The 288,358-nt window shown below is 42.7% G+C and overlaps 2 protein-coding genes and 1 long non-coding RNA gene across 6 annotated transcripts; all 3 read right to left on the reverse strand.

The window, feature by feature from the left end:
• Nucleotides 1–22,761: 22,761 nt before the first annotated feature.
• Nucleotides 22,762–43,433, reverse strand: ints2 (integrator complex subunit 2). 2 transcript variants are annotated; one of them, XM_034099696.2, is made up of 25 exons: nucleotides 43,121–43,433; nucleotides 42,031–42,343; nucleotides 41,731–41,869; nucleotides 41,391–41,493; nucleotides 41,074–41,187; nucleotides 40,156–40,286; nucleotides 39,519–39,689; nucleotides 38,096–38,316; nucleotides 37,852–37,977; nucleotides 37,588–37,659; nucleotides 34,554–34,668; nucleotides 34,024–34,092; nucleotides 32,964–33,098; nucleotides 32,690–32,866; nucleotides 32,170–32,281; nucleotides 31,369–31,473; nucleotides 30,997–31,161; nucleotides 29,754–29,955; nucleotides 27,694–27,819; nucleotides 27,405–27,606; nucleotides 26,637–26,918; nucleotides 25,986–26,093; nucleotides 25,690–25,795; nucleotides 25,208–25,384; nucleotides 22,762–23,389 (listed from the first exon to the last, which is right to left on the reverse strand). In XM_034099696.2, exons 2-25 carry the CDS (start codon nucleotides 42,321–42,323, stop codon nucleotides 23,208–23,210), a joined length of 3,633 nt encoding a protein of 1,210 aa, XP_033955587.1. In that variant the 5' UTR covers nucleotides 42,324–42,343; nucleotides 43,121–43,433; the 3' UTR covers nucleotides 22,762–23,207. The 2 variants fall into 2 exon arrangements, with proteins under 2 accessions (XP_033955587.1, XP_033955586.1); XM_034099695.2 differs by having other exon boundaries at nucleotides 32,170–32,284.
• Nucleotides 43,434–44,637: 1,204 nt separating this feature from the next.
• Nucleotides 44,638–146,939, reverse strand: med13a (mediator complex subunit 13a). The gene is made up of 30 exons (XM_034098559.2): nucleotides 146,329–146,939; nucleotides 138,442–138,676; nucleotides 112,463–112,631; nucleotides 84,890–85,035; nucleotides 79,294–79,494; nucleotides 79,015–79,209; nucleotides 78,737–78,899; nucleotides 77,611–77,721; nucleotides 75,796–76,533; nucleotides 72,521–72,725; nucleotides 67,910–67,940; nucleotides 67,445–67,566; nucleotides 67,052–67,142; nucleotides 65,681–65,889; nucleotides 64,448–64,638; nucleotides 59,821–60,743; nucleotides 58,618–58,785; nucleotides 57,998–58,221; nucleotides 56,930–57,119; nucleotides 56,289–56,685; nucleotides 55,469–55,700; nucleotides 54,810–55,001; nucleotides 53,828–54,051; nucleotides 52,055–52,197; nucleotides 51,774–51,932; nucleotides 50,726–50,914; nucleotides 50,013–50,155; nucleotides 49,708–49,872; nucleotides 48,473–48,573; nucleotides 44,638–45,709 (listed from the first exon to the last, which is right to left on the reverse strand). Exons 1-30 carry the CDS (start codon nucleotides 146,392–146,394, stop codon nucleotides 45,577–45,579), a joined length of 6,456 nt encoding a protein of 2,151 aa, XP_033954450.1. The 5' UTR covers nucleotides 146,395–146,939; the 3' UTR covers nucleotides 44,638–45,576.
• Nucleotides 146,940–150,275: 3,336 nt separating this feature from the next.
• Nucleotides 150,276–153,898, reverse strand: LOC139435062 (uncharacterized). 3 transcript variants are annotated; one of them, XR_011644340.1, is made up of 5 exons: nucleotides 153,418–153,898; nucleotides 152,680–152,758; nucleotides 152,474–152,582; nucleotides 150,985–152,210; nucleotides 150,276–150,621 (listed from the first exon to the last, which is right to left on the reverse strand). It is a non-coding gene; the product is annotated as an uncharacterized lncRNA (long non-coding RNA). The 3 variants fall into 3 exon arrangements; XR_011644339.1 differs by having other exon boundaries at nucleotides 152,474–152,585; XR_011644338.1 differs by having other exon boundaries at nucleotides 152,474–152,758.
• Nucleotides 153,899–288,358: the final 134,460 nt, after the last annotated feature.

The following is a 288,358-nucleotide window of genomic DNA, read 5'->3' on the forward strand; positions in this document are numbered from 1 at the left end:
GAGATTACATTATTTGAAATGTTACCGTCTGTGTTAAGATACTAGGAAAACTAATAGGGGGCTGCCACTCATAGAGAAAACTGTTGCAGTCCCTTTTGTATATGAGATCATTAGTAATAAAGGCCTCAAATGCTTTGTCAAAAACTGTTTGGTATGTGAGGAGCAAATTGCAGAAAAAAACTAAAGTATTCAATATGAAAAAAATATATATATTAAACAGAGGAAAGTGTATCTGCATAGGTGGATTGTAAGATTTTTAGAAAGCCAACAGGTAGGAAAAAAACAACTGTAGACACCAAACAAATGTAATTATTGTGCCGGAGCCTGCAAAAATGAATCAAAATACAATTTTTCAGCAGAAAAACAACTTTGCACAGAATAAATCTGAATAACTAGGCTATTGGGGAGCAAATGGAAGACAGACCTTTCGCAAAGAAGTGTAAGATACCTGAAATTGAGGGTATGTCGGAAAACAGCCTTTTAATTAAAATTCAGGAAATGTACCGTCTACAGGTAGAAATAAAATAAAGGATATAAAACTTTGAGGAATTGGGAAAGTTGAACTGTTTGAATTGACTAAATTGATATTTTTAATGGCATCCTATGTGAGTTGAGTGACATTGCAGGAACTCTTTGACGTAAAGGACTTCACTAATCAGGGATTAGTGAAGGTCAAAGTCAGCCCCCAGTGATATATTGGACAGCAGGGAGCTATGGAAAATCCATCTTTGTCAATCCACTACTTTACATGGTAACAGTGTTGCTCATAACGGCCCATTTTTCACTCCATCTAATCTTCTCACATCTTCCATTTCCTCCCACCTTCTCCTGTCAGATGGACATTTAATGGCACTGACAAACCATCATTCATATTAATGTGTATTATCCGAAAAATCACATCACTTTTACAACCTGGCTGACTCTCGCTTGGTCATTCAAATTTTGATTAAAGGGAGGTTTTTGAAAATGTCATGTGAAGTTTGCCAACTTCTTTCATCCTACACTACAGGAAGGGCTATGTGGGTGTCTTGGCTTCAGTGTTCCACACTACAGTGAGGAATAACAGGTTAGAAGAGTCTCTGTGTTAAACTGAGACTGCACTCACAGCAAACACATCAGCATTTATTTGCCTGTTTGATTAAATAATTAACCTTGCCAACAGTATGTTTACATGTGTCAGACTTGTGTCTTCTTGTGACTGTTGGAATAATTACAGTGGCAGGAAACTAACTCAAGTTTATCATAGGGGTTGCAAATTATTGAAAGGTTTAGCACTGTTATCAATACACAAGATGCAATGTGCCGTTGGAGATCCAGTAAATGTAAACACGTTTGGCCCTGCAGTATGTATCATAGTTTAGTTAACCATTTGACGGCTAAAATCTGCCTCTGAATGCTACCCTAGACTAAGCAAACAGCTTGATGGGTTGACCCCACCTGATATCCACATCGTAGGTGCTATGGCTAGCCACTGACAGGTGGACAGTTTTATCCCAATGAAACGGACCGCTCAGTTGTCCAGGGACCATCAATGTTTTTTTAGTTCCACATGTCTAACAAACAGCTATCAGAAAGCCAAGTGCAAATTCGCAGAGAGGGTGTGAGATTTTCCTAAGAGGGCCCACAAACCATTAAACAGCCTAGCCAAAATCATTGCGTAAAGCAGCACTGCTCGCAAATACGCACACACACATAACCTACAACCAGGATTGTGTGCACGGCGGCACAAGCATCACAATAACAGCTTTGCTTGGGCCCTAGCCTACACAGCAGCAAACACATGCACACAACACAGACACGACACCCCATTAGCAGAACTAATATGGAAATAGGCTACTCACTGCGTGATGCTAATAACGCTGGAGACGTCGTTCGTTTCCCTGTCGCATGACATCTCAGCGATTTGTCGCAAGTCATCCCTGCATTTGAACCCCACGAAGTTGAATCAGGGGAACTTTACAATAGAGTCTGTCTGCAGACCGCAGCAAGGAGGCGTTTCCTATAGGGCGTTTCCTATAGGGGAGTTTCCTATAGTGAACGACGGGAGCCGGCTCTCGCCCGCGAACGAGACGTTTTTTGTTTTGTTTTTGCGGAGGGATCTAGATCGGCATGAAGGCACATTATGCAATGTGCAATGTGGACATTATCCCGCTTATTACACACGGCCACATTCTCAACAAAGTAACGACATGACTCCCAATAATAATTGAAATGCTTTTATGGATTTAGAAAAAGATTTTATTGATTTAAAAAATAGTTTTTTGTATTCATTTAAATTGACATGCATCCGCTAAGAAAAGTAGTCCGTTGTTACTGTTTGAACTAACGTAACAACGGCAGGAACTGCTTCTATAGTGTTTTTGAGGAGCTTTTTGATTACAGATTTGAAAACATCGTTGCTTGCTTTAAAAGTAGCACAATTCATTATGTCAAACCTTGAAAGATATCCCTGCCCTAATGCCAAAAGTAACTGGCAACTGAATATATGTCGCCGTAGCTATGATGTCTATGTCTGGACCGCTGCGTAAAAAGGAGGGTTTCTGACCCATTACTTCTCTTCCTACTTGTTGTCCCCCTCTTCTCCCCGCTGCAGCCTAGCAGTTGATCTCAAAGCACGCTCCCCTCTCCTGCAGGGAGAAAAACTATATTTATATACTTTATATAGGTTGATACAGTAGCCCCTTTTTTTAAATAGTTTTTATAGGTGTTGCCATCTGTTTTGTGTAGCGTGGTTCTACAAGCAAGTCAATGCATTAATTGGGTGGTATCAGAGAGTTACACGGGTCTGTAAATGCAATGAAAACAATTGGCCGCAGCAAATAATTTATATTAAACATGTAATTTTTACTTTTGAATACTTTAGTACAAAGGATGTCTTGAATAATTTAAGTGATATATGTGTACACATATAAATCATTAGTCAAAACAGCGCTACATTTGATTTAATTAAAAGGTATAATATGTGGTAAACTGAAAAGCCCTTTGGGAGCCGAAAGAGCCGGCTCTTCTTGGTGAGCCAAATGATCCGGCTCAGCAAGAAGAGCCGGAATTCCCATCACTAGAACAATGACTTCTTCTGCGAGGATTTATAAAAGTAGCTGGATAAAAAAAGTTAGGAAACGCCCCTATAGGAAACGCCTCCTTGCTGCGGTCTGCAGACAGACCCATCTCGAACTTTACGCTGATTCAGCTCTGTCGCCCCGTTGGTAATCGCTATAAAAAAATGTGTCACGGCTTTATAAACCACTTTTCACATCGGGCACTGGAGGCCCCAAAAGTTAGGGCAATCTTAAATTCCCCTTTGACACCTGCCATCTCTTCCAGGTGGCAGAGTAGTGAAACACACACAAACTTTCTTTTGCGTAATGTGTTCTGAATAGCGATTGGTCTTAATGTGGGCTAATCACAAATAGTTATTACAAACGCATTTGACTTATGTATTTTGGGGATTTTTACTTAGTATCTAACATCTTATAAATCCTGCAGCTATGCTCATTGAATCATGTTTTGAGTGACATCAACCTGCTGCACCACAAGGAATGCCGTCAACAGTTTATGATGGGTATATAACAAGAAGTTAAAAGGTTGTCCTGAGAACCGATACTTTGGTCAAAGTTGATGCCAACTTTTGAGACTGTGACAGAACCCGTTTTTACAGCACATTAGAGTATTGCACACATGCAAAGCAGAACATCTGGAAGCCAACATCAGCCAGGTAGGCTCACTGTAGCAGGTGTGTATGGAAATGCACATATAAAACACAAGGAGGGATTCAAGGCATGCTGAAGTCCTCAGGATCAAGCCCTGACTATGCCTCCCGTCCGTCCGCCCGCACGCACGCACGCACGCACACACACACACACACACACACACACACACACACACACACACACACACACACACACAGTGGATGCTACCTTTCCGGGCTGTTCTCCATCTGCTCGGCCCTCACCGTGGCTGTAGCCATGAGCTGCAGCAGCATATGTTAATGTTTTGAGAGCAGCTCTCTCTGGGTCAGCCTTTCATCTGATCCTTTGATGGGTCTGCTGGCCCTGCAGCTGTGAATGGGAAGGTGGATGGAAAACACACTTAAGGCACAACACTACAGGGATTGGTCAAATACATATCTTCTTACCGTCTAGTGGGAATAAAACATCCAAAATTACTGTTTAGTATATTTCTTTCCACACACCATCACTCTGATGAACAGTTAGCATCAACGTTTCAAAACAATCAATAACTCTCTTAGCAATAAGCACCCAGTGCACCTACAAATCATAAATGATTTATCACATGTATATTTGGCACTGTCAAATGGAAATCTATGCCCACTGTTAATGCTGTAATACTGTCACATATGCACCAACTCTATGTAAGTGACCTGTTACATTTATGATTTAATATTTATTTCACCACACTTTGCACGATTGCGCTATTGTCCTACTGCTTTTTTTGTATTACACATCATTGCAACACAGCATTATTATTATAAAATCTGTTCAAAGCTCAAAGAGGCATATGATGCACATATATGTTTGTAAGGTCACATTTGTCCTGTTACAATATGTTCCCCCACCCATATTATTATGGGTGAATTCAATTAGTGACACACACACACACACACACACACACACACACACACACACACACACACACACACACACACACACAGTAACTGCATTTCCAGATAAATCCTTGATAGCAAGGTTTTCACAGCTGATTGAGCTTCGTACTGTGTGTGTGTGCGTGCGTGCGTGCGTGCGTGCGTGCGTGCGTGCGTGCGTGCGTGCGTGTGTGTGTGTGTGTGTGTGTGTGTGTGTGTGTGTGTGTGTGTGTGTGTGTGTGTGTGTGTGTGTGTGTGTGTGTGTGTGTGTGTGTGTGTGTGTGTGTGTGTGTGGGTGGCACGCTGTCAGTATGTCTCCAAAGCTACTCCACAACACACTGAGCTGTCAATCAACCCTCATCTGGACTGACAGTGTGAGGCTGGGGAAGTTTCCAGCCTTAGATCCAGCTGAATTCCAGTCAAATTATTTGTAGCTTAAATCCAGACAGGCAGGCAAAAAATTGCCAAAAACATCTAAAAATAAAAGCTTTGACCAAACCACAGTAATCCCAGAATCTTCATTTAAAAATTCAAGTGGGTTCCCTAACTCTACGAGGTCTCCATCGCAGACATTCCAAGCCCATAATCATGAAGACAGTGTTTGAGAGAATATGTTTTAGTTGATCCATTTCTACTAGAATAGCAAGTATCTCATGATCCTCATTCATATTTTAAGACGCTACAAAAAAAGCCTGAAAGTTGGAAGTTAAAACTGGGTTTGAGGTGCATCTGTTTGGCTATTAAATGTGCTGAAGACCTTTAAAGGTCTCATGTCATGCTTTTCTGGTTATTACCCGTCCCCTTGTGTGTTATAGAATGGGAGGGATGAACCCCTTAATGGCCAGTGGCCACACATGCACACAGTGAAATGTGTTCTCTGCATTTAACCCATCCAAGTCAGTACTAGGAGCAGTGGGCAGCTATTGTACAGCACCCGGGGGAGTGGAGGGGTGTCCGGTGCCTTGCTCAAGGCACCACGGCAGCACGGCAGGGCAGGTGAACTGGGAACTCTCCAAGTAGCAGTTCACACTCCATATTTAGGTCTGGTCGGGGACTTGAACCGGCGACCCTACGGCTCACAGTCCAAGCCCTACTGACTGAGCCACTGCCGGTAGCTTTTTCTGCATGTAAACACCCTGTAGCGAGTAAAACTCTAACACAGAAAATATCTGTCTATATGCTGCCCCAGAACGCCTCGTTGGAGATTTCTCTTTTTCTTCCTGGGTACAGTGACATATTTGGGCAGTGGCGAGCCGTCAGGGCCCTCTAGGCCCTCTGTGAGGGCCTAAGATATTCAAAAAAATTATATTTGAAAACAATTTTTTTTTTAAAGAAGATGTATTTTTTGTTAAATGTTAAATTAGTTTTGCCAAAATAACTTCATTTAATTGTATTTAAAATAACATTTCTAACGAAATAAATCCTTCGAATCGAGCCTGTTCAGTTTCTGTTGGAATGTGAAGACGGGAGAGCTTGTTGGTCCCTCTGTAGATTCACAGAGGGCCAGCTATAGTAACTCAATGTAATAATGTAGTAATGTCAAATGACAGTACAATTGACCAATCATATCTTCCCTCTAAATGGGTGGGCTTTATTTTTGCGGACTTTATGACAAGTTCCGCCCGCTGACAAGTGGTGCAGTGACGCGTCCTAAAACCCGGAAGTAAGCTGCGCTCGGGTTCCCTCCACAGAAAGCAATGGGATTTCTCCATAGGGTTTTGGAAAATAGCTCGAAATAAGGTCTGTGGAAATGTTAGATAAATGCACGTTTTGTTCAGCCGGATAATATCCACATGTCTACCCTACTTTTATTATTTTCTAATCATAAATCTAATCGATAGATTTATGATCGATAGATTTATGATTAGCATAAGTTCGTTCATGATTGCTCACTTCAGTGATAGTGATGACATCGTTGCGAAATTATTCACCGAGTCATTTTCAAGATTGAGTTACAATGATAAACTGGAGTGACAAAGGATTAGCTGCCTGACCCGCCATCAAGTGCTTCATCCAAAAGGACAGGAGGATGGACTTTGTGTTTAAGTGATTTGATAATCAAAGGCAGGCCTAAGTCATGACTTAATTCATTTGTAATTGTTACCTGGCTGTGGGTGCCCTGTCATGATATGTTTATATAAATTGTGTTGTTTTGTGTGGTAGAGGGTCGCTGCCATTGCTGCGTTAAGCACCCCGGACCGCTGTTTTTATATTCCGCTGAAGTATACGCTGTGACATAATAACTCTTCTTTTTTTTCGAGGGAAGGGGGGGGGGGGGTCAGAGGGCCTAGTTATACAAGTCACGGCTCGCCACTGTATTTGGTATAGTGACGTAACAATCCCTGGAGCCGTTACGTTAAGGCCGCGGATTGGTCCAAATGCACCAATTTGCGGACTTTCTCAGACACACACACTCAGTAGCCGCATTCACACCGCAGGACTTTCCCTGGTACTTTGGTTCTTTAGTTCCGTTAGTACCAATAATGTCGCGTTCACACCGCCGGGACTACTCAGTGCCGGGAACTCTGTGGCCATGTTCAGTCCCTGCTAGAGAGGTGGTACGAAACTGGTGATAAAAGAGTGCCAATTTCTATTCTATTTCTATTGGCTGGGCGAATTGCAAACCACGCCCTGTTAGACTCTGATTTTTTTTTGTTAGGCAGCCATTTTTTTCCTCGCTACAAAACCACATCCACACCTGAGCGAGTAGTTTTTTTGTACTTTAAAGCACCGGAGCGGTGGAATGATGAGGAAGTGTCGGCGCTTCTGGCAATTTACTCTGAGGACGGGATGCAGCAGCTTCTACAGAAAGCAGTTCCCAACTCCAAATGTTTTGAGCGATGTTCGCAAAAGCTACTTGAGCTGGGAATCGTGCACAGTGCACACGGATGCCGGGTAAAAATAAAGAAACTCAGGCAGGACTATAAAAAAATTACAGACCACAATAATAAGAGTGGTAACGATCGAAAGACCAGTAAACAAACGCCTCATACAGCGGGTGGGCTTTATACCCCCTCCCCCGTGTAGTTCTTCTTCTCTCGTTTTTTTTGTACTCGCCGTGAAGTGGTTTTGCGGCCTGCCAGTAAACCCAGAGAAGAAGGAGACAAAGTGACGTCAGCGTAATCTTGCCTCAGGGAATGTACTGCGGTGTGAATGCGATTGGCACTAGCCCCCTGGCGGATTCAGTGCCGTGGTACTTTAGTGCCGGCACTAAAGTACGGCAAGTCCTGCGGTGTGAAAGCGGCTAATAGGCGCATTCACACCGCAGGACTTTTCCCACAAAGGTTCATGCGAACTTAGTTTATGAGAACTCTTTAGTTCTCATGAACTAAGTACAGATCGCGTTCACACCGGAATAAGTTCCTGGGGAAGGATTTGGCAAATGAAGCCGCTGACGTCACTTCTTCTTCTGCTTTGGGTTTACTGGCAGGCCGCAAACAACTTCACGGCGTATACTGCCACCCGAAGTCCCCGGCTGGAAGTCCCCGGAGTTGGCTTTTACTGAAGCCTTCCGAGTAAATCGCCAGAACACCGACACCTCCTCATCTCCACCGCTCCCATGTTTTCTTTTGTGTTTCCATAAATTAGTCTCTCTGCGTTTGTGCACTGGGCTAATGCTAATAATGCTAATGCAATGATAATAAAATGGCAGCTTCACAAAACTTTTTGGGAGTTTTACGGGGCGTGGTTTGCATTCCGCCCAGCCAATCAGAAATAGGAACCTTTTTCTCCCACGAAAGTCCCTGCTCTCTAGAAGGGACGGAAAAGGGGGTAAAAAAGGTTCTGATTAACTCATTTTAGTTCCGGCTCTTTTTGCTGTGAACGCAACATTTCGGAACTATATCGGAACTAAAGTGGGAAAAGTACTGCGGAGTGAACGCGGCTAATCTTTTCCCAGCTGCAGCTCCCCGGATTTCTCAGCCTGAGACGGAGGGACGCAGCGAGGCTGTGAGTTTGTGTGTGAGCACAGCACACACACAAACTCCCAGCCAGGCTGCGGGTGTGTGCTTGGGCTGGTTTCGGGCTGGGTTTCGCTGTGTCTCGCTGTCTCGCAGACGGCCACTGGGCTCACAGGTAGGGGGGGGCAGGAGCTCCAACAAGCCGTTTAGGACAGAGAGTGAATACACATACTATACAGAGATGCTGTGAGAAACCAATGTAAGTTTGGAAAATTACACAATATAAATATATTCTAGTAGACCTCAACAATGGAATTATGATCAGTAGAAATGGCCATGACATGGGAACTTTAAGACAATTTTGGATGTCTTGCTACTGCCTGACTCCACACTTTGTGAAAACATGCCACCACTGACCTGCATCAAAAGTGTGCTTTAAGAGGATCGGCAAAGTAAAATTACGATTTCTGTCAACAAAGTTTAGTGTATTTAAGGGAGTGCATTTAAATTGTAAATTGAATTAAATTGTATTTAAAATAAATCTCAATTGTTTTTATCGTAGCAGAAAAGAAGAATAATTAGTGTGTCCACCGTGGCTTCACTACTGACCGGAGATGGCCATAAATACTTGACTATAAAATGACCATAATGTCTTCTACAAAGTTATTTGTCCCGGGAATAAATTCTAACTTTTACCACTGAAGACAAAAGTCAGTTGTTTTTTATCAAGTGGCAAAGTGGCTCTAGAACGTTGTATTTGATGCCATTATTTTTGGAATAAGATAAGATTTGTTTTATAAGTAAACTTTAATCTGATAGTAATCTCCAAACAGGTGGAGAAATCTTGAGATGAGGTCAAACACGATAAGGTATCAGATGAGATTTTATTTTAAGATACTTCTGAGAGTGTCGGATGGGAAAGCATCAGAGATAATACAGATTAAAGATAAGAAGCGTACTAGTGTTATACTACCGGAGAAATGGAAAGCAGTGGCAGTCTTCATCGACTCCAAAGCGCGAACATGTTACTTTGTGAATATAATACAAGGTAGCACTGGACCAGAATATGGATATTACAAAACAGATCCTTTATACTTTATCCTTTACGGTTTCAAGCATCCAAGTCAGAGCTGCAAAACTAAGAAACTAAAGGTAATTCAGATCCCACTCTCTGTTTCTGATAGATTTGAGATAAGATAAGATGTACTTTATCGATCCCAAATTGGGAAATGTTGGCATTGCAGCAGCATAAACAGCAAGGCATTGCACATAAGTAGAAATGAAAAGAGTAGAAATGAACTATTGTAAAATGTAAACATCTCAAAACAGAAATAAAACAGCATTAAAAAGTAGAACAAATATATTTACTGACAAATACAACATTATTGAAGGCTCAATTTGAAGTTAACACAAATAAAGGATATTATTGACATTAAGTGTATAATGTAAAGTGTGGTTTTCTTATAATTCTCCTCTAAATGACTGTGTCCACTGTCTTCCCGGGGGGAGGGTCAGATCATCTCAGTGCTTTTTCAGATTTACTACTGTAGCTTATTAAAGCCCCACTGCTCTAATTAAATCAAGTAGCCAACCGGGCTGTGAAATGTGGTGTGTGTCCTATAGAAAACTTCCCACTCATTTGTATAAACATTCCAGAGGAGATTAAAGTGAATGTGTTTTATTATGACCTGCATGCACAAGCAGACTGGCCCTTGAGTCATTTAAAAGCAACGCTAACATGAGAGCCTCGGCTGCCTGTGTGTCCTGAGCTCTCTGCAATCAAGAACATTTGAAAATGTCAAGCTCCCTTGTTAGCAATTCAAACAGCCAACGAAGCACTTCCATGCAGAGGCGGACTGGCCATTGGGAATACCGGGAGTTTCCCCGGTGGGCCGGTGCTGTGTGTGGGCCGGAGGACCCAAAAAAAAAAAGTTTATAAAAAAAAAAAAAAAGAAATTACATTTTGTTTTTGGCCTGAATCCTACCGGCCCACATTTGTAAGTGTTCCGGCCACTCCCTTTTTTTTTTTTTGCTTACCTAAATCCTACCGGCCCACATTCGCCATAAGTGTTCCGGCCCAGCCCAGCCCAGTGGGGTGTGGCCAGGGTTGGGTTGTAACGGAATACATGTAACGGCGTTACGTAATCACAATACAAAAATCAAGTAACTGTATTCAGCTTGCGTTACATTTGAAAAACTAGTAATCTGATTACAGTTACTTTCGTAAACCTGAAGTGAATACATTTTGGATTACTTATTGGAATTATTGGTGGAAAGATTTCCTCACAACATTTAATATTCATTACTAAAGGTACAGCCGAATCATCACAGCGCACAAAACCGCGTAGATGGAGCAAAAAGGGGAGCGTTTGAAGAAAATGTGCGGGTCAGCTCAGTGAAACAATAACAACGTAACATGGAGGAACCAAAGTCTGCGTTTAAATGGTGTGTGTGTGTGTGTGTGTGTGTGTGTGTGTGTGTGTGTGTGTGTGTGTGTGTGTGTGTGTGTGTGTGTGTGTGTGTGTGTGTGTGTGTAGAGGTGTGTGTGGTTAAAACACATCAGCCACACCGCTCTTTAGCCTATCTAATGATTCTGAAGGTAAACACAGTGAAGGCGGTGCGTGAAAGGCGGTGCGTGAAAGGCACTGCTCGCTCCTCTTCTCAGAGGCTGAGTTAACCCTCCCGCTGCCTCCTGGTGCTGCAGAGATGTCATGAAGTGAAGGAGGTGTTCCTTCTATAAAACAGCTGTGGGCAGCAGATACTGTGAATGTCACAGACATGAATACATAGATCAAGGCAGACTGGTGCACACACTCTCCTGTTTTGCCAATCCGGTGCTTAAACAAATATAGCTCTACACCCCTGGCCGAAATGTCCTTAAAATGAAGTCCGAGTTCGACATTTTAATTCATGTCCTGCCAACACTGGCAGGACAGAAGGCGACACGCCCTTTCTAAGCCATGTCCTCACATCCCAAGCTGCATGTCCGGTGCCTTGCTCAAGGGCACCACGGCAGGGCAGGAGGTGAACTGGGACCTCTCCAAGTAGAAGTCCACACGCCAAATAGGTCTGGTCGGGGACTTGAACCGGCGACCCTACGGCTCACAGTCCAAGCCCCTACTGACTGCCATAGATTTAGTCCCTAATTTAGCTCTTTAAGTGCACCAGATTGATGCATTTAACTTAAACATTTAAAAAAAAATCTTCCCGGGGGAACGTGCCCCCGGACCCCCCTAGAGGAGGTGAGGTCCACCAGATGCCCACACCACCTGCTAAATTGTCTCATCCACATTGAGGATGCTTCCTACGTCCATGTTTTATTCCATGTGTCAAGTCAGGCAAATTGGGTCAAAATGTTATTGCATCAATGATCTGTTAACATTAAAATCACTAAATATATGCTGTAACTATTTTGCTCTAGGCAACTCAAGGGCTCAGGTAATGTGATTACTATATGAATAATGGTCCAAAATAACATTAAATGCATAGGTTTTTTTGTTAAGTAACATACTTTCGTCGCCGGCCGGCCGATAGCAGCGTATTAAGTGGGCCTGTCTGTCACTTAATCCCCGGGCCACTTTTTCCCCCCAGTCCGCCCCTGCTTCCATGTATCCACGAGGCTCCGCTGCATCTGACACAACTCTGACACCGTGCCCCGTGTTTTAATACGGCCGGCAGGAACCAGGGCCACCCGTCCCTACAGGCCAATCACGCAGGCTGCATGGGGCCCCGCCTTGTGCAGGGGGCCCCGCCCAGAGGGCCTCAGCTGCTGTGCGCAGTTCTCCGCGCACCCACCCCCCCCTTCCCGCTGACACGCAAGAGTGAGAGGTGACAAGGGGAGCACGTATGTAACCCGACACCTTTGCAATGAATCAACATCTGACCAATCACGGCTTTGATACGGCCACTAGTGCAGGTGAAGAGATGTCGGTGAAAAGACAGTTTCAGTCCGGCGCAAGCAAGAGGGAAAAAAAACAAAACATGAAGAAACTAGAGCATCACTCGAAGGTGGGTTATTGTATGAGTCAAATGTACAACTTGCGAATGTTGTATAAGTCAAATTAAAGTCATATTAAAACATCAGCTGCAATTGACATGAAGAAGGCAGTCTCTGCATACAGGCTAATGGAGATGCAGTTATTTCCAGCATTCTTTATTTAACATTCATTCAAGTATGTTATGCCTTTTATCTGCTGATGTCCAGGAGGAAGAGTGATACACTGTCTGTCTAGTTGGCTTACATAACAGTTAAAGTTTACAGCCAAAAAAACAAGGAGCATTTTTCCCCCTTTTATTCATTTTTATGTCAATTTGCACATTTCATGGTGACGCTCAGCCTCTCCCCTTAACTCCTAACAGTCATCATCATGTCAACCACAACACAGAGAAACACTGATAGAAATGTGTGTGTAATTGTTGATACATTGCTGACAGAGGAAACTACAATACAGATTTAAGAAATATCAGTTTTTGAGCATGTAATAAGCATGTTTTGTCTTGACTATATTACAACTATATTATAATAAAATAATATAGAATTTATATTATTGAATTGATTATGATTATTATTAGTAGAAGTAGTTTAAGCCTTAATTATATTTTAATCTTTTTGAGGCTAGTATTTGGCAGGAAATGCAGACGTATTCACCTGTAAACGCATACTGAACGACCTACATGCACATTTACCATTTACCTCACTGTATACAAAAGTAACTGTGTTTATAATAATAATAAACAGGAATTATATTTGCAAAGTAGCCTACTTTGTTTAAAAAAAAGAAGGTTTTCACTCCTGTCGGTTGAGGGGGGGGGGCTCATCTCACAATGTTGCTTGGGGCCCCAAGTTGGCCAGGGGCGGCCCTGGCAGGAACATTACATTTCTCAGCAGCTATGAAAAACCAACCCAGCTATATTAATACCCCACCAGCCTCCCTCCCTTATCTCTCTCAATCACCCTTATCTCTCTCTTTCTCCAGCCCTCACCTCCTCTTTCATTTCCGAGACAGTCTATCATTTTGGAAACACGGCGGCATGATTGTGGCTTCCGCTGGAGGGGGAGAGCCGAATGCTATCATCACTCCCAGGGCCATAATCAATAGTGTCAGTAATGGTGGTGGCGGGAGGAAAACAGTGGATTGCTGCGGGGTCCTCAGGGATCATATTGGAGGGCTTTGTCTTTTCTCTAGCTCTCCCCACAGTCCTGTTAAATTATTCTGCAGGCATTCCCACTGTCAGCCTCACTCCACTGAGGGGGCAGGAGGGAAAACACCGTGCTGTTATACAGAGTGTGGAGATCAGGCAGCCTGTTGAATAGATTCAAAATATGTTGACACAGGTGTGTTAGTATGAGTTTTTTCAGTGTCAGAGATGCAATCCAATTAGCTCGTTTATGTCATTATCTGCTCTCTTTCTATTAACATTCCCTAATTGATGTAACCCTTTTCTTTTTACTGGCAATCTGAGCAGTTGTGTGCAGCCTGCAGTACTCTCAACCTGTACTCAATGAGTTACTATGGCTCATATAAAATCACATAAAAATGCCCACGCTGGTGTTATTATCACATTTTTTAAAAGCCAGAATATGTTTCCTCAGAAGCATTTTCATGGGGAACGGATTTATTGCACCCAGTACGTCTCCCCAACATTTTGTGCTGCAGAGGAAGTAAATCACACATGAGAAGCACACACACTGGGATAAACTCACACTTAGAGAACCCTTCTAGGTGGTAAATCCAACAAGACGCTATCTTGATCCGAGCTTGAGACTCAGTTTTAGCGCCGGTCAACCATCAGCACAGTGTTTTAGATGATCTATGATGTCATCTTGGGAAGTAACAATCCTGGGAATTCATTCAACAGGGAGTTCACAATGTTTTTATAATCAATGCATTTACACTGTAAATTCCTCTATATAATAGATAATATATTTAATAGCGGGTCCCATGAATAATAGCAACATATTTTAATGAATATCTATGTATTTATAGGATAAAACGCAGCATGTAATCCAGCTACAGAGTCATTGATATCAGCCTGACAATAAGTGACAACAACATAATAACACTTGCTCTTATTGGCTAGTGCTCCAACACATTGGACGTGGTTAATGAGTGGGACATTTCTAGGCGTTTGACCAATCACAACCAAGCCGGCAAGCTACCGATTGGAGCAGACTGGGCTCTGGTTTCAGACAGAGGGTGAAAAGAGGTGCTGCAGCACAGGCAGTATGAGAAAAATAAAGAGCTTTTTGAACATTAAAGCATGGAAACATGTCACAGTAGCGGCTAAACAAAACAATATGAACCCTGTAAATGAGCACAATATATAGGGCCCCTTTAAGGATTATAACTTGTACATGACCTCTTGACATATTCTAATAAAGAAAAACTAATAAAACTAGCTCAAATTTGATTTAAATCTAAATGAGTAAAAGCAAATGAAGTCTCCAGTATGTGAGGGGGGGCCCTCTGGTCTGTGTGTTCCAGCTCTGGGACATCGTTCAGGGCAGCGCTGTATGAGCCATTAACCTCCAGGCAGAGCTGCTCCCCTGAGCCCTGGCCGTGTTGAAGTGTGGAAGAGCTATCTGCTCTCAGAGGGCAAGACACAGAGAAAGTAGGGCATCACTGACAACACATGGGAGAAGCAACCTGAGTAGCATAAGGCCTCAATCTCAGAACCGCAGCACCTCAAACTGGCAAACTGCTCTTAAAAATGAACTCAAACTACTTTATAATGTTAACAGATGGCACCTTTTTGCTAGGCTTTTAGTACATCTCAAATGAAATGTCCCCAGATGGAGCTTTTCAGCTGTGTGTGATTCATTTCCTCTGAGTGCTCTTACAAGCGACATTAGCACAGTCTCTGGTAATGTGGGAAGTCAGCCGCCTCGACTCGTGACAGCCGCCGTACTGCCGTGTCAAGGTGTTTCTGTAGCTTTGATCCATTCATTATTAGTTGCAGAATAGAAAGGATTATTCAGCTGCACCTCACAACACGGAGTGCCACTTGTTTTTAAAGGAAGGGGGAGGGAAGCATCGTGCCATCCTGGAGCTGGTGGGACGGGCGGAGGAGCAGAAAAGATACAATTTCACAGCTGAGCACGCCCGCTTGGTTCTCCGCCGTGAGCAAGGAAGGATTTCACAGATCTGAGTTAATAACTGAGCGAGATGATGGGATCACATTTTTACACTGCTCGCCGTCTGTTCCTCTTCATCATGGAAGATGATGTTAACCTTTTCAAGGTCTTACAATATCACATGCTGTAAAAGAGCAACACAGTGTCTTATATTCACTTAAATCCACTGATGCTCATTTTTCTTCCTTTTTTAGACATTATGTTTTGTTTCTGCTTAGATTAGCTGGTGCAAGAGCGGATTGCATCATCTGATCATGAAGAGTTGTGAGTATTAATTTGACTTTAAATGTGCTTTTTTTCTACAGGGACATCAACATATTCCAAAACATGTAAACAATCTTGACAGTACTCAAAGTTGGGGTTGTAATACACATATTTGTGTCTGCATGTAATACTGAGACTCTGCGTCTTCGACAATGGGTTTCTCCCTGTATAATGATTGAATATCACAGAGCAGAGTCTACAGCCAGGCATACTGTTTACTATGTTAACCATCTTAGTTTAATCCAACCACATTTGAAACAAATGTCCTCTTATTTTGATGGGAATGGCCTCATTTGGTAGAAAAATACTGCGCGAATGCAAATAGACTGACTTGATTTTGCTCAATAAAGGTCACTTATTTGATCACAATGGAGGACAAAAGGCAAAGATAAATACACAAAAACACACAACCCTGAATTTCCATTCTCACCAACAATAATGCACTTCATATTCTCCATTGTTTTCCTTGGATGCTGGCCCCCTTTCATCGTTATGCAGAAACCTTCAGCTCATCAGGTGTCAGTCAGGAGGCGAAACACTGTCTCAGCTGAGGAAACAATCTGCCATCTCTACGGGCCCGCCGGCGAAACACACACACACACACACACACACACACACACACACACACACACACACACACACACACACACACACACACACACACACACACACACACACACACACACACACACACACACACCACACACACACACACACACACACACACCACACACCACACACACACACACACACACACACACACACACACACACACACACACACACACACACACACACACACACACACCACACACACACCTTTAGCTGCAGCGGAGGATACTCAAAACCCATAATAGCTTTTTAAATCACAACGTTAATGACAAGATCTCTCGATTATAATGCATTGTAATCACGCCATTAATATGGATATGACTTCAGCGTTGGGAGCCATCTGTTTGGCTGAGGCAGCTCTGGAGTTCTCCCAGCAGGCGTGCTTATTTCAAGGACTGCATGCTTTTTGGCCAGCGATCACAGGCAACATAATCAATGTGAATGCCGCCACCAGCGCTAGGAAACCAGGGACCCAAATTGATCCATCAATCACTTATTCAGACAATGTTTATTCAGCTTTGCCTCACTTCGCAGTTATTCACTCAGATGAAAGCTCTCACAAAAAGATGGCAGAGACTGGAGAGCAATAACATGGCACAAAAACAGGCGTTCTTTGCACAGGGCTTTAGTTTTCTCTTTTGGTGGGGTAGGTGATTGCCTTGGGTTACTTCTGGGTGGAATCAATTATACAAGCTTTTTAAAAGGCCCTCTTTGGTGTTCACAGGAATGCGCAAAGCGAGCATGCTCCCGAGGTATCTAGCATTATTCTGTTTTATGTTCTTACATCAAACTTTCTCTTTCTACTAAAACTTTTCCGTACTAGAGTGGAAATATGGGGCATTTGAGATGTTATTGCAAAACATCAATTGCCCCCCCCCCCCCCCTCCTTCCCCTCCTTCCCCTTATGACTAATGTATTTCTAGTACAAAAGCATGTTGCTTTAAAGAAGCTCGGCAGCAACTCCTGGGTGCTGTCGCCATGTTTGTGGTCGCTGGGGGGGGAGGCAGGAACAGAAATACTCCTTATTTTGCCTCGGGATGTTTCTGACAGCTTCTCTTAGTGTTTAGGCATTAAAGGAATGAGAGCCGAACGCTGGCTTTGTTGTGACATGGGTCTCACTGAGAAAGTCTGGGGGGGTTAAGTGGAGCCACATATGTGACATGTCACAAGTGGAGATGCTGGAGAGAAAATCATTTGCAATTTAAATAAGGACTCTGCAGTTTAGACAAAACAAAACAAATTAGCATGCTTTCAAAGAACATAACAGCATTTAGCCAGACACACATTTCATTGCCTTAATTATTTTACTAACTGTGTTTTTTCATTCCCGTGATGTAAATAGTCTAGACGGGGAAGACTAAGGGATGTCGATGTAACTGCTCCCTTGATGGTGATGATGAATGCCAGACAGGCTTTATGTGAGGGTGACTTCAAACACATTTTCAGGCTTCACTCCTGTTAGGTGCACATTGAAGAAAAGCTCATTTGACGATAAAAGCAAAAGCAGTAGTGGCCTTCACTTATTGCATAGCTCTTACAGTTTACGAATTCCCTGCACCCAATTTGCAATAGTTTCCTGGAGTTACAAAACTCTTGAAAGAAAAACATATTTCTTACATCTTCCCAGGGTAGCTTGAAGCACACAAGTATGCAAACCACATGCTACTGTCTGTCTGTTACATCTGCCAGGCATTTTAAGTTTGGAGCCTTTTTTACCTGCTGGAACATGGGAGCGTTGAATCTTTTTTAGTCTGTGGTTAATTGGCAAGCCTGCCTCCACTTCCTCAGAGAAGAAGACAGTCTGCAGGGAGAAGGGGAGCCAACGCAGCGCATCTCATCTCTCTGCAGACTTCTTCATTTCTTGTAATTAATTGCATCTTTAAAAGAACAGAATGTAATACGCCGCTGACACGCTGCCAATTAATTTTAAATCGTCGTCTTCCTGCCATTTTCTGCTCCACCGAGAGGGAAATCAAAAGTTTTAGAGGGTGTTACGAGAGCTTTAATAGTTTCCCTTTGTTCATTGCAACACATTGTGCGAAATGCATTCAGGCCTGACAAAGTGCTCCTGCTCCGTGTAATCAATTCTGTAAGATTCTAGCAGCTGAGGAGGAAGACGAGGTGGAGGGAAGATCTGAGAGAAACCATCATCACACTTGTCTCCCCTTGTTCTTTGATCAGGCAAAACAAGGTGCTTTTCACATGAAATGTAGATAGAGAAAACCTCCTTATCTATAAAGGACACATATAAATTGACCTGGTTATATAGGCCTAATTAGCTATTAGTCATCATTGACCTCAAGTCTGTGTGGTCACTGTCAGATCATCAGCAAACTAAACACACAACCTTAAAGCACAGATTTGTAGTGACGATAATGATGGTTCTACCTTTATATTTTTGTATCCAGCGTACATATTCACATTGCCACACACTGACAGTCTTGTAAGCCCTTCAGAAAACCTTTCCTACAGCCTTATGACCCGTTTAATATCTATACTGTTTAGTCTCCAAAATAACAGCAACATTATTTATCGTCAATGAGAACAGAGAAGTCCCTGAAGGAAGCCAAAAGAAAGTAGCAGGGCTTAAATTAACACAAAATATTTCTGATGCACCAGTGCACATAATTCTCATGCATTGACATACAGTAACGCAAGTGTCACTTTTCACACGCTCCAATGTCCATTTCCTCAAGGAGGGAAAAACCGATGTATAAATGATAACGTTAGTGTGTAAAGAGCAGACTGACGAACACGCAAGACGGAGAGACACAGCAGCATTGTATAACAATTCTCACATTTTATTAAAAAGAAAAACAACACAGAAATGTAGATTCCCTGTACATTGAAGATATGCTCAGTGATATTCTAATACACTGCCATTAACCATACTTTAAACTACCATACATTAAATACATGTTATGCTTTAGACTCTAAAGCATAACAAACCTCTAAAGTTTAGAGGTTTGTTGACATTATCAGTGTAATTATTCTGACCCTGACCATGTCAAATTCCAAGAGAGTTGTAGTCAGATTATTTTTAATTCCTCAAAGGACATTGCAGAGCATATCAAAAATGTTTTAACTGTCATAAAATGTTTTTTTCCAAAGGTTTGCTGAAATGTTCAGTGTCATCCTGTTCCTCCCGTGTCCATCCTGTGTCCACGAAGCTCAATGACCATGCTGCATCTGAAGTAAATGTACTTTCTCACTTTGTGCTAAATGGAAAGGATGGCAGCCCTGTGTAACCTGGTAGAGAAAATATTTCCATCCTGCAGCTATGCATCTGTTTGGAAATCTGTTCACCGAACCAACATGGCCACGGATAGATGAAATAACTGATGTTACGTGCAATTAAATTGACTCAGAATGTTCAGTTTCAGTTTGGAAGAGACAGCGATGAGTCATCTGGTGCTCTGGTCTGCAAAGGAAAAATAAAGAGTACTGTATGTACCTTCCTTCCAAATCAAAGAGCAGGCTGGAGAAGTCCAATGCCAAAAGAGCACTAGAGACCCACATTGTCCTCCTGTATGGCTCCACAGTATCACAGCAGTGTGGGTGTTTAACTGCATTATACCTGAAGTGCCTTTCTCTCAAAGAGCCGCTGAGGCCAGCTGGGAGAGAATGCTCTGCTCACCTCGATGACTCTTGTAAGAAGCTGGAGTGGGACTTTCTGCGGCCTTTCAAGGGCCGTCTTTTATTACCAGCAAGTAAGCAGAAGCAAATAGACCTGTGATGTGCATTGAAAAAGCTGCAGGTAGTGTATACCCGCCAAGTGCATTAAGAACACGATTTAGGAGCCTCCCTTTAGGTGGAGGTGCCTTTGTGAAACTGTTTTCAATAAGGTTGTTGTTTACACATCTTTGGCTAAAGAACAAAGCTGGGCAGTAAAATACATTAAAATAAGAGATTAAGCTCAAAGTCACAGAACCTGTGCACCACAACGCACTGAATTCTTAACAAGCGATGAATAACTCTATGGCCATTCAACAACAACATTCTGAATCTGAAGGGAAATGTTAAGTCAACTTCAGATCATATTAAGCATGCTTTATGACACTGTAAAATATTTTAAGTTTGTAAATTGTCTTTTTATACTTTCCAAAATAGATAGAGGGTGAAAAGAGGTGCTGTAGAACGGGCAGTCAGAGACAAATAAAGACCCTTTTGAACATTAAAGCATGGAGGCATGTCACAGAAGGGGCACACAACACAAATATGAACCTGAGAATGACCATAAGATGAAAATGTTCCTAATTATTGTTTTAATAACTCATAAAGTCCCATCACAACAAAAGTTTGTTTTGTGTAAACCCTGCAGGATTCTCCAGGTCCATTTGTTCATGAATCGCTATAGATGGATGTTACATTGTGCGGCTGAAGGAGCAGTAATGTTCTGTCTCACACAAACAACTTGATCAGCTCTGAATGCCATCAACTTGTTAATAGACTTGCAGCATGGGAGCCGGTGTCTAATTACAAACCGAATGTCATCAGCAGGTGATCCCAGGGTAGCAGACAACTGCCATCACACAACGAGCCGAACATGTCCCGTTGAATGTGTCCCGTCTTCAGACTGAACAGAAGACACATCTCCTCTGTCTCCTCCTCATGCAGCACCATTGTTCTGCTGTTTGAAAGGAGTTGTGTTGTGCTTGGCGTTGGAAGCACAGCGGCAACGCCAGTGGAAACAAACTGACGTGTGATTTCCCCCTCACTCGCTTCAGGCATCTCTCACAGCGTTGGGAAACTGCAGCAACTCAACAAGCTGCTGCAGGGAGCCTTAGACTGCCTCCACGCACAGAGAAACTTGATGCAAGTCACAAACACACTTTACTGTGTACCATCTACCTATTTGTATTGCATGGAGGCGTGTGGCGCGGTGTTGGGATCAGGGGAGCACAGGTTCAAACCCCACTGCAGTCAGCATGTCGTTGTGTCCCTGGGCAAGACACTTCACCCCAAATTACTCCTGTGGGGATTGTCCACAGTACTGAGTATGTACGTCGCTTTGGATAAAAGCGTCTAACAAGTGACATGTACTGTAAAAATAATATTACATTTTTAGAATGGTAATGAAAAAGTGTCCTTTGTGAATAACTGCATATAGAGGCAGTAACTTAAACATGAAAGTAGCATTTCCTTTCACTACATCTCCTTCATAAACAGCTTATAGGCCACTTGTGCTGTATTTTTTATACCACTTCAAAATTTTATATTTCAGTATAATTTGCGCAAACCTTAAAATCTTTTCCCAGGTTCATCTCTGCTGACTGAGGCTTTATTTGGTTAATGGGTTCAGTCTGCAGGATGGATCTGAGGATCTGAGCGTGGCAAGACTGCCCTCTGGTGAATCACCAGGATAAGTCTGTCGGGATATGATGGCACAGCTGCAACAACATGGATCCATGTGGTCATACGTGCAGGACGTATGTGATATAACAGAAAAGAAGGAAGTGGCTTTAATCTCTTGATATCATTGACAATGGGTTTTGAATGTTTCAATCAAAAAGGCATTAAAAAAGATTGTAGCTCCTTTGACAATCTAACGTAATACATGATCAGCCTTGTAATAAAGACGCTTTACCTTGCAAGCGACAAAGATAAGAGGAATAGAGGCTTTGTGTTTAGCGACGTTAATCTGGGAGCATGATCTGCTGCAACAATAGTCCGTTTGTTTTTCTGTGGAATGATACAGACATTGAATACAATCTCCACCCAGGACAACTAAGACTTATCCATCTTGAATATAGCTGTGACCCAATCCAGTGAATGTCTGTTACCAGCAGGGCTGGAGGAAGTACCAGTTCATTCCTGTCGAAGTTCAATACTGCTGTTATTTAACAGTCCAGTGTTTTATTTAAGTGCTGCATGCTGACTGATTTGCTTTGCCACTCTTTGAACATTTATTGAACTGAGCCCGAGTCATTTAAAAAAGTTACATATCTTGTATGTAACAGTCAGCAAGCGTGTTCAACACCATGTGTGTAAGCATAGCTTCAACCGCTGGTTTGGATACATTTTGCGTGGCTTTTCATTCATGCCTGCAGTCCTTCAAAGTTAAGGCCTTGTATACACCTTACATAATAAAATATAATTAAAGCTGCCAGACAAACTCATACAGAACAAAAACTGTCGTTTGCACAACGAGGGGCCATGAGTTGGTGGAGGAACACACATATAAAACGTCCTGATACCACCCAAGATTTAGATTTCAGACTAAGGGTAAAACAAACCAAATTCAACTCATCAAAGTTGTTTTTGTTTTATTACAAACAAACACAGTACAAAAGCTCTACATATTATTTCATGGTAACATGTTCCTTTGTTCCCCATTGCTGACTCACTCAAAGCTTAGAAAAATATGCCTCAAAGGCAAATGAAATTGACTCATTTACCATTTTCAGTATTTTACTTTCTACAAATTGACAGAGCACATAAACATACATTTTCAAAATAAATTGCAAATCAGGATTTATTTACAGTGTGTGGAATAGTAGAAAATTGATTTTTCAGTTCAGACAACAAAGAAATTGAATGGACAAACAATACATGTCCCGCCATGTGCACAGAATGAGACCTACCGTCGGTCTGAGTCCGCGAGCCCTCTCAGGAGAACTCATGTCTTTCAGAGGCAGTTATGAGGGTTGTTAATTAAAGTCCAGCCCCCTGCTCGTCCTCTAGCGTACCTGTGTCTATAGTCCATGCAGGGTGGAGGTGATGATGTCCATGAAGGTGGCCTCCACACAGTAGCAGAGCTGGACATCAGGGTCAGCTCCCCCCAGCTCCTCTGCCATCCTCTGGGGTAAAGTCAGTTTGGAGGAGCCTCCTCCTGGGGCCACAGCCCCCCGAGGCTTCTCCTTCAGATACTGCAGGCCTGAGGCAGGGACAGGACAAACTCCTTATTAATGTCTTTATTAAAACCCTTGTATCTCTCTAATGGTCACTGGTCATCTGTCTGCTATTCATTATTAAGCATCCACCTGATTAGGCTACAGAGATGTAGAATCTGGTGAGTACATATATCTAGAAATATTCTTCATGTACCATTCCCACGTGAAAGAAAAGTGTAAACATTCACAATGTAACTTTACGCTTTTCTGCCAACGAGTGTGACGGTGAACAAACAAAACATGTCCACACCATCAAAGCCTTTATCCTGTAAACCGTTACTATAAATGCAATTGTGTAAAATGTGTTTAGAGGACTCCTTGATAACCATGCCAGTCAATATATACTAGGGAATAGGGATGTAACAATATAACGAATATCGCGGTATATAAACGTCTCAATACCGTTGTGAGACTGACAAAATCTACCACGATTTAAAAAAATAATTAATTTGTAAAAAAGTATACATTTTTTTTTAAAACACTTTTTTTTGTTTTAAACCTTTATTTAACCAGGTGGTCCCATTGAGATCATCGATCTCTTTTTTAAGAGAGACCTGTCCAACATGGCAGCAAGTAGGTTACAACATGAACATAAAACAAGAGAACACAAAAGGACATCGTATTTTTGAAGTGGTGGAGAGACAATGCACAGTTTGACCCACTGCTGTCACCCATGGCCAAAGCATATCTCTCCGTCCCACTGAGGTGGCGTTAGACTTTTTCGCTGTCCGTCATTTTTGACAGACAGGATCGTAAAATGTCCGTCATAATCCCTTATTACCCGTCGGGTCTGAACAGTTCACGAGAGAGCACGCTCGTGAACTGTCAACGGGGGGGGGGCAGTGTTATGCCGTGTGTGCATGCACCTCGCGGGAGCGCGCACAGCGTAAAGCAAAACCTCCCAGACATGCGTTGATCTGTACGGCAAAGTACGGTTTGGAAACTATATCATTTCCTTTTGGAGGGCATGCATAACACGGCATAACACCAGAGCCTTGCTGCGGGGAAACGTTGGCGCTGTTCCGAGTTTGTTCTAATCTGTCAAAATGACAGAATGCTTTCAGATTTTTGCGTCATTGTTAAATAAAATATTCGGTTAACGCGACCACTGCTGTCCCGGCAACATCAGTACCAAGCGAGAGAGTTTTTTCCAGAGCAGGGGATATTGTAAATGCCCAAACATCCCAGCTTATAAATACCTGGAAATGTGGACATTCTCATATTCCTAAAACCTGTCTGATGATGCTGAGTGAGTGGCTAGTGAGTTTGAGTTGAGTTACTTGAAAAACTAAAGTGAAACTTGATTTATTTTATTGCAGGGTCTGATTATAAAATGTCCTTGTTTATTTGTGAGATGCAGTGGCACAAAGAAAATGCCTACTTTGTTTGGTTGCCTAGTACTATAGGTACAAAAACACTGGTTTTCTTGTTCCAGTCTGTTACTGTCACTTTGTTTTTGACACTTTAAAATACTGCTATCCTACTACAATGCTGTACAAATCAGATTTATTATTTAATAAAGAAACATTTTCAGAGTAAAAAAGATTGTTATTGAAAAAAAAGTAATTTTTTCTTCTTCCCTTTATTATTCAATATCGCGATAAATACCGTACCGTGGACTTGTTATCGCGATATTATTGTACCGTGAGTTTTTGGTATCGTTACATCCCTAATATATACCGTCACTTTATTGTAGAAGATGTTCAAGATAATGACAAATTAATCACTTTGAAAGCCTCAATTGAAATGTAAAGAGAGGCATTTGACACAGCGACTTGTTTAGTTATAAAGACTGTACTTACGTGTGATGAGAGGGTCGATGTCCCTGGCTTTGGTGGCGACGTCGGAGGCACACACCTGCCCCACCTGCACCAGCAGACCTGCGACATCATCGTAGAGCGGAGGGAAGGCCTGGCAGAAGGACACCAGGCACGGCAGGATGGGCATGAAGAAGCAGAAACGCTTGGCCCGAGTCAGCACTAAAAGGAACAACACACGCTTACAGTACGCACAACAACTGTGTGAACAGTAAACACAGCGGCTAATAGTCTGGTACACATTGTGCTCTTGTGTAACAGAGGGAGGGAGAAAGCTGCACTGACACCCAGAGACCAGATGGTGGCAGCCAAATATAGGGATACAAACACCAAGACATGCCGTTTCATGAGAAGCTGATATAATATGTACAGGCTGCATTGTGAGTCACAGGAAAGTGGATCAAAAGAGGGAGCTACAACCAAAAGCATGAATTCATTAGATGCAGAGAGAAGTTTCTCTGACTGACCTGTAAGCAGGGTGCCCATGACACTGATGGCCAGCCGGGCCACGCTGAGAGACTTGGGCAGCGCGTACTGCGTACACAAGTACGACAGCAACTGGATCGCAAAGATCTGTGAGGACAAACCCATTCAGAACATCTGCACATTTTCATGAAGCGAATATACACTCAGCAGAAAGTACCTAATAGATAGTTCAACAACATGTGAGTTTAAGAGAGGCTCTGGCACGAGCCCAGGGCAAGTCTGGGATTTACAGCCAGGAAAGAGAGTAGAAATTGGAGGGGGGGTTGGGGGGCCTCACCTGCTTCTCCAGCTGGGGCTGGGCCAGCAGCTCGGGGATAAAGTCCAGACAGATATGGATGGAGGGGATGCCTGCCACAGTCAGAGGCAGCAGAGCTTGAGGGTAACCCTGACAGAGAGAGGCACACAGACAGCAGACATAAATCTCCGCATAACAAAACAAGAATGATAAAGAAGGTTTACAAAGTCAGTTCAAGTACTTGAATATTAAACATGTTTAAACAGCAGCTTCTGCTTGGCAGTGTGGAGGGGGGGAGGATTAGCATAGCAGGGGGAGAGGATTGGTTTGATGAAGTCCACCATATGGCCGTCTGATACTGCATGGAGTGCTGAGGTCACTTACTGCTAATGCCGTGGCACAATGTGATGATAACTAATGGGGTCAACATGACTGTGAATAACTAACTGACTCAAAGGTATTTTCAGGACTAAGGCAGGTCAACTATTTAAACAACAGGTATTTGCATGAGAACATTCCTTTCTTATGGCGAAAGCAAGAGAACGTAATCATGCAGTGATGTCATTATTAAGGACTGTCATAAAGAGCCTGAGCAACACACTCTTTTATGGGACTATATTTCTATCTGCCAGCCTTCCAACTGCCACAGTAACACAACAAATAATAACACTTCATCTTCCTCCCATTTATTACCTGAAAGTGGACCAACTTGGCAATGTTGGGGTCAGCAATGAACATCTGATGCAGCAGACAGCAGATGAGACACTGCACCTCCCTCAAGTCACTGAGCAGGCCTGCCTCTGGCTCAGCGTCCTCCACGCCCCCCCTGGCTCGGGGCCCCAGGCTTCCCTGTTTCGATTTCCCTGGCACGGAGCCCCTAATGCTACTCAGCAGGCTCTCTGTGTTGGCCCCCAGCTGCTGCTCTTTGGAGGTTGGCAGGCACACCTCCAGGAGGAGCTGGACTGCTGCGCTGTCCTGGGGTTTTAGAGAAACAGGTGGTTATCATGAAAGTGTGAATGGTCATCTTTCATACTCATGCTTTACCAAACACTCAAACCAAAATACATTGTTCTTATGTGAATCTTATATGAACTCAACAATATCCAGAGAATAAATTCAAGACATTATCCAGAGTTTCTCTTTCACACATGTAGCGCACAACTGGAGATAGTCCATGTTCTTTGTAACTGGAAAAGGTCTGATTGGGTTTAGAAGATTGTCAGTTGGTGAGAGCTACAGGATCTTTTTATTCTTCACTTAAATGATCCTTTTTTCCCCTCGCTGGAACGATTCCTTTCTTCCAATTTACCCCAGCGACAAAAGTGATGCTATAAACTTGCCCACTTGATAGTCATGAATACTTGAGGAGTAAGCAGGGTACATTCTGTTTGATTGGTGGGATTACACATCCTCCCGGTGATGTGTAGATAATCTCAGACCTGCCGTTAGTGGTTGAATTACCTGCGCAGAGAGAAGGGCGTTCTTCAGCTCCTCCCTGGTGACCTCGGGTGTTTCTGGCTGTCCGGGCACCCCCAGGTTAGAGACCGTCTGGGTCTGCCGATCAAAGTCAGCCGTCTCCTTCAGGTGGCAGTGCAGGTAGGCTTTAGAGGCCAGCAGGTAGCCATTCAGCATGTGAAGGACAATGTCCATCAGAGGAGGACACCTGGCATGGACAAATAGACATGTAATGTTCCATGAACAGAAGTGCGTATGGGTGCTTTATAGATATCCAAATATGTTCTTCAGTCACCTGTACACCCTTTGATCGCAGCGCAGCACGATGAGAGGGTCCACCATCAGGTCGTTCTGAGTGTACTTCTGCTGATGTAGCAGCTTTGCTGACGGTTGGAGGGCGTTCACTGTCATCACCCACAACCTGCAACACATCAGTTTTAGCTTTCTGGCTGAGTAATATAGTAAACCAAAAAAAAGAATCACTCAATTTCAAATTAAGATACAGTATCTAACATGAATTAAGTCTAACATATACAAAGAATATATCACATAGACATTATCGCACTTCAGAATCTGAATACTTTATCCCTAGGGGAGGTTGGGTTTGGTGAGAGTTGCTCCATTTTAGAAGAAAATAAACATACACAACTCATTTATAAAAACACATAAGAAGTTAAAATATCCAATAAAAGATAAATAAAATAGAATAATAATATTTATATAAATATAAGAAGTTAAGGTACAAATGTGCACATTGTAAAAACTAAAATGAATATGTACAAATGTGTGTATGCAATGTTGTATTAGCAGTAACACAGATTTTCAGGGTAATAATATTAATAATACTGATGCAGGTGGAAAGAAATTAACATACTTATCTAAAACTAAGCTAACCATAATCTATTGATCACATGTTTTTTCTGAAATGGATGTTTTATTTTGGAGGAAAAACACTTCAGTGAGGCTTTAATTCGGTCACCCACACATCAGCCTGTGGCGGCATTTCCCCCTCATCTCTTATCAGACTGATGCTAAACTATAAACAGCAGGCGACTCTTGAAACTCAAAGCCGTCCTGCAGCTTGTACCCTGGCATCCATCAGTGGATCTGTGTGAAATGTGACACTGCTGCCCTCCTGCAGGGTTCACCAGAGCCCAGACCTCTGCAACATTCAACGCTGTGACAGGGAGTGAGGAAGAGGAGAGGGAGGGGGCACCAACACCATACATCTCCCTCCTGCCCTGAGCCCTTCTTGTTAGAGAACCTTGTTGGATCGATAGGATGTCTGCTCAGAGCTTTGGTATCTGTGCTCCTGTGGGCCCGGGGCAGAGTGAGGGTCACCCCTTCTTCTGTCCGGAGGGTTGGCGCAGGCTGACAGAGTTGTTAGGCTCGATACCTCTGATCTATTCACACAATAATCATTGAGCAGGCAGCCTGGGGTTAAGGCCAACAACTCTTGTTCCACTGGTGTCCCTTTAATCCATGTACAGAGTCTCACAGCAGCTTTACACAGCCTTGGGAGAGATAACCCGAAGCCAAGAACCATTGACTGAAAATACCTACAGTTATAAATCTCACCAGGAGGAAATAATATCACTTCTTCAATGGGTTCAAATGTACTGATGCTACGACACTAGTATTGTTATTATCTTGTGAGTCTGTGTGTCTCATCATGGCAACATGTTGCCTTCAAGTTCAAGGCTTTGTTCATACGAACATAGCAACACTGGTTATGACGATGAAAATCTTAGGTCACAGGCTCCTCCAACAGCCTTTGAAGCAGGATGAGGTCACAACATTTAACGGGTGTGCAGTTGAGATTTGAATACTATTTCTCTCATCAAGTTCAGCAAAGATCCCAAATACTGATTCAAAGATTAGAAATGCAAGATACTTATTTGGACTGAAAACCCAAATGATGGCATTAATTAAAAGGCATACCAATAAAGCCCTAAGGCAAAAAGAATGCACTATCAACTTGGCAAACTAAATTATCTGGGTCTTAAACAACCTTTAAACTTGCTCAACCTAATTGTCTCCACTTTCCAAATAACTGTGACGGATATTTCCCATGAGACATTCAGTGGTGTTTTCAATCAAATCAAGTTTTATTTATATAGCACATTTATAAACGATTTTTGGTCGAGCCAAAGTGCTGTACATATAATAAAAATAGCCTACAGTAGAGACACTGTACAGCAAATACAACAGCACCGATTGTTCAGAATATCAGTATGAGAAAAACGACACCCTCTATCCTTAGAAAACAAGACAGCCTCTTGTTTTCACAAGAGGCTGTCACAGTAAGGTTTTCTATCCTTCGTCACAACATCTCCTCCTGTCCAGAGCACGTACCTGCGAGGCATCACAGTGTTGAGGCCCATCCAGAGCTTGTTGAGGGTCTGCAGTATTCTGCGAGGCACCGCGGGCTCCAGCAGCAGAGCCATGCTGGCTGTGAGGGCCTCTGCATAAGGGATGAGGTCTCCTGGGGACAGCAGCGTTAGATGCTCCAGGATCCGCATCAGCCTCGGGCTGCTGGATGGTAACTTCTGGAAGGCTATGGGGGGAGGGACAGACCGCTAAATGAATCTTCAAATATGAACCCAATGTGCACTCCATGAAACCATAGGGATGGAAACCAAAGACCTCAGGAGCATCAATTAGACAGTAGCAACATCTGGCTAACACTTTTGTTTAAATGGGATTAGGGTTTATACTTAATGGTGGCGTAAGTAAATATATAATCACAGAGTTATCATCCTTTAACATTCATTTACAAAAACTGTGAATCTGTGATGACGCATGTCAAATCTACAGAAGGACAAAAGGTAGGTCATTAACTAGAGAGCTTCAGTTCCACACAAATGCAATCACACCTTTTCCCCAAACTCTAATTTGAAACCTCTGTTCATTTCCTTTCACAAAGCCCCAGGAGCGATTCTTCCATTCTTACCAGACGTTCCTTTTCCTAATTAATCCATGAACTGTCTGTGTTGTCACCATTACTCTCAAGGTTCGTTAAGGTTGTAAAGCAGATATCATTATAATTATATAAATACACAGTTGTATAAAAGAAAAATGAAATATCAATTTGTGAAGGTGGGCAAGGTGTACACATTAACCTGCATAATGTGTGCAACTGATCATCTGTTACACTTTTGCATTTTTGGTCTAATCATTTCTTTTAAAGAAAGAAGAACAATAAACAGTTACAGCCCAATCCTCTTAATCTTTAAAGTAATAGCCTTTGAGATAAGATGTTATGCAGATAATACCTGGAACTGTATGATACTGGCTCCTTGGTTTCTGCTGTTAAATACTTTTCAAACGTTTCCAATTCACTCTTGTAATGTTATTTTGTTTCCATTTACCTCGTGCAAATATGTAGGACAGATTTCATCACATTGCTAGGTCGTGGAAGTAGAAACCTATGGGGACTGCGTATCTACAGCCGTGTATTGCTTAGCTTCCGGGCTGGTTTCTGTCTGTTTCTCCAAACTGGGAGGATGACACCTGACATCTACTGTAGGGTTGTACACTTTCTACCTCATACAACACCTTTAAGCTTCTAACCCCCCCCCATTTCCCTCATCCTCACCTTGGTGGAGCTGGCTCTGAGTGTATCTGCAGGTATTGCTGGGGAGCATCATCTTCCTCAGCAGGGGCAGAGTGCCAGTCACCTCCTCTTCACACACCCAGTCCTCCACCAGACACAGGTGGGGGTAGTTTGTGGCCAGCAGCCTCAGCAGGGCCGAGTGCAGACCTGGGAACAGAGAGGAGGAAGAAAGTTGTTAGTGAGTTTATAACTAACAATCATTTGGTGTTTTTCTAATTTGTTTACAAGAAGAGATAATGTGCCCAGATTGGATGTTCTTTTAGGTGGAGTACTGATATTTACTATGAGAATACCGTATTAGTAAAGCGAAACAAAGACATAGAAATGTAACAAAACACAAAGTCCTGGTCTCACCTCCCAGCTCCTGCTGCAGTCCCTGTGCCTGGGTAACCAAGTACTTAATGGGGATCTGGTCCATTAAGGCTGCCGAGTAGGACTTTGGCTTCCTCTGCATCATGGCTGAAAACAAGAGTGAAAAGGGGTGAGTCCAACACATCATTATAAGAGAGGAAATAACATGCAGCAAGAAAAGGACAAGACCGAGCATAAGTGTTATTATGCGGTGAGGACCCCAGAGCTGCTGCGTTAGAGGAGTGGAGGTGATTTTTCATTGACGTGGGTTCATTACCGCTGCTGATGGGCTTCATTACTCCTTTTTGAGGGCAGCCGGAACACTTAGGTAAACAATAGCAATTAAAGAGATGGGTAAAAACTCTCATAAATCTGCCCTAATGAAAGGCAAGAGGAGAGCTCATCATGGGAGAGAATACACTCTGACTAGGCTAACTGCTAATGCTCCATCTAACCTACAGCTGTCCTAGTTAGCTCCATTCCCACAGCCATTGTACTTGGCTCTTTGTCAGCCCTCCATTTATTCTCTATGAAGCAGCCAACATTCGGTGCCAAGAGAGAAAAGGATGAATGACTGCACATCCAGAGAGAGAGCATCCCCGACAACTTAACAGAGGACAAAAGCTGCCTTTCTCCTCTCACCGCCTGACAAATTCCCTCCATCTCACACACAATGCCTCCTTCAGCAGAGGAGATGACAAAGAATGCACTTTGGACAGACAGAAGAAGAGATAATACGAAATAGAAAGGGAGTGAGCCAACAGCACAGTGTTACATGGACCATGGGTATTGTGTGGTACATACCCAGTTGTTTGGTGCTCGCCAACAGGTTCTCCTCATAGGACAGGATGTAGTAGAGGATGAGGAGTTGGGTGGTGATGGAGTAGCGCTGCCGTCCTCCTCGACTGCCCTCCCCCTGCTAACCAATGGAAAAAGAGAAGCAAAACAAGGTCTCAATCATTAGCGAATGTGGGGATGGATACTTTCAAAAGATTCACAATATAAGAGTTTCCAGATTGACAATGGACATATGAGATATAGTAGTACCAATTATTGGTTTGGACTAATGGGTCTTTGTGTTGTTCTATAATACACATTTAAAATATAGTTTATGTTTATAATACGTCCATTTAGCACAACAAGATTGGTTATTTTAAAGGCCTTTAAATTTACGGAGGTGAAACGACCAATGACCAACTCTTTTGCAAATGGCTTTGCAAAAGAGTTAACAATCTAATACTAGTAACTACTAAGAGAAACATTTTGCATTTCAACCCATAAAACACAAATACTACTCTCCCGAGGAGCCCAGGGGTTAACTCACCCCAGCAGCGCTCCGGAAGACATTGAGGATCTCCTGCTCAGTGATTGGCTGGTTGGTGGCCTCTGGGTTGGCCTTGGATGCTGGAGTGAGGATGGAGTTAATGTAGGCGTCTATTAGTGGAATCAGTTGGGTGTGCATCGGGGTGGTTGTCTCAGAGAGTTGACGATAGATCCAATCCTAGGAGATGCACACAAGGACAGTAAAGATGAGCAAAATGAAAAACAGACCTAACAAACACTTATCAGCTAGTAGTCAATGAGTGCACATTGCCTACCTTGATGGACACTTTGTGCTTGGTGAAGGCTCGGCTCCGCAGCAGCTGGTAGATGCAGTGGATGGGGAGGAATCCTGTGATGGTGGCACTCAGGTTGTTGGTCACTGCGACCCTCACCGCGTGGGCTGTAACCACCTACACAACAGAAAAAAGTTATCTAAACTGCAAAAATGGTAAACAGACAATGCACACAAAAAAAGTATGGTTAGTACAACACCGTGATATAATTAGTGTTTTATAGGGACATTTCATATCATTTTGTCAAGTTGTTTAATTAAAGCTTCTACATTTCAGAGCTTACAGTAGCCCTCCATGACCCTCCATTGTTATGTTTTGATGAGATAATAAGCCTCCACAATTAAACAAATTAAAATGTGAACATTAGAACCAACTTAGAAAATGTGCATAAGGATAATAATGTATGTAGTTGGCTGTACCGAACAGTTTCAAGCTTCATTCACAATGTTGACATTCAAATTGTAGCATTCTAACAATTAAATATTCCACTGCTTTTTCTGTGTGTCTTTTCTTTCTATTAAGACCCTATACTTCTGCACAGTTGCAGGTAAAGATAAGGCAGAATAAATATTCTTAGTATTATACTATTTGTACGATAATACTCAGTAGTGGAGGATCGTTTTCAGACTTCTGTGATCAAATATTTCCATAGGAGAGGGATGAGATTTCTTGAAGAACATAAACCACCTTTTTTACTCCACTACCAAGTCTAGGACATGTCTAACTCCTGAGCTTTGAAAAGATTAAGAGCCATTTGTCAAATTCAACATTTTCTTATCCAACCAAACATGTTGTTCAAAAACAACCTTTTGGTCATGGCTCTTTGAGTGTTGGATATACTTAAATACGTTTTTTTCAAAAGTGTTTATTAAACAAAAAAAGGCTAACTAATTTAATAACTTTGTTAGGATTAAGGATTTCATTGACAATTATAAATATTATTTCCCCCCCCCCTTTTTTTGGACATTGAGGTATTTCAATATACAAGCGGACTAACAAAACTTTATTCAATAAAAGCATCAAAACCAGCCATTGTATGTACCTGTTCCGTGAAGATCTCCTGTGTGAAGATCGTCTTCATCTTGCTTAGAGAGCTCGGCTTGATGGCAATCTGTAAAAAGACATGGAATGACATGGAAAATCAACAATGATGGCAACATGGGGGAAAACAACCTGCAGGCTACAGTGCTGCTATTTTCTAATTCCCTCCTTTCATATTTCATAAGAAAATTCTACATGGCAGGCACGACATTGAATCGAGAGGCTTGCCCTAGGGGTGGAAGCAAACAGGCTCTAAATCCAATGACATTACACATCTTAGCGGAAAATACACAGAGACTGGGAAACTACTTAGCACACAGGCAGGAAACAATAGTGCACTTAATAAGTAATAAAACAGCAAATTGGCCAGAGGGTATAGTGTCTTGGTAGATATTTATATACTGTTTCATCAGTTTTAGTCTATCTACTGTAAGCACCCCTGCTGCAGAGGAGCCGGTCGCTGGTCAGCCAGACAGATGTATTGATCACCGCTTCCCTGCCTCCCTCCCTCCCTCCCAGCCATCACCTTACCTTCATCCCCAAAGTAGAGCACACCAACTCAATAATGGAGCTGAGCTGGTTGCTATGGAAATACATGGCAACCAGTAATAGCATCTCTCCAAAAGAAGCAGATACGCCCGCAGCGCTGTAAGGAGGACAGAGATATGCATGCAAGGCAAGTGAGAGAAGATACTTAAGACTTGTCGTTAATCCTGCCTTTTCGAAGGCTGCATTTTAATAAACTGATTATGCTAGTGGCACACGCACACACCTTCTATCAGCCCGCATCCCCTGAAGTCACTTTAGTCCGTGATGATTTATGCATTATGGAGTAGAGTCGAACACTCATCTACACTGCTGCAGTTTTCATTTGCTGTTTCGACGGGCTATATAAACTTAATTTTAACATTCCAACAAAGAAAAGCTTTGCAGGTTTTATCTCTACCATTAAGTACAGAGGGAACATTGACGTGTTCCAAATATTGGAAATAAACAACAATCTTATTTAAGTATGAATTCAGACATAAATGCCCCACATTTAACTAGTCAATTGAACTTCTATTGCTCCTTCTTTATTTTATGAATATTGGTTTGGAGGTTCTCAATTAATTGTGTCCATAAACTCTAAAGCAGACCATACCAGTTTTAACTGTGTGCAAGAAAAGTTTCCAAATACTTTTATAATCAGATATTTACCAAAGACAACAACACAGTGCTTTCGCAAGGCTAAAAAGACTATATTATTTGGAATATCAGACAAAGTAAAACCCTGGAAATCTGACAATAAATTCTGACATTTCAGCACAAATGTTGTTTGCGTTATATTATTAAAAATGAACAGTATAATCTAGGGTTGTGTTATGATTTCACAACTCCTTAAATTAGCAGAATATAAAGACACTTATTATTACTTAAAACACTTTTTGCTGTTCTTCAAACTGCATGCACAACCTATATGTGACCTGCTCTATCGAAATCAGTCGCATTGACCCGAAGACACATTTTGAGTTGTATACACGGTTGGAAAGAGGAGATTCCTAGCTTTCTAATGATATCAGGATTGTTGTTGTACTCCAAATATTAAGCGAAATATGTCACATTATATAATGACTGTCACCGAGTCATCATTTTGAGAAAAAGGCCTTCAAAGTTTCCTCTTCTCTGGAATCCATCGATCTGATTGATTTTTAGTGGAGCAAATGATCAAAATACTACGGAGCAGAGGTGGGACCAAGTCATTGTTTTGCAAGTCCGAGTCAAGTCTCAAGTCTTTGCGCTCAAGTCCGAGTCAAGTCTTTGCGCTCAATTCCAAGTCAAGTCTCAAGTCAGGATTGGCAAGTTCAAGTCAAGTCCAAGTCCTAAACTTTGACAAAACGAGTCATAAACAAGTCATTATGTGTTTTTCAGAAGGAGTTTAATGTATAAGATCCTTGATGTCGAGGTGACCAGAATGTTTATCACTGTGTACAACATGTTGTAAGGGACCCAAAATCTATCTTTGCAAGGGATAATGTGCATGCAGGACTTTTATTGTAACCTACACTCTGGTACTTTTGTACTCATGTACAAGATCTGAACTTCTCCCACCTTTGAGAGTGGTTACCAAAATAAAGGTAACCAAAAAAGGTTATTTTCATTTTACAAATCCTGCACTCAGCTTTGCTTTCTCCAATATCATTTAAATGCAGCCAGATGCTGCTTCTTTTTTCAGTTTTCGCTAATTTCATGACTTTTTCCAACGCACTTGCATTTAAATCCGTCTCCCCGTAGCTCTGTGCAGCTGGCCTGTACCACTACACCTGCTGTGCCCCCCACCCTTCTTTCACATAATGGTCTGATCCTAGTGTGTCCTCACATATGATTGGCCGCATGGTGGCCCAGCTAAATAAAGTCCCGCCACTGCCTGCAAGGATTCTCAGCAAGAGTAGGAGCAGCTGGAGATTCTGCTCTCCCCGACGGGAGTCTTCTCTTCTAGCGGCAGCTCGCGATCGGCGTGTTGGAGACCTCTGAATTAAATGATCAAGTCACCTCAAGTCAGAAGGCTCAAGTCCAAGTCAAGTCCCGAGTCATTGGTGTTCAAGTCCAAGTCGAGTCACAAGTGTTTTGTGATTTTGTCAAGTCGAGTCTCAAGTCATCAAATTGGTGACTCGAGTCTGACTCGAGTCCAAGTCATGTGACTCGAGTCCACACCTCTGCTACGGAGGGACGATATTTTCGTTTGGAGGGGAAGCTCGCGAGTGTGTGTGTATACGTGGTGTGTGTGTGTGTTTGTGTATTTTTGCGTTTGTGTGTATTGTGTTTGTTTCCCGGGGAAAACACTCACGAGAAACACCGGCTGTTGTTATGCCTGCAGTGACGTAAAGTTACTCCGTTCTCCGCTTGTAATTATGACGTCACAAGCTTCAACGTTGTATTTATCATCTGAATTTTCCGAAACAAGTTTAATATTCTGAAAGCCAAGACTTTGTTTAATTGAAATCAGATGAAAACAAACTGTAACGGACCCTGCCGTGTTATCTATGATTACTATACTCTTACATTCATAATTTCAGCCGGAGGGAGGGGGGGCGGCGCTGCGGAAGAGCCGATTGCGAGTGAGAGGTGCCTGTCTTCGTCCCTTTACAAGCTTCAAAAATGTATTTATCGTGTGATTTTGAAAATAAAAGTTTCATATTCTGAAAGCCAAGACTTTGTTTGTTTAAAATCAAACAAAACACCTGAACCCCGAAAAAATTGTTTTTTACGTAAATCCACGTTTATTTTTAAATGAGCCGTTGCGACTTCCGACTGATTTCAATAGAGCGGGTCACATATACACCTTCCAGAAATGTTAAGATGTTAAATATTCATTCTAACAATACTGAGCGCTACATTAAAGTGAAGTTAAGATATATGTACAACATGTATCTATTATTCATATTTTCTAATATAAGTTAAGCATTTAAAAACACACACAGTAAAAAGCCAATCTTGCATAATTCAAGTAAATGTAAAATGGGTCGAAACCAAATGCCGTTCTGATAATACCTCTTTATTACAGAAAGTGTACAGAGATCCTCCTTACCTCTCAAAGTACTCCTCCTCTTTGATCATCCAGCTGAGCCACATGACCATCAGCTGCTCCTGCTCCGGAGTGCTGGACACAAACAAAGAGATGATAATGCTCACACTGCATACAACAAAGTGACAATATTCAAACCTCAAAGATGCAGAGTGGACTCAAGACTGCTGTTAGCTGAATAGGGTGTGTGATCCCAACCAACTGTACATGTGGTTGACGAATAAAACAACTACTTCTAAAAGTGTGAGTCAATGAGGCTTTATGTACCTGACCAGAGTAGGGAAGGCCAGAAGCTTGCAGAAGGACAGAGAGACAAAGCGGACTCCGGCAGGAGTGGCTGGGGGCCGGCTGGTCATCAACTGCAAGAGCTGCTCTGCCTCTTCATCTGTGGGTCTGTAGAGGGAGAGCAGTGAGTTTATTATCTTGAAGATGTTAACTTTTCAGAACAAAACCAATACTTTAAAAAGATTGTGGAACAAATGGTGAGGGGAACTACATCTTTATGACCTACCTGAGGCCCGCGATGCCCATGAGGGCGCAGTACAGTCGCAGCAGAGCGCTGGCCTTCACCACATGCTCCTCTCTGAGGCCGGAGTACCCTGAGCCGGGCTCCTCCTCCATGCCACTGTTGTTGGGCACGTGGGTGCTCCGTGAGCGCGGCAGGATGGCGACCAGCTCCAGCAGCAGCTGTCTGCGCATCTGCCACAGCACCGAGCTGCTCTCTCTCTTCCTCTGGCAGAACAGGGAGGAGGACATGGACATGGACATGGTCAGGATTTATACCAAATGCCTACACTAAGGCTCCTACAGTTATTTATTATATTTTTACGATAATTGACAAACAATAGATTAACAATATTGTGGACAGGCAATGTTCTGTAAATCAAAGATTTGTCTTTTACATGTTCTAGTGAACAAATCATGAAAAGCTTAATATGCACACACATACAGAGATAATGTGGTTAAATAATAATAATACAAAAAACATTAAAGTGAAAAATTATCCATCTGTTTAAATAAGCAGGATTGTCAGCGGATTGAAAGATATATAAAACCATTTAAATATTCTGTAACATTTTTTAAAGTTGGCCTAAATATAGGAACATCGAACTTAAAACATGAGAATTAGGAGAGGATGAAACAGTATGGGGTATGACTTAATACAATTGTCCCTTGCTGGAATGGGCAATGCACTGAGTCAATGAGGGTCATTACAAGAATAGAAAGATCCACGTGTGTGAAAGAATGTGTCCATCCATAGAATTTACAATCAGAGTAATTAGGATGATGACACGCACATATGAAAGCGGGGCATATTCTGGACTGACGTGATGCTACTCCTAATACATTAATGCCTTGTTCTGAATATCCAATTAAAGTTGATAAATCATGTAAACATGAACTAGTTTTAACCCCATTTCATCCAGTAGACTCAGATAAGCTGCTGGCTCCGACATGGTGAGATTGTTGTAACATGCTCCATAAGTACAGCACAACATCTTGTCTTCAAATCAAATCAAAGTTTATTTATAAAGCACATTTAGTCTTGTCAGCTTACACACAGTTCCTCTGCTCAACATGATGAGACACAATGATGAGACATTTAAGCACAACAGATTGGATCTTGCTGCATTACAATCTCCTATATGTTAAACTACTGACCTATATCTGAACCCAGTGTTGTGTCTACTAGTGTTTTTGTGCGCCCAATTAAAACATATGATTTATTATTATTATTATTATTAATATGAAGACTTTTTTTGTTGAATATACAAATATTACCATGAATGTGGATAAATACTGTATTATAACAATACGGTATTCTGTTTTTCACATTTGTTATTTTTTATTTTTTAATCTGTTCGAAATAAAGACTGAAAATGAAAATGAAAAATGAAAAACTGCATTAGATGGAATTAAGAATAAAGCCTCACCTGTTGCCCATTTCGAATGAACATGCTGAACCAGGTACGGACTTTGCTGTTGGTACCCAGCAGGAGACCGCTGACGTAAGAGACGAGGGGACTGACCGCCTCATCTGGAGTATCTGGTCGGTAGTCCAGAGTCAGAGCCACTCCCAGGCCAGGCAGGTGGCACTCCTCCACCTGGAAATACACACAGTCAACTACATTATTATACTAGTAAATGATTCTCAAGGCTTACGTTTTGTTTAAAAAAGGAGAAAAAAAAAAGATACTTTACTCTGAAAATGAGTGATGTTAATATATTTTGCAGTACAACTCAATGATAATTGTTTATGTCTTCTATTATAATCAGCAATTAAATATATTTTTTTGTTTTTGTTATTCGATTAACAAATTGGATCTTATGTGTATATGTCTTATTTTGAATGCCTGCTGTTTTTTGTATGTATCCAGGTTTCTGCAATTAATTGAAAAATTATAAAACAAACATCTGGTAAGAATTATGTTTTGACATGAAAGCACACAAACACAACAAAAATAATTGTTCTAAGAAGCATTACTTTTTGAAAAAGATAAACTGTAGGAGGCAATGGATTAGGATTCAGGAGGTAGGAAGCCCAGTGATTATAGGAATAGCGTTACTGACCACCATGGCTCTGATGTTGAGGGCCTGCGAAGGGTTCATTTGACAGAGCTGCCTGAGGGCTTCAGTCCTGCGTCGACCACCCACACTCTCCTCATCCTGACGCTCTCCATTCTTGATCAAACCTCGACAAACTGCAAAGGCAGACATGCACATTTCAATTAACAAGCAGCTCAGAACATCCTTGAAATAGAAAATGTTTTAATGTCATTGCCAAGTTCCTCCATAATTACCCTAAACTTTAAAATCATGACTTGTTTTTTTGCCTGTAAATAAGATTTAACAGCCATCATAAGACCGCTCACTAGTTCTTTGCACTTGTCCACAGATGACAGTTTAAGACAAACGGCTTATGGTTGGCAGAGACTATGGAATGAAATAAAAGTATATTAAGTTTCCATTTCTTCCACTTGTGGATTATTTAATATGCTATAAAAGGAGCCAGTGTAGTAAGGTGTGGTTACCAGCTGTCTACCTGACAGGCCTTGATGAAACAAAGCCAAAAAGATTCATGTGACCGCTTTGTAACACACACAAAAAGTAAGACTTAAGCCTGACTCTCTGAGTGATAAGGCACTGGAGTTGGCGGCTGTGTTATTATAATGCATCTCTCTAAGCACACTGTGAGCCAAAGCAGACAATAATGTTTATCATCATTTAAACACAAACACACACACAGCCTGGGGCCTGGCTAGAAATACAGGATAAAAGGCTAAACCCAATGTGATGTCAACTAAATAGCAATCTGCATATATTTATAATGAAGCTATCACAGAAAGCTTCAAATGTAATTGTAAGTAAAGCCATAACTCTGCCACAGCAGGCACACTACCCAACCATATGAAAATTGTGCTGGCAATTAAACAGCCACTCTATTTCACACTTTCCAACTGACACAATCATGTGAGACAGATGCATTACCTTCATTGAAGCTGTCGGGGACATTGGCAACCAACAGACACAGAAACCAGTCTCCATTGCGGACGTGAAGCAAAGCCTCTGCCACATCCACAATGGGGAGCAAGGAAGGCAGTTCTAGGGAAAAAAATATTAAAACAGACAAAGATATGTCACATACACACACAATCAATCAGGCGAGGTATTTTCAGGCTGATTTTTACAAAATATTAAGTTGTTTTTCCAAATATGTTTGTACAGTATATATTTACAAACGTCATTGTATTTAGCAACATAAAAGTTCCACAAAAAATGTAAGAAGATACAAATAAGTGTGTTACCTGCTTGTAAAATGCAGAGGACATCAGCTACCTCGTCCAAGTAAACAGGGCTTTCAAAGAGTTCAGACGACTTTAAGAAAAACTCTCCATTCGAGTCTACCACCTGCAAAACAACAAGGGGACAGAAAACAGTCAGTGTGGATGAATAATTTGTGTAATCTTATTCGATGAAGATGCAAGTATTAATTATCTAATCTTTTGATTTGATTGCAATTCATACTTTTTTATTATTTATGTAATGATTTTATCAGCAAATAAATTGTTTTTATCATCTTATTTATCATTCAAGCTAACTTTATATTGTTCATGTTGTCACTGAGTCATGTGCGGACCTTATTACCTTATTCATGATAGCCAACAGCTCACTGAGGGTTAGACGGAGTCTCCTGAGGGGATCACTGTGTTCAAACTCCAGGGTCAGGCCATGCTGTAGCTGTGACACCAGGATGCTCTCTCCATTAGAGCCACCTGCTTTATGCCTGGAAGAAAAGACAGCACATTATGTATACTGCTAAAAAAAAATTATATGGATAACAGTGATAACAGTTGTATTTAGTTGTATGAAGACACAGATGCAGTTAATCTAAAAAATAACCAGACTTTAGCAATAATCATATCACCACATGTAAGTTAGATATACCGAAGCTGCTGCTCCTTTCGTGCATCCTGCTCCAAGGCATGAAAGTCAACAGACAGAAGTGCTACTATGGAGTTGACAGCTTCCACTCCAGAGAGCAGGCGGAGGATAAGCTTCTTGTCCTGTGCCCAGGACTGGCTCTGATCAGCTGGAGCACACAGAGCCATCCTCACCAGGCAGGGCAGCAGCAGCCTCAGCTCAGGGTCACTGAGGGCGGCCAGCCGAGACACATCCACCTTCTGCATGGCTTCAAAAGCATAGGAGCTGACAAACTGCAGCCCTGCACTGTCTGCCATCTCAACGTATGCAACGTAGCCTTGAAGGAAATGACAAACAGACAATTTAGAGCAAATTAAGATGTCATCTGAAAGCAAATACAGTGGGCAGTCTTCTAGTCTGGGCATTTTAACTTTTAACAACTACAATTATATAAAACCAGACATTCAGGGTAGCTTACAGCTGGCAGAAGAGGCTGGACAAAGTTACATTGTCAAAAGTATCAATGCATTAATTTCTCGTTTAGCTAACGTTAGTAAATATTACAATTATAATTCATGTGCAGTCGATCAAAAATGATTAAAAAGTCGTTCCAGTAATTGATAACAGAGTAAGAATATATTGATACGCACACCAAAGAAGCTCCCTACTGAATGTTGTTGTCTAACGTTTCGTGCCAATTGTAATATCAGTATAACTTTGCTAACAAAGTATAAGCTGGCTATTACAGATGACTTACCGCAATGTTGATGGTGCTCATGCTAGCTTATACTTGGAAGGTTACATATCGTTACATTTAACTGAAGTGGAATTTGCTTGCGCCAATACAAGACATTATTCTGATTCATGTGTAGCACTTCTACATGTTTAATATAAATATTTACGGCACAAGTAATATAGTAAAATACAGCCAACTTAAATTATTATGCTAACTAGCAGTAGCTAAGACGCATTCACTATCCCATTGAGCGACTCTTGGCATGCTACTAGCCTGCTAACAGCTAGGCTAACTTGTCAGGCTCGCGTATGCCGACTGGTCCCTCTCTACATTTTAAACATTCAATTAAAATACAACAGTCAGACACAACCATCTTACCTCTTATATTAAGATGAAAATGAGTCTTTAAACAAGAAATGTCACCATCTAGGCCTTCAGACCTCGGACTCTGTTGTGTACCGTCAGCCTTAAACGCCAAGGGGGGAGTCCACAGCCAGTGACAGAGAAGCTCGTCTTAGCTGTTCCGGTAGGTTTGTTGAAACGTCTTAGTATTTGTATCTGTCTGTTATTGTTTCCACATATCCACTTGGAAATTATGTCTATCTACAGCGGTCTCTATGTCAGTGCGGTAGCCGGTGTTTTCAGCCCCGTGGAGCAGAGCTAACTGCCCGTATCACTGACAGAGAGCGGAGGCAGGACCACACTCCGGTCCTTACTGCAGATCAACATGTGCTGGGCAATATTGACACCATTAATGATTATGATATCTTATTTCCAATATTTCATTTGCAGAACAAAGCAGTTGTTGAGTTGTTCGGCTTCTTGGATAAGGCAACAATCTCCTTATAGTCATACTTTGTGTATAGACCTCTCACAATAGTATCAATATAACAACATTTATCAATCTATTCCCCAAGTTCTGGTGGCAGAGTTGCAGACATTGATATGTTAAAATATACAATAAACACACCTCATTATGAATGTGTTGCTTTATAAAAAAAGTGATAAATTACACCATATTAAGATTGATTATAACATGGAATACTTGGTTTTAGAGGCAAACCAAACTCAAGTAACGATTATGTAACATTTTAGAATTCTGTAGACTATTACCTACCCAGTCACTGACATTCAGTGTGAATTCCACTACATTTCCAAAGGCACATTGACAGCAGTTGCTGAGAGATAGGCTACAGGAAAACAGAGCAGGACCTCTGTGTATTCAAAGGCTGCTGACAGGCAGGAAAAATGCAGAAAATTCTCAAAAAAAATGAATTGCCAGCTGCTACTGCAACACCTCAGGGCAATTCAGCAATGTACAAGTATGCTGGGTAATCCCAGTGCATTTTCCACTAGTGCTGTAACGTGTAAGATCTACTTTATAGTAGCCTACAGTTTAGTAGAAGCATATGGCCAGGCTACTCTGCATCTAACCACGATTTCCAAAAATCAAAACATGGCACTGTACTAAAAATATTTTTCTTAGGGTTTTATGAAATAATTAATGTATTTATACACTCAACGAAAGACCACATACATATTGAAGTTCATATAATTAAGCAAGCAAACATTGGTAAATTTGCATGGTTAACAGCGATACCAAAGTATAGTTTTCCTCTGAACAGACGTTCCTCTGTGCACAAACAGTGCATATCTACTGGGCAGCCATCCATATCCGGTTACAGTTCATTTACACCACACATTTACTTTCACAATGAAGTAAAATGGGACTGGTCTTCTGCCATGTGCTCTCATTTTCCTTTCTATAAAAAGTCAAACCTGAGGTCAGCTACGTCCAAGAGGTACCAATACTTTTCCTTCCGCTCCACAATTGGTGTCCTTGTCCAAGTGCACATCACAGTCCCCCTCCCCAAAGCAATAATCACAAGCACAGGTAAATAAGTTGACGCACTTTATTCCTAAAACAGAAGCCACACCACCAACTGCTGGCAGGGCATTCATATATAATTATTTATATATATTGCCGTTTGGTTTTGTGTCTAAATGTGTGGTATAAAATACTATATACAACAATGTACCTCTTTATTTGAACACAGTGAAGTTCATTGCTGTACAAGTGCTCTGTAGCTACAGCTTTGCTGTAAGTCCTTCATGCTTAAAGGCATGAAACATAATTCTCCACTCTTAATTCATCTGTACATTGTGGCAATACAAATATTCTGTCTTCATTACAAAAAATAATACTCTAAAAGCGACCTACTGGGACTTTATTTCATTTTCATGAGATTTTTGTCCTGGTTGTTTTTTTTAATTAAGACGATTACATATATCTTAGACCAATTGCTTTAAAGCAGGAAGGTGATATAAACCTTCTCCATTTTTTATATATAAAAGAGGTTAGGAAATAAGACAAATTATACATTTAAAAACGTACAATAAATAAGATAGATGCAAGCATTTCATTTGGATACTATTTCACCCAAAAGGAATACAAAGGAATTTCAGATCTTAAAAAAAAAGATTCATTCATGAGTTTTTTCCTTGATCAAATATGTCCCTTTTCTTCCAATAACTTTACAGATAGACTTGTCTCTTCAAATACAGACTGGCCAGTGACTGTGCTGCCATGCTACATACCATGACAACCATCTGTCATTCTTTCACGTTCAATAATTGCGACTCTTGCTTCTTTATTCCCTTGTCTGTGTGTGCATGTCTTTGATTCACAGGGACAGGACTTTTTCAGCAGGAACAGCTGACATCTTGGTGCGGGATCCAGCTCCGTACGCTGCTCTGGTTCTTTCTTTAGTCTTGAAGTCTTCTTCTTTGAAATGTTTCTATTATCTATTTCCCCCCCTGTAACAGGCTGTTGGCTACAACATGTTCATGATGAAGTTGTACATCTGGTTGAGCACCACAAAGTTAATGGGTAGACATGATCGTCGGTCCTGCGTGGCCGGGTCACACGTCAGCCAGGAGAGGGCGTTGTACTGCTCCAGCACAAATCTGTTCAGACACACAGATGGAAGTTAGTATTTCATTTGGAGATGTAATGGGATGACACACAGGGTTTAAAAAAAGTCATATATATATAGAACAAAAGTGTTAATTGTTCTAAATCATCCATCCTAGGTACCCAAATCCTTCCACAGCGCCAGATGGAAACGAGGATACAACCCAGACTTCGCCTGTGTAAGCAGTGACATCGCATCCAGAACTGAGAAGGAAGTCCTGGACCCTATCCCCATACCCACCGTTAGATCCGCTCTCCAAGCAACAACTGTCCCATTCCGCAGGAGGTTCAACCTACGGAAAGCCGACTGGTTGTCATTCCAACAGGAGATAGAGCATTCCATATCTAACATACCACCACTTCCCAATAACTACTCCAACTTCACAGACTTGGTAAAAAGGTCAGCCAGACGTCACATACTCAGGGGATGCCAGACACAGTATATTCCTGGGCTATCAGAAACATCCAGCGACCTGCTGAAAGCCTACTATGAGGAATATAATAAGGACCCTTTCTCCTCTACCACCATGGAACTTGGAGAGACCCTGATCAGTGAAGTTGGGGAAGAACGAATGAAAGTCTGGAAGGAAATGATAGAGAACACCAATATGACAAATAACAGCAGGAAGGCCTGGGCTACAATCCGCCGTCTTGGCGAAGACCACACCACACCACCCATAATCACAACGGTCACAGCAAACTCGGTTGCATCACAGCTGGTGGCCAATGGCCGCAACCAACACCGCCGCCAACCCACAGGAGAACACCATCGCACAGTGGTATCAGACCAACCACAATCAGCCAGCCCTCTCACCAAACCCTTTGACATAGAAGAACTCGAAACTGCAATCGGTAACCTGAAACCCGGAAAAGCACCAGGGATTGATGACATACTGGCAGAAATGATACAGCACCAGGGACCAAACGCAAAGACCTGGCAGGTGGAGATGCTGAACACATGTATGGCACAAAAAACATCCCTCCTGTCTGGAGAATGGCCAAAGTGGTTGCAATCCCCAAACCTGCCAAAGACCCATCATCCCCAAAGAGCTACCGACCCATTTCCCTCCTCTGCATCACTTACAAGCTCTACGAGAGGCTGCTACCCCAACGCCTGATGCCACTCATAGACACCAAGCTGACTAAAGACCAAGCTGGTTTCCGTCCTGGCCGCTCCTGTGCTGGACAGCTACTCAACCTCACCCAACACATTGAGGATGGGTATGAAGGAAAACAAATAACTGGAGCAGCATTCATAGATCTTTCTGCTGCCTATGACACTGTCCAACACCGTACAATGGTCAGGAAACTACTGGACATGACTGGTGACCTGAATCTGTGTCAAGTCATCAAAAGCCTCCTCAACAACAGGCGCTTCTAGGTCCAGTTAAATGACCAGAGGAGCAAGTGGAAAGCCGGCCTCCCACAAGGTAGCGTACTGGCCCCCCTCCTGTTCAACATATACATAAACGACCAGCCATTACCCCCAGAATGCCAGCATTTCATCTACGCAGATGACCTTTGCATCACCACCCAACAAGTAGACCTCCAGAAGATTGAGCCTGTCCTTGAAAGTGCCCTCCAAGAAATGTCAAGCTACTACAATAACAACCACCTGAAACCCAACCCATCAAAAACCCAACTATGCAGCTTCCACCTGAGGAACCGAGACGCTAAAAAAGAACTGAGCGTCACCTGGGATGGCCACAAACTGTCCAACCATACGCATCCCATGTATCTTGGTGTTACACTGGATAGGACACTCTCCTTCAAGAAACACCTGGAGAACACCAAAGCAAAGGTCAACACCTGCAACAACATCCTGCGCAAACTAGTGAACTCCAAGTGGGGCGCAGATCCACCAACAATCCGTGCAACTGCCATGGCCCTGTGTTTCTCTATAGCAGAGTATGCCTGCTCAAGCTGGAGCCGATCACGTCACACCAAACTGGTCGACACAGCCTTGAATGACACCTGCCGCATCATCATGGGATGCGTTAAGACGACACCTGTCCCGTGCCTCTATGCGCTAGCCGGCATCTCTCCCCCGCACATCAGACGACTAGGTATCGCTCAAGATGAACGGAGAACACAGGAGACAGACATCAGACACCCCTTGCATGGCCACGTAGCACCCCCACGCAGGCTCCGATCCAGAGCCAGTTTTGTGCAGACAGTCCTGCCCCTCCAGACAACCAAACAAGTAGCAAGGACCAACATCTGGGAAGATGAATGGCAAAGAAATGACACACGAGCTCTTGAATGGCTGGACAGAGGAATCACACCAACGGAAAGCCTCGCTAGTGGCCACGACCTTGGCTGGACAACCTGGAAGTCACTTAATAGACTGCGTGTGGAACAGGGGAGGTGCAAAGCACTGATGAAAGTGTGGAACTACACCACAGAAGACACGTGCAGCTGTGGATCAGTGCAGACAATGTCCCACCTACTGGAATGTGCCGATGCCCCCCGGTGCAGTCCAGAAGACCTGGCAGAACCTACCCCATCAGCTGTGGCCTGTGCCCGATACTGGCAGAACGACATCTGAGATTGCTACGGACTCGAAGAAGAAGAAGATCCATCCTAGGCTATAATAAAGAAAGTGCACATCCGGCATTTAAAGCTGTTTCAAACATGTTTAGCTCTAGTACATCGTCATGATTTGTATCAAAACATACTATTTTAGTCTGTATAGAATCCCCTTGAAAGCACAGTCAGCAGGTGTTAACTTGACATTAGCGGAGTGTGTTGTTTACCTGAGTACATCTGAGGTCTGATTGGAGTCGAGGGGGTGGGAGTGTTTGCTGTGCAGTAGTTCATCTGATTGCACTGAAGACACATGGAGGTGCAAAGAGGCCTGAGAGAGGGAGCACAGAGAGAGGTGGTGTCAATGGCGTTATAATGAAGTTATTAACCTTTTTTATTACATCTCATCTAAATAATTAGAGCCCTTTTCACAGAGCAGTGAGGCTGGAGCTCATTTCAGAGCCAAGGGTGATCAGTGCAAATCAAAATGAGAGTTTATGCAGAGGTGTTGGGTTACCACTGGGATTATAAAGGACCTCATAGCATTCTTTTTCTGTATTCACACTGATTAAACAAACACGATGTAACTTATTGATAAGTTTGCTTTTAGAAGTGCTGATAGGCGGATTGTATTTAATTTGGATATAGCCAGGCTAACTGTTTTCCACAGTCTTTATGCTAAGCTAATCATATGACAGCGATGGCTTTATATTCAATGGACAGATATGAGAGGTATCAATCTTCTGATCTTATTTTAATCAGAAAAGCACATTTTGAGCTATACCTAGGAAAATTAAGTATTATCTCTGCAGTATGTATTGGTCCACTAAGGACCCGTAAGCTTCTTTAAATGTTCCGCTAAGGACACTTTAACCAGTCATAGTACATTAGTTAGTCTCAATCACAGAAACATGTATCATTTTAGTATGTATTCTATTTAGACTGGTTCGTTTTCCCACAGCACATATGTGAGCAGACCAAATACATCTTTGATTAAATAACTGACTCAATTATTTTGCTGAATGGTGCGTACAAAAAGGTCAGGGCTAGAGTTGAACTTGCTAATGACTTTTTAAGTGTCACATTTGTTGTGGACATATTCTGTGGTCTTCAGCCCCAAGATAAAGCAAACACACCAGAACTCAGTCCTCTTCAAAAGCTCCTAATCTTTGCATTTTGGTTCAAGTCTGATAATTGACTCACTGCAATAAAACCACACTATGGATCGAGACCACCTCTTGCAAGTTATCTTATTCCGCCCAGAGTACAATTACTATGTTTTCCACTGCCCTAACAAAATGCACCAGGGCTTTAACTACATTGGAGCTTTATAAAAAACATACTAAACACTTGTCAAAGTTCCCTAAACAGTGATTAGTTTCATTTCATTCAACTCACTGTTAAAAGGCAGAGCTAAGAACAACCTATTATAAAAAACATCAGTGAGAGGAGAAGAAGCGGGTACCTTGAGGAAGAGTGGACACTGGTTCTGGGCTTGCGGACAGGCTGACCAGAACCAGTCAGGTAGGGGGCCGGCTTTAGCCGTGGAGACAAAGTAGCCAAGTGCCAGGGGCTGCTGCAGAAGGTTAGGAACTTCTTCATGAGACTCCATACGGTCTGTACTCTGGCCCTGCAGCAAGATAGAAACTCAAGGTTAGCTTTGTTTCAATGCGTCATGACATGGGACATAAAACCGAAGCTTCTTTCAATAGTGCAAGGTATAGTATATGGTACACACTATGGTCTGTGTGCATGTACAAATTGATTTACCTTACTGCCATCACCCCCGTGATGGTAATGAGAGCCGGGGGAGTGAACTGGTGATGTGTTGGGCGAGATGTTGATGATGTCCGGGTCCACGAACTCATTCTCCTGATCCAGCAGGTCAAAGATCCCGATAGCATCAGGCCCATCTGCGGAAATCAGGATAATTATTCAACAGGTCTGCGGGTGATAACCTTTTATTATTTGTTTTACTTATAATATACACCCTTTTAGTCTTTGAAAAGCATCTAAATAGTCCTTAGTCCTTATCATTATGTTTTTAGCTCAAATAACATGTATTTCTTTCTGTGGCAATAAACAATAAACAATATAATTATATAATCATTATGCAATACACAGCCAACATCCATATTATTTGGATGTTGGCTTTTGCTGTTTGTATAATTGATCTATTTACTGATTAAGGAATGTAGGAGACCGCTCTTCAGACTTCTTTCAATACATATATTTGCATAACAAGCTGAAGGTGCTTGAGGGTATTGCATATGCATTAATTATGAAGCCACACACTACTATATATAGACTCTTAAGAGACTGGAAAAGTAAACAGTAAGTATTAGTAAGCAAACGGTGCATTTAAAAAAAAAAACACAGGAATTAAAAAATGTCCCGATAAAATCAGTTTAATTTCCAGCAAATAGATGAGCCACACTGTGTCCTAGGGAAGTAGCACAGGATAGATGAAGGAGCTGACTGACCAGGGTTGGCGTTTAGGATGTCAATGTTGGGGTCGATGTTGGTGTAATTGGAGCTGGCCACTTGGACGAAGGCGGATGTGGGGAAGACGAGGATGTGGGTGCAAGAGGTGTCCTGGGGGGTGCTCAGCTGGGACGTCTGCATGTTTAAGGTGGTGCTGCGGCCAAACACTGAGCCTGTCGACACCGAGTCTGATGGGAGGCACAGATGAAGGAGAGAGAAATTGATCAGTTAACAGTGCAGCTCAGAAGGATCTTTAGTCTTCTAAATTAAGTTATTTTTTAATTAATAGGAAGGCTTTAAAAATATATATATACAGTATAATATATGACCAGAATTTCTCCCATTTGTCAAGGATATTGACAGCCTGTTTCTAACAGAAACCATGGTCCTTTCACTGATTTTAATTGAGTTGATTTGATAGAAACATACTTATATTAAAAACAGTGTTTGGGAGAGAAACTCTCTTCTGGATTTAGTGTTTGCAGGCCATTTATATGCACAAAAACCAAATAACATACAGGAAAGGCAAAACCCCAAAAAGCACAATAGGGACCCTTTAAGTCTTGTTCCAAAAACTCTCTTAAATGTATGTTAAGCTATTTAACTGTCATAAAAAATTGCAATTTGAGGATAACACTGTTTTAGTAATCTCTTGCAGCTTTTTACAAATAAAAGAAGATGTCCTCGGCTCAGCATCGCTCAACACAGTCTTGGTATGATGCACTCACAACCCTCCACTCCTTTCCCAAAATAAACCCATCGATCTGTCTCTCCATCCCACCGCATTGAGATCAATGGGCATCTGAGAGACAGTGCTTTATGAGCAAAAGGTACATGATCTCCCCTGCCATCAATCTGCTCCGGACAAGTAGGGGATACGCATTGTGATATGCTGCGGCCATCCATCACGCCCCGCACTCACACAGTGAGACATGAACACACCTCTCACTGCCTCTCTTGGAGGAGTAATGCGACTCAGATGAGAAGTGTGCGTTAAAACACACAGTAAGAGTATTTATGATCTTTGTCAATGTGCACACAATTTACCTGGCATGATGATAAATGATCCCTGGGGCTCCATGGCAACTAAGCAAACGCTGAGGATGCTGGGAGTATCTGAGGCTGAGATGCCACACATTCGACACATTTCCTTCAGACGGCGACTCAGGGACTGGAGGTTCCTTCTGCTCAGCAGAATACTCCAGTCTGGAGAATGAAGAGAGGAGAGGAATGAACATGTTGTACGAAAAACACTTGAATGCTAAAAGTATTTCAGCAGGATTATATTTAGCTTCTGAAGCATTTTATATTAACCTAGTCCTCCTTACCTTTTAACTCTCCGTGTCCTATCCTGCCCAGTCGACCAATCACCACCCTCCAGGGGACTGATGTCATCTGCACCAGTCCCAAGCACCAATCCCACAGCTTCTGCAGGCCCAGCCTCCGAACAGACCCTTTTTTCCTCCTCGCCCTGCCAAACACACATTGATTCACATGTCACAACCACTTTTCAGTAATCACAAAAAACATTATGCTTGGTTTGTTGATAGGAAATCATTCAATCTAAATCATTGTCCATCATTGTCCTTTTCGGAAGTTCGATTGATCAAGATAATCGAGCAAATAGGTAGAACCTTACGATGTATCGGATTCAAACATCGCACTGAGGTGCACTGCCTTTGCATAATCAGATTTTTCATATAGGGCCCTCAAGCATTGGAATATGCTTCCAGCTAAGCTTAAAACATGCACAGACTTTTTGTCTTTTTCCCATGGTGCAAAGAAATGGTTATTGAGCAACCAGTCTTTTCAACATTAACTAGTGTAATAGTCATTTTGTAAAGTTAAGCTGTTATTTGAATGCTATGAGTGTACCTGCTAATGGCTGCAGATGGAATAGCTTCAATTGGAATCATCTCTTCTCTTTTTGAGAGGAATACATTTATATGTAGAGTTTGGCTGTGAATCTATAGAGCTGCTTTAACATAGTGCTGACAGCTGTGTGCCGTTTCTCTCAAGGCTGATGTACACTCAATTGAAAAGTGTCATTTGACAGCTAGCATGCTACTCTATAAATTGATGCAAAAATCACAGTTTTGATTTCAAGCAGACACATTTCAAATGTGGGTAACAGCTGCCGTGCACCTTTTGTAAGGTCACAGACATCTGTTATGCAGCTGTGTGTGCACCAGTGCACCAGTCAGGTGTACATGTGCAACACTGGTGTGAGTGCTACAGTGTTCAGACAAGTGTGATGGACTACATTTTTAAAATAAATTACTGCACTACAAATAAAAACACCGCTTTATGTCAGCTGACATGTTTGTTACACGAAAGTAATTAATGCAATAAGTCGAGGGGCCGTGGTTTACAGAGATTTATAAAAAGCTTAAGGACATTGTTAGACAGGAGTGGGTTCTAAATATACGGTAGCTGGTAGTGTTTCATAAATTAAACACAACAACAAACTATTTAATAATTGACTGACAAGAAGCAATAATTATTCTGCTACGCAATGTAGTTTGGCAGCGATATTTAACTGTTTGGTTGAGTATCACCATTCATTTTTACAACTGCTGGAGTTGTGTTCAATAATGTTTGCACTCTTCTTTATTTTTCTTGAATATTAGCAGATTTAACACATATTCTCGTGCTTGTTAAGCACTGCACAGAGCCAAACCTAACCGCTGAAACTATAGGGTCCAGTTTTTCATTTGGCATTAAACTGGAAAAGACAGTGGTTTAGTTTCATTTTGGTCAATCATTCGCTGGATCCTTCGCAGCACACTGAGTAAAAAAACAAAAAACAGCAAAAGAACAGATATTCAGTTAAACCTGAAGAGCTATGGGATCACAATTTGTAAATACCTTTAAACAACATTTAGACACCTATCCTTTTACCATAGCATTCTCCTAATGGTATTCCACAACAAATTTATCCACCCTTTTTGACCATGCTAAGCATGTCTATTGTTGTGTTTGTGTATTGTATTGAGTACTCAGAGTTAAGTAAGTTCATTGAGTGAGTTTAGTGGCTTTAATTGATTTCTGTTGATGTTAATCCAATTATTTTAGTACCCTGCAGATGCTGGTTGTCCTACCTGTTGGGAACATCGATGTTGATGATGCAGGTTTCTAGGAGTTCCCCATACAGGTCAGTGCATGTAGCCAGGAGCCAGCGTTGGTCGTGGGACAGACAGTATCCCACAAAAAGCACGTTGTATTTCTGCGATGCCTCCCCAAATGTCTCCCCGAGCTCCGTCTGCTTGTCCTTTGTTGGTGCTAGAATGAACGGAGGTGTATAGAGTCGCAGAAACTCCGGCCTCTGCAGATTGGGAAGTGAAGATGTTAGGATAAAGGAGTTAGGATACATTCAGCCCATACAGGACAAACTGGATGTACATTTTGTGCGTGCATGCTTGGCTTTCACAGCAGCATATACTGTCTTTTAATTACAATTTCTACTGAATTCATATGCTAGTCGGCTTTTTTACTGTAAGCAAAAATGTCCCACATGTCACTCAAGTTGTCCAATCCATAACCCAGTTCTCCCAGAGAGCCGGCTCAAGGTCTGATAGTGCGTAACAGGTAAGAGGTGGTGCTGGCTATAAGAGTGGATGTCCATCGAAGTAGTTCCTGATCTAAGGTGCCCCTTTGTCTAAACCGGGAGTCGAGATCCAATTACGGAGTTCTCCGGAGCTAGCAAAGCAGAAAATGGAAAGAAAACTCAGAAGTAGCAGAGGGTTACAAGTTGCCTTGGTCCTGTTCCAGAAGAAAAGACTAGCAGGATGGTTAGCACTAAAAACTCGAAATCTCGTAGACTTTTTTTTTTCTGTGGCAAACTGAAACAGTGGGGTCAAAAGGCTGGGTCACATGAGGTGAAGTTTATTTTTTGAGGGGGAGCTGGAAGCAACTGAATTACTGCTGTTGGGGCAAAGTGTCACCCTCTGTTTGCCTCCGTATCGATCAGAGGAGAATGCTAGCATATCAACACACAGCGGATTCTGATTAGCAAAAGAGCTAAAGTCTTTCTCTGTTCAACATATTTGAGTGCCACTGTTAAAACTTGACTGCAGCATTTACCTCTGGGCTCTTCAGTGCAGTGTCGATAGCCAGGCCTGGGCCAAAGCCCGTCAGTGACTTGACGTTGGTGGAGATGGGCAGTGGCCGTCTGCACTGAGCGAAGACGGAGAAGGCGAGAGACTTGAGGTGCTGGGCGTAGATGTGACGATCCTCTCCACGAACTGGCTGAAGCAGGTACTGGCAGGGGACAATCTGAGGGGAGAAAAGAGGATGTTAGAAACAACACTTACTCTATATAATCTCTCTAACAGTGCTAATACAAATGCAAACTATAATTCTTAAAGAAGCAGAAAACAGTCAGAGATTTCAGGTTAGGTGTAATGATGAAAAAAACATAAAAGTATTCATTTAAAGAAAAAAGCAGGAACCAATATGTCCTCCCCTCGAAAAGTGGATTCAAATCAAAGTAGACTTCAAATTGTAAGCCTTTTTAGCAAGTTGTTATTTACTACTATTGTATTGCATGTTAAGGCGTTTGTATTTTCTGGTCTCTCAACTTACACCACTTCATATGATAATGTCAGTAATTGTGCCATTGAAAATCAGCTATTAATAATTAAGGAGTACTTGACACACTGACAATTAATGTACTTCCCTCTTCATGATAATCAAATACAATGTGGTCAGCAATAACACTGTGGCTCTCCAGGGAGCTTTACCTGTACTGAAATAGAATTGCGGATGTGTGGGGGCAGGAACTGAAGCATCTCAAGGTAGCAGCGTAGTAAACCCAGCGTCCACACACTGGAGTGGGACGGCACCGGCCCCGGGCCCCCGTCCGTCTCCTCGTAGCTGAAGGGGTCCACAATGTAAACAACGATGGCAGGTGGATACGTGATGGCGTGGGACTCCCCGTCCGTGGGAACGCCTATTTTCTCTCGTTCCAAAGTGCTGTGGAGAGCACAGGAGGATCACACACACGCAGTATTAATAAACCAATCCTTCTCTCGAATTCACTTATTATTGCCTTCAGCTTCTGAATGGCTGAGTCATAGTCATGACTACTAAAAAATATATCACACATTTATAAATATAACTCATTAATCAGTCATTCAAAATGTATTCAAATGGCAATGATCAAAAATGTGCTCTTAAACTGGCACTTAAATAGAATGTTGGAAAGGGCTGTGAAAGTATTATTAATGCAACACACACTTAAATGATATTGATTTATTTAAGGTGGCTATAATGCACACTTCATACAACCACACTTCAGAAAATCCCTTTGAGTGTTGCTAAGCAAACTCTTTGCCTAACCCAACTCTTCTGCAACTTTGCAGTAAACATATTTATTTTGGATTATAATTGTATGCTATCATTTCATAAATCATTATCAGCTAAGTGCTTTACAATGATTTCACAAAATTGAAATACTTAGATATAGTAATAAGTGATCAATACTTGTTGTGACCTACGACAATTTTATTTAATTTTATTTAAATGTTTCAGTGGTGTGAAGGTTTGTGTGTGCTGCGGTACCTTTCAAGAGGCTCTGTTGGCCCCGGGGCCTGGCTGCTGGAGTTGTCCCCTGAGGTGCCAGTATTCTGGGTACCAGCCTGCTGTCCCAGCTGTTCCCCCCCCTGGCCCTGGGGGCCCATGTTCCCAAAGGGGGGGAAAGAGCTGGGCTTGGCAGGCGGCTGGCCTGAGGATGTGACCAGACTGTTGGAGGACGCGGGGCCGTTTCCAGACCCACTGTTGTTAGTGCTGTTGTTGTTATTGGGAACTGAGGAGCCTGCAGAGTTCACGGGGCACTGCTGGCCCAATGAGCCTGATGTGGAGCTGGACTGTTGTGTGGATGACGACTGGTTGGACGAGGGCGGGGGGCTGGACTGTGTGAGGAGGGAACTGTCCAATGGCTGTGAGGCGAGGTATGGAGCTAAAGGGAGAAAGCACGGCATTAATAACATCAATCACACTCTGAAAAATGAAAAGACTCCATTTGAACTCCTCCTACACAGATATCAAGCTCTCTTTTAAACAGTCAAGGCTCTGTAGCTAGACTGTTTATAACTAAACTAAGTGGTGTCGGAGGTGGAAATTCAGCACAAAGTACTGTGTGAAATGAGCACTCCGCAACAGAAGATGCAGCAGGAACCCGGCAGGTTGGAAAAGACACGTACCGAGGTTGTGTCGGCACACTTGTGCATAGAGTTTGAGCTTAGTGAAGGCGTCGCTGTTGCTGCTGGCAGCCTTGAGGAACCAATCGCTGACCGGCTGATCCACAAGGTTCTTGGCTCCGCTGCCGCCAACAAGGACGATGCCATCGGGGTAGCCTTTGGAAATGGGCCGGTGCTGGCCCAGCCGACATGACTGTAGAAAATAGACAGGATGGAAAAGACCATGAGTGTTTGAACTGGTACATAAACATACATTTATTTGACAATGAAAAGAGGCTGTAATTAGATAACAGTGCTTTTTCATTTGCTTAAGTGCATGATTGCAATTCCAAAAGACAACAGATATTGGATGAAACAGGTCCAGGGAGAGTAAAAAGTGCAAATAAACTCCTGCATGCTCTTCAACCTGCAAAAATATGCTATGTGTAATTTTTTTACTGCTAAACCTTCAACAGTGTGTGGTAATAAAAAGCCGTCTTAAATAGGGACTGGCTGCAACACTGCCAATTTACATTCACCACGTGCAACAGAGAAGCAGGAAATACCTAACATCAATTTATTCATTGACAATTACACTTTTCATATAAAGATATAGAAAATAAAACCACTTCAAAGAATACAAAATTACCCCAAAACGCTAACATTAGGTTCTATAATCTTATAAAAATGTAATCCCCAAATGCTAAACTGCATATTCTGTAAGATACATACAAAAATACTGGTTGCACTTGTAGATAAACCTATAGGGATACATTTACAAGGCAAATGGAAAAGCAGCACAAATAAATAAAAACAAACCGTTGTAATAAATACTAAACACAGAGAGGCGAACACTTGTATGTATATAAACAAGATATGTTCTTCTTTTTATCACAAACCATTAGCTTGATTTAAGGTCTAGCAGTGAAATGTTGCATATGTTTTCAATAGAAAGTGATCACGGATTACATTAGATAATAATTCTATGTGTACAATTAACTGCCAAACCGGCAGTTCGTAAAAATTGAAGCAACATAACACTTGGAAAGCCTTAACAGTAAAACATTTCCACCCTTCCTCAAGAGACCGTACCTCGTAGACAGCGGTGAGGTCCCTGAAGAAGCTCTTGGCGCCGCTGAGCAAGGCCTCGTTGTCAGGACAGACCACCAGGTACCCAACGTCCCGCTGCGAGCCAAAGGGATCCAACAACAGCTTCTCCCAGTAGGGCAGACCGAAGGGAGACAGCACCACAAAGTCGTACTCATACCCCACCAGGAAGGTGGGGATGGGCAGGGGCTCCGGGGACTCGTCTGTGCCTGTGAGGTGGAGGAAGAAAGGGAAACCAAGTGTGGAAAGGGACAGAGAGAAAGATCAGAGAGAAAGATCAGTGAGGAAGTGCTGTTTACAGACGAGGTGTCAGCCCTCCTCTGTGCACCAGAATGTGATGTTGCAAAAAACCATCTGACAGCTCGTCCCAGCAGAGCAGACATCTGGACCACAGCAGAGGGACCACCCTGCCTACTGACCTGACAACATCCACAGCTTCTCTTCCCCAAGACACACACTCAAATGTCACACACTCAAACACAGTCTCTCTACGAGTCTTATGCCTGCCAGAACACCTGAAACCTCAATTGAACATGAGGTGGACAATATTGATTCACTGACAGCTGGACTTACGACAAACATCCCCAGTTTGGCTACAGCCTTACCGTAAGAGCCCCGTCCAGCCATCTTGTGGAACTGCTGCCAGGTGAGGGGACCCTGAACGCCCCACGACCTTATCGTCCTCTTCTTCTGGATTGCGTCCTGGAGCACGGGCTGCAGGGACATGAGCACCCGCAGCACATCCTGAGAGCACAGCGCACTGACGTCCACTGCTGGAGAACGAAGTAAAGGGGAAGCTTAAGATTAATCACAACATAAGCAACACCACACTTAAACAAAACATTCAACAAATGTATAAGTGTGCTTCTAACACATCTTTTCTTCCTTAACTTGGTTATAGTTAAGGTTATAGTTAACTCCGGCTCTAATACGGACCATTTCACATTTTTAAGTCACCCAAAGGCCACCATAGTTCTCCGACACACTTGTAAAACTTTGTGTCTCCTGTGAGCAAAGTTATAAGAAATTATAAGTATAGTGTTTTGTACTTGGCGGCTTATTACCAAAATCTTGTAAAGGGGGGGGTGAGCAGAGGGGCATTCAGTCTGTATGCACGATGCTAGATGCCGCCAATTCCTTCACGCTGGCAAATAAAATGTCTCTAAATTCTGTCTATGTAATTAACATGTACTCGAGTATAACTTGATTGAACAATGGGTATTTATGTTTCTCAACCAATCATTAGTGAAATAACACTTAACTATTCATATAATCCAATCCAAGCATTACATACTTGAAAATGACATCATAAAAAGCACAACAACTTCAGTTTAGTAAATGTATGTGTTAGATTACAAATGTGCATTTAGTGTAGTTTAGTAATTGAATGCAGTTTGAATTAGTTTGAAGAATATTTAAATAAAGTGAAAATATCTCCTAATATCTAAGGTGTGACCCGGAAGTGGGTCTTAAGTTTTAAATATCAACACTAATGTATGTCTGAATTCATTAACTCCTGTTTAATATTCTCCTTTTCAACACGTGTAGTCATTTAGACTCTGGATGATTTAAACTCAATCTTTCCAATAATTGTTGGGAATATATTGAACCCTGATCGGTATATCGTTTTTATAGTTGTGCTGTCATCATTTGTATTAATGCTTATTTGCAGACTACATTTTTAAACTTTGTATTAAACTATGATAAAAGAGCTACAGTGGCTGAAGAAAACATAACTTGGTGTAAAAAAGAAAAAAGGGAAAATGTTGCTGTGCATGAGTTTCTAGATCCCGCTTGGCGCTTCTCACCGTTTTGTTTGGCCCAGTGGTGCAGGCAGGTGCTCTTCACCAGCGCCTCGTCCACCTTGCCTCCCGACATGTTGTCCATGAACTGCCTGCCGTGCTCCAGGGCCATGTAGCAGTCGCTGTGGTAGTCCCTCTCCTCCACCCTCACACAGGGCGGCACAGGGGCCCCGCTTGGCCCCCGCGTCACTATGTCATCGTCCAGGACTGATATGGGTGAAAAGGGGTTGGTGCATTGATCCTGCAGGAGGAGGATGAGCTCGTCTGGGACACGGTCGCCCCTCCCTACTCCAGTTCTTTCCAGCGAGGAGAGCCGCAGCTGCTCGAAGCGCTTCTCTGCCTCCCTGCTGACGTCTGAGCCTCGGCCGATGATGTCCAGCTCGTCCTCCAGGAAGAGGCCCGAGCCGTTGCCGTAGCGCCTGTTGACCACGGCGCTGAAGCCACAGCTGCACGCTTCCTGAGCCTCGCCGATGGGGTCGCTGAGGTACACGCCCACGTCGGCTCCTTTTATGTTCATGTTACACACACAGATGCAGCAGCTGTCGAAGTTGCAATCCTTGAAGAGGCTCATGACTGACTCGGAGAGGATGAGGGTGACGTAGAGGCTGTGGGCCTCGGGGATGGAGGGCACCGTGGCTGGCTCTACTGAGTTCAGCGGTCGACAGGTGGAGGGGGTGGACGCTGGGGAGTAAAGGTCTGAGTTCTCGTACTTGAGTGAGCCCTGGACGCTGGCAGGGCCTCGAGGTGTTCGTGGGGTGCGTGGCGTTCGTGGGGTGGGGGCAGAGAAACGAGGGGTGGTGGGTGAAGGCAGGATGCCAGTGCCACTGTTACTTGGTGGTGCACTGTTAGACATGAAAGGCGTGTGAGTCTGAGGGGTGTAGGTCTGGCTGTAGTCCTGGTCCATGGTGCTGCCCACACTGGGGATGTTACTGAGGGGGGGAGGCAGAAGGACAAGAATTAGAAAGTAGTAGTAGGGGAAACACAGCGGCACAATTTAGGTTTTGTTAAATGAGGCCACAGCTTTTTAAAGGAAGGTTCACTCCAAATGTCACGATGGGCAATGACTTTCCTCACATGGCTCCCAAGGTAAACATAAAAAAAAAAAAAAAAAAAAAAGTATTGAAGTTAATGGGGGTTTCATTCAACAACAGCACAACTATATAATAACATCCATTTACAAACTCTTGCATAAGGAAAAGCGCTATAAAAATCCCATGTATTATTATCATTTTTATAACATTAATCCAGTTGTATGCCTAACACGTGCAAAACACATCCATTCTCACTTAAATCATACTATTTAAAACACTTAACACAAACAGTGTATTGTGATTGTTAAGTGATGTTTAGAGTTCATTTAGCTGTTGTTAAATGCAGCCATCATTTACCTAAATGCAGACTTTGGTGCTATTTATTCACCATAAAGGTATCAAGATTATTAATTGTTTTGGAGGAATTCAAGGAGTAATTCGTATACAAAAAAACTATTTTTTTAAATTATCCTCTGTTGACAATTAAAAAGGATCCCTATTTGACCACAAATAATACAACTCTTCTATTCACAGTTTGCAACTGTGGTCCTTGCCTTCTAATTTTGGCATGAAGGGGAAGCACCTGTACTCAGAAAATACTTCTTTCCCCAATGCTCAGCACACAAAATGCTGTTATCCGACTGTCTCTCTGTATTTGTGAATTTAGTTTGAGCAATAAGGCAGTACGGCACGACAACATGCACTACAAGAGCAATGCAGAGTGAGCTTACACTAACAAATGTTTACACATGAGAGAACAAGAATGCGGGGGAAAGAGGGAGAATGAGAAACGGGTAGCAAAAGGAAGCAGAGGGAGAGAGAAAGACATTCAATAAACATTTCAACGAGTCCCCTCTGAGGTAAGGGTTATTTTTGGGCTGGCAAGCAACAGTGAGGAAGTAGAGAGGGGGGGGGGGAGATAGTGTATAAGTAAAGCAGAGAGAGAGAGGTAGAGCACATCATGTCCCTAGCTCTATGTGGGGGGGAAACTCCTGGCACAGACCCATTAGGAGGAAGTCCCAGCACAACTCTCTCTGCTGCAGCCAGGGCACAGACGCCCGGGCACAGACGCCAGGGCACAGACGCCAGGGCACAGGCGCCAGGGCACAGACGCCAGGGCACAGACGCCAGGGCACAGACGCCAGGGCACAGGCGCCAGGGCACAGGCGCCAGGGCACAGGCGCCAGGGCACAGGCGCCAGGGCACAGGCGCCAGGGCACAGACGCCAGGGCACAGACGCCAGGGCACAGACGCCAGGGCACAGACGCCAGCACCAGCACATTAAAATATATTTACCAAGCACTCTTGGAACATTTGCCAAGTTTAGTGAAGCATAGACACACCTTCCTGCCTGCGCAATCCAGCGTAAAACAGTCTTAACACTTGTTTTCAATAATTAAGAGCACTTTTTAAAATGGGACTCTTTGTTTCATGTTCTGTCATGATCTACTATAAGACAAACATTTCTCAATAATCACCATCACAATCATCAAATGTATAATACCAAAACTAAAGTAATCACCATCATTATCTTAAGCCTATAGCCTTTTTTATTGCATAAAATAGCCCAGCAGCTAGCAGAATCTTTCCTTGCTCGCTGCTTCATTATTGGTGCTCTTTGCACCTGCACCTGCACATGACATGTTTATATATTAAGGCCTGTTATGCTTTTGGGGGGTTCCGCTTTCCTGTAATTCGTAACATGTAAATGGTCTGCAAAAGCTAAAATCCCAAAGTTCCTTCCAGAGGGCGTTTGTCTCAAACGCACATAGTGACATCACTATGTAACACTCGCGCTTCTATTATCTAGTTATCCAACCCATCATACGTGATAGACTAAAGGGTAGGAAATCCCAATAACGATCGACAATCTCAACAGAGCTGGCCAGCTAACCAATCAGAGCAGTGGACTTGTGGTTTCAGACAGAGGGCGAAAAGACATTGTGTTATTGTTCTTATTGATACTGTCACTTACATGTTTACTCTTATTTGTATTCTTATAAACCTTGTGTGAACTCTTGTCTGTGCTGTCCTGTGTTTGACTCCTATTCTGTTGCCGCTCTGACATCTGAATTTCCCTACGGGGATCAATAACGGTTTCTCTTATCTCATCATATCATCAGCCACTGGGTCTCCTGACAGAACACAGCTAAGTTTCAGCCTGCATGCATAACTTGAACCAGAGAAACATATTAAGCCTGGAAGATGTTACGTTCTCCGGTCAATGAAACGCAGATATAATGCTCTTTAATCCTTACTGATGTAATGAAGGGTCTACTGCCCTGATTATGGAGAGAAAAGAAAAATAACAAATCAATAGAACAAAACAAGGTTGGTTTTTTGATTTTTCTGTTTAGCATGCTGATAAGAAGCTCCCGTGTGTGTGTGTTAATGATCAGAGTGTAGTTGTGTGCAGTCAAGAGCAACAGTGACATATCATGGAGACTGTGAGCAGTGAGGTGGCATGGAGCCGCTGAAGAGGCCCATCTCACCACTCCAGTGATAATCTTCAACCAAGTTGGCATTATACACTCATTTCCCTGCTTTGCCTGAGGCAGTCATGCATAAGAAATTGAGCAGCTGGCTAAGGGGGGGGGGGGGGGTCCGGGGAGAGAGCAGAGGGTGTGTGTGGACGGAAAAGAGAGCGGAGTGTGAGTGTATGCTTCTGTGCACACAAACCAGCCGGCACAGCCTCGCCATTTATTCTGTCCAGATAATCATGATTACATGATAAAGATAAGCTACATGGAATTATACAGAAGAAAGGCATGTAGAAGCCTGTCAGCAAGACCCGGCACAACGTCACTGACCAAATGTAATCCCCACTAGGGTCTCAATCAAAACAATAGCAAAAGACGAAGTTTGGCAAAGTTTAACTTCAGGGTTGATTATTCAGGATTCTTTTATTGAAAGCAGAAATATCCAAAGAGGTCTCCTCCTCTTTAAAACAGACTAACCCAGTGTTTAGAACCCATACAAACACAAAATTAGGCAGTTTCATGCATCCAATGCCTTGCTCAAGGGCACCACGGCAGGGCCCAGGAGGTGAACTGGAACCTCTCCAAGTGCCAGTCATCACTCCATATTTAGGTCTGTTCAGGGACTTGAACCGGTGACCCTACGGTTCCCAGGCCAAGTCCCTACAGACTGAGCCCCTGCCTGACGTCTGGATCTGAAGTTAACTCTGATAATTTCTGATCCAATTATTACAATTCTTCAATCAATTAAAATATTTGGAAAACCCACCAAGATCTAAGAAATGTAAACATAAAATGTGGCATAAAACTGAATATGGAATTCTATTTATGACAGAATCTTGCAGACAAACACTGACGCATGGTCAATGTTAGTTCACAACTAATTCTTCACAATAGGTCTATTTGTTCTTAGTCATTTTGATGTGGCAAAATCACATATACCTTAAAGCAAGTGGATGATTACACTAGTAACAGGGTTCTGCCTACCCACAGTTGTGCTGTAATCATTTAAATGTGCTAATATTCAATATCTCAGCTGTGTGACAACAGAAACACCTGCAGACTTCACTAAAGATGACTAACACCCACTCTGCAAACCTCACTGAAAGCACTACAGCAACTCACCTGTCCTTGTTGAGGAAGCTCATGACAGGCATGACGGGGTTGAGCATCTCCCTCCAGCTCAGTCTGTAGATGCAGTCCTCTGGGATTTTGATAGGTGGGAGACACTGGCTGGGTAACATCTTCAGAGGAGCGAACATGGAGCAGCCTACGAACGACTGGCACAGCTCGGGCTTGTAAACGAATGAATAGTCCTGCAATATAGAAGAAGACAAGACATAGTAAGTCAGAAAAAGATGATGGTTTCACAGATTCCTAATGTGAAAAGGCAACATATGATAGTGTAGTCACCCAGCTGCCTCAAAATGAGCAAGGGAAAGAAAACTCATCCATCAATAATCATTCACTTATGGCATCGACTGGTTCAGGCAGTACATTTGGCCTATGTGTTCAGTCAGTTGTAATTGACGCTGCGATAATACCTGACAGATTTACAGGGACTCACTGGGACTGGGTGATATGGCTTATGAATAATATCTACTTTAGTTACGATCTACATAGCTAGCAATGTAACATAGTACAACTGTTTGATTTAACCCTTTGATGCTTATGAGCACACCACACCCTCTGATCATTCTTGTTTACTACTGTACATTTAGAGGGAACACCGCTCGTAAAATGACACTTTAGAGAGTTTAATTCTCAAAAGGCCACATATTGTCTGAGTGATCTCTGAGGGGGTCTGATATATATTACTAAAGTAAAATTGCTCTGTGAAAACAGGAAGTTTCTCAAACCTAACTTGTTCTTTTATTTTGAAGTGAGACTGTTATTAGGCAATTCCATTATTTAATTATTAAGTTTAAATAATTTACACAATTTAAAATATTTACATTTTTCTGTAAATCATCATTCATTCGATATAATGTTTTATACGTTTATTTTATTATCAACAGACTGATTGACTAAAAGGGAATAAAGGGGAAAATGCAGTAACATTCACCTGAAGGTAACTTTGATTTTGAATTCTTCTTACATGCTTAAACCATAAAGCCTATTATATATATATATTTGCACGTTCTGCAAAACAACGCCAAGTTCGTTTTAACAACTTTTTAAAATTGGACAACATCCATTAACTTTTCCTAACTCAGAAACAAATCACAAGGCTTGTATGTTGCGGGAAGTAGCGTGAGTAGCTAAACATCAAAGTAATTCTCATGTCAGAGCCTTTAAATAATTACAAGTTGCAATACACTAAGATTGTTGGATATATTGCCCGAGCCTAAGACCCACCGTGATCTCAGATGGCTTGGGACTGCAGTAGCTCTCTTCCACCTCGATCTTGAAGTGTCCCAGAGACGAGGTGCCGTCAAGCGAGGTCATGCCCATGTTGGCCTCCATGCTGCCGTACTCCTTGCTGCACATGTTCATGGGTGAGTAGCCCATGATGTGCTGCTCGAGGGAGGGGGGTGTGGGAAACATCTGATGCATGTCTGCTGAACCTGGAGGGAGAGAAGAACAAGGAACCATCTAAATATCTTTATCGCAACACTGTTGCCTGAATTACACAGCTAACACTGCTAACAATAGCAAAATAACATCAATTATACTCTGTTAGCAATATCTTAATTGCCCTACAAACAGCAAACACAAACCGTTTCTTAAGATAATTATGTGACTCATGTAGATGATGTGTAATCTTAAGCTGTTAGGACTCTGCTGTTTGCTACTACGGCTTCTGTCAAGATGATTGCTGATGGAGGTTTTCTTGTTCTGCAACCAAACATGACAAGCAGCTGTTGTTATAGGCAGCTACAATGTATATACAAAAACAGATGAATACTTATTAGACATGCTTTAGGTCTGACAGGCAGCTCGCCTACGAACTGTTTACATAGTTTGTCATCGTTACCTTGGCATGTTTGTTCACATTTTAAAAATATAGTAGCGGGCATATTCACAGGATCCAGCAGAGCGGAGCGCCTTCTTTTTACGCTTTTTTCATTTTCATAACATAAATCTGTTCTACACAAGAAGAATACGTAATGATTGATTAATATCTATATGTATAGGTGGCCATAGACAATAAATGGTTTAAGGCTTTGGATAGGGAATATCTAAGGCCTTAAACCATTTACGTTACTGTGAGATGTTCTGTGAGAGAGAACAAACCAAATGCATAGTAAATGGGCAGAGAATTTAACTGTACAGTATCTGAAGTATCTTAATGGCAGAACTGAGTTCAATATGCTTCACAGTCAAATATAATGTCCTTAAATTGTCTGTTAGCTGACACAGGAGACAGCAGGTGGATAGAAACACTGATGCACGTTGTCAAGTTAATCACAGCCATATTCTCCACCACTAGGTGGCAAAGCCATTTGTGAGCAGCATTGAGGCTTCAGAGGTAAAAGCTTTAATTTTATTTAGTGGATTAAAGGATATGATGCTGTTTCACTCCACTGAAATGATGACATGGGGGAATACTGCGTTATAAACTGAAGTGGCTTCAGGCACAATCTCAGTGAACCATTCCTAATTTTCCAGGGGCTCAGGGGTATCACAAATCTGATTCTGGATTAACATTTGGGGTAAATCTCCAGCACATCGGTGTTCAGGGAAAAGAAAAAGAGAGAAGGTAGAGGCAGATGAAGATATACATACTAATGCAGGACACGGGATCCAGAGTGGAGGACTTAGATTCCTTGCTGCCAAATTTATCATCCGTTCCATTCACCGTTCGCCTGGAGCCAGGCTGAGGACAAAGACAAAATACGTATTTTAGCACTTGATCATTTTGGTAACTCAAAGTGTCAGTTACCACTACTCTTGTTTCATCACTGTATTAATGTGGTCACCTGGGGCTACTGTAAGTCACTATCATCACACATGAATAGAGTAACAGGTGAGGGAGAACTGTCAGCTGGTGATGGGCAGAGTGTGCTGTGGTGCATGCATGCAAGTGGAAACACCGGACACTCACACACATACACAAAAGCTGTGCCAAACCACACTCTGTGTAATGTGATATTTATTACTGTGTGAGTTTCTACTAACCGCCAGTTCATCCTCGTCTGAATTGAAGAGGTGTTCCAGGTCGTTGATGGACACCGCCAGGTCGGTCTCGTGGATCAGGCTGGTGGAAGCCATGCGGTTGTGAGCAGCCGCCCGCTGAGCTTCTGCATAAACAAACAGACTCTCTGTTAAAATATTAATGTCAGCAAGTAGATATTAGAGGGCTTGAGAACTAAATGAAAGGCAGACATTGTGCTATGATCGTGTATGCTGACTGACTACTGGGGTCAGTCTCAATTTAATCTCAGTTTAATCAATTCAGAAAGTCTTTTAATTCAATTATTTTAATACTTGTCGCATGATGGATCTGTGTTAAAATGACTTAAAAAGAAAGAAATGTTCCTTATTTAGTGGTTGAGTGCAGTCTCTATTGACAAATGGGAAGACTGTACTGTATTTTTGAAGAACATGCCAAGGTAAATGTTGGTAAATAAAGTGGCTCCTTACCATCTGACGAACTAGATCCTCCATCTTCACCCTGTGAGAAAAAAAAGATGAGAAGTTTAGATGGAAGAACAACACAAACGTAGTCATGCAGCCAGAGAGATCCATCATACTTGAATAATTTGATTAAACAATGCTCAGTCCAGGCATTGTTTATATTAATATGACACCGACGCCAGTACGATGAAGCTTCTTCTTGTACTTAATGAGGGCCCGTGGCTGAGTCTGCTTCATTACCCTGTGGGTGTGAGAATCCTTTGAGCTCATAACTGTGATTAAAACTAAAGAAATACATCTGACTGGAGATGAGCCGGAATAAATCACAAAACAGAACAACAACAAATAACGTGTCATCAAGCAGCCACATTAAACTTCCACAGGGGCTTCCTGAGCTATGCAAAGCAACATCATGTGCCAAGATTTCAATACACTCGATCAAAAGGTATTGATTTTATGAGCAGGTGCGCATAAAGACATTTAGGAAATGTCATTACAGTACATCACTTGGAAAATATTTTTAGAATTCACATTTTTAAGACATAAATGGATGAAAATGATTGCTTATTTACTTTAGATTATGTATCCCAAACAAAATTAAAGAAATACATCTCAAAATATTACAAAAAATATATTCAGATGTGAAAAAGATATATACTTTCTGCAAGAAAAATATAATTTGTTTTATAATTTGTTTTATATTGCGAAAGCTTTAACTTTGAAAACGATATATTGTGAAAAACAATACATGCATTTACTGTAGGATTGAGGAAAAATATTTTCACTTAAGACAAAAGTTAACTGATGCATACAATGTTAAAAGCTACATATCTTAATTAAACAACATCTTTTAAAATGTCAGTTTATTTGAGTTTATTTTAAACTAATAAAAATAGGTGTAGTTTACTATAGGTGTAATATCCTTTAATCAGATTTTTTTTAACGTTATTATTATTTTGTATTTGCTGTAAATATATTGATTCATCATATATTTCACGTATTTTCGTGTGATAAAAATAACATTTTCATTCTTCTTCATTATTCATCAAAATGGTTTGGCCAATACTTTGTACATTTTATCTAAAAATAACTAAACAAGGGGGGCTCCTTTATCCAATCAAGGACAACAAATAATAAAAGAAAAGCAACACGAGCCAGAGAGAAAATTGGACAGTAACAGAGGCAAAGAGAAAATAGACTGTTGGCCTCTGCTGTGGCAAATGACATTTCCAGTGTGGATCGGAGTGAAATCATGATCCAAGGAATGGCCTCTTAGGCTCCCATCCAGACATGGATATCTGGGGGGGGGGGGGGGGGGGGGGGGGCTGGACTTCTGTGTGTGTGTGTGTGTGTGTGTGTGTGTGTGTGTTCTCTTATGACGGGTTGTGTGTACAATGTGCACTGAGCATTTCTCGCTGTGGAACAGGAATGGTATGTCCTAGCCATCGATTTCATTACGCTCCAGGGCTTTTCTCTGAGTAACGCAGGCTTTAATCTGTCTTCCCTTAAAGCAGTGCTTCTCAAACTTTTTTCAGTAATGTACCCCCTTTGAAACATTTTCTCAGCCAAGTACCCCCTGACCGACCCCGAACATTTTTTATCGAAAAAGCCTATACAAATAATTACAATATAGTGATGTTCCCTCAGTGTGTGATTTATTAACTCCTTCATGCATGCATTACAACAAACTAAGGATATTTTCATTTTATGCATGAAAAAAAATAACATACAATTTTTTTAAACTGATTTTTCCAAGGAGTTTTTCAACTGAAGTAATATCTGTTTAACAAACCAATGAACAAAATGATATATTATGCAAAACTATAAAATACAATACACAAATTTGACATGTTTATATGAGGATCCCCTTGGTGGTTCTAGGAATATTTTATATAAAATTGTGTTTTCTATTCAACTTATTGTACTAAGATTATTTTTGTAATCATGCTTGGTATTTTTTTAATTAACTTTTATTTTTTTTCAAATCTCACGTACCCCCTGCAGTACCCCAACGTACCCTTAGGGGTCCGCGTACCCCCATTTGAGAACCACTGCCTTAAAGGACCAATCCATAGCAGAGCACAACATCCACACCAAGGCCACAATCTATAGGTTCTAATGATGCTTTAACCCCTTGTTATCAATAATCTGGCCTTGGATGGGAAATGGTATATGTGTGGAGTCTGTACATATTACAGAAGCCTGTTCCCCCTCCAAGGCTGCATGCATGCAAGCCTTCCATCACCATGTTCCTTCCTCTCAGCTCTCATTTATCTGCATGTATCTTATACTACATTATTCAGCAGGATCTGACATCCACTTCTGTGTAGTGGTATGATGATCAGATCATGGTCCATTACAGCACGTGTGTCACATGGCCTGCAGCAGAGTCAAAAACTCTCCGGTTAAAGGATTTCATAGTCTGATCCCTGGAGATGCTCGATTATGGTTTACACAAGACAGCAATAAGTAAGTGGTTTGAGGTTCTGCTGAGAAACTGGATACAACTAGTAAAGCTCAAATTCACCCACCAAAAAGCGGTGAATTGGATAAGAATGGTACAAAATCCAGGAGGGCAAAGATGTATTCATTTAATGTTCGATCCAATATCATTGATGCAAAGTGGAAACACGGATACATATCATCAGGCAGTCCAAGTGGCCTTTTTTCAGTGAATCACAGGAGATTTAGTTTCATTCAATAATTAAGATAAGATAAAAAATAAGACCTTTTTTTCTTTTAAGTGTTTGGAAAGGGTTGGTAATAAAGTGTATATTTACATCATATTTAGCTCCTTTTTGTGAGTGGATATAAATGCACATTGAGATGATTAATCAAACACATGGGTGTTAGTTAATCATCTCATATCGATCCAGAAGCACGATATGATTTTCAATCATATCGTGGCAGAATTTGTGATATAAGCAAATATGTTATTGTTACCGAAATAATCAATAATATATTCTATCGGAAATTAAACCTCTGATGGAATCTCAAACTTTTACCTTGACAGACTAAATTGAGGAAGGTAGGAGGTTATGTATATTTCAGCAAGAAAGAAAGAAAGTTAAAGGGCCCTAAAAATATAGTTTTATCAACCTAAAGTAAAGAAATTGGAGAGGAGCACGCACACACACATTTGGCGTATACACGCACACCACTTAAAAGTTGACAGTGTGAGGGCTCCGCTGCACAGACTGCTCTTCAGGGACTCCCCGCTCCACTGAGAGCTGTCTTCACCCTGACATTCCTGCACAGAAGAGAAGCTACATATTTGAGAGCGCTTTTTAAACTTAATGGTTCAGTGAGCCAGGTTTGTTGCCGTGGTTAGACTCCAGGCTTTGTGAGGCTTGCTGCAGCCAAAGAAGGAACACACACCCTGAATCTCCCTTTCAAAGCTGGGGGCGATCACAGCCAACAGGTGGCCCCCGTCTGGAGCCCGAGCCAACAGCCCCAGAGGCAGAGCACAGGAATACAGGAGGAAGCAGGCAGATCAAATAGGAAAAGCACAACAACTTAAAGGAAATTGGACAGGCTAACTATGTGGTGTTCCTCTGGGCTCGACTAACAATAGACATCCAGGGATAGCTTCCTGTTCAGTTGACTTGTGCAGTGAAAGCGGATGTATGCAGAAAGCGCTTGTATTGTTATTTTTAGCGGAGTATCACATAGGATGCTGATGGCCTATTTTCTACCTTGAATGCTCCCTGATCTTAGAAATCAGCCCTCTTGTCCTTTTCTTTACCCCAGGAAAGAGATGCAGGTATGAATGAAGTGGCTCCATGCTGCCTTTTAGGAACGCTTCCCACCACAGCCTTTTTTTGCATAACATCCAATAGGAAGTTACTGCAAACTGAATTGAAAGAAGTGAACGTGGAAATGTGCATGGCTTATTTCTAGGCAGAGTGGAGTTGTCAGTTCTTTAAGTCAATTCTTCAGGTCAACTCGTCACAATAAAGAAATGGCAGGATGTTAAATTGAAAAGTCGACGTGTATGACAGAAATACCCGAGCATTCCAAGTGTTAGCTGTGCTGTAGACATACAACCATAACACAAGCTACAGTACACTACTAGGTAATACATCTAAATCGAGGTAATAAATAAAGCATGATGCATAAGTCTCTTGTGAGTATGACATGTTTATCCTAAATTGTAATAAAGTTGCAGAGCTCAGTGAAAGTTGGTCACCAAAAAAACACTTTCAGAGAATAGCATGAAAAATAAATAAATAATTCTTATCAACTATGTGGGTGCATCCAAAACTGAGTGAAATAAAGGCTCTGTTAAACAAATGTGTAAATATTGCTGTAAAGCATATGCTGTTGGAGATTCAGCTCAATATTTGAGAAGTAAATCTTTGCCAACATAGAAAGGAACAGCAGATTGTTGTGAAGGAAATAATGCAAAAACTATGTTTAATGTACATTGTTAGGTGATAATACACACGCAGGGGGAAATTATAGTAGTTGTAGCATGGCATTACATTTGACCCTGCCCCTATCTGATGCCCTTGCCCAGAGCAACAATAAGCAAAAGGGACCATTTTAACAGCCAGGAACAATTCATTCATTAAATACTGCCAGCTCAGAAACTCTGCTCCTCTTGGTTTGACGTACCTTATGTTTCTTTCCTGGCTCCCCGCCTGCCTTATCCTTCTTGTGAGAGAACGTGAACTTGACATCTTCTTCCTCGAAGGCGTAGGGGTCAACATCTGGCTCGTGGTCTGTGATGACAGCCGATAGGTACTGGTTCCTCCTGGCTCGGTACATCTGAAGGCGTTCTTCAGACACCTTCAGCGGCCATTTGGTCGTAGACATCACCCTGGGAAGATGGAAACACAGATTTTAAGGATGACTATCAGAGAGTTTAACAACTCACAGGAAACAAATACCACATAATGTAAACATTAGAGCTATATTTTATTTGCAGACCATTTCATTAAGAGATTCTCGATTAATAAGCCCCATTTGAAACTATCCAGTTGTCAGCAGATCAGCCATGGTGGTCAGATCAGTCTCATGTCTCCAATGTTTTGCCAGTCAAATTTTCAAATGTATCCATGGTCAGGTTTATTGTCCCGCCATCACACAGTTCCGCCAACTTGATCGCTAGATTCAGCAACCTTAGTGACCCTCTTATGGCGCGTTTCCACTGCAGCGGGTAGCTCGCTTTAAGCGTGCCGAGCCGTGCGGGGCCCGTTTTTGGTTGCGTTTCCACTTGGCCTAGTTTTGGCCCGGGGCTACTTTTTCACCTTTTTTCTGGCCCGACTAAATCGTGGTTCTAGGGCCAGGAACAACCAGGCTGAGTCGGGCTGAGTATGCTAAACTAGAGAGAGGATCGCTGGCAAGGGGGCTACAACTACAACAAGATGAACATATTTGACCGTGATTTAATTATAATACACGTTTCAAAATGATGCCGAAGTAACAACATACTGATACCGGTTAGTAAAAACCATGAATTAATGCTTTGACAAGTCTGCAGACAGACGGCAGGCGAACAACCCTTTTAAAATGCGTGTTTTCTAAATGTAGCTTGGCTAAGCTAACGTTGTATATGCTCCGACCGTCCACACTCACAGCAACGGCCTATACAGACATAAATAAAGCAGCGACTGTATTCACCATGACACAGGCAGTCTGTGGTTTGTACTTGTTTAACTTTTGTCTAGTTTCTGAACAGATATGAAGAGCTGTGAGCTCTGAGTGCTAAGAGCTAACGGCTGTGTTGTTTTTTGGGGCGCTCATTGAAGATGACGTCACGGCTCCGCCTACACTGTGTTACTATAGTTACTGCCCCAGTTCCTAAACTGTAATGGAAACGCAGCATTAAAGTGAGCCGGGCATAATAAGGCCTAACCAAACCGAGCGAGGCCGAGCGAGGGCTGCAGTGGAAACGCGCCATTAGTTACTTATTCAGCATACTAAGGGAAAAAGGGAGAAATATCTTCAACCATATTAGATTGAGAGGTAATCCCCATGCTGTTATCGCATGAAAACGTAGCAGAAATGGGAGTTAAGATAAAACAATACACACATGTTCATCCTCCTAAATACATACTGATTCATAACTAGTTTTGTATAAATAAATACAAAGTGTAACAGGCCAACATGCACAATTTTAAATAATGCCTCCACTTCTTCTGTGATATGTACAAATATTTATTGGAAAGAAGGAAAGAATGTAGGTCAAACAAACTACTTCAAAATTAATCTATATTTTGAATTTGGACAGCAGGAACATTTCCTCAACTGCTCTGTGTTGGCCTCATGCTGCCGGATATCATAATGTGGAAGCTGCCACCGTGTTGATCTACAGAAACAGAAATGGCAGCGATTGCAAACAGCTCTGACAGCTGTCAGGCAAAAATAACTGAATGCATCGTGATTGTTGTCAGACAATTACATTTCTAGCAGATTTATGGAGACGTGGTGACACTGACAGTTCACACACTTACAGACAGACACATGTATCACTTGTTACTGTGACTCTATCAAAATGTGGCTCTGATGGTGGCCTACTTGTTCCTTGCATGTAACAGGAGGGAGCAGAAGAAAACTACTGGCTGCTGGGCAGGAGAGGAGGGACTGACCCAAGTGTTATCCCTCCCCTTCACTGCCGGCTATGTTTCTCTGCACCTCCGTCCTCTCGTCATGCCTGTCCGGCTCTCATGTGAGGTGATGGTGTGCAGTGGCCAGGGCCAGAGATTAGCCGCCATTCAGAGCTGTGGCCGGGGGGATTACGGCTCACTGGAATAGCCATTCTGAGCGCTGGCCCCTTGGGATTGCATAACCCCGCCAATAATTCCCACAATGTCCACCCTACGGCCTGCTTCACACTGTAGAAGCCCCCTCGCTCTGTCCATCTGTGATCCCCCGCCTGGCTAGCAGCTTCTTCTTGGTGCAAGTCTCTCTCTAGGCTGCCAAACCGATAGCCAGCAGGCAGTATTTCTTATATTTTCAACTTTATTACAAAAGTAGAGGAATATCTTAATCCAACCCTACTATAACTCTTCCTCTCTCCAAGCTCCAGTGTGTGTGCGTGCGTGCGTGCATAGGAATGGATGAGTAGTGCTGGCCCTGCACATTGGTGATGTATGATGTCAAAAGGGCACATAGCAGGAGATTAACATGCTGTACGCGGCTAAGCGCTATACTGCGCGTTCTGAAGCGGAGGGATGAGGGAGGGCCACTGAGGAGGGTTTTGCTCTTTCAAAACAAATGTTCTGGACTGTTTAAACTGCTTTAAAGCAGCACTATGAAACAGTGGAAAAGGTTAGAAATGTAGGGTTCGGATGCCCAAGAGAAGCACACATTTTGTTTACTATAACGATGAGGAAATATGCTCATCCTCAACCTTTATAATTACTGACTTTGACGAGACAACAACAACACATAAGTTGATAAGAGCCAACTGTGATGATGTTAGCATGAAATACTGTTTCTGATTTGTCTTACATATTGTTCAAACCTTTAACTTAACCACATTCAACTTTTTCTTTGTCTGCCAGCGCCATTGACACTGGTTCAGGTGGGTTTGGTTGGTTGACTATTTGTCCATGTTGGCTGCAGTGGATTGACTCTTATAACAGGCCTATTGTTTACAACGGGCACTCGGTGCTCATCACTAATGAGAAGTTGTGAGGACTAGTAAAAAACAGCATTTTTAATTATTCATCCTGTGTGGTTAATCTAAAAAAATACAAATCTTGACAAGAATAAAGTTTTCCATTTCTTAAACTATAAAATCCTTAGGGCTTCTTTTTACTAAGATAATACCAAAAGGCAGGATAAAGTGCAGGATAATTGCTGCTAACATGAACACTACCTAACTGCCCTGTGTGTGACAGAGGGCGATGAACATCATTTAATGATTGGCAGGTGTCACTCACTCTGTGACTGACACCAGGTTTTCCTGTGCCGCGGCCTCCTCCCTCAGCTTGTCCCAGGGCAGTAGTGGCTTGGGCAGCTCGGCTTCTTTCGTGCGGGGGAGGTTGAATAGCCTCCATGGTGCGAGGGAGCTGTCCTCCTCCGGGTCGACCCCTGCGCCCAAATACATGGTGGGCTCAAGGGGGTCGGAGTAGTTCGAGGCTCCGTGGTGGGGGTGATGGGAGTGGAAGTGCTGATTTAGACCCTCGGGCCCTCCGGGATCCTCGCCGCCGCCCTTCCCCCCGCCGAGGCAGGGTTCCGACGGAGGCTGGTAAAAGTGTTGGCTGTTGGGGGTTGAAGGGTTCTTCATGCCCTCCCCTGATTCCTCGCAGGGGTGGGGGCTAAGAGGTGGCGGTTGCGGGGAGTTGGACTGTTCTGACTGCCCTACGTTGACCCCCCCACAATGGAGCTGGGTGTTTTTTTGGATGCCAGACACATCCGTAGAGCGCATACTATTGAATCTCCCTCCGTCCTGGCCTCTCATGGCTATCCTCTGACCGGCGGTGGCCTCAGCCTCCATGGAAGCGTCGTCCATGGTCATGCTGCGATGATGGAAGGGCGTCTGGGGTCTTTTCTGCTGCTTGTCACCTTTCTCTGGCTTCTCCCCCCCAGCTTTGTGCTTGGTGGGAGTCTGGGAGGGCTGGACCGTTGTAGGTGTTTGGCCTGGGGTACTGCCTGTTCGCTGCTTCATTGATTTGTATCTGCAGGGGAGAAGACATTTTTATTTTAGAAAACATAAAGAAGGAAGGAAAAAAAAATCATGCTGACAGTAGAAAAAGGAATAATAACTAAATCTTAGCTCTATTGCCTATTCTGCTATCAAATAAAGCTCATCAGATAATGCATGACAAAGGAATATAGTATAAAGTGCGTTAAAAGCCAAATATAATGAGAAATTGAATAAAAGTAGTTTTTGTGTCTTTGCCTCAGACTGAATTCTGATGGATGTGACTTAAACACGCAGTAGTGCTGCAGCGCCACTTCAGCAGGAGATTATAGTTTGGGAAATAATATAAGTTATCAAATGTTTACGAGACTCTCTAATCACAGATTTGTTTATTGATCGTATCAGATGTTGATAAATAGTCCATTAAAAAAAAAAATTACATCAGCTACTGCCTTTGGATGATGAGAGGAAATAGGGCTGGTATCTGACTGTAGGCCCATGGATGTGGACAACCTGCTCCAAGACACACTAACCTGCCAACTGATAACATTCTAATACCGCTGTCTCTGCCGCTGGGTCACCACTCAGCCTACTGCTGCGGTCAAACATCTGAGTGTTAAAGGAGAAGCTGGGTCTCGCTGATGGCCAGTGCACTGGTGTGTGCTGACAATTAAGATGTGGAGATAAGCAGACACACGGAAGGCTTCCATCTACAGATCAAGGCTAATGGCCATTAAACCTGGCAACGCACAGAGCTTCCCATATCTGTGTTTCCAACGTGCTGGGTCGTTTCCAACAAATGAACATGCCCCGGCTGGCCAATCCTCTCTGCCCTTGTCTGCCGCCCAAGCCGACTCTCCTCTCTCTAGGCGGGAGAAAAGCCGAGTGTAACGGATTCCCCGATGGAAGTGTGCCCACGCTGGCAAGCAAGGTATCAACCAATCAAAACACACAAAGGTCAGCTTAGATAGTACTTGCTCATTAGCCATCGTCTACTGATGGGACCTGTAGTCTTCAGAGGATGGCACGCGCATGTACACATGTGCATAAAGCAGCTGCTTTCAACTGTGGTCGGTTGAGAGAGATGTTAAGCTGAAGACTGAGCACTAACCTGGAACAGCTGCAGTAGGACCTCTGTGAATGCTCCACAAAATCCCAGGCTGCCGCTTTCTCACTCAGCTCTTCGTCACAGGTACCGTTGGTTGCGGCTGAGAACTTCCGTCTTGGGAGGAAGAAAATATACATAAAATATCTATAACACAATTCTGCTAATGGTACATTTTTTGTGGGAAACTCAGCTCTTTCTCATGTAGTGATTTTATTGTGAACAGACCCATCCTTTTCTTTTTAAACACAAATCTTTAAATTGTGACTTAAAATCCTAAAAAAGTGCACAGCCTGCAGTACACAGTGTGGAATGGTGAGAGCTTTGTGCCGAGGCTGATGTCATCGCTCTGCTTGGAGCGAAAATATTTTGGCTGACAAGCTAACAGCTAACTCTGGCTGACACTCTGTGCTTGGTCAAGGGGCAACAGAGCCCGGGCTGCTCCCAATGTGTCAGATTCACTGATGGTGAATAATGCAGCAGGCTATGTGACTAAACTGCAAACTAGCCCTGACATTAAGTGTTTATTGTTTTTACTCTATTGTTCTGGTATTTTTGTATAGTGTAAGTATGATTAATAAAAAATTATGGAAAACTGTGTCAGTGTAGTGTGTAAACTACAGATGTGCAGTCAGCAGGTCATGGAGATGCATATCAACCTTTTCATCAGGCACAAAGGTCAGTGAAAGAAGTTTGACCTGCTCCACGCCAAGGCAGAAAACCTCTAATTTAAAGTGCATTTAGAAAAATTAACCAGGCATTGCTTTAATTGTATTGTTTCAAACTTTCCAAGTGTGCTTAAACAGTGTGCATGACCTCACTCTTCTTTGCTCAGCTTGTTACACTAAGCACTTGTGAGAAAAAAAAAGTACTGTCACGGACTATTTCTTGCTAAATGAGCAGTTAAATATTAAACTTTTTGGCAAAAATGATTGGACCATTGGACAATGCCTTCATCTCTGCACAAAAATGGATTGTTAACAATAGCTAAATGTGTTTATGGTCTGTAAACAAACATGAGGTACAAAAACAACTGTTCTCTGTTAAAGCAGTCTGAGTTTTTAGGTTAGATTTCTCTTTATAGAATTGCTTATCAATCCTTGCTACTTCCAAGAGACAAAATGAGACGTACTTGTTCTGGGCTCGGTTGATATTGCACTCTTGCCAGACGCGCTCCACCACCTGGGTGGATAACCGGCGTGGAATCTTTCCTCCGTGGTGACTTGTTTTGTCCACGCTGAACGCATCAGATGTTGAAGGCATCTTAACCCACTTCTGGGCCGAGTGAGAGTCCACTGGGGAGGGAAGGAGCAAGGTTAAACAGATGTAACGAAAAAATAATGTAAAAGCAATCGTCATCCTAAAACCTAACTGAGGTTTTAAAAATGTACACTGCGTTTATCGCCCAACCTGTCTGAGCCTCCTCAGGCGATGTGGGAGGGGTGAGGGTCACCAAAGACATGGCGGGCTCTCGCTGGGAAGCAGGCACCTGGTGGCCACCCGGGTAGACGGCAGTGCAGTGGGAGGACCCCACAGGGGCCACAACAGGGATGTCTGACTGGGGAACCAGCACTAAGCATGCTGGGTAAACCATTCGCACACCACCTGCACACAGAAAGGCAGGGTATTCAGCAACAAGGGCAGTGACACCGACATTTAAAAACACGTCACAGTATCCTCACAACTGACCTACGAGGACCTCTACGGAGGCCAGAGAGTCATCCTCCCAGTCCATGTCCTCCGCCTTATCCGACGACGACCCCCCCTTGGCGCTGGGGCTGATGGGATAGAACTGGTTCCACTCCTCGATCAGCTTCTGGGTGGGCGGGTCTGACATCTTGAACGACTGGCCCGTCAGGGTCCCGTTCAGGCCGAAAGGACTCAGGATAACTAGTCAGAAAGAAAGGGGTGGGAAGGAGAAGAAAGACAATGTTAGTCAGCGTGAGGACATCTTCCACACTGCCTCACAAGACGAGACATGTTCCTTACCCGATTGAGGGTCACAGAGTGCTGAATGCTGTACAGATATAAAGCCTCTTGAGGCAAATTAGCTATATGGATATAAGGGTTTGCTAATAGATTGGCTCTCAGGCTATAGAAATAAAATGTACCCGACACATCTACCATCCATCTGCTTTCCTTCACCTTGTATCCTTTAACTCCTGTAAGTCTATTTTCCCATTGCCCCAGCAAAGGAGGTTATGTTTAGCTTTTGTCTCCTCTTATACAACTAACATTTCCTTTTTCATCTCCCTCTGTTCCTTTTTATCTTCTATCCTCCTTTTATCTTGTCCCTAATTCCTTTCTATCATTAATCATTCTTCTTGCCCTTTCCATACGTTCTGGTCTTGAAATCACACCATCCCTCATTGCCTTTCTAATTTATAAAATTGTTCATCCAATTTTTACACTTGCAACTATCTAATTATTTTCTTGATCATCCTTCCCTTCTTCTTGTCCTCCAGTGTGCGTTTCTTTCTCCGTCACTCTGCCATCTCGGGCAGATTCAGCCATGACCTTTCCAGAGCAGCACTGGACCCAGCCAGTCCCGGCTGACTCGCCAAATACTTCCAGAGCAATCCAGACGCCAGTTATTGGCAAGCGGTGGCATCTCAGAGCCCATAAACAGGGGCTTATAAAAAGGGCCCCTCCTCGGCAAACACACTTGACTGCACAGACATACGAGAGCCACACAGCGAGCTCATCAGTCTGCTTATAGAACAGACCTACATCCATCACAGAATGCAGATACAAACATGCATAATGCATACATATGAGCACAGAAACCATATCATATCAACTTGAGAGATCATATGAAGACACACACAAAGCAGCTCTGCTTGTTATGCAGACATTCTCTTTCTCTGCATCATACAGTTGAATGAGTAAAGGTGTATGAATGGTTCTACCAACAGACAGGCTGTGTGGCTGGGTGAGTGAGAGAGCATTAGTTAACGTCCCTCTCTGCGCTGCCTTTCCATTGGTCATTACTACACTGGATGGTGTCTGTCCCCAGGTATTGATCCTGCAGCTGGACCAAGGAACAGCTTCCAGGATGGGCCAATGGCGGAGACAACGGCAAGAAAAGAGTCGCAAGAGGCAGATCTATATTCCTTAAGACTTTCAGGAAATCAAACCACATTTGAGATGCTATTTACAGCCAGCATTATAACTGATACATTCAAGATATGTAAATGTTGTAAACACCCCTCTATCAGTGTCCAACACAATAAGCAGAAGCTAACAATATAGCCTCAATGTTTTCCGTTTACCATGTGAGAGTTCTATTTTGTGCATCTGCAATAAATAATCATTTCCAAGCATCTCTGTTTTAATTTTTGCAAGAGGGTAATGGAAACAGAAGGAGCTCTTGGAGGCAGCAAACCTCCAACTACTCTTAACTATGTCCTGCTGTTGTGATGAAATGACTCGCACTATGTGCAGCATGAAATAAAATTATAATACAAATATTATTGAATGACTTCTAACTGTAAACAGACACACCAGCTGCTCTCCTGGTGGACTTGTACGCTCTTAGACTGTTTGCTTTTGTATAAAACCCAACTTGATAGAAAGATCTAAACATCGAACACTTCTTGGTATTTTACGAGAGTGACTGTCTGGTGAAATGAAGTAGTGGAGAAAGAGCACTGTGAAACATTATTTGGCAAAGTTTAGTACTACAGAGACAACCCAGGAACATTTAAAGATTAGAATAAGCTAAAGCATTAAACATGTTGTCTAATCACAATGTCTCCTGGATGCCCCTCAGAAAAACTTCACCTATAGAACACACTACGTCAGCTAAAGCTACCCCGCAGAGGGAAGAACCACACACACACACACACACACACACACACACACACACACACACACACACACACACACACACACACACACACACACACACACACACACACACACACACACACACACACACACACACACACACACACACACACACACACACACACACACACACACACACACACACACACACACACACACACACACACACACACGACCTGAGGCCAGTTGTAGAAGAGAGATCAAATTCAGCACAATTATGGAAATGGTTTACCGTGTTCCCCATCACCACCCCTCCACGCCCTCCTCTCCATCCCCTCCGCCGCCCTCTCGCTCTCTCTGACTGCGGGCCTATCTCCTGCTCCCTGAAGACATGTCAAATGTGCTCAGATCAGTGTAATGGGCTGAGAGTTCATTACATTCACTCTGCGCCCTTTTATGAGGTCACATCCTGGAGAGGTCTGCCTGCCAGAGCGCTCTGCCGCGCAGTAAACCAAGCTTGGCAGAGGTGAGGGGGAGGAGGAGATGGATGGATGAAGAGAGGTGGGGGGTGGGATCAGCCCTCCCTAGACGCTATGCTTGGTTAGCCAGGAGGAGATTCACTGCGGCGGTGAAAACAGACACCTGCGCATAGACACAGGCCATACTCAGAGAGAGCGAACACACACACACACACACACACACACACACACACACACACACACACACACACACACACACACACACACACACACACACACACACACACACACACACACACACACACACACACACACACACACACACACACACACACACACACACACACACACACACACACACACACACACACACACACACACACACACACACACACACACACACACACACACACACACACACACACACACACACACACAAACACAAATCAGTGATTCTCAACATGGGGTGAAGTTATCGTATGGAGTGTTTCAAGTGTGTCTCTTATTAAAATGAGAATTAATATATGAATATATATTTGTTTGGTTATTCTTTGGCCCGTTGAAAAGGGAGATGGAGGGGATGACATGCATATATTTGACCTAACCCCAGTACAAGTAAGCTTAAAGGTGGGGTAGGTAAGTTTGAGAAACTGGCTCGAGATACACTTTGTTATAATCCATGGAATGCTCTTAACATCCCGATAGCAATGAATATCTGAAGTGCTTTGACAAAAAATCCATAAAAAATGTCATCTGTGGAAGCCGTGGCGCTGTAAAAAGCACGACCAATCATTTTAGCCGGCCCGGCTGAAATAACTGGATGGCCTACCTGCCTGTCAGCCTTCCACCTGTGCACAAATTTATCTCGTGCCCTCATTGGTCATGTGCGCGTTCGTGTGTGTTGGAGGAGGGGCTCTGTAAGGAAGTGGCAGATTTTTTCCGGCTGTGGATTTTCAAATTCTAGCGCACTCGAGCTGGTTTCTCCAAAATTACCTACCAGAGCAGAATAATGCTTGATGCAAATATTCATAACTGATCTGTTTCAATTGCAAGCAGGATGAGTGTGTAATACTCTCATTTTATTCTTATAGTGTTATTCAGAAAACTCTTTCACAAAGTAAAAGTATATCATAGTCATTACATTAAAATGTCTCTGTGTGTTTGGAAATGCAAGCAAACAATGGTTTTGGGATTACAAAGCGTTTGGCTTAGGGTGGGGTAATGAATTTAGAGCCAATGATGGAATATCATTAGAGCCACACGGTTTATAGCTACTCTACACTATAATTTAACGCGACTACAGGGGCTTTTCTTTTTTTGAACTGGCTGCGAGCCAATCTGTAATGAAAGACAGCCTGACAGAAGATATGCATTATGTTGGCAGCAGCACACACAGTTTGCTAATATATTTCATAAAATAAAAAAACACTACACTTGCACTAAGCATTTAACGTTTGCCAGATAATATTCTCAAAGAAAAGCTTCTGAAAGCATAATTCCCTTATCTGCTCGAGTGTACTCAACATTATCTCTTTGGAAAATACACTGGGTGCAGTGCTCAACAGCCTGTTGTTATTTTTGAGTTTAATTCTTGAAGATTAACATGTTTAAGCAGGTGCTATTTCTTAGATTCTTTGCAAGCAGTTTTTTTTTGTTGTTGGTTCATTTGGTTTCCAAAAAATTAAGTAGTTGCAGAACCGCCACTACAGTAAGAACATTACCTTCCAATATTTGATTAGCGATAGATATTCTGTTTCATTGTCTTGTCATTGCACATTTCGTGTATACTCTTTAAAGCAGGGATGTATCCACCTCAACTCTTCATTTTAAAATATTAAAATGACAACTTCATGACCTGAAAAAAAACCCTGAGACATACTGCATTATTCTTTAGTCATTATTCTATTAAAAGTTTAACATTATAAACTCAGACCGCTGTGAAAATTCTTCCTAATTTATCATTTCAGGTGAGCCATTCTACACTGATCGATGAATTGATGAGAATGCTAGTTTTTATTGTTCAAAATAAATAAATAAAACATAAATAAACATGAGGTCATTCATCACCAAATGTAATTCTACTAAGCTGCAGTATGTGAAAGATCATCCTCAGCTGACCTTACATTTTAAATGAAATTGCAAAGCAGAAAAATCATGCCAACGTCAGACGGCTTCTTCTGGATTCTGTCAGCTGATCGCAGCTATTTGTTTTGGAATGAGGAACCAAGGCAGTCTTAGAAAGGATTAAAAAGAGCAAGCTTTATGGTGCACTCGTAAGATAGTCTGAGCGCCAGAAGGCACTCCCCCACAAAGTAGAAGCTCAGTGGACATATGAAATATACTCTTTCGCCATACTATATAGTAAAACTACACATTTAGTCTAAATCCTAACATTAGCTATAGCCTACACTTTATAGGCTTATTGTTGAAGTCAACAGGCCATCATGTCTCATTATAATCACCCATCACATTATTTTCCTCACTGATAGGCAAGAGGCCCTCCAATAATTGTTATATACGTATTGATTTGAACGTTTTATTAACCTGTCCGTTATCTAAATGTATAATAGAACAACAACAACAACAACAACAACAACAACAACCTTCTAATTTAGTGTAGAGCATCAGATTGGATAAACAAACGCACCACTAGCCGCAGTGTTTAAAAAAATCCTCCTGTTTATTCCTGTCACTTGAGGGTAATGATTTGTCTCACCATAACTGTGTAACATTCAACATGAGGGTCAAATCAAAGAGATATATTAGAGCACAACAGTTTGTTTGTTTGTTTGTTTGTTTGTTTGTTTGTTTAGTTTCCTATGAGGTTTTTATGAAAGAGACAAAGGCAAACCTGCCACATAATGACCTCTTATCAGGAGGAGACATTCTGTATTCGTTGCTAACTGGCCCAAATAAAGTAGCTGTCGCCATGTCACACGTTTGATGTTATTGTTTTAGCTCTAACCTTCCTCTTGCTGCTCACACACTAACAGCAGAGTATTGGACTGGAGACCCACCTTGGAAGGGGCTGGATGCCTGCTGAGCCAGGGTGAGGTGCTCCTCCGTCAGGTGGTAGACGGGCTGGTGCTGGTTGATCTCCACACTGGTGCACACGTTGCTCTCCCCGTGCAAAAAGAAGGTGAAGGCGCAGGATAGGTGCTCACTGTGAGGAGGAAGAAGAGGAGAGAGATGAGTCATTTGAGATCAGGCTGCTTTAATATGTGCTGCTATGCTCAATGATTAACTCCAATCCAGAGTGAGGATGAGAAGTGACTGCTGCAGCGAAAAGAGTACAGATCAGAGAGTGTCGTGGTGGGGGTGTGAAAGAAAATATGATATAAAAAGGTTTTTTTACAGTAGGATCTCTTCTATCACTCATTGTCAATGTGAAAGACTCTTGATAGGAAAGATTAAGCCAGAGTATAAAGCCGGGGTGCAAAAGGAGACACCACCTATAAGCTTTTAATGGTCTGGCCTCTTTTAAATCATCAATTCTCTACTGTTTTATGTCCCTGTGTGAGCCCTAAGGTCCTCAACAGCAGGCCTTTTAAATATTACTAAAGTCCCCACCTTCCAAGAAATATTAAAAAATTAAAAAATTCACCTTAGCCTTTTTCCCGCGTCCGTTCATCCTTATTTGTAATTGTTTATATATATATATATATTTCCTTTTTTCGCATTTAAGTATTTTCTCTTATGTCTGTCTTATGTTTACTGAGCTGCTTATCTTTTGTTAACTTTAATTATTTTATTGTATTTGTTCCGTTTCCTCTTTTAACTTCTTGCAATCATATATGTGAACATAAAAAAAGAACCATATTAATATTATTATTAATATGTGTATACTTAGATGACGTAAAGATGCATTTTAAGCCTGTATCAAATTGTTCTGATGGCGGGATAGGTGTGTATTTTAATATTGCTACAGACAATAATGTAATCTCTATATTTTCCGTGTAATGAGAAAGAGCAAATACTTTAATAAACAGCATTTATGGGTGTGGAAATTGAGTTCAGAGACTTAAACAGCCTGCGTAAAGGTCAGGATGAAAGTCATTCCACACAGCGGGGCTCACAGGTGTTTTGTGTGCGAGTGTGCCTCTGTCCCTCTGGCGCTGGGTGTCAAACAAAGAGGCAAGCCCGGACTAACCCTGGATTTCCAGCCAATACTCGCAGCTACAACAGTACTTTTCTCTATCGCTCACAACAACGCCTGCTTGTGCCAGTCTGACCTCAACAGCACACAACAAAAGTGACAAGTGGAAGAATAAACGGAAAAATGCACACCATTGTCCATCAAACACACACACACACACACACACACACACACACACACACACACACACACACACACACACACACACACACACACACACACACACACACACACACACACACACACACACACACACACACACACACACACACACACACACACACACACACACACACACACACACACACACACACACACACACACACACACACACACACACACACACACACACACACACACACACACACACACACACACAAATGCAGAGAGCGCTCGAGAGCAGTGCAAGTGACGGATGACCAAATGAAAGTGGACGCTGTGAATTTGGAAGTGGATTAAAGAGGGTTGCGTCCTCCGAGGATTTGGTTAAGCAAATATCAGTCTTCTCTCGCTGACTCTCTCTGGCACACCTACTCTGCAGAGGATTAAAGAGAAGGAGAGCGAGGCAGGGAGAGATGGAGAGAGTGCACTTCAATAACATAATTCCACCTACGTAGTGACGAGATGCCCTAAGCCCTCCAGAGCTTGACATTCATCTTACACTTGACTTTTTCCAGTCAAATATGAGGTGTTGCTAGTTAATATGAATGTTCAATCTTCACATTCCACAGCTGGAAGCAAGTAGGCTAATGAGGGTGATGCAGAGAGAGAGGGAGGCTTAGGTACTCGGTGAAAAGTAAGGAGAGGTTAAACATGTGTCAAGTCTAGCATGATACAATGTACGCATTGAAAGCACTATTGATCGCTGTAATCCTTTCTCCTGGGTGCGTCTATCATTTTTCTAACCCGACTTAGATTAGACTATGCCAACTTCGGCATGATGAAAGCATCAACGCAGCGTAAGAGCATCCCTCTTGGCTTTATATCCCAAAAAATGAGAATTTGATAACAGTCAGAGCATTATTTTTCAGAACAGATTGATGAAAATAGCACTTTTTAAAATGTGACTGAAGATCACAGTTATGCAGAGCTGAGTAAATGTCAATGAATCTTTTAATATGAATTCATCAATGGTTTAAGAAGGTTAACTAGCAAACAATCTATAGCCTAATAGCTTTGTTATGTTTGTAATAGTCACGTTTTACACTGGTACTCTGTGTTTCTAATGCAGTCGTGTATGAGGTGACTACAAGTTGGACCCGACTCGACTTTAGCCAGACAACATCATGCAAGGCTCTGCAAGATCCCATTCCAGGTAGATTTTTAAATGGCCCTGATAACTTTCCAGAGTTGCAAAACCCTTAAAACTGATCTGCAGTATTTTTGGCATCCGATAGGCTTTCCAACTCAGCTACAAACCCCGACCAAGCGGTCTCTTTTATTGGTTTGAACGCCAGCGTTTCCGCCAGGGGGGCGTCTTGCCGTCATTTGACGCCCTTATTCAGCTCGGGACGCCCTGAACTCGGGCCGAGGGCATTCGAAAATATTAATAATTCGAGAGAAGATCGAGAGTTTTTATCGCTTGAAATAACGAAAAGGAAAAAGAACAAGGACATCCCTCTGTTGGAGGGGCAAAGGAGTCTGGTGGGATTCTTTTCGGAGTATTGAAGATCGTTTCCCCGACATCGGTGGTGCCTGCCAGGACAACACGGCACGTGCGCGATTTGAGCCGTGCTAGTTGAGCACACGCGTGAGCTGCGAGCACCAGAGCCTCGCAGCGGCGAAACTGAGGCTCCGTGGTAACTGTGGTAACATGAAGAGCCGTTTGGGAGCCGAAAGAGCTGGCGCTTTAAGAGAGCCGAGCCAAATGATCCGGCTCACTAACGTAATAAAGACAGTATCTATAAGGGACGGCTCTCGAGGTGGACGCCCTCTCAGTCCTGGTCTGGCGGAAACACTGCTGAACGCCACAGAAAAGGAACTCTGGTTCACCCCATCCCTACCAAGTCAACATTAGATATGAATTAGGAAAGGATTGCAACCAATAACTTAACGTAATCCTGCAAAAACAAATTTGCCCCATATTTAACACCGGAAGGTTACGGGTTGGATTAAGTTGTGGAGCAAACTACCGTTTATCAGATGTCTGCCTTCTCTAGACCTGTAGTTGAGTTCTCAGATGAGCCAATTCACAGAATAATCCAATCCTCTTACATTGCTTATTACATTTGTGCCGCAAATATTATATCAAGCTTTCATAGTTTGAAGGACATTTAGACCGGAATGAAAAACATTATGGGCACCTGACAAATATCAGCTGTGAACCAATGTAGTACTGATTGAGGATTTCGTTAAAATCTTACCATATTAAGTTTACTTTCCAGTCAACAAATAGTCATTTAAGTTTCAGAACACAGGCATTTTAAGAGAAATACATAGTCGAGCAGAGTGAGAATATATTCAGTCTTTAGGCTTCCCTAATGCAATAAAAAAAAGCCATAGAAATGTGATGAAAACAAGGTTAAGTACAATTCTGTCACACGTTTAAAAGAAAATGTTGCTCAACCTTAAGGAAGTCAGTGTGAATTTGGTATTTTCTGTTAGAAAGACGTGTTGGTGTTATTTAAGGCTCAATTTAAAAAGGATGAACCCTTTTTTGGGGGTGAGAATGATGAGATGTCAAGCTATGTCTTACCATTCAAAGAACGTATAAGATGATTAATCAAGCTGTAAAGACGTTGTTGTATTAAGAGAGGGAAAAGAGGCGGAATGGTTGAAAGAACGTCAAGGGAAGGAAAAAGCAAGTGAGGCACAGAGGACAACAGAGGGAGACAAACTGTGTTGTTGCGTTGTGCACACATCAACAGAACTGCAGTCTACCGTTCTCCTCTCACACGCAAAGAAAACCTGACACCACACCATTCACACAGGGCACTTGGAAGCGTGAGGTGGAGGGCTGCCATCTGTGGCTCAGCATGCACGCACACACACACACACACACACACACACACACACACACACACACACACACACACACACACACACACACACACACACACACACACACCACACACACACACACACACACACACACACACACACACACACACACACACACACACACACACACACACACACACACACACACACACACACACACACACACACACACACACACACACACACACACACACACACACACACACACACACACACACACACACACACACACACACACACACACACACACACACACACACACACACACACACACACACACACACACACACACACACACACATTAAGAATTGATTCAAATCTGGTATGATACTGTGTGTGTGTCAGCTGATTGCTTAACAGATTAGCAGACATGCCAGCTGTTGACATTAAAACGGTCACATGCTAAATGATAGAGGACAACATGTTCTATTTGATAAATTAGCAGTGTAGGGAGATATCACTACACTTGAGTAGGGCTGCACCATTATTCAAAACGGTTTGGAAATCACAATATAGTTTATAGACTAGTGCATGTTCAGTTTACAGTAAACAACATTTGTGGAGACAAATGATGTGAAAATATCATTATGAATTAAGTATTGTGGTGCTGCTTACAACAGTATTCTACAGGGTTATTACACTTTGTTTGGCACAGATCCTCATTTCAATATATTCTTTCAAAGATAATGTGAATATTGTCTCAAGAATGATCATTCCTTCTGATATCCGGAAGCATATCTCAATTGTGATGTGAGTTAAAATGATTGCAATTAGACATTTGTTCTAAAGTGTGCAGTCCTGACCTTGATTATCACAATATCAGGTTGTGTGACACTTTATCAATTCAAATCTGTTTACAATTTGTATTTACTTTACTTGTATATGCTTTTTATCTTAAAACTTCTGTAAGCCCTTTTTAATGTATTTATTGTTTCATTCTTTGCTGTTATAGGCAAATGTGTATTTGGTTGCTACAATGTTGGATGTAACATAGCCCAGTGCTCTGATTGCATACAAAATGACAGTTTCCCTAAAGTTAGATCTAATAACGCCTTGCTTACAGAATCGCAATACATTGCAATGAATTGAAAGCAATCCTGAAGCATGATATGACTCAGACAGCCCTAATGAAAATCTCTCTTAAAGTATCTCAATGCACTACAATGGTTTCAAAATCACAGATTACTTGTATTAACGTCAAAATGTTCAGTTGAGGCATAGAAAGAAAGTTGTAAATGTAGTATTTCATATTTCCACATAGAGATTATCCTTTATGCCAGTCATTAAATGCTGTGCTTTTTATAAACTATTTACCAACTGAGCATTTAGATACTCTATGTTGCAGTGGTTGCCAACAGAGTGGTGGTTCAAATGTCAACAGTAAGCGATGAAACATCAACCAAACAACAACAGCACATGGCGCGTTTCCTCACCACTGCACCTCTCACTGACACACAAAGGGAGGAGGATTAAGAGAAGCCTGCGCTGTGACTAACTGCAGCAGGAGCCTGTTGATCGGTCTGCACACCACCCTGTTCTCTGGCCCGTCCACATGGGACAAACACGCAGCATTGTGCCAAACTCAATTCTTCTGCAAACATCCACAGCCTGCTGGTGAGGCAAACACAAGGACACACACACACCCACCACAGCCAGTGGCACACACACAAGCAGGCAAACAACAGCTGCTAAGTGAGGTGGGAAAGTGTGTGTGAGGTAGCAGATTAGGTGAGCACGCAATGTGTAGGCACGGGGAAACAAAACACTGATTAAGCATTTTTTTCTCAGCCTCTTGCAGTATGCGATATAAGGACACATTTCCTCTTATTTTTAAAAAGGCTTCCACAGCTTTTTAGCACTTATAGATGTCAAGGATTCACTAATGTTCTTATATTTTCTCTTATCTCTCTGGTAGGAACAAATCACAAGTACTAAAGAGCACTCGTATAATCAAGCCTTTTGGAGCTTATGACATAAGGATGAGAGAACATCTTGTTTCGACCAACAAATGATGATGCATTAATGGGTTTTTGCTGCTTCAATGTTTATGCTGGTAAACAAGTAACTTTTTTAAATAATTGTATATATTACTTTAAACAGTGGGTAGCATGAGAATTTCCCCCTCGGTAGCCACACGCCCTTATTTATAGAATAATATCTGGAATTATTTATTACATGTATTGTTGACTGAATCTGCAAAATAACTAGTAATTAAAGCCGTTAGATAAATGTAGCAGCAAACACCAAACATTAAAGCAAAGTTAGAATATAAATGATCAATAGTAGAGTCCCAGTATCTTTCTGTCCACTAAACTGTCAATATTTAAATGAAGCTTCAGTGTTGGCCAAATGCAGTGACATTATTTATTTAAAATGGTCAGGAGCATCCCTTTAACTTTCCCTGTCTGCCTTAACCTGAAATTAACATTTCATTTGAAAACTATCTTCTACTTTGCCCAAGGGTCTCCAGGAACCCTGTGAGGGAGCCCACGGGGGCCCTTCTCCAGGACACATTGTGTCTGGTAAAGTATGTCAAACCTGCCTCGAGACTCAGTTTTTCTGGGAATTTAGAATGTCATCTCCCCTGCAGCGAGAAAGTGCTTGCTCTTAGGCGAAAAACCCAAGGCCAGTGTGGAGCGCCACAGAAAACTGTGCCAATAAAACACCAACTGTCAGCAGCTCAATGCATGGGATGCAGACATTCCTCTTTAAATAGAATACATATTCCTCATCTCGTCTAAGTTGCATCCAATAGCCTTCAAAATAACCAGTTATCATAAGGAGGTGTGTGGGATCACATGTTGTTCTTCCTCTCAGTCAAGAGAACATGAAGGAGGGAGGGTTACGGTTGTAGCCTGACAAAAAGCCACAAGATCTTTTAATCATCTTCTCTCTCGCCGTCTCCACCTTTCCTCCCACTCCCCTCTCGTCTGCTCTTCATCTATTAACTGGCAAACTGCTCTGTGATCTGCTCTCCTTTTTTCCTCTCCTCGGCGGCACACACTCAGCGTACGCTCGCCTGCACGCCACCGTGATCGTCCACAGAGGGCACTCCCTGCTCCGCCTCTCCCATGCAAATGGCCGGTGGCCTTTGGCTCGGCGTGGAGACAATAAGATAACCCGGTGGAGGATTTGGAGCGGGGCCCACATACAAAGGAGAGTAGGTTGGCATATTTGCCGTCAGCTGGCATGCCATGGAAATGAGGTGCCAAAGGCCAGCAGGGGCCTGTGTGGCGGCGGGGACTGACGGAGCGAGCGGCGTGGGACTTACAGCCTCCATCAGTGTCACATGGAGGCTCTGCTGTGTAGCACACAAACAGATCCTCAGCCTTTAAAATCATCCCAACGTTTGGAGATAACACTTGTTTACAGAAAATGATGTGCATTACAGCTTGTTTATTGCTTTCATACAAAATACGACTTTTAATATTCAACTTTATCCGAGAGCTTATACTAAACGTAGTGCACCATCTGAACAGCACCCCCAAAATGTAGACAGCTTTTTAGTTTCCTCACATTTTTCAAACTAACACTATTTTTAATTATGATGTGCTGATAATAGAGAGTATAGCAAAGTCCCATCCCAATTTCTAAATTTTCTAAACGTTTGCAGTGATGTAAAACGGAGAAAAGACGTAAATAATCCCAATAGAAGAGCAGGAACTAAAGAATGTTTTACTTTTGATAAATGAGGAACAATTTATCAATTATTTGTAGATTGATTTATGCATTTCTGTAATATTTGTATGAATGCTGCGATTTAAGATTTTGACTTTAGAATTAGAGGGTGTTTCTCAATGTCAAGGAAGGCTGCTCCAGAGCCACTATTTCAAGCATACTACGTCATCGAGTGCCACCGAAGGACTGTTCCAATGTCCAGTATACTTGGAATTCTACCGAGGACGGCGTACATCGAGCCATTTTGAGAATTTGAAAATATCCCAGTTAGGAGTTTTTTTTAGGAATTTCAACTAGGGACTTGGATTTTATACATTTGGCCACTTTAAAATCTAAATAGTGGTTGAATATGAAAGGCTAAGTGCAGAGTGAGAGAGACGGAGAGATATCAGTTGGTAATTAAATATCGTATACAAGATATACTTATATATTTCAGAAGTAAACGTTGTGAACTTGTGGCTGAGTTTAATGTGTAGCTATCCAAAATAGGGGTGTCGTGTCCCAATATCATATTATCAGTATCATAATTCCAGCATGTCTTTTCTGATATACAACAAATATTTGCCAAACAGTGGACAGCTGTAATGATATACATAAACAGGAGTGTCCTTTCTGAATAGAACAATGAGTCAGGGAACATCTCATTATCTGATGTGAGTAAAGGCCGCTACACACCAACCTGAGACCAAAGAACGCGTACAGAAGGCGTCCCGACTTTTACATCGGCTACGCTTGAGCGACTGTGGCTGCGAGGGAGTGCGGTCGTCTTTCAACCAGAAGGTTGTGGGTTCTATCCCAGCCCGTGCAGCCAACATGTCGATGTATCCTTGGGCAAGATACTTAACCCTGAGTTGCTCCCGATGGCATGGCCAACGGTGTGTGAATGTGTGTCAATGTTAGGTCCTAGAGCAAGTGGTACTGCTCTGTATGAATGGGTGAATGACATGTAGTATGTAAAGCGCTTTGAGGGGTCGTAAAGACTGGATAAAGCACTATATAAGTACAGTCCATTTACCATTTACGCCGCCCGCCTAGGAACACACCGCAAAGACTTCAGTGGACGAGTGGCAATAACTGTCCTTACCAGCTGGCAGCGGTAGTGTGTATTCGTCATTCAAAAGAGGCAACAGCCAATCAGAGTGATTTATTTGGCCAACTTTCTTTGGCCGATGCAACATGTTGAATGATTGAGTGTTGAATCGGCCGCGGGAGGTGTGAAAATGTGCCGTAAAGCAACGACGGTGCGGGACACACCAACCTGAGTAGGACGCCGCGAATGCCCGACTGCCTCTGACGGCATCTGGCTCCCAAAATCGGGTAGGTGTGTCAGGGCCTTTATCTGCACTGAGGCCTGCCAGCAGATACATTTGGAGCTTGTTGTTACAGAAAATGGCAGCTAAAGCAGTTGAACAACAACATCCCAACTCATTCAGCTACTGTCCGACCTGCGATATATCAGTGTGATATTCCTGCCAAATTTGTATGCATTAGTGGCATTTTACTGAGTTTGTATTTCTCCTGTCAACTTTGTTTCCTTGCTTTACAATATGTTCTTTGTTTTATTCACATGACTTTGTCAAGGGTTTGCTGCCTTGTTTGTGTGCTTCAAGGTGAATCATGTTTACAAGCCTCTAGAGCAGGGCTTCCCAACCTTTATTGTGCTAAGATCCATTAAAAAAAAATGTTGTCAATTTTAACTGATTTTAATATTTACTCACCACCAGCAGGTAGCAACAGAGGCTAATTGTATGCAACAGCCTGAACAAATACTAGAACAATATGCATCTAAAACATTAACAACGTTTAAAAAAGAACCGGTGTCGTTTTTTGGAAAAACGGAAAACCAAAAAACCGACGTTATTCAGTTTTTAAACCAAAACGGGAAAACAGATAAATCAACGTTTTGGTTTTGTTTGATTTACGGATAATCCAGTTAATGCTGGGAAAACGAGTAGAAGGCGTATTATGAAGGAGATGTCCGGTTGCCAGGGTGTGTGTGTGTGTGTGTGTGTGTGTGTGTGTGTGTGTGTGTGTGTGTGTGTGTGTGTGTGTGTGTGTGTGTGTGTGTGTGTGTGTGTGTGTGTGTGTGTGTGTGTGTGTGTGTGTGTGTGTGTGTGTGTGTGTGTGTGTGTGTGCGTGTGCGAGACACTGGCATTTGTTTTCAGAAGATATTATGATAGTGACGTGCGTTCCGGTGCACGTCCGACAGCATTTAGCACTACATCGAGATTAAGATTAAACACATTTATTTTGGGAACACCCGCATATAGGTTACCAATTGAGTTAGCCAGATATGTGTGTAAATTACTGTTCATGGTCATTTGAAAACAGAGCAGAGGCGCACACACACACACACACACACACACACACACACACACACACACACACACACACACACACACACACACACACACACACACACACACACACACACACACACACACACACACACACACACACACACACACACACACACACACACACACACACACACACACACACACACACACACACACACACACACACACACACACACACACACACACACACACACCTTGGTGACTGGACATCTCCTTCATAAAACTAATAAAAGGGGGAGTAATCGGGCAGTTCGATGTGTGTAGAGGTGTGTGTGGTTAACACGTAGCAGCCTGCAGTCACTCTGAAGCTGTTCTGATGAAGGTAAACACAGCGAAGGTGGTGCGTAAAAAGGCACATCTTTACCCGCTGGTGCTTTACTTCTCAGAGGCGGAGTTACACGTCCCGCTGCCTCCTGATGCTGCAGCCATTTCATGAAGTGAGGGAGGCTTTCCTTCTGTCAAACAGCTGCGGGCAGCAGATACCGCGAGAGTCCCGGACATGAATTCATAGATCAAGGCAGACTGGTTTACTCTCCTGTTTTGCCAATCCGGTGCTTAAACAAACAGCTCTACACCCCAGGCTGACATGTCCTTAAAAGGAGGTCCGAGTTTGAAATATATCTCAAATAATGTATGCACTGCCATTTCCCCACATAAACATAACAGTCTGCAATCAAACGGTTGTCTCCTGTGCGCTCCTCTTCCTACTTGGCGCACCGGTAACTTTCTCGTGCGCACAAGAGGCTGAGACCCTGAGCCGCCGAATCCCTCGGAACATCATAAAAGCCATTTTCAACGGTTTTCTGGTGAAAGATTAACTAGGCTACTGGAGGAAATAATATGACTGGGGGTTGGGAACCCCTGCTCTAGGGGATTGTCAACCAGTCATTCCTGACAATCACAGTATTTCTTTACTGCCGTTTTTAAATTCATCTTGTGGCAAAAGAAAAATCGGATTGTGTCTCGACTGTGAAAGATGACATAACTGACCATGAGCTGCAGGAGACAAGTCATGATTTTCTTTAAATGCATCGGATAAATGCATACTCACATACTCACAAACACGCAAAGGACATTTGAAACTTGATTTAAGGTGAATCAAAAGTGAAACGGAAACCACAGCGCCTGAGGTGAAAAGGGCGGTGCGTGGAATAAGATATGGAGATAGACAGGATAGAAAAGGGAAGGAGGCTGAAACATTCCTCGGATGTTTGTTGGGCTCGGCTGGCAGCGCTCTAAGAACCGAGCTTCCTTTTAGCTGCAGTACACTTCCTCAGCGCAACAACAACAGCAAGTGTCCCTACAGCTGGGGAGTCAGCCCTCTATCTCTGACCAGTCTGCATCAGTGCACACAGTCACCTCTGCTCTGTGGAGCCGTGGATATCTGCTATCTGCAGCAGCTTGTTCTTACCATCCGGAGCATGTCAACATGTGTTCACAGCTCGTGCTGCTGCACTGACAGGACATGCTGACATGGTCACAGCTTATGGCACCATATTACCAAACAATGTTACTGGAATTAAAGCTTTAAACGACAGACACCATGAAACAGGGATGAATGTGTTGACTAAAGAGAAGAAACCAGGGCTAGTTATCAAAACCTTTTCTGTAGCAGTGGTACTAGAGAGTTTGCATAATTGTTTAAATTATACATACAAAAAATGTGAGAGGCTGAAAAGCGTATTATTTGGCATTTTTTAAATAAATGAGATGATTGAATCTTTTTTTATTATAATTATTTTTCTGTTTTGGACAAATCTTTGGCGTTCTGGTAAAAATCCTCTCCAGACATTTAAGTATTCATCTTTATTTATTTAGACAGTTTCGCCTAATTCTATTGTTGTTATTTTATTATAAACTGTTCCTCACATTCTTTCCTTTTGTTTATTTATCCTTGTTTGAACTCTAGTCTGATTGATCCTCTGTTTCATTCTCATTGCTGTTGCTGCTGAATCTTCCTACGAGAATCAATAAAGGTTTATCTCATTGTATCTTATTATAGCTGAAAAGAAAAAAGAGGCAATTTATAAGTAATACAAATAACGAGTTACTTAAGTAATGAACTGAAATTGTGAGTGTTGCAGAGTGAGAGGAAGGACAAATAAGCGTGGAGATGAAAAAAGAATAAGGTGGTAAACAGCAGCGAATTGGAGGACGCATTTCTAGGGTGATATAATCCCTACTGTCTCGCCACCTTACCACTGGGAAACAACAGCACTGTCTGCTGCCAGAGAACACAAGCACACACACAAACAAACACTAACGCATAAACACACAAAGCCCTGCGAGACACACCGGCTGCGGCTTTATCACACAGCTCACACAGGAGACTAGGTGCTAGAGAAAACACTGAAGTGAAACTCTTAAGGCCAGCACACACACACACACACACACACACACACACACACACACACACACACACACACACACACACACACACACACACACACACACACACACACACACACACACACACACACACACACACACACACACACACACACACACACACACACACACACACACACACACACACACACACACACACACACACACACACACACACACACACACACACACACACACACACACACACACACACACACACACACACACACACACACACACACACACACACACACACACACACACACACACACGAAGAGGGAAATGGAAAGAGATAGAACGACAGGAGCATAAAAAGAGGAGAAATCCGATCCACTGTAGGTCTATCACACACACAGATACAGCTGGAGCCAGCTACAGATAATACTGACATAACCCTGATGTAACCCTGACAACAACTCAGGTCCCAGCTCCCTTGCCGTGTGTGATATAGTACCGGAGAAACCCACACACACCAAAGGGTACCTCTAATGTGGCTTTCACACCAGCGCTTTTCCCTTTCTAGCTCCGAGCGGGAGCTTTTCTGGTTCAGCTCCGGTTTCCCTTTTCAGCTCCCGCTCTGTTCACACCGCCCACTGGCGCCCCAGAGCTGCCCCTGCTGCGTCATGACGTCACCGTTTACATCGCTGATTTGCTCCCCAACGGCAGCCATTACGGCGCTCACAACAACAACAACAACAACAACAACAACAACGGGGAACTGCGTCGGGTCGATGATCGTGTTGCTTTTAATCACACGAAGCCAGAATAAATTGAATAACGACTTCTCCAACCTTATACTTTGCTCCAGAGTGCCGTGGTTCATTGTTTATTAATGTGTTTCTGCAGCATTTACCGACCGCTGCAGTGCTGCTCTTCCACGGGAGTTTATTCTCCCGTTAGCTCCCGGTTAGCTCACACTGCAGCGGCCGCTCTAAAGTATTCACTGTCCGACTCACACAAGCAGCTGATGCATATCCCCAGTTCCCCTTAGCCTAAGTGAATGTGTGTCAGTCTGAATTGACACTGTTTGGTATCACAACGCTGTTATGAAAGTTTCTCTGGTATAAAACGGGTGATGTTGGCATAGCAACCGAAGCTAAACTGACTACTTGCATCCGATAGCTGCAATAATACAAAACAACACGTCTGCCTCTCTCCACAATGATCGATAACAGTGAACGGATGGTCAAAGTAAGGTACAAATAAACAGAACCACACGAAGCCTGGTTAGTGTTGCCTGACTTTATAAAGTGTGTTTATAGGCACTACTGCTTGTAGGCAGGCATAACAGTCGACCCATGTTCAGGGGAGGTGGGTTTAGTTTCCTGCACGCCTCGACGTAAGCGACGCCACCTCTTAGCTCCGAAGCTCTTGCCTCTAGACCGACAATTTTTTGGAGCTGGAAGTGAACCCGATTCCGGAGCTAAGAGCCGGCGCCGCTGCTGTGTGAACAGGAAAAACCGGCGCTTTTCAGGCTCTAGCTCCGAGACGGAGCTTAAAAAGCGCTGGTGTGAAAGGGGCATAATACACCTTGCTTTAAGGCAACTGTTTGAATAAGCCAGATACCTTTGTGTTCTGAGAAAAAGTAATTGTGCTCATTACCGTAATTACTTTGTGATTGTAATGCCACATCTATTGGTTCACTTTATATATTACTGCAGTGTCATATGTATTTAACGACAAGGTGCACTGTATTCAAATCACACAACATCTGAGCAGTCTGTAATCCACAAATAATTTAACAAATACAAAAATGCCATTATTCAGCCTTTCAAACACAAATAGTTCTGCTTTTCTCTGTTTTACCTGACATTAATTTAAGTATTATTAAGTGACTGTTTTTTTGGACTGACTTTACTAAACTTGGATGAATATTTTAAATATGTTATGACATTATGATTAACTATGAAAATATTCAGCAGATTAATCAAAAACAATAATTATAGTCTGTTGCAGCACTATATGACATCATTGCGAACAAACTATGTGGAATAAAGCTTTCCGTACCCCTGTCTGAGAAAAACTACACAATGGGAATATGTAAAAGAGATTGAATTTGAAGCAATGCTCACATTGAGTCATTAGGTCACCATGCCCTTAGGAATGAGTTGTGCAGTTGTGATAATAAAAGGTTAATTACCCGGAGCCATGGCCGACGAGGCAGCCTCATCCTGGATTAAAGTGCGGCTTCTGCAGTAAAACCACAAAGGACAGACGTGCTTCTGCCCGGTTTCATTCAATTGAGCTGAAACGCTTTCTGAGAATCATGTTAAACTGTAGTTGCTGTGGTTTGACCACCAGCTGCGACACAGAAATGGAACTGAAGGCCCAAACCAAACGTGTGAACGAATCCCAGAGACACAAAGAAAGGTTAAACGGTTCTTTTGAACAAATGAATTAACTTGAAGAGCATCAGAATAAATGCTGGTGACTCTCTTACACTTCAATCAAGCTCAAGGTGCATGTGAACATTTACTTTATAATTAGAATGACCAATAATGAATTTGCTTTACTGTGACACTCAAAAGCAGTGGTACTCAACCTTGTCCTAATCAGGAGCCACATTGATGAAAAAATATTTTTGCAAGAGCCACAATCCAAAAACGCTCCTTTCCTCCCTGAAACCATTTGAGAATATGGATAATAGTAATACGTTACTAAGGAATGAAAAGCATAATGTACAGTGCAATACCTGTGATTTATTATTTTCACTGCAACCACAAAACACACATTGCTGATCATCACTGCCCATAACAACAGATAACAGACAGCATGCCATCCTAGCTACAGTAGAATCCGACAGTTGAATTTTTTTTGCCTCTCGTTCCAGGTCTTTTTTCTCAGGAAACAACGTTGAACAAGCCAGCAGTATGCAATCCTTCACCATTTCTCCATCAGTATATGGCTTCATCTTTTTCATCAGTTCATGTGTGATTTTGTAGGATGCCTCTGTCGCTCTTTCACTCGTATTAGTGTGGAATACGTTTTTTTGAGCAGTTCGGTTCTGTTTGAGTCTCACCAGCTTTTCCGCCCTCAGCTCTCCACCTTTCGGAAAGTCGGTACTGAACTTCGGGTGTTTTGTGTCGTGATGGCGCTGCAAATTGGACCTTTTAAATTGTGAAATGTCGTCGTCACAAAGCAGGCAGATGCATTTTCCCGAACCGGTGGAGACGAAGAAAAACTCGAGTTCCCAGTCCTCTTTAAATGTTCGATATTCCTCTTCATATTTTCGTTTCCTATATTCCTTTACCATTTTTGCATAGTGCTGTAAGCTAGTTTTCCCAGTGTGACGGAGCAATTATCTCGCGCACCTGCAATCAGAGCGCGAAACCTGAAATAATTTGTGATTGGTTGTTCAGAGGGATGGGGGGGGGGCGGCTTAATAGACTGATGTGTGTGATGACTGATGTGTGACTTGTGAGTGATAATGAAATGTTGATGAATTCTGCTGACAATGGTTTTTTTTTTTTTTATATAAGTGGGACTTAAAAGAGCCGCAACTAGTCTTAAAGGAGCCGCGGGTTGAGTATCGCTGCTCAAAAGTAAAGAGTACAGCACATTAAGAGATAATATGTTCCCTTTCCAACAGCATTAGCATTAGCTCCAGTGGATAAAACCAAAGATAAACAGTAATGTGTGTTGACTTCAGCATAATCTGAGAAAAGGCAACTAATCAAAGTGTGTTCTGCTCTTGGTGGAGAAATAAGTTGTTCTTATGCTCTAAGCGTAGCAGTAGAAGTTTGCTTATTGATACAAAATCAGTTGAATTTTTTCAATTTCAAATAATACTGGGTTATACAAGTGATGTGACAACAGATTTATAGGCAAGTGGTGTTTACATCATACCACAAACTAGTTTTAATAATAAAACTGACCTCAACTCAGCTGATAAGTTTAAAAAAACTAAATATATATGACCCAGGCTAGATGTTGAAATGCTTTCTACCCCACTCCACTTAAAACAAATGTCTTATGTTCCTTCAAATGACACAAACATTTTGGCGATGGCATTAATCTCAATCCACTTTTATAAACACTGAAAATTAATCTCATCAATTTCAGGATTATGTATTCTGTGCATTTCTGTTAAATTGCATTACAGTGAGTTTCAACTGAATCATAACTTTGGCCAGCGTGGCGCACACATCTGCTTAGCGTTATTTATACTTTATTTCAAGGTTTCTCTGGAGTGTGCTATAGCCTGTGGTGAGCTTCCTGTAAACACAATGCAGCCTCCGTGTAGTCTACAGCGCTGAGGTGAAAGGTCCAACACCATATTAGGGATTAGCTGTAAACGTGGCCATCTGCCTGAACCTCTGGATTAAAGACAGAAGCATAGCAATCACAGTTACTTAGAAAAGGACTGAGAGGGAGGGCTGACAGATTAACTATGACGACTTCTTCAGACCTTCCCTTGGCCCCAACGCTGCCGTAGCCTCCGGTCACACAGGGAGAGGGGAGGAATGGGAGGAATGCAGGCTACAGTGGGTGTGGGGAGAAGGGGGGAGCAGGGGAAACGTAAGGACACAGGATTCTCTCTGTGAACACTGAGATGTGTCCCTGCTGCCACCCTTAAATTGCTGCTGACACAGTTTGGGTTTCCTCAATGCCACAACACACAAAAAGACAGCTCACTTTAGAACTGAGAGATAAACGCTTTGTTCTTTAAGGGCTTCTGGTCGGCATTAAAAGAAGAGAAAAGGCTGGAATTAAGGAGCGGAAAATTGGTGGGAAAACATTCTAATAAATTGCTATGATAATTTGGTTTTTACACAGTATTTTGAAGAGTGTAATGTCACATTGGCTACAGTAGATCATAGGTCTCATCCACTTTGAAAAGCAATACTTTGTTAGCCATGATAAAAATGGGTGTCACCCTTGTCAACAGTGTGACACAATGTAAATCTAAAACACGAGAGAAAAAAACCCCCAATTTAAAAGCACAGACTGACAAGTCTTATACGTGGTCTGCAAAAGCACGGGAGAATAAGTGGGTCTTTAAACTAGATTTAAATACAGGCAAAGTGGGAGCAAGTCTGATCGGGGGGGCAAATCGTTCCACAGCCTGGGAGCTGCTACAGCAGAGGCCCCGTCTCCCCGCTGTTTCAACCTGTCCTCGGGACCACAAGGAGGAATCTGTCAGCAGACCTCAGTGTCCATGAGGATCTATAAAGGTTGTAGGAGTTCTGCCAGGTCAGGTGACATTTTGAATTATTTTAATACATAATAAACTTGAATTATCACTGATAAAAAGGTATAGAGAGAAACGAAGAACACTCAGCAACCGGCCCTGTCCCTCCACACACCAGGCAGGTTATTATTTTTGACCGTAGAGACAGCGGAGACCACTAAAGCCAACGTTTTTAAAGTCTGCAACATTTCTCCCGGGAAAGTGTTGAGAAGAACGTGTGATTTTCTTATCCTGCAAGCACTCCCTTCACCGGGAGGAAATCCCACAGCATGCACTCCTTCTGCAGCAGTGTGTGCCACTGCACCTCAGAGAGGAGGAGAGGGGAGGGGAGGAGCTTCCAGTAGCTCTACAACACTGTTAAGTTATTAATTCTAGAGTAGATCGCCTACAGTGGTCTGATCTAAATGACACATTTTTTCTAATAATTCAGTCAATGACGGGAAATATTTGATTGGATGAAGTATATTGGCTGAACTCTCTGAAACTGAAGCGAAAAGGCTTTGCTTTAAATTGTGAAGTGATGTAATGGGAAATGGACCATTAATAATGTATAATTGCGCAGTAATTAAGGAAATGACCCATACCAATGAAAAACACTGGTATTTTCCTTTAAGAGCCATATTTATCTTTGGGACAGGATCTCTCCAGCAACATGATATATCCGGAGCGCCGGGTCACATGGTTCCTCACCCCGCTCTCCCTGGGGTTTCTGCAGCTAGAGACACTGATGAAGTATGGGGAAGACCAAGGGGTGGGGGGGTACTTAAGACGGGTGCTGAGTCTTTCTGCACATCCATCAGCAGTATTAGTCTGCGTGCACACTACATGTTATCATCCATGCACATTTCTCTGGCTGCATTTCTTGAGCTGATATGTCCATTGTGTGCCAAGTCACCGCCTGCCCTCTGTGTGCACCGGCTCACATGTACATTGTTGACAAGCATGTTTGTGTGGCCGTGTCCCTGTGTGCTTCGTGTTGTGCTGGGAGCAGGGAGGGATACATTTAGCGCTTTAGCCCCAGACTGGAGGCAGTGGCCCTTTATCCTGCACTGTCCTACTTAACAGAGTGCTGCTCTGTGCTGCTGCCTGCAACAGAGCAGCAGGACTCACACATTCACATCCCAATGTTGGGCTAGAACAATGGAAGAACGCAGTCACGCAGAAAGATGCAGACAGTTGCATGTGTTTATGCAGGCATATTTCTTATTGTGTAACTGTGGTTTGCATTTATTCATCATCTTTTGCTCTTTTATATGAGATGCTGCACACTGGCCTCATTTCACAACAGCTTGATTAGTTAATGATGCTTTCAGTCAGACAACTAAAATGCACAACCGGCGGCACATATTTAAGTGGAGTAGTAATCCAACACTCTTGATTACAGCGCAGTGGGACTACATTGTAGGGTCTTTTATACGCAAGCACAAATCAAGGGGATACAAATAAATTACACCTTGATCAAATTGAAAAAACATCAAAAGCAGGCGTGATTTAATATTGCTCTGAATGTAGTAATGCAGCCAATGAGGAGCAAGTCAACATGTTGGTCTGCCTTATACTGACCAATAGAGCACGAGCATCCCGCTTCACCTTGGAAACACACGATCCCATGGTGCATTTCCCTGCTGCCATGACAACCAAGAGGAGCTCTCCCTTGCTTGTTCCCTCTTCCCCTCCCTCTCTCCCTCCTTCCCTTGTGTGCTCTCCCTTTTCTCTCTGAAGTCAGTCTACCTAGCAGCACAAGGTTACATTACATTGCATTTAGCTGACGCTTTTATCCAAAGCGACTTACAATAAGTGCGTTCGACCAACAAAATACAAACTTGAAGAAAACAGAATCACATAAGTACATCAGGCTTCATAGAGCAAAAACATTTCAAGTGCTACTCAACTGGCTTTAGGTAAGCCAGCCCTTTATTAGTATATAAGTGCTTTGTTAATAGTTCTATCGCTCGAAGTGGAGTCGAAAGAGATGAGTGTTTAGTCTGCGCCGGAAGGTGTGTAAGCTTTCTGCTGTCCTGATGTCAATGGGGAGCTCATTCCACCATTTTGGAGCCAGGATAGCAAACCCACGTGTTTTTGCTGATGGGAACTTGGGTCCCCCTCGCAGCGATGGTGCAGCGAGCCGTTTGGCTGATGCAGAGCGGAGTGCACGTGCTGGGGTGTACGGTTTAACCGTGTCCTGGATGTAGGAAGGGCCAGATCCATTTGCAGCATGGTACGCAAGTACCAGTGTCTTGAAGTGAATTCTAGCAGTTACCGGAAGCCAGTGAAGGGAGCGGAGGAGCGGCGTGGTGTGGGAGAATTTAGGAAGGTTGAAGACCAGACGAGCCGCTGCATTCTGGATGAGCTGCAGAGGTCGGATGGCACATGCAGGTAGACCAGCCAGGAGGGAGTTGCAGTAGTCTAGGCGTGAGCTGACGAGAGCCTGGACCAGAACCTGCGTCGCTTTCTGGGTCAGCTGGGGACGTATCTTCCTGATGTTGTAAAGCGTGTATCTGCAGCAGCGGGTTGGAGCAGCGATGTTTGCAGTGAAGGACAGGTTGTTATCTAGGATCACGCCCAGATTCCTTGCAGTCTGGGTCGGGGAAACAACAGAGGTGCCGATGTTGATTGTTAGGTCAAGAGTGGGACAATCTTTTCCCGGAAGGAAAAGCAGTTCAGTTTTGTCAAGGTTGAGCTTGAGGTGGTGAGCAGACATCCACTGAGAGATGTCTGTTGGACAAGCAGAGACAACAACTTGGAGCTGCCTGTACTCCAAACAAAGAGAACTGCTGTCAGCTGTATCAACACACACTGCTGCCTTCGCATTGAAAACAAAGGCTTACACCAATCAATGCACACTGATTTAATAATTAACATATATTAAAGAGTTCAAATGCTCTGAATTATTCTTACTCCAATACCTGAATTAACTCATTGATGTCTAAATAGGAGCAACTTGAGGCTGCACTATTATAGGTTATTATTATCAAGGATCTGGAGGATTCAGTTTGTTTCATTCTGCTAACCACACACATCAGGGCGAATTGAGGAAGGAGGAGGGAGAGAGAGATGATGTAAGCATTTTAACACAGGTTGAGGTTATGAACACTGTCAGCTGGCCACATCCTCCACCCGCTGGAGACTGGATGCTGCACAGCAGTCATCTGATCGTCCGATCGTCAGCAAGGGTTTCCCATAGAGATGTCCCGATCCGATCACGTGATCGGGGATCGGAGCCGATCACGTGATTTTCAAAAGATCGGGGATCGGGAGAAAAAAATCGGGGATCGGGATTTTTTTTTTTTTTCTAAAATATTTTTTTTTTCATTTAATGTTACAAAACAAAAATGACCATGTTCACGTCTTAAAGTCATCCTGAGGACTTAGTTTTGGTTTAAAATTACACAACATCATGTATGTGTTGCTTTCTTTGGGCTTGTTTTCATAGACCTGGTTGCTTATTTCTCTGAAATCTGGCAACAGAGTGTGCGCAGTGTCTAATAGTAGCAGTAAGCTAACGAGAGGCTACGTTCAGCTGGGGACTCGGGAGTCAGGACAGAGAAAATGTCAGGAGTTTGGAAGTATTATAAAATTGAAAGTGAAGGCAGTGTAACAGCCAGATGCAATGTTTGCAAGGCAGAGGTTCCGCGTGGTGGAAAGAACAGAGCTATGTTCAACGCGACCAATCTAATACGCCACCTGAGAAACAAACACCAACAACAACACGACGAGTACACAGCGGCCACTCGGGTAACGGCACTGAAACAACCGACACTTTCAGAGACTTTCAAAAGGAAAGAGAAACTGCCCCAGAACAGTGAAAAGGCCAACACAATAACAGCCAAGATAGCTGAATGCATCGCGTTGGATGACCAGCCGTTATCGGTTACCTTTTTTTTCTCTTAATGCATTGCATAAAGATCGGATCGGGAAAAATCGGTATCGGCAGATTGTCAAAATCAAATGATCGGAATCGGATCGGGAGCAAAAAAAGGTGATCGGGACATCCCTAGTTTCCCACAAGCACATTTGATCTTAGCGGCCCACACAAAAAGATATTTTGGAATGTATTATTTCTAGCTGTCGAAAAGTCTGACCGACAATGACGAGCAGGGCTTGATTGTGAATTATTGTTGAACTGCTAACCAAAAATGTTTCAGCAACTATTTATGTAACCCATTAGGACTGCAGATTATGTTTATTTATTTTTTAATGAATCGTCCAGTTGTTGTGGGCTCATTATTAGGACTAATTGATAGTCATTCATATATATTACAATGTCTTGTTTTGTCCGAAATATTAATTCACTATAATGTAATTGCTAATGAGTTCATGATTCAAGAAAACAGTAATTGAATGGATAAAGACTGTCCTTAAGTAACCTTTCTGAAGTTTAAGTCTTCCTCCAGCATGTAAACAACGCCCCCGGCCAAATTAGTGAACTTTGGGAAATACAATATCTTTGACTTAATGAGACATATTTATGAACGTCACTCGTCCAGGTGACAGGATTAACATTTACTCTGAGTAAACTCTTCCTCAATTCAAATGGTTGTCCTCATATGACCCTACAGATTGTGGTCTATAATAACAATGTCATTATAGAAAACTATTTTCTGAGAAATGTGTGTCACATTTAAAGTGTATTTGCTGCAAATCCATGTGTGATTGCAGAAGAAGAGGCAATACTAACTAGGGCCTGACCTACTTCTCCTTGAGGGTAAACAAGGTGCTTAGAGGAGAAAGATAAGGTGATAGCAAACACTGTTTACTAATGTGTGTTGCTGTGCTAAGGGAGGAAGTAAACTACCAAGAAGGGCAGACCAGAATGTACAGCAGGGTTTTCACAAGACAATAACAGTGGGAACTCCCTGGAGGTCGTCTGTATTTATTTAAGTGTTGTCTAGTGTTAATTTCGTTGACTAAAACTATGACGAAATATGTTCGTTAACGACCTTTTTTTCCATGACGAAAACGAGACGATGACGAGACGGCACCGACGGCAGTAAACAATAAATGTAACGAAATCATCATGCAATATCTTGACGAAAAGTGACGAGACGAAAATGTAGTTTACTAAATAAAAACTATGCCAAAATCTCTCTTTACTTTCGTTGACGAAAAATGGGGAGACGAAATATTATCAAAGATAACGTTACATCTCTGATAGTCAGTTTTTCTACCAGCAGTTCCATTTCCGGTGCTGCGGCAGAGCAGCAGCTGTTTGTCTGTGGTGCGTGCGGCGGTAGATTTGAATTACACCGGGCAGCGGCACACTGTGAACTGTCAGGAAGACTCGGGTCTAACTCATGGTCTAACTAACCTTATTTAACAGAAAATAAAATGGCAACAACAGGGCTTGGGAGCAGTGGTCGCTAACCGAATACCCCCTTATCAGCGCGAGTGATTGATAAATTGTGCACTCGACGGATAATAATGGATTATGACGGAAATGCTACAATCCTGTCCGTCAAAATGACTGACAACGAAAAAGTCTAAAGCCACCACTGCTTGGGAGAAAGAAACAATGTGATATTTGGGCCCATTTTCGCTACAATGAGGCGGAGAAAAAAAGCGAATGCATTGTTTTATCAGAAGGGAAGCAATGTGGCCATAACACAGCTGGTAAAAACACCACAAACCTGAGCATAATACTCTCTGCAAAGCTGCTTAATCATTCAACCTGTGTTTTTCATCAAATAAGGACAAGATATAATCTTATTGTGAAATAAGTTTGACTAAAATGACAAATTATTGGTTTTGGCTAGACTAGTTTGACTGAAATGTTCTATATAATCTGATGACTAAAAAAGACTTGACAGTTTTCATTGACAAAAAGTAGACGAAAATAATTAGTTTTCTTTGACTAAAATAAGGCTAAAATGCTCAGACTTTTAGTCGACTAAAACTTGACTAAATAAAAACAGGATGAAGGTGACTAAATATGACTAAAACTAAAAAAGGAAATTTAACACAGGACTAAGACTAAATAAAAAAATAGCTGACGAAATTAACACTAGTGTTGTCTAATTAGCAGTTGTTTGTTTGTATGGGAGTTCCAAATAAAGAGAAGAAAATGTGAAAAAATACAGTATGTGTTTAAACATTTCTTAATCTGAGAAATTATACCTTATAATATTATTGTGGATGATGTCTCTCGATTGAACGCGCTGTTTTTATAGCAGTACTGGTAGGATAACATGAGCATTTTAAGGTTTAAATCAAATATGCATGAAACGGTATATGAGCTCTGGATTACATGTAAGAACAAGAACACTGTGCCGTAAGAAACGGAAGTCAACATTACTCTCGCAATCTAATAATTACCAATACCACAACCCTACATCAATAACAGTTCAGCAAATGTTTCAGTGTCAGACCAGCGCGGTAGCGACATATAACTAAATAAAACACAAAAGGGTTCTTGTAAATTTCCGCCACAGTTTTGTCGTGCTTTGTTTGCTGAAATCCCAGCGTGGCCGGAGCACACCAAAGGGAGAGGGAAAACATCCTTGACGACAACTAAGATTCAGGGTGGCTGCACCACTATTTATAACCTGCCCAGTCTGCTCCGTGACAGCAGAGGGGGATGAAGGGAAGGGGAGGGTGAGGAGAGAGAGTAGAAAGAGAACCAGACACACAGACAGAGGGTGGCCTGTGAATTCCGGAGCAGAGGAAAAGACCATTGTGTTGTTTTTCTCCCCTTTGACTGGGGCCCTGTGTGATCTGGGTAAAGAGCTCAAAACAAGTGGCCTGTTCTTCAGTATTACTTTGTCTAACCTTTTTGTCTATTATTCTGCAAGTTAAGTGGAAATCTATCACACTCGTCCTGACAGATGAGAGTCTGTCTGCAGACACAAGGCCGTGAAAAAGGCTGCAATAAAGCTGACAACTCAGATTGTATTAGCTTGTCCTTTTTCTTTATAATACATAAACTCTCTGCAATTCAAGATTTATTAGTAGTACACATCGTAAGTCTTCCGTTTTAAGTCCGTTATGTGTATACAAATAATTGAATCGATCTGAGCCCCCACATGGGTCGATGACAAAAACAAGCTGACAGCAGGTAGCCAAGTTCTGAGCAACTGGCCTGCAAACAAACACAGACAAGTGGCTGGGCTCACACCAGATTATGTCACCGCATGGACCCCATGGCAGAGTCCTGCATCGGGTCGGGTACCCGCGGGTAAACAGCTGCTGCCCTGCCGCAGCACCGGAAATGGAACTGCTGGTAGAAAAACTGACTATCAGAGATGTAACGTTATCTTTGATAATATTTCGTCTCCTCATTTTTCGTCAACGAAAGTAAAGAGAGATTTTGGCATAGTTTTTATTTAGTAAACTACATTTTCGTCTCGTCACTTTTCGTCAAGATATTGCATGATGATTTCGTTACATTTATTGTTTACTGCCGTCGGTGCCGTCTCGTCATCGTCTCGTTTTCGTCATGGAAAAAAAGGTCGTTAACGAACATATTTCGTCATAGTTTTAGTCAACGAAATTAACACTATACAACACTTAAATACATACAGAAGACCTCCAGGGAGTTCCCACTGTTATTGTCTTGTGAAAACCCTGCTGTACATTCTGGTCTGCCCTTCTTGGTAGTTTACTTCCTCCCTTAGCACAGCAACACACATTAGTAAACAGTGTTTGCTATCACCTTATCTTTCTCCTCTAAGCACCTTGTTTACCCTCAAGGAGAAGTAGGTCAGGCCCTAGTTAGTATTGCCTCTTCTTCTGCAATCACACATGGATTTGCAGCAAATACACTTTAAATGTGACACACATTTCTCAGAAAATAGTTTTCTATAATGACATTGTTATTATAGACCACAATCTGTAGGGTCATATGAGGACAACCATTTGAGTAAATGTTAATCCTGTCACCTGGACGAGTGACGTTCATAAATATGTCTCATTAAGTCAAAGATATTGTATTTCCCAAAGTTCACTAATTTGGCCGGGGGCGTTGTTTACATGCTGGAGGAAGACGGGTGACCTGCAACAAAGGTGATTCGCGGGTGGTATTTTTTCAAACGCTTTTTTCCGGGTTCGGTTCTGGGTAAAACAAAGATGATGCGGGTCGGGTCGCGGGTATTGCATAATAAATATATTAAAATAATAATAATTTAGTTTAAAGGTGGGGTAGGTAAGTTTGAGAAACCAGCTCGAGATCGCCAGAATTTGAAAATACACAACCGGAGAAAATCTGCCACTTCCTTACAGAGCCCCTCCTCCAACACACACGAACGTGCACATGACCAATGAGGGCACGAGATAAGTTTGTGCCCCGATGGAAGGCTGACAGGCAGGTAGGCCATCCAGTTACTTTAGCCGGCTAAAATAATTGGTCGTGCTTTTTACAGTATTACGGCTTCCACAGATGAATTTTTTTCATGGATTTTTTGTCAAAGCACTTAAAGATATTCATTGCTATTGGGATGTTAAGAGCATTCCATGGAATATAACAAAAAGTGTATCTCGAGCCAGTTTCTCAAAATTACCTACCCCACCTTTAATGTTTAAATCCTCAGACCTCTCCCCCGCGGGACCGTGCATAAATCATAACCTCTGCAACGTCGCGGTTGCAGGGCGGGAGCGGGTCTTGAAAATCAGACCCGTGCAGGACTCTGCCCCATGGTCACCTGATCGGGAAATATGGCAACACCAAAACAACTCCAAAACAATAACACTGACACATGTACACACGTAATACAGCCCAGCTTATGAAAGCTATCGAATGCATTTAAAACCGCCTTTAGTTGTTGCTTCCCAAGGTATGTGCTGCTGTCTGCCTCCTCAGGGGGTTACACATGTGTTAAATGTGGAGACACGGTGAGGTAGGAAGAGTTGGGACTCAAGGTAAATAATGCCTCACCAACGGCCTTTCCGTCACTTATCAATAAACCCAGACAACCATGGCAAGAAAATCCAGCTCAGGAGATACACAGAGGAGGGGAGGATGTCTCAGTTGTACACAAACACTCTTTGAGTAAACAGAGGGATAGGGGACAGACAGAGCCAGAACAATAGCACCTTTTTATTACTTTAAAACTAAAATCACAACTGTAGTGTGGAGTACAATGCAGGAAAGTTGTGAGCTGATCCGCAAAGTCAAGACTGCGGCCAATCCAGACAGTTTTTTGATACATCAATATTATCCATTGAGGCTTAAAAGTGCCCAATCGGATGCAAAGCAACCTGCAAGCAAGTGACCCGCAGGTTACCTGTGGAGCTCACAAAATCAATAAACAGCAGCCAGCGGTTTCAACTGAACTGATAAAATGGTGATGTACAAGCAAGCTGTAGGGCTGAACGTGTACAAAAATATATTTTTAGCAACATTGAGCTACATCTCATGTTGAACTTCAAACATTTAGTTCTGGTTTATATAAAGAATCTCTGTAGAGATCCAACCTAGCAGCTGACAACCATGCGGGCTATTTAGCTGTCATTAATAATTGTGCACCCTGCAGTCTAGGCTGAATGTGCTGTAAAAAAAAAGAAGACAAATGTGATAGAATAAAGATTTCTCAGTACCATCAGATACTTCAGTTGAGATCAGAGCGAAATAAAACATGAGCAGGAAATCCCTGGTACAATATAAGTGCTATTTATATCTGACTCCATCCACAGCATCCATATTAACACATATTTGTATTAAGTGGGAACAGAACTCCTGACCCTGGATGAGTGGGTTCAATAACCAAACACTGACCTCCAGGCAAAAAGAAGAAATACCCATTTCCACAGAGCAGGTACAGGTGCAGAGCCATAGAGAAGAGACAGCGTGGACAACAACTCAGCAGAACAAGTGGTGCTAACGTACCTTTTGTTGATGGGCTTCTCGTCCTTCTCGTAGGGTTTGACAAACCACTTCCCGATCCGAACGAAGCTGCGATTCATGAGGCAGCGCTCCAGCAGGTTGTGGATGGCTTTGAACAGCAGCGTGCGACACTCGTAGGAAAGCCCGTTCTCCCACAACCCAACATCCTCGCCTGGGGACAAAAAGTAGATGGAAAAAAGTTAGAGGAGCAGAAAGCTTTAAGAGTTTTGAGGTCATTTAAAAGAAATGGTAAGATCTCTCCAGGGCAAACAATGTCACTCCAGAGAGAAAAACTCAAGTGTACAATCACAGTGAGAATGTTGATGCTGGCAAAGTAGCCTTACAAAATCACTAATGGGGATATGCATAGGGATGGGTACCGAGCCCCGGTATTAAACGGGCCCCGGGGCTGAATTATTAAAGACCGTGGCACCGTTAAGCTCCGACGTTATCGGTCTTTTTATCGGTATTGGAGACATGTAAAAAAAGTTGTCATATGTATTATTACTACACAAACATTATATTGCAGTTTTAGTGTCGCCAACTCCGTTTCTAATACGCAAAATGCGTCTATGATTATTTTTAGTATTTTCGATCTCTCTCCTGCCTGCTTGCGAGGGGGCGGGGCAGTTTACACACACGCGGCTGCTACATGCAGCAACACACACGCGGAGTGAACGCGCTCCGAAGTGTGGTTAAACTTTACCCGTCTTGTTCGCAAAAGAACCGATAAAACTACCGTTAAAAGACCGGATCGATAAGCGGTATCGATAAAAGTAGTAGTACCGTTAAAACCTTAACGATACCCATCCCTAGATATTCATCAATGTTACTAGATTAAGCATGAACTGTTTTATTATTCCATTACACTGCATTACCAATATCAAGCCTTGAAGTAATAAAACAAACATTTAAACCCCCAGTTTTACATTGAGCTAAAAAATAAGTCATACATTTTCCTCCACATATGTAGTTCAAGAGTATTTGATACACTGTTTATGTGGATGACATCAACTCTAAGTAAAGTTTCACAGCGACAATCTCACAGAAATACACACTCAATGAATTCATTCATGTGTATCACATTATGTAACACTTTGCAATTCTGCTCTGAAAAAACGTTCTACTAAGTGTGGCTGTGAGCACTTCTGTTTCCGATCCGACAAACGGGTGTGAATAACATCTTGTGCAGTAAGAATATTCTTATTTCTTACAAGGTCATTCTAAGCATGACAAGCCACATTCAAGGGCCTGCTAGGTGAACACCTTGATACAGAAATTGCACATTTCCTGCAATGCAAAGCAGTACGTCATATCTAAAGTGACATCTGGGAATCGTATCATAAAAAGGCTGTAAAAGGCAATGCAAATGCAAACAGGAGTGTTTCCACTGAGAGAGAGGTTAAGTAGAAACCTGCTGCTGCCTGCTTTCAGTAGTTTCACTTTCAGGTGCGTTCTGCTGCTCCGCTCATTGAGTTTTGACACCAGAGTTAAGGAGTGTTAGGGTACGCAGTGTCACAGTTCAATAGCGACCTGGTTTTGATTTTGGTACAGTGGGGAAAACCAAGATTTAATTTATTTCCATTTGCTGTAAAAATGATGGCCAGAAAGCAATAGTTGTTTGTGTGTGTGTCTATGTATCTGTTCACTTTTAGTTACATTACACAGATACATTTAATGTATATTATAAACTGACTTAATAACAAATTGAATGTGAGTCTTCCACTACCATTGCTGATGTTGTAGCGATTTGCTGCTTAAACACAATGGAGAAATAACCTGTATCTGAGGCTAATTAACCTCCTTCAGATAATACTTACACTCTGTGTTGCTGTTAATAATAATAATTCCTTACATTTATTATAGCGCTTTTTCAATTACTCAAAGCACTTTACATATACACACATTACACATATATCATACATGCAATGGTCAGATACTGTGGACAATACCCACAGGAGCAAGTTCAGGTGAAGTGTCTTGCCCAAGGACACACCGGCTTTACAGACGCAGCAGCGGCGGGTTTCACCCCTTGATCTGATGATCATTGCACAGCGCACTGCGCCACACCGTTCATCTTCACGCCTCGAGGCGCTTTTACAAGTACACATTGATATTATACATGTACTGTGGACAATACCCACAGGAGCAAATCCGGGTGAAGTGTCTTGCCCAAGGACACAAAGGCCTGACGCAGTGGGGGCGGGAGCGGGTTTCGAACTGGATTTCCCCAGTACTCCCCCTTGATCTGATGATCGGATGCACAGACCACTGCGCCACCCGTCCCTATGTTAGACAACATGCTCGTTGTAGCTACTTCAAGAAAACCAAAAGGTTACTGGAATCCTTTTTCTTTTTTGTCCAGTAATGCTTTAATTTACTGGAACACCATGATGCTTTCAACCAGGGTGTGACTTGGGATGCTTTTCAGGTTATCCCAGCCTGTATATCAATGCTTAAGAAATGCCCAGAACGTGACACACACTGCAAACACTGGTAGAACTTGCACTACCACACCTGCAAAGAGAAGGCCTGTAATTAAACTGTCATTATTTGGTTCATATGGCGCATCGAAGCGAAACGAGTCACGCGCCGCACTGAGTGTCCTGTACCAAGCTGTTCAGGGTGAATAAATGTACTGTTACACCCATATCAGAGCTGCTTTCTGAATCCCATTCTGCGCTGGCCTGAATGCTGCTCTAATCTTATTAACAGCCACTGCTCACATCATACAGCACTTAAGCTCCTTTCAGTCAAGTCTCCGAATGCGCCTGAGCACAGACGGAATAAATACCGGGTGTGGCCCACCCTTCATGTCAGCTGGCACCAGGGAGGCCCAGAAGCAAGTTAATCAAGATGTATTTAATTATTAAGTGAATCCTTCGCCTGCTGTTGTAATAAGTAAGATAACAGATAGATGATTCAGAGGCTATCAAAATAGGAAATGACATTGATTTCCCTCCTTAAACAAGAAACACCATGAATGCAGATAGCTTTTTTATGATTGTACCAAGTTGAGACAGCTATGTATTGAATTGTAAACATCTGCTAGAAAAATGTAGTGCCAATTAGGGCGAATCAATAAATGGATATTATATAAATATTGTAGGAGCCAATTGACTGTGGGTATAAAGGTAGGAACCTATGTGTGTTGGTGAGAGGTTCCGCCGGAAGTCCCATACAGTTTTTGACCACACACGAAGAACACACACGGAGCACACACACGGAGAGCACACACGGAGCACACACACGGAGAACACACACACGGAGAACACACACACAAACACGGGATTACAAGCAAAGGAACGGTATGGTGTAAACGGTAATATCGTGTGGTGAATATGAAAAGAAGCAAATAAATGGACTGTTTCAAACTGGAAACTTTGTTTCTGACCTTTATTCGGCAGCAAACTTGTGTGCGTCAATTACACCCAGCAACCGGATCCTCAGAGGCTTAAAGCGTTGGCTTAGCCTCTACAAATAGTCAAAAACTTGCCTTTTTTGGAGTAACACAAGAGGACATTTTTTCGTTGTGTTTATGGAACGCTGAGAGCGGCTGCTCACCTTCTACCGGACGCCGAGAGGAGGAAAACAACACGCCGGCTGCTCAGCTGGTAGCAGCCACCTGACGCCGAGAGGAGGACGGCTACAACTCGTTTGCTCATCTGCTGCACAGGAAGGCGACAGAAGCAACGCGCTGAATGGTGCCGGGAAGCTTTTCGCCGCTTGGCACGGAACTACGTTCATCTAAGGAGGTATGTGTAGCGCGCTACAACCGGTTTAAATGGCCATAGGAATTAAGTTGTGTGCACACATAAGGGGCATAATTCCAATGCATTGGTTGTGAAAGGGATGAACAATAAGCGCTTGTATTGTACTGATTGATTTGTGACAATCCGTTTGACTTTAAGACATTCAAATATGGAGGAGCGCTCTGCGGACATACCAGCAGCTGACAGCGCGTCAGATTACGCGCTGCCAGCAGCTGGCAAGCTGGATAGCGTGGCCGGCTGTAGTGATGCGCAAAGCACTAAGCGGGTAGTTAAACTCTCTGCCAAAGCACTTGCGGAAAAACTTGAGAGGTTGCAAAATGGCAGAAAGGCTAAGCTAAATAAAGCTAGCAAATTAAGAACAAATATAAAAGATTTGATGTTAAGTGCTGAACATGCTAAGGTTCAAAATGCTCTTGATGGTTATATTGAATTGTGTGTTGAAGCCAGGTCTATGCATGACACTTTAATGGGTTTATTGCCACATGATGAAAGGGAAAGACATGAAACATGGTTTAAAGCCAAAATGATGTTCAATGATGAATTTATTGTCCAAATCAAGGTGTGGGTTTGTGAAACCAAAGGTACTGGTGATAATAATGATGAAATCAATCCTGATGACAGTGTTTCTAATGTTGGTAAATGTTCAAACAAAAGTGACAGCAGTACAAAGTCAAGTACAACTTCATCTGCACAAATTATAGCAGCAGCAGAAAAGGCTGCAATTGTTGCTCGCATGGCAGGCTTAACTGAGAGGCATGCACTAGAGCAGGGGTTCCCAACCTTTTTCACCCAGGGCCCCCCCAAATGACTCCTGTTGGAATTTGCGACCCCCCAAAACTTTGAAACTTTAATTATCGCTGTTGCCGATCTGCCCCCCTGCCCGATCTGTACTGCGCATGTGCGAGATGGTCTGCCATACTGGACAACTCCGTACAGCAACCCAACACAGTGGCGTTTGGCAAAGCACAAAAAGAAAACGAAAAAAACCGAGAGAGCCGAGTTATTCGTTATTACAACGTGACTTCCCTATTATTTAACAACTCTTTTTATTGGGTTCTTTGTACATTGTCAGAATAAGTGAGAAATGGATTTAACTTTTGTTTGGCAGCTATCATACTGAATAAATATTTACAGTGAATGTATGCAAAAATGTATGGCATATAGCTGTCTAACAGAAGTTAAATCCATGTCTCACTTATTCTGACAATGTACTTAACCCCAAATAAAAGAACCCAATAAAAAGAGTTGTTAAATAATAGTGAAGTCACGTTGTAATAACAATAACTCATCTCTCCCAGTTTTTTGTGTTCTTTTTCTGCTTTGCCACTGTGTGAAGTGTCCTATTAGAGTTGCCGTATGTAGTTGTCCAGTATGGCGGACCATCTCGCACATGCGCAGTACAGATCGGACAGGGGGGCAGATCGGGTAGTGACAGACGTGCCTGGTAACAGCGGACACACACACACACACACACACACACACACACACACACACACACACACACACACACACACACACACACACACACACACACACACACACACACACACACACACACACACACACACACACACACACACACACACACACACACACACACACACACACACACACACACACACACACACACACACACACACACACACACACACACACACACACACACACACACACACACACACACACACACACACACACACACACACACACACACACACACACACACACACACACACACACACACACACACACACACACACACACACACACACACACACACACACACACACACAGCGGTAATTAAAGTTTAAAAGTCTAAAAAATGCTACAACTACTGTCACAAACTGGATGAATGAAGTATTTCGTTAAAGGAGGATGAAAGCGTAATTAAGGAGCACTATTGGAGTGACTTTGATGGTTATTGGACTCAGGATTAATTCATTTGGATTCCTGCTGTATGAAGAAATTAAAGGACGGCACAAGTGGAAACAATTCACAAAGGGATTCAACTGTTTAAAACACATGCTCAAAGTAACCCGGATTTTGGCGATGTGTTTATGTGGATTCAAAAGTCGTAAATAATCTACAAAATGGAGGAGACCGATTTGATCGGAGCAACTGTGACAAATAATCCAACTGAAACCGACACTTTACGCGCAGAAGAAACATTTCTATTCAGTGTGCGAAAAAGTACACGTCCCACCGTCCGGGACGTGTTATTTACAATATCGGACAAGTAGATCTTTCAATTGACTTGTCCGGCGGACAAGTGGCGTTTTTCACCCTCATGTATTGACAAATTATTGATACATTCAGTTTACAAAAGGCAGAACTCATTCGCAAATTATACGTATCCGCCATTGTTCGTTTAGAAGTGTTAGTTTCGGTTCTGCTTGTCGATTCCTAAATGCATCTCGCCGCTTTCTGTACAGTTAGACGGGGGCGGGGTGGGAAGTGTAGCACAGTGGCCGGGTTGGGAAGCAAATCTCTCTCTCTCTCTCTCTCTACAGCGGATCCGCTGCCCGTTTAACAGCCTCATCTTTGTCAAACTTTCTTATGTTCTTTCTCTAACACGTAATGAAGGTTATTAAGCGTTTTAACTCCTATGTTGTTAATATTGACCGCCATTTCCTTTATGACGTGAAGCAGCCTCCCTGTCTGTGTCCTCACGCTGTCCTCACATCCCCGGACCCCCAGACTCGGAGCAGCGCAGGTATGTCAGTATTGTTTATGAAGCAGGGTATAGAAAGTACATTATTGAAATGAAAATACTATTTATTTACTTTTACAAACAGTGAGCAGCTGGGCAGCTGCAGCTGTGTATTGCAGGACATGTGTAAGCGTGCAAGCGTCTTGTTGTAGGAAAGCGCTAGGCCTATAGGCTATAAATATAATGTGTCATTATTATTATTATTAGGCCTATGTGTTGGACATGTGTGGTTGGACTCTGTCTCACAGGCAGGTTGCAGTGTAACATCAGAGGACACTGGGCCAATTGTACATTCTCAAACTGCACCACTTGGAACTAACTAAACAATGCAGAGATTGTATTCAATAACCGTAAGAAATTCAACAGTATGCAGTGATTTGTAAATAGGAATACAGATTTGACTTAATGTTTTGATAAATATATTTTTCTCCCAGTTTGTCATGGGACTTATTTTTACCCTCTCAAAGAACCGGAATCGAGAACCAAAAATAACCGGAATCGAAAAGCAGAACCGGAATCGTTAAAATCCAAACGATACCCAACCCTATGTGTGATGCAGTAAAATCTTACCGCTCACTTACGTTGAGCGGTGTCGTATAAACCGTGGGAAAATGTAAAATACGATGACGAAGAAGAAGATTCCAGTGGCCCCAATTTTTGGCCATTCTGGACAAGTGAAAAATGTATTCGGACAAGTAAATTGCCAAACTCACTTGTCCATGGACAAGTACTCTCTAAAAACTTTTTCTCACACTGCTATTAAAGAAAAAATGATACACTTCTGTCTTTGTATGCTTTTATTAGCTACTTACTTGCAAATGTATGCATCATATCTATTTCAAATGTCGAAGAACAGGACACTTCAAAAGAATAGACTATGTCTAATAAAAAAATGGTAATATGGTGGCATAGGCCTGTATAAAACAAAAATGAAAAACTGGCATATTAAGCAGGTAAATCAAATGCTTGTCTGCCATGGAACAGGTAGCAGAGAGAAGACGAGGTTCAAGTAGGTTCATTAATGTGAACCTTGGGCTTGCACGCCCGCAGCCAGGGATGGAATGTCCGGTGTAATGTGAGTGACAGCCAGTCTAAAGTCGTTGTGAACGTCCAGTGTGTTGCGTGCTTTTGTTTTGATGGCAACAAGTGCGCTGAAGGCTGTTTCTGAGAGATATGTCGTACTGAATGGGAGTATAATCCTGGTCGTGGCATGCAGTGTGAGCTTTGGAGCGAGGCTTGGTCCTTTGACAATCCAAAACTTTTTAAATCCTTTTTCCTGGAAGTATTTCTTTGACAGCGAGTCAGCTTGGATGTCGGTGAGCTCATCTTCGCAATCCAGGTATTCCACATCCTCAATTTTGGCAATAAAGGGATCTAAAACCCACAATTCCTTGGAGACATACTCGTCTATGTCAGCGAACCGTGATTGCATTTCCGTTTGCAGTGCGTTCATATGGCGGATGAATTCGCGACGTACAGACACAGGCACCGTTTCAGGATTGTTTTTGGGATTGTTTCAGCAGTAGTGGAAACTGTTGCAGCTCCCCCCTCTCCATTTTCCCGACCCTGTACTCCAGTTTGCGCACAAATGCATCGAGCGTCTCTTTACATTGGAGAATGTTGGACTCCACGCCTTGCAGACGCTTGTTCGTTTCATTGTAGAGACTGAAGATGTCGGCCAGGTATGCTGTTTTAATCCAGAATGACTCAGTCACTTGCTCTGACAGTGCGCGGTTACGAGTTTGTAGAAACTCTTCAATTTTTTCTTTCAGTTCTACAAAGCGTGCCAGCACTCGGCCGCGTGAGAGCCAGCGCACCTCGGTGTGCAGGAGGAGGGTTTGGTGCGCTTCATCCTCGCACAAGTCTGCGAATAGATGCTTGTTGGTGGGGCGACCTTTGATGAAATTGACTATTTTAACAACAGTTGAGAGTGTTTCGCTGAGGTCTTCTGACAGTTTCTTGCTGGCCAGGGCCTGGCGATGTATCACACAGTGAAATATTGTGCAGTGTGGGGCCTTTTCTTTCAAGCGACTGTTAAATCCCTTGTTTTTCCCCATCATTGAGGCAGCTCCGTCTGTGCAACATGCAACTAAATTCTCATAGGAAAGATTGTGGGATGAGAGGTAAGAATCCACTGCAGTAAAAATGTCCTCACCCCGGGTGGTAGTGGTAAGGTTGACTGACATAAGAATGTCCTGCTTCAAATCTTCCCCATCGATATATTGCACATAAACAATCAGCACAGCCTCGTCTGCTACAGTTGTGGTTTCATCAAGTTGTATGGCAAATGGCCCTTTCCAAGCTTTTCGAGCAGCTGCAGCTCACAGTTACTTGCCATCTTGTCAATTCTGTCTTTCACCGTATTGTTTGACAGTGGTACAGTTTTTAGCTTCTCCGCCACCTGCGGGCCGCACAGTTTCTCAACCATCTTAATGCAAGCTGGCTTAATGAGCTGCTCGCCAATGTTGTGCGGTTTCTTTGCCTTTGCTATTAAAAGTGCACATTCAAAAGAGGCCTCGGTGGCCTTCTGTGCATCGCTGCCAGCCCTAACAAACGCTGTTCTAATATCCATTGGCTTGTTTGCCTTTGCAAGGTGTTGTTTCTTTATGAAAAAGTCCCGATCACGCCCGACTGTTTCTGGGTGCATGGTCTGTTGGTGTCTCTTCATATTGCTGAGTTTCATGCTTTCGTTGGCTAGCTTCTCTCTGCATATCACACACTCTGGGCGGGTTTTGTCCATTCCCTCCATGAAACCGAAGTTAAGATAGCTCTCTAGGTAGGTCCTCATTTTCTTTTTGATTGCAGATGAGCTGTCATCTCCTTTACGTTTTTCAGACATTTTTAGACAAAAATATTCACCTTATGAAGTCGGTTGCTAGCAAGCGCAGCAAACTGTTATTATTATGAAAGCTGACACAGTAACGTCAATGTTGGCGCGAATCGGAGGAGTATCAGATGAATTTTTTTTATTTTAATTTTAATTAATCAATTAATTTCTATATTTTATTGTAATGTGGAGACAAGGCTTTTAGCGACAATTATGTATTGCATTACAATATGTAAAAAAAATGATATGTAAAAAAAAATGATATGTAAATTTGTTTTATTCTAAATATGATATTAGACCTCAAATCATCTGAGGCCTGGCGCCCCCCCTGCGATCTTTGGCGACCCCCCAAGGGGGTCGCGCCCCCCAGGTTGGGAACCACTGCACTAGAGGAACAGGAGCTACAATTAAAGCGGAAAAAGGAAAAGCTTGATTTGGAAACTGAGCTAGCTGTATCTACTGCTAGGCTAGCAGTTTTACAGGGTTCACATTCACGACGTTCCTCGCTTGCACCAACAAATGGAATGAACTCATACCTGGAAAAGGAAAATGGCATCGTTAAACATACTTAACCCCCTGGCAAAGGAGTATGATTCCACATCATGGAAAATATCCTCCAGCAAACCAACAAAGATGGACATGGGACCAAAGCAAGCTGAAAGGCAGTTTGCATTTAAGGAAGATGCGTATGTACAAAAGCAACATTATCTGGGAACATCACATGGGTTGATAACTGGTGAATCAACTGCATGGGAAAGTCAACAGGAAAATCACCATCAGCAAATCAATCTAATTCCACCTGAAGGTTTATTCACGATAATGCAAAAGCAAAATGAAATAACAGCTGCACTGGTTCACCAGCAACGTTTACTGTCTCTACCAGCAAGAGACATTCCTATCTTTGATGGAGACCTGTTTCAGTACAAGGCTTTCATTAAAGCATTTGAACAAGGAGTGGAAAACAAAGCCAGCAAAGCCGACTGCTTGTACTATTTAGAACAGTTCACAAAAGGACAGCCACAGGAACTGGTTCGTAGCTGCCAGCACATGGCTCCAGAACGTGGCTACATTGTGGCAAAGGGTCTTTTGCAAGAACATTTTGGGAACGAGTACAAGATCGCTGCTGCTTACATAGGAAAGGCTCTAGCTTGGCCAACAATAACAAAGGCAGAAGACATTAAAGCACTACAAGCCTATGCTTTATTTCTGCGTGGATGTGGTAATGTGATGGAAGAACTTCAGTACATGCAGGAGTTGGATATGCCCTCCAATATGAAAGTGGTTGTCTTCAAGTTGCCATACAAACTAAGGGAACAATGGAGAAACAAAGCTCATAACATCATGGAAGCCTCAAACAGAAGAGCTCATTTCATTGACTTGGTCAAATTCATTGAGAGGCATGTACGAGTCCTTTCTGATCCGATCTTTGGAGACATCGAGGATTCAGGACATACATCAGTTGCTATAAAATCTTCCAACATGTTTCAGCCACAATCAAAGAACAGAATGAAAGGAAGTAGTTTTGCCGCTACAGTATTCCCAATGAGTGAGGTCGGAATTAAAACGACAAACAACTCAAAACCACAGGAGAGCTTGGTGTGTCATTGTTGTGATCACAACACTCACGTTTTGGACAGATGTAAGCAGTTCAGCAAAAGGAAGCACAGAGACAAAATTCAATTTCTAAAGGAGAAAGGAATTTGCTTTGGATGCTTGTGTATTGGACACATAAGCCGGGACTGTAAACAACGCTTGATCTGTGAGGTTTGTGAAAAGCAACATCCTACTGCGCTCCACATAAATACATCTAATGTGGAATTGGGACAAACCGCTCAATCACAAGCCCCCCCTCAGACATGTGGACGTACAGGGGCCGGAAATGATGGCTGCATTCTTTCAATTATTCCAGTGCAGGTCAAGTCCACAAAGGGAAGTGAGATTATACAGACCTATGCATTTTTAGATCCTGGAAGCACAGCCACATTCTGCTCAGAAGATCTCATGCACAGATTAAACATCACAGGAAAAAGAACTAATTTTCTTTTGAAGACTATGGGACAGAAAAAGGTCGTTCCAGCTTACTCCTTATTTGGGATGGAGGTATCTGGTCTTGAGGGAAATAACTTTTATTCTCTTCCAGAAGTCCTCACACAGAAGCAAATGCCAGTAACCAAAGAACACATTGCTACAGCCGCAGATGTGAAGAGGTGGAATCATTTGTCAAAAGTTCATATTCCCAGCATAAATGCCAATGTTGACATGTTGATTGGAACCAACGCTCCCAAGATATTGGAACCTTGGGAAATTGTCAACAGTTGTGGAAATGGCCCATACGCTATAAGAACAGTGTTGGGATGGGCCATCAATGGTCCTTTACATGGAAGCAGCAATGGCAGCGTTGTTGACATGAAGCAAGCTTCTGTTGTGGTGAATAGGATTTCTATTTCCAAATTGGAGCTCATGCTTAACAGTCAGTATAATCATGACTTTAATGAAAAGCCCTCGGAGGAAAAAGAGATGTCAAGGGAAGACCAAACATTTATGGAAATCATGAATACATCTGCAACACTACAGGACAACAGGTACAGCCTGAAGTTGCCCCTTAAGACACCTGACGTCCTTCTTCCAAACAACTTTGCAGTGGCAAAGCAAAGGCTACTTGGATTGAGGAAAAGATTTGTGAGTAACCCAATATTGCATAAGGAATATGCCAGCTTTCTGAATGGAGTGATTGAAAAGGGTTATGCTGAACAGGTACCAACACAGCAGCACTGTGGCAGTGGAAAATTATGGTACATCCCACACCACAGTGTTTACCATCCACGAAAAGGTTCTCTCCGAGTGGTGTTTGATTGTGGTGCCACATTTAAAAAGGAACATCATTAAGGAATGTACTTTATCAAGGTGCCAATCTCACCAGTTCACTGCTTGGAGTTCTCACTCTTTTCAGGCAGGAACCTGTGGCATTCATGGGCGACATACAGGCTATGTTTCACCAGGTCAAAGTCACAGAAGAAGACCGAGACTTTCTTCGTTTTCTCTGGTGGCCAGAGGGAGACTTCACCAGAGAGATCCAGGAATACAGAATGACGGTGCATCTGTTTGGGGCTGTCTCTTCTCCCAGTTGCGCTAGCTATACGCTAAGGAAAACTGCTGACGACAACAAGTCTGACTTTTCTGCTGAGACTGTTGAAGCAGTTAAGCGAAATTTCTATGTGGACGACTGTTTGATGGGTTTGGGCTCAGAGAAGGCAGCAATACAAATGGTTGAAGATCTTAATGCTCTCTGTAAAAGAGGAGGTTTGGTGCTGGAAAAATGGATCAGCAATAGTCGGGCAGTTTTGGAGACAATCTCGGAAGAGCAGAAGGCTAAAGAGCTAAAGGACCTGGATCTGGATAGAGACAATCTTCCTCTTGAGAGAGCTTTGGGACTACTCTGGTGCGTCGAGTCAGATTCCTTTAAATTCAAGATGGAAGTGAAACAGCAGGCTCTAACCAGACGTGGCATGCTATCCACAACAAGCTCGGTGTATGATCCTTTGGGTATTTTGGCACCAGTCACTTTGCCAGCCAAGATAATGCAACAAGAGCTTTGCAGGAGAAGCTATGGATGGGATGATGCCATGCCACCTGATATCGTACACCAGTGGAGACGGTGGTTGGAGGACATTAAGCTGTTGGCATCACTTAAAGTGGACAGGTGTATGAAGCCAAAGGACTTTGGTGAACCCATACACTCTCAACTACATCACTTTGCTGATGCCAGTGAAAATGGCTACGGGACTGTAACTTACATCAGGCTAATGAACTGCAAAGGTGAGTTCATGTTGCTTTCCTATTAGGAAAGGCTAGAGTTACACCCATAAAAATGGTGACCATTCCACGACTGGAACTAACAGCTGCTGTTCTGGCTGCCAGAGTGGATATGATGTTAAAATCAGAGCTTCAACTTCATTTGGATGAGTCTGTGTTTTGGACAGACAGTACTTCAGTTCTGAAGTACATTGACAACGAGGACAAGCGTTTCAACATATTTGTGGCAAATAGGATCACAACCATAAGAGAGGTTTCAAGACCATGTCAATGGAAGCATGTAGGAACCAAAGACAACCCAGCTGATGCTGCATCCAGAGGAATGAAGATCCCTGACTTTCTGAAAAGCCGCAGTTGGCTTGAGGGTCCCACGTTTCTTGTCAAATCTGAAGAGGAATGGCCTACATATTATGGCGGTGATGTCATATTGGATTTGGTTGAGCCAGAAGTCAGAAAAGATACCTCGGTTAATATCATAGTCAATGGATCACTTGATGCAACAGACCAGCTCATGACTTACTTCTCAGACTGGAAAAAGCTCAAAGTGTCGGTGGCCTGGTTTATCAGGCTGAAGACAATTCTGTTGGAGTTGTGTCGTAAAATAAAGGATTTGAATCCCTCTGCACAAGCTGGTCAAGTGAAAAGACCTAAACTATGTTTAGTACAGGAAGTGTAGGATGTGCATTTCTATGTATTGAAATATGATTTTTACATTTGGCTCCTTAATTGTTTTCAATTGATACCTGTACTATAAATTAGGGGCTGGTGTGTAGGAGCCAATTGACTGTGGGTATAAAGGTAGGAACCTATGTGTGTTGGTGAGAGGTTCCGCCGGAAGGCCCATACAGTTTTTGACCACACACGAAGAGCACACACGGAGCACACACACGGAGAACACACACACGGAGAACACACACACAAACACGGGATTACAAGCAAAGGAACGGTATGGTGTAAACGGTAATATCGTGTGGTGAATATGAAAAGCAGCAAATAAATGGACTGTTTCAAACTGGAAACTTTGTTTCTGACCTTTATTCGGCAGCAAACTTGTGTGCGTCAATTACACCCAGCAAGCGGATCCTCAGAGGCTTAAAGCGTTGGCTTAGCCTCTACAAATATTGTGATATGAGAATGGACATTAGATTATCATATCATGAATTTACCAGACTGTTCTAGCTGTTCCATTATTTGCCTTTAAGCATTTAGCATAATAGATCATAACTTATTAAAGATTTCATTGTCTTAATATGCAGTGGCGTTTTCTCCTGGAGGCCAAGGGAAGCCAGGCTTCCCCTGTTTTTTCGGATTGTAGTTATAATTTTAATAAATAAATAAAAACACTTTGTTTAGTTTCGGAAATTCTTTGTTGTGTGTTGCTGCAGGTCCATCTCTCCCCCATTCTCATTGAGTATTTTACAAAGAGTGAAACAGCGCCCCTGTAGATGTTATGGTGAAACAGTAGATTGCACTCTCTGCTGCGAGAGGAGGCTAGCTGAAATTGGCTTCCCTTGGTGAAAAAAAATGGAGGGATTGACCAATCAGACAAGGCTCACGTCATGCCCCTGCCGACCTGTAATTGGTCAAGGCCATGCCAAGGGAAGCCAGAGGCGGCTGACTTCCCTTGCCTCACAATCCAATCAAATCGCATCAACTTAGTGTTTCAGTGACACGTCCTAAAACCCGGAAGTAAGTTGCGCTCGGTTTCCCTCGACAAAAAAACAATGGGATTTCTCCATAGGATTTTGGAAAATAGCTCGAAATAAGGTCAGTGGAAAACTAACCTGTTAGATAAATGCACGTTGTGTTCAGTCAATATCCACATGTCTACCCTACTTTTATAATTTTCGAATCATAAATCTAATCGATAGAAGATAGATAGCGTCACTGCACCACTCTCACCGCCGTTAGAAAGCAGCAAGCAACTGAAGCAAGTGCAATTATGGAGGGTGGAGATTTGGAGTATTTAATCAAAAATAATTGTACTAAACTTCCGCTACAGCACAGCAGCAACAACAACAAATACAATCTGATGACAGGCCAATGCCCAAACTGGAGCTGTGTACAGCGAGGGAAAAAGGAGCAAATCGGACGTAAAACGTTAAAGGTCTCCTGATGTAGTTTGTGAATGAATGCTTATTAGAGTTTGGGCTGGAGAGTGCGTGCGGACCTGTCGGTTAGAGAACAGGCGTGTGTAAGTCCTGCATCTGTATGATACAAATGTGTATAAAATGATACCGGGTGCTGTAATCACTCATCTGGTTACGTTATTACATTGACCACCACACCACCGACCCAAAAGAGAGGACGTATTATTGGCTTCCCCTAATTTTTTCCCCACGCGACGCTACTGCTAATATGTTGTTAAAGCACCAATTGTCAACTCTATAACATCTTAGCAATATCGATGTTGAGGTATTTCATCATTGTCATTTTTCTCAATTTTGCCAAGCCCTAGTGTCAATTTGAATTTCCAAAGGAGGCTAACATCTACTTTCAAATGCCACAGCTTTACTAGACAATCATTAAAGCCAACCAAGGGAAAACAACCTCAGGCTAGCTGCCAAATCAAGAGGGCTACGTGCCCTATGATTTTGAAAGCAACAAACTATTTCATCAGGTGCACACACATTGAGAGATATGATCAGGAACACAGTAAAGAGCAGGGTAAAGGCAGGCAAGAGGAAGGAAAACAGTCATTTCCCCATTGAAAATGAACAGCAACAGCAAAATAGAAATCAATCAACAACATTCTAAAAGCATTTTACTTTCTAGTAAATGTGGATGCAGGAGACTTTGCATGCCTGGGATCAAGAACACTTTTCCCCAAGTCTGCTTTGAGTGATTTGGCAGCTATTGTGGCCATCCTGAGAGGCAAGAGGGCGAAACGTCAACAAGAAAAGAAAGCGGGACAACTGAGGCATTGACAGCAGATTAAGAGAAAGGACGTGAAAAAAAGAAAGAAAAATAGGATTTAGGCCAAACTGCTGGCTGGAGAGACCGATCAGTTTGAGTGATAACGTTTACAAGACAGGGGAAATTAGGAGAGCAGCAGCACTCAAATCTACCGCAAGAGACACATTAACCCAGCTGGCTTTTAAACCCTCAGACCTACTTCAGTGCTCTGTGGATCATGGCTCTTCTGTAGAAATCTCCCTACACTACTTTTACATAAACTGCCATGGTGATCCCATCTGCTTTGTTCTTCCAAGACCACATCTGCCCCAGCCTCCTCCTCCTCTCTGTCACTTGTTCCTCCTCAGTCTCTCTCTTGAGTGCCGAGCGGCTCTGAAACAGGCGTCTGGTTTACATCAAGTGTTGCTAACGACCTCACGTATATCATGAAACGCCTGATGCATCACTCCCCTCTTCTGACGGACACAGAGACAAAACAAATGTCTTCTACGCATTTCCAAGCAGTCCGTTTTACTTCTTTAAATTCAGGTAATAAATGTAAGAAAGTCAATTAGATGCTATGAGAAATTAAGAGAAATAAGAATCATCTGCATCAATTTGACCCTGACAGACGTGATCGCTTTAAGTGTTTTCAGCTGTATAGTAATGATCAACTATAGAAGCAGTTCATTCATTTTCATTCAATCGGCTAATAGTTTCAGCTAGGGATGTCCCGATCACCTTTTTTTGCTCCCGATCATTTGATTTTCACAATCTGCCGATACCGATTTTTCCCGATCCGATCTTTATGCAATGCATTAAGAGAAAAAAAGATAACGGCTGGTCATCCAACGCGATGAATTCAGCTATCTTGGCCTTTTCACTGTTCTGGGGCAGTTTCTCTTTCCTTTTAAAAGTCTCTGAAAGTGTCGGTTGTTTCAGTGCCGTTACCTGAGTGGCCGCTGTGTACTCGCCGTGTTGTTGTTGGTGTTTGATTCTCAGGTAACGTATTAGATTGGTCGTGTTGAATGTAGCTCTGTTCTTTCCACCATGCGGAACCTCCGCCTTGCAAACATTGCATCTGGCTGTTACACTGCCTTCGCTTTCAATTTTATAATACTTCCAAACTCCTGACATTTTCTCTGTCCCGACTCCCGAGTCACCAGCTGAACGTAGCCTCTCGTTAGCTTACTGCTACTATTAGACACTGCGGCCACTCTGTTGCCAGATTTCAGAGAAATAAGCAACCAGGTCTGAAAACAAGCCAAAATGAAGCAACACATACATGATGTTGTGTCATTTTAAACCAAAACCAAGTCCTCAGGATGACTTTAAGACGTGAACATGGTCATTTTTGTTTTGTAACATTAAATAAAATAAAAATATTTTATTAAAAAAAAAAAAAATCCCAATCCCCAATTTTTTTCTCCCGATTCCGATCTTTTGAAAATCACGTGATCGGCTCCGATCCCGGATCACGTGATCGGATCGGGACATCTCTAGTTTCAGCTTTAGTGAAAGAGTGCATTAACATTGACATTAAACTGTCTTTAGTCAATGTGCTTTTGTAGGGCTTTTAAAGTTGAGCTTGTGCACTTAACTCATTCTGTGTTGAATATGGTTAATGCTTGTTATAATGAACAGTTAAAACAAATTACTTTTTAAGTCTGTGACCCAAAATATAAGCTTGTGGACAGATCTGTGGTTGCACATGTGATGGGTCTGGGGACATGGTGAGCGGTGGTCAGTGCACAGGGCGAAAGATGAGTAGCCTCATTTAGATGGAGATTTATGAGCTGGGCTGATGGCTGGGACACGTCTCTGCCTCCTGTGTAGCAGACCCACATGAGCTGACCTTTAGAGGGGCTTTTAAGCAGGTGCACAGGGGCTCCATTAAGATCCTCACATTTACCTTTAGCAGGGAAACACCTTGTGACACAAAAGCGCACATCGTAGAACATTGGGTTACGATCAAGCGGCAAACTCTGGAGCAGAGCCGGGAAGCCATAAAGAAGTGCAACAAACTGCAGTTCATCTATTGGCCGGTAGAAGCAGACGCCCATGTTAAAATGCCCAAATTTACAGCAGAAATAAACATGTTTCTACCCCTTGATGCAAGAAAAATCATTCGGGATATAGTTGGATTCCACCTTCATGACAATGGATTGGGGAGTGAATTTTTTTATAACGCACCCCTTTTAGTTATATTAGGTCTTAAAGTTTTTGCATAAATTAGGGCGTGGTCACTTTGATGGACAGGTCTCTGCGGTGACTGCTGCTTCTAGCTTTCTGTCCCTCTGCTAGCTCCGTTAGCTCTGTTAGCTCCAGGATGCTACAGGGGCTCAGCTGCGAGGCTGATCCGGGGAACACAACTTGAACTCGGACGTGTTTGTTGTGTTGGTGCCTGGTGGAATATTCTTCATTTAAATATCGGACTTATCTTATGCCGCCTCGGCTCCGCCTCTTTGCCCTTATTTGGATCAGGCTGGAGCAGGCAGGAGTTACGGAGCGTCCACACTACAGCTTCAAAAAAAGCTTGGAGCTGGGCGTGTCTGGAGCTTGGGGATTTTATTCAAGCAACGCGACCAACAACCAATCACATGAATCTCCCGCCCCCGACATACAAAGCAAAAACCCCCGGGGATTTTATGGGAGCAATATATAAACTCCCCAAACAGGCGAAAACCTACCAGTTTCACCCACTGTCTATGCCACCTCCCTCCATGCCTGGTTCCTCCGGTTTGTATCCCGGTAGGTGAAGAGGGTCTGGTCATACAAAACCGGGTGATTTGCTACAGCGATAATTAGTTTCTCCTCCAACTTTTTTGGAAATATAGAAATGAACGGCGGGATATCTCTCCCAGCTTAGACGTGGTTTGATTGGCTACGGCTTGAGTTGTCAGATTTTCCGAAACGGGATTTGATTGGCTGGCGCTGGCGTCAGAAGTTGAACATTGTTCAACTTCTGACGCTAGCGCCACAATTCAGTTCGGCGAAAAAGCGAGGCAACGTGACGTCACCCCATTCAAAGTGAATGGGCAGATTGAAGCTGTCGACGCTGTAGTGTGGACGGGCCGTTAGACTCTGACTTCACTGTCAGGCGGCAGCGGCCGACTCCGCCTACTAAGGGCTTCTCAGTCTATGGTTACGATGCAGCATCTGCTTATCCCAAAACAAAACTTAATATCAGAAAATAGCACATGGGTGTTTCTGGGGTCCATAAAGTTAAGGAGTTTAATTTAGGGTACATTTTAAAGCCCCAATCCCAGTTGCTCATCTGTGTATAAGCAATTAGAGCAGCAGCCGGTCATTAAACAGCAAGATTAATGCCTTGTGATCGACTGTGCTCAGGGGAATTCTACCAAGCCTGGCCAGAAGGTTTTCTCCTCCTTATCTGGAAAGAAAGAGAGAAGGAACCAGCGGTGCACTGGAAAAGCTCCATTACTCATTAATGAATATGTATTGAGCAGAGAGGGGAAAACAGAGATGGATAGAGAGCAGGGAGAGGGAGACTGCTGCTGCATCCATGGGCCAGAGCTGCACGCATGATCGAGTCCCTGCGCTATGCCAGTCAATGGAGATCTATCAGAGGGAGATGGAGCAGGAGGAAGAGAGGAAAGCGGAGGGTGGTTTACAAGCAGGAGATTAGCCCTGGAAAATGTATCCCCAAGCAGAAAAGCCATCAGCCTCCCTTACTTTTTCTTTTAATCGCTGGTCTGGGTTTATCTATTCATCATTCTGTGTGTTGTACACTGAAGTTTAGAACCATCTTTGAGGGATACAAAAAAGAGAAAAAAACACAAATCCCGAGCCAAGGTTAACCACAGACTAATTATCTTTGATAACCATCCATGGCCTCTCTGTGACCACATCCACACTCAAATAACAAAGTACTTCCAGCGTTGTTTACAAGTGATCAAATTGTATGGGAATTAAGAATCTGCCAATTTTCATATGGAGGTTAAAAATGGTATGTTTCCAGTAATAAGAGGATGTTTTAATAGAATTCCAGAAAGCAATGCTTCCTTTCCAAATTAAGTACTCTAAGTTAGTTTTATAATTAGTTTAGCCCCAGCCAGGAGTTCATGGTCCAGACACTTCACTGTTCACTTTAAAGCTTTGGAACTCGCTTTGTCCATGTTTATAGCTCAAGTGTGGAGATTTCAAAATTCAGTTCGACTCTCCACTGCTGTCCAAGTCAATAACAGTTGGAAATGCTCAAAAGTGAGTGGCATTTCTCCTTTTTGAATCCTTGCCACGGGCATTCACTGGACTGCTGTGTATACAATAGGCCTGACTTCACTGTGGGACTGAATCTGTATCACATTCATTTTGTGTGTGTCATCGCTCCAGTCACTTTCCATGAGAGCAAATATGCTAGTACAATCTTTAAAATAGGATTGCAAGTGCAGAGTCACGCAAACACACAACTGATGGCTTGACATTGTGCTGTAAGTATGAGGCTCTTTAATAGACAAATATTACCCAACATCTTCATATTGTCAATATTTATACATTCCAAAAGATGAACAGATGCTTCAGTTACTAACAGACAGAATACTAACAGATACTTATAGGCCGATGGAAACAAGCACCAGGAAACTAAAGAAAGAGACGCTTCATGACAAATTAAATAAACCTAATTTATTGAAACAACACAACTGTCGTTTTTGAAATCCGAACTATTTAACAAAGAAAATGTGCCCCATTACCCATCAAATATTCAAAGGGTAATCGATATAATGTCCCATCACGTACCATTGGATAGACAACAACACTACAGCATACTTAAACAAAAATCAGAAATCATTTAAACTGATGATTAGGCATTTGAATGCAGTGGAAATGGGTTGTCAACAAACATCTATAATGTGCCGCTAGTGCTTCAAACTGAGTTTCTCCCACAGATGTGAGGGCAGCTCAATCATTTTGAAGTTGTGAGCTTTTCATAGAAAGCAAAAGGAGTCAACACGGCCCTCGCAGGCTACTGAAATATGCCCTTTGGAACTGGATATACTGCCCCAAGGTGCAAAGCAGTGTTGTTTTTGTTGCACCTTTGATTCAAACAGGCACAAAGGAGGGGGCTAAGACAAGGACAAGAACTTGACCAAGCTAGAACAATTCCAAGAGTTACTGCATACCAGTAAAACAGTTCTCACATTGTGATCATTGTGGAAAACAAGCTCACAGAGAGCTGCTAAATTCAGCTTTTCTTCCCTCTATCCATGGATGGATCCCAAGAACTATGTTCATTAACTGGTAGAGGCGATGAGATCTTAAATTCAGTCCTTTCCTTCTCTCTCACACCATTTTACTTCCTCTTTTTCTGACTGAGATCTGACCCAACACCCAGAACTAAGATCAAAGTGGAGATGGCTTGCTGATAACCTGTGCTGGACAGCAGGTAAATAATTCAAGCCTTGCTACTCAAGGAGAGAAATGGCCATGACGAGTAGATGTTTCTCGTTTTCACAAGCAACCGCAAAACTCGAATTTAAAGCATTGGTCAATGCAGACAACTTTCCTACATCTGTTTTTCTCCTTTTCAACTTAAATCAGAAAGGTAAGGAATGACTGCAACATGAAGGCCAACACTCTAGAGTCACATGCAGCTGAGGGAACAGTTGCGTAGGAAAGACCCAAGAGGGAGACCCAAGTGGTGCCAGACTGCCAGCAGAGAAACCCCAGTGGGACTCGTACAAGAGGGGGATGAAGGGTGGGAAAGGGAGCGGGACAGACTAGTAAGAAATGTACCACGGAGCAATTACCCTCCCAGACAGACATCCATTCCTCATTTCTATGCAAAAAAGATCAGTGGGTCTCTAAGGAGAGGAAAAGTCAGCCATTTATCTGTTGCTTTTGATGCCCCTGGTCAGTAGATTCCACCAGCTTTTGAGTGGAGATGGCGATGAATAGAGCATTTGCATAAGAATACATGCCTTTACTCAACCAGTGGGAGGGGTTGTCAAGCCGTTTGATTCAGCAATGGCGCTCACTTGTTGGGAATAAATTCAGTGCATAGCTAGGGGAAGATTAGAATGAGTTGTTCTCGTTGTGTTCGTATGACGAGGCGGGTTGTCCAACAGTGAAGAGAAGGGGCTTGGTGGATACCCTTACCCTTCCTTCAATGGTGATTAAGTGTCAGACATTAAAAGAGCCCTCAAGTTTCACGCCCTTCACCACTCTCATCTCTGTAGCTCGCTCCTTCTCCCCTCATCTCCCTGGAGAGAAGGGATTACTGGCACACTGGTATACAGAAATGGCACTTGCTCAAAATTAAAAGACTTTCACAGGCCGCTAATCTAATGAGGGTGGAAGGAGGGGGATGAGTAAGCGCCAGTTCAGCTGGCCAAAATGAAAGGAAAAGACCGGATTTTCATGTTTACCGCCAACATTGACTTGCTAAAAAGTCAAAAAAAGGAATAGCAATGCAAATTCCCAAGTTAGGCTGGGACTAAAGGCACACAATCCAATGAAGTAGTGGAAACACTTTGAAAGAGCAAAGGCAACAGTATTTGAGTTGGGCTGGTCCAGCTGTGCAAGCGCTAGCTGGTATTTGTGGATTTGCACCTCCTCAAGCAACAGGCAGCCAGGAGAGTCCACAAACACAAAAGACTGTCAATCCTACTTCTGTGAAAAAAAAAGAGGGGGGTAGAAAGAGATGTTCCAACCGTGGCTCCTGTTCACCTCTGCATAATCGGATGTGATTGTTGGATTGACGAATTGATAAGGTTTTAGAAATTGCCAGACACAAGGTTGATTGAGCAGTTTGACAGAGTTGATGTGCTTCTTAAAAGTCTCTCGAAGAGGCAAATGGCATCCAGTGGTACAGTTGCAAATACAGGAGTAAAGCCATCAAGACAAAAAGGTCCTGATCTTCCTCCATCTCCGTCTGAGCTGTGTTATCAGGCAAAAGACATGGCACTTGCAGATCGGAGGTTGAAGGAGGAAGAGAAACCCTCCGGCTGACTTTAGATCCATCTTGAGTGGCTGCTCTGCTTTATTTCACCCACAGAGCCCCACAGCAGCTTAAGACTAAAGAACAGGAGGAAAACGTCTTCCTCAAAAGATATGGAGCAGCAGCTTCCATAACAGGAAACATGGATTACACCGCCCATCTGGGAACCATTCACACCGAGACGCTGTTAAGTCAGGGTGCCAAACACTAGATGGGAATGTGAAAAATCTCATCGGCTCTTTATGCCTGGGAGATTGTCAACATCATACTCTAATGTAGATGTGCTCTAGATAGTAAAGAACATCACATCCAAAAACAAAACTTGCCAAGACTACTGCCATAACATGATTCATTAATTCATTTTTAAAATACCTGGAAGGAAAACAGTGCACATTTTCTGGTCAGTATTCAATTATATAATTTCTATCTCCTGAAACACAATCCTGAGCATCACATGCTTACCAGAACCTGCTAGGTCGAAATGAGCTGCTTATCGTAGTCTTTAGCTCCCATTCTGGGTCCACTTCAGGCACAATAGGCGCTTTCACACCGGAGTACTTTTCCCAGGAATAGTTCCGATAGTTCCTGGGATTTTGCGTTCACACCAAAAAGATCTGGAACTAGAACTTTTTTTTGCGAACCTTTTCACCCCTTTTTAGGGGGAGAAAAAGGTTCCAATTTCTATTGGCTGGGCGGATTGCAAACCACGCCCTGTAAAACTCTGAAAAGTTTTTGTGAAGCCGCCATTTTATTTCCTTTCATTAGCATTATTAGCATTAGCATTAGCCCAGCGCACCAACGCAGAGACTAACTTATGGCAACACAAAAGAAAACATGGGAGCGGTGGAGTGATGAGGAGGTGTCGGCGCTTCTGGCGATTTCCTCGGAAGGCTTCGTCCCAGCAGCTTCTATTGAAGCCAGTCCCCAACTCCGGGGACTTCCGACCGGGGACTTCTGGTGGCAGTATACACCGTGAAGTTGTTTGCGGCCTGTCAGTAAACCCAAAGCAGAAGAAGAAGTGACGTCAGCAGCTCCCTCAGGGACTTATTCCGGTGTGAACGCGATTTACTAGATAGTTCCAGGGAATAAGAGTTCCGGGGAAAAGTTCCGGGAACTATTCCTGGGGAAAGTACTTGAAAGCTCCTAATGTTCCATAATGAAGGAGGGTCCCACACCCCGGCTCTGTTTGGCTCAGACTCCAGAGTTCAATCTACATGGCAGAGAAGATGAATAAAGATGGCCTTCTCCCAACTTCCTCATTAATGAAGATGGAAATTAAGAAAGTAGGGGGTGAATGCATATTCCTTGTTTCTGCGTGCCTGCTCCTGCATGCTGTGTTTGGGATTGAGCTCAGCTTCCTATAACTTTTTCTTCATCCTTTGTGTAATGGCGCAATGTGATTAGGGCAATGGTCACAAGGCCTGTGTCCACATAGCACCTTTTTCCGAGAGACTGTATCATTTTCAAATTGATTTCAATGAGAAAAGAGAGCATGTGGCCGCCTCAAGAAAAGGTGCTGCACCCAGCGTCTCTTTTCTGAGCACACTGCCGTTTTGGGCAGATGTCCCAAACTAAAAAACAAATAAGCAGCAGTGACGTCACCGTAGAAATTGGAGAACCTCTTTTTTGACCGTGTATATCATAAAAAAACTACCACAACAACAGCTCATTGGTGTGAGCAAATTGACCAGGCAGACACTGGTGAGTGTTGTAATTTGTATTTCTGTATTCAAATCATCTTCCACGCTCTACGGCTGTCAACCTGAGTGGTGAAGTTCATTCAGTATGAGAGCAAGCATCTTCCGGTTGGTGCTTATGGTGAAAAAACTAATATATAGTAGCACAAACACATAATAATATCCAAGGAGGCAATGCTAGTTTTTCATGAAAAGCGGTAATAGGTTGTTGAGATATCTTTGTCATTCTGCCAAAAGTAGGCGCCATGTGGACACAGGCCCTTAGTGATGATAACCCTCTCTCAAACACACATGATATAATTAGACAGCGTGACGCCCAGCGTCTACATTGAGAAGGAGTTGCCCTACAAGTGTTGGCACTACCAGCCTTGCTGGCTTGTCCTAGAATTGTGTTAAGGGGGGCATTAGGGAGGCATCAGATTACACATATTCGAACACTTCCCTTTCGCTCACAACGTACCTCCCCTTTACATATCTGACAATCAAGCAGTGGGATCTGTATCATTTTACAACCCATAACATATCTTGACAGGGTGATCGATGTTCAAGTGCTTCTTTTACAAAAGCGGCAAGCCTTCTACATTTCCCGTAATTTTTTACAGCTCTTTTAGCTTTATTACCTTGAATGAATCCAACAAAAGATATATTGGTAGGGGAAGGGAATTTCATATTCATAGATTAATCTACTTCCCAGAGCAGAGACTTGGATAATAGAATGTCAGCCCTTCCTCGCTCTCTTTAAAATCATACAATTTGCCAAAACTACAAAAACAAATTAACTGACTATTTGTCAAACTGTCATGCAACAGCAGGGCAAATGACTTTCTCCTTAACAACAACAACCACCACCTCTGTGCCAAGGAGCATTCTCCCTGTTCTCTTGAACTCAATCAATGAATCCCTACAAGCACCCTGGGTGTTGTTCAGCATCTGACCCTGACCTCTGACCTCCATGTAGTGAAGGAGCAGCATAATGAGCATGTACCTGCACAGCTTAATAAAACATACATTGTTATTTCTTAATGGTATGCCCTCATGTGTATTCCAAGTAGGGATGCCAGCGATTATTCGATTATTCACTTCAAAGCCACGTCGTTGTGATGACATGCTTGTTTGTTGTTTGTACTGTTAAACATGTTCCAGTAAAGAAAGCAACGGAATTCCTTTTTTTTTTTTTTTCTCTCTCCCGCGTTGGGGGGGGGGGGGGGGGGGGTCGGTCGAATAATCGATTATTATTCGCCAGGGCTGCCGAATAATCGATTTTGATCATGGTCAGTTTCTGGCAACCCTAATTCCAAGAGGCCCTTACCTGCAAGCTCATGGTGGATGAGATCGGCGAAGTTTGGGTCGTCCCCCCACCAGAAGAGCCAGAGCTCCCTCCGCCCCGGCCGCTGACTGCGCCGCCATACGCTCAGTATGTCTGCCTTCAGGCAGCGGCTGAAGCTGCACAGGATGGGGTCCTCCTCCGTGACTGGAGAGAGGATGGGAGCAGAGGTGGGACCCTGCCACACAAACCTCTTCCATTTGATCCCTGTCAAGTCAGCCTGCAACAAAAAGGTAGAGAAAGAGATTGTCAGTGTGCGGAGTCGATGCTTCAGGATCCACTCAGCACCTCGGAGTAAACGTGTGCTGAGTGCAGTGTAAAGAGTGGGTATAAATCCCACCAACTACTTCTGATAATAGACACCCGGGCTGTCAAAACCAGGGGGGAAACTGATATAGGTGAGGAATGAAAGATGGAGAGATCTACAGTACATTTCCAGAAAACAGAGCAGCATTTTCTTTGGAAAAGTATAAGAGAAATTTTGAATGTATTTGTCCTCCACTTGCTTTCAATATATGGGGATGTAAACTTAAACATGAAAATATCCAGAGTGAATGACAAGAAAATGGAGCAGAAAGCAGGGCACCATTCTGTTTTAATAAAAGTAAAAGTGAAATTGCCATTAACAAATCGGGACCTTTGATTCTTTCCGCAAAGAACTGTGAACTTGTGTTTCAGGTGCTTTCAATATCCCCTCGGACAACATGTCCGAAACACAGGAAAAAACTAATGCTGGTAATTGTGGTCTCACCACCTTAATCCTCATTATTGGCGAGTGTTTTGCCTTTCTATAAACGCTGTCTGGCTTTTATAGAGGGAACAAAACGCACAGGAAAAAGCCTCATAGGCAGTAAATCACTGGCGGGGTTATTAAGTGTTAAAGCAGGAACATTACGCTCCACTGTGCTAGCTAGCGCTGCTGCTAATCATCCAAGCGCCGACAGACTACCAGTGTCTACCTTATAACACATGCACATTGCACACATACACACACTAGCTAACACAAAACACACATGCAGCCCTTAAGCATACATTCCTATTTCCCCCTGCAATCTTGGTCCTCGATCTATCCTTGTAGACATTTTAAGTAATCAGTGCGAACATGGGACTGCTCATTTTCATGCCTTTTAGTCCTATTCCGTTCAGGCTGAGTTGGCAAGCTGTCCCTCTGTATATGCAACCAATTAATCCATTACAATTCAGAGGATATCTTAACTCGAGTGCAGAGGCGCTGAGCCTGAACAAGTGATTACCCGTGGTTATGGCAAAGCGAAGCGGTGGTCTTGCTCCTGGCTAGGGATAAGCTGGGAGATTCGTGGTGTTAGTTGTGATGCTGGGGGTGGGCTGTTGGGGGTCTGTCAAAACAGAACATTGTATGGCGCCAGCTGGAGCAGAGCTGGATCAAAACAACAGGTTATTAAGCATTAGGAATATTGAACTTTATTGATCCCAAATTGGAAAGATATTTTGTTAAAAGAAGCAGGTTAAAGTCATTGCACATGAGTTTTAAATGTATTTGTGACTCAAGTGCAATGCCTTGTTAACCGGCTGCTGGCTTAACTAAATCATTTCCTTCTCTGGATCAAAGAAAATATAATCTAATTGTTGTGATGTAGCTCTGCTCCAACATACAATAAAAAGTAAGAAGCACACAGGACGACAATAATACGCTACAGCAGCATACTGGCAGGTGATTCCACAATTATATATTAAGTATACACTTTGTGCCTCATAAATAAAACAGAAAGCATGTGTTTGATTTGTTCTCCACCGCTAACTCAAGGGGAAAATGGCTGGCACGCATACAACAGCCCAAGGTGTCATCATAATTTAACACGGCAGTTGTCGGGATGCATGATCAAAACATGATGACCTCCAATAAAAACAATTCTATCAGTAGCTGCTGAGTATAAGCCCTGACAGTGGAGTGTGTGTGTGTGTGTGTGTGTGTGTGTGTGTGTGTGTGTGTGTGTGTGTGTGTGTGTGTGTGTGTGTGTGTGTGTGTGTGTGTGTGTGTGTGTGTGTGTGTGTGTGTGTGTGTGTGTGTGTGTGTGTGTGTGTGTGTGTGTGTGTGTGTGTGTGTGTGTGTGTGTGTGTGTGTGTGTGTGTGTGTGTGTGTGTGTGTGTGTGTGTGTGTGTGTGTAGCGACAGAGCTACAGCAGTTAGGCTGCTTCTTCCTGCTGGAGTGTGAGAAGCACTATGTTACACCTGCAGCTTGCTCGGAAACATCTGTGCACACAATGCAGCCGGAGGGTGGGGACCACGCTTAACTGGGAAACCAGATCCTAAGCAGAACAGTAAAGGGAATTAACAAGTAAACCCCACCCCCCACCCAGTCATGTTACTGACCATGGGTAGGCCCCAATGTTATGGTGTGTGTCGCTGTGTAAAAAGTTCCTTACGTGTCCTACCTATATTATTAAGATGAAGGCATTAATCCCTGAGGGGAAACTCCATTCTCACTCTGATGTTATTTACATTACATCATAGGCCCGAAATACACACATGCACAAACAGGATCTATAAACATCTATCAGTGGGAGAGGTGTCAAGAAAGAAGGGGCTGCCTTAGTTCAGCAGCATTTGGGGGTTTAGTGCGTTGCTCAAGACACCTCGACAGTGACCAGGAGGTGAACTGGCACCTCTTCAGCTCCCAGTCCACACCCTATACTTGGTCTAATTGGGACTTGAACCGGCGACCCTTTAGTTCCAAAGCCAAGATCCTACAGATTGGCTCTCTCCTCCACATAGATATTGGCACAGCATGTTTTGACTATGTTCTGCACACAGACAGACACACAGGCATCAAACTGGTGACAAGGCACTTTTATGTTGCTTTGAATTACATGACTCTTATTGAAATTGGTGTTACGGTAACTCTTGCTACTCCTTTCTACCCATTTCATTACTTCATTGCTGTGCCTCAAATCATTTTATTTATCTTTTTGTTGTGTATGTTTAAGCTGTAAGCAAGGACCATGTAATACAAAAGAGATGAGCATTGTGATGGCTCTTAGAGGGAAGATTTAATGCAGTCGTAAAGTGGACACAGTTGCAACATAATTGCTTGACATTTCTTTTACTGTGGAGCTAGAGTGCATTGAGTTGTATCTGCACCATTCAGTCATATTATATACCCTCTCAGATATAAAGGGTTAAAGGCCTCAAGCTTAACATTTCCTACAGTATCATCTTCCATGTGAGCGTTACATTTACAAGAGCAAAGATTTATAGGGTAACGTAAACTGCTCTCTATCCAATCTCCTGGCAAATAAAATGTGAGTACAGCAATCAAGCAGTTACAATCTGTTCTGAAACAATTAGTCCGTTAATTGATTAGTCGATCTAATGAAAATGTGAGGTTATTGTCTCTCAGCTGACAAATAGGTGTAATTGGCGCACAGATCATTTACAAAACGGAACACAGAGTCATAAGGAAACCTTGCAATCGTGTGTGCATGTGGTCAAAAGAAGGCTAAACAGTTTCATTAACAGTCAGACTGGTGGTTTTTGAAACACTGACATGCTTCTTGTTATTGACTACAGCTACTGTGCTACAACTGTACACATGGGGCAACTTGAACCAGCTGACCACATCCTGTGGGCACACAGACGTTGATCTGGTTTATGAGATGCAGCCACTGTAGCAGCAGTCACCGCTATCACACTGATTAATACGGCTACTGTGCTGTTAATGAGCGATACATTATTAATCCTCCTTTAGAATAAATGGCACCAAAAAAACCTTCACTCCAGCAACTCTGTTATAAAAAAGGACTTTCAACAAGCATTATACTCTGTGATAAATGCCTTATTGAATGTATTGACTTTATTATCTTGAGTCTATAAATGAAATCCCTGCTTTCAATATCTTATCAGTAACAGGCGCTTCCTTTATTACCGTCTGTAATCATTACACTGCAAACAAAACAAAAAGATCACTGCAGTGGCATCTCTCACACCACAGAAATGTTAACAGTTTTATTTTCAAGGGCTTCAGTGTAGAAATTGATATCATGTGTTAAACACTCAATGAGAGCAATACTTGGCAATTTCCAAGCTTTTTCTTATGCAATTTTAGAAAGAAGGTGCTTCAAATGACAATGTGTGCAACGTGGATATTTTAGAGTTCTCTTTTCCTTTCTGCACTGCTTTGTTGCTAGAGAGCAAAAAGGCTAACCAGTTTTACCTCCAGTCTTTTCAACAGTGAGACGCTGAGCCTAATGCAGTGTGGATGTGGTGAGAAACTGAAACTCTATAAAGTGACTACACAAGCTTTTGTGGGGTGTAGGTCCGTTGGTAGTCTTACTAAGTATAGAGTATAACCACATGCTTGAGAAAAGCGAGAAAGTGAAGATCTGAAGCCGCTTTAAAGCTGAATGACTTCATTTTAATAACAAGTTGATTAATAATTGAGACAAAGTTTAGAAATGTTTGTAGAAGCGCGTCTCTTCATTCGAGACTTCTAGCTAAATCTGTTATGTTTACACAGGAAACAAGCCAAATATATGCACTTCTGATTCATATTGGAAGTAACTGGTGATAAAAACTCTAAATGTGTGTATGTAATGCATGATTCTGCAAACGGAACAAAACCAAATGTCATTGTGGAAACACTCTACGTTTATTTTTGTAACTATTTGCACATTATCACCTGGACAGTCTGTGTTTTACTGCCGAGTAGCAACCCTGAGTTTGAAACAGGAAACTGAGACTGACTGATTGCAAGCATTGTAAGAAACATCGATCTTGCATTAACAACACAATACCTATTTTACCACTTCATCCCAACAACAAATAACATGAATTGATTTTTACTTGAATGCTGTAAACCCTTTTAGGACTTCATAAAGCCTACTTCAAGTAACCACTCTAGTTGAAAAGATGTACTGCTAATCTATAACATTCAGAAATAAAACTGACGGCTGCATTTAAATAGCATAAAGAAAATGTTGTACATTGTTACACTGTATAAACATTAATTTGCCCCGCGTCAAAGACTGGACATGTAAGTCCTCATCAACAATATCCAAGAGACTGCTTCTCTATCAAGGATAAATGTGCCTTCTGCAATTGCTCTGTCATTTTAAAATACGTTGGTGCAAGGTACACGCAGTGATTCCCGCAGAAATGAAATATACTTTGGGGGAACGACTCGGGGCGGGGGGTGAAAAATGTTGAGATTTTTTGCTGAGGAAGGATGTGGGGGTGGAAAGCTCTACAGAGCTGGCCGGGTGTATGGAGGACAGTGAGGTTAATACTTTGGGGGCCCCCCAAAGTATTAACATGCTGTGGGAATCACTGACAAGGTGGTGCCTCAAACACTTGAAACGTTACCGTGAATCTACACATTTCCCCGTCTTAATGTTCAAGAAGCTTTTGATTCCTTGCAAAAACCACACAGCTGCATCAGCAGAGAATCTAAAGGCCAAATGCACGGGATAAAGGAAGAAAGTTTTCCTGAGGTGACATGCACTTCGATGGTTACGACCCCTGATATAGCCAGCTGCTCACCTTCCCTGCAGCCACTCAGGGACTCAGTGGGAAACACTGTGTTCAAACAGCTGCCTTACTGCCTTTCAAGACATGAGACAAGCAACAGGTGAAGCTGCTCAAATCATGTCACAGATGCTCCTCCATCAAGTCTCTTTTCCTGTCTGTCACCTCTCTCCCTCAGTTAACCCTGTCGGGGAGCAAAAGTGAAACCAACACATGTGCGTTTGCATTTCTGGTTGAAATGAATGCAAATTAGATCAGTTTCATTTCAGTAACTTTATACAAGGCATTCGGCGATTAACTGTATTTGATGCTTCCACAAAACTAAATGTTTCCAAGAGTTATTTTAAAAGGCAGAATGGTGCTGAAATGCATGGAAGCTCACAATACAAGTGTCATGAAGAGCCTACATATGAGCATGCATAGAAATGCAGAAAAGTTCATTTCAAACAGCCTCTTTAAAATAAAAGAGGAGACTATCCAATGAAATATGAAGAGGGAAAAAAGTACCACAATGTATTGGCATTCTTTCACCATAAAACCACAAAGTGGAGTCTGTTCAGCGAGTGAGTCATAGCAGCAGTGGTGTTATGCTTAGTCTCAGTGTGCAGGAAAATGTCAGCCAGACAGGCACAGCACCAGCCTCTGCCTCGCCTGTCCACTGTATCCAACGCTGCCTTCAAGTGCTGTGATAAACATTGTAATTACGAGTTCAGCACACACAATCGACCCAACTAAGTAGTATTGAGAGAGTGGGGATTATCTGCAATGAAATGTTACCTTTAGTGGGCGGACAGCTTTCAAACGGTGTCAATTTGTGTCAAAAGCAGTGTAGTATTTCACTATGTTGTTATTATTCTACTTTTGAAGGCTGCATTGATATAGATGCATTTCTACCCGCAATCCTCTTTTAATAACTTATTTTTGCATAAATGAACAAATCAATCTAGGATCGATGCACTTTGCGGTTGCTAATTTCTGGCCCTGTACTACAAAGTGGTTAGGAGTCATTAAATCTTGAACAAAACACTACTTTTTCTAAGGGTTACATTCATGCATATGACAAAACACATCATCAACTGTTTAAGCAGATTGTTCAGAGGAGCTCATTGAGGTAGTATTACACTCTTGAGCTCACCTACAAGTCAAAGAGTAGTTAAGCCTGTTGACAAGCCTATTAACTGCAACAACACAATTAGACCATTATTTTCCAGCCAAGAAGAGGAAATACACACACACGAGCAACACCTTTTCATAAGCAAGTAAAGATAGTGAACTACACAGTAGATTTTCACTGCACTAAATAACCCTCCCACATGGGATTTAAAGAATATGTGTAAACTCCAGGAGCAAAACCACAACTATTTAGGGAAACTTGATCTGGCCACAAATGACAACATGGTATGATGAATAAGATAGAAAAAGGGTAGTTGCTTTTATACGTTTTCTTAATTCAAACTGTAGTTATAGTAGAGGAAAGTGTAGACATGTAGTTACCTGCATGTTTGTAATGCCCTGGAATGCATGTCAAAGATTATATAATCACCCTGGGGCCCGTGCCCTAGTTGGTGTGAATACTAGAAAATGAAGTCCAAGGAGATTAAGCCTCTGACAAACACGATGATGACATATTACATAAGTAATTAACGTTTAAACACAATAACTGTTACCACAATAAATCTGGTTGCATGCTTGTTGCAAAAAGGCTTTCTGTGCATAAAATAAGGGGCGTGCTTTTATCAACAAGGTGTGCGAGTTGTGCACTGACACTCCAGGAGTTGTCAGTGTTATGCATAAACATATAGTATTTCACAGTAAATGCTCAGCGGTTCCCCAGCCTCAGCGATACAACTTAACGCTGCAAAGCCAGAGGTGTTTACTTTACGGGTCACTACTTGATAAAAACAAAGTGGGGATGTAATGACAACGAGATAGCAAGTTAATAATGAACAAGGGGTTGTAGAAAGTGCAACAACAAATGACTAAGTTGAGGCACACACCCGTGCTTTTGACAGTGAAATGCACAACATGTATTTCCGTGCTCACATGCGATATGTTGTTGTGTCTGTCCTGAGAAATGTAGTAAATGAAGCTTAACAAGCCAGTGGCGTTAACCTTGAATGTTTGCTTTGCAAGTGGAGAAATGGAAATGTGGCAGGAGGAGACACCAATAGACAGGCGGGTTAAGTGACAAAGTGTTCAAACAAGGGCACATTAGCGAACCGGGATACCTTGTTGCCCTGAAATGATGTCAGCTCGACAGGGCCGTAAGCCTAGCTAAGCTCCTATCAACTGATGTATGTGTGGCTAATGTTAGCTTAGCCCCTGTTCAGCTAGTTAAAAATGGCTGCTTTCCTTTAGTTTTAAATCTCTTACCAGACAGAATAGATTGGAATGGCAATCCTCCAAGCTGGCCCCGTTTGGTACATAACAAGAACTCATCCTTCTTCTTCACTGCGAGGTCCAACTCTCCATCATTTCACTTCCCGGGAAATAGAAAACAATTTGCTATTTTTTGTTTTCAGAAGATGTGCAGGTCTAATCAACGAGTAATATTTGTTGTAACATTTGGCTGGAGGATAGTTAATTCAACAACCTTCCTATTGCAGTTCCACTGCCGGAGCTAAAAGCGAATAAAAGAGACCGTGAGGGCTTTATGTCGACATCCCAAAAGCACACTGTAAAAACTCATTAGGGGAAGCGAAAAATGTTCATAAAACAAAAAGAAAAGGAGAGCAAAGAAGCAACTCTCCCCCTCCCCCTTAGTCCTAAAACGATCTGTGCTTTAAAAAAAAAGACGTCCCGTCTTATTCCTCCATCGCAAAAATGAGTCTAAAAACGAAATACATCCTGTGGAAGCCTCTCGAAATCTGCCATCGGCCTATATTTTAGCGATTATTTTGGTCATTATTTCAGCCTCGGTTCCTGTTGGTTTCCATTTGAATTCATGGATTCCTTTCTTTAATGGCGGCCACAGGGACAACTCTGCCTTCCACAGCCTATTGGCTCATTCGTGGTCAAAGCTTTGTCAAGTTAACCAGAGACAGAACAACACACATCACAAAGTAGATAACGTTTCCGGTAAAGTAAGAGTATACTACCTTTGTTCTCCATATTATGCCTATTGCTATAAAATAATATTTAGGAAAGTTGAATTTGCAAAGTGTATTTCAATGTTTAATACTATATTTGACGTATTGATACATCTTATGTGATGAAAGGATGCTTCAACATGTAACCAACGGGGAGCGTTTTATTTTGATAGTCCAGATCAAGGGTTCCTTGTTTCAGTATGTTAACTTGACACTGTCGTGGTCATGAGGGCTGTAATAACACAAGACTGATAGGTATTGCCGCCAGGCCAGCGCAAGTGGCGCTACTGAGCAACAGATTTTGTTTCAAATGATCAAACCATAAACTTGCTCACTTACACAGTGCACCACCTAGCGCATGTGATGTTGCACTTGATTTTGAAATGTGCAACCGAGATGCAATGATTCCCTCTTTGTTTTGTTTTCTTCCAACAAATGCATACATTTGACCTCAATGTTGCATATTGTAGCTTGAGTGATATAATTATGACAGTTGAGGGAAACATTTATCTGGTGCAGAAACAACATAAATGTATATTAAAGAAGACAATTTAAGAAGCAATTGAAACGAGAGGACAATCAAGTTCAACATTAAATATTTCTTAATGCTATAAATGTGTGCACTAGAACGCATTCATAGGTAAATAAAATAAAAGGGCAAGTGTATGAATTATACAAATACCCAAGATACAGTTTAATATTTGCAAACCGAAGAGCCAGCAGTATCAGTTAGTTTGTCTTTTTTCAATAAATACAAATGCTCATCCCCCTTTTTATATATATATTTTGTTTTAGATTACAGACTTATAACCAAGTCTTTTCAGAGTAACGCTACTGAGTATTTCTCAGTAGTATATTCTTCATGGTTTAAACAGAAATCAATTTGAATTGTTTTTATATATTTATTGTCTTGCTATTGCCTTGGGAGGCAACACATTTAAAGAAAAACATCTTATGACTGCACCCAGCATTAACTTCTAAATAAATTATACCTGAAATTAGACAGTTGTATCTCATTAAACACATTCTCTGAAATGAGCTTAGTTAACAGATAACCAATCAGAATTGTACTTATAGCACAATATCAGAAACTAAACATTTGCTTTAGGGGGCTTTAAAATCTGTACAGCATACTACACATCCTTAGACTTGCAGCGGACAAGGACAAATCCCCCAAAAGACCAAACATTGCAAAACGTGAGACAATTGAGAGCTGTCCATCTGATATAATACAACCAAAAATGCTGTAATGACAGCTGCAAATTCTAAGAGAAATAAAACATTTAAATCAGTGTTTGTTCAAGCATTAAGCTTAAGGCTAACTCTCTGGAGGGACTCTCCAGTTGAATTTGCGTTACCACCAAGGACAGTAGTTTTCCTCAGTATTCTGTGCATGCTATGATTATTAGATCTTTTGGAGCTGATATTTGACTAAACTCAACAAAGAATAAAATCCTTAAACTGAGGATAAACTATTATTCCAATTTATAGTGTACATGCAAAATAGTTTGACATTTTTTCCATCTTTATCTTTTTAATTTATTTCATTTTGTGGTTCAGATATTCTGCTTTGCACAATCAATTATTCAGGCAACCCAGGAATTTTAACTAAAATCAGCCACCATAACTTTCCTTCCATTTTTACCCCAGGGCACACTCTTAGCCAGAATATTACTTCCTCTAATTAAAGAGTGTGAGCGCTGTAGGTTTAATGAGTTTTTAGCAGGTCCTTGTCCAATCATTGTGCATTGCCTCCTAATGAAAATACAATGTAAGCTCTCTTTAGTCATGGTAGTTTCTTTTTAGAAATGAATGGCAACTGGTTGACCAGCTAGCCCATAATTAATTATGTTATCCTGGGATTCACTAATGCATTATTATTCTCCCTTTAAATGCCACTTGTATGTAGTAGTTTCTTCTAGTAAGACCACTGATTTAGCCATGTAATCCCAGGATTACAAAATGTCCCTTTTTCTTTTTTGATATTTTATTAAGGTTAATATACAGTGAGATTGTGAGTCAATACATCTAATCTGTACCTACATGTGTGACAGCTATTTAAGTTACATATCATGCTTGAAATAATTAAATTGAGAGCTGATAAATAAAAGTTATAAAAGTGGCAATGACAGCGTGTCCTGGGGCAGAAAGCAGCTGACTACTTCAGAAACAATGTAGGATTCATGAAGATGTGGCAGAATGAAAAGTGATAATACAGCGAGGAGATCGGTTTGTCCCAAGTATTTATTAGAAGAATTCTTCACCAAATTGACTTGCAGAGGATAAAAATGATGTGAACACTTGAAGGAAACTTCAATATTTCAACAAAATGTCAACGTACAGTGCCGGTTCAGTGAATAGCAGTGGTGGAGAAAGTACTCAGATCGTAGTCATACCACGGTCGAAAAATACTACATTAAAGAGCTTACGAAATGAAGGACAATACTGTTCTTATTACGATAATATATATACTATTATTAATGGAAAATCATGTCATTCATGACAATATGCCCGCAGTATTTATAAATCGTGGTTTATTACAACTTTCCATGCTCACTTCCGATGTTACACGACCGCTCCGAACAAAACAGCTTTCGCCGGTTAGTGACGTCACGCACGTCACGAGTAGAACACCTGTTGAATAATACACTACCTCTGTGGCTGATGTCGGACTCTGGAGACAGAATCGAGTGACAGACAAGACTCATTTGGCGGAGATCCGATGCGGCAACAGAACACAGACTGGTATACATTTGACTTTAATTCATAGAGATTCTCAATAAATAGTAAATAAATAATAATACATCGTAATGTAGCAGGCAAACTTGGCTCAGGCAACAGAACAGAGACTGGTATATACATTTGACTAAAATTCAGAGATTCTCAAAAAATAGTAAATAAATAATAATGACTCTAAAATAACCAGTTTAGATACATATAGCTGGTCAGGCTGTTGTAAATTGACCAGCCAGTATATATTAGGCTGGAATGGTTGGCTGGAGAGGGGTTTTGGACACTTCAGCTGGCCAGGATGGCTGGTTTATCCATCTATCACCAGCTTATGTTTAATAATAGTATTAAATATACCCTGCTGGGAGCTTACCAGGATTCCAGGTGACCAGCATACATTAAATACTGGTATGATTATTTAAACAAGAGAACATAAATATATTACAAAGATTCATTGTGTCATGTATTCTGGTATCTACAAAATAAAGACATTGTATAGTGTTCACAATAGTATTTTAATTTAATAAATAGCTAGTTAATATAATAAAATACACAGTAACAATACAATAATTATACAAATAACAACCAACCTGCAAATCAACCTACACATCAAAATAAATATATTATCTAAAACCGGTGCATTTGATTTAAAATAAAAGTAATACATAGAATTCAATATTTAAATGGTAACAAAAACCGTAACACTATGTATGATAAGAACAAGGCAACAAAGAAAGTGTTTGTTGTTTTTCCTTGTTCATGTCTATAATGTTTCCCGTTGTGTAGCGTCCAGCCTTTCCCAATCTGACCTGCACTTCTGTCTGTTGAAGCCACTTCTTGAAGCAAACTGAAAAGAAATGTACAGATATAAGTACACTGTAAAAAGAAAACTTAATATTTACGTTAACATTTGGGCTGCTGTGGTTGCCAGAACAGTTAAAGTATAATACATTACAAATTACAGTTGGTTGGCATAGAGTCTAGACGTTACAGTCAACAATTGCTTATGGTGAATTACAATGGCAAAAACAAATAGAGCTAGTGTACACGGTGCAGCTGTATTATCTGGGAAATAGAAGAATCGGATCATGATTCGGTATTGGCAGACAATCAATATCAAATGAATCGGATCATTATTAGCATCTGATCACCTTTGTCGACTTGCAGCCTAAATACAAAGATAACTCCACTCCTCTCCTACCACTCTTACCTCTAATAAGCCTTGGTAGAACTAGTGTCCGAGTCATAGGGTCCAGAGGCCTGTACTACGAAGCCGGTTCAACCTAACCTGGATGTTTGAGTTAGCCGGTTGGCCTAATCCAAAACATACGTGCTCTTGCTAAACGGTCCTACGACGCGGGTTATCAAGTGGATCGCTCAAGCCAGCCGTGTCCCATCTAGTTAGGTGCGCGTTCACATGAAAGGGGTGGTATCTGGAGCATTCGACCAATCACAAACATGGAGAAGCGTACCGACAGCGCAGCGTCATACTTCCTGAATGAAAAGTGCACTTTAATACTAGTCAAATATGAAGAAGTTAAACTTTAAACATCCATGACTTAAACACTTGATCAGGATCAAAGCCACAGAGCTGCACCTGCAAGGTGAACACAGCTGGGAACAGAACAAGTGTTTGAATGCGTACATTAACAGGTTTATGATCACTGCCCCGTCTAAAACACGATCTGACTTTCATTACATTTGACTCGAGTGTTTCCTCAACTTAATGTGTTGCTTAAAATAATACTTCTGCATACAGTATGTGACACTGAGTGTTGCACGGCCAGATACGGCTCAGCTGACTCAGATCAGGAGATATATGATATATTATGAAGTGATATGCCGCGGACTGTACTTAATGTACTCTGATCCGGTTACTTATGTTGTGGCCGATATTTAAGTAAGCTTTCTTAACGCTAATGTTATAATAGTCAGATTGCTCTGAAGATGGAGGTGATATTCTATTAATGTTCACGTTCACACAGTCGGTGATTTCTGCCGGCCGTCTTTCCTGCGACGGCAGCTTTTCTGTATTTCCTTTCTCCTGTAATATGACTTGATCGCTTTAAACTCCGCACACTGAGCTCTGATTGGTCAGCAGGCAGTGCTTTCACTGAGTTGAGCTCTTAGCCTGCAACCTAACCTGCTCCGGGGCAGTTTAGCCGTTCAGCATAAGTTACCATGGAGATCTAGCCCGCTAAAAAGAGAACCAGCTTCGTAGGACCGGAAAGCCGGAGTTTTCCCTGAAGTTAGCCGCGAAGAGAACATCCTGCTTCGTAGTACAGGCCTCAGGACTGACTGAAGACATGTGGAACAGAGGACAGGCATGGTTCCATATACAGGAAACTGGAACTTTGAACAGGTGTTTTCATCTTTTCTGCCTGAAGATTCACAAGTTCTTGATCAGGTGTTTGATGTGGGCTGGCATGATCCTTTCTGCAGCGATAAATAAATAATGGTAATAATAATGGTAATGATGGTAACAACAATAATATTAGTATAATTATGTATATAGCTAGCACTTACACAATTGCAAAGTGATTCTCACAACAAAAATAAAGAACAAAACAATATCAACAATAAAAAAACAAATTATTACAGGAATGTTGAGACAAATAAATGTTTTTTTCAGGAAATGACCTTCCAAAGGCTAAATTCAAACTCAATACCATAAATAACTGGGTACCAAAGTGCTTTACCTGATAGAACACGCTCCACACGGATCAGCAACCATCCGGCTCGGCCTTTTGCTGCATATCATCTCCTCCCTCTATCGCTCTCTCTCTGGTGTTAGGTTCCAGTAGATCTCTACTATCCAATAAAACAGAAATTCCCCAAAAAAATCATATTAAAAAAGTTAAAAACAATGACTTGCTGTTGGCATTGAAATGGATTAGAATCTCACCTTTTTCCTGGATGTCAGGAAGGCCATGGAGTCGTTCCCTTCAAGTCTGCAACCAGTCATAGGAGTTCAAATGCAAAGCCTGAATGATGACAAGAGCGAGAGACATACATTTTACAATTATATTTTTAATTCATACCAGAGCAGTGTGTACAGGCCCTGTACGACATGCAAAGAACAGATCAAATCCCCTGACAGACTCACACACTTTGGTGATGTCCTCATCTGATAATGTTTCATTTTTTAGCAGCAAAGTAACATGTATGTCAGACCCAACTCATTTACAGTATGTTTTGCATCTCCTCAACAATGGTCTGTATAGTTGAGTAGAAAAAAACTGTCCCTACAATTTCAGGTAGATTAACACACATTTGTAAGAAAAGTTTACAATGAAGCACAAAATCCCTCTTTGTATTAAGCGAGCTGCCACAGAAAGTGCAGCTTAACATGCTAACCTTTGGTGAGCTACAGTAAAGCTAACTTCATGCTCAACACAAAACCTTTAACGTGCATTACATTGACGATTTTAAACACAACTTAACTTTCTCTACTTGTAAGATAACGTTTAGTTAACTTACCCTTAAATAACTACATCACGTTTTTCAGTGGAAACACAAACTGCAGAAAACGTTAGCTGCTAACTGTTGTTAGCTAAGACAGCTAGCTCTTAAGGGAAGTAACATAGCCTCATGGCAAACGTAAGGTTGAGTTAACGTAACGTTGTAAGAAAGCAAAACGAACCTTCGAGAAAGCGTTTACTCTCTCTCCTTAGCGGGCATTGTTGATTGTTCGAAACACGATCTCTTGATGTGCTGCCCCACACATCGTCGGTTTCATCGACCCCGGGTTACCTGGTCTAGCAAAGGTCCGCCTCGTACGACGCACTTGTTTTGTCCATATACGCAACATTTGATCATTTTTTGGCCACAAAAACATCCCATAACCAGATGTTGAGACGGCCCCACATCCCCATACAACATATCGCTTGCCAATTATTCTTGGCGTCTTATTGCTGTGCATCCTTTGTCGTAATATTTGGCCCTTCAATGCATTCAAACGGGACTGAGCTCAGCTGTGTTCCACTCATGACGTCACCGCCGGAAATGGCCGAAGTTGATGTTTCCGGCGCAACGAACGATTGTTACTAACTGACAACTTTTGTATGCTGTTATAATCGTGATTTATTAAAAATAGATCAATAATAAAAAAATCATATGGCACATTCCACAATACAAATGCAACCTCTATCATATACTAAGCCCACTAACAGGTGCTAAAAGCATTTCGTAAGCTCTTTAAAGTAAAAGTTTGAAGTTAAAATGTTACCTACAAGTAAAAATACAGAAGCATTATCTACAAATGTACTTCTCCTTTCTGAATGTGCAGAGTGGCACTTATGATAGCATTCTGTTTTTATAACCAGCAAATATATTTATACATACTGTTCATATTAACACAACATATTTATGTAAAAATAACGAGCTACAAGTGTCAAAATGAATATAGTGAAGTCAAAAGTACAATATTTCCCTCTGAGACGTAGAGGAGATGTAGAAAATGGTAGAAAATGAAAATAGTCAAGTATAGTTTGAATACCTCAAAAGGATACTTAATATTAATATTCTTAATTACATTCCACCAATGGTGAAAAGATAGAGAGCTAGCAATGATATGATCAGGCAGAGATATGCAAATAATAAAGCACTTTGAACTAATTACCAACACAATGTATTACAGGAGTTTTGTGCGTGTATTGTGTCGTCTCCATGCACTGCGACATAAGCTTTGTGTCTTCCATCTCTTCCCCAAGGATCAAGCAGCTTTCTCAACCTTAAATCTCCCCATAGGAATGAATAATAATCTCACATTCAGTACCTCCCACGCTCTATCACTACAATCCTTGATAAAAAAAAAAACAACAGTTGTGGCATGATACCATCTGCGTAATATTGTTTAACAGAGAAAACATCTAATAGCTCAGCCGATGAGCACAGTTGTCACAGCAGGGTAACTAACGTGGATCCCAGATTGCTATCATATCTGATGATGGTTCGCTCACTTATCTCGAGCTCCCTCTAATCTAAGTCCCACAGAGACATTGTGTCATATATATTCTCTCCCAACAGCACTCAAGAATATTGGGAGAATGAAAGTGTGAGATAGTTTGGAGTAAGCCAACTGCTTTTTTGACATTTTGATTTGCCATGCTCTCTATGGTCCATGCCATTCTGCTGGAGGAGCGTTTTCCAGAAAGCCCCGTCCCACTGTTGTCTGACTAAATCCAGCATGGGGAAGGGAATAATAAATCTGAGATTCAGAAACAGAACATGGGCTCATTTAGGAGTGCCTGTAGTCAGATAAGACTAAAGAACATAAGGTAACATTTTCTATGACCCCAATATTGCATCATAATCTGCTTATTACAGTGTATTATGACTATAAACACCCTTACACTGTAGTAATAATAATCACGTAATTAAAAGTATTTTGTAAGGACATAATGTCAAGTGTCATGATATTCATAATTGTTGGTCACTCACTGACTTTATTTTGCAATGATTTTAGTGTTTTATGATTCCCTTTTGTAAACAAATAATATTTTTTATAATACATAATAGCGTCAAAAGGTTAGGATGCCACCTGGGCGCCTCCCTAGGGAGGTGTTCCAGGCACGTCCAGCTTGGAGGAGACCGAGGGGTAGACCCAGGACCAGGTGGAGGGATTATATCTCTTCGCTGGCCTGGGAGCGCCTTGGGATCCCCCAGTCAGAGCTGGTTGATGTGGCCAGGGATAGGAAAGTTTGGGGCTCTCTGCTGGAACTGCTACCCCCGCGACCCGACCATGGATAAGCGGGAGAAGATGGATGGATGGATGGATGGAAGGATGGATGGATGGATAATACAATCACTGTAGAATGCCTCATAATCATCTTTAAAATGCATTATAATCACTGTAATGCATCTTAATGTGATTATGGGTTACCCTAAGTGATCATTAGGTATTTAAGGGAAGTGATTAAACTTATAGAAAGGTATATTACATTACAGGCCTGTTATATAATGTCACTATAATGTGTTGTTGTTTTCTTTAAATAAGGTGAAAAAAATGTAATAGTTTGAGTCAATCTAAATATGTTTAGAGTGAGTTTAGCGTTACTGAACTGATGCAAATGCAAAGGCAATGGTGTGGCAATGGTGTGCAATGGTGTGACTCACAATAAATGAACATTGAGTATTTGCATGTTTATAATGTCTATAATAAATAAATGATAATCATAGAAGGTGCTTCCATGATTAACTTAGCATTCAATTAACATACTCAAATAGCAGACCATGAAATACATCTCATCCAGTTAGAATACACTTTCAATTAATGTGAAGGTTTTGTGTGTGCGTGTGCGTGTGCGTGTCCTATGACCTTAAAACACAGGAAGTACAGCGCTGCTATTGAAAGATCACAAGAATCACGTGGCTTTTTGAAAGCTTTTCTGCAAAAGAATCAATAAAATTGACCACCCAGACAGGAAAGGCTTTTCTCCTCTCCGGCAGACACAGCTGAGGCATCCAGCAGCTACGAGCGTGACTCCGAGGTCCACAGTTCAACAGCGTAACTTGTGTTTACTGAGGCTAAGTGGTAATATCCCATTCCTGACCTCTGCAAAGAAGGAATAGTTATGAAGAGGGTCAACAAGCGTGCCATGTTTAAATAAAGTATCCCTCCTCCCAGCCCCTGTGTTAACAAACACACACATTACAGCTCTTTGCTTTCACCTCTCCTGCCCTCACACACACACACACACACACACACACACACACACACACACACACACACACACACACACACACACACACACACACACACACACACACACACACACACACACACACACACACACACACACACACACACACACACACACACACACACACACACACACACACACACACACACACACACACACACACACACACACACACACACACACACACACACACACACACACACACATTTATTCACTCTGCTTATTGAGCACACACAGACCTAGTTTGCCAAGATGGATTGAGGAGAGCTTTAGAAAATAATGAGAACAAGCCCTTGTTGCATTCATTTACTCACATAATGACACTTGGACCTGACTGAAGTTATTAAAATATGAAATAAAAACATCTTGAGAGCCAAGGTTGTGCTTGATATAATGTTTTAAGAGCAACGAGGCTGATATTAACTATAACAACGCATCAGATTCAAGTACTTACTCTTTGTAGTTCATATTCACTTGCAATTAGCCCTTTTATAAAGGATAACATTTAATGAATAAATAAACAGTTTTAATGTGCAATAGGCATTGTCGTATTTAAAGAAGGAAACTGAAAAATAAAACTTGAAAATAAAAGCACAATCTTTTAGTCTGCTGAAGAAGTTGCATCTGGGAATGGGTAGAGTACTTTAACTTGTACTGCAACATAAGAAATAATGAGGCATTTGGCTAATAAGCATGCAGGTAGTAAACATAAAACTTGACCTGTGAACCAAGGACTACAGAGAATATCATGCGCAGCATTTCATTTACTCTCAGTTGGCTCAAGTTCGACATATTAAATATTGTTTTATTGAAGTTTTAGTGAAAACATTTCCTTTCACAAGGAATAAAGCGAGGAATAGATATTAGGGAAATTATCACTGCTGCGCTATTGCTTCAATATCTTTTGGCTTTATGTCACAGCAAACAATTATTTTAGTGCAGATATATCATTTTCCATAAAAGCCACAATAGCTAAATGTTGCTGTTTTTTCTTTAAAGATTTACAACATAATTAAACATGTTGATGATACCTTCAGAATACAATGGCCTTTTTATTGCTAGAACCCCTTGAGGCAAAAAAGAAAAAGAAAAAGAAGACTACAGAAGAATATGAAGATGTTCTTTTTCCTTCATAAAGTCAAATTGCTGAGAACAAAGTAAACATTTTCAGAATCAAAAAACATGGCATTTCAAGATCAATTTTAGCTACAAACATTAATAAAAAAGTTCCTCTTTATTCTCAACATTTCAACCTTATTATTTAAATTCTAGACATGCAAAACAATACGTTATTTCTCCCCTTACTCCTGACCCTAACATGTGTGCAGGTGTGAGCTGGAGGCCTATAGTTCCATCCAGGCCCGGTTCCAGAACAAAATGACTCGGGGTGCATCTGAGATTAGAGAGGGTGCAGGGGAAAAGTGCTATTTCTACAAGTGGGGAGTGGACCTAACACCCTCTAGGGGGGGTCCTCACCTCCTCTAGGGGGGTCCGGGGGCATGCTCCCCCGGGAAGATTTTTTTTTTTTTTTTTTTTTAATATTGAAGTTAAAAGCATCAAGCGGGTGCACTTTGAGAGCAAAATGAAGAGAACTATGGATCTATGTGCTCTTTGCTTGATTCATGCCTTCCCAGTCCCTTATCACCTAGCCTATAAGAGCATGGCGCCAGTTGTTGTAGCCAGTTGTGGTGAAGGCATCTGACTTACTTGAACCGAAATGTCTACATGCATAGTAGAAGATGGCATCTTTTTTACATGAATATTCCAGCCACTCTCTGTTTTGAAATCATGAGCTGCAAAATGAGCGTGGTTCCATCTGATCCCTATCACATCAGGTAAGTGAGTGATGTCTGACTGACAGGTGCTATGTGTGCAGAAAGAAAAGGTCTTATGAAAGTCATTAAAAAGTTTCTAAACGAACACCCATATCAGCAGGTTCTGATCTTAACCTGCCAAACCACTTCAACTTGAATGGGAACCTGCCACATTAAGGCCAGGCGCTGCGATGGCAGGTTGCGAGTTGTCCGTATGACAGAGTGGGAGCAGCGCTGGTCATTAGCCTGAGAGGGCTGCAGAGTGCTGAGGATGCAGGGGGGGCGGGGGGGCTGGCTCCGTGCCCTCAGCCTCCATCTGAGCAGCCGGGTGGAGTGTGTAAAGGCTTGCTGAGTGAAGGGTCAGCCAAAGCAGATTGTGAACCAAAAGCACTCCAACCCAAAAAAAAGTCTGTTCTCCTGGTCGCCAACAAGGCATTATATCACTAAACTAATGCTTGTAAACTGTCTTCACAAGGAACGTCAGTGCCTGTTTTGTAACAGGACCACTGTGGTACAACATGAGTCTCTTCAGAACGGCGTCAAACAGTGTTATTCAGAGGCAGTTAGGCAGGGAGCTGCTCTTTGTTGAGACACTTCTGTAGTTAAATGGTGTGACGTGCTTGTCAGCTCAGTTCTTGCTACAGTTCTTTGCTTCTCTATCTGGGGAGAGGTCTGGCTGAGGTTAGCGCCATGTTCCCTCCCTTGATGGAGCTGAGGTTGAGTTGTTCAGGTGCTGCCCCCCTGCACACAGGAACATTCCAGGCGCGTAAATAAAGCCGTTGCTGTGCCTTTGTTGCAGTGCTGACTAGACAAGAGCCTTTCTGCATGGGCTGCTGCCTTTAAAGAGGCGAAGTCGTGCATCCCCGCTGGTAAATGATCTGACATACCTTTTCCCGCTGCAGTCTTTTCACAAGCCCTTGTTGTTAGACTGTTGTTATTCCCCCTCTGCCTTCCCGCTTTCTTAGTTCCTTTCCTCCTTTCTTTCATACACTTTTGCACACACATTGCAAGCAGATGGAGGGAAAGGTGTCTATATCGGAGATATTTTCCCCCTTCTTAAGCAGCCTCCCACCCTGCAGAACCAGCGTGGGATTAATAAATTCAATATGAATTTAAGGCTAATTAAATGTGCACCCCCACCTCTCCCTCCTGACTGCCAGCCGCTGAGAAGAAGGCTGAGCACAGAGCTCCTTGAGAGCAGGCAGAGAATGAGATCATTGTCACCATTACACCATCAAAAGCAGCAGTCAGCTAAACCATAAAAATGGGCCTGCTGTCAGGAGGCTGACCTGGGTGACTGGCTACAACATGCCCGGCATTCCTCCAAGACATGGTGCTTTGTCATTTTCTTCCCAGTGACACAGAGAAAGGGCCGCATTTAAGGGGAGCAGCTTTCAAACTGAGCTTCAAGGTGGGGTAACTATCCAGATTTACAGCAACTGCTTACGGGGAGTTATTTTCCTTATGTCTTGTTTCTTCAAGTTTCTTTGGGTTATTTTCAACGTAATACAATACATTCTGTAAGAACTGTCTCCCTTTTTACTTTATACATTAATTGTGCCATTTCGATTTGACCTCATGGTGGCATTTGTCATGATAGATTGTAAATAGTAACATTTAGGCAAGAAATGACACCCAGTTGTATGCAGAATACACACATACAATCCTGAATCCGTACTCTTGCGTTACAGCAGCTCGTGCCATAATAAAGGACACCGCCGCAACAGGAAATACAGCCAGGTTTGCAGACACTGCAGTTTTCCCAGCATCCATATGGACTGCTGCAATTAGATCAGAAACAGAAGCAGAGGCGCAGACAGAGAGACAAGCAGACTCACAAAGAGAGAGAAGGAGGGGGGGGGGGGGGGTGGGCAGTGAGACAGAGTGCAATGGAGAGTTCAACTCAAGGGCGTGCTGAGTGCCATGGAGTAGTGTGGCCAAGGGGCTGTTGATGGAGTGGAGGCCCTTGTCCAACAGGACCAGCCATGTTTCCAATTACTGCAGCCTTGGCCTCTAATTGTTTAATTGGAGGCTGTGTGTGGGTTGGAGGGGGCTCCAGAGTCCTCCTCAGCTGATTGATATAGAGGCCTGTTTACTACACAGTGGGTCCCCAGCCATCATCATGTACTACATTGCCCCATCAGCAACACATCAGCCCCCCGCCCCCTTCCTGCATTGAGCTCATTACATTAGTTGATCATGCTGAAAAGAAATGCAACACTAGCAAAATTGTGTAAATGAAAGTAGCTCGATGATTGATGGATGTCCCCAAAGCCCTATATCACACAAGCAACAGATGTGAGACCCAACGAGCCTTGATTGAGTCACTTACCTCGTGAGGTCCAAGTCTCAATTCAATTTCCTGCTCATAAATGTCAAAGTGTGAGCTCCAGTGTGACACCTCAGGTCAACTCACAAGTAGGATGTGATACAAGTTGATTCAAATCCATTACAGTCTGATGAGAAGTGCTTTGACATGTTTCTTTAAGAGTTCAAAGCCCTCATATTTCTAAGATAAAACTAACTCATGTGCTCATTTAACAAAGTGTATTTACTGAATAAATGCATATACATAATGCAAACTATTCATCAATATGAATACTAAACTGTATTTTCTTTAATAATTATCCCTTTATTAGTCATCATCGCAAGAGGTGGAATCATGCAATAGTCTGATATATCTATCTTTACTTATCAATCAATCAATGTTTATTTATATAGCCCAATATCACAAATGTTACATTTGTCTCAGTGGTCTTCACAGTGTGTACAGAATATCAGTATGACAATACGACACCCTCTGTCCTTAGACCCTCACATCGTACAAGGAAAAACTTCCAAAGAAAACCCAGTTTAAAGGGAAAAATGGGAGAAACCTCAGGGAGAGCAACAGAGGAGGGATCCCTCTCCCAGGACGGACAGACGTGCAATAGATGCCGTGTGTAAATTGAAAAGATAATACATTTGCAACATAGGTAGTCCAAATGTTTGGAAATGCATGTGTGTATAATAGGAAGATGAATCCACGAGGATATCCATCCAGGACCGATGATCCAGGACCACGGCCACGACTCGCGATCCAGGACACAGGACCGCAGGATCATCCATGACTCCGGATCCCGGCGTATATAGACACCAAAAAGAAAGACATTTGGGGAAGCTGGGTTAATCGGAACATGAGAGTACACAGGTATAGACAGAGAGAAGGAAGAAGTAAGATGTCCCCCGACAAACTAAGCCTATATCAGCAAAACTAGGGGCTGAATCTAATCAGCCCTAACTATAAGCTTTATCAAAAAGGAAGGTCTTAAGCGCACTCTTAAAAACGGATAGGGTGTCTGCCGCCCGAACACAAACTGGAAGCTGATTCCACAAATGTGGAGCTTGATAACTTATTTGTATTGCTTATTTATCCCTTTGTTTCTCTTATTATTTTGTGTGAGAAGAGCAGTGTCTAGTTTTAAAGTGTATTTAATGTAAGAGATTATATATTATATTTATGAGCTTTAATAGTTTAACACAATTGCTTTGGAATCAGCTTCAAGGTCCTCAAAATATGTAAAAAATATGATTAACCATAATGATAATTATTTGCTATAGTTTTCTTAATTTAGTAACAGACTGAAACATTAATGAAAATACACAAAAACAATTTGATCCATCCGTGCACCCACCCAAGGATCCCGGCAGCCCACTCAACATTTTATGGAATGTCGATCAATATTCATGAGCATGGTTTATTGGAACATATACTAGTTACTGGTCAATACGTTTACCAAGTACAGGAGCCAAGGTCTCTGTAAAGAAGCTCTGCCCAACAGAGAATACCGACGGATACAGTATCCTCCTCCGTGCACTGATCAATACATGCAGTACACTAAATCACTTCTAGATGTAAAGAACAGCATAGTAATAACTTCTCATTATTAACACTGAATAAAACTGACAGCCAAGAGAGAACTGCAGCATTTATATTAATGCATGCAATAATCCAGTGTATATGTAATTACTTGCTCAGTGCAAGCCAAGCAGGCAGTTTGATATGGGTTATAAGCTGCCAAGAAGACATCCGTTTGTACTGCCAGCAGACTCCAGTTTGTTCAGCGTGTGCCTGCAGCCGTGAAAGCATCAGCGAACATGCAAATGAATGTGTGTGTATATATATGTGTTTTTTAGTCATTATTCACGGTACAATATGCCATAATTACTATCAGCATAGCACACTTGCATCGCAATGTGAACAGTTGCTCAACACTCATGCATTATGCATGTCTGCATCTGTGTCTTACATTTACTGTGAGCAGTGTCTGTACTGAGGGGCAATATGGTCGGCATACTGTGATTTGTGTGTGTGATCAGCTTGCACCATTTCCAGAACTAAATTGGATTAAATGAACATAATCTCGTAGCTTGGTTTGTATGGAGTGGTGCAGTAATGATGTATTTTTGTAGACTGACCCGGAAGTTAGCGTCCCTCGATAAAAAGCAACAGGATGTTTCCATTGGATTTTGAAATATAAGAACTCTGGTAATTGATACGAAACCATTTATGATATTTACAAGCTTTGTTCAACAGGATAATCCCCACATATTGACACCCCTTATGATTTTCTTAACATAAATGTAATTTGCCAAAGTAAAAAGCTAAACAGACCACCATTAATTGACATAACCGTGGCTAAGCTAAAGGCTGCTAATGTTTGACATGACATTTTGTAGCCTAATTTTGTCCCTTTTTAGCAACTGCCGTCACATAGAAACTTCAGATAATTACATTCACTGACCTATGTTTAAGAATATGCTAATTTACGTTGATTATGCTAATCCCTGCACGACTATTTTACCAATATTAGTGACTGACCAGTATCTGAAAATAAGTGAATTTTAAGAATTCAAGTTGTGAAATTGTCAGTTTGACATGAATGTTAAATGTATGTACAAAAAATCAGAGCATTGAAAAGGCAGCGTGTTTACAGCAGCAATATTCTATTTTCTAAAGCTTTCATCACCCTGGTCTAAAGACACCTGCAGATGGACTAGATATGTTTAACTCAGTCTTTAAAAACTACAAGTCCCTGTCTATCAGCCGTGCACCGTTATGGGGTAAATATAACCTATATCTACCAATTGGATCAAATATAAAAGTCAGCCAAATTAATATTGATACTGCAAGGAGACGTATTGTGTGAAGAGAAAGTGAAGCTGTTGTTTAACTGCTGATATATTTATGATCCACGTCACATATTCAGTTTCGGTGGCAGTTCTTACAGTTTGACCATGCAGAAGTCTTCTAATCAGGGCTCTATAAATAATTATAAAACGGACAAGTCAAATCAAGCAATCCGATTGGTTCTTAGCCACTTTGTTGTGCACAACAATGGAGGCCAATTTTGGAGAGAGAGTTAGAGGAAGAGGTAAATGCAATATACTGCATTTTGTCTTCAGTACCATACAGTCACTATGTTCATGTCATCTTCACTCTCAGTAAAGTCATTGTGTCTGATACTGTTATGAGTATTGAGAATAAACCTATTTGTGTGTTTCCACATTGCATGTGTTCATTCATAGTCCATATTTACAGCGTGCTACAAATGAAACTAAAACTTTTACTTGAATGTCTTCTTTATTAATCAACTAATGGACAGTGTTTCAATTCAGTTCATGTAAGACTTAGACACATTCCTCTTTTGAGCGTCTAGTGATTATGGCCTGCATGTCTTTCTGTTCTAACTCAGCTGTCAGCTTCTTAGCAGTTTAGACAAACATCAAATTAATAATGTAGAGACTAGTTGGACAAAATAATGCTTAACAACTGTTCCATTACTGTGTGAACTGTTTTAGGGGTTGACTGTATGATATATCGTTCTCCCGCTTGCAGCTAGGTGCAGGTGAAAGTAGGGCGACAGTTCTGTTCACATCGCTGACATTTGTCACAGGTAAATCTTGCAGGTATGCAACAAACATGACGTTGTCACCAGTCTATGGTTGTGTTAGGAGATATAAATGATAACTAGGCCGCATTTCCAAATCTCCCCGCGTCCCTAAACAAGCTGTTATCTTACATGAAGGAAATCCAGAGCATACACTTAACCGTTAAACAATAATCCACTTTAATGGTAATATACAATGCAATACATTACCATACACAACCATATCGTATCATATGTGTAATGTCAGGAGTTGGCCTACTCCTGGCTCCTGCCCACAGGCCGCCATGACCTTCCAGTCCGAGCGACGCGAGGAGAGAGAGAGAGAGAGGCACACAGCGGGGTTCCTGTCTAAATACTTCGCTGACCAAAGGAGGAGTTATCTGCGCCTCCCTTCCAGACCAGTGATTGGCTGCCCAAATTATTATCAACAGCTCACATCTTAAATTCCCCAATCCCAGTGGCTTAGCTTCATTATCACAGGGATGACTGTATGTTAACTCCACACCTTCCCCCTCTTCCTTTGTCCTCACAAAACCAAATGTTCACAGGCCCCAAAAACAGTTCACAGTTTTCTTACTCAAATCATTTTCCCTTTTTAAGCATCTTGATAGTTTACTAACATGAATACATACAAATATTTCCTCACAATTCCCCCTTTTGCACTCTTAAAAAAAGAGTGCAATTTACACAAGGCACTTGCAAAAAACTGCATCCTTGTCTGCTGAGTCTCCATACTTTTTATTCTCAGTGTCCACAGTGAAGGGCACTCCGTCCAGGCTCTCGTTGCAGATGACGCAGCGGAAGCAACCGGGGAGGTAAGACTTCCCCAGGGCCTGCCGGCCTGCATGTCCATGATTAGATGTCCACCTGCGTTGCACTTGTCTGCAGACTGCTGGAACCCAGAGTACAGAAAGTCCTCTTCACAGAAAACCCTTCCTGCGTCATAGTAGAACGCCTTCCCTCTCAGCCTTCGACTACAGGCGCTGCAGGTGAAGCAGCTGTCATGGTAGAGGCTGCCCATAGCTTGGCAGGCCTGGCTGGCTCCATACACCGTCTTGTTGCACTTAACACACACTCCTGTTTCAGCGGAGAGTGGAGTCCCCCTGTGCCGTCCTGGCTTGCCGTGTCTTTGTCCCCTCTGATCCGCTGACGGCGGCTTCTGGGCTGCCTGCTAGAGAGATGTCTTCCTTCTCCTCCGGCTTGCTGATGGCGGCTTCCGAGTCGATGCTGAATAGATGTCCTCCCGATCTTCCTTCTCCGGTCCGATGATGATGCCTCCCGGGACGACTGCTGGATGGATGTCCTCGAGGTCCTTCTCCTCCAATCCGCTGATGACAGCATCCGAGTCGACCTCCATGACGAGAGCCAGATCTGTCCTGATGTCGTCTAGGGTCCTCGCAGGTGTTTTCCCCCGCCGCACACTGGCTCCGCACAGTGGTACCAGTTGTCCCCCTTTCCTTGTAGGCGGACGGCATGGGATGTCCTCTGGGTCACTCGGTCGGGGCCGGAGAGCCTGGGGTTGACAGTCAGCCTCCTGCGTCTCGGGTCCCCCTTTTGGCATCCACAACCTGTGTGGAGAAATCTGATACAAATCCCTCAAGCCTACGCTCCGGGCTCTGGGGCCCTCGGCTGTTTGACCCACCAGTGCGTGGCAACTTGGAGCCTGTTGGTGGGGTGTCTTAAAACAACAGACGTCTGAGCACAGGTTTTCTAAATTAATTGTGCAGCTTCAGAATCTTAATACTTGGACTGTGCCCACTAAATAAGAACCACAACATCTTTAGGTAAACTAAATAACATATTTCAATAGCTCTGAATTTCTGACAAGCATCTGTATTTATTTAAATGAAATCCCTGAGATCCCATTAAAAATCTAAAAATATGATTTGAACTGCTAATGTTTCTGGTAAAGAAACACACTAATCTTATGGATTCAAAAACAACCAAAATCACAATACTAACAAAGTGAATGGCTTCCTGGTGATACTGCTTCTACCCGTCAGTAGATATTATCCTACTAAAAAATGAATACAAAATTCCAACAAACTGTCATCAAATGTCTTTCTATTACAAATGTAGATGAAATGTATATCCCCATAATGACCTAAACAATAAAGTCTATGGCTCTTACTTCTTTACCAGGCTAGTTACATGATGTTGTCTGTTGAAACATTACTCACCGGTCAGCCTCTCCAGTATTTCATTCTGGACTTACATCTCTCTGGTAGCCCCTTGGCCACTGATTCTTTATCTGTGTTACCTGCTATAACTCAATCAATACTAGAGACATGTCAACATTCATCAAACAGCCTCTTATCCCCAAATATGGAGCAGGTCAATTCTAAAACTGTCAATCAATGGTCAGATTGAACAATGGAGTTGTGCCAGCCGGTTCCTTTCAGTCCCTAAATGAAAAATGTACATTGTAAAGTTTACACTCCCCCTTTTTTACACATTATCTCATGTGTAAACAAAAACCTGTATGGGAAGAAAACCTTCAGGTCATAATGGATTATAAGACAATACCAAACATTTTTCCCAAATGTACATCCATCATTTCCCCAGTAAACACTTGAGAGTGTTTCTCTCCATCATTCAGTCCTAAAAGAAACAGAATTCCAAATGTCATAGTTTGAGTTTCACATTCTTCAAACCGCCACCTCCTGTGGGAGTGAAACATCATCAAGCAGATTAGATACGGTTTCCCCTTTTGTGCAATGTTAGGAAACCTCTCATTTCACACATTATTATCACCCATAAATAATGTGTTAGTCCAAAACATGCTTGATTAGTCATCGTTTTAAATCATGCAGTTGCACTGATCAGGTGCAGACATACACACACTCACACTGTCAGGTTGTAAAGTCAGGTTTGGTCAGGTTCACCGCAGAGTCAGTCATTGACAGTGCCTTCCCAAGTTACCCTGTCGGTCAGTTGGTCTCAGTCTTTTTGGCCATGTGTCTTGCTCTGCAGAGACTTTGATGTTCCAGCACAGGCCAACATCCTCCGTCTATAAAAATCTGTATATATGGAGCGCCATCATTTATTAATTCACAATTACAACTATAATGTTCAAGATATCTCCAACCCCTCCTTGCTGTTTCCCACATTCCCTGAAAAGTGTCTAGCCAAAAAAATGTCACTTCCTTATTGTACCATTACTATTACTGCAATTCATTTACACCTAATTAGTATTAAAATGACTAATAGATCTATTTCAGAAACATGTGTACATCACTATCTTGTGTCAAAACATTACTAGGATCTGTAAAGATCTGCTATTTATTCCATAACTCATTCTATCAATTTATCTTCAATTCTGGTGCACTTAAAGAACAATGTTACCCTCTTTAACAGTGCGTGGAACTCTGGGTGTCTGAACATGAAACCAGTACCTCAAATTGAAATACTATATTTTGTTTAGAACCAGCTTTCCCTTCAACATGACCTATATAAATAAATATTTATCTGATCTTATAGAGCTGTTACTAAAACTCTCCCTTTGAACTGATCAATACTGTAACAAATTAAAACACTACCAAATTCACACACGAATAAAAAGTCCAGTGCATACTTCCTTCATGCCCCCCCCCCTTTTTTTATCAGTGTGTATTAGACTGATTTTCCACTTCACTTTAATAGTTCTCCTCTTTTCCGCTATTTTTATTTACCAATTGACTAATTTATGGTCCATACATCTTCTTATCTTCACTTATTTATCAAGTCAATTCAAGTTCTTTACAATACATTAGTAGATACCTTGTGGAGTCTTCACAATAACTAATCCCCTCTAGGATATGAAATCCATTCATCTTCAAGCAGATACTATGTCCTTATTTATGTTTTGTTCACGATAACAATGGTATAACAACCACATGTCATCAATTCTGGTCCACCTAAAAATCAATGTTAAACTCTTTAGCAGTGTGTGGAACCCTGGATGTCCGAACATGCAACCATTACTCCCTCCTTTATCAAGGATTTAAAAACAGAAGTCATTTCATATGTCCTATGGTAATAACTATGCTACAATGGTGAAATCAATTATTTAGATTGGAATACGATATCTGGCTTGGCACCAGCTCTCCCTTTAACATTATCCATACAGATAAAGATTTGTCTTATAGAGTGGTTCCTAAAACTATCCCACTACTTTATTCACACGTGAATAAAAATGTCAAAGAATATTTTGTTAACCTGATGAAAAGATTGAAGAATATGGTTGTACTCTGTCATGTGGCCCCCTTTAACCCTCAGTGTGTTCTCATTTTACTCTAATAGTTTACTGCTATTTTTAATTTAATAAATCTTTCTGTCTTTACGTATTTATGCTTTAAATGTGCGTTTTGTGAATAAGTGTGTTTATGTGTAAACTCACTCATTCCCGTTTTCCTTTTCTCCTCCTCTGGTTTTCTCAAGCCGTGACCCCGGCCTCCTCACTTCAAATCGACCATGCCAACTCCTCTGATTCTGTGTTCTCTTCAGTCCATCAGCTGTAACTCTATTAGGCAGCCATTGGCCCAGTTACATCTGCATGCCCCATCATGCTCAAGTTCTTGCACTGCTTTGCATTTCATCTCCTCCTTTACAGTCTCCCTGCTGTTTTTATGGAGGGCGGATTCTGCTCTCATGTCCCACACTTTGCTCTTGTGCTCAGCTTGGAACTTCATGGTCCCGTCTGAGGGACTGATGAGCGTAGATTTCTGCCCGTCAGCATGCTGTTTGGTTCTGGATGCCACAGGTGGAGATAGTTCTGGCTGCAGTCTTGTTGTTGTTGTTGTTGTTTCAGCTCTGGTTCTCTGTCTGTTCGATGGAGAAGGAGGAGTCTCCTGTTGGGTTAGGTCTTTTGTCTGCTTGGAGGGTCGGGATCGTAGCCTTTTCTAACTCAGAGGGGGAGTCCAGGTCTCGGGACGCATTACCTATAAAAAATCTACCACACTGAGGTTAAATAAATCCAACCCTTTCCACTCTGACTCTTTGTAATCATACTATCTGTCTTAATTGTTAAATGCCATCTAAACAACCTAATTGATGTCTACAAATTATATTACAAAAACTCACTCTAAAAATTGTTTCATCCATTGCTACATATTTACCCAACATAACTCTTTCAGGAAACCATTTTCTCCTATACATTGAAAAACGTACATGTTTCCAGCATCACATATTCCACACACTACGAAAGAACATCTACATATTTTCTCCAATATTTTAAGCTAGTTTCTATAACAAGATTATCATGTGTGACATAATAATCAGATGTCTTGTTTGCTAACCAAGAATATTAAACTTTAAAATCTCTTTTGGCCAGTTGAAGTCCTGCTTACTTCATCCTTAAACTCTTCTTTAATTTGAAACCAAAAAAGGTCTTCCTTCTCCACCATGATCCTATCTTTATATCAAAGTCCAGACAAACTGATGATTTATCTTCAGAAACCATGAGGAATGACTCATAAAACACTTTTCTCCCTTACTTCAGTTCTAAATCAAATGAGCCAGACAGGAAACCCCCTTTAACCACTTGCTTATCCTATTATTTTGAAATTGTTTATCAAAGTTGTGTTACAAGCAGGTTAGATCTGTAATGAATTAAAATCAATATTTAAAGACGCAATATAAGTTAAATATATTGTTAAGGTAATTACTGTTTTATTGTGAAGGCATCTCTGGCGAACAGCGGCCTTTGGCTTTTATTTTGAAAGGCCGTTCCGGAACAGCGAGTCCGATTTCTAGAAACACGGCAAGTTGACAATCGGTCTAATGCATTAACTATAGTCGTGAAAGAGACAAGGAGGGGGAAGGCGTGTGGAAGCAAGCAATGAACTGAAAATGCCACCAATCCTGTTTCAACGTGATGGCGCACATCGAAAACCTAAGCGGGCATAAGCACCCCTGTCATAACTGACAAGCGTTCAAAAACCTTTCTGCTTATCCCTTAGGCTACTACTTTTCGTTTTATTCATAACCTAAAAATCCAATTGTGATGAATAGCTTGCTTTTGTACCATTACATTTACCAACATAAAACAAGGTCTGTACTAATCAACAATGACAACCTACAGACAGCTCATTTATTCAAATATACGCAATATATTGACTTCGCTTTTATTTATCTGACTTAATTAACGTGCTTCCCCCCCTTTCAGCCACTAGATGGCAGCAGCAGAGCACAAATGAGCTTCACTCTTCTGAGCGAATGTCTGATTACCACAGACAATGCTCACACAGGTTATTCAGGTAAAAATCACACAGATTTATTCTCCGTACAGTTTGTCTAGCTTGATAACGTGCCTCATATGTCGTCACGCAGGACTCTCTGCCTACCTTGCGATCAACGTTATGTTTACGTCAGCCTTTCAAATTAATGTTTACAGACAAGGGAAACGAGAGCCGGTCTCGTCACAATGTAGGTGACGTTAGCGCTCTCTCCCAAGGATTTAACAGATAACAGTCCACTGACACTTTCGCTTATTCGGCCTCAGACTGTTATTTACCCCCAGTTTTAAACGGCGGCTCGATCTGAAATATCGAACATCCAGGTTTTGTCGTGTAGGAATCACACCCACAGCCCACGAACTGCACCGCTTCCACGCCACTTCAGGAATAAACTACCTGAGATCCACGCTAACTGCTTTATTTCTCGTCACGCAGGACTCTCTGTACCTTGCGATCAACGTTCACGTGTTTTATATAACTTTCCTAACATGGCAAAAATATGCATTGTATACTCCATTCAAACTTCAAAAACACTCTGAAACGCCTACAGACAATCCTACAGTTTCGTTACCTTATTTGTAGTGGCGCAGGGCCCTGCTATTGTCCGAGGCGTCTAAAAGTGTTTGTTCCCGACCTAGTCTGGTCGCCTGAATCCTTCCACAGCTCATGTTTATTCGGCGTCGAGATCACCATTTGTTAGGAGATATAAATGATAACTAGGCCGCATTTCCAAATCTCCCCGCGTCCCTAAACAAGCTGTTATCTTACATGAAGGAAATCCAGAGCATACACTTAACCGTTAAACAATAATCCACTTTAATGGTAATATACAATGCAATACCATACACAACCATATCGTATCATATGTGTAATGTCAGGAGTTGGCCTACTCCTGGCTCCTGCCCACAGGCCGCCACGACCTTCCAGTCCGAGCGACGCGAGGAGAGAGAGAGAGAGAGAGAGGCACACAGCGGGGTTCCTGTCTAAATACTTCGCTGACCAAAGGAGGAGTTATCTGCGCCTCCCTTCCAGACCAGTGATTGGCTGCCCAAATTATTAACAGCTCACATCTTAAATTCCCCAATCCCAGTGGCTTAGCTTCATTATCACAGGGATGACTGTATGTTAACTCCACACCTTCCCCCTCTTCCTTTGTCCTCACAAAACCAAATGTTCACAGGCCCCAAAAACAGTTCACAGTTTTCTTACTCAAATCATTTTCCCTTACTAACATGAATACATACACATATTTCCTCACAGTTGTCACACAAGCTGTCACACAAGCTGGACACTGGATTTACAGACACAGTACAAACCGAAAGTCGTACAAACCAGAAGTCAGCTAAATAAAGTTATGCACAGAGCTTGCATACTTGTATTAATCTCTATAAACGCATATCTGCATATGAATGCAGAAATAAACGTATCCTCGTCAGACTTCTGGGTTCCAGGATTGAACTTTTACAGCATTGTCATTATATTCTTGTGTCTTTTATTTTGAAATATGTTCTTTTACTTCCGGTCCACCGGACTGCTTTTCTTCATGAGTCAAGTCCATGGGGAAAAATTATCTATTGAAGTCAATGGAGAGAGAAAACTTATCTTTCGATCCCGTTTGAATTGTGCCATGAATTACACATATGATGTTTGTCAATCTTAAAAAATAATTTCCATGTCAAAAAAGTCACAGTTTGTTGTAAAACTGTTGAAATATAAGACTATGAAAAATACGCAACTAGAAAGACTACAAATCACAGAGTCACGTAAGTGATGTCATAACACAATTGTTTACCTCACTAAATAAGAGATAGCTAAGATAAGATAACTTTAACAAGACGCCTGTGTGCTTAGTACCAGGTTGTTATCATACCAGCAATGGGTCTTGCTCATTCTTTCGCTTCCCGTCTGATGAAAGGACCAGGAGTGGCTGGATCAAGTTAGCTACCTAGCTAGTAGCAAGCACGTTAGTTAGCATTACAGCTGGCTTAGCCTTGTCATTTTTATTAGCCTTAACATGAAGTAACATTAAGTAAGCCAAAATGTTAAACAGTAAGAGTAGTAGTCATATTTTGGGCGGCTGAAATCTTGTCTAGGGCGGCAAATTGGTGTTTCTGGACGTGTTTCATTGTGGTGATAGTGAGGGCAAGGCAAGGCAAGTTTATTTATATAGCACTTTTCAACACAAGGCAATTCAAAGTGCTTTACAAAAAACGAAAGACATTAAGAAAATGGCATTTAAAATATAAAAGTTAAAGTGCAGTTTAAGATGTGAATAGTTCAATTAAACATTAAAAGAAAAAGTACAAGGAAAAAAGTTACAGTGCAGTCTAAGATATGAACAGTTCAATTAAAAGCAGCGACAAAAAGAAAAGTCTTCTTGCTGGATTTAAAAGTAGTCAGAGTTGCAGCGGACCTGCAGGTTTCTGGGAGTTTGTTCCAGATATTTGGAGCATAATAACTGAACGCTGCTTTACCATGTTTAGTTCTGACTCTGGGGACAGAAAGCTGACCAGTCCCTGAAGACCTGAGAGATCTGGATGGTTCATAATTTAGCAGGAGGTCAGAAATGTATTTTGGGCCTAAACCATTCAGTGCTTTATAAACCAGCAGCAGTATTTTGAAATCTATTCTTTGACACATAGGAAGCCAGTGTAAAGACTTCAGAACAGGAGTGATGTGATCCACTTTCTTAGTGTTAGTGAGGACTCGAGCAGCAGCGTTCTGAATCAGCTGCAGCTTTCTAATAGATTTTTTAGTGAGACCTGTGAAGACACCATTGCAGTAGTCCAGTCTACTGAAGATAAAAGCATGGACACGTTTTTCCAAATCCTGCTGTGACATTAGTCTTTTAATCCTAGATATGTTCTTTAGGTGATAGTAGGCTGATTTAGTAACTGTTTTAATGTGACTGTTGAAACTCAGGTCAGAGTCCATGACTACACCTAGATTTCTGGCTTTATCTGTTGTTTTGAACATTGCAGGCTGAAGCTCAGCGCTAACTTTTATACGTTCTGCCATGGCTCCAAAAACCATTACCTCAGTTTTATCTTTGTTTAATTTGAGAAAGTTCTGACACATCCAGTCATTGATTTGTTCAATGCACTTACTCAGTGTTTGAATTGGAGCATAGTCTCCTGGTGAAATTGTTACGTAAATTTGTGTGTCATCTGCATAGCTATGGTAACTTATTTTGTTGTTTTTCATTATCTGAGCCAGTGGTAGCATGTAGACGTTAAAGAGAAGAGGCCCCAAGATGGAGCCTTGAGGTACCCCACATGTCATATTTGTCAACTCAGATGTGTATTTATCTATAGAAACAAAGTTGTTTCTGTCCTTTAAGTAGGATTCAAACCAATTTAGAGCCGTTTCCGAAAGTCCCACCCAGTTTTCCAGTCGGTCTAGTAATATGCTGTGGTCAACAATGTCAAACGCAGCACTGAGATCTAATAATACTAACACTGAAGTTCTGCCACTGTCTGTGTTTAAGTGGATGTCATTAAAGACCTTTACAAGAGCAGTCTCAGTGTTGTGGTTTGGACGAAAGCCTGACTGGAACACATCAAAACAGTCATTTAAATGCAAGAAATTACTCAACTGTTGAAAAACAACTTTTTCAATGATTTTACCTAGAAATGGAAGGTTTGATATGGGCCTGTAATTGTTCATTACTGAAGCATCTAGATTATTCTTTTTTAAGAGCGGTTTAATGACTGCAGTTTTCAGGGCCTGTGGAAAAATACCTGAGTGAAGAGATTTGTTTACTATATGAAGTAGTTCTGAGGCCATGCAAGGCAAAACATCTTTGAAAAATCCTGTTGGAATAATATCAAGGCAGCAGGAGGAGGACTTCAGAAGTTGTATAATGTCCTCTAGGTTTTTATCATTAATCTGATGGAATTGTGTCATGGTGTTTGACTTGATGTTAAGTGGACACAGAGACAACACATTTGCTGTACCTGATGCAGAGGCACTGACTGCTTGTCTGATTTTCTGAATTTTGTCAGTGAAGAAGGAGGCAAAATCATTGCACGCCCTGGTGGATAGAAATTCAGAGGCTACTGACACTGGGGGGTTAGTTAGTCTGTCGACGGTAGCAAACAAGGCACGTGCGTTGTTTTTGGTAAAGATGTCAGAGAAGAACGATTGTTGTGCGTTTTTCAATTCCAAATTATAAAGGCCAAGTCTCTCTTTATAGATTTCAAAGTGAACCTGGAGATTTGTTTTTCGCCACCTGTGTTCCGCTTTTCGACATTCTCTTTTTTCACGGTCATGGCCTTTCTCCATGGAGATATTTTCTTGCCAGACACTTCCTTTACCTTAGTTGGAGCAATGGCATCTATAACATTTTTAATTTTTGAATTAAAATGATCTACTAGCTCTACTAACTGAGATGTTAGCAGGGGCAAGTGTGGAAGAAAAATTCTGAGTAAACATTTCCCTAGTATTTTCAGTTAAATATCGCTTTGTGGTTCTCTTTTTGAACATTTTTGTGAACAGAAATAGAGCTCTCAAAGAAAACACAGGAATGGTCAGAGAGTGCAACATCAGTCACCACAACCTTAGAGATATTCAGACCCTTTGAGATAATTAAGTCCAGAGTGTGCCCCTTATTGTGTGTGGGCTCCGTCACATGCTGAGTCAGTCCATAGTTATCAAGAACACAAAACAGTTATTTCGCCCCTCTGTCCTGGGGGTTGTCAACATGGATGTTAAAATCACCAACAATGACTAGACGATCAAAGTCAATACACACCATCGACAACAGTTCGGTAAAATCATCAAAAAAGCTTGCACAGTATTTGGGTGGTCTATAGATATTTAGGAACAGAGCTCGAGAGGAGCATTTCAGCTGAAGGGCCACATATTCAAAAGAATCAAAGTTTCCATACGATGTCTTCCTGCATTGAAGGGAATCATTGAACAGAATAGCAACTCCACCCACTTTCTTATGCATTCTTTCCTGACTCATAAAACTAAAGTTGGGAGGGGTTGATTCGATAAGAACAGCTGCACTGTTATTTTGTTCAATCCAAGTTTCTGTTAAAAACATAAAATCGAGATTGTGCTCAGTGATAAAATCATTGATTAAAAATGTTTTTCCTGCCAAAGACCTGACATTTAATAAAGCTAGTTTAAGTTCGTTAAACACACTGTCAGTCATGTTTTTTGTAACAAGCTGTGGCTGACATGGAATCACTGCTAAATTAGATAAACTCACACAAACGTTTGAGCGCTTCCTGTATCTAAGATGATTCACCGCTCTTAATCTATTACCTATCAACACAGATATCGGCAAAGCTACAGGCAGGCAGGGCCCCGGCATGTCCTGGAGAGAGTTGAGAGTGCCATACGCCCTTGAGCCTGGACCCAGCAGATATCAGTTTGCAGCGTTTTGTACACACACACACACACACATCCCTATCAGGCTTTGAAGGGGAGGGAGGACCCACCACCCTGCTCCTCTCATAGGAGGGCAGGGTGAGGGCTACACTGTAAGCCGGGGGAGATGGTGCGCATCTCTGCTTCTGTGATTTTGATGGCCGTCGTTGAGGGGCGGGGGTAAAGGACATGCTGCCAACCCTGCGTGTCGCCTTCATGCGGTCATCGAACTCCAGGGGGGTGGGCGAGGGTGAAAGGGTGAGCGGAGAGTAGAGAGAGCTGGGGGATGAATGAAGAGTATCCTCGAAGGCGTTGACAGGGGGGGGTGACGGGCAGTGGAGACTCCTCCATTTGTGTCATAGGTCTCCCATAATCAGAACATTCCTCAGGCAGGTGCAGTGATACTTCTTCAGGTTTTCTGCGCGATGTGTTGTGTCTTTCTCCTGTTTTGATTCCTCTTGCAGCTTGTCCTTGGCAGAGGGAACAGATTGATGACGCAGGCAGTTGAATATGTTAGAGATAAACAATTTCACTCCTGACTTGTTCAGGCAAACTCCATTTGCCTTGAAAAGATGTCTGCGGTCCCAGAAAAAGTAAAAATTGTCAATAAAATGGACAGAATGGTCAATACATGCAGTTGAAAGCCAGGTGTTCAGTGCAAACAATCTGCTGAATCTCTCCACTCCTCTTCTGACTGGCGGTAGAGGGCCACTGATGAACACCTCTGCATTTAGAGAGCTGACAGTTTCCAACAGACATTTAAAGTCTTCTTTCAGCACTTCTGACTGTTGTTTCACAACATCATTTGTTCCAATGTGCAGAACCACATTCTTCACAGTCGGATGTTCAGCCCCAATATGCAGGATCTTCTCAGCCATCTCAGCGACCGTATCCTTGGGAAAACAGAGTACTTTGGTGTTGTTCTTATTACACAGACCTTTTACATCTCTTACAGCAGAGTCACCCTCAATCCGAGTTTCAGGCCCAGTCGTTAGCTTTCCCTCTAGCCTTTTACTTTTGGAGTAGCTATTGGTCCTTACCCTGCTGTGTGAAGAGGGCGGGTTATCCAGGTCATCAGAAAGAGATCTCCGGCTCTCGGTCAGCGGAGCGTATCTGTTCTGGATTGGCACACTTGGTGGTTTAGGAGGATTGTTTGTAATTCTCCCTTTAGCAGCTGTCCACGGCTGTTTAGGGGTTGAAGAGGCGCTCTTCCTGGGTGATAACAATGCAGGCCAGCCGGTCGCATCACAGATTTCTGAGCGCTGGGCTCTGCCTGTTATCCGTCCTCCCAAATCCCATGAAAATGATTTACTCTTAGGCTTTGCACCCAGAGAGTTCCAGGGAGGACTACCACTTGTAGATTTATTACCTGGTATACAGCCCTCCTGTTCCTTGGAATCCTTGTAGCTGCTAACTAGATGTGAGTTAGCATACCCTTTTTCATTATTTTGCAACACTGGTAAAGTGGTGTCATTCCCACGACATAGTCCATTCACTTCCACGTTAACTTCCAACCGTTGCATTTTCATTTCCAACACAGCCATCTTCTGTAGAAGTGTGTGGAAGTCATCTGTAGAGAATGGAGGCATTTTGCTACCAACTAGCTTAAGCTAAATAGCATGCAGTAGCCTACCAGGCTTTAGCTGTTGCTAGGCCACGCTACTGTAAGACTGAGGTCGTCGTAAAAATGTTGAAATATGGCTGAAATCCTCCGTCTATTTACGAAGATGAACTGTCCCAGTGATAATTTAATGTCCAGGAGCCGCTGCTCGAAGTTTTCAGAGAATAAGAATAGGAAAATCGGCATAAAAAGTAAGCAGAGGCAAGAGCAAGCAGAAAAGCGTCTGCACTGTATCAGCAGTCACAGTCAATCCCTTGTTAGGCAGGGTAGTCAATCCCTTGTTAGGCAAGACAGTAGTGACGGCCATCTTGGTGACGTGTGTTGTTATACGAGACCAGAGATGTAGTTCATTGAGCATTTCACACAAAAAAAGTGTTACTTTTTGTTTTAACTTGCAAAATTATCTTTTAAATTGACAATCATGTGTAATTCGTGGCACAATTCAAACGGGATCGAAAGATAATCTTTCTCACCCCATTGACTTCAATGTATAATTTTTCCGAATTAAGGTCCCATGGAGGGGAGGGACTTCGCTAAAACGAAAAATGAAACTGACAAAGTACACGGACCCTTCCGGTCTTCCAAGACCTGACCGGACAAAAATACGTGGTGCAGGCACGAAACATATCCTACTCCCAATAGAAATACATTGCTTTTAAAATCGTTCTATGTGAAACGAAAAAAAGGGGAACATCGTGTTGGTGAACACAAATCAATAGATTAAATTTCGTGACTATAACACGAAATGCCATGAGACTGGGTTGACATGATAGAGGGCTTTCATGATACCACTTACAAAGCCCGTCACAGTCGGCTGAGTTTGTTCATCATCATCATCACAGCTCTGACTGGACCACTGCAACTCAAAGCTGCTCAGTCCCTTTTATACAACAGGCTTCACCCCCCACAACAGGTAGCCTACACAGTATATTACAGAGACATGCTGTAATAAATGTGAGATAAGATTTTGCTGTAATCTCTGTTTATATTGATTACAGATAAACATCTGCCACAGAGGCACTGCGTCGACATGGTTTGAGGATATATTAAAACATTTTATTGTGACACACACACACAATAACTCTGGCCTTTTCTCTCTGATTCATGTGACTTGATAAATTAGAGTTGTCAGGATGAATGAGGGATGCGGTGGTGGTTAATGCAAAAAAAGTGTATGTAAAATATACGTTTTACTTTCCAATCATGGAAGTTGTTAAATGATTCTTCATTCAATGATGTAGATAAACTTTTAAGTCGTTGTTAAGTTCAACCTATCCCTTTTTTTATTTTTCCACAGGAACTAAAAAGCAATTCAAGTTTCATCTTAGGGCTTTATACATGGTGATAATATGCTAACTTCAACTCAGGCTCAGAACTCCTGATTTACAGCCATTTAAATGCATCATTCTGCTTTAACGCCGCCTATAGCTAAAATGCTATAAACCTAAGTTATAATAGCAAAATGTGTGGAAAAAGATTTGTAACAATAGGATATTAAAATGTACAAGAATTTAGTGGCCAATTTTTTTAACATGTTACATACCACAGTTTGGTACAATAGGAAGAAAGCAACAAAAAGTAGCTAGGCAGTAAACCGTTGGGGTTTGCAGACCTCGGGAAATCAGACCATCAGGGAGGACGGAGCAGTTCTTTCAGGATTTGAATGCAACTTCCATGTTTTACCAACAATCAGTCACAGCAGCCATGCATGCACATTGATGCACAATACCTGCCCTTGAAAGTCAGGGAAGTTTTGCTGAACTAAGCTCGTGATTAACCCTTAAAAGAACAGGAAATGGCCTTAAGCCGAATATCAAAACCCTCGCTGGCCTTTTCATGGCTGTTTTGACATGAGCAGCAAAACCCAGCTCTTCCAGCTTTGCTTATGTGGCGGGGTGGCGTGTTTAAGTATTATTTATATAAAATTACATTTTTTGCATTTAACAAAGTGAAACAAAAATATTCAATTTGGCTTAAATTACTATAAACAGGGGTACAATACAAAGCAAAACCAGAGGTATAAGAGACTGAACTAAGCCAAACAACACTGAACAAAAATATAAATGCAACACTTTTGTTCCCATTTTTCATGAGATGAACTCAAAGATCTAAACCATTTTCTATATACACAAAATAACCATTTCTCTCAAATATTGTTCACAAATCTGAAAAAAGCTGAGATAGTGAGCACTTCTCCTTTGCCAAAATAATCCATCCCACCTCACAGGTGTGGCATATCAAGATGCTGATTAGACAGCATGATTATTGCACAGGTGTGCCTTAGGCTGGCCATAATAAAAGGCCACTCTAAAATGTTCAGTTTTATCACACAGCACAATGCCACAGATGTCGCAAGTTTTGAGGGAGCGTGCAATTGGCATGCTGACAGCAGGAATGTCCACCAGAGCTGTTGCCCGTGAATTGAATGTTCATTTCTCTACCATAAGCCATCTCTAAAGGCGTTTCAGAGAATTTGGCAGTACATCCAACCGGCCTCACAACCGCAGACCATGTGTAACCACACCAGCCCAGGACCTCCACATCCAGCATGTTCACCTCCAAGATAGTCTGAGACCAGCCACTCGGACAGCTGCTGCAACAATCGGTTTGCATAACCAAAGAATTTCTGCACAAACTATCAGAAACCGTCTCAGGGAAGCTCATCTGCATGCTCGTCGTCCTCATCGGGGTCTCGACCTGACTCCGGTTCTTCGTCGTAACCGACTTGAGTGGGCAAATGCTCACATTCTATGGCGTCGTTGGAGAGGTGTTCTCTTCATGGATGAATCCCGGTTTTCACTGTTCAGGGCAGATGGCAGACAGCGTGTGTGGCGTCGTGTGGGTGAGCGGTTTTCCGATGTCAATGTTGTGAATCGAGTGGCTCATGGTAGTGGTGGAGTTATGGTAAGGGCAGGCGTATGTTATGGACGACGAACACAGGTGCATTTTATTAATGGCATTGTGAATGCACAGAGATACCGTGACGAGATCCTGAGGCCCATTGTTGTGCCATTCATCCACGACCATCACCTCATGTTGCATTATGATAATGCACGGCCCCATGTTGCAAGGATCTGTACACAATTCCTGGAGGCTGAAAACATCCCAGTTCTTGCATGGCCAGCATACTCACCGGACATGTCACCCATTGAGCATGTTTGAGATGCTCTGGATCGGCGTATATGACACCGTGTTCCAGTTCCTGCCAATATCCAGCAACTTCGCACAACCATTGAGGAGTGGACCAACATTCCACAGGCCACAATCAACAACCTGATCAACTCTATGCGAAGGAGATGTGTTGCACTGCGTGAGGCAAATGGTGGTCACACCAGATACTGACTGGTTTTCGGACCCCCCCAGACCCACCCCAATAAAGCAAAACTGCACGTTTCAGAGTGGCCTTTTATTGTGGCCAGCCTAAGGCACACCTGTGCAATAATCATGCTGTCTAATCAGCATCTTGATATGCCACACCTGTGAGGTGGGATGGATTATCTCGGCAAAGGAGAGGTGCTCACTATCACAGATTTTTTCAGATTTGTGAACAATATTTGAGAGAAATGGTTATTTTGTGTATATAGAAAATGTTTTAGATCTTTGAGTTCATCTCATGAAAAATGGGAGCAAAAACAAAAGTGTTGCATTTATATTTTTGTTCAGTGTATAAGCAAAACAAAACAGAAGATAAACGCTAAACAAAATATGGGCAAAAACATAAGGAACAATCACAAGACATAACAGCGGGTGAACCAACAAAAATGGTAAAATGTAGGTTCAAAATGGCTCGCCATGCAGCATACCAACAATGAATTGAAATGTTGTGGCCCTACTTACCACAGCAGGTCTGGGGTTTAACTAATCACTGGTACAGCACAATTGGAAGCAGGACTAACTGTAGGAAAGCAACAACTGAACATAACACAACAGAAACTAGGCAACTAATGTATCCATTTTCAAATACACTGCCTACCTGGACCACCGACCATGACAGACAGAGCAAAGGCCAACAGGTGCCTTTTATAAGCAGCCATAATGAGGGGAGTGATTGGGGGAGGAGTCAGGCCCTGAGCTGCATTCAAGTGCACTGCACTCTTTCTGAAAGTATTATCCTCTAAACTTTGTTAAAGGTTTGCAAAGTAAGAGGAAGCAGGAAACATTTGGGTGCTGGAGGGCAGATGCAAAAATTAGGGATAGTATAATTAAAAAAAAACTCTCTTTAAACACCCACACAGGTTTTTTCAGTTATCTTGCCTGTTAACACCTTGTCTCAGCGCAGTTAGGGATTAAAGAATACATTTGCTCAAGCAGAAGAAGTATTTTACTTGAGTCTTTTCTTTTCATTATTAATTTCTTATTGAGAAATTATGTTCTTTATACTCCACTACATTAACGTATCAGCTTAGCTTGCTTTGCACATTCATATATTTGGCCCCAAAATACGAGCATTATATGTGTTTTATAAGCAAGTACAGCTTGTTGTAATCAATAATCAATAAGCTGATTGACAGAGACTAATTGGTAACTCTTTTGATAATTCTTTCTTTCACACCATTGTTCTATTTTCTCAAATATTTAAATAACACACTAAGCTCTGTGATTTAAAGCTTGTAGAGACCTTCTTTTTCTTTTGGATGAAATAAAAAATGTAGCTCTCTGGGATATTAAATATGTGTGTGCTGTTGGGCAATGCATTTTAAATATTGGTTTACACTGTCAGGAGAATGTGATATACTTCCCTATAGAAACAGATGAAGGAACCTCAGGAGGGGAGTACTAAATAATTTAGTTTGAGTTTTCTGTGAAGCTTTTAACTAAGGACAAGTACATATTCTGACAATCTTGCACTTTTCTCTACAAGTGAGTCAGGCTGCATTCAAGCAAATGCCCACTGCAGGAGTCAAATGAATTCCACCTTGCACTGGGAGTGATGACTGTAAACCTACCTTTGGCAGTGAAACCTGGGACAAAGTTCAAAAATATAAATGGAAGAACAAATAAATGATACATTTATGATTTAAATAATTAATTATGTCTACATTTATCTTATTTTGTGTAACTTTTAATTGCATATTAATGTATTTATTTAGTAATATATATACATTTCCATATACATTTGGTAGGCTCTTTCTTCCATCCAGCTTTAGGGAACTGATAACATGGTTGGAGACCTGGTGGAGAAATTAATTCCTGTGCATCTTTTATGACGTATTCCTCTGTGCATAGTTGTTAAATATTGATGCAAAACTATGAATCTGGAAGGCTGCCCACACTGTTTCAGTATGAGGAGTTAATCCCAAATCTGTTTACTGACAACCTGTCTAGTCCTTTAAAAAGCCACTTCATGTTTGCCATATGAATGCCTCGTTTACGATACCTAGTAGCACGTGTGTTATTTGTGAATATATAAAAGAAAGCACATTGACAGCCTCTGTTAAGCCTACAAGTTCAACTCTGAATGCTATAATTAGGCTCCGATATTAATGAGTGTTAGCAGTGTGTAATCTTAGCTGTCACACATGCTCCAGTTATTTCACACCTGGAACAGTAGCTCCAGCGTTAGCTCTGACACGGAGGAAAACCCTTGAAGTTGCATTTAAAAATGCTCCCATTACATTTTAATGTTTTCTGTCATTGTTTACTTACTGAATATTTAACTCATGTGTTATATTAAAGCTCATTAACATATCATACATTAACTGGTTTATTGGCTCAGTCCCCTCTCCCCAACCAGCCTCTCTTGCTTTTGTTTCTCTTCCCTGTCAAACACATCCTGTTTCTCTCTTATTCTGTACGTCTTTCTCTCTTTGTATGTCTGTGCCTCTATTTTCTCCAACAGCTTGGAGGATACCAACTGAATATCAGTTCAGGGAGCATGTTTAGAGGGATTTCTGCTGAAGGAAATACATATTTAATGACAAATCTGCAACTGTACCTCTTTCAACCTCAGAGCTTTACCCATTCCTCTCCCCACGTCACCTCTCTGGGGCTAACGTCCCTTTCTATTCATCTCTCCACCACTGAAACAAAGGAAAACAACTCATGCACTTGCTTTACAACTAAGGGTGTAGTGCCAGTCAGACTCAGAGAATGTAAGAGCATAGGTCCAGGCTAAATTAGATTTGCAGCGTGCCTTTATCTATTTATTTGCCTTTCAACAACTGATTAGTCTCCCATGGCCCCAGAGTTTCATGCTAGACTTAGAATTTCAATTCAGCACACATCTAGCTTGATCCTGGAGCCAAATAAGTGTCTGTCTCCAGTGGGAGTTTCAGCCCGCAAGAGCGCAACCACTTCTGTGCGTGGTGGAGGGGTGCGTGAGGAAGCATGGGTGGGGGAAGCAAGGGAGGGAGGTGAAGAGATGAGGAGAAAAAGGCACTGCACACTCTCTCACAAGAAAATGACATTGAGTGATAGCTTTGAGGAGTTGGAGATCTTCTTTCGATGCAATTAGGGCAGACGAACTGGACAACACATGAAGCCCTTCCTTTCTGCAAGGCTCCCCTCTCTTCTTCTTCCTCCACATGCAGGCCCAGGAACAGCAAGCAGCACAACTACCGAGGGGCCTGAGGGGAGGTATTTGTAACAGGAAAACACCTTACCAGTACATCTTAATGACAGGTGACAAATGAGCTTCAAGTTCGGCTTGGTTATTCCCTGTTCATAAATCAAGGCAAACTGCAGACAGGGGTGTATGTAAGAAGATTGGTTTACTCACTGCTCCAGAACAAACCTAAATGACACCAATGAAGCAAGCAATCTAGATCACAGATGTATGCATGGGGAGGTAAAATTCTGCCTATAAGCACTTTGTCAAAACCCACAGAGTGCAGGAGCAAGTGAAAAACACTGCACGATCACCAAAATGTTCTTTAGTGGCGTCAAAATGTCACGCTCACATTGAAACTTCCAAATTGTGACCATGGGAACTGAAGTGTATTTTTTATTTTATTTTAATTTTTTCCCGGGTCGCCGCTCCTCCGCCCCAAATATTGTTCTTTAGTCCAGATCAGAACCTCTCCTGTCTGGCTCTCTACCTTTGAAACGTCAGTCATCAGCAAAAATAGCAGCATCTCTATATCGAATCGACACAGATCTTTGTGTTGTCATCTCCTACCTGCTGGCTCTTTCCTGCTCACCGGTCCCTAGCCCGCTAGCTAGCTAGCATTATCGGACCTAGCAGGCTGCTACCTAGATGCTCCTCGGCTCCCTAAAGTCTGCTGAACTAACATTTCTGTCTCCACCCCAACTGCACCCTAACTCCACCCTAACTCCACCCTAACTCCGCGGCTCGTGTGGGTCTTCCCATCCCGCTGCGATCAGCCGGCTTCTCCGCTGACATCGTCTCTCCCTGCCACCTACAGCCGGTGGCTATCAAGCTAGCTAACCAGCTAGTAGGCTGGTCACCCGGCTCCCACTCTGCACCAGGCTGTCAGCCCCTCCTACGATTCTCCTCTGGAAACCACTGGAATTATTCTCCTGATATGCTGTGGATTATAATTCTCATTTTATCTGGACTCACACCGCTCCTTCTTCCACGGTCATCCGGCTTCTGGTCTCTGCTGCCCGGGTCCCAGCATTAGCTAGCTCCGTGCTAGCGCCACTTCACCGGATCATGCCGCCGCTCTACTCCCTGTCAGATCTCCACTCCTTTAATAACCGCCTGCGTCCGGACTGCATGGACATCCTCGCAGATAATGAAATACTCCGCAAACGCCGTCCTCCACACAGAGGCTCTGGCCATACGTTTTTATTTCATTCCACGTCTCCACACTCCATCCCGTCCATTCGTTCCTGTCACACGCCCACACTACGCCATCACAACAAACAACACGTGAATCTGACCAATCTCCTTCCACTCCCCCGGTCCACACAACCCCCCCCCCCCCCCCCCCCCCCCCGGTCCACACAACCCCCCCCCCCCCCCCCCCAATGCAACGTCACCTCGGAGCAGCCCTGCTCAACACACGCTCCATCCACAATAAAAGCCACATTCTAAATGAATTCATTAAAGACAATAACCTGGACTTTCTGTATCTGACCGAAACATGGCAAAAACCCCTGGACTATTTTTCTTTAAATCAAATCACCCCAGCAGGATTCACATACATTGACAAACCTCGCCCACAAGGGTGGGGTGGTGGTATAGCTGCTATTATCAGAAAGGAAATAAAAGCTACCATAATCCCCATCCCTGATGTTTCTTCATTTGAACACCTGATCCCACTCCCCTGGTCACAGCCATCATCTACCGTCCCCCGAAGCCAAACCCTTCCTTTCTCTCCGACCTCTCTGACATTCTCACTCAGCTTTCTGCCATATCCCCATCTGTTCTCCTCTTAGGTGATTTTAACATTCATGTTGACGACCCGACCTGCAAATATGCCTCTGAATTTAAGGAAACCCTTCACTGCTGCAACTTCTCTCAACACATCAACTTCCCAACACACAGCCGTGGTCACATCCTGGACTTGGTCTGCTCCACTGGTCTCACCATCCATCATCTGTCCAGCCTCAATCTCCACATCTCTGATCACCTGGCCATCATCATGGACATCAACATCCCCATCCCCGCCCAAAAGCAAAAACGCACAATAACCTACAGAAATCTCAAATCCATCTCACCTTCAGCAATCACTGCCTCCATTACCTGCAAGATGTCTGTCTCCCCCCCCACTTTCTGAAAACCCATCTGAACTTGAGGACTATTATAACAGCACCCTCTCCTTCTGTCTCAATTAACTGGCCCCCACAAAAACAAAAAATGTCTCTTTCATACACTCCGCCCCCTGGTATACCCCCGAACTCCGCCAAATGAAATCAAGGAAATGTCAACTTGAACGCCAACACAAGAAAACCACACTAACAGTCCATCTTCAAATCTACAAAGACTATCTCCAGCAGTACAGTAACGCACTCAAAGCAGCCCGGTCTAATTACTACTCACAACTCATTCAGTCTGGCTCCAGCAACCCCAAGCGTCTGTTCTCCACCATCAGCAAACTTCTCAAACCCTGTGACAACGCCACCTCATCCTTCACCACCGAACAGTGCAACTCCTTCCTCTCGTTTTTCCAAACCAAAATCAGCAACATTTACAGCAATCCCTCATCAGCAACCCCCACCTCCCCTCCTGGCTCCCCCCCCTTCACCTCACAGCCCCTGTCCCACTTCTCCCCTGTGACCCCCATGCAACTGTACGACTTCATGACTGGAATTAACTCCACCTGCACACTTGACCCAATGCCCTCCAAATGTGTTAAAGAGAGCCTCCCTGCCATCTCCCAACTCATCGCCACCATCATTAACTCCTCCCTCAGATCTGGATCAGTTCCCCCCTCTCTCAAACTGGCTGCTGTCACACCCATTCTCAAAAGACCTGGACTCACACCTGACATCATGTCCAACTTCCGGCCCATCTCAAATCTCCCCTTTCTGATACTTGAACGGAAAATACTTGAACGTGTCGTTGCCTCACAACTTAAAGCCCACCTCAGCTCCAATGATCTCTTTGAGCCATTTCAATCCGGTTTCCGATCAAAACACAGCACCGAAACAGCTCTTCTCAAAATCACAAACGACCTCCTCCTCTCCTCTGACTCCGGCAACCTTAACATCCTCATCCTCCTCGACCTCACCGCAGCATTCGACACCATCAACCACGCCATCCTGCTGTCCCTCCTCGAATCATCACTCAACATCACCGACACTGCACTCTCCTGGCTGAAATCCTACCTCACCGACAGACATCAGTTTATCAACATCAACAACTGCACCTCCTCCACTGCTCCTCTGTCCCAAGCAGGGTTTCCGCTAGGATTTTTTCTCGCCGGTCAAATGTCCGGGCAGAATTTATTTTACCGGACAAATTTGAAACTTACCAGTCATATTTCAATAATAATAAGAGTTGTGAGGCAGAGTTTCCGTTCGCAGGTAATTACCGGACTATGAGCAGATATGCTTCAGTTTAAAACTCAGTTCACGGGGCTCATTTTTATATTGCTTCAATTTATAATCGGATCGAAAAATTCAGATTCATTTTTCAATAAATGATTCCAGAAACAACATAATTATTACATTCAAACAAACTACTTGTAGTAGATAACGTACATTATTCAAAAGTTTACATTACATTTGAATAATAACACGGGAGAAACGGAGCCTCTCTTTTCCCCTCTCCCTCCCTCTCTCTCCTGACAGCACGTCAGTTTCTCATGCAGCTCCTGCAGCTCGCTAAACAGAGGGCGGGGCTTCAGGTGATTATGCAGAGCTGCGTGTCTCGGTCAGACTCAGCAGCTGATCTGATCTCTCTCTCTCTCTCTCGCGTCCGGTTACACTTCACTCGCGTTTATGTCCATATCGATCAGATCCAGCTCTCCTGATCGGCCTTTATAGAGAGCACCGATCAAACTATTAAGAGTGAATATCGGCCGATAATGACCGGCGGCCGATCGATCGGAGCCTCCCTAATTATTACCAGATATTTTGACCGGCAGGTTTTGAATGTACCGGTTTTTAATAAATGTTACCAGCTAAAAACCGGTAATTACCGGCTAACGGAAACCCTGGTCCCAAGGTGTCCCCCAGGGTTCGGTGCTTGGCCCCCTCCTCTTCATCCTCTACATGCTCCCCCTTGGCAAAATTATTCGTAGCCACAACCTTCAATTTCACTGACATCCAACTTTATATCTCAACAAAAACCATCACCCCCACAACACACTCCACTCTCACCAACTGTCTCTCAGAAATAAAAGCATGGATGTAAACAAACTATCTCCAACTGAACAGTGCCAAATCAGACATCATCATCATCGGCCCCCCATCCCGTATCAAAGACATCCAGAATTTCAACTTCACCATTGACAGCCACACTCTATCTCCCCCCCTCACATCCGCAACCTCGGAGTCATCTTCGACAGTCAGCTCAAATTCAACCATCACATAAATCACATCACCAGGACCGCCTTTTTCCACCTCAAAAACATTGCCCGTCTCCGCCCATCACTCTCCTCCTCTGCTGCTGAAACCCTGATTCATGCATTCATCACTTCACGACTCGACTACTGCAATAGCATCCTCTACGCTCTACGGCATACCATCCAACCTCTTCAATAAACTCCAACATATCCAGAACTCTGCTGCCCGCCTCCTCACCCACACCCGCTCCCGAGACCACATCACTCCTGTCCTCCAGAACCTCCACTGGCTCCCCGTCCGTCAAAGAATCAACTTCAAAGTCCTCCTCATTACTCACAAAGCCCTCAACAATCAGGCCCCTCCCCTACCTCACAGACCTGCTGCACCACCACGCCCCTTCCCGCTGCCTCCGCTCATCAGAAGCCAACCTCCTAGTATCCATCCCCACTCGCACCAATCGCCGGACCTGGGGGGACAGTGCCTTCTCCGTCGCTGCCCCCTCCCTCTGGAACTCACTCCCCCAACCCATCAGAGACTGCACTGACCTCACCACCTTCAAAAAAACTCACAAAAACTCACCTCTTCAATCTGGCTTTTAATGTGTGATTGTTTTTGTATTATTTGACTTTAACTATATAGTTAAATATATTTAACTATATATTTATTTGTTGTTCCTTCCTTTTCCCTTCACTATATCTGTAAAGCGTCTTTGAGCACCTGTAAAAGCGCTAACAAATTAAATCTATTATTATTATTATTATTATTATTAAGCAACAGGAATCCCCTCTGAATCACCTCCCTTCAATCTCTGCCTCAAGGCGTTGTGGTTATGAACATCTGGAACGGACACCTCTCTAATACTTCCAGACTAAACGTGCTAAAAACATCACTTCTGATTTAAGGCCTCTTTGTTTGGCCATATATCCTCCCACAGCTCCATTTTTACTCTTCCCTTGTCCTCTCACTCCAGGCTGTGTTGGAAGAGACGGATGCTTTTCGCCGGACTTTTCATTTGCCAGTGAGCTTGGCACAGGAATAATTACCTGTCTCTATGATCAATTACCTGATTACTCACCAGAGACACACAAGATGTCTGAAGAGCAGAGCCTGTGCTGTGGTGGAGGGCGGGCTCTCTGCACTGGCTGAATAGACACACACATGAGGGGACAAACATATACTGAGCACTCCATATAGATAGCCCTCTCTCTCGAAAACACATCACACACCCGGAGGATCATATTCTCCTTATGTTCTCAGCTGACAGAGGCAAGGACACACTGACTGGTGGGCCATTGAGACCACAAGGAAGTCATTAAGAACCATCCTGACACACATCTCAGCAGAAAGCATCCCTGTGCAAGGCCAAATAATCCCCCTAAACTGCCTTGTTATGATGAGAAATGTTTACCTGAGGGCAATACATGAAGAGAGAGTTAGCTGTAAAAAGGAATCACTGGGCGTCGTTATGTGATATTCAGATAATATCCCAACGGGCTGAATAAACACTTGATTATCATCATGTTGTGCAAGGTCCCTGCAGTACTCCTCATGATGCACAGCTTGACCTCTAAATAACACTGACGTATGTGCGACACATCTACATGATCTACACAGTGATCATGTACACACAAACAAGGCAGGAGGAATCACCATGACATCCCCCCATCGCCCACCATGTCACATCCAATCCCACACATGGCACACACAATGTGTCTCTCAAAAGCTCAGTATACAGAGGCTTTCCCACAAAATCAGTTAAATGTAGGGAGAATTCTTGTTTGTTCACTGTGCATATATTTGTGTTCTGCACAGCATGAGACACACAGCAAAATCTGTTTCTCTCAATCACACAAGAGGACATTAAACCTATAGGTGCACAATATAGATAAGCAAATATCAATAATTACCAGCTAATGGTCCATATACAGCCAGTGTTTCCCCTATATACAAATAGTGGCTGCGCAGCGCCGCTGCTGAAATATGCACGCCGCTGCTAGGGGGCGCCAGCCAGTACCCAAAAAAAAAATTATAATAAGTGGCGACCCTTTTTCTTTTTTGATTGTTTGTTATGTGGATTTGTAGTATTTTTGTTACTGTATGTTCAATAAAGGTGTATTTTTGCTAAATGTTGAGACATTGCCACTGTATGTACTAGGCAGGGCCGATTTTTGGTATTAACAGGCGGTCGCCTTGGGCGCCAGATCAACCTGATCTCACCAGAATGCGTGACTCCACCGACACCTTAACACCGCATTGCGTGGTGGAGTCACGAACTTTGTTACATTTACGTGTCGGCACCACGCAAACAACCCCAATGTAAAGTGAATGAGGCTCCTTTGTCGTGGTGCACACACGCATTTCTACAACGTCCCGCAGTGAGCTTTTATTCTATACAACGTTTTTTAAATCTACTTTATAGCTTGTAGTAACTCACGGGAGGCTTCTTTTATTTTATTTGTAGGCCTATTCATAATTATTTTTATTTTTCGTCAGAATGTAAAAATTACATTAGTTACGAATTTGTGTTCTCAAAAAACAGTGCATTGTGTGTAATGCAACTGTGATTTTTATTAAATTAGTTAGTTTTTAAGGAAGGCCAGAGCTTCAGCTGTGTCAAATAGATTGTTCCCTTTAGTTAACGTTATTTAAAAGATAATGATCATGTCCCCTGTATTGTATTACGAGCGTCCATTCCCATTGGATAACGGAGAATTTTATACCCGGAAGTAAGTAGCCTATTCTCCTTACTGTTGATTGATTTTACAGTGATATCTGCACTACTCATCGACTAAAAAACACCAAATTATCCTTGTTAATTACACAACATTGATTGGTTTGAATTGTGTACAATGCTTTTGTATTTTCCCCCTTCGATTCGGAGAAACAAATATTTTTTCGGAGTTTTTGGACGGCAGAAGACACTACACTACCCAGAATCCTCAGCTATCGTTTGGGACTACACCATGTGCTTAGCTTGACAAACCCGTGATCAGTCCTCAAGCTCTGTGATTGGTTGACTTCCAACTGCATTCCATATGAAAAAAAAACGTTTCGTAAAAGAGAAAATCATACTTTATTCAGCAGTGCTTGCTTTACTCTTCGAAAGTCATCACATGAATGCATTGTAATAAATGGTTTGGCTGCATTAAATATTACACATCTATCATAGTTCTTTATTTATCTACAGAGATCGGGCATCAGAATAGACCAGAAACTATTCTTTTACCGTTCTGTTTTAATTTCACAATAAAGTTAGTAGTAATATTTTGTTTTGATATTATTGTTTTTTATTAACCGCTGGTTCATGTTAAGAACATCTTTTCTGTGTTGCTATGGGGTTTTTCCATCGCTTTTGCATTACAAATATCAAAACAATAACAAAATAATATTCGTCATAAACTAAACCGGAAACAGCAGTATATTTTATTTTGTTAACACTGTAGACTTTACAGCTTTTTAACCCAAACCACCTACTGGTTAAAGCACGTTATTGCACGTTTAGAGTAATTGCAATGCAGGAAGATTGTGTTGCTTTTTAACGACTGTTTAAAATGCCTTTTTCTTAATGTCTTTCATTTTTGTAAAGCACTTTTGAATGTGTTATATTTTATCAAAACATTTAAATATTAAGAGTACATACAAAATAGTGGGAAAGTATAGAAGGTCAATTATATAAATATAGAATAGAAAATATCAAGAAGATACTCAAATGATATCTAGAATAAAACAGTTTAGTGCCTGATAGGAGGATGTGCAAACTAATAAGGCTTTATTTAAAGAAATGTGCAGAATACGACAGTGTAATGGTGGAGGTACACACATATTGATAGATGTCTTGTAATGCACTGTTGAGGAACCTGTGACCCAAGTTTTTCATTCATTGCATAACTACACTGTTGTGTATATGATATGTCAATAAACCTTAGAAAATCTTGAAAGGGATGTGCAAAATAGCAATTATATACAGTTTTTAATTAACTATTAGAGAATAACAAGTAATGAATATGCTTTAAACGGATCTGCAGATAAATATTTAGTCTTCTCAACCACCAACTATCAAATATCTCTCCTGATTGTTGGCACTTGACAATCACCTTCACTGAATTTCACTCAGGTGTAACTAAAGTCTGATTTAAGGGTTGTTTATATTTCACATCATTAATCCAAATCTGTAAAGTAACTAAAATAAATGTAGTGGAGTAAAAATACCAGGTAGGACACGTTCGATTCCTGTTTTGAATAGTGTGCCGTCGATGGGTTTCATTCCATTTCAAAGTCCTTTTTGACGCTCTGTGTAAACTTCGCGCATCCAATCACAGAGGTTGAGGACTGATCACGGGAAAATACAAAAGCATTGTACACAATTCAAACCAATCAATGTTGTGTAATTAACAAGGACAATTTGGTGTTTTTTAGTCGATGAGTAGTGCAGATATCACTGTAAAATCAATCGACAGTAAGGAGAATAGGCTGCTTACTTCCGGGTGTAAAATTCTCCGTTATCCAATGGGAATGGACGCTCGTAATACAATACAGGGGACATGATCATTATCTTTTAAATAACGTTAACTAAAGGGAACAATCTATTTGACACAGCTGAAGCTCTGGCCTTCCTTAAAAACTAACTAATTTAATAAAAATCACAGTTGCATTACACACAAAGCAGTATTTTTTGAGAACACAAATTCGTAACTAATGTAATTTTTACATTCTGACGAAAATTAAAAATAATTATGAATACAAATAAAATCAAAGAAGCCTCTCGTGAGTTACTACAAGCTATAAAGTGGATTTAAAAAACGTTGTATAGAATAAAAGCTCACTGCGGGACGTTGTATAAATGCGTGTGTGCACCACGACAAAAGAGCCTCATTCACTTTACATTGGGGTTGTTTGCGTGGTGCCGACACGTAAATGTAACAAAGTTTGTGACTCCACCACGCAATGCAGTGTTAAGGTGTCGTGGTGGAGTCACGCATTCTGGTGAGATCAGGTTGGCCAGATCTGGGGGGCGATGCACTGGTAGCTCTGGGAGGGAAAAAACATTTTTGACCGTTGGCGCTCATCCAAATTTTCGGCCTTGATGTAACAACATTCATAATTAAGTAAATGTAACACCCTTTTCACCCCGGTTACACTTTTCATTTGCCCTGTACGATGCGCTGTAAGTGATGAAAGTTGGGGATGTTGGCTTATCAGGCGCCCGCAGCTCACAGCCAAAGTGCGAGCGAGAGAGCGAGCGAGGGAGAGGGGGCACCGGTACCGGCGCTGTTGTTATTAGAATCTAGTGCTCGTAGCGCTAACGGATATAAGAAGTAGATGTTTCTACAACCAGGGTGGAGGAGAGCTCTCCTGTCAGACTGAGAGGCTCAGTGAGGTAAAGGACTCTCTGAGTGTTTAGATAAGTTAATTTTAGTCTAAGTTATCTCAGTGGGTCTCAAACGTTTTGACCACAAATTATGTAAACACATATTTCCAAGGCACTCCTTTATAATTATTAGGATAAATAAAAACAGGTTTGAAAACATTCTAATGTATACTATAGGACAGTAATCCATAAATATGGTTTAAAGTTGGAGAGATACAAAAATATGCATAAATAAATAAATTAAGTAAAATAAGTTAACTAGGTCAAATAAGATATGAATGAACAACAAAAATCAAATAAGCTACATTTATTTGTTATTGGCTATGGTAGGTTATTGGTTATGTTCATATACTTATTTGATTATTAAAATGTAAACTGATCTTTTTCATATGGGTGTTTTAGAGTTCCCCTAGATCAGGTCTCTAGTAATTGTGTGCTCAAAGTGCACCTGATTGAAGCTTTTACTTTAAAATGTTCAAAAAAATCTTCCCGGGGGGGCATACCCCCAGACCCCCCTAGAGGATGTGACCACCCTCCAATTCAAATATGTTCATACAATAATGAATACATTTGAAGCTATTTTGAAGTATATGACCTATCAATAAGTTTCTGTTTTTGTAGTGTATTTGCCTTTTGTAGAGATTTTTCATTTATTCTTTATATATAAAATCTCGCCTAGGGCAGCAAATTGGCTAGAACAGGCCCTGGTACTAGACCTCAAGAGCCTTTCTTGTGCTGACACATAGAAACAAATTGGCGGGGCGCACTTCGCACGTGCACACACCAAAAAAATCCACGCGCTCCACGCTCACATTATGCTGGGCCCACGTGCCTTAGCACCGCTGCTATGACTCCATCCTAGGGGAAACACTGACAGCTTATCATTTCTTTTTTTCAAAACCTGTATTATGCTGAGTGTGAGAAATGTATTGAGCCATGATGGATTGCCCTAACCAATTCTAACTCAAACAAAGAACAGTTCTGACTCATTTTGATTAATCTTTTCTAATGAATGAGTAGAATTCTAACCACTGCATTGATGGGAGTGTCAAAGAATAGATTTCAAAATACTGCTGCTGGTTTATAAAGCACTGAATGGTTTAGGCTCAAAATACATTTCTGACCTCCTGCTAAATTATGAACCATCCAGATATCTCAGGTCTTCAGGGACTGGTCAGCTTTCTGTCCCCAGAGTCAGAACTAAATATGGTAAAGCAGCGTTCATTTATTATGCTCCAAATATCTGAAACAAACTCCCAGAAACCTGCAGGTCTGCTGCAACTCTGACTACTTTTAAATCCAGCTAGAAGACTTTTCTTTTTGTCGCTGCTTTTAATTGAACTGTTCATATCTTAGACTGCACTGTAACTTTTATCCTTGTACTTTTTCTTTTAATGTTTAATTGAACTATTCATATCTTAGACTGCACTGTAACTTTTATCCATGTATTTTTTCTTTTAATGTTTATTTTATTAGCTTTTCTTTTTAATGACTGGTTTTAAATGCCATTTTCTTAATGTCTTTCATTTTTGTAAAGCACTTTGAATTGCCTTGTGTTGAAAAGTGCTATATAAATAAACTTGCCTTGCCTTGTCTTAAGAGAGAGACCCCTAATGGTGTAAAAGTCCACATTGCACGTTTATCAGTCACAATTCCTAGAATGAAAAAGTGATTTAATAAATAATTATTCAATTCTCTCACACACACATACAAATCAAATTCTCTCACATATTCCATCTTGCACAGTTTGCTAAGTCACTCACACAGTCAGAGCTTTGCTCAGGGGCAACAAAGCTATGAATAGCTCTGGTAAGTACACACACAGAGCGAAAACCTTGAAGCTGACTGCTTTCATGGCAGGAAAATACTAATACTACTCCACAACCCTTTCTTCTCTCTAGCAGATGCCACATTAACATAATATTGCCTGCTTGGATTCCTTCGTCGCCACACAATTATGACTTCCCATTTAGACTCGTGTGCTAGTCAATAAATCCACGGAAGCGAGTCACAGCCACTCTCTCCGGCCCATAGAGATGCTGATGTTATGATCAAGAGGTTCTCCTATTCTCCCATAGATGGGAGAAGCCATTGACCTTTTCAAGTCCCTGCATGTGTCACCACAAATAACAACAAAGCAGGAGCTTGGCAGACAGGCACTGCGGCCCAGACATCATCTTTCAGGTTACATAGAGTTAGTAGATCAGAGAGGAATTCATCGCACAACATATACAAATTAAAATATGATAGATATCTCAGAGTGATCAAACACCAGGAGGACCAAAGTCATGTTTATGTTTCTGGTAATATAAAACTGTAAACCAGCCAAAGGCAATGGCAATTCTTCTCATTAAATGTTCAAAGTAACATTATTGTCAGACTCACTAACTATTGTAAAAACTATGAGAACTTCACTGTGAAAAACACATGAACGCTTTCATTATAGGTTTTTTATGACTTTATTTATCTTGGATTAATAATTGATCAATGTTTCATTACTCATGTATGATGACCAGGAGTTATTACAATCATTTACAACTACAGAATTGATTGGTTATCAAAGGGGAAAACGAATTAGTTGTGTATATATGTACCCATTGATGTAAGTATCACCGGCAATGCTGAACCTGTGACTTAGTAACTGCACTTAGTTAAACCAAGTGAGTATGTATTAAGATATATATAAATTGTGAACAGATCGTCCGATTAATTGTTCATATCTGTCGATCAAAGATTTGTTTCGCATTATATTAATTTCTTTAAATCAATTAAATACTTTCAGTCTGGATGCTCAAGACAAAAGGACATTTTTCAGATATTGTTGTTCTTTTTAATCACTCATCTATACAATTAATTAATACAGGAACACCAAACATGTATTTCCCCTTGCTGGCCAAATATGTGATGCCTTAAGGTTTATAGGATTATTACTAAGACTGCAGAGGCATCTATCTGAACACCAGACTTCTCCTATGTCCTTCCCAGTTACCGATCATTTCCGACTGGGCCTGGCATAGTATATATTAGCTCCTATAGGCGCATTCACACTGCGGTACTTTTCCCACAAAGGTTCATGCGAACTTAGTTCATGCGAACTCTTTAGTTCGCATGAACTAAGTACAGATCGCGTTCACACCGGAAAAAGTCCCTGGGGGTGGATTAGGAAAATGAAGCCGCTGACGTCACTTCTTCTTCTTCTGCTTTGGGCTTACTGGCAGGCCGCAAACCACTTCACGGCGTATACTGCCGCCCTAAGTCCCCGGCCGGAAGTCCCCGGAGTTGGGGACTGGCTTCAGTAGAAGCTGCTGGGAGTCCCAGCAGCTTCTACTGAAGCCTTCCGAGTAAATCGCCAGAACGCCGACACCTCCTCATCTCCCATGTTTTATTTTGTGTTGCCATAAGTTAGTCTCTCAGCGTTTCTGCGCTGGGCTAATGCTAATGCTAATAATGCTAATGCAAGGATAATAAAATGGCGGCTTCACAAAACTTTTTGGGAGTTTTACAGGGCGTGGTACTAAGGGGCGTGGTACTAAGTTCGCATGAACCTTTGTGGGAAAAGTACCGCAGTGTGAATGCGCCTATAGTTATAACTTAGTTCATGATCGCGTTCACACCAAAAAGAGCCGGTACTAAAATTAGTTCATGCGAACCTTTTTACCCCCTCGAAAGTCCCTGCTAGAGAGCAGGGACTTTCGAGCGGCTCTTTTGTGAGAAAAGAGCTATATTTCTGATTGGCTGGGCGGATTGCAAACCACGCCCCGTAAAACTCCCAAAAAGTGTTGTGAAGCCGCCATTTTATTATCCTCGCATTATCATTATTAGCATTAGCATTAGCCCAGCGCAGAAACGCAGAGAGACTAACTTATGGCAACACAAAATAAAACATGGGATCGGTGGAGATGAGGAGGTGTCGGCGTTCTGGCGATTTACTCGGAAGGCTTCAGTAGAAGCTGCTGGGAGTCCCAGCAGCTTCTACTGAAGACAGTCCCCAACTCCGGGGACTTCCGGCCGGGGACTTTGGGCGGCAGTATACGCCGTGAAGTGGTTTGCGGCCTGCCAGTAAGCCCAAAGCAGAAGAAGAAGAAGTGACGTCAGCGGCTTCATTTGCCTAATCCACCCCCAGGGACTTTTTCCGGTGTGAACGCGATCTGTACTTAGTTCATGCAAACTAAAGAGTTTGCATGAACTAAGTTCGCATGAACCTTTGTGGGAAAAGTACCGCAGTGTGAATGCGCCTAATGACTTGCATTAGAGAGCCATGTTATATTAAGAAATCCTTGCTCCCTAGAGAGAGCTGGAGAGAGCTGTAGGGCTGTCGAAAGCCTGTAGAGTGGGAGGTTAACATTACTGTTCACTACACAGTAATTACAGATCTTTCACTAAGCCTCACTATACCTTTCTGAAGATATACCTTGTACATTAGGGCTGCACGATTTTGGGAAAAAAATCTAATTGCGATTTTTCTGACAAATATTGCGTTTGCGATTTGCGATATTTGTTTTTAAGCGACCCAACGGAAGTTTATTGTAAAATGCGGCCATAACTCCGGCTAGGAAGGTCGTATCAACGGACTCCCGTCTCTAGCACCCCCGCAGCCCGAGCTACGAGTGAAAAAACTAAACTTACATGAAACTTCCGTTGGGTCATAGGCGGCGTGTGAAGCTCAGGTTTGGGAAGGCTAAATAACTTTTTTTACCTGACGCTGCCCGCCTCCGGTGTCTATAGAACATAGATCAACTCAGTGTGCGGAGTTTAAATCTCTCAAGTCATATTACAGGATAAAGGAAATACAGTTTAAACTGCCGTATGCAGAGAAGACGCCGACGTGTCGCACTTATCATTCATATCACATCATCAATCAGATCATCGATCATATCATAATATATCATATATTTCCTTATCTGAGTCAGCTTCTCGAACCGTATCTGGCCGTGCAACACTTACAGTGTCACATATACTGTATGCAGAAGTATTAATTTAAGCAATACATTGGTTGACGAAACACTCAACTCAAATGTAATAATAAAGTCAGATCCACTCGTGTGATGGGGCAGTGATATCATAAAACTGTTAATGTACGCTTTCAAACACTCGGTAGTTTATTTATTTTTTAACCAGTTGTTCTATATTCACCTTGCAGGTGCAACTACGTGGTTTGTATCCTGGATTATATGTTTATGTTGGTCCATTCACACCTAATAGTCCGCTCTCTGGTGCGCACCAGACCACAGTTTGTTACATTGTTTCATTTTTCAGAAGGTTCGGTTTGCATTCACATGGGCAAAATTAAAACGGACTATACACTAAAGTCATGTGCACGGAAATGCTGTTCAACCATTGGTCAGACATTAAGGGGATAAAAACGCAAATCACGGCAATTTCTACCGGAGCCTCCGCCATGGAGCATCGGCAGGTTATTCTCATGCTGCTGTTAATCTGGAGATCAACAGACACTAGCGGCCCGCGCATATGATTATATAATCAGACAACGTCCGTTAAAAAACATTATAACATAATGAGACGTTCTGCAGTAAGGAGGGGCGTTTCATCGACGACAGGTGTTCTTACTTTTATGTAGCTGACGGAGAATTTTACTTTACACGACACTGTTCAACACTTCATTCTGCTTCACTCTTTAACTAAACAACCGTGGATGTCTTGAAAGACTCTTTCGCTAAAGATTTTTGAAGACACCTGCGTTCTTGTGACACGTAAATACTACGCTTCCTATGTTTTGGTGCGGACTGCGTTTACACCAGCAATGAACCGCTCCAGAGTTCGCAAGCAAGCGTTCCGAGACCACCTATTTTAGGCGGACCAGAGTCCGTTTGTTTAGTTCACTTAAGAGTAGGGTTGGGTACCAAGAACATTTCGATTCCGCTTTTCGATGCCTGAGGAAATGTTTCTCGCCGCTCTCCGTAGCCTACTGTATGACTGCGGCGAGGTGGGAAATATAGCGTTGTAACCAGAGCCATATAATAGAAGAGTTATGACATCTCCGCTCACTCCAATGGACCACTTTTTTACAGCAATGGCGCATCGTGGAGCCTCTCAATCGTTCCCCGGAAGTTAGCGCCAAGGCTAGCAGAGCAGTAGAGTTGCAGCATAATAGACCATTCGTGACGGACTTTTAAAGGTAAGAAGAAGTTTAAAGATTTATATTGCGGATATTATCAGTACATCTGATTCAAATTAGCATGTGTATTAAAGGATGTCAGTGGATTATCCCTAAATTAGTAGATTTAGGGAACGTTTACAGATAACAGATCAAGCTAGGATACCGAAGCAAGTTAGCAACACACGTTGAACAGCCTTTCAATTGTAAATTCCGTTCTCTTAATGTCATTTCGTCCAACGTTGTTAAATTAGAGAAGAGGGGTTTCTAAACTGGATTGTATGCGGGGGTGGAGGGAGTTAAATATTAGATAAATATAACTTTGGTGCGTGTAAGAGTGAGTGTTTTTAGCAGAGCCATATTGTGTCCTTGTGATTATGTTGATTATTACCTGTCTGTATAATGTTGCAGCTCAGCTGATTTTGGATTGATGGCAAAGGGAGAGGGACTTAAGTGAGAGTGAAAAAACAAGGTAAGTTTAATACTACTGTTTTATATAAGTAAGCATACTAAACATGTATTCTATCACTGTATTATATAAGTAATCTTGTTAGTAACCTACTGTATGGCAGGTGGAGGGGCAGTGATGTTACAGGTGGAGGAGCAAAACTGCAAGACTGCAAACTCACAAGACAGAGAAATCAAAGTTTGTTCTCCAGAGAAGAGGTTAATTTCACTTCAATTTTTTCATATTTTCTAAAGATGTGGAAATGGCACAAAAAAAAACTTGAGAGCTGTAACCAAGACAACTGTAACAACATGAGTAGAGAGCCACCAAGGTTTTTCAAGTCCCTCTCTTACTCCATTTTGCCAACCCAAACTTCCAGGTACATGACGGGACACCTTGCTTGTTTTTGTTGTTTGCGCTCCTCTGGCTGGGTGCTGGCAGGTGAAGGGCAGTGATCCCTTCCCTTCTTCCTTCAATCTTTGAGACTAATGTAAGTAGAAGACATGGCACTGTAAATGTTCGAACATTTAAAATATTATACCACTTAAAAATAAGAAATATTACTTTTGTTACTAAGAGTTCATACTTATTATACCTGTGTCACCTTTCACACTATCGCTGTGATCATGAGCTATGGGCTTTGTAGATACAGGGGCCCTTCTCTTTTTGGCCACAGGGCGATGCACGAAGATGGTGGGTATAGCCTCTGCTCTCAGCCTAGTCTTGCCCTTTTTTTGTCTTGACAAACGAGTGACTTGAGGTTACTTCACACACAGAACAACTCAGTTTTGTCTGCCCACATACATATTCCATAGTGGTTGAATACACAGTATTAGAAAACACTTTATACTTACTGGACATGTTATACTCATTACATACTGTATATAAAATATGACCAAGAATGTGAGACAACTTTATAGAAATTCATATCACATCTGTTACTGATGCCATTTGTCATACTTTGTTAAACTCACAAACAATAAAGTTCCATAACTTCAGTTGGGAACAGAGACCAGTCAGACCACACCTTATCTCCCCAAGGCAATTTCCCATCCAATAGGTGTGCTATATAGGTGTGTATAACCCTTTCTCCTGTCTGTTACTCCCTCTTTCAGCACAAGAACCAGAGGGGGATTCAATGGAGCCTGAATACCTGCACTGAGACCCTCACCCTGCACCCTGAGTCTCAACTCTGTGTTTTTCAAGCCTTTCCCTGTTTTTTTTTGTATTAAACAAAACATTAAGCTTTCCCAATGGTGTGGTTTTCGTTTTGTGAAAAAGTGCAAATGCAGTGTTTGTATCACATATTTTTTTGCTGTTGGTCGTGAAATTGCTCCTGCTTCCTCCGCTCTGTGTCAGTGGGGAAGCCGTACATTCGTATTCCTTTCTCGGAGCGATTTGAGCATCCCCAGGCAGCACAGCAAACCATGGTGGCGACTAGGAGGCAGCACAGCAAACCAGGACAACACGGAGGAAAAGGCACAGCCAAACTGCATGATATGCTATTCAATGTTTATTGAATTCCATGTATTTGCAATGGATGTTCCTAAAACAACACATTTAACATCATCATGCTGCTGCTGCTGCTGCTGCTAGTCCTTTGATAGTCACCTGTCGGTCTCCTGTCCTTTCTGAAAGCCATAAAGATGACATTAGTCATTTAGATAACTTGTGTCCTCAATTACCATGGGATTACTGAAACTACCAAGAATTTAAGAAAATGGTAGAAATGAATCTAATCTGAATTTTAAAGCATTACTTTAGATCCCCTCCCGCTAAATATATCAATAAACATTAGAAAGTGATGCTCCTGACTACCATACAAGTTTAAGAAGATAATATTGGTTTTAAAGAATTCAAAGCTATAAATAAACAACAACAGGCTCTTTAACCAAGCCACTGTTAGTAACATGTAAACTAGTTGTTCACACTAATCCTAATATTATCACTTAATATTAGCAAATTCTATTTTATTTTTTTAAACATATTGATGTAAATACATACACATATCGATTTGTTGTATAAATATTGCAAATCAAAACCTTTATTCACTAATAATTACCAAAAATCGTAGTTCTATCTCCTGTTATCATTGCATTCACATTGCCCGCCATGAACTTCCGGGGAACGATCCTCGTCTACATGAACCACGTGACGATAACCGTTTTTGGACTTCCGTTGTCGTAACTCTTCTATTATATGGCTCTGGTTGTACCTACACTTCCTACAGTGTAACCTGAGACCAGGGCCGGCCCGTTGCACTGGCATTATAGAGAGGCGAAGTCCCTCCCTTTCCGGGAGCCTCCATGGGACCCCGGAAGCGTAAAATTATACATTGAAGTCAATGGAGAGAGAAAGGTTATCTTTTGATCCCGTTTGAATTGTGCCACGAATGACACATATGATGTTTGTCAATTTAAAAGAATATTTTGCAAGTCAAAAAAATAAAAATGTGTCGTAAAACTGTGAAGTTACACATTTTTTTGTGTGAAACCGCTGAGTGAACTACAGGTCTCTAGTCTCGCACAATACGCGTCACCATCACAAAGACGGCCGTCACGTTAGCAAATTTCACCTGTTTCTTTCAGAATGAGAATAAAAGTATAAAACGAGGTGAACATCACTACAAGTCTGGACACGTTGAGAGCTGTACATACACGAAAGGGGAGTTAGTCGGTTCTGTAAGAGCAGCGGGACCGGCTTTACAAGGTTTCGGTGAGTAATATGAGTGCAATGTGTAACGTTAATGTCAGCTAGGCTAGCTAACATTAGCTAACAAGGTACACTAACATGTTTTGTTTCAGCAACTAGTTTTCTCCTTAAGAACTTTGTGGTCTCTGTGTATGCTGTGTGGATAACATTAGTGTTCACAAGAACAAGGTACACTCCCGTGTTTTGTTTTAGTTGCTCTTCAGATTGAAGCGGCCAGTTTTATATCGACTATACTGTATGTGTGATCTCCTTTTACATCTCGTTGTGTCATTTGAGTTTATTTGCTGTGTGTAGATTCAAGGGTTTTGGTTATCTTGTCAATTTGTTTGGTTATCTAGGCACAGCTGTGTGTGACTCCCTCTGGTACACTGGTATGTGTTTTCCTAATGTAGAGAGCATTGATTAATTAATTAATTAACTACACACTGAGTCTAGATCCTGACCAAGTCCTTTTTTATTGTTGATCAAATGTTTTTCAAAAATATATTCATACACATTTAGAAAAATACAATGTACAATCACAACCAGTACAACACAAATTACAAAAAATACAGAAAAAACAAACAATAACAACAATCAAACAAGAGGACAAAACTATGGAAAAATAACCCCTCCCACCCCCAGTTCCGGACCATCCTTGTATTATTGCTCATTCAATCTATTATAGCATGCTAACAAACATGGTACTTACTTTATTTGTACAGATCTGCATGGGAGACGATGGCGCGATGCAGAGCGCTGTCTGTGATTGTGCACGGGGGATGTACAAATGCAGCCACGCTGCAGCATTGGCAATATGTGCCATGTGGCAGATCAGCTCCACAGATGTTGAGTGGCAGTGGAGGAAGCCTGGCACTTCCAAAGTAGTCCAGCCGGTGTCTCAACTTTACCAACAGTGAGAGGAGACATACAACCCACTGGCCAGAGACATCGCCACTCAGGATGTAGACTGGTTCAGGTCTGCACTGAGGGGCGCACAGTGTGGCATGGCATGGCTTTTGGCACCTGAGCCGCGGCCTCAACATCAGGCCATTGTCACCGTGCCGGAGCTGGTGAAGGGGCATGGGGGTCGGGGGCTTGAGGCAATGCTTGCCTCAATGCGACTGAGCAGAGACCAGCAAGCTGCCATCCAGACAGTGAAGTGTCCACCATCATTATACATGATGGTGTATATAGGATATATATATATATATATATATTTGTATACATATCTGTAAATTGTATAATTTTATTTGATTTAAAAGTCTTTTTGATCTCTCTGTCTATAAACACAAACTGAGTAAGATTGACAATAAAGTTGACTTTGAAAAATATATATATTCTTTATGAAAATAGTTGACTGTTGGAGAAATTAATTGATTTGATTTTCTGAAGTTAATTTAACTTTGGCGACCATGTAAGGTCATTATTAAAAAGGTACAATCAATTTGTTTAGGGTTGACTAAAATAATGATAAAAATTTCATCTGGATAATTTACTGACAGAATAAGAAACTCAATGATGCTCTACTCACCTATTCCTTTTTATAAAGTGAAACAGTTGAAACGATAGATTTTAGTAAACTTAAAAACAACCTTCTCCAAAAGCTATCAAGGAATATACCGAATACTTATTTTAGAACGTTATTACATATTATTTTTATATAGTTTGAATGATCCATAATTGACAGAAGCTTGTGTTTACACTGACCTGTTACTCATATATTAATGTCTTTGTAACTTCAGTAAACCACTACCTCACTCATTTCTTTCATTCATCACGGTTCAGTAAACTAAGTGATACATGAACCAGTTTAATCATTATAATAACGTAGGATTGCAACTCTTTGAAACTGTAGGTGGCTCTTAAAAGAGCCGTTGTATTTGGGTGTGCTGGTCTCGGGTCAGTCTAAGCCCTCTCTCCGCGGATGCGGCGGGCCAGCTGGATGTCCTTGGGCATGATGGTGACCCTCTTTGCTTGGTTCACCTTACTGGGGGGAAGCTACATGGATGTCGGTGCAGTCCACAGTCATTGTGCAGTTGAAGGCAGAATGGATGAAGGCAGAATGAAATTATTATTGACTCCGAATGAAGCACAACTTCATGTCATACAATACATTGACTTTATTTGTAATTGTGTAACAAAATAAAGCATTGATTAGCAAGCAGGACCTGCAGGAACAGAGCACGGTGATGGATGGAGCTGGGAAGAGAGAAGAATAAAGAAAACAGAACAACTTTATTATCGGATATTAAAAATTCAATTTCAAAACAAGTTGCCGCTCCTACAGTTTTCTAGTGTGTAAAGATGGTTTCACTTGACCTATGCAAAATATCACACTCAATACATGTGTGTCTCTGGGGGGTGCATTGTGCCTTTGATGTATATAAATAATATACCATAACCAAATACTATTACGTACAGTGGAAATCAGGTTGCCAGGGGAGGTCAGTGTGCATGTTCCTCAGGGTCTCAGCAGTTACAGGTGAGGGAAAGGAAATAAAAGAGAAAAAGGTCAGTAACAACACTTTAAAGTAACAACACTTTGAATAATTATCTCTTCTAATAATTTTCTCTCAGTAATCACTCAACTACTGTCTTTCCAACAAACAGATTGACTCACCCTTACTGTCATCACAATGAAACACGTCCAGAAGAATGTCATGCAAAGCTATCAGTACTTGAGATTATATTGGCCCCAAAAAGAACCTTGAAAAGGACGTGTGTGTGTGTGTGTGTGTGTGTGTGTGTGTGTGTGTGTGTGTGTGTGTGTGTGTGTGTGTGTGTGTGTGTGTGTGTGTGTGTGTGTGTGTGTGTGTGTGTGTGTGTGTGTGTGTTGGTCAGGGAGTGTATTGTGTGTGTCAGGGTGTCTGGGAAAGTGTATGTGTGTGTGTTGATATCTTGGTCAGGGAGTGTAGTGTGTGTGTGTGTGTGTGTGTGTGTGTGTGTGTGTGTGTGTGTGTGTGTGTGTGTGTGTGTGTGTGTGTGTGTGTGTGTGTGTGTGTGTGTGTGTGTGTGTGTGTCAGGGTGTCTGGGAAAGTGTATGTAAGAAGGTTTATATATATAGGATTACTTTAAAACAGTCCCAAATAATACATGTTCACTTCAATACAGTTCAAGATAATACCTGTTTACTTTAATACAGTTTAGAACAATATCTGTTTGCTTTAGTTTACTTCATGTAATAAAATAATAATTTCATGGTAAGGCTACCATTACTAAAGTAATGTAATGCTAACTAACGTGCTCGCTACTCGTCGCTACTAGCTAGGTAGCTAACTTGAGCATGTGCATTACCTGATATGTCTGATCCGGCGACTCCTGGTCCTTTCATCAGATGGGAATCGATAGAACGAGCAAGTGGTATGATCACTTATGTGATTACAACCTGGTACAAAGCACACAGGCATCTTGTAAAAGTGAATTTATTTTTAGCAATCTCTTATTTATTGGAGGGAATAAATCAGTTATGAGATCTTCTTCTTCTTCGCTTTAATTACGAGTCACAACCACTTGGAGCATTATCGCCTGTGACATCACTTACGCGAGCCAGAATGGGATTTGGGATTTGTAGTCTTTGTAGTCGCGTATTTTTCATAGTCTTATATTTCAACAGTTTTACGACGAAATGTGACTTTTTTGACATGGAACTTATTGTTTAAGATTGACAAACATCATATGTGTAGTTCGTGGCACAATTCAAACGGGATCAAAAGATACGTTTTCTCTCTCCATTGAATTCAATGTAAATGTTTCGCTTCCGGGGTCCCATGGGCCGGAAGTAGATGGGCGTGACTTCGCCTCTCTATTGATGTTTGCCTAGGGCGCCAGATCTGTTGAGGCGCTGCGCTGATAGCTCTGGGAGGGAAAACAAATGTTTTGACCGTTGGTGCTCATCCTAATTTTCGGCCTTGATGTAACAACATTCATAATTAAGTAAATGTAACACCCTTTTTCACCCCGGTTACACGTTTCATTCGCCCTGTACGATGGGCGCTGCAAGTGATGAAAATGGGGGATGTTGGCTTATCTGGCACCCGCAGCTCACAGCCAAAATGCGAGTGAGCGAGGGAGAAAGGGAGGGTGCACTGGAACCGGCGCTGTTGTTATTAGCATCTGGTGCTAGCTGCTCTAACGGAAGAAGAAGATGTTTCTACAATGATGTGGAGGGAGAGTCCTCTCCAGTCAAACTGAGGCTGATAACTACAGCTCAGTGAGGTAAAGGACTCTGAGTGTTTAGATACTAGATAGTTCACTTTAGTCTAAGTTATCTCAGTGGGTCTCAAACGTTTTGATCACAATTTATGTAAACACATATTTCCAAGGCACTCCTTTATAATTATTGGGATAAAACAGGTTTGAAATCATTCCAATGTATATAGGACAGTAAACCAGACATATCGTTTTAAACTGGAGAGATAAAAATGTATATGTATAAATAAAATAGTAAAATAAGATATGAATGAACAACAAACATAAAATACGTTACATGTATTTGTTATTGGCTATGGTAGGTTATTGGTTATGCTCACATACTTATTTAATTATTGAAATGTAAACCGATCTTTTTCATATGGGTGTTTATGTACCCCCTAGATCTAGTCTCTAGTAATTCTGCTTAAAGTGCACCAGATTGAAGCATTTTGCTTTAAAATGTTCAAACATTTCTTCCTGGTATGCCTGAGAAGGCAGATATGCTTGTTTTTCTCAACAAGAACTTAATAATTTTTTTTACCCTGCCCCTCAACGAATCGGAATTGAGAACCGGAATCGAAAAGTAGAATCGGAATCTTGATCAGAATCGTGGAAATTCAAACGATACCCAACCCTACTTAAGAGGTCTCGGACTGCGTTCACACCGACCCAAATGAACCGCACCAAACGGCTAAACGCACCAGGGTTAGATTCAACCGGACTATAAAAGGATGGTGTGAACTCACCATGGATGTTTAAAGTTTGTATTTGTCTAATATCAGTTTACTTTTCATTAATGAAGTATGACGATGCGCTGTCAGTACACTTGTCCCTGTTTGTGATTGGTCAAATGTAGCTAACCCCGCCCCTTTCACGTGAACGCGCTCTCAGCCGGACAGAGAATTCCTGGCTTGATTTACCGAGTTGACAACAAGCGTCGTACCGCTTAGCGAGATCTCGTTTGTTTGGGTTAGTTAAGATAACTCAAACGTATCCAGGGTCTGTTGAACTGGCTTCGTAGTACAGGGCACAGGTGGCTGCATAGCAGCGCTAATGTGAAAGACACAAACATTATACATTATTTTTTTATTTTACCAGGATGCAGTGACACAAATATTTGGGAAGGCTTACGGAGCCTACACACGGCGGCGTGCGTTGCCGCTTGGCGGTGGGCGTGTCTTGAGCTTGGGGAGTCAACGCGAGCAACGCGACCAACAACCAATCACATGAATGTCCCGCCCCGGACATACAAAGCAAAGCATTCATGCTACATCCATGCTGGCTAAATATACTGTCTATGCTTGCTAGCTGTCCATTCAAACGAAGTACACTGGATATAAACAGGCGAAAACCTACCAGTTTCACCCACTGTCTCTGCCACCTCCCCCCATGCCTGGCTCCTCCGGTATGTATCCCTGTATGTAAAGAGGGACTGGTCATATAGTACCGGGTGATTCCCTACCGCCACGATAATTTTCTCCTCCATTTTTTGACATATGGGAAATAACTGCGGTCTGGCTCTCCCAACATACACACGGTTTGATTGGCTAGCGCTTGTACTGTCAGATTTGCATATGCAGGATTTTATTGGCTGACGCCTCCGCCGAGGCGGCAAAAGTAGAACATTGCTCTACTTTTGCAGCGAGCACCGTTCGGCGAATCGTGACGTCACCCCATTCAAAGTGAATGGGCAGAAGCTTTGAAGCGGCAACGCACGCCGCCGTGTGTAGTTTAAGATTCACTCTGTAATAGAAACATGTGATGGAGCATTACTAACCTGACCCAGATGGTTTGTTTCACCAAACCATCTAAAGCTCGATTGGAAGCCATTTGGAAAGGGCAGGCACTTTCAGAAGCACTTGGCAGGTGATTGGATCAATCTGTCTATCACCTTCTATCATGGGCTACTTCTGATTGATTAACAATGGTTGGTACATGTGGAGCACAGCACTTCTGATTGGTGTGGATGACTGACATACAAGAAGAAAAAAAAAAATTGTAAAAAAAAAATTATATATGTTAAAAAAAATCGCAGGCTTTGCGATTTGATAATCGCATCATTTCAAATTGCGATTTCGATTTAACATCGATTAATTGTTCAGCCCTAGTGTACATTTCCAGACTGCTCTTATCACACAGCGCATACACACTTATCTGATCATTTCTGTACTCAGGCGACTGTATCCTTCAATTCCTTTATTGCCAACACTGCTTATTTTCTAAATGTGAGCTGTGCTCTTTCCTTTGAAGTGATGGAAGGTTTGCTTCCATCACTTCAAAAGAGCATGCCAGGGGGGGCGTGAGAGACCAGGAGGAAAAATGGTTATAAAAAAATTAAAATAATAAATAAAAAAATCGTGTGTGTGTGTGTGTGTGTGTGTGTGTGTGTGTGTGTGTGTGTGTGTGTGTGTGTGTGTGTGTGTGTGTGTAACAAGCCATTTTGTGTGCGCGAGAGAGAGAGAGCGCACCGGTACCGGAGATCGTTGTTGTTAGCTTTTGGAGCTAGCGAGCTACGCTATCGGATATAAGGAGTTTTTTCAACAACAAAGTGGAGGAGAGTCCTCTCCTGTCAGACTGAGAGACTCAGTGAACTAAAGGACTCTCAGTGTGATCTCAGTGGGTCTCAAATGTTTTGGTCACCATTAATGTAACAATTATTTCCGAGGCACACGTTTATATGATCATTATAGTTGTAAAAAAATAAGGGAATAAATGAAAAACAGGTATGAAATACTATATGACAGTAAAACAAGAATAAAGTTTAAAAGGGTGATTTGTAAAATATCCATAAAGAAAAAGTAAATCTGTTTACAGTTCTGTTTCATATGTGTGTTGAGAGATGTATCCATAGATCTCTTAATTTTGCTTTCAAAGTGCACCAGATTGATGTATTTAACTTCAATATTTAAAAATAATTCTTCCCGGGGGAGCTTGCCCCCGGACCCCCCTATGTGAGGTCCACACACCACCTAGAAAAATAGCACTTGACCCCTGCTTACACCTATATGCTGTGAGCTGATTATCGAGCCTTCATTGTAACAGTCGCGGGTACACTGTGTATTTGCGTGGGGAATGTTGCAGTAGAAAATTCCACTGTAGCGCCCGGTATATTAATGGGAAACCTTAAATGTTTGAGCACCCTCTATGAAACGTCAAGCTACCCCACAGCACCCTCAAAAGAAGTCTCTGGCGCCGCCACTGAACCTGACTATTTGTGTTGGGGGGGCCCGACTTTTATTTTTCTCCAAAGGGGGGGCCTGACAGAAAAAGTTTGAGAACCACTGGTCTAATGGATGCTATATCTATGAACCGTGTGAGTCATTGCAGTTCCACGGTGAAGGTGGTGATGCTAATTATACAGAGACAAAGAAGGGGCGGAGGGGTAGGTGTTTGCCACCTGTTACAAATCACACTATATGCCTTCCTGGGAGCTTTCCGCCTGCTTTGATTCCTGACACTGCGAGATGCCAGAGAGAACCCTCTATCACAGGGGTGCCCAACCTTTTTTGAACCGAGAGCTACTTTTAAAGTTGCCAGTCTGCCGAGATCTACCAGTCCAAATAGAGAGGCGTAGCCATTACTGACAGCCTACCAGGTAAATACACACTTCTACTTGTATAAAACGATAGTTACGGCTGTAACTACGGTTCTATGAGTCCCGGATGACCGCCAGAGGCGGTGCTTTAGCACTGGATATGTCCATCGCGCGCATGCGCAGCTCGAGTACCAATAACAACAAAGTCACCTGTCACCCACGTGACACCGGCTACATCAGCCGGTGTCGACAGAGGATCTGTTCCCAGAATCTTCTCGCGAGCACACAAGAATTCTGAGTGACAGGAAACTCTGGCGGTCATCCGGGACTCATAGAACCGTAGTTACAGCCGTAACTATCGTTCTATTTCGTCCCTACTGACCGCCAGAGGCGGTGCTTTAGCACTGGATGACCTATACCAACCATGTCATGAAGAATCCAAGCACTTACTCACCTAGTTGGAAGCAGCGGAGCTTGGCCACAAGACCACCCCCAGGGGGTGAGGAGTGGCGACATTGACCCGGTAGAACCTGGAGAATGTGCCAGAAGACGCCCATGACGCCGCGGCGCAGATGGTCTCCAGGGGCACCCCTCTTAGGGCAGCCCACGATGTTGAGACGCCTCTTGTAGAGTGGCATCTGGCCCCTGATGGCGGGGGGCGGCCACTGGCCCCATAGGCACATGTGATGGTATCCACCACCCAGTGGGACAGCCGCTGCTTCGAGAGAGCACGACCCTTCCTAGTGCCGCCATGGCAAACGAAGAGCTGCTCTGACTGTCGTATACAGGCCGTAGCATCAATATACGCCCTCAGGGCACGCACAGGGCACAGCAACTCAGGTGTGCCGTTCTCCTGTGGAATGTTAAAGCGTGCCAGTTGGATAGGCCGATTGGAGTGGGCTAGTGGAAGCACCTTGGGCAAGAACGCCACATTCGGCCAGAGGGTGACACCCGAGCCATCGGAGTTCCACCTCAGGCATGTACTGCTTACGGAGAGGGCATGAAGCTCTCCGACTCGCTTCCCTGAGGTTATGGCAAGCAGAAATGCTGCCTTCAGGGACAGCCATTTAAGCCCGACCTGGGCCAAGGGTTCGAAGGGAGGAGATGATAGTGCATCCAACACTAGGGGCAGGTCCCAAGCCGGGGCCCTTGGGGTGCTAGGGGGGCGCTGCCGTAGAGCCCCTCTTAGAAAGAGGGACACCAACCTGTGGCGCCCCACTGTGGCGCCATCGACTCCGACATGTCGGGCAGAGATAGCAGCCATATACACCTTCAAAGTGGAGTGAGAACGTCCACTATCCAGAAGGGACTGCAGAAACTCTAAAATGGTGGCCACGGAGCAATGTCCCGGATTCTCAGCCTTACTCACACACCAGTGGGAGAAGAGCCTCCATTTGCACTCATACTGTGCCCGAGTGGATGGAGCTCTGGCATTCAGGATAGTTTCCCTGACAGATGCCGTGACACCGCTCAACAGTGGGTTGGGCCCTGCAGAGGCCAAACCCAGAGCTGAAAGCGGCGAGGGTCGGGATGCCAGATCTGACCCTTGAGCTGTGACAGGAGGTCCTTCCTGTCGGGGAGACGCCACGGTGGGCTGCCGCAGAGACTGCGTAGCAGTGGGAACCAGACTCTCCCCGGCCAGCGGGGAGCGACTAGAAGGAGCCTGTGCCCCTGGGTAAGGACCCTCTGAAGCGTCTGAAGTATCAGAGGCAACGGCGGGAAGGCATACAGGAGAGTGTCCGGCCAGTCGTGCGCCAGGGCATCCTGACCCAATGGGCTGGTCACCTCCGACCAGGAGAACCAGAGGGGGCAGTGCCTCGACTCTTCCGAGGCAAAGAGGTCCACCTCGGCCCTGCCGAAGAGGCTCCAAATTATCTCCACCACCTCCGGGTGAAGCCTCCACTCCCCCGGTGGAGGCTTGCGCCGTGAGAGGAAATCTGCGACCTGATTCAGGTCCCCTGGCAGAAAAACTGCCCGCAGACTGGTGAGGCGGGGGAGCGCCCAAGGCAAGAGGCTCTGCGAAACGCGGAGCAGCTGTGCGGACCTGGCGCCCCCCTGGTGGTTGATTTGGGCAACTGCGGACATGTTGTCCGAACGAACGAGCACATGCCTGCCCGCCAGTTGGGGTAAAAAGTGCATGAGTGCGAGCAACACCGCTCGAAGCTCCAGCACATTGATATGGCGTGCACCTTCCTGGGCAGACCACTGACCCTGCACAGTCCTGCCCTGCCACACCGCACCCCACCCCGAGAGACACGCATCCACAGTGACAGTCTCCCGGCGGGATGGGATGGTGCCCATGGGCACACCCCTCAGGAGATAGGCCCTGTCCCTCCAGCGGGACATAGAGTGGAGGCACCGCTGAGACACCCTGACTCTCTTGTGCCTGTGCCGCTTGGCGTCCAAGTGACGGCTGTTCAGCCACATCTGCATGGGGCGCAGTGACAACAGGCCCAAGGGCACGACGGCTGAGGCAGCTGTCAGTCTGCCTAAGAGCCGGAGGAACTGTATGTAAGGCACCCTCTTGCCTAGTCTGAAGATGCGAAGATGGTGGGAAATGTTGTCCACACGACGAGGTGTCAAGTAGGCCCTCATGGTGACCGAATCTAGGACCATCCCCAGATAAGTGACCTGCTGGGAAGGGTCCAGGCAACTCTTCCCGGTGTTCACTGTCAGGCCCAACCGGGCAACGTGGGATGAGAGGCGCGCCGTATCCTGGGCCCCTTGGGCCCGGGACGGCGCGCAAACCAGCCAGTCGTCCAGGTATGGCAGGACCTTCATGCCCTGTGCCTGCAGGGGAGCGAGTGCTGCCGCAACAACCCTGGTGAACACCCTTGGGGAGAGGGAGAGACCAAAGGGAAGCACCCGAAACTGATAATGTCGACCCTGAAAGGCGAACCTCAAGAACCTCCGGTGATGGGATGCAATTGGCACGTGGAAGTAGGCGTCCCTCAAGTCCACGGTTGTGAACCACTCCCCCTGTGTGACAACATGAAGGGTGTCTGCTGTGGTTAGCATATGGAAGGGTAGTACCCTCAGGAATCTGTTGATTCCTCTGAGGTCCAGAACTGGACGGAATCCGCCAACTTTCTTGCTCACAAGAAAGTACGTCGAGTAGAACCCCCCGCTCTGACGCAGGGGGTCCACTGGCTCGATTGCGCCTTTGGCCAAGAGGACGGACAACTCTTGGGCTAGCGCTAAGGCCTTCGCCGGGTCCTTGACAACTGTCATTCTGACCCGGCCGAAGGCTAGGGGCCGGCGTCGGAACTGCAACTCGTAGCCCCGGGTTAGTGTGGAAACCACCCAGGGGTCGGAAATACAGGCAGCCCAGTAGCTGAGCTGCTGCTGGGAAAAACAGCTGACGACCGGCCCCGGGACTTCAGGGCCGAGCCCCCCGGCCCCTGGAGCCCCTCGGGGGGCGCCGGTAAGGCTCTGAAGCGCGAGGCCGCCTGGAAGCCAGGCGACCTGGGGCACGAAAGTCATTGGCCGGTTGAGTGGGCCGCTGGGAACTCTGCCGACCACCCCAGTAAGCCGGTGGCTGAGCGCGGCTGCTAGAGCGGCCCCTGGGCCTGCCGGGAGCGGCCGCGGGACTGCGAAGACCTGAGAGCTGCTGCCTGGTCTGCCTCGCTTGGGCAGCGCGCTCCAGTGTCTCCAGGGCAGCTGACCCAAACAGCTCCCCTGGCTCGACTGGCACGCTACGTAGGACTCTCCTACATGTCTCCGTCAGTGGTGACTGGGCCAGCCAAACCTGGCGACGAGTCTGTACCAGAAAAGACATAACTCGTCCCAATTCCCTAGTCATTAGGGCAAAGGCCTGCAGTGATGCATCGCTGAGGCCCAGCAAAGAAGGCTCGGCCGGAGCCTGCTGCAGCGAGGCGGAGACGGCCAGCATTAGATGGGAGAGGGAGTTCCCGATACGACCCATGCGTGCCGCTGCGTCGTAGGCCCTACAGAGCAGCCCATCCGTGACCCTGCACTGAGGCTGAGGGCACCTGACCTCAGGCCTTAAAGCCTCGTCAGGAGCCAGAATCAGGGAGGCGATGGCAGGCTCAATGGGTGGCATGCCACCCAGCCCCGCCCTCGCCGGGTCCTGCATGGCAGCCAAGGTCCGGGCATCGGAACCAGTGCGGCTAAAGGCCTTGGTGTCCCTCCAGCATGCCTGGAGCTCCCTCAGGTACTCCTCTGAAGGAGGAACGGTGAGGGGGACACGGGCTGGGTTACGCCTGAAGAAGGCACTAGCCGGAGCCAAGTTGGCCTGCGGAACCGGAATCTGCAGGTGCGCCAAGGCTGTACGAATGATGGCCGCCATGGAGCCGTCCTCCCCGTCCTGCAGAGACCCCTGAGCAGAGGAGAGGGAAAACTCCTCGAGCGGGACCTCGTCCTCCGTCTCTTCATTGAAGAGGTTAGCCGAAGCCGCTAGCGACAAGGCATCCTCGTACAGAGGTGCGGCAACCGAAGGAGGGGCGGCAACCGAAGGAGGGGCAGCAACCGAAGGAGGGGCAGGCGGCCCGCTAGCAACCCCTATACCGGGCCCCGGCTGAAGGGCCACAAGGAGCGACTTCATCGTGTCCATGTCGTTAGCTAGCTGATCCACTTTAGAGGACAGCCTGTTCCTAGTCCTCTTATTGGGGGGTGCACCCATGGCCATCGCTCCCTCAAGTCGCCAGGGACGGTCGAACTGATCTGGGGGAGGATGTGACCAAGAGAGGTGTCCGTTGGCTGCCGCCAGACGTTCCACCTCAGTGATTCTAGCCACTCTGAGTGCCCGGGGCATGCAGCTACAGTTCATGCAGGCCCCTACTGTGAGAGCTTCCCTTAGATGCTCGAGGCCGAGGCAAGAGGGGCAACGGTCGTGGCCGTCCTCGGGCTCGAGAGAAGCCATACAGGCGCTACATGAATGCGCCATTCTGTAGGTAGCCAGATGCAGAGAAGCGGGGAGCGGGTGCGGGAACACAGCCTTCACCAGCTACCTGCCCTTCACTGGCTGAGCCGAGGCGAGTGCCAGATGCAGCGTAACCGGGAGCGGGTGCGGGAACGCAGCCTTCACCAGCTACCTGCTTAAACCAAAACACAAGGCAGTTAGCGTCTACCAGGAGCGGGGGCGAGAACACTGCCTTCACTGGTTAATTTACAGACGAATGCCTGATGCAGCGTAACCGGGAGCGGGTGCGGGAACACAGCCTTCACCAGCTACCTGCTAAACAGAAAACACAAGGCAGTTTAGCGTCTACCAGGAGCGGGGGCGAGAACACTGCCTTCACTGGTTAATTTACAGACAAATGCCAGATGCAGCGTAACCGGGAGCGGGTGTGGGAACACAGACTTCACCAGCTACTTGTTTAACAGGATAAACACGGCAACTTTAGCGTTAAATCAAAGGCGAAATGCCAGCTGTAGCTAAAGAAAAAAGAACGGCACGGGAAACTCCGGTGCTCAACCCGGCGTCAGCCGAGTGGCTGCAGCCGCTACTGCTAACTAGCCAGTACAGCTCAATGCCAATGAAGTTTAGCTCAATGCTAATGAAGTTTAGCTCAATGCTAATGAAGTTTAGCTCAATGCTAATGAGGTTTAGCTCAATGCTAATGACGTTTGGCTCAGCGCCGCGGCCAAAACAATACAAAAGCACAGCAATACTCCTGGGAGAGGGAGCGAAAACACCTCCGTCACCAAAAGACTCAGCAAACAGACAGAAATCAGGACAACTAGGCTGGGAGAGGGAGTAGAAACACTGCCGTCGCCAACCAAGCCGACACCAACCTGTCCGAACGAAGTCTCTGCGCAGCCAGCCGCAGCTCCTGGAGGACGGGTAATCCCGCGGCCCCGACTGGATGAGTCGCGAAGCTACACGCAGCCAGCTGTTTGCAGAGAATCCTTAACAAATGTTCCGGACGAACGAACGCTGTAGGCTACAAAAAATGTAGCCAAGGTACTCTCGCGCAGCGAGAAGATGAAAAGGAACAGATCCTCTGTCGACACCGGCTGATGTAGCCGGTGTCACGTGGGTCACAGGTGACTTTGTTGTTATTGGTACTCGAGCTGCGCATGCGCGCGATGGACATATCCAGTGCTAAAGCACCGCCTCTGGCGGTCAGTAGGGACGAAATAGAACTGACCTTTGTACGATGAATACTTCATAAAATACTGCAGATCCTTTATCTTACCTCTTTCTAATCTACACACATACAAGTATTTAACTGAAGTTACACAACAGTGTTGTTGATACAGAGTTGGAGTTTATTCACACGTCACATACTACAGTGGGTAATGTTTTCAAGAAACATTGAACAGTGCTGCCACATATGACACAGGAAAAAAAGAAAAGACACGGAACCCTTCCTTTGCCATTATATAAAAATAGTGTTGCTACAAAAGTATAAATGAGGCTTACTAATAAGACAACTGAGATCTGAAGATACTCAGGAATCTGCTGCCAAAGTGCAATAAAAAAGATAAAATTAATAGAATCAAACCCTTTTTTTGTTGCATTTTAGTAGAGTATAAAAAGAAATGCCTTTAAAATAGGATGCTAGCAACACTAGTTTCTTAACCTGAATTGATAACAGACTATAATCAATTTAAGTTTGCATTCTTATACCATTTTGTACAATAATTATAATGAATAAGTTCAAACAAACTAAAACTTACAGCTGATTAATAACGGTATCTAACTTGAGTTTTTATTATATCAAAAACCTGTTGAAATGCTACTGTTATTTTTACTGTCCCCAAAAAGCGCATCAGCAGCCTCCAGGAAAGCTTCTTTCACAACTTCGCCATCTTTGAAAGGCTTCATGTGTTTCGCAAGAACGTGACTGACACGTTAAGATGCTATGGTAGCAGCCTTGCTCTTGTTGTTGGGCCTGGTGAAAATGGACTGCTGTGCATTTAGCTGTCCTTTCAGGCCCCTCCCCTTTTGGGAGCGTAGGGCAGAATTAGGAGGGAATTCCGTCTCGTAGCGTTTGTGCACTGTTTTGAAATGCCGCTCCTAAATTACCCTTCTTCGATAAAGCCACGCTCGCATTGCAGATGAGACAGATGAACTTTGAATTGGAATAGATACAAAAATAATCATCCTCCCACTAGGAGTGAAAATTATATATTTTGGGCTTTTTTTGCTTCTGCCATAAAGCCACACCCCGACACATGGGGTCACGCCGGCCAATCACAAAGCGTTGATGCGTTCAAGTGCATTATTCTGGCACAGGAAGATTATGTTATAGGACATTAACGATAAAACAGAATATTGTTGTTCTATTTTTAGACACATCTCGCGATCGACTGGGAATCTCCCCGCGATCGACGACACCCCTGCCTATCAGGACAGAGAAATAGAGGAGGGGTAAGGAGAGAGGAGGGGCAGGGGGGGATGAACTAGAAACAGAGGGAGGCAGGCAGGGGATGTTAGTAGGTGGGATTAAAAAGACAGAAAAATGGAGTAACACTGAGGAGACAAAAATTACTCCCTTAAACCCTGTGGCTTACATATCAGAGAGCTATTAGTCATCTAATTGCCACATTATTTATTATAGAACATCACCTGCGTTTCAATTTGGATACTTTCGTTAGTACACTGACTTGTTGTGCAATGTGAACACTTTAACCATGTTATGTTGACTCAATGCATGCTGTGCTGTCACCAGAGGTAACGATTGCCGCTGTTAGCAAGCTACATAGCAAGTTAGATAGCAAAGTTATCGTTAACCACAACTGGGCTGGTCAAATAACCAAGATGGCTGTCGTTGCGTTTAACAGCGTTTAACACTCAACTTTTTGTTATGAGTGCACCATCCAGGTATAATAGTGCATTTCATCTTGCTATTCCTCAAATTGGGCCGCACACAAAATATCGCATGTTAGCACAAAAGTAAAACAATTCAGACACAGCAATAGTCTTTTTCTGTGCTGCCGTTAGTTAGCTTCTGGCCACAGACAAGACAATCTGGTCAGACCTGTCCTGTCCTTTCAGAAACCCAAAGTTTAGATAACTATTAAGATATGCTTCACTTTTTTTTTTTTTTATGATGATGATGATGATGATGATGATGACGAGTCATTACTTTTACGTTTGTTTTACAACATTTATTTTCAAACAAATATTTGTTTCATTCTTTAGTAAGAACTGTTTCTTTTTAAATAGTTCTAATATAGCCTACAGACCTCTGATTAAGTTATCAAGTATCTTATTCCGACAACCTGATCTTTGGCATTATTGGGCCCCTTAGATATTTGTTTTTAATCACATTTAATTAAAGCAGTGCTGCTTTTGCCTTATCCATCCCATTTATTCAATGCACCAAACTTGAAATATTAGATGATATTTGGAAAACATTTATGTTCTTACATTTATGTTCCCTTTTGCATCACATCTATTTGGTGGTGTCATGTTCTTCTACATTAAGACATGTTACAAATGAAGACATGTGAGATTCAGCACTTAACAATGCCCTGAGAATAATCCTTTTTAGGGTTATGTAGTGATAAAACAAGCGTTTGTAGATATAGTGCTAATGTTCCTTCTTTAGACTATGTGTAAAACTAATGATGTGAAGTGGCAACATGTTTCAAAAAAGTCTATGTCAGCCTTGCTCTTGTTAAGGTCAACACTGACTCTCATGGACACCTCCTGTTCCTGCTGTTCCCTGACAACAAAACAAAGCTGGTGCTAGTTCATGATGACTCTAGCAACTGGACCAGTGGTTTGCATGGTGCGTGTTTTGGGGTTAAGTGCAGGGTGTCTTCGGGTGGATAGAAGATAGAGGAGGGGGAAGTTGAGAAGTGATCGCACAAGCCAGCAATACAGGCAGCTGCACAGGCAGAATCTCTCCTGCACTGTTGGTTCTGCCTGATTATTTAACAGGAGCAACTGGAAGTGGTTGACATGGTTTCATGGGCTTTGTGCAGCGCGCACTCCTCAATTATGGATGGGAAAAGTGACACTGTGACAGCTGTCGCTCTCAGGGGGTCGGAGAGAGAGTATGCAAGGAGTAATTCTTCCCTCCTCGAGCGGGAAGATAGGAGACAGTCTTCGGCATAGACGTGACATACACACAAAGAGACATACACAAATACATACACACATACATGCTTGCACTCACACAAGCCGTCTTCTTGTTAAATTAAATATGCCCTGAAAATTACGGAGGGGTGGGGGTAATGAGGAAATTATTCACAATCCTTGAAATGCTTTAAATCAGATTATACTCTCCGCCTGCCTCACCGGGCCCAGTCTAAAGACCGATCCATTTCTTGCTTAAGGCGCAACGCCTCCTACACAGACACACACGCACACACCTAGAGGTACTGTATAGAAAAGCTCATCTCCATCCATCTCAGTTAGAGACATTGGAAGGAGGAAAGGTGCATTATCCACAGCCTCCTCTGTGGCTGGATGCAAACGTGGAAAGTGGGCTTGGACCTGTGGCCATAGCTGAGAATCATTATGTCTGATCCTGGAGGACGTCACGCTGCGGTGGAGGAGACAGGCCAAGAGAGCATGGTTCCCCACCAGCAGGCCGTCTGATGAAATGTATATCAACCAGCTGAGAGAGAGGCAGGGCCATGAAAAAAAAAATACTAAGACAGCATGGCTCCAGCCCCTTTCCCCTTTTCACCAACTCACATGTCATTATATACCTCCACACAGAGGAAACACGTGGCCCATTGTTTAGCATGAAGGCCTCTTGTGCTAAGAGACCCATCCTTGCTGCTGCACCCTGCAATTATGTGGTAATGAGGTCTATGCATTTCACAAATACTTGAGCTGTTAGAGCAGGTAGCAGGGAATGTGAAAGTGGTAGCTTATAGCGCTATACACTACAGTGTCACAAATCTCAGGCTGGAGCTCCGGAAATAAATCAAGGCTGTACTGTTGCAGCCGTCAAACATGTTATGCTTCATTTTAATAGGAGCGAGCGTTTCAGCACTGACCTTGCCAGCAGCCTCAACATGTATGATCTATGGTAATGTATGTAAATAGGGAGCATTGATAGCATAAATTAGAGCTTAAGATGTATTGAGATGCATGTGTGTGTGCGTGTGCGTGTGCGTGTGCGTGTGTGTGTGTGTGCGTGTGTGTGTGTGTGTTTGTGTGTTTGATATGGTGGGTAACACAGCCCACAGCAGCTTGGGTTAAAGCCCACAGCTGGAGGCGCTGCAAGGGCCAGGTCTCAGGGGCAACAACATTCAGCTTATACAAACCCAGCCGGCCGAGGGAAGTCAATCACACACACACAGGTACAAAGACAAATGCATGTGCACAAGTGCAAGTTAACGGAAGCACACACACACACACATCTAACTTGCTAAATCTTTGCTGTTTGGGCTCATTTGCAAACACACACAACTTTTGACTATTCATAAAGCAACACTGTTAGCTGTATTCCTTTCCACAACCTGCATGGATGCATTATCCTCATGCTCTAGAAACGGGGATGCATTCACAATCCATTCTAGTTAGTGTGATTTATCTTACAATATAAATACCTCAAGTAGACTTTATCTTTTAAGAAGTTACCCCACACTAACAGGAATGTGTACCCCCCTGCCAGCCAGTGTTTTCTAAGGCCAGGAGCTCCGGTCTGTGTTTGTCCCTGAGGACGGAGGAGAAGAGATTGAGTAAGCGGTTATCTCACAGATATCTGCCACCATGGCTGAGGCCAAGGGCAAACACCGCAATTATGATGGTATAGAGGGAATGGGACCTAGGTATAAAGGGATGACATACACTATGACAAAGAGAGAGATGTTAGAAATGTCTGTCTTCAGTGGATACAATAAGACTTCCCCTGAGGTGAATGTCCAGTGGATGTCCTGAAATAACCGCAGACACTCATGGAGGATTGCAGCAAACTGATTCTGACAGCTGAGTATCTTCACAAGGAGCAAGAAGAAAACATTATTATTTAATCCAAAATACCCAGTGAAAATGATAGCTGACAACATTTTATTTGACTGTAAGAAATTCTTCAGCCATAAGATTGACATTTGTCTATCTATAAATCATCTTGTGTTACCTTGAATTTGTAAGGAAAACATTGCTTGACCCCCACTACAAGTAGTTTGGAATCATCATTCACCATAGAGGCATGCTAAATAAAAGGAAATTCAAGGAAAATATGGCTTGAGTCATTAATGAACATATTTTAATTTTGTGGTTCAAATATTCCTTTAAATTGACCAATACAATCCTCCACCAACAGTGAAATAACATGTATACACTTAAAAATGAACCAGGATTACATGTTAGATTCTCGAAGCCTTGAAAGAACTGACTCACTGGTCATTTACATTTTTATCAGACGTCACAACATGACTGAGATTAATGCACAAGGGCTGGCCATTTAATCTTCCTCTTTGTGCTTATATCCTGTCCATCAGTTATAAAGTATATTCAGCTGTGATGTTTCTTGAGGAGTTCTCTGCAGGTCACAGCCAATAGAATAATTTGAGACGTGGAGGAACATACTTTGTATTTTTCAACTTCTTGTGAAGCATAAAGCATATTCTGCCTCAATCTAAGGGCTCAAATCACAAGGTTTGCAGATAGATAGAGAAACCATTGAGAATTATTTTTGAATGCTTCTTACTTTAGTCTCCTTGGGCAAAATGATCTTGCATTTGGATGCAAGATCATTGAAGTAACTGCTGATGAGCTGCAGTGAATACAAAGCTATATGGTTTCCCTTTCTTCCGGAAACAATAAGTCATATTTATGAGGATCATAAAGACAATGTGATGAGAGTAACAGCAGGGCCACTCCGCTAAAAGCTCTTCAGCTGTACCTGCATGGCTGTTTCATTCCACACTGCATGGAAACACACCAGCATTGGCTATTGTAATTAGCTTTTGGCAATCAACTCAAGATTATCTGCTTAATGACTGAGAAAAACAAATGGTATCCATCCTACTGGTGGAAGTGCTTCAAACACACAACATCATTAAGAAGCCTGCTTCACACTTCGAATTAGCATGAAACAGCTCGAAGATAATTAAGTTGAGGTGGAGGTTAAGCTTACAGGAGATTTCTGAACAAATAATCACAGTCGCTCATTAATGAGGTATAAACAATCATCCAAAGTTGAATATGCTTTTTAAGATACTAATATAGGATATTCATGCTTGAGAGGTCTACTTGCTATCAGCTAATATGATCATTCAAATTCAATCAAAGACTCAATCTAAGGTAAAATCATATTCTCTCTATTGTGAGTGGACGCTAAGCAAGGGAAGTTTATTTATATAGCACCTTTCAACACAAGGCAATTCAAAGTGCTTTACAAAAATGAAAGACATTAAGAGTAAGAAGAAATAGTGCAGTTGAAACACATTATAAAATGGCATTTTAAAAGGTAATTAAAAGCATAGATAATACAATAAACGTAAAAAATGCTAGAATATCACTCTTTGCCCTTTAAACCATTTTTCTTTTCAATTCCCAGAATTAGAATATTTAAACCTGTTTTAAGATTTTCCCGCATTAATCTTTGGCCTTTAAACCTTTTTAAAACGCCACTCTATTTCCACCAGATGAACTAGAACAACTGCCTGCTGTCTTGGATCCAATGATGACAACAAGTTAAAGAGTCATGCATACACTTCACAATCACGTATTATGTATATGAAGGCAGCTCTGCAACCTTGTGAGGCGTTGTGTCAAAAACCAATCATGACTTGCATGATCACAATCAGGTGCCACTCACAAGTAATCTGCATGTGTATAGTATAATAATAAAGCCACCATTTTTGCTGTGTGTGTGACAGCTGAGGGCACCTTGTTATTATGGTTTAAACAAAGGTGGAGGAGGATGTGTGCCCCCTCAGGACCTTGAAGTAGATGGGAGGAGAGACAGTGAGGGAGGGTGTGATAGATATTAAGAGATAGAGTTGGTGACAGGGTAAACGCAGAGAGTATGTGAGAAAGAACACAGCCTTATTTGCATTCACTACAGACTGACAGCGGCGGCACATAACAAACCAAGACCACCACCCCCACCTCCACCAGCATGCCCCAGGGAGCTGCTGCTGCTATCGCCCAGAAAGAAAAGATACATCCTCTGCTGATGAGCAAGCATGATTTTCTTAAACTAAAACAGAGGGAGAGGGAGACAAATGAGACACAGAGGGAGGGAGTGTATGGGTGGGGAATTTTGTTTTCATAATGCTGAGGACATGAGCTTCTTTGGTAGCCGACCATCTGGATGTCTGGATCCAGGTTATACAATTGTATCATTGTTGGTGTCCATAAATTCCCTCCAGTTTTGTCACATGCACTTAAAATTGAGCACATAAAAAGTCACATTAACAGATACAGGATCTTTATTAGAAATTCTGTCTGCATTATCATTGTGTGAATATGTCTCCTAAGGTCTGATTCAAATGTATTCATACATATTGATTTCCCTCATATGTTGTAAAATATATATTAGAATATTTATCCCCAATATAAAATATTTATATTAGGGCTGTCAAACGATTACAATTTTTAATCAGATTAATCACAGCTTAAAAATTAATTAATCATGATTAATCACCATTCGAACTATGTCCAAAATATGCCATTTATGTATGTATATTGTTGTGGGAATGGAAAGATAAATGAAAGAAGGCGGATATATCCATTTAACATACAGTATCTATGTTTATTATAACATTTTTCTGCATGTCAAAATGAAAGACAACCCACACACCTATCAATCATCAAACCGTGGGGTCTTAATTCATTACGTGTTGATTTCTATCAACGGGGGAGTACTTCAGGAAAGTCGACAGAGGGGGGGGGGGCGCTAGTGGAGTACTTCGTGACCACAGTGTGAACGTTGTGATCAGCTGTTTTAGCGCAGTTCTCCAGTGAAGGGGGGGGTCTCCCTCCGCAGCCGGTTGGCGTAGTTTTGGCACAGTTCCGTTGTACAGACCGACGTTAACAGCAGCCCTGTCTGTGCACACGGAGACCGACTCTGTCCCGGTGATCTAACCGCCTTCTGGAAAAGCTTCACAAGTACGTCGGTACGCAAATGCGCTTTGTGACACAAGTGACGGTACGCATTTCAGATTACGCACATAACATGCGTACCAGTTACGTGCACCCCTGTACCAGAGCCATATTATTACTATTATATGGCTCTGCCCTGAACTACAGCAAAAGTATCCTCCGTCGGGACTTCCTGCAACAACACCACGCCGTTATCAAAGATGTTCTATTGAGAAGACGATCACTACGTGACAAAAGTTTTCAAAACCGCGGCTACTGAAATCAATCTTACTAACTGCTGTCTGTGCAATTTACTCCGCGCGAGTTGGCAGACTTTATTTTGCTTACTTTAACATAATTTTTCATGGTGGGGCTAAGCCATTTCTTGGTATGGGTGTAGCCTACCCCAGCCATACCCTGGCGCTGCCACTGGTGGCACGTATGGGGCGGGCCATTCTGCACATGAGTTAAATGCGTTAAATATTTTAACGCAATTAATTCAAAAAATTAATTACCGCCGTTAACGCGATAATTTTGACAGCACTAATTTATATATAATATTTAATAATCTTTTGTGGACATCCTGACCTTCTTGAACTTGTTTTGTCATAAAGGAAGAGGGAGGGAACCTGTTAAGCCCCAAAGCCCCCCTCGGCGGGGGCTTTTTTTTTCTCCGACACTGTGTCTCAGGGCATCTTAATATTTAAGAAGAAGAATCTCAGCTAACTGACGATACAAACCATTTTTACAAAAACAAAACGCAAGTCTCATAAGAAGCATCTAAATGACCCCTGAGCGAAAAATGCAAACGCACTTTGCCACAGAACTCAAGATAAAAAGATACCCTTATTACTCATAGCTTATTCAGAGCTGCACATACAAGATATCCGATTAAAGCTGAGGTTCCACAGATTATTTAGGTATAGTATCATCACTGAGTGATCCGAACTCGCGACAGGGGAAGCAAACACAGACATCACAACACGTACCTTTACGGAGCTTTTACGGGAGATCGTCTCACCGTAGCTGTCAATCTGATCAAAAGACTTGTTCAATGGCATTAAAACGAGAAAAAACGCGGCTGAATCGGTTAATCTATAGGTTAATAATGTTACTGTGGATTTGAAAACATTATTTATAATCCATAATTCCATTTTTATGTAAACTTCGGAGAGTAAAAGTTAGCTGCTAATGGTAGCCACCAGAGTTATCGCAGCTTCCGGTTTTGGCTATGCGTCAGTCTCACACACACACATTACCAAATAAGGAGTATGTGGGAGTTCCCCTCAATTCCATTGGCTCTGACCGTCAGTCTGACGGTTAGAAAGAGATGTCAATCAGCAAAATCGAGCAAGGGGGGCCAGAGATAGGTCAAATCCACCCAAATGACCCCAGAAGTGTTTTTTTTGTTGCTAAATCTCTCTAAAAAAGTCACATTTCACTTGTTTTGCATCAATCTTGATACAGGGTACTTATTATATGTTGTAGTATGGATTCCTAAAGCTTTTAGTCTACCATCCCATCATTCAAGGGTAGTTTTCACTATAATCTTTTTTTCTTTTTTTTTGGACGGACACAATAATTTAAATTGTTTTACTGTGTTCAATCTGAATTTACTTTAAAATAAAAACAATCGATATTGATTCTGACACTTCTACATCCAACTCACAGATGTAACCTTGCTTTGAGAAAAAAGATTATTAATTTAACCCTTTTAGAAGGGAAGATATGGTCATTTGTTCTGGGAATGTCATTTTCGAGCCTGAGACCTGAAAAACAGGCTCTGGGCTTAACAGTTTGGAAATATGTAGGTGGACCAGGACATGACAAACGTCGATATGGAAGTGGTGGAAGAAGTAAAGAGGCAACCATTTTAAGATAACACATTACTAGTAAAGGTTGTTCAATTTCATAAAACGATGTCATTTCACAAAAAAGTCATCATCTTGCAGAAACTGGCCCCTTTGACTCGTATATAAAAGTACTTTCCATTGAAATCATTAATACTGAGGTATCGATGCATAATCAGCATTTTAGATTTACTTTACATAAAGATAGGGTTAGGTAGTTTAGTCCCCTGTTAGTCCCCTGTTCTTGGTTGCATCTAAAGTGTAAACATATAAATCTTATAGGGTGAATAAAGAAAGAAAACATTCTAAGTTCTGCTTCACAGAATTTAAACAATCTATCAGACAAAACGATCTTTTGTGTTATATATTTGCGAATTGCTCAATAGTTCGACATCTGCCATGTGACAATGGTCCCCATTAAGAGCTTTCTTTGAATGGGGTCACATGCAAAAATAAGTTTGGAAACTACTGATATAATCTTAAACAAGATATTGTTTTGATGTGTTATGACAAATCAAATAATCCCAAAATAACTAATGACTATAGCTATTGAATAGATTGTAAGGCAATACAAAAATACTGCGAGGGTATGTAACCAACAGAACCAGCAGGATGCACCTCCCCCTGTCCAATTCTTCCTTTCCATTTTGATAAACATTTTCCAGATATTTGGCTGATGTCAAATCATTTGACGCAATAAGGTTAAGTTGGGTTGAATTCAACTAAAACATGTCCTCATTTCCCCTCACAAACTTTAGAACCCTGCTTTACCAGGTTAAACAGTGTGATTCAAGGTATTAAGGTGAAAAGGAGGCTTGTGGAGGCTTGTGACTTCTCGACAGGAAGGCATTAAGTAAGTCCTGGCCCTGACACCCAGTGGGTTGAGGTGTCAGTGGATCCTCCCATTCTGCAGGCTCCTGCTGGGCTACAGCATCCATCCACTGCAGTAATTAAACACAGCCCACAAGTACACACAGTCACACACACAAATACTAATTGCAGACAGGAGGCATTCTACTCATTATAGGCCAAATTAAAGCAATCAATTGAAAGTAGAGACCAGCAGAGAGGAATTCATTCCCGTGGGTCTGCTCTCCTCTTTAAAGAATGCACAGGCTGTGTCAGCTGTATAACTGGATAAACCGTTGCCTATTGACCAGAGTATGTCGCACAAACAGTCTGCTAATCACCACAGTCAGGTAATGGCATGCACTTAAAAACACATTTGAGCTGTTCTATGTTGCATATGAAACTCTTCAACCCTTTATGACAGAGTTATGTTATTCTTAGAGCCAACTAAAAAAGTCTAGGCTTCCACAAGTGGCTACATAGCTGCACACATCTGTAATGCATTTCCTAGTCCTGTGCCTCTTAGTTTCTTCCTCTCTTTTCTTGGTTTTGCGTTCTCCAACATAAGCACACACCAGAGGGATGAAAGCACCGAACATGGGGGAGAAAAAAAAATGTGGCAGATAAGGTAGTGTTTTGTGTCCGTCGCTGAGAAAATGAACATATCTGCCAAAATCAGTCTCTACACAAGCCCGCTTAAGGGAGGGCTGGAGTGTGAGTATATCCAATTCCAACATTCCCGGTGTTTTTACAAACACATCATGCTTGTGTCACCAGGGAGTCCCCCCCCATCCTCCTCCCCTTTCTTCCCACCAGCCGGGCCAACTGTTGCTCCATCTCCGGGGCAGATTAGGGGAAGTGCTGGCTCCTGAAAAATGCAGTCCTGCTGCTGCTGCCGCCGCCACTCTCAGCTCAGGATTTATTAGGACTGGCATGGCAGCCCAGGCTTCTGGCCTCTGCTGAGATACAACATGCCATCAATACAAAATATCATGGTGCCTCCTAAGGACAGTAACAGTCTTTTTTCCTCCCGTGTTTGAGGTCATTATAATTCCTTCTTCTAACAGCCTTCTCAACTCTGACAGCCATTGGTGGTTGTTAAATGGATAGGAAATTGTGAAATGTATTTAATAGAACATTAAAAAAAGGCATGACAAGAGGCAGAGGATGTATTTGGATACCTCGCTTGAGTAAAATTACTAATAACAATCTGTTTGTTTTGGCTAATCGACAGTAAACACCTCATAACTATTACAATTGTTATACATTCAAAGGAAGAGCAGCAAAACTTCACATCTGTGATGATGGTGGAATCATGAAATGTTTTGGCTAAAAAATGACAAACAAAGTAGTTTTAGCCATTAATATACATATCATTTCAGCTGTACTGAAATCTAGTTCTGAAGTATACTAGAAAACACTAAAAGCTATTTCCCAATAAAGGTGGATTGTTTATAGCTGGATGCTCCACTGTGTCTCTGGTCACAATGACATTAAACAAATGTCATGGACATTAAGCAGACCGTCGCATGTGAACATTTAAATGGACACTGTTATATAGTCTGAGCAGCAATAACAAAACAATTACACCACAACAGCAACAAGATGTGGGCAGCGATGTGTATCCATGGTGAGTGGCTAGGAGCCTCCACAACTAATGCAGTGGCCTAGATCCAGGCTGCACACATCGATCAGATTGACAATTGAGAGGCTGTGTCGTGGCCGATAGGGTTGTTTTTTTTCTTTTTCTACAGCGACTAGGCAGAAGCCCATCTATTAAGATGAAAGGGAAAAGGACGACGACTGTGGAGCCGTTCCAGCAACATTGTAAAAAACGAGTGTGAATGGCTACCAGGTCTGAGGAGGAGGACTGGGAGGGAATAGGGCATGTTGTGAATAAGCAGAGGCACACAGAGGTTACAGAGGAACCATTCTTTTCACCTTGGTAGCCCCCAGTGAGCTGTGAAGATGTGAAAACAGCACAGCACAGCACGACAACAAGGAGAGTAAATAAAACAAAATAAGAATTTGACCTCATCACATTTTCAGGTTTGTACTACAATGTATGCAAATCAGCACATATTTACTTAGATACAATATCATTTCAGAGAAAACATTTAAGCAAGTAATCAACCGGAGACTTTTCATGATGAAACTATGGGCCTTGGTTACTGTTACATATCAATTAGCAGCTCAAAATATACAAATCATTTACACTCCTCATTATGAAGCAGTGGGAATTGTACTGTGCTACGGAAAGAAACATTCATCTGTGCTTCCTTTCATCACTTATCATAGAGTGCCACCTGCTGGATGTTAAGGAAAATGGTGACCAAATAAACTGGTGTGAAGTATCAGAGAACAATCTGTCCTTCAGTGTCTTTTAAGCTCTGCAGCTCTGTCTTTATGATGCACATTATCAGTAGAAGGCCTGAGGTGATATGTAATATCACCGCACACAGTGACACTGGCTTTTATGTCTGTGTGGAAAGCTATAAAATCTCTTTATGCGAGTTAGGCCTACCATTGCTGTATGAGCTCATTTATAGTGCAAGTTAGATCACTGTTAGACTTCCCCGTTAATACTGGTTACACTTTTTTTTAATCATGAAAAGTGCTCTATATAGAGAATACATTGTCATCATCATTAATTATAGGTAAAGGCTAAACATTAACAAATGTGAATAAATGCAGAATATTTAATTGGGTAAAAACCTGTGGAGAATTTGGGAAATGATTAGAACTATCTCTTTTTTGTTTTTTACTCTGCATTGCTCTGGATTTATTTTAAATATGTGGATCAAACAAGTCAGAAGCAATCCAAAGCTGCCACCACTGGAATCTAATTCTACAAATACTTATAATCTTTATCTACATGTTAGCAAACATACTCTATTTAAACACGATTAAAAAAAATGCAAAAATAAAACGGGATTCATATGTTGATTTAGAAATGTCAACATTGTAAAAATAACCAATAAAATATTTGGTATATTTTTAACATGTGCAACTGTTACTAACTAATTGTAAGTGTAATGTGTATTTATACTGTTCATGCTCACTGGTTGTAGCACTTCGGGATTTGAAATCAAATATGAAGTGCTTTATAAATGAAACCCATTATTATTATTATTATTATTATTATAATTGGTCATTCACTTTTCTCCCAAAAACTCAGACCATATTTTAATTTCCTTAATTGATTTCATTTTAACGAATGTTCCCCATAAATACTCATCTGTGGCAGTATTTGCAAATGATGTAAGTGACCACTGTGCTGTAGCAACAATTAGGGACACTAAGGTCCAAAAGGGTAAACCTCACATTATCATAAAGAGAGACACAAAACATTTTGTGGAGCAGGGTTTTGTTCATGATCTGTTTGGCTTTGATTGGGGAAAAATTGATCCGTGTGCTGATGTAGAAACTGCATGGTCTTATTTTTATCTTGGTTTTATGGAAATTATTGATAGACATGCACCCCTGCGTAAATCTAGAGTGTAGGGACGAGACAATCCTTGGTTTTCTGCTGAATTGTCTCCTACATGAGAGAAACAAGGCCTGGGCAAAGGCTAGGCAATCAGGCTCAGAGGTAGAATGGCTTCGTTTTAGGCAGCTAAGAAATAGCTTCACATCGCAAATCAAAAGTGCTAAGTCTAAGTATTATCTATCAGTTACCACAAAAAACCTGAAGAATCCTAGAACATTTTGGAAAGCCATAACATCGATATCCACCGGTGAAATCCATAATGAGCTACCTCCGTGCCTTACCACAGCATCTGGCACTATATCGGACAGGGCCACTATGTTAAATTGTTTTAATGAGCATTTTGTGTCCTGTGGCTCTCTGTTTGATTCTGTTATTAACTCTGCTTCTGTAATCACTACCGAAGCAGACTCTGAACAATGTGATTTGGAAAACCCTTTTAGTTGTTCTCCTTTTACTATTGATGTTGTTCAAACCGACTGGCCCGGACAACGTAGAACCTTTCCTTTTTAAAGATAGCTGCAGATCTTAATGCACCTCAGTTAGATTATGTCCTGCCTTTACTAAAAGGAGGGGAGGCCACCTTATTAAATAATTATAGACCCATCTCTAAATTGCCAGTTCTGGCCAAGGTTCTTGGTGAACAGGTAAAGGAGTTTTTATGTAAAAATGACATCCTATGTAAACATCAGTCAGGTTTCAGAAAGCAACATAGCACCATCACTGCGACAATGAAAGTGGTGAATGATATTGTGGGTATCTTAGACAATAAGCAGAGTTGTGCAGCTCTGTTTATTGATCTTTCTAAAGCGTTTAATACCGTCGATCATCATATCTTGAAGCAGAGGCTGGCCAGTATTGGCATATCCAGCCATGCAGTGGGGTGGTTTGTGAACTAGCTCTCTGAAATATCCCAATGTGTTCATTTTGATGGGCTCACTTCTGAGTGGTTAAATATTACAAATGGTGTACCACAAGATTCTGTTTTAGGTCCACTTTTATTTGCGCAGTTCCTCTAACTTGGAACAGTCTGCAAAAAGAATGGAAACTGAGCAATTTGGTTCCATTAAATGTTTTTAAAGCTCGGATAGATGCTACAGTATAATCGGATGTTGGTACCTGTAAATGTCTTAGGTATGTAAATTGTAATCCCTGTAACTATTCTGTATGATGTCCTTTTAGTTTTTCTGTTGTTTTCTGTTTCATGTGGAACCTACTTGCAGCAGGTCTCCCTTGAAAAAGAGATCGATGATCTCAATGGGATTCACCTGCTTAAATAAAGGTTTGAAATGAAATGAAAAGAGGCATCTGTGTGTTGTTCTCAGGGGCGCCGTAAGGGGGTGAAAAGTTAGGACGATTCTAAGGGCCCATGACTGACAGGGGCCCCAAAATGTTCAGAACATTAAGGAAAAAAATGTAAGTAACCTTTAATCAATAATTAACATTAATAGAACGTTATATTGATAAATTACTCACTAAACTTACGATTCATTTAACTTATTTTCTTCCAAAAGTTAATTACCCAAAGCCTTTGTACACCCCCTTCTATTTACATGTAATGGTTTGGTCCTGCCTGCAAACGCTGTGCAGCACCGGCACTTGCAGAGAGTGAAAGCATGTGAGGAGGGATGCTAGTACTTAGCCTACGTACGTGTGTTGTACCATGTTTCAAAGACCAACAAAGTCAGGCTCTAAGAAAAGAAGAGAAAGGAGATAAAGACAAGAGAGAGGGACTAAAGGGTGACAGTATGTCACCCAGTTTTTCACAAGAAAAGGTGGGTGTGGTCCATGAGTGGTGGAAATTAGTCTGTTAGCTAATGTTTTTTTGTTTACTAAGCTGACATTAAGTACTGTTAATATCTTTACAGAAAATGCACTGCTCTTCTAGCTGACATTTAAAGGTATGGTAGGTAATTCACTTCAGAAACACTTTGTTATATTCCATGGAATGCTCTTAACATCCCGATAGCAATGAATATATTAAATGCTTTGACAATAAATAAATACATACAAACATGTCATCTGTGGAAGCCGTGGCGCTGTCAAAAGCACGACCAATCATCTGAGCCGGCCCGGCAAAAATGACTGGATGGCCTACCTGCCTGTGTCACGGATGAGTGAAGGAAGCAGGACCCAAATGCAGATAACTTTTGAGAAACCCTTTATTTCAAGGATAAAGGATAAATGACAAATACAGAACAGAACACTCTCCGGTGAACTCCGTCACCAACAAACAATGACCCAACCCTGAACAGAGACAAGACTAAATACAAGAAGGGGTAATCATGACAACGAGAAACAGCCGGGCAGGGGAGGAGAAACACAAGGACAACAGGTGAACACAATCGGGTAATCAGGGAGGGAAAGCAGACGGGCAGGAAACGGGGGTGAACACTTAACACAATAAGACAGGAAACCCAAAGACAAGAAAAACACCAACACAGACAAAACTACAAACGTGACCTAACATGTGAATTGTGACAGAACCCCCCCCTCAAGGGACGGATTCCAGACGTCCCTAAAAAAAACAAAAACAAAAAAGTCCAAAACCCCAAGCAGGGTGGGCGGAGGGGGTCCGGAGGACAGGTCTTGGGCTGACAGCCCAGGAACACAGCGGAGGACCAGGAAGGGGTCTCGGGCGGACGGCCCGGGGGGCAAGGTACAGTCCAAAAAGGGGGATTCGGGCGGACTGCCCGGGGACAAGGCAGAGAACCAGGAAGGGGTCTCGGGCGGACGGCCCGGGGTCAAAACAGAGTCCAAGGTGGGGACCATGGAGGACCGAAGGCAGCGGCAGGAAGAGTCAGGGACCCGGGTCTGAGGGCGAAGGCAACGGCAGGAAGAGTCAGGGGGTCGGGCCCGAGGGCGAAGACCGCAGCTCTCAGGGGGCCGGGCACGAGGGCGAAGACCGCGGCTCTCAGGGGGCCGGGCTCGAGGGCGAAGACCGCGGCTCTCAGGGGACCGGGCTCGAGGGCGAAGACCGCGGCTCTCAGGGGACCGGGCTCGAGGGCGAAGACCGCGGCTCTCAGGGGGCCGGGCTCGAGGGCGAAGACCGCGGCTCTCAGGGGGCCGGGCTCGAGGGCGAAGACCGCGGCTCTCAGGGGGCCAGGCTCTCAGGGGGCCGGGCTCGAGGGCGAAGACCGCGGCTCTCAGGGGGCCAGGCTCTCAGGGGGCCGGGCTCGAGGGCGAAGACCGCGGCTCTCAGGGGGCCAGGCTCTCAGGGGGCCGGGCTCGAGCCGGTGTCGACCGGACAGGATCAGGAGGCCGGGCAGGAAAGCGCTGATGGGCCAGTTCCGGAGATCGGGCAGGACCCGGTGTCGGCCGGACAGAAACCGGAGCCGGTCGGACAGGCTTCGGCAGGATCCCCCACGGAAAAGGACCAGGAGTTGGCAGGAACCCCGGCGAGACCGGTGATGGACATGGGGCTGGCAGGGCCCCCGGCAGAAGAGTCTTCTGCGGGACCTCCAACGGGACAGGAGAAAAGGTTGGCAGGACCCCCGGCAGGGGAGTAGACGGCGGGACCTCCAACGACACAGGACACAGGGTTGGCAGGACCCCCGGCAGGGGAGTAGACGGCGGGACCTCCAACGGCACAGGACACAGGGTTGGCAGGACCCCCGGCAGGGGAGTAGACGGCGGGACCTCAAACAGCACAGGACACAGAGCTGGCAGGACCCCCGGCAGGGGAGTATTCTGCGGGACCTCCAACGACACGGGACACAGGGTTGGCAGGACCCCCGGCAGGGGAGTAGACGGCGGGACCTCCAACGGCACAGGACACAGGGTTGGCAGGACCCCCAGCAGGGGAGTATTCTGCGGGACCTCCAACGGCACAGGACACAGGGTTGGCAGGACCCCCGGCAGGGGAGTAGACGGCGGGACCTCCAACGACACAGGACACAGAGCTGGCAGGACCCCCGGCAGGGGAGTAGACGGCGGGACCTCCAACGGCACCGGACATAGGGTTGGCAGGACCCCCGGCAGGGGAGTAGACGGCGGGACCTCCAACGGCACAGGACACAGAGCTGGCAGGACCCCCGGCAGGGGAGCAGACGGCGGGACCTCCAACGACACAGGACACAGGGTTGGCAGGACCCCCGGCAGAAGAGTATTCTGCGGGACCTCCAACGGCACAGGACACAGGGTTGGCAGGACCCCACCGGGCAGGGGAGTAGACGGCGGGACCTCCAACGACACTTGCGTAGGGGCTTGAATAGGGAATGGAGAGGGAACTCGAGCGGAGACTTGAGAGGGGACTCGAGAGGAGACTGGAGAGGGGACTCCAGAGGGGACTAGAGAAGGGAACACGAGAGGGGATTTGAGAGGGGAACTAAAGAGGGGACTCGAGGAGGGACCAGAGGAGGGAACTCGAGAGGGAACTCGAGAGGGGACTCGAGGGGGAACTGGAGAGGGGACTCGAGATGGAAACAGAGAGGGGACTCGAACAGAGACTAAAGAGGGGACTAGAGGAGAGACTAGAGGAGGGACTAGATGAGTAACTAGAGAAGGGAACTCGAGAGGGAAACTAGAGAGGGGACTCGAGGAGGGACTAGAGGAGGGACTAAAGGAGGGACTAAAGGAGGGAACTCGAGAGGGAACTGGAGATGGAAACAGAGAGGGGACTCGAACAGAGACTAAAGAGGGGACTAGAGGAGAGACTAGAGGAGGGACTAGATGAGTAACTAGAGAAGGGAACTCGAGAGGGAAACTAGAGAGGGGACTCGAGGAGGGACTAGAGGAGGGACTAAAGGAGGGAACTCGAGAGGGAACTGGAGATGGAAACAGAGAGGGGACTCGAGAAGGGACTACAGAGGGGACTAGAGGAGAAACTAGAGGAGTAACTAGGGAAGGGAACTCGAGAGGGGAACTAGAGAGGGGACTCGAGGAGGGACTAGAGGAGGGCCTAAAGGAGGGACTAAAGGAGGGAACTCGAGAGGGGACTCGAGGGGGAACTGGAGAGGGAACTTGAGATGGAAACAGAGAGGGGACTCGAACAGAGACTAAAGAGGGGACTAGAGGAGAGACTAGAGGAGGGACTAGAAGAGTAACTAGAGAAGGGAACTCGAGAGGGAACTCGAGAGGGAAACTAGAGAGGGGACTCGAGGAGGAACCAGAGGAGGGAACCCGAAATGGGACCGTGGCAGCCGGGACCAGATCCGGGTCTGGAACCAAGGCAGCTGGGGTCGGGACCATGGCTGCTGGGACCAGAACTGGGGCCGAAACCCTGGCTGCAGGGACCGGAATTGCAGCCAGAAACATGGCTGCTGAAGCCAGAATCCTGTCTATAAGCTCCAGCTTCGACGCCGGAAACACGGCCGTATAGGGCGCTCCCGGAGCCGGGACCATAGCCGCTGGGGCCGGCCCTGGAGCCGGAAACATGGCTGTATGATCCAGCTCTGGAGCCCGGATCATGACTGTGTGGGGCGGACCCGGAGCCGGAAACATGGCTGCGGGAGGCTGCACTGGGGCAGGAACCATGGCTGCTGGGACCGGGACTGGAACCGTGGCTGCTGGGGCCAAAACCGTGGCTGCAGGGGCCGGAACCGTGGCTGCTGGGGCCAGGACTGAGGCTGGAACCATGGCTACTGGGGCCCGTACTGGGACTGGAACCATGGCTGCCGGGGCCCGTACTGGGACTGGAACCATGGCTGCTGGGGCCCGTGCTCCTTGTCTGGCCTTGCGACGACTCTTCTTAGCAGCCGCCTGAATACTCCGTGGGCCTCCATAAGCCTGACGACTTCCAGCACATGACTCCAGAACAGGAGCAGGAACTGGGACAGAAGCATGGGTTGACCCCAGACGGACCACTCCGAGACGTCTGTAGTCAGCAGGCTGGAAATCACAACTCCAGAGGAAGTCCAACATCCAGTCAGGTAAGAATTCCACCAAGTCGGGCTTCTCCATCGCCAACCGGTGCGCCTCTACCAGGGCGGCCTCCTTCAGCCTAACACTGGACGCTTCCTTCCACCAATCGTGGCAACATTCCAAAGGAAAAGAGAAATGTTGCAGCTCCACCTCAAAAGGATCGTCTGCTGGGTCCATTTCGGGTTGGGTCATTCTGTCACGGATGAGTGAAGGAAGCAGGACCCAAATGCAGATAACTTTTGAGAAACCCTTTATTTCAAGGATAAAGGATAAATGACAAATACAGAACAGAACACTCTCCGGTGAACTCCGTCACCAACAAACAATGACCCAACCCTGAACACAGACAGAGACAAGACTAAATACAAGAAGGGGTAATCATGACAACGAGAAACAGCCGGGCAGGGGAGGAGAAACACAAGGGCAACAGGTGAACACAATCGGGTAATCAGGGAGGGAAACAGACAGAAAGCAGACAGGCAGGAAACGGGGGTGAACACTTAACACAATAAGACAGGAAACCCAAAGACAAGAAAAACACCAACACAGACAAAACTACAAACGTGACCTAACATGTGAATTGTGACAGCCTGTCAGCCTTCCATCTGTGCACAAACTTATCTCGTGCACTCATTGGTCATGTGCGCGTTCGTGTGTGCTGGAGGAGGGGCTCTGTAAGGAACTCTGAAGGAAGGAGCAGATTTTTTTCGGTTGTGTATTTTCAAATGCTAGCGCACTAGGTTTCTCCATATATCTCCAAACAAAAAACTGCTTTTAGTCTATTTAGGATGATGGACAGTTTGAAGCGTTGAGTGATCAGTCTGTAAACAAAATGTTAATCAGACATTTTGGTTATGATATTAATACTAATGTTATTATATTAAAGCAGGGGTGGGGAACCTCCGGCCCCCGGGCCGTATACGGACCGCTAGACCATTTGGTACGGCCCTCAAGGTAATTTATAAACAAAGTGGCCTGTGCTTGGTGGTGGGGCCCAATGTGATATATTTTCATGGGGCCCAAAATCCCTGGCGGCGCCCCTGGTTGTTCTCCTGCCTTTTTATAACCCTTGATTATTTTTGATAAACTCACTACAGGGGGTCGCTCTGTTCCCACCAGTGGAAATTGTGTCTGGGCATGAAAATCGTTCCGAATTCTTTTATTCCTTTCTAGTCGAACAAATGATGTGTCTTTTAAAAAAATAGGCTTACAGACTTACTCCTAGGGGTGTAACGGTACACGGACCGAAATTATTCGGTACGGGCCCTTCGGTTCGGTACACGTGTGTACCGAAGTGTACCGAACGAATATAACGTTAAACGTAAAAAATTGAGAACGTGAACAACTTCTTGGAAGTAATCTCAGGTGCTGCGTCGCAGCATTCAGAGTAATTTGCTCCCATTGTGTTCAACGCATAGAGCGAGCAAGTCAATTCATTGGACTGGCTGGTCAGCGGGATGCGTTCAAATGTAGTCAGTAATTTGAGGAACTGTCGAAATGGCGAACGCAGATAAAGTTGAGCTCGAAAATCCTCCAGCATCATTGAAGTCTCCGGTTTGGGAACATTTTGGTTTCGCAGTTACGTACAAGGATGACGGACAAAGACAGGTGGACCGAACCAAAGCTGTTTGTCGGCATTGTTCAACTAAAATTGGTTATGCGGCTGGCAATACATCAAACTTGCACACTCATTTGAAAAGGCATCACCCGAACGTGAATATCACTGGTACCAAAAGACTGAAGTGCAAACCCAACTCCCGCTAGCATTTAAGCCTCCACCACTCGCAAAAACTTCAGACCGAGCCAAAGCTATTACAAACGGCAAATATCCACTGCGGTCAAGCCAGCCTCCACTTGGGAAAACACAGTCAAGCCAGCCCGCACGTGATATGGGGGTGCGCGAATATTAGAAGCATTACGGTAAAATCCCAGCACTTACTCGGTCAATAACAAAAGCACCTATAAAAACAAACCAAACATATTAAATTAAGAAATATGTACTATATAATGTGATCAATAATTATTTAAAACAAACTACGTATAACTACCACGAGTAAATGTAAAATGTAAGGAGTTTCAAAATAAAAGTCCTTTGAAATCTCATATTGAAATCTCATATATGAGCTATCAGCCCTGTGTTTAGATAAGAATAAAACGAAATCTCTCCCTGATGCAAGACTCATCTCACTGCAGTGTGATAGAAGGACAGCCCATCTACTCACCCAGAAAAAATCAGGACATTCTGATGTGGAGTTTCAAAATAAAAGACCTTTGAAATCCCATATATGAGCTATCAGCCCTGTGTTTAGATAAGAATAAAACGAAATCTCTCCCTGATGCAAGACTCATCTCACTGCAGGGTGATAGAAGGACAGCCCATCTACTCACCCAGAAAATAATCAGGACATTCTGATGTGGAGATTCAAAATAAAAGACCTTTGAAATCCCATATATGAGCTATCAGCCCTGTGTTTAGATAAGAATAAAACGAAATCTCTCCCTGATGCAAGACTCATCTCACTGCAGGGTGATAGAAGGACAGCCCATCTACTCACCCAGAAAAAATCAGGACATTCTGATGTGGAGTTTCAAAATAAAAGACCTTTGAAATCCCATATATGAGCTATCAGCCCTGTGTTTAGATAAGAATAAAACGAAATCTCTCCCTGATGCAAGACTCATCTCACTGCAGGGTGATAGAAGGACAGCCCATCTACTCACCCAGAAAAAAATCAGGACATTCTGATGTGGAGTTTCAAAATAAAAGACCTTTGAAATCCCATATATGAGCTATCAGCCCTGTGTTTAGATAAGAATAAAACGAAATCTCTCCCTGATGCAAGACTCATCTCACTGCAGGGTGATAGAAGGACAGCCCATCTACTCACCCACAAAATAATCAGGACATTCTGATGTGGAGATTCAAAATAAAAGACCTTTGAAATCCCATATATGAGCTATCAGCCCTGTGTTTAGATAAGAATAAAACGAAATCTCTCCCTGATGCAAGACTCATCTCACTGCAGGGTGATAGAAGGACAGCCCATCTACTCACCCAGAAAAAATCAGGACATTCTGATGTGGAGTTTCAAAATAAAAGACCTTTGAAATCCCATATATGAGCTATCAGCCCTGTGTTTAGATAAGAATAAAACGAAATCTCTCCCTGATGCAAGACTCATCTCACTGCAGGGTGATAGAAGGACAGCCCATCTACTCACCCAGAAAAAAATCAGGACATTCTGATGTGGAGTTTCAAAATAAAAGACCTTTGAAATCCCATATATGAGCTATCAGCCCTGTGTTTAGATAAGAATAAAACGAAATCTCTCCCTGATGCAAGACTCATCTCACTGCAGGGTGATAGAAGGACAGCCCATCTACTCACCCACAAAATAATCAGGACATTCTGATGTGGAGTTTCAAAATAAAAGACCTTTGAAATCCCATATATGAGCTATCAGCCCTGTGTTTAGATAAGAATAAAACGAAATCTCTCCCTGATGCAAGACTCATCTCACTGCAGGGTGATAGAAGGACAGCCCATCTACTCACCCAGAAAAAATCAGGACATTCTGATGTGGAGTTTCAAAATAAAAGACCTTTGAAATCCCATATATGAGCTATCAGCCCTGTGTTTAGATAAGAATAAAACGAAATCTCTCCCTGATGCAAGACTCATCTCACTGCAGGGTGATAGAAGGACAGCCCATCTACTCACCCAGAAAAAAATCAGGACATTCTGATGTGGAGTTTCAAAATAAAAGACCTTTGAAATCCCATATATGAGCTATCAGCCCTGTGTTTAGATAAGAATAAAACGAAATCTCTCCCTGATGCAAGACTCATCTCACTGCAGGGTGATAGAAGGACCGCCCATCTACTCACCCAGAAAAAAATCAGGACATTCTGATGTGGAGTTTCAAAATAAAAGACCTTTGAAATCCCATATATGAGCTATCAGCCCTGTGTTTAGATAAGAATAAAACGAAATCTCTCCCTGATGCAAGACTCATCTCACTGCAGGGTGATAGAAGGACAGCCCATCTACTCACCCAGAAAAAAATCAGGACATTCTGATGTGGAGTTTCAAAATAAAAGACCTTTGAAATCCCATATATGAGCTATCAGCCCTGTGTTTAGATAAGAATAAAACGAAATCTCTCCCTGATGCAAGACTCATCTCACTGCAGGGTGATAGAAGGACAGCCCATCTACTCACCCAGGAAAAATCAGGACATTCTGATGTGGAGTTTCAAAATAAAAGACCTTTGAAATCCCATATATGAGCTATCAGCCCTGTGTTTAGATAAGAATACAACGAAATCTCTCCCCGATGCAAGACTCATCTCACTGCAGGGTGATAGAAGGACAGCCCATCTACTCACCCAGAAAAAAACAGGACATTCTGATGTGGAGTTTCAAAATAAAATACCTTTGAAATCCCATATATGAGCTATCAGCCCTGTGTTTAGATAAGAATAAAACGAAATCTCTCCCTGATGCAAGACTCATCTCACTGCAGGGTGATAGAAGGACAGCCCATCTACTCACCCAGAAAAAATCAGGACATTCTGATGTGGAGTTTCAAAATAAAAGACCTTTGAAATCCCATATATGAGCTGAGTAGATGGGCTGTCCTTCTATCACCCTGCAGTGAGATGAGTCTTGCATCAGGGAGAGATTTTGTTTTATTATTATCTAAACACAGGGCTGATAGCTCATATATGGGATTTCAAAGGTCTTTTATTTTGAAACTCCACATCAGAATGTCCTGATTTTTTCTGGGTGAGTAGATGGGGTGTCCTTCTATCACCCTGCAGTGAGATGAGTCTTCCATCAGGGAGAGATTTCGTTTTATTCTTATCTAAACACAGGGCTGATAGCTCATATATGAGATTTCAAAGGTCTTTTATTTTGAAACTCCACATCAGAATGTCTTGATTTTTTCTGGGTGAGTAGATGGGGTGACTTTTATTTTGAAACTCCTTACATTTTACATTTACTCGTGGTAGTTATACGTAGTTTGTTTTAAATAATTATTGATCACATTATATAGTACATATTTCTTAATTTAATATGTTTGGTTTGTTTTTACAGGTGCTTTTGTTATTGACCGAGTAAACGCTGGGATTTTACCGTAATGCTTCTAATATTCGCGCACCCCAATATCACGTGCGGGCTGGCTTGACTGTGTTTTCCCAAGTGGAGGCTGGCTTGACCGCAGTAAATATCCTTATGTTGCCATGTTAGCAAAGCACTTCCTGGCTGTATCTGCTACCTCTGTCCCTAGCAAGAGGGTGTTCTCCACAGCAGGAGACATTGCTAGTGCCAGCAGATCTGCCCTTTCGGCAAGCAATGTGGACAAGTACATTTTTATTTAAAAAAACATGAAAATACAATGACAAGCAAGTCATAATGTCAAGCTGGCTGCTTAGGTACTAGTACAGTAAAGTTCAAATACAGATTATTTCAGTTCATCGAAAAGCTGCACCTTAATGTTTATTATATTTTATATTTATTTGAGTGAATATTCATAGTTTAATAATAATTAAAAACCCAAAACTAATAGTTTATGTTTTGTGAGTACTAGTACAGTAAAGTTCAAATACAGATTATTTCAGTTCATCGAAATGCTGCACCTGTTTATGTTTATGTTTATTTTATTATATTTTGCATTTATTTGAGTGAATACATTATTCACAGTTTAATAATAAAAATATATGTTATGTTTTGTGATAATTTTTTCTGCTGTACCGAAAACGTACCGAACCGAACCGTGACCTAAAAACCGAGGTACGTACCGAACCGAAATGTTTGTGAACCGTTACACCCCTACTTACTCCATACATTAAGTTTAAGAGTGATATACAATGTTGACCTTGGTGAGCTATAGGCTCTTCTAATAATAATAATAATAATAAAATTAAGAGTTAAGGTTCCTAAACCAATCAAAACGTTATCTACAGGCCCTGATCTAAGGACAGTACTATGTTTTGTGTCTTCTCTCATTTAAGTTGTGGAAATGGCTTAAGAACACAATTTGACATGCACTTATCAAAGTGTGATAAGTGCATGTTTTTTTTTTTATGTACTCAATAATAACCCAATCGAACATGCAATTGGAAACTGAAAAATTGTCTTATGGCTCTATGCACACAGATATACATATACGCATGTAAACAAGACAGGGCAGCGCTTCCACTGAATGTTTGGCAGCTCCAGTAAGACATCAGAGGAAGCAGCAGCTGGCACCGTGTACAAAGAAGAGAGCAAGATGACGGGGAATGTACGGAGACTGTCAGAAGCATTGTCAGGTCACTGCTCTCCTCATCTGCTCTCTGGCAAGCTCTATTCATCTCGGCAGATAGCAATTTATGTGTCAAGTTAACCTCCCTCCATAGACTTGGCTCCGATGTCTTGACTGGGGCGGTACAACTCCACTGGTAATTCTATAGTGCAATAATACAATTACAGGCCGCATGGTAGAGCTCTCACAGCCGGAGTACATTAACCTCTCTTTACCACAATGGCTGACATTATGCCCATACAGTGTCTGGGCAATGCCAAGGCAAACATTAGGGGAAATAAAACCTCTTTATAAGAAACAGTTTAAAACCTTGAAGATACACATATCCCATTCTGTGAGGAAGGTTCTGGTGATATTTTATGGTGATGTTTTTGTTAGTATAAAGGCAATCTTATTAGAAATGTCTTGTATCGATTTGAATTCTAAAACATTTAATTGTCAGCCCCCTGTGGCTGAATTCTTAAGTGCTATTCAGAAGTTTAACTGTTAGAAAAATACATCGTTTTCATTGAGCAACCTTTGTTGTGTATCCTTGTAATCCGTGAGATTAACTAACCAATGCAATTTACACAGTACAGCAAACAGGATACAACTACTATAGTTATGCTGCTATTATAATTACAATTAAAATTAAAACTGCGGTCACAGACGTGCACGCAATTGTGGGCGGGCCTTCGCATCCGAGCGCCTGTAGGGGAGGGTCGCCGGTTGTCCCGGCGTCAAGCAGACGCGTGTGTGTCCTCCGAAATGAGCCGTTCGTAATTTCTCAAACGTTCGGGTCCCGGACTCCCAGGTCTTCCGGCAGCGACCGGGAAACGTATGTGGGCTCGCCGCCTCGAAGGAAAACACATTTCTATAAAGGCTTGTCGATGATCGATTATCGCGGAGGCTGTCTGGAGGAGCCTTAACCGTGGCGTGCGGTGCAGTGGGTTGTGCAGACGTTCTGCCCTTGACCGTTTGTTTACTCAATAAACGCATCTCCTCTGGATATTAGGCCATGTATGTTCCATACCAGTGGAGTTTGCTTTTTGTTGTTGTGTTTATTGATCAAAAAGCAAACCTTCAATACAGCTGTTATGTGGTCAAGGTAAGTAAAGTAATGATTGGAGCTGTGTATTGGTTAATATTAGCATATGACTTAAAATGAAAACACAACAGCATTTCAGAAAACGCCGCAGCATTTCAGAAAACACCACAGCATTTCACATTGGACGGAAAGGGTATTCCTTTAGGGAGAACACTTCTCGTTTATGATTGGACAGAGCCAGCCAGAGAAGCACTCCTGTGATTGGTTGTTTTTGCTGCCAGTGAAGAAATGACGCTTCGTGATTGGTCAATGTCCGACAGCGCAATATGTCCCAACCGGTCCCTGCCAACACATCAGCCGTTAGCACACACTCAGAGCTCACAGCTCCTCATATCTGTTCAGAAACTGGACAAAAGTTAAACATGTACAAACCACAGACTGTCTATGTCATGGCGAATACAGTCGCTGCTTTATTTATGTCTGTATGACGTTGTTGTGAGTGTGGACGGAGCAGCTACAGGTTAGTTTAGCCTGATGGATCCGATTCCATTCTGAAAACACGCATTTTAAAAGCTTTTCGCCTGCCGTCTTGTCTGCAGACTTGTCAAAGCATTAATTCATGGTTTTTACTAACCGTTATCAGTATGTAGTTACTTCGGCATCACTTTGAAACGTGTATTACAATTAAATCACGGTCAAATATGTTCATTTTGTTGTAGTTGGTATCTCCCATAGGATTTACATGGAGATACTTCCGGCCCCCTTTCCAGCACGTCTTGTTTGAATGACAGGAGCAAACACAGCTGACAGCCGCGGTGAAACTCGAGCGATTAGAGCGATGCGAATATTGGGTAGTCTACCATGGTATTTACATGGAGATAAGCCCCTTAAAAACCATGAATTAATAAAGCATTAATTCTGTGTTTACTCCTGTCATTCAAAAAAGACACTGGAGAGGGGGCGGGGCGTATCTCCATGTAAATCCTATCGGAATCGGATCGATCAGGCTAAACTAACCTGTAGCTGCTCCATCCACACTCACAACAACATCATACAGACATAAATAAAGCAGCGACTGTATTCGCCATGACATAGACACTCTGTGTTTTGCATATCTTTAACTTTTGTCCAGTTTCTGAACAGATATCGATCTCAGTGCTGCATTTGATACTATCGACCATGATATCCTATTGCAAAGACTAGAGCACTTAGTTGGCATACAGGGAACTGCTTTAGGCTGGTTTAGGTCCTATCTATCTGAACGCTCTCAGTTTGTACGTGTTAACGATGAATCTTCCGCGCAAACCAAAGTTAGCCATGGAGTGCCACAGGGCTCAGTGCTCGGACCTATTTTGTTCACATTATATATGCTTCTGTTAGGCAATATTATCAGGAATCATTCTGTAAACTTTCATTGTTATGCGGATGATACTCAACTATATTTATCAATCAAGCCTGATGAAATTAATCATCTAAATAAAATTCAAGACTGCCTCAAGGACTTAAAAATGTGGATGACCTTAAACTTTTTGATGTTAAACACGACCAAAACTGAAGTTATTGTACTTGGCCCGAAGAATCTACGAAACAAATTATCTCAAGATATACTAACTATGGATGGCATTAATTTGGCCTCCAGTGAGACTGTAAGGAATCTTGGTGTTATATTTGATCAGGATTTATCCTTTAACGCCCACATAAAATCAATTTCAAGGACCGCCTACTTCCATCTACGTAACATTGCAAAAATCAGGCATATCTTGCCTCAAAACGATGCAGAGAAACTAGTCCATGCATTTGTTACTTCTAGGCTGGATTATTGTAACTCTTATTATCAGGGAGTACCAAGAAGTCAGTCAAGTCGCTTCAGCTGATTCAAAATGCTGCGGCTCATGTACTAACCAGAGTTAGGAAAAGGGACCACATTACTCCTGTCCTGGCTGCCTTACACTGGCTCCCTATAGAACACAGGATAGAATTTAAAATTCTTCTTTTCGCCTACAAAGCCCTTAATGGGCAGGCGCCATCTTACCTTAAAGAACTCATTATACCCTACTGTCCTACTAGGGCATTGCGTTCCAAGAATGCAGGGTTGTTGGTTGTTCCTAGAATCTTTAAAAGTACAATGGGAGCCAGAGCCTTTTCTTATCAAGCTCCACATTTGTGGAATCAGCTTCCAGTTTGTGTTCGGGCGGCAGACACCCTATCCGTTTTTAAGAGTGCGCTTAAGACCTTCCTTTTTGATAAAGCTTATAGTTAGGGGCTGATTAGATTCAGCCCCTAGTTTTGCTGATATAGGCTTAGTTTGTCGGGGGACATCTTACTTCTTCCTTCTCTCTGTCTATACCTGTGTACTCTCATGTTCCGATTAACCCAGCTTCCCCAAATGTCTTTCTTTTGGTGTCTATATACGCCGGGATCCGGAGTCATGGATGATCCTGCGGTCCTGTGTCCTGGATCGCGAGTCGTGGCCGTGGTCCTGGATCATCGGTCCTGGATGGATATCCTCGTGGATTCATCTTCCTATTATACACACATGCATTTCCAAACATTTGGACTACCTATGTTGCAAATGTATTATCTTTTCAATTTACACACGGCATCTATTGCACGTCTGTCCGTCCTGGGAGAGGGATCCCTCCTCTGTTGCTCTCCCTGAGGTTTCTCCCATTTTTCCCTTTAAACTGGGTTTTCTTCGGAAGTTTTTCCTTGTACGATGTGAGGGTCTAAGGACAGAGGGTGTCGTATTGTCATACTGATATTCTGTACACACTGTGAAGACCACTGAGACAAATGTAACATTTGTGATATTGGGCTATATAAATAAACATTGATTGATTGATTGATTGATTGAGATATGAGGAGCTGTGAGCTCTGAGTGTGTGCTAACAGCTAACGGCTGATGTGTTGGGCCAATCACGAAGTCATTTCTTGATTGGCAGCTGTCACAATCTTAAGAAAAACCCAAATGCAGCACTCGAGAAACCAAGGAGAATTGGTAATATACTTTATTGGAGATTCCACTGGATCGGAGGAATACCAACCGGGCAGTATAACGCACCGGAGGACAGTGGGCAGAAGGTGAGTCAGGGACAGGCAGAGGGTCAGGGAGTAAGCGAGGCGGTCAGCGTGGATACAGGCAGGGTCGGATAACAGGCCAGGCAGGATAGTCGAGGGACAGGCAGGATCAGGAAACAGGCAGAGCAGGCAGGTCGGGGACAGGCAGGGTCGGAACCGGGTAGGCAATCTAGTTTTGAACGCGGGAGAGACAAGCATGAGGCAAAGTACAATCTGGCAAAGAGTGTGTGTAAGGTGCGGGTTTAAATACTGGCAGAAGCTAATGGGTGCAGAAGAGACAGAGAGTGAGTTAACGAGTGGGTGTGGAAAACAGGTGAGACAGGTGAATGGAAAACTACTGGTGGATGATGGAGCAGACTATGACAGAACCCCCCCCTTAATGGACGGCTCCTGACGTCCCTAAATGCTAATCTACAGATGAGGGTGGGAGGTGGGATTAATACTCATCTGAAAAAGTTCTTTCCGCCTCCCCCTCCTGCCCCCTGTGGGAATCTGCATCCTCATCAGAAGCCTGCCCCTCGCTGTCCTCCTCTGAAGAGCTGACGGTAAGAGGAGAGACTCTCCCTGTGTCTCTGCCCATCGACGTGACGGTCTTAGATGGTTGCTCGGGATTATGCCGATGGAACTCCCTGATGAGCCGGGGGTCCAACACATGACGAGCTGGAACCCAAGACCTCTCCTCAGGGCCGTAACCCTTCCAGTCCACCAGGTACTGGACTCCTCTTCCTCTGCGACGGGAACGAAGAAGTCGTCGGAGAGTGTACGTAGGCCCGCCGTCAATCATCCGGGGGGGTGGTGGGGGAGGGATCGCAGGAACCAAGGCACTCTCTCGGACAGGTTTGATCCTGGAAACGTGGAAGGTGGGATGGATCCGCAGAGTCCGAGGCAGTCTTAGCCTTACTGCTGCAGGATTGATTATCCTGACAATCTCAAACGGTCCAATGAATTTAGGTGCAAGTTTCTTCGAATCCACCCGTAAAGGAATATCCCGGGAGGAAAGCCATACCTTTTGGCCCACCTGGTAGACAGGTGCTTCGGAATGTCGGTGGTTGGCAGAGGAGGCGTACCGGTTGGCCGAACAGACGGGAGTTCTCCGGGCTTGATTCCAGGTCCGTCGACAACGACGGATGAAAGCCTGGACGGACGGACAGGTAACCTCCCTCTCCAGGGCCGGAAACAGAGTGGGTTGAAGCCCGTAAGGACACTGAAATGGGGACAGCTTGGTGGCCGAACTGACCAGAGTGTTGTGGGCGTACTCGACCCAGAGCAGCTGTTTAGCCCAGGCCGCTGGGTTCTTGGAGACTATACAGCGTAAGGTCGTCTCCATCTCCTGGTTCTTTCTTTCTGTCTGACCGTTGGATTGCGGATGGAAACCGGATGACAGACTGACCGTGGCCCCAAGGAGCGTGCAGAATTCCCTCCAGAACACCGAGGTAAATTGAGGACCACGATCGGAAACCACATCACTAGGCAGCCCATGGAGCCGGAACACATGGAGCAGGACCAGCTCCGCCGTCTCTTTAGCTGAGGGGCACAAAATGAGCCATCTTACTGAATCGGTCTACCACCGTCAAGATGGCAGTGTGTCCGTTGGACGGTGGCAGACCAGTAACAAAGTCCAAAGAAATGTGAGACCAGGGGCGATGAAGGATAGGCAGAGGTCGTAGGAGACCAGCAGGAGCTTGGTGAGAAGACTTGTTCTGATTGCAAACGGGGCAGGCATTAACAAATTCCCTGGTGTCCTCCTTAAGTGTTGCCCACCAGAACCTTTGCTGGACTACCTCCCATGTGCGTTGGATCCCAGGATGGCAGGTGAGTCTGGAGTTATGAGCCAACTGGAGAACATCAGACCTCAACGTCTGCGGAACGAACAGGCGGTTCGGAGAACAGGCACTGGGTCCCGGCTGGTCCTGCTGGGCGGCCTTGACCCTCTCCTCCACCTCCCAGATGAGGGCGGCGACGAGCTGAGAAGTCGGAAGGATGGTGTCCAAGCCCCTGGGAATGTTACCTCCCTCTCCAAACTGACGAGAAAGAGCGTCAGCCTTAATGTTCCGAGAACCAGGGCGGTAGGAGAGGGAGAAATTGAACCGAGTGAAGAAAATGGCCCATCTAGCCTGTCGGGAATTCAGTCTGCGGGCCGACCGGATGTACTCCAAATTCTTGTGGTCGGTCCACACCAGGAAAGGTTGACTGGTCCCCTGAGCCAGTGACGCCACTCCTCCAGAGCCAACTTCACTGCTAGCAGCTCCCGGTTTCCCACATCATAATTCCTTTCCGCTGGAGTCAAACGCTTTGAAAAGAAAGCACAGGGATGGAGTTTTTGGCTGTCCATTGCTCGCTGAGACAGGATGGCTCCCACCCCCATATCAGAAGCATCCACCTCCAAAACAAACTGTCTTACAGGATCGGGTACTCGGAGGATGGGGGCGGAGGTGAACCTGGCCTTAAGGTTCTGGAATGCCTCCTCAGCCGAGGAGGACCACTGGAACATAACCTTAGAGGAGGTCAGGGCTGTGAGAGGAGCGGCCAAGGTACTGTATCCACGAATGAACCTCCGGTAGAAGTTGGCGAACCCGAGGAACTGTTGTAGCCGCTTCCGGAAATCTGGAACCGGCCAGGAAGTGACTGCATCAACCTTGGAAGGATCCATCTCGATGCTCCCTTGTCCCACGATGTATCCCAGAAAAGAGACAGAGGATGTGTGAAACTCGCACTTCTCCGTTTTAACAAACAGCGAGTTCTCGAGTAATCTCCTGAGAACCGCCTGGACGTGGTGCACGTGTTCTTTCAGTGTCTTGGAAAAGATCAGGATGTCATCCAAGTAAACAAACACGTGTCGGTCCAACATGTCTCGGAGCACGTCATTTACCAACGCCTGGAATACTGCAGGGGCGTTGGTAAGCCCAAAAGGCATGACTAGGTACTCGTAGTGCCCCGAGGTGGTGTTGAAGGCTGTCTTCCACTCATCCCCCTCGCGAATACGTACCAAGTGTTACGCAAGTCCAGCTTAGTGAATATGGTTGCTCCCTGCAACAACTCAAATGCAGAAGAGATAAGAGGCAGTGGGTATCGATTATTGATTGTAATGTCATTAAGACCCCGAAAGTCGATACAGGGCCTTAGGGTCTTGTCTTTCTTCTCTACAAAGAAGAACCCTGCGCCAGCAGGTGATGAGGACGGCCGAATAATCCCAGCCGCCAGAGCGTCATTGATATAAGTCTCCATGGAAACTCTTTCCGGAGCAGACAGGGAGTACAATCGACCCCTGGGAGGGCTGGTGCCGGGATGCAGGTCGATGGCACAGTTGTAGGGCCGGTGTGGTGGTAGGGAAGTAGCCCTCGACTTGCTGAATACTTCCTTGAAGTCCAGATATTCCGGTGGAACTCCTGTAACATCCAGAACTTGGCTGGGGTTCCCCGAGCGTTGAGGCACGGCAGCCTGTTTCAGACAGATCTGATGACAAGAGGGGCTCCATCCCAAAATGGCTCCCGTCTCCCAGTCAATGTTAGGGTTGTGGCGGCGGAGCCATGGGTAACCCAGGATAAGCGGGATATGTGGAGACCGGAGAACATGAAACTGAATAGTCTCGTGATGGTTCCCAGACAGGAGCATGTGAACGGGTACAGTCTGATGAGTCACTGTCCCCAGCAGGTGACCGTCTAAGGCGTTGGCTGGAACTGGGCGAGATAAGGGAACCCGGTCTATTCCCAACTGCAGCATAAGCTCTTCATCCATAATACTCGCGTCCGAACCAGAGTCAATAAAAACTGCAAGAGCCTGAGAGCTATCCGGTAATAGCAACCTGGCGTGGCTCAATGGTCTCTGAGTGGGAACAAATCCAGGGGTTTGGCTCACCAGTATGTTCCCCATTACTGCTGAGCCTTGCCTTTTACCGGGCAGTGAGAAACAAAATGGCCGGGCCGGCCGCAGTAGAGACACAGGTTACGACGTCTGCGATGCTCACGTTCCTCCAAAGTGAGGTTGGTGCGACCCACTTGCATGGGCTCATCCCCCCCTGGTTGGGGCTCTGGAGTGAGGTGAGGAGTCGCAGCCAAACTCGGACGTCGGGGCGCCCAGGCATGTTGAACTTCCGCCGATCGTCGCTCCCGTCTCCGTGTCTGGATGCGCCGATCCATGCGGGAAGTCAGTTCAATCAACCCATCCAGTGAATTGGGCAGATCAAACGACCCCAGCTCGTCTTTAATGTAATCCGCCAACCCACGCAGATAGGCGTCACACTGGGCTGCAGAATTCCAGTTGCTGAGGCGGCTCCGGGTGCAAAACTCAATGGCATAATCCACTATAGATCCATTACCCTGGCTCAGGTTCAATAGTCCTCCTGCAGCGTCTGGACCCACAGACACGGGTCCAAACACCTTGCGCAGCTCCGCAGAAAAAGCGGGGAACGAAGAGCAGGCGGGTGTTTGTTGCTCCCATTCCGCTGTGCCCCACAGTCGGGCTTTCCCAGTCAAATGATTGACCGTGAACGCCACACGAGCAGCTTCAGAAGCGAAAGTGTGTGGCTGCAGTGCAAACAGGATAGAACAGTTCGTAAGAAACGGGCTGCAGCCCTCCGGTTCCCCGGCGTAGCGCTCCGGAGTTCCCACCCGAGGCTCCGGGGTAAATCCCATCAGAGGTGATGCAGAAGCGGGTGTCGACGGCATAGGAAGAGGCGCTGGAGTGGCCACTCCTGCCACTAGCTGCTGCACCGTAGCCGTTAGCTGCTGTAGCTGCGCAGCTAAATAGGTTAGCGTCTGGTCCTGTGAAGATGTAGCATGATGAGCCTCGGTGGCCAGGATGGCTATCGAGGCTTCCTACCTCTGGAGAGCGTCCTCAACTCTCTCGAAACGGTCTCTTGGTGAAGAGGAGTGCGCTGGGTCCATGTTCTGGCCAGATTGTTCTGTCACAATCTTAAGGAGAACCCAAATGCAGCACTCGAGAAACCAAGGAGAATTGGTAATATACTTTATTGGAGATTCCACTGGATCGGAGGAATACCAACCGGGCAGTATAACGTACCGGAGGACAGCGGGCAGAAGGTGACTCAGGGACAGGCAGAGGGTCAGGGAGTAAGCGAGGCGGTCAGCGTGGATACAGGCAGGGTCGGATAACAGGCCAGGCAGGATAGTCGAGGGACAGGCAGGATCAGGAAACAGGCAGAGCAGGCAGGTCGGGGACAGGCAGGGTCGGAACCGGGTAGGCAATCTAGTTTTGAACGCGGGAGAGACAAGCATGAGGCAAAGTACAATCTGGCAAAGAGTGTGTGTAAGGTGCAGGTTTAAATACTGGCAGAAGCTAATGGGTGCAGAAGAGAAAGAGAGTGAGTTAACGAGTGGGTGTGGAAAACAGGTGAGACAGGTGAATGGAAAACTACTGGTGGATGATGGAGCAGACTATGACAGGCAGCAAAAACAACCAATCACAGCAGTGCTTCTCTGGCTGGCTCTGTCCAATCACAAACAATAAGTGTTCTCCCTAAGGAATACCCTTTCCTTCCAATGTGAAATGCTGTGGTGTTTTCTGAAATGCTGCGGTGTTTTGTGAAATGCTGTTGTGTTTTCTGAAATGCTGTGGCGTTTTGTGAAATGCTGTTGTGTTTTGTGAAATTCTGTTGTGTTTTGTGAAATGCTGTGGTGTCTTGCACTTCAGGGCCACCGTACAATATAGATGTTTTTATTTTAAAGTAAATTCAGATGGAACATAGTAAAAACATGTAAATTCTAATGTCCGCCTAAAAAAAAAACATTACTTATAGTGAAAACCACCCTTGAATGATGGGTTATGTAAGGAAATATTTGTATGTATTCATGCAAACTGTGAAGGGCTGTTAAGGGTTTTATTGCTGTGGGGGAGCTGGAACAAGACCCCACTGTGGTCTCTGGAATGTGATGGGGGGATGTGTGGAGGCTGCAGAGGCTGCAGAAATAGGAGACAGTGAGGGTCAGAGGTGTTTGTTTGAGATGACTGGAAAAGACGACCAGTTTTCCTTAAACTCCACCCCCTCCTGTATCATTTGGTATGAAAGCCTATCCGGCTTGCTGTTCTCGCTCTCTCTCCTCGAGTCGCTCGGACTGGAAGGTCGTGGCGGCCTGTGGGCAGGAGCCAGGAGTAGGCCAACTCCTGACATTATACATATGATACGATATGGTTGTGTATGGTAATGTATTTGATTGTATTGCATTGTATATTACCATTAAAGTGGATTATTGTTTAACGGTTTTAAGTGTATGCTCTGGATTTCCTTCATGTAAGATAACAGCTTGTTTAGGGACGCGAGGAGATTTAAGAAAGCGGACGAGTTGTCCACCAAATCTCCTAACAAATGGTGACCCGACGTACCTGAATAAACAGAGCTGTGGAAGGATTCAGACGACCGCATGGGTCGGGAACAAACACTTTTAGACGTCTCAGACAATCAAGCAGGGCCCTGCAACTACAAATAAGGTAAAAAACTTTAGGATTGTCTGTAGGCGTTTCACAGTGTTTTTGAAGTTTAAATGGAATATACGATGCATGTTTTACTATGTTAGGAAAGTTATATAAAACACGTGAACGTTGATCGCAAGGTACAGAGAGTCCTGCGTGACGAGATATAAAGCAGTTAGCGTGGATCTCAGGTAGTTTATTCCTGAAGTGGCGTGGAGACGGTGCAGTTCGTGGGTTGTGAGGTGTAATTCCTACACGACGAAACCTGGACGCTCGGTATTTTCAGATCGAGCCGCCGTTTAAAACTGGGGGTAAATAACAGTCTAAGACCAAATATCAAAATGTCAGCGGACTGTTATATGTTAAATCCTTGGGAGAGAGCGCTAACGTCACCTACATTGTGACGAGACCGGCTCTCGTTTCCCTTGTCTGTAAACATTTATTTGAAAGGCTGACGTAAACATAACGTTGATCGCAAGGTAGACAGAGAGTCCTGCGTGACGACATATGAAGCACGTTATCAAGCTAGACAAACTGTACGGGGAATAAATCTGTGTGATTTTTACCTGAATAACCTGTGTGAGCATTGTCTGTGGAAATCAGACATTAGCTCAGAAGCTCATTTGTGCTCTGCTGCTGCCATCTAGTGGCTGAAAGGGGGGGGAAGCACGTTAATTAAGTCAGATAAATAAAAGCGAAGTCAATATATTGCGTATATTTAAATAAATGAGCTGTCTGTAGGTTGTCATTGTTGATTAGTACAGACCTTGTTTTATGTTGGTAAATGTAATGGTACAAAAGCAAGCTATTCATCACAATTGTATTTTTAGGTTATGAATAAAACAAAAAGTAGTAGCCTAAAGGATAAGCAGAAAGGTTTTTGAACGCTTGTCAGTTATGACAGGGGTGCTTATGCCCGCTTCGGTTTTCAGTGTGCGCCATCACGTTAAAACAGAGGATTGGTGGCATTTTCAGTTCATTGCTTACTTCCACACGCCTTCCCCCTCCTTGTCTCTTTCATGACTATAGTTAATGCATTAGAACGATTGTCAACTTGCCGTGTTTCTAGAAATCGGACTCGCTGTTCCGGAACGGCCTTTCAAAATAAAAGCCAAAGGCCGCTGTTCGCCAGAGAGGCCTTCACAATAAAACAGTAATTTGCTTAACAATATATTTAACTTATATTACGTCCTTAAATATTGATTTTAATTCATTACAGATCTAACCTGCTTGTAACACAACTTAGATAAACAATTTCAAGTGGTTAGAGGGGGTTTTCCTGTCTGGCTCATTTGATTTAGAACTGAAGTAAGGGAGAATAGTGTTTTATGAGTCATTCCTCATGGTTTCTAAAGATAAATCATCAGTTTGTCTGGACTTTGATATAGAGATAGGATCATGGTGGAGAAGGAAGACCTTTTTTGGTTTCAAATTAAAGAAGAGTTTAAAGATGAAGTAAGCAGGACTTCAACTGGCCAAAAGAGATTTTGAAGTTTAATATTCTTGGTTAGCAAACAAGACATCTGATTATTATGTCACACATGATAATCTTGCTATAGAAACTAGCTTAGAATATTGGAGAAAATATGTAGATGTTCTTTCGTAGTGTGTGGAATATGTGATGCTGGAAACATGTACGTTTTTCAATGTATAGGAGAAAATGGTTTCCTGAAAGAGTTATGTTGGGTAACTATGTAGCAATGGATGAAACAATTTTTAGAGTGAGTTTTTGTAATATCATTTGTAGACATCAATTAGGTTGTTTAGATGGCATTTAACAATTAAGACAGATAGTATGATTACAAAGAGTCAGAGTGGAAAGGGTTGGATTTATTTACCTCAGTGTGGTAGATTTTTTATAGGTAATGCGTCCCGAGACCTGGACTCCCCCTCTGAGTTAGAAAAGGCTACGATCCCGACCCTCCAAGCAGACAAAAGACCTAACCCAACAGGAGACTCCTCCTTCTCCATCGAACAGACAGAGAACCAGAGCTGAAACAACAACAACAAGACTGCAGCCAGAACTATCTCCACCTGTGGCATCCAGAACCAAACAGCATGCTGACAGGCAGAGATCTACGCTCATCAGTCCCTCAGACGAGACCATGAAGTTCCAAGCTGAGCCACGACATTTGGCACAATAGCAAAGTGTGGGACATGAGAGCAGAATCCGCCCTCCATAAAAACAGCAGGGAGACTGTAAAGGAGGAGATGAAATGCAAAGCAGTGCAAGAACAGTGGCATGATGGCGGATGCAGATGTAACTGGGCCAATGGCTGCCTAAAAGAGTTACAGCTGATGAAGTTACAGCTGATGGACTGAAGAGAACACAGAATCAGAGGAGTTGGCATGGTCGATTAGAAGTGAGGAGACCGGGGTCACGGCTTGAGAAAACCAGAGGAGGAGAAAAGGAAAACGGGAATGAGTGAGTTTACACATAAACACACTTATTCACAAAACGCACATTTAAAGCATAAATACGTAAAGACAGAAAGATTTATTAAATTAAAAATAGCAGTAAACTATTAGAGTAAAATGAGAACACACTGAGGGTTCAGAGTACAACCATATTCTTCAATCTTTTCATCATGTTAACAAAATATTCTTTGACATTTTTTATTCACGTGTGAATAAAGTAGTGGGATAGTTTTAGGAACCACTCTATACAAATCTTTATCTGTATGGATGATGTTAGAGGGAGAGCTGGTGCCAAGCCAGATATCGTATTCCAATCTAAATAATTGATTTCACCATTGTAGCATAGTTATTACCATAGGAAATATGAAATGACTTCTGTTTTAAATCCTTGATAAAGGAGGGAGTAATTGTTGCATGTTCGGACATCCAGGGTTCCACACACTGCTAAAGAGTTTAACATTGATTTTTAGGTGGACCAGAATTGAAGACGTGTGGTTGTTATACCATTGTTATCGTGAACAAAAGATAAATATAAATAAGTGAAGATAAGAAGATGTATTGACCATAAATTAGTCAATTGGTAAATAAAAATAGCGGAAAAGAGGAGAACTGTTAAAGTGAAGTGGAAAATCAGTCTAAAACACACTGATAGGAAAAGGGGGGGGGCGTGAAGGAAGTATGCACTGGACTTTTTATTCGTGTGTGAATTTGGTAGTGTTTTAATTTGTTACAGTATTGATCAGTTCAAAGGGAGAGTTTTAGTAACAGCTCTATAAGATCAGATACATATTTATTTATATAGGTCATGTTGAAGGGAAAGCTGGTTCTAAACAAGATATAGTATTTCAATTTGAGGTACTGGTTTCATGTTCAGACACCCAGAGTTCCACGCACTGTTAAAGAGGGTAACATTGTTCTTTAAGTGCACCAGAATTGAAGATAAATTGATAGAATGAGTGATGGAATGCATAGCAGATCTTTACAGATCCTAGTAATGTTTTGATACAAGATAGTGATGTACACATGTTTCTGAAATAGATCTATTAGTCATTTTAATACTAATTAGGTGTAAATGAATTGCAGTAATAGTAATAGTACAATAAGGAAGTGACATTTTTTGGCTAGACACTTTTCAGGGAATGTGGGAAACAGCAAGGAGGGGTTGGAGATATCTTGAACATTATAGTTGTAATTGTGTATTAATAAATGATGGCGCTCCATATATACAGATTTGTATGGACGGAGGATGCTGGCCTGTGCTGGAACATCAAAGTCTCTGCAGAGCAAGAGACATGGCCAAAAAGACTGAGACCAACTGACCGACAGGGTAACTTGGAAAGGCACTGTCAATGACTGACTCTGCGGTGAACCTGACCAAACCTGACTTTACAACCTGACAGTGTGAGTGAGTGTATGTTTGCATCTGATCAGTGCAACTGCATGATTTAAAACGATGACTAATCAAGCATGTTTTGGACTAACACATTATTTCTGTGTGATAATAATGTGTGAAATGAGACGTTTCCTAACATTGCACAAAAGGGGAAACCGTTTCTAACTCCCACAGGAGGTGGCGGTTTGCAGAATGTGAAACTCAAACTATGACATTTGAAGATTCTGTTTCTTTTAGGACTGAAAGATGGAGAGAAACACTTCATTTCACTGTAGTGTTTACTGTGGAAATAATGGATGTACATTTGGGAAAAATGTTTGGTATTGTCTTATAATCCATTATGACCTGAAGGTTTTCTTCCCATACAGGTTTTTGTTTACACATGAGAAAATGTGTAAAAAAGGGGGAGTGTAAACTTTACAATGTACATTTTTCATTTAGGGACTGAAAGGAACCGGCTGGCACAACTCCATTGTTCAATCTGACCATTGATTGACAGTTTTAGAATTGACCTGCTCCATATCTGGGGATAACACACTGTTTGATGAATGTTGACATGTCTCTAATATTGATTGAGTTATAGCAGGTAACACAGATAAAGAATCAGTGGCCAAGGGGCTACCAGAGAGATGTAAGTCCAGAATGAAATACTGGAGAGGCTGACCGGTGAGTAATGTTTCAACAGACAACATCATGTAACTAGCCTGGTAAAGAAGTAAGAGCCATAGACTTTATTGTTTAGGTCATTATGGGGATATACATTTCATCTACATTTGTAATAGAAAGACATTTGATGACAGTTTGTTGGAATTCTGTATTCATTTTTTTTTAGTAGGATAATATCTAAGAACTGACGGGTAAAAGCAGTATCACCAGGAAGCCATTCACTTTGTTAGTATCGTGATTTGGGTTGTTTTTGAATCCATAACATTAGTGTGTTTCTTTACCAGAAACATTAGCAGTTCAAATCATAGTTAGATTTTTAATGGGATCTCAAGGATTTCAGTTAAAGATAAACACAGATGCTTGGCAGAAATTCAGAGCTATTGAAATATGTTATTTAGTTTACCTAAAGATGTTGGGGTTCTTATTTAGTTGGCACAGTCCAAGTATTAAGATTCTGAAGCTGCACAATTAATTTAGAAAACCTGTGCACAAACGTCTGTTGTTGTAAGACACCCCACCAACAGGCTCCAAGTGGCCACGCACTGGTGGGTCAAACAGCCGAGGGCCCCAGAGCCCGGAGCGTAGGCTTGAGGGATTTGTATCAGATTTCTCCACACAGGTTGTGGATGCCAAAAGGGGGACCCGAGACGCAGGAGGCTGACTGTCAACCCCAGGCTCTCCGGCCCCGACCGAGTGACCCAGAGGACATCCAATGACGTCCGCCTACAAGGAAAGGGGGACAACTGGTACACCTGCGAGGACCCTAGACGACATCAGGACGGATCGGGCTCTCATCATGGAGGTCGACTCGGATGCGGTCATCAGCGGACTGGAGGAGAAGGACCTCGAGGACATCCATCCAGCAGTCGTATGTCGTCCCAGGAGGCATCATCATCAGACCGGAGAAGGAAGATCGGGAGGACATCTATTCAGCAGCGACTCGGAAGCCGCCATCAGCAAGCCGGAGGAGAAGGAAGACATCTCTCTAGCAGGCAGCCCAGAAGCCGCCGTCAGCGGATCAGAGGGGACAAAGACATGGCAAGCCAGGATGGCACAGGGGACTCCACTCTCCGCTGAAACAGGAGTGTGTGTTAAGTGCAACAAGACGGTGTATGGAGCCAGCCAGGCCTGCCAAGCTATGGGCAGCCTCTACCATGACAGCTGCTTCACCTGCAGCGCCTGTAGTAGGGAAGGCGTTCTACTATGACGCAGGAAGGGTTTTCTGTGAAGAGGACTTTAAAATCTACTGTCTGAAAGACTGCCACAGGGTCCTGGCGCCTAAATGTGCTGCGTGTAACCAGCCCATCCTGCCCTCAGAGGGGTCTGATGAAACCATTCGAGTTGTATCCAGAGAGGACAAGTATGGAGACTCAGCAGACAAGGATGCATTTTTTGCAAGTGCCTTGTGTAAGTTGCACTCTTGTTTAAGAGTGCAAAAGAGGGAATTGTAAGGAAATATTTGTATGTATTCATGCAAACTGTGAAGGGCTGTTAAGGGTTTTATTGCTGTGGGGGAGCTGGAACAAGACCCCACTGTGGTCTCTGGAATGTGATGGGGGGATGTGTGGAGGCTGCAGAGGCTGCAGAGGCTGCAGAAATAGGAGACAGTGAGGGTCAGAGGTGTTTGTTTGAGATGACTGGAAAAGACGACCAGTTTTCCTTAAACTCCACCCCCTCCTGTATCATTTGGTATGAAAGCCTATCCGGCTTGCTGTTCTCGCTCTCTCTCCTCGCGTCGCTCGGACTGGAAGGTCGTGGCGGCCTGTGGGCAGGAGCCAGGAGTAGGCCAACTCCTGACATTATACATATGATACGATATGGTTGTGTATGGTAATGTATTTGATTGTATTGCATTGTATATTACCATTAAAGTGGATTATTGTTTAACGGTTAAGTGTATGCTCTGGATTTCCTTCATGTAAGATAACAGCTTGTTTAGGGACGCGAGGAGATTTAAGAAAGCGGACGAGTTGTCCACCAAATCTCCTAACAAATGGTGACCCGACGTACCTGAATAAACAGAGCTGTGGAAGGATTCAGACGACCGCATGGGTCGGGAACAAACACTTTTAGACGTCTCAGACAATCAAGCAGGGCCCTGCAACTACAAATAAGGTAAAAAACTTTAGGATTGTCTGTAGGCGTTTCACAGTGTTTTTGAAGTTTAAATGGAATATACGATGCATGTTTTTACTATGTTAGGAAAGTTATATAAAACACGTGAACGTTGATCGCAAGGTACAGAGAGTCCTGCGTGACGAGATATAAAGCAGTTAGCGTGGATCTCAGGTAGTTTATTCCTGAAGTGGCGTGGAGACGGTGCAGTTCGTGGGTTGTGAGGTGTAATTCCTACACGACGAAACCTGGACGCTCGGTATTTTCAGATCGAGCCGCCGTTTAAAACTGGGGGTAAATAACAGTCTAAGACCAAATATCAAAATGTCAGCGGACTGTTATATGTTAAATCCTTGGGAGAGAGCGCTAACGTCACCTACATTGTGACGAGACCGGCTCTCGTTTCCCTTGTCTGTAAACATTTATTTGAAAGGCTGACGTAAACATAACGTTGATCGCAAGGTAGACAGAGAGTCCTGCGTGACGACATATGAAGCACGTTATCAAGCTAGACAAACTGTACGGGGAATAAATCTGTGTGATTTTTACCTGAATAACCTGTGTGAGCATTGTCTGTGGAAATCAGACATTAGCTCAGAAGCTCATTTGTGCTCTGCTGCTGCCATCTAGTGGCTGAAAGGGGGGGGAAGCACGTTAATTAAGTCAGATAAATAAAAGCGAAGTCAATATATTGCGTATATTTAAATAAATGAGCTGTCTGTAGGTTGTCATTGTTGATTAGTACAGACCTTGTTTTATGTTGGTAAATGTAATGGTACAAAAGCAAGCTATTCATCACAATTGTATTTTTAGGTTATGAATAAAACAAAAAGTAGTAGCCTAAAGGATAAGCAGAAAGGTTTTTGAACGCTTGTCAGTTATGACAGGGGTGCTTATGCCCGCTTCGGTTTTCAGTGTGCGCCATCACGTTAAAACAGAGGATTGGTGGCATTTTCAGTTCATTGCTTACTTCCACACGCCTTCCCCCTCCTTGTCTCTTTCATGACTATAGTTAATGCATTAGAACGATTGTCAACTTGCCGTGTTTCTAGAAATCGGACTCGCTGTTCCGGAACGGCCTTTCAAAATAAAAGCCAAAGGCCGCTGTTCGCCAGAGAGGCCTTCACAATAAAACAGTAATTTGCTTAACAATATATTTAACTTATATTACGTCCTTAAATATTGATTTTAATTCATTACAGATCTAACCTGCTTGTAACACAACTTAGATAAACAATTTCAAGTGGTTAGAGGGGGTTTTCCTGTCTGGCTCATTTGATTTAGAACTGAAGTAAGGGAGAATAGTGTTTTATGAGTCATTCCTCATGGTTTCTAAAGATAAATCATCAGTTTGTCTGGACTTTGATATAGAGATAGGATCATGGTGGAGAAGGAAGACCTTTTTTGGTTTCAAATTAAAGAAGAGTTTAAAGATGAAGTAAGCAGGACTTCAACTGGCCAAAAGAGATTTTGAAGTTTAATATTCTTGGTTAGCAAACAAGACATCTGATTATTATGTCACACATGATAATCTTGCTATAGAAACTAGCTTAGAATATTGGAGAAAATATGTAGATGTTCTTTCGTAGTGTGTGGAATATGTGATGCTGGAAACATGTACGTTTTTCAATGTATAGGAGAAAATGGTTTCCTGAAAGAGTTATGTTGGGTAACTATGTAGCAATGGATGAAACAATTTTTAGAGTGAGTTTTTGTAATATCATTTGTAGACATCAATTAGGTTGTTTAGATGGCATTTAACAATTAAGACAGATAGTATGATTACAAAGAGTCAGAGTGGAAAGGGTTGGATTTATTTAACCTCAGTGTGGTAGATTTTTTATAGGTAATGCGTCCCGAGACCTGGACTCCCCCTCTGAGTTAGAAAAGGCTACGATCCCGACCCTCCAAGCAGACAAAAGACCTAACCCAACAGGAGACTCCTCCTTCTCCATCGAACAGACAGAGAACCAGAGCTGAAACAACAACAACAAGACTGCAGCCAGAACTATCTCCACCTGTGGCATCCAGAACCAAACAGCATGCTGACAGGCAGAGATCTACGCTCATCAGTCCCTCAGACGAGACCATGAAGTTCCAAGCTGAGCCACGACATTTGGCACAATAGCAAAGTGTGGGACATGAGAGCAGAATCCGCCCTCCATAAAAACAGCAGGGAGACTGTAAAGGAGGAGATGAAATGCAAAGCAGTGCAAGAACAGTGGCATGATGGCGGATGCAGATGTAACTGGGCCAATGGCTGCCTAAAAGAGTTACAGCTGATGAAGTTACAGCTGATGGACTGAAGAGAACACAGAATCAGAGGAGTTGGCATGGTCGATTAGAAGTGAGGAGACCGGGGTCACGGCTTGAGAAAACCAGAGGAGGAGAAAAGGAAAACGGGAATGAGTGAGTTTACACATAAACACACTTATTCACAAAACGCACATTTAAAGCATAAATACGTAAAGACAGAAAGATTTATTAAATTAAAAATAGCAGTAAACTATTAGAGTAAAATGAGAACACACTGAGGGTTCAGAGTACAACCATATTCTTCAATCTTTTCATCATGTTAACAAAATATTCTTTGACATTTTTTATTCACGTGTGAATAAAGTAGTGGGATAGTTTTAGGAACCACTCTATACAAATCTTTATCTGTATGGATGATGTTAGAGGGAGAGCTGGTGCCAAGCCAGATATCGTATTCCAATCTAAATAATTGATTTCACCATTGTAGCATAGTTATTACCATAGGAAATATGAAATGACTTCTGTTTTAAATCCTTGATAAAGGAGGGAGTAATTGTTGCATGTTCGGACATCCAGGGTTCCACACACTGCTAAAGAGTTTAACATTGATTTTTAGGTGGACCAGAATTGAAGACGTGTGGTTGTTATACCATTGTTATCGTGAACAAAAGATAAATAAGTGAAGATAAGAAGATGTATTGACCATAAATTAGTCAATTGGTAAATAAAAATAGCGGAAAAGAGGAGAACTGTTAAAGTGAAGTGGAAAATCAGTCTAAAACACACTGATAGGAAAAGGGGGGGGCGTGAAGGAAGTATGCACTGGACTTTTTATTCGTGTGTGAATTTGGTAGTGTTTTAATTTGTTACAGTATTGATCAGTTCAAAGGGAGAGTTTTAGTAACAGCTCTATAAGATCAGATACATATTTATTTATATAGGTCATGTTGAAGGGAAAGCTGGTTCTAAACAAGATATAGTATTTCAATTTGAGGTACTGGTTTCATGTTCAGACACCCAGAGTTCCACGCACTGTTAAAGAGGGTAACATTGTTCTTTAAGTGCACCAGAATTGAAGATAAATTGATAGAATGAGTGATGGAATGCATAGCAGATCTTTACAGATCCTAGTAATGTTTTGATACAAGATAGTGATGTACACATGTTTCTGAAATAGATCTATTAGTCATTTTAATACTAATTAGGTGTAAATGAATTGCAGTAATAGTAATAGTACAATAAGGAAGTGACATTTTTTGGCTAGACACTTTTCAGGGAATGTGGGAAACAGCAAGGAGGGGTTGGAGATATCTTGAACATTATAGTTGTAATTGTGTATTAATAAATGATGGCGCTCCATATATACAGATTTGTATGGACGGAGGATGCTGGCCTGTGCTGGAACATCAAAGTCTCTGCAGAGCAAGAGACATGGCCAAAAAGACTGAGACCAACTGACCGACAGGGTAACTTGGAAAGGCACTGTCAATGACTGACTCTGCGGTGAACCTGACCAAACCTGACTTTACAACCTGACAGTGTGAGTGAGTGTATGTTTGCATCTGATCAGTGCAACTGCATGATTTAAAACGATGACTAATCAAGCATGTTTTGGACTAACACATTATTTCTGTGTGATAATAATGTGTGAAATGAGACGTTTCCTAACATTGCACAAAAGGGGAAACCGTTTCTAACTCCCACAGGAGGTGGCGGTTTGCAGAATGTGAAACTCAAACTATGACATTTGAAGATTCTGTTTCTTTTAGGACTGAAAGATGGAGAGAAACACTTCATTTCACTGTAGTGTTTACTGTGGAAATAATGGATGTACATTTGGGAAAAATGTTTGGTATTGTCTTATAATCCATTATGACCTGAAGGTTTTCTTCCCATACAGGTTTTTGTTTACACATGAGAAAATGTGTAAAAAAGGGGGAGTGTAAACTTTACAATGTACATTTTTCATTTAGGGACTGAAAGGAACCGGCTGGCACAACTCCATTGTTCAATCTGACCATTGATTGACAGTTTTAGAATTGACCTGCTCCATATCTGGGGATAACACACTGTTTGATGAATGTTGACATGTCTCTAATATTGATTGAGTTATAGCAGGTAACACAGATAAAGAATCAGTGGCCAAGGGGCTACCAGAGAGATGTAAGTCCAGAATGAAATACTGGAGAGGCTGACCGGTGAGTAATGTTTCAACAGACAACATCATGTAACTAGCCTGGTAAAGAAGTAAGAGCCATAGACTTTATTGTTTAGGTCATTATGGGGATATACATTTCATCTACATTTGTAATAGAAAGACATTTGATGACAGTTTGTTGGAATTCTGTATTCATTTTTTTTTAGTAGGATAATATCTAAGAACTGACGGGTAAAAGCAGTATCACCAGGAAGCCATTCACTTTGTTAGTATCGTGATTTGGGTTGTTTTTGAATCCATAACATTAGTGTGTTTCTTTACCAGAAACATTAGCAGTTCAAATCATAGTTAGATTTTTAATGGGATCTCAAGGATTTCAGTTAAAGATAAACACAGATGCTTGGCAGAAATTCAGAGCTATTGAAATATGTTATTTAGTTTACCTAAAGATGTTGGGGTTCTTATTTAGTTGGCACAGTCCAAGTATTAAGATTCTGAAGCTGCACAATTAATTTAGAAAACCTGTGCACAAACGTCTGTTGTTGTAAGACACCCCACCAACAGGCTCCAAGTGGCCACGCACTGGTGGGTCAAACAGCCGAGGGCCCCAGAGCCCGGAGCGTAGGCTTGAGGGATTTGTATCAGATTTCTCCACACAGGTTGTGGATGCCAAAAGGGGGACCCGAGACGCAGGAGGCTGACTGTCAACCCCAGGCTCTCCGGCCCCGACCGAGTGACCCAGAGGACATCCAATGACGTCCGCCTACAAGGAAAGGGGGACAACTGGAGGACATCTATTCAGCAGCGACTCGGAAGCCGCCATCAGCAAGCCGGAGGAGAAGGAAGACATCTCTCTAGCAGGCAGCCCAGAAGCCGCCATCAGCGGATCAGAGGGGACAAAGACATGGCAAGCCAGGATGGCACAGGGGACTCCACTCTCCGCTGAAACAGGAGTGTGTGTTAAGTGCAACAAGACGGTGTATGGAGCCAGCCAGGCCTGCCAAGCTATGGGCAGCCTCTACCATGACAGCTGCTTCACCTGCAGCGCCTGTAGTAGGGAAGGCGTTCTACTATGACGCAGGAAGGGTTTTCTGTGAAGAGGACTTTAAAATCTACTGTCTGAAAGACTGCCACAGGGTCCTGGCGCCTAAATGTGCTGCGTGTAACCAGCCCATCCTGCCCTCAGAGGGGTCTGATGAAACCATTCGAGTTGTATCCAGAGAGGACAAGTATGGAGACTCAGCAGACAAGGATGCATTTTTTGCAAGTGCCTTGTGTAAGTTGCACTCTTGTTTAAGAGTGCAAAAGAGGGAATTGTAAGGAAATGTTTGTATGTATTCATGCAAACTGTGAAGGGCTGTTAAGGGTTTTATTGCTGTGGGGGAGCTGGAACAAGACCCCACTGTGGTCTCTGGAATGTGATGGGGGGATGTGTGGAGGCTGCAGAGGCTGCAGAGGCTGCAGAAATAGGAGACAGTGAGGGTCAGAGGTGTTTGTTTGAGATGACTGGAAAAGACGACCAGTTTTCCTTAAACTCCACCCCCTCCTGTATCATTTGGTATGAAAGCCTATCCGGCTTGCTGTTCTCGCTCTCTCTCCTCGCGTCGCTCGGACTGGAAGGTCGTGGCGGCCTGTGGGCAGGAGCCAGGAGTAGGCCAACTCCTGACATTATACATATGATACGATATGGTTGTGTATGGTAATGTATTTGATTGTATTGCATTGTATATTACCATTAAAGTGGATTATTGTTTAACGGTTAAGTGTATGCTCTGGATTTCCTTCATGTAAGATAACAGCTTGTTTAGGGACGCGAGGAGATTTAAGAAAGCGGACGAGTTGTCCACCAAATCTCCTAACAGTTAGTAGACTAAAAGCTTTAGGAATCCAAACTATAACATATAATAAGTACCCTGTATCAAGATTGATGCAAAACAAGTGAAATTTGACCTTTTTAGAGAGGTTTAGAAAAATAAAGTCCAGGCGGACTCACCTCTGGGTAATTTGGGAACCATCAGTTCCATTTGAACGTTTTCACTGTAAAAATCATTGTATTACTTTGAATTATCACTATAGGTATTCATTCCATCCAAATACAACTGTTGTGAAAAAAAAAATGAAAACAAAATAAAACATACTCTGTTATCCTCTTTGGCCCCACGGACCCGAAATCGCGTCATTTGCAGGAAACAACGTCTAAGGAACCTTAATATTTAATAAACTATGAATATTTTATATCCATAGAACGGGAAAAAACTAATTTAACTGATCTTTTTCATTTATTTTTTCACAAAAAACACACAATGCTAACAGTGAGCCTCTGAATTAGCCCCGAGCGAAAAATGCTAACCTATTACTGCACCGAAAATCACTCCTAGCTCCCTTATTACTTATCCTAGCTCCACATCCAACACATTGTTTATAACCGTAAAGACACAGAATCTAACGGTGCCCACCTCAACACTGAAAGATACAAACTCGCGAGGTTATCAACAAAAACGTACATCAAAACAAGTGGCGCTAGGTACTAACATGCACTAGGCTAAAATAGCTTACCTTCCTCTTTGTCTGGTCTAAACTGGTCTTCAATGGCATTGCTATCCGCGTGAGGTAGCATGGACATGCTTCATTAGCTTAACTAGCATTAGCAATGCACCCACCCACCGCGTGTTCCAATGAAAAGCATACAACGTCAACACATTTCAGTGTAACACACCAATTGCTATATTACTCACGTTTGACAAAGTGGAGCAGGGTTTCTATGTACCGAGAAGTGGGTAGTTTAATGAGTCTGTTGACGACAAAACCTCCGCGCACACACACAGCCAAGGCAAGCTACCTGAATTAAGTCTCTCCCTAAACCGGCAATACCGGAAATGTGACATCCAGTTTGTCCTTCACAATAAAGTTTTTCAAAATAAAGGTACATTTAATATTGACGTATCAAATTGATTCAAATGTCTTACACAACACATGTATCGAGACAATAAATGAACTGTTTATATAGCCGATCAACAGCGTGTATGTTACTCATTACAGGATAATCACATGACACTAAATCAGACAGGCTGTTCTCCTCTGTTTACATCCTGCTGGTTTAAATTATGTGTTCTATAGAGAGGCGAAGTCACGCCCATCTACTTCCGGTCCATAGGACCCCGGAAGCGAAAAATTATAGGATTATAGGATTATTATAGGCTCTGTGCACAAGATGGCGTCTATCAACTTCCGGCGGCTGGGTGTGCGGCTGAGTACTTCCGGTTTGAGTACCTGCTTGACAGTTTATGTCACACCGAGAGCAAGAATGAGCGGATTTCGGGGTAAAGAAAAGCGATTGGCCTTCCAGCGTGTAAGAAAGTCGGCACTACATTGCTGTGTGCCCCTTTTGTACAAATTCGTCCCGTTATCAGAATCAGAATACCTTTATTAATCCCACAGAGGGGACATTTGCAGCGTTACAGCAGGAAAGAGCCACAGACAGCTTAGTGTTGAATATCTTACATGCGTTAAAAAGTACTAAGTTATAATATAATAAACAATATGCAAAAAAAGTACTAAGTTATAATATAATAAACAATATGCTAAAAAAAAGATAAAAAGTTACATAATTTTCAAAAATACAGATAAAAAACAAATCAAATCTACAAATCAAATCCTGTAGCAGTTCTTAGGATTTAGCAGCCCGGTATATATATATTACAGTTATTAAAGATGGCATATGTATATAAAGTATATATTGCACATAAAGCACATAGGCCTATTGCACATAGTTTGACGGTATTTAACAGCAGCAAGTTACACAATGTTATAATCGGGAGATAAGTTTCCATTCATTACGGCAAGCCTGGGCAACAACGATTAAAAGCAACCTGATCTCACCAGAATGCGTGACTCCACCACGACTTCTTAACACCACAATGCGTGGTGGAGTCACGAACTTTGTTACATTTACGTGTCGGCACCACGCAAACAACCCCAATGTAAAGTGAATGAGGCTCCTTTGTCGTGGTGCACACACGCATTTCTACAACGTCCCGCAGTGAGCTTTTATTCTATAAAACGTTTTTTTAAATCTACTTTATAGCTTGTAGTAACTCACGGGAGGCTTCTTTTATTTCATTTGTATTCATAATAATTAAAAAAATTCGTCAGAATATAAAAATTACATTAGTTACGAATTTGTGTTCTCAAAAAACAGTGCATTGTGTGTAATGCAACAGTGATTTTTATTAAATTAGTTAGTTTTTAAGGAAGGCCAGAGCTTCAGCTAGGGTGACCAGATGTCCCGCTTTGCGCGGGACTGCACAGCATTTTCACGACTTTTGGTGCGTCCCGCAAATTGAGACGATGTCCCGCATATTTCATTTTGATTGGCTAAAACGCTTTTCTTTAAAATCAGATTCATCCAATGGCTGTTGAGAAAGCAGAGAAGGCTATCATCAGGGAGCTGTGTTTGCTGTCAATCAAACTGTAACACACGGCGGGTGCTGGTCAAGTGTTAACCAATGAGAGTAACTCACTCACACACACACCCCCCACCCCGCCAAACAACAACAACGAACGCAGGCGACGCAGCAGGTTATGGAAAATGGAGGAAACTGAAACTACAGCTAAGAAGAAAAGAAGATGCACATACAACAAAGACTGGGAAGACACTTACCCGTGGGTGCAGCCAGTGCAGGGCGACTCTCAGAGAGTTTTGCAATCTTTGCAAGAGTAATTTTTAAATTTCACATGGCGGTGAATACGACGTCAAAAGACACAGAGAATGCGATTCTCACAAGAAACGTGTCGCTCAAAAAGAGACATCCCACTATATGGAGACAATCCTACTCAAACCAAAAAATGATGGCCACTCAGACAAGGTAACAGCAGCAGAAATAACCCGTGTTTACCATACAGTGCAACACTCCCATTCATACCGGTCAAATGACTGGTAACAAGCTAGCGCCGACCATTTTTTCAGACTCTGAGATAGTAAAGAAAATGTCATATGGTCGTACAAAAGCAGCGTCCATAATAACAGATGTGCTTGCCCCAGCCTCTGTGGAGAGTTGTTTGACTGAGTCAAAGACACCAGTGGTTCTGTGTGTGGGGGCCCACCTTCTGTTGCTGTGATGGACAAAACTGAAAGCTATTTTATTTGATGTATTATGTTTCTGTTCCCTCCTGGCCAGTGTTGGTTTTATTTTATCTATTAATTTATGTTGTGCCTACTTGTACAGGTAATACTGACTAGTTGAATTAAGAAGATGCATTTCTAAACACTTGAAGTGAATAATGCCTGCTGCCTTAGTTTACTTTTCTTTATTAAAAAACTGCATTTTGACTTCACTTTCTGCTCAGTTGTTATATATTTGTTACGTTTTTTTCTTCCGGGGGTTGGGGGGTGCTGTTGAGAGGGTGTCCCACATTGTCCCACACAACCATACTCCTTGTCCCACATTTGGTTTGTTGGGATCTGGTCACCCTAGCTTCAGCTTTGTCAAATAGATTGTTCCCTTTAGTTAACGTTATTTAAAAGATAATGATCATGTCCCCTGTATTGTATTACGAGCGTCCATTCCCATTGGATAACGGAGAATTGTACACCCGGAAGTAAGAATTCTTACTAATGTTAAGTGAATGAGGCTCCTTTGTCGTGGTGCACACACGCATTTCTACAACGTCCTGCAGTGAGCTTTTATTCTATAAAACGTTTTTTTAAATCTACTTTATAGCTTGTAGTAACTCACGGGAGGCTTCTTTTATTTTATTTGTATTCATAATAATTAAAAAAATTCGTCAATGTAAAAATTACATTAGTTACGAATTTGTGTTCTCAAAAAACAGTGCATTGTGTGTAATGCAACTGTGATTTTTATTAAATTAGTTGGTTTTTAAGGAAGGCCAGAGCTTCAGCTGTGTCAAATAGATTGTTCCCTTTTTAACGTTATTTAAAAGATAATGATCATGTCCCCTGTATTGTATTACGAGCGTCCATTCCCATTGGATAACGGAGAATTGTACACCCGGAAGTAAGAATTCTCCTTACTGTCGATTGATTTTACAGTGATATCTGCACTACTCATAGACTAAAAAACATAACAAAGTTCGTGACTCCACTGTTACGAATGGGTGAAGCAGGTAGGACTCAAAATGCAGAATAACGAAAAGCGAGCTTTATTAAATAAATTAAAGCTGTGGCAAAACAAGGCAGAATCCAAAATATCCAACACCAACGAGCAGCACAAGGAACACAGACCGTGGAATGACATGGAGGGGAAACAATGAACCGACATGGAGCACAGGGGAAGACTAGACTAAATACACAGAAGGGTAATCACAGAACAAGACACAGCTGGGCAGGGGAGGAGAAACACAAGGACAACAGGTGAACACAATTGGGTAATCAGGGAGGGAAACAGACAGAAAGCAGACAGGCAGGAAACGGGGGTGAACACTTTACACAATAAAACCCAAAGACAAGAAAAACACCAACACAGACAAAACTACAAACGTGACATAACATGAGAATCGTGACATCCACCACGCATTCTGGTGAGATCAGGTTGATTAAAAGATTTCTTGCTCCCAAACCAATTGTGTATTTCATTACAAAAAGCAGTTATACCATACTATGTTTAGGTACTAATGAATTATATCCTCAAAACAAACGCACACACAAATAACAAAGGAAAATACATAATTTAATAAATCCACAATATGATAACATTTTACAGATGAATTTAATAAACTTTTACAAAACATAGGTTGATGTTATATCGGGGGGGGGGAAATACATATTTAAACATTTCAATTAGTCTGCATATTGAAGTAATGCTAGTTTATATAACAGATGAACAGATGTAAAATATCCAGAAAGTAGATGCAAAAAATATATATAATGTGTGCATTTCCAACATATCCTCTGAAAGAGTGTTAGTCGTTGAGTTGAGTAGTGAGCCATTCGTTTTTTTTTCGTGGTGCGATGTCTGCTGAGAAGTCCTTGTATACCTCGCTGACTTTGAGGACATCTGGGTCTGGCAGCTCCCCCCGCACGGCCTTGTAACGTGTACTCCTTTGAACATGTTTATATGATAATTAGGACTTTAAGAACAATTTTACACTCAGACAACAATCACAAAGTTGTAGCAGGCTACATACAATTACTTAGGACAATATATATTACCTTACACCGTCAGCAACTGTAAACTGCTTTGGCATAGTGGAAATGAACACCATGTCACTCACTCTGCCTGGTTTCACACCCTATTAATTACACAAAAGAATGTCGTTGATGCAACATACTAAATCAGCTCTTGGCACAAAGGAAATACTCATTAAATCGTGGATTGGCTGTGAACACATATTGTTCTATTGTATTGCATAGAAAGATTTGTTACTGTTCTGCTTGTAGTGGAAAGACTGTTTGTAGTCGTAGATAGAAAAACAAAGATGGAAAACATTTCACCATACATTGTTTAGGACTTTTATATGTATTGGGTGTTTATGGTTCATGTGGGAAATTAATAAGCAGAGCTGTTGCTGGTACATTTGTGTGCCATCATAATAGCAATGTGTATACAGCGTTTCGTGAATATCTGGAAAAATATGCGAGTAGTTTGGAGTCATTTGAGACATGTAAATCGTCAAAAATGGTACATTCTCTGTTAGCCTACGTTCGCCCCGATTGAGCTAGCAACTATTTTATTCGCAATTTAACATGATATTGGATATGGGCTTAACTTGTCCTGGACTAGAATTTTTCTGATCTTTTCCCGAGGAGGTGTTTGCGAAAATGCGCTTAAAATGCATGAATAACACAGATTTTTCAAAATGGCCGACTTTCTGGGGGGCGGGGCTAATGGAAGCTATTTTGAAATATGTCCGCAATTCCATCAGTAATGTCTGTGGCAAGATTAGGGTAGTTTGGAGAAACTATATGTGACTATCACACAATAGGGGGCGCTACTGAGCTGGTGTACAAAAATGTACGTTTTTTTTGTACAGTCTGGAAAAAGACGTGGGTTGTGACGTGTGTTCCAAGTTTTGCGTCCGAAAGTCATTTTAGCGATTTTGTGGTATTTAAATCGTCAAAATTGGTACATGTTCTGTTAGCTTACGAACTCCCCGTTTGAGCAGTCGACTATTCATTCGCAATTTAGCATCACATTAGATATGGGCTGATCTTGTCCTGGTTTGGAATTTTTCCGATCATTTTCCTAGGAGAAGTATGCGAAAATGCGCTTAAAATGGACATATTTCAAAATGGCCGACTTCATGGGGGGCGGGGATAATGGAAGCCATTTTGAAATATGTCCGCATTTCCATGAGGAATCTCTGTGCCAAGTTTCGAGTAGTTCGAAGAAACTATATTTGACTACCGCACAATAGGGGGCGCTACTGAGCCAGCGATTTTTTTTCAACAGTCTGGAAAAGGTTGTGGGCTGTGACATGCGTTCCGAATTTAAAGGCCGTAACTAATTTGTTTCGCTACTTATGGCTCGGTACTTTTTTTAACCCTTCGATTTCGAGAAAAAACTGAATAGGACACGCCCAAATTTTTCATTGGTTGCGACCCTTTAAATCTCAGTTTATACTCACCCTGCCAGTATGTCTATGACAACATATTTTTTTAGTCGATCGGTTCTTGAGATATAAATTAGTTGTGTTTTTGGCGCCCCCTATTGTCTGAAATTAACTTTTTTTGTTGTGCCTATTCCCCAAGACACAATGAACCTATCCACCGAAATCTGTGATATTTGGATACATTTCGGATGAATTGTGAGCCTTTATGTGTAGGCCACACCTTTTTGCTAATACGTTTTGATTGATGTCGGCCACATACACACACCTCGTGCTCATTTTCTACGGTAATGTGTCTGACCCTCCACTGATGCTGTGCACTAAGTTTGGTGTGGAAAATCAAGAAATTGGAATTTCAGTTAATATTTCACTGTTTTTCACATTATGCTAATTAAAGCTTCGGATTTCATGGGGATTTTTAGATAATATGTAGAGCTGCTGCACCCGGATAAGTGTGCAAAAATGTCAGGTCCGTCAGAGTTACGCTGGGACTTTGTAAATTTGTTAGAAAAACGGAATGTTCACAGGTGGCGCTAGAGAGCAAGTTTGAAATTGTTCACCCATCGAATCCAGAATGTCAACATTTTCACCCGTCCTGGCGGCGTTGCCAAATGTCGCTACATGAATAGTGTCGTAACCCCCTCAAAAACAGGTCGAAAGTGCAGAACCGGTAAAATAAGAATAATACTGCTGACGATTTCAATAGGTCTTTGCACTTCGTGCTCAGGCCCTAATCAAAGGAAACATGAGGCCAGCCAGCTTATTTTTCCAGGCAAAAGATTGGCCACAGGTGAGCTGGCTTACTTTGTAGATTGCTTGGCTCCGCCCCTCCACGATGGCAGGAGGTGGGAGCAGGTAGAGGCAGGTTGGAATGGGAGAGGGGTTTTCTACAGTTCTTGTGTTTTGCACTAGTGATCTTACTGTAAGTAAGGGAGTTATTGGTCCAAATGCCTTAATTTTATAATGGTAATGTTTTTAAAATTATTTGTATCTATAAAGTTTCTATGTTTGTTACCAAAAGGGAGTGGCTAATTTTGCTCCCTCATTCCCCTCCAGGGCCGGCCCTTCGCATAGGCAGTATAGGCGAATAGTATACTAAGGGCGCAACAATCAATGGGGGGCGCCGGAAATAAAGAATTTAGAAATTTAAAAAAAATACTTTTTTTAATTTCATAACAACACAATTTCCAGATTGTGGATCAACAAAGTACATCTTATTACCTTATACTGACAGACCTACGCCTATATTGCGTACAGCGTCCATAAACTATGGCGCACCCCCCCCCCCAAATCAAGTTGAACCGCCCCAGCCCCAGTAAAAACCAGAGGTTTATGTGAAATAGTTCTTTTTTTGAAATAATGGTTTTAGTGTGCAATTATAGGTTTTCATTTTGTATTTGTGTTCATCTAAAATAAATCAAACTCCCAAAAAACGTATACAGCTTTTATTAACATGGACTTTACTGTGTAAGCAGCCACGGGGGGGGGGGAGAGCTTTAGAGGGCTCTCTCCTGAAAGACTGAGAGGCTCTGATAACCTCAGCTCAGTGAGGTAAAGGTAGTTATAAAAAAATAAGAGAATAGATTTTCATCTATTCTCTTATAGTATAAAATACTATATGACAGTAAAAAAAAGTTGTTATTAATAAACAAGAATAGAGTTTAAAAGGAGTGATTTGTAAAATATCCATAAAGAAAAAGTAAATCTGTTGCAGTTCTGTTTCATATGGGTGTTGAGAGATGTATTCATAGAGCTCTTCATGTTGCTCTCAAAGTGCACCAGATTGATGCTTTTAACTTCAATATTAAAAAAATAAATCTTCCCGGGGGAGCATGCCCCCGGACCCCCCAAGAGGAGGTTAGGTCCACCCCACACTTAAATCACGTTCAAATGGATAGAATACTAAATACATTTGGACACATCTTGTGTCCATATCAGTCAGGGGGGGGCGCCAGCTAAAATCTTGCCTAGGACAGCAAATTGGTCAGGGCCGGCCTTGTTCCACTCCCTTTTTCTAGTTTGAACATGGTTTGAACCCATTATTTAGACATCTTTCACCTTACCCTAATGTAATGCAGCATGTTTCCATGTGCCTTCAAAACCTCCTGTGAGTTAAGTTTTTATGGAAACTCAACGTGTATTTGCTTTAATATTGTCTGCTTATCTGTATTATTGTGTTGCATTGTTGGAGAAGCCTGTGACCTAAGATTTTCAACGACATAATTACTCTGTAGCTATGTTAGTTTGACAATAAATAACCTTGAACCTTGTATGACAATATGAATTAAAACTGCGGTCACAGACGTGCACGCAGTTGTGGGCGGGCCTTCGCGTCCGAGCGCCTGTAGGGGAGGGTCGCTGGTCGTCCCGGCGTCAAGCAGATGCGCGCGTGTCCTCCGAAATGAGCCGTTCGTAATTGCTCAAACGTTCGTGTCCCGGACTGCATCTTCCCCATAATACTCGGGCATGCATGTGAGTGGTGGAGGAGGGGGTGGTGGAGATGCAGGGCCTTCAGCAGGGCCTTCAGCAAACTCCAACAATTCTGCAGCAAGCTGCTCCCTGACAGTCATCTGGGTGTGAGGCTTTGTCCTGCTGCATCTAACAAATGTGGAAAAACAAAGAGATTAGATTAATTCACTGGCTTATACTTATAGGATAATATTGGACTATAAATGAAATATTACACCAAATAAATAAGTAAACACATGTATATTCATTCACTGGCCATTCATTTAGAAAATGTAACTCCAAAAAGACAAGTAACACTATTTGGCATTTTGGCTAATCATTCCTGTTGGCTAAGCTAACACTGTGATGCAGTTCCACCAAACACAAAAGTAATATATAAAAAGGATAATATTGGACTATAAATAAATAATATTACACCAAATAAATAAGTAAACACATGTATATATTCATTCACTGGCCATTCATTTAGAAAATGTAACTCCAAAAAGACAAGTAAAACTATTTAGCATTTTGCCTAATCATTCCTGTAGCTTCTTGGCTAAGCTAGCACTGTGACGCAGTTCCACCAAACACATAAGTAATATATAAAAACAGAGAGATTACATACCTTTCCCGTGGTGGAAGTTCAACATCCGAGTCACTACTGCCCGGATCCAGGTCTGGCTGGAGGAGATCTTCATCATCCGACGAAGAGTCATTTGGTATGATCAAAGCCCCGCTATTGTCAGCTAGCATCTCTAGCACCTGCTCGCCTCGGTGGTGAAGCTCTCCCTTCTAGCTGCGTAATGCGTAATGGAGCGGGCGTAGTTTATACTACGCAGGATCATATCTTTGGAACCCATTGGTCGATTTGGGTGATTGACACCTTTTCTGAACCGTTGGAGCCAATGGAATCGAGTGACAGTTAGTAAGTCCCGCTAAACACTTACGTCAAGTAGAGAGAGGTTTGCGTAAACAGCACGTGAGACAGCATTAGCTCAGGACTGCAAAACGTTATACCTACTCTGCTGCCATGAATGTAATGATAGATTATCAGGAACAATTCTAAAGTGACTAAGAGACATTGGATTAACCTTAAGCAGCGTTTTTATTCCCTTGAACAAGAGCTTTGATCACAAAACAGCAACGGTAAGACATACTTATTGTTATGGTTTTGAAAACTGTTGTTTTTTTTCTTCTCTGTTCTGGCTGATAGCTCAGTGAGTTTGTGTCCTACAGTGATGATACTTATAACACAAATAATCTGTGGAGTATCAGCTTTCAGATGATATGTAGTTTGTGCAGAAAACATTAAGTTGTAAAGGTCGTTTTTGCTAGTTAGCACCGGAAGTAGCATCTGCCCGTTTTAGCTAAGGGCTAATGCTAACGCTTCTTGTGAGACTTTTGTTTTGTTTCAGTAAAAATAGTTCTTATCGTCAGTTAGCTGAGATTCTTCTCTTTAATCTGGTATAACACATTAATAGGTTTTTAAATATTAAGATGCTCTGAGACACAGTGTTGTGGAAAAAAAAAACAGGGTCCCCGCCGGCTTAACAGGTTAACCGTGGCGTGCGGTGCAGTGGGTTGTGCAGACGTTCTGCCCTTGACTGTTTGTTTACTCAATAAACGCATCTCCTCTTGATATTAGGCCATGCATGTTCCATAGCAGTGGAGTTTGCTTTTTGTTGTTGTGTTTATTGATCAAAAAGCAAACCTTCAATACAGCTGTTATGTGGTCAAGGTAAGTAAAGTAATAATTTAAGCTGTGTATTGGTTAATATTAGCGTATGACTTAAAATGAAAACACAACAGCATTTCACAAAACGCTACAGCATTTCACAAAACGCCGCAGCATTTCAGAAAACACCACAGCATTTCACATTGGACGGAAAGGGTATTCCGTAGGGAGAACACTTCTTGTTTATGATTGGACAGAGCCAGCCAGACAGCACTGCTGTGATTGGTTGTTTTTGCTGCCAGTGAAGAAATGATGCTTCGTGATTGGTCAACGTCCGACAGCGCAATATGTCCCAACCGGTCCCTCCCAACACATCAGCCGTTAGCACACACTCAGAGCTCACAGCTCCTCATATCTGTTCAGAAACTGGACAAAAGTTAAATATGTACAAACCACAGATGGCGAATACAGTCGCTGCTTTATTTATGTCTGTATGACGTTGTTGTGAGTGTGGACGGAGCAGCTACAGGTTAGTTTAGCCTGATGGATCCGATTCCATTCTGAAAACACGCATTTTAAAAGCTTTTCGCCTGCCGTCTTGTATGCAGACTTGTCAAAGCATTAATTAATTCATGGTTTTTACTAACCGTTATCAGTATTAGTTACTTCGGCATCACTTTGAAACGTGTATTACAATTAAATCACTGTCAAATATGTTCATTTTGTTGTAGTTGGTATCTCCTATAGGATTTACATGGAGATACTTCCCGCCCCCTCTCCAGCGCGTCTTGTTTGAATGACAGGAGCAAACACAGCTGACAGCCGCGGTGAAACTCAAGCGATTAGAGCGATGCGAATATTGGGTAAGGCAAGGCAAGTTTATTTATAGAGCACTTTTCAACTCAAGGCAATTCAAAGTGCTTTACAAAAAAAAAAATGAAAGACATTAAGCATTAAAAAAGAAAAGCTAATCAAATAAATATTAAGAAAAAATACATGGATAAAAGTTACAGTGCAGTCTAAAATATAAATAGTTCAATTAAACATTACAAGAAAAAGTACATGGATAAAAGTTACAGTGCAGTTTAAGATATGAATAGTTCAATTAAAAGCAGCGACAAAAAGAAAAGTCTTCAGCCTGGATTTAAAAGTAGTCAGAGTTTCAGCGGACCTGCAGGTTTCTGGGAGTTTGTTCCAGATATTTGGAGCATAATAACTGAACGCTGCTTCTCCATGTTTAGTTCTGACTCTGGGGACAGAAAGCTGACCAGTCCCTGAAGACCTGAGAGATCTGGATGGTTCATAGTTTAGCATGAGGTCAGTAATGTATTTTGGGCCTAAACCATTCAGTGCTTTATAAACCAGCAGCAGTATTTTGAAATCTATTCTTTGACACACAGGAAGCCAGTGTAAAGACTTCAGAACAGGAGTGATGTGATCCACTTTCTTAGTGTTAGTGAGGACTCGAGCAGCGGCGTTCTGAATCAGCTGCAGCTTTCTAATAGATTTTTTAGTGAGACCTGTAAAGACACCATTGCAGTAGTCGAGTCTACTGAAGATAAAGGCATGGACAAGTTTGTCCAAATCCTGCTGTGACATTAGTCTTTTAATCCTAGATATGTTCTTTAGGTGATAGTAGGCTGATTTAGTAACTGGGTAGTCTACCATAGTATTTACATGGAGATAAGCGCCTTAAAAACCATGAATTAATAAAGCATTAATTCTGTGTTTACTCCTGTGACGCTGGAGAGGGGGCGGGCCGGATCTCCATGTAAATCCTATCGGAATCGGATCGATCAGGCTAAACTAACCTATAGCTGCTCCGTCCACAGTCACAACAACATCATACAGACATAAATAAAGCAGCGACTGTATTCACCATGACATAGACAGTCTGTGTTTTGCATATCTTTAACTTTTGTCCAGTTTCTGAACAGATATGAGGAGCTGTGAGCTCTGAGTGTGTGCTAACAGCTAACGGCTGATGTATTGGTCCAATCACGAAGTCATTTCTTGATTGGCAGCAAAAACAACCAATCACAGCAGTGCTTCTCTGGCTGGCTCTGTCCACAAACAATATCACAAACAATAAGTGTTCTCCCTAAGGAATACCCTTTCCGTCCAATGTGAAATGCTGCAGTGTTTTGTGAAATGCTGCGGTGTTTTGTGAAATGCTGTGGCGTTTTGTGAAATGCTGTGGTGTTTTGTGAAATGCTGCGGCGTTTTGTGAAATGCTGTTGTGTTTTCTGAAATGCTGTGGCGATTTGTGAAATGCTGTGGCGTTTTGTGAAATGCTGTTGTGTTTTGTGAAATGCTGTTGTGTTTTGTGAAATTCTGTTGTGTTTTGTGAAATGCTGTGGTTTCTTGCACTTCAGGGCCACCGTAAAATAGAGATGTTTTTATTTTAAAGTAAATTGAGATGGAACATAGTAAAAACATGTAAATTCTAATGTCCGCCTAAAAAAAAAACATTACTTATAGTGAAAACCACCCTTGAATGATGAGTTTAGTAGACTAAAAGCTTTAGGAATCCAAACTATAACATATAATAAGTACCCTGTATCAAGATTGATGCAAAACAAGTGAAATTTGACCTTTTTAAGAGAGGTTTAGAAAAATAAAGTCCACCTCACCTATGGGTAATTTGGGAACCATCAGTTCCATTTGAACGTTTTCACTGTACAAATCATTGTATTACTTTGTATTATCACTATAGGTATTCATTCCATCCAAATACAACTGTTGTGAAAAAATAAATAAAATAAAAATAAAACATACTCTGTTATCGTCTTAGGCCCCACGGACCCGTAATCGCGTCATTTTCAGGAAACAACGTCTAAGGAAGCTTAATATTTAATAAACTATGAATATTTTATATCCATAGAACGGGAAAAAAACTAATTTAACTGATCTTTTTCATTTATTTTTTCACAAAAAACACACAATGCTAACAGTGAGCCTCTGAATTAGCCCCGAGCGAAAAATGCTAACCTATTACTGCACCGAAAATCACTCCTAGCTCCCTTATTACTTATCCTAGCTCCACATCCAACACATTGTTTATGACCGCAAGGAGACACATAATCTAACGGTGCGCACCTCAACACTAAAAGATACAAACTAGCGAGGTTACCAACAAAAACGTACATCAAAACAAGTGGCGCTAGGTATTAGCATTAGCACTGCACACACCCACCGCGTGTTCCAATGAAAAGCATACATATATATAAATAAAGTATAGGTCAACACATTTCAGTATAACACACCAATTGCGATATTACTCACGTTTGACCGTGGAGCAGGGTTTCTATGTACCGAGAAGTGGGTAGTTTAATGAGTCTGTTGACGACAAAACCTCCGCGCACACAGACTGCCAAGGCAAGCTACCTGAATTAAGTCTCTCCCTAAACCGGAAATACCGGAAATGTGACATCCGGTTTGTCATTCACAATAAAGTTTTTCAAAATAAAGGTACATTTAATATTGACGTATCAAATTGATTCAAATGTCTTACACAACACATGTATCGAGACAATAAATGAACTGTTTATATAGTCGATCAACACTGTGTATGTTACTCATTACAGGATAATCACATGGCACTAAATCAGACCGGCTGTTCTCCTCTGTTTACATCCTGCTGGTTTAAATTATGTGTTCTTTAGGCTCTGTGCACAAGATTGAGTTGAGTAGTGAGCCATTCGTTTTTTTTTCGTGGTGAGATGTCTGCTGAGAGGTCCTTGTATACCTCGCTGACTTTGAGGACATCTGGGTCTGGCAGCTCCCCCCGCACGGCCTTGTAACGTGTACTCCTTTGAACACAGCTACATACAATTACTTAGGACAATATATATTACCTTACACCGTCAGCAACTGTAAACTGCTTTGGCATAGTGGAAATGAACACCATGTCACTCACTCTGCCTGGTTTCACACACTATTAATTACACAAAAGAATTGTCAATTTAATTGAAAAGGTCGTTGATGCAATATACTAATTCAGCTCTTGGCACTGTTACGTACTCCCCCCCTTTTTGTTGTTCTCTCTGCTGTGCAGGTACAGCTGGCTCCGCCTTCCCCAGGTGTTCCCAGTTGTCACTCAGCCGAGCTCGGCGCAGGTGCTCCCAGCTGACAATCAGCCGAGCATAAAAGAGGGGACTGAAGGAGAAGGAGGCCGATCACTACTCCGGATATCTCTGCTGTGGCAGAGCTCTTTTGCCTTTTTGTTGTGTTTTCTGGAGGACGTGTTAGCGTTAGGTTTTCGCGGCTTTATTTCTCCCGTTAGGTTATGTGTGATTTTGGGTAGCGGAGGAAGGCTCTGGATCCTACGGCCCGTGGTGTGATTGGCCCAAGTCCCCTCCGTCTTTTTGTTTGTTTACCTGTCCTCCAGTGTATGTTTTTAAGATTGTGGCAATAAATGTATGATCACCGTTTAGTGCCTATGTGTTGTGTACTTTTGTTTTATGTTGCGGACTGCCTCACGAGCCACTACTATTGAGTAGGGAGGCGGGTCGTAACAGGCACAAAGGAAATACTCATTAAATCATGGATTGGCTGTGAACACATACTGTTATATTGTATTGCATAGAAAGATGTGTTACTGTTGTGCTTGTAGTGGATATACTGTTTGTAGTCGTAGATAGAAAAACAAAGATGGAAAACATTTCACCATAGGCTACATTGTTTAGGAGTTTTATATGTATTGGGTGTTTATGGTTAATGTGGGAAATTAATAAGCAGAGCTGTTGCTGGTAAATTTGTGTGCCATCATAATAGTAATGTGTATACAGCGTTTCGTGAATATCTGGAAAACTATATGCGAGTAGTTCGGAGTCATTTGAGACATGTAAATCGTCAAAAATGTTACATTCTCTGTTAGCTTACGTTCGCCCCGATTGAACTAGCAACTATTTTATGAATAACACAGATTTTTCAAAATGGCCGACTTTCTGGGGGGCGGGGCTAATGGAAGCTATTTTAAAATATGTCCGCAATTCCATCAGTAATGTCTGTGGCAAGATTGGGGTAGTTTGGAGAAACTATATGTGACTATCGCACAATAGGGGGCGCTACTGAGCTGGTGTACAAAAATGTAAAATATTTTTGTACAGTCTGGAAAAAGACGTGGGTTGTGACGTGTGTTCCAAGTTTTGCGTCCGAAAGTCATTTTAGCGATTTTGTGGCATTTAAATCGTCAAAATTGGTACATGTTCCGTTAGCTTACGAGCTCCCCGTTTGAGAAGTCGACTATTCATTCGCAATTTAGCATCACATTGGATATGGGCTGATCTTGTCCTGGTTTGAAATTTTTCTGATCATTTTCCTAGGACAAGTATGCAAAAATGCGCTTAAAATGGACATATTTCAAAATGGCCGACTTCATGGGGGGCGGAGATAATGGAAGCCATTTTGAAATATGTCCGCATTTTCATGAGGAATCTCTGTGCCAAGTTTCGGGTAGTTCGAAGAAACTATATTTGACTACCGCACAATAGGGGGCGCTACTGAGACATATTTGCTAAAACGTCCGATTTTTTTCTACAGTCTGGAAAAGGTTGTGGGCTATGACATGCGTTCCGAATTTAAAGGCCGTAACTCATTTTCTCCCCTACTTATGGCTCGGTACATTTTTTAACCCTTCGATTTCGAGAAAAAACGGAATAGGACACGCCCACATTTTTCATTGGTTGCGACCCTTTAAATCTCAGTTTATACTCACCCTGCCAGTATGTGTATGACAATATATATTTTTTTAGTCCATCGGTTCTTGAGATATAAATTAGTTGTGTTTTTGGCGCCCCCTATTGTTCGAAATGAACATTGTTTGTTGTGCCTATTCCCCAAGACACACTGAACCTATCCACCGAAATCTGTGATATTTGAATACATTTTGGATGAATTGTGAGCATTTATGTGTAGGCCACACCCTTTTGCTAATACGTTTTGATTGATGTCGGCCACATTTTTCCACACCTCGTGCTCATTTTGTATGGTAATGTGTCTGCCCCTCCATTGATGCTGTGCACTAAGTTTGGTTTGGAAAATCAAGAAATTGGAATTTAAGTTAATATTTCAATGTTTTTCACATTATGCTAATTAAAAAAAATCAAAGTAGGCGGAGCTTCGGGATATGAGAGGATAATATGTAGAGCTGCTCCACCCGGATAAGTGTGCAAAATGTCAGGTCCGTCAGACTTACGCTGCGACTTTGTACATTTTTCGAAACACTGAATTTACACAGGTGGCGCTAGAGAGCAAGTTGAAAAATATTCTCCCATCGAATCCAGAATGTTAACATTTTCACCGGTCCTGGCGGCGTTGCCAAATGTCGCTACATGAATAGTGTCGTAACCCCCTCAAAAACAGGTCGAAAGTGCAGAACCGGTAACAGAAGAATAATAATACTGACGATTTCAATAGGTCTTTGCACTACGTGCTCAGGCCCTAAAAATAAACAAAGGCAATGTAGAAAGATAAGTGTACAATTGTTATATAATCAAATCACATGTACAAAATATCATTACTATCATCATTATGGTTCAGAGTATTAGAAATCCAATGTCACAGGATCCTTCTTTTCTTTTCAGTGATTTTTTAGGGCCTGAGCACGTAGTGCAAAGACCTATTGAAATCGTCAGTATTATTATTCTTCTGTACCGGTTCTGCACTTTCGACCTGTTTTTGAGGGGGTTACGACACTATTCATGTAGCGACATTTGGCAACGCCGCCAGGACCGGTGAAAATGTTAACATTCTGGATTCGATGGCACAGAGATTCCTCATGGAAATGCGGACATATTTCAAAATGGCTTCCATTATCTCCGCCCCCCATGAAGTCGGCCATTTTGAAATATGTCCATTTTAAGCGCATTTTCGCATACTTGTCCTAGGAAAATGATCGAAAAAATTTCAAACCAGGACAAGACCAGCCCATATCCAATGTGATGCTAAATTGCGAATGAATAGTCGACTGCTCAAACGGGGAGCTCGTAAGCTAACGGAACATGTACACATTTTGACGATTTAAATGCCACAAAATCGTTAAAATGACTTTCGGACGCAAAACTTGGAACACACGTCACAACCCACGTCTTTTTCCAGACTGTACAAAAAAAATGTACATTTTGGTACACCAGCTCAGTAGCGCCCCCTATTGTGCGATAGTCACATATAGTTTCTCCAAACTACCCCAATCTTGCCACAGACATTACTGATGGAATTGCGGACATATTTCAAAATAGCTTCCATTAGCCCCGCCCCCCAGAAAGTCGGCCATTTTGAAGAATCTGTGTTATTCATGCATTTTAAGCGCTTTTTTCGCAAACACCTCCTCGGGAAAAGATCGGGAAAATTCCAGTCCAGGACAAGTTAAGCCCATATCCAATATCATGTTAAATTGCGAATAAAATAGTTGCTAGCTCAATCGGGGCGAACGTAAGCTAACAGAGAATGTACCATTTTTGACGATTTACATGTCTCAAATGACTCCAAACTACTCGCATATAGTTTTCCAGATATTCACGAAACGCTGTATACACATTGCAATTATGATGGAACACATATTTCAAAGGACTTTTGATTAGCCCCGCCCCACACAAAAATGGCAATTTCCAAAGATGGCCCGTTTTCATGCATTTTGCGCACATTTTCCCACACTATCAAGCTCCACATTTGTGGAATCAGCTTCCAATTTGTGTTCGGGCGGCAGACACCCTATCAGTTTTTAAGAGTGCGCTTAAGACCTTCCTTTTTGATAAAGCTTATAGTTAGGGCTGATTAGATTCAGCCCCTAGTTTTGCTGATATAGGCTTAGTTTGTCGGGGGACATCTTACTTCTTCCTTGTCTCTGTCTATACCTGTGTACTCTCATGTTCCGATTAACCCAGCTTCCCCAAATGTCTTTCTTTTTGGTGTCTATATACGCCGGGATCCGGAGACATGGATGATCCTGCGGTCCTGTGTCCTGGATCGCGAGCCCTGGATCGTGAGTCGTGGCTGTGGTCCTGGATCATAGGTCCTGGATGGATATCCTCGTGGATTCATCTTCCTATTATACACACATGCATTTCCACACATTTGGACTACCTATGTTGCAAATGAATTATCTTTTCAATGTACACACCGCATCTATTGCACGTCTGTCCGTCCTGGGAGAGGGATCCCTCCTCTGTTGCTCTCCCTGAGGTTTCTCCCATTTTTCCCTTTAAACTGTGGGTTTTCTCCAGAAGTTTTTCCTTGTACGATGTGAGGGTCTAAGGACAGAGGGTGTCGTATTGTCATACTGATATTCTGTACACACTGTGAAGACCACTGAGACAAATGTAACATTTGTGATATTGGGCTATATAAATAAACATTGATTGACTGCTCTTAGGGAAATTATCGGAAAAATTCCATTCCTGGACCAGTTCAGACCATATCCAAGGCGATGCTACATTGCGAAGGAATAGTCAGTCGCTCAAACAGGGAGCTCACAGCCTACAATGTACAATTTTCCAACATTTACATATCAGATACCCTACTCTGTCTTCCACATCATCTGTCTCTCACTCTCTCTCACACACACACACACACACACACACACACACACACACACACACACACACACACACACACACACACACACACACACACACACACACACACACACACACACACACACACACACACTCAACACACACACACACATACACGCTCACACACTGCTAGCAATGATGTTGAGCAACTAACAAGCATGTTTTGTCTTGACTATATTTCAACTATATGATAATAAAATAATATAGTATTTATTATATTGAATTGATTATGATTATGATTGTCATTATTAGTCGAAGTGGTTTATTTATTTACCATTGACCTCACTGTATACAAAAGTCACTGTGTTGACAACAGTGTTGTGCTAGTTACTGAAAACCAGTAACTAGTTACCATTACTAGTTACTTCATTTCAAAAGTAACTCAGTGACTTTACTGATTACTTACACCAGAAAGTAATGTGTTACTGTGAAAAGTAACTTCTTAGTTACTTAAAAAAGGGCTCCCATTATATGAATGCCCTTATAGCCTTCATGTCAGTACTGTTATTGCATTGGAGAATAATACAATCTGTTGATCAACTTGACATCCATTATATGCAATCTGGATAGCATCGATATTAGCTGGCTTTCCATGTTTGTATATTCTTTCTCCAGGTAAAAAAAATCCATCCCATATGCTGTGTGCCGCCCGGACATGGTATCATGCTAACTAGCTCCCTGAAAGCGGGTGACTCCACTGTAGCAATAGCCTGCATGTGTTCTACAACATACCGTGCAATGGCTTTATCGACTTTTCCCTGGCTAGCAGTCCCTTGGTTAAAATCCAGCCGCTGTTGCTTAGGTGCAGGTGGAGGTGGAGTGGCGTAAGGCTGAGTCTCTGTGGTCTTAGCTACTAGCTTCGTCCCAGCATGTTGTTTCTGCAGATGTTTTAAGAGATTTGAATGACTGGTTTGGGCAGTAGATAGGCTCTTTGACCCGCCAGGACACAACTTACATTTAACAGAAACGTTCTTTTCTTTGTGCTCGACAAAAGTGAAATAGTGAGAATATCTCCAGGTGGAGAAACTAGACTTGAGCTCCGCCGCCGCCATGATAGTCTTGTTAGTAAACAACACAAACACAGCCCGTCTCCACATGTGACACAGGAAGTATTTAAGTACATTTACTCAAGTACTGTCACTCCTGTCGGTGGTGGTGGGGGGGGGGGGGGCTCACCTCACAATGTGGCTTGGGGCCCCAAGTTGGCCAGGGATGGCCCTGCATACTGTCCAGGGCTGACAACTTCGCAGTGCAGCTTTTTAGGGAGGATGTACATTGCCTTGTTGGTTTCATTGAGTCAGTTTATAGCGTTTTGTTTGGTGCTGCACCTCTGTCAATTACTCTATATTGTTTGGAGTACAGTTATTATAATGTCTACAGTTGCTAGTATGTATACATTAACTGCTAATGGCACGAAGCTGTCACTGAAATACGTCTCGTGAGGTATCTGGTAATGACTGACGTGATATTGTAATGTATTACCATTGACGTGGTGTTAGACCGGATTATTATCAGACAGACTGTTATCAGCTGTAGGCTGTTTGGAATATAGTTCTTTTTTAATGTATAGCCAAGTTCCATATGGGTCACTGGTCATTACTACCGTAGATATATAAACACTAGATGGCTCAAGGAGGAGTTGCCAGCGTAGGTCACTGGCGGCCATCTTGACACAGTCAACAACTACATTACAGCTGTTGTAAGGTGAGTGATCTGCACGAAAACACTCTTATGTTGCGTAAATCTTGACTGATTTACTAACGGATGGGTTTATTATAAACGTTATTAGCATGGCTATGATACAGGAGACAACAAGAGATGTTGAGAAAAGAAGGTCATAACTATACATATAAGTATGCAGTATCATGACTACATCTTCGATGTGTCTAACAACTGCAACAGTTAGGAAATTGGTTGATAACTGTGCAATCTACGGTTATTTCAATCGTGCACCATATACATGATGTTATGAATGAGCGCGCTGCCTGTGCCACGATGGGCGCCATGTGGCGACGTCAGTCTCCATTGGCCAGCAGTGCTGGTCACTCATCTAGTGTTTATATATATATATATATATATATCTGTAATATTTTGTGCGTCCTTTATCCCCACAAATTCACAATAGTGCTTATATCTCCAAGTTGTAAATGCACTGCTGCTCTCGCTGATACTTGCATGTGCCATTGTGTGCATGTGTATGTGCTGGTGGTGGGCGTTGCTGTGTATTTGTGTGTGTTAGCAAGTGTGTCTGTGCATTTTCGCCATAAGGCAAGGGTTCAGTTGGATCACATAATGTAACGCAGTAACGCACCCATTTCAATCACAGTAACTATAACGGCGTTAATTAATGGGAATAGGTAACTAGTAACGCCATTAGTTACCGCAATAAGTAGTTGCATATAACTGTGTTGTGCACACTCCCGTTCCGTTGGAGGCGGTAATGCACCTGCAACCTGGTTAGCCAACCACCAAAGAACACCAAAGGACACGAAGAAGAATACAGACTTCAGGGAGTGGCTTAA

Source organism: Pseudochaenichthys georgianus, chromosome 14 (assembly GCF_902827115.2).
Source record: "Pseudochaenichthys georgianus chromosome 14, fPseGeo1.2, whole genome shotgun sequence".
Classification (NCBI taxonomy): domain Eukaryota; kingdom Metazoa; phylum Chordata; class Actinopteri; order Perciformes; family Channichthyidae; genus Pseudochaenichthys; species Pseudochaenichthys georgianus.

Coding starts and splice junctions, on each gene's coding strand:
- ints2 (XM_034099695.2), bottom strand. CDS start 42,323: ATGGCAGACAGTGCAGGGCTGCAGTTTGTCAGCTCCTATGCTTTTGAA. Junction 41,870..42,030: donor CGAAAGGAGCAGCAGCTTCG/GTATATCTAACT, acceptor CTTTTCTTCCAG/GCATAAAGCAGGTGGCTCTA. Junction 27,607..27,693: donor TGCGATCAAAGGGTGTACAG/GTGACTGAAGAA, acceptor TGTCCATGCCAG/GTGTCCTCCTCTGATGGACA.
- med13a (XM_034098559.2), bottom strand. CDS start 146,394: ATGAGTTCTTGTTATGTACCAAACGGGGCCAGCTTGGAGGATTGCCAT. Junction 112,632..138,441: donor CATCCACCATGAGCTTGCAG/GTAAGGGCCTCT, acceptor TTTTGTCCCCAG/GCGAGGATGTTGGGTTGTGG. Junction 58,222..58,617: donor GGCTGGACGGGGCTCTTACG/GTAAGGCTGTAG, acceptor TCCACCTCACAG/GCACAGACGAGTCCCCGGAG.